Source organism: Platichthys flesus, chromosome 14 (assembly GCF_949316205.1).
Source record: "Platichthys flesus chromosome 14, fPlaFle2.1, whole genome shotgun sequence".
Taxonomy (NCBI): Eukaryota; Metazoa; Chordata; class Actinopteri; order Pleuronectiformes; family Pleuronectidae; genus Platichthys; species Platichthys flesus.
In genome coordinates this window covers 1,357,289-1,595,210 of record NC_084958.1, presented here as the reverse complement: position 1 = coordinate 1,595,210, position 237,922 = coordinate 1,357,289, and the positions used below count along the sequence as shown (strand labels likewise).

General features: G+C 41.0%; 2 protein-coding genes across 2 annotated transcripts; both read right to left on the bottom strand.

Moving 5' to 3' along the window:
* Positions 1-73,468: 73,468 nt before the first annotated feature.
* Positions 73,469-74,996, bottom strand: ptf1a (pancreas associated transcription factor 1a). Its single transcript, XM_062404590.1, has 2 exons — positions 74,259-74,996; positions 73,469-73,995 (listed from the first exon to the last, which is right to left on the bottom strand). Exons 1-2 carry the CDS (start codon positions 74,872-74,874, stop codon positions 73,778-73,780), a joined length of 834 nt encoding a protein of 277 aa, XP_062260574.1. The 5' UTR covers positions 74,875-74,996; the 3' UTR covers positions 73,469-73,777.
* Positions 74,997-93,397: 18,401 nt separating this feature from the next.
* Positions 93,398-198,503, bottom strand: dlgap1a (discs, large (Drosophila) homolog-associated protein 1a). Its single transcript, XM_062405119.1, has 15 exons — positions 198,434-198,503; positions 175,158-176,686; positions 166,302-166,516; positions 162,528-162,723; positions 154,314-154,596; positions 134,542-134,666; positions 124,761-124,886; positions 124,437-124,595; positions 124,140-124,222; positions 123,623-123,668; positions 114,449-114,730; positions 109,615-109,747; positions 108,960-109,051; positions 103,297-103,449; positions 93,398-98,590 (listed from the first exon to the last, which is right to left on the bottom strand). Exons 2-15 carry the CDS (start codon positions 176,568-176,570, stop codon positions 98,366-98,368), a joined length of 3,531 nt encoding a protein of 1,176 aa, XP_062261103.1. The 5' UTR covers positions 176,571-176,686; positions 198,434-198,503; the 3' UTR covers positions 93,398-98,365.
* Positions 198,504-237,922: the final 39,419 nt, after the last annotated feature.

Below are 237,922 nucleotides of genomic sequence, written 5' to 3'. Positions count from 1 at the left end.
GCAGTAACCACTCATCAAGCTCCTTTTTGTTTTTATATATTGTCTAGGTTTTGTAGTTTAATTTTTATACAGTTGAATTATATTTTGTATATTGTGTTTTCTATGTTCAAGTATAATCTGTTTTGAGCGCTGTTTGCGTCTTTTTTTTCAACAGTGTGAAGAGGCCGTAAGGCGGTTCTTCATAAAGGTGCTTGGTGGAGCCAGCGCGTGTGGTTAGTATGAAGAATGGTGAGTGAAGGCCTAATTATAGTCCTGCGACTGCAACCGCGGAAGGCCACGCAGCTGCATCTCTGGACTCGTTTTGGTTTATACTTCTCTAACGTGTTGCGCATGTTGCAACGCAATTCACCGCCAGAACCATAGGCGGAGTAACGTTTTTTTTTCAAAGACAAAAGATACAAAGAAGAGACGTCTTCTTCTTCGTCGACTGTTTATTTACATCGCCACTATGGCTTCTCATAGCCTATTTCTGGCGGACAAATTGGCCAGTCAGTGACGGGTTATACAAGTGGTCATACTTTCGGATCTCTTCTGCCAAATCCTCTTCTATTTGGTCCATATTCGTTCTTCTAAATCTTCCGTGATTTCCGCGTATTGCTGACAAAGTCAAGGTGAGACGTTACATCAGCAATACGTCATGATGGATGAAAATTATGATGACGCACTTGCGGACCACGGCCACAAGAGGGCAGTCAAGCCCACGGAAAAGTCAATGGAGGAGATGATCCATCATCACATCAATGCCAGAAGAGGAAAGTTACAATTGTTAACAACTAAGTCAAACGAACTGGATCTATTAATGGAAAACAACTGCAACTTGGAGGAAGTTAAGTGAAGGCTGAAAGTTCTTAAAGCAACTTATGAGGACTTCAAAGAATGCAACAGCACGGTTCTGCTCTATCTTCATCAGGATGAAATAAATAAGGACCAAGAAGAGTGGTTCTATCCTAAGGAAGATAGGGTGAAGGAATTCATTCAGAAGACTGGAATTTGGATTAATGATGCTGAGCTGGAAAAAGAAAAGTCTCAAGCAATTGATGATGATGTAACTCATAGAGAAAGTGAATCTATGGTGTCCCAATCTATCGGGTCAAATTCTGGCAGTGGAAGTAGTAGAGCATCTTCTGCACGCTTAAGAGAAGTAGCCAAGCGAGCAGCTCTGGAAGCCAAGGCAGCTGTATTCAAAGAAAAGCAAGCTTTAGCATTAAAGGAAGTACAATTAAATACGGAGAAGGAGGAACTGGAACCTAAAACCGCTTTGGCAGTGTCTAATGCTAAAATCAAGAGCTATTAAGTGTTGTGCAATAGTGCTTAAAAAGAGTTACCATAGAATGGTGTGCCTTTAGGCACTCAATAAATTTGGTTATCAAAATAAAATGTAAAACATTAATATTTAAAATATTAATATTAAATCATAACTTTAATTGGTTAAAGTTCTCGAGGGGCACCACCCTTCATAGAAGGGAAAAGATAGCCAATTTATTGATTAAGCTCAGTCTCATTTAGATCTAGTTCAATTAGAAATCTCAAAATTTTACCATTAAAGATTATATAATGAACAATGAAGGTTATGGAGTTCTTAACAGTGTAACGGTTGGCAAGATTCACTTATGCAATATTAATGACAGAACATTTGTCAAAGAAGAACATTTATTATGAACATAATAAAGTATAAAAACACAAATTACTAAACAATCAAACTAACTAACTAGGAGGTGTGTGAGTGTGTGTGTGAATGTAAATTAGCATGCTTTAAAGAATGGTCCCTAAGATAAGAGCCCCCCCCCTTCTTCTGAGGTTGCTTTATGGCCGTCGCTTTACGGCTGAGGGGGAAGGTTTAACTTGGTGAGATGCTATGCGTGTCTGTGTGTATGTTTATCAGATAATGATAGTCAGGGACAAAGCCTGTGGCGAGCCTAACTGCCATTAACCTTCATTTAACTTATACCTACAACATCACAGCATATATCAAACTTGTAAACACACAGAATTGAGTAAACAGTCTTGCTTAGCATGTATAATTATTAAGCCCAGATTATGTTACCAGTCCGAGGGAAAGAGGAAAAGAAGTTGCTGTTCAGTTTGAAGTTCTGTGACGTCTCCTGGCTTTGTGGTCGTAGAGTTCTGCATTCGCGATTCTGTCGAGCGGTGTGCTCAGATACTGGTTGAAGTTTTCCTGCAGGACATCGCGTCGCTACGAGGAGTTTGGTAGAGCTTGAAGGGCGAGGAGATTTCCTTGAAGTGTGGGCAGGGGAGCTGCACCTCTGACCTCCGGTTGTGGGTTGGATAGAGAAGGAAGCTGGATCAGAGCTTGAGCAGCCTTCCGCACTCGGAGAGATGGAAGAAGAGAGGCTGTAGCAGCCTTCCGCCCTCGGGAGGATTGGAGAAAGAAAAAGATCTTGGGGAGACCTCTCCTTATATTGGCCCCGGTGACCTCACAGGTCTTGGACCAGAGTGACCAATAGGAGTTGACCCTGGTGGTTCTTGACACCTTTGTGTGACATTGCCCAGACCCCAGGACATGCAGCATCCTGTTACATCATCTGGGAGACTGAGTTCCTTGACTTCCTAAGATCAATGGAACCTGTGGCATCTTGGGGGATTGAGTCCACTCCAGCACATGCGGCATGTTTGTTACAAGTTTGACTGAAAGGAGGCCTGTGGTTTGCAAAAAAAACCATGTCCCACCAGAAGAATATGATTACCCTGTTAAAGGTGATGATATGAACAAATACATAGATGCTGTAAACCCGTCACACACTCAATTAAATGAGGAAATTGCCTAGCCAGAAGCAGGACACATTCGAACACACAACCCCCTCAGCTATGAAAAAACTCCTGAGAGGATGTTTACTGCAGGTGGAGCTAGATATAAAGAACACAGAGATGAAGAATCAGCTGCAACATCCCATGGGGCTCCTCTGCATCAAATTGACACAACAAAGGATATCTTCAATGTCATTAAGCAGCAGGCTGACATCACAGGGTTGCTTGTGAAAAATCTGAACTTAGCACGTCTGCCACAACGAGACATTCCTGTTTTCTGTGGTGACCCTCTTGATTTTAGATCTTTCCTTAAGGCTTTCGAGCACACTGTGGATTCCAGAACAGACAACAACGCTGATAAACTGTACTTCTTGGATCAGTACACAAGAGGTGATCCACAGGACCTTGTGAAAAGTTGCCAGCATATGCCAGCACATCGCGGGTACCATGAAGCCATGCAAATGCTGGTTGGTCGCTATGGTAACTCGGTGAAAATTGCCACAGCCTTGATGGAAAAAGAGTTTGACTGGCCGCAGATAAAATCGGAGGACGGTGTGGCACTTAACCATTTCTCTCTCTTTCTCTTGGGCTGTCGTAATGCATTAGAAGATGTGGATTACCTGGATGAGTTGGATAACCTTACGAACATGAGAGTTATTGTCTCCAAGCTGCCCTACAAAATGAAAGAGCGATGACGGGGACTGCCATTCGAGATCCAGGAAAAAAGTCAAAGGAGAGTAAGATCTTGAGATCTAGTCGCCTTTGTGGACAGGCAAGCAAGGATCATCACAGATCCTCTCTTTGGAGATTTACATGACCCTGCTGCTGAAAAGAAGGAAAAGAAAGTTCCAATGATAGAGAGAAATTTCCGGAAAGAAAGAATAAAAGGAAGCAGCTTTGCTACAAATGTGGCCACAGCCAAAGAGAAGGACGATGAAAGTTCAAAGACAAGGAGTTTCACTACATCAAACACTGTAGCCTTCACTAAGCCATGCTTGTTCTGCAAAAGGAATCACACACTAGAGGATGCTCCGTCAGATCAAGCTGTTGTTTCCAGCGCATTGGAGTGTGGGAGAGACAAGTGAAATCAGTTAAAAAGGTTCTCAAGTCTGTGCTTTGAGAGCAAGCAATAGATGACGAGTGTCTTCAGACTTTATTATATAAAGTTGAGGCAATACTTACTGACAGACCGCTAACAACATTGTCTGAAGACCCGAATGATCTTGAGGCTTTGATACCTAATCACCTGCTGTTGTTAAAAAAGAAGCCCTTTCTTCCAGCAGGCCTGTTTCACAAAGATGACTGCTACTCATGCCGCAGATGGAAGCAAACTCAGTATCTTGCAGACCTGTTTTGGAGAAGGTGGGTGCGTGAATATCTACCCAGCCTACAAGAACATCAAAAGTGGAATACTGTCAAGAAAAATATGGAACCAGGACAAATTGTGATGATCCTGGATGACAATGCCCCCCGGAGCTCTTGGCTTCTGGGTAGAGTCGTACAAACCATATCAGACGATAAGGGACTAGTTCGACGAGTACTAGTCAAAGCCAAGTTCAGGACCTTGGAGAGGCCTTTGGGTAAACTCTGCCTCATATGTGACGTGGACACTTAGATTAACTGCAGTCGTGTGTAGGGCCAGAGTGTAGGCGTATTGCTACTCGGGAACTAAAAGGAGAAACTGACTGTTGAGCATTTGAAGCTCCATTACGGGGTGAAGACGGATTACTTCCTCTCTATAGTACCTTATAAACCCGCTAGAGCACTCCGCTCCCAGAATTCAAGCCTACTTGTCGTCCCTAAATTCTCTAAAAGTAGAGTAGGAGCCAGAGCTTTTAGCCATCAAGCCCCGCGGCTGTGGAATAATCTACCACTTTCAGTTCAGGAGGCAGTCACCATCTTTCCGTTTAAAAGTAGGCTCAAAACCTTCCTTTTTGATAAAGCTTATAGTTAGAGCTAATTAGTGCACCAGAACGTTACTTGTTCTATTTTATGACACATGACACACGGAGCTTCTCTTTCCAGCTTCTCCTTCCTCTTCTCCATCCCTATCCCCCTTCCCCGGAATCCCTTTGCTTTATTACCCGCAGATCCAGGGCCTCTGTGGCCGCACCATGGATTGCGGTTTGTGGATCGTGCACCGGGGGTCGCGGTGTTGGATCCAGTGTGGCGGAATCTGAGTCATGTGGGCTGATCGTGGTGCTGGTGGCGGACCCTGTGTTCGGGGCACTTGGATTTTTGGACAGATCAATCCAGGTTTGTCTTTTTGTTGTGTCTCCCTGGAGTTGAACCAGAGATGAACCAGAGACCTTTTCTTTCCATAGTCCAAGTTTCTGCCACTAGTCCACCGCATTGATGATGTTTTCCTACACTTGACATCTATTGCATTTCTGTCCGTCCTGGGAGAGGGATCCCTCACATGTGGCTCTCTCTGAGGTTTCTACGTATTTTTACCCTGTTTAAAGTTTTTTTTTGTTGTAGTTTTTCCTTACTCTTGCTGAGGGTTAAGGACAGAGGATTTTTCACCATGTTAAAGCTCTGTGAGACAAATTGTGATTTGTGAATATGGAATACAAATAAAATTTGGTTGATGATTGATTGATTGATTAAACCTACAGATTCTGTCTGCCTCCCGAACCGAAAGTTGTAGATGATTCCAAGAGGAGCTTGATAGCTGAAAGCTCTGGCTCCTACTCTACGTTTATAGACTTGAGGGACGACAGGTAAGCCTGAATTCTGGGAGCGCGGTGCTCTACTGGATTGATAAGGTACTATCAGCTTTTTGAGGTTTTATGGTGCCATATTGTTAAGGGCCTTGAAGGTGAGGGGGAGAAAATTAAAGTCTATTCTAGATTTAACCGGAGCCAATGTAGCGATGCTAATACTGGAGAAATGTGGTCTATTTTCATGGTTCTTGTCAGGACACGTGCTGCAGCATTTTGGACAAGCTGCAGAGTCTTTAACGACTCACTGCTGGTGCCTGATAATAAGGGATTACTATAATCAAGTCTGGCTGTAACAAAGGCGTGGACTAATTATTCTGCATCTTTTTGTGAAAGGACATTAGATATTAGGCAAGTGGAAGAAGGTGGTCCTAGAAATTTGTTTAAAGTGAGAATTAAAGTAAAAATGAGGATCGAAGATCACTTACAAGTTCCTGACTGTTTCATTGGAAGCAAGGGCAATGCCGTCATTAGATTATCAATAGATAATGTATCTCTTAGATGTTTAGAGCCAACTGTTAGAACCTCTGTTTTATCTGTTTTAATAAGAAAAAATTGCGGGTTATCTAGGTTTTTTATGCTGGGTGTCATCCTCTGGGGAAATCTACAGCGTGTGTCCTGATAATGTTTTCTAGTGGAAACATATGTAATGAGAATAAATTTGGGCCGAGCACAGAGCCCTGTGGAACGCTGTGATTAACTTTGGTGCACACAGATTACTCATCATTAATTTGCACGAATGGAATCGATCTGAAAAATAGGATTTAAACCAGTTTAGGGCGGTTCCTTTAATGCTAATTAACTGCTCTAGTCTCTGTAATACAATTTGATGGTCAATTGTGTCAAATGCTGCACTAAATTCAAACAGAATGAGGACAGACATAAATCTCTGATTTGCAGCTATTAGAAGGTCATTAGTGACTTTTGCCAAGGCTGTCTCTGTACTGTGATTAGCTCTTTGTCACAGTCTGCTCATCTCCTGTCTGCTGGTATTTTTCCACTCACCTGTCTCTGCTCCACTCTGCCAGTCAGCCACACCTCCTCATCAGGGCAACTCTCCACACCTGTGTCAGCCCTGGCTGCCTTTAAGCCTGCTCCTGTCTCTGCTTCAGTGCCAGATTGCTCTTGTGTCATGCCTGACCTTCCAGCGTATTTTCCCCGGACTGATCACCTGTTGCCGACCCCGTCGATCCCTGAACTGCCTACCTCGTCTCTGCCCTGGACATTACCTCAGCCTTCTGCCTTCGACCACGGGTTTCGCCTTTTCCCTTCTGGTTACGCTCCTGCTCGGCTCTGTGGCTCCACAGCCCCCCACTGGACCTGTCTACCAGCTAGTCTGCCTGTGCTGCTTTTGGGTCCTCACCATATCTGTGACAGTACAATCTGGCCAGACATGGACCCAGCACACACGGCGATGGATCGCCTGGAGAAGGTAGAGGCGATGCTCCAGCACCACGGGACGCTGTTGCTTTCTAACTCAGCAGAGGTTCAACAAGCGGTGGCTAAACAGGAGCAGGCGTTTACCTCGCTAGCTGTGTCTCTGCCTCCAGAACCAGTCCAGCCTCCACCAGCCCCCTCTGCCTCTGGTTTCGTCTCGGAGCCTCGTGTGGGGGTTCCTTAACGCTACCCCGGGGACGCGGAGGGCTGCCGCCCGTTCCTCATGAACTGTTCCATCCTGTTCGCCCTCCAGCCCCACACCTTCGCTTCTGAGGACGCCCGGGTGGCGTTCACCGTGAATCATCTGACGGGGCGCGCTCGGCTGTGGGGAACAGCCGAGTGGGAGCGTCGCACTCCAGCCTGCTCCTCTTTCCAAGCCTTCGCCGCTGAGCTCCGCAAAGTGTTCGGAGAAGCTTCCCGAGGTCCGGACGCTTCAGGAGGGCTTCTGGGCCTGAACCAAGGGTCTCGTTCAGTGGCTGATTACTCCATCCACTTCCTCACCCAGGCTAGCTCCAGCGAGTGGAACCAGGCTGCCCAGTGCGACGCATTCCTGATGGGGCTCGCTGACTACATTAAGGACGAACTGATTTCATACGAACACCCCTCCACTCTCGATGGCATCATCGAGCTGGCGTCCCGCATTGACCGTCGCATTCAAGTGAGACAGCGGGAGAGACATCAGGGGCTCGCGGGACGACGCCAGCCCGCCCTGTCACCAGCGGCTTCCGGGGTATCGATGCCTTCTGGCAGCCGGTCTTCAGCCTGAACCCATGCAGGTGGGTCGGGCCAGTCTAACTCCAGAAGAGAGGAGGAGACGCCGCGAGGGGAACCTCTGCCTATATTGTGGCCAAGCGGGACACTTTATCTCTGGTTGTCCGCTAAAGGTCGGGCTCACCAGGAAGGAAGGAGTTCCTGGTGAGTCATACATCTAACTCCTCCTCCAACCCACGATCTCTCTGCCAGGTCCGCCTGCTACTGCCTGAGGGATCCCAGACCCTCGCCACCCTCATTGACTCTGGCTCTGATGCCAACATTATGGATTCTAACCTAGCTCTGCAGTTGGGTGTCGGTCAGATTCCCCTGCCAGCTCCAGTCTCCACCAACGCGCTGGATGGCCGACTTCTGGGAACTGTTACCCACCGGACAGCGCCTATACGGATGTTAATCTCCGGGAACCACCATGAAACACTCAAGTTTCACATCCTGCACTCTCCTCGTCATCCTCTCCTTCTGGGGTTCCCATGGCTCCGACGTCACAATCCACACATTGATTGGACCACAGGGGCGATCCTGGGGTGGAGTTCTTCCTGTCACCAGGTCTGCCTCAAGCAAGCCGCCGCACCACAATCTTCTGTCGGGACCAGTTCTTCAACCGATGTGCTGGGGGTCCCGCCTGAGTATCTGGACTTCAGGGAGGTCTTCAGTAAGGCCAAGGCAACCTCCCTTCCCCCTCATCGGCCCTATGACTGCGCCATCAACCTCCAGCCCGGGGCCACGCTGCCCAGAGGACGCCTGTATTCCCTGTCCGTTCCTGAGAGGGGGGCGATGGAGACTTACATCAATGACGGTCTAGCGGCGGGCATCATCCGCCCTTCCTCGTCTTCGGCTGGAGCCGGTTTCTTTTTCGTTGAGAAGAAAGACAAGACACTCCGCCCCTGCATTGATTATCGTGGATTAAATGACATGACAATCAAGAACCGATATCCCCTGCCTCTCATCTCCTCAGCTTTCGAGCTCCTAGAGGGAGCCACCATATTCACCAAGCTTGACCTGCGCAACGCCTATCACCTGGTCCGGATCCGCGAGGGGGACGAGTGGAAGACAGCGTTCAATACTCCCACCGGTCACTACAAGTACCTGGTGATGCCTTTCGGCCTCACCAACGCCCCTGCTGTATTCCAGGCTCTGGTGAATGACGTGCTCAGGGACATGCTGAACAGGTTCGTCTTTGTGTACCTTGATGACATTCTGATCTTCTCCCGCTCAAGAGAGGAACATCTGCATCACGTCCAGAAGGTCCTCCAACGCCTCCTGGAAAACTCCCTGTTCGTCAAGGCCGAGAAGTGTGTGTTTCACGCCTCGTCTGTCTCCTTCCTGGGGTACGTCGTAGGGAGAGGGACCGTGGAGATGGACTCAGCTAAGGTTTCTGCCGTCACCACTTGGCCCACCCCTGATTCCCGCAAGCACCTTCAACGTTTCCTGGGCTTCGCCAACTTCTACCGGAGGTTCATCAGGGGCTACAGTTCGGTGGCGGCCCCCCTCACTGCTCTTACCTCCTCCAAGGTGCCTTTTCTCTGGTCAACGGCTGCCAATGACTCTTTTCAGGCCTTGAAAACACGATTCACCTCGGCCCCCATCCTCCGAATGCCGGACCCTGAACGGCAGTTCGTGGTCGAGGTGGACGCTTCTGACTTAGGAGTGGGGGCCATCTTGTCCCAGAGAGCAGCTTCTGACCAGAAGTTGCACCCCTGCGCCTTCTATTCCCGACGTTTGATCCCGGCAGAGAGGAATTACGACATTGGGAACCGAGAACTCCTCGCAGTCAAGTTGGCTTTGGAGGAGTGGCGACACTGGCTCGAGGGGACTAAATTGCCGTTTCTGGTATGGACAGACCATAAAAACCTGGAGTACCTCCATTCTGCTAAAAGAATGAACTCCCGCCAGGCTCGATGGGCACTCTTCCTGACCCGCTTCAACTTTTCCCTCTCCTATCGACCGGGGTCCCGCAACGTCAAGCCCGACGCCCTGTCCCGTCGGTTCTTGGAAGAGGAGGGGGACAGGACCGACCCAGACACTATCCTGCCTTCTTCCCGTCTGGTGGCCACACTCACATGGGAGATAGAGGAGAGGGTCAGGGCCGCCGCCCAAGACCAGGCTGGACCCAGTGCTTGCCCTCCCGACCGTCTGTTCGTCCCGCCAGACCTGGTCTCTGATCGGGGTCCCCAGTTCGCCTCAGTGTTCTGGAGGGAGTTCTGCTCGCTCCTGGGAGCCACCATCAGCCTGTCCTCAGGGTACCACCCCCAGTCCAACGGCCAGACTGAACGCAAGAATCAGGAGATGGAAACTGCACTCCGCTGCATGACGTCTCAAGACCCTACTCACTGGTCCGAACAACTTCTGTGGGTAGAATATGCCCACAACACTTTGACCAGCTCCGCCACCGGTCTCTCCCCCTTTGAGTGCACCTATGGGTTCCAGCCACCACTTTTTCCTGCACTTGAGAAAGAAGCATCCTGCCCCTCTGTCCAGAGCTTCATCCGCCGTTGTCGCAGGACTTGGACCCGAGCCAGGGCAGCTCTACTCCGGGCCGCTGACCGCTACACCGCGGCATCCAATCGCCACCACTCTAAGGCCCCGGACTACCAGCCGGGTCAGAAGGTTTGGCTCTCCACCCGTGACATTCCCCTCCGGGTGGAATCCAAGAAACTGGCTCCTTGCTTCATCGGCCCGTTCGAGATCCAGGAGATCATCAACCCGGTGGCAGTGAGGCTCAAACTCCCAAGATCCATGCGGGTTCATCCCACGTTTCATGTTTCCAAAGTCAAACCGGTCCGAGAAAGCGCCCTGGTCCCTGCCGCGCCGCCTCCACCGCCTCCTCACCTCATCGATGGAGGTCCCTCCTACACTGTCCGTCGCATCCTGCAGTCTTGCCGGCGTCGGAGGGGATTCCATTACTTGGTGGACTGGGAGGGTTACGGTCCTGAAGAAAGGTCCTGGGTCCCCGGGAGGAACATCGTGGACCACACCCTTATCAGGGACTTCCATCGACGTAACCTCACCCAGACGTCCAGGACCAGGCCACCTTCCAGACCACATCCTCGAACGGAGTCCCCGAACGACAGCGACGACGCCGAGGACGGGGCAGGGCCCCCCTACTCTGAGGAGGACGACGACACTCTCCCCGGGACAATAGAGGTAGAGATGGACGCTGGACTCTCGGACGAGTATTAGCCCTCCTCCGGGCCCCCGCCTCCCACCGGTTTGGTCCATTCGTCTTGGGACGTCGAGAGCCTTCCCTTGAGGGGGGGTTCTGTCACAGTCTGCTCATCTCCTGTCTGCTGGTATTTTTCCACTCACCTGTCTCTGCTCCACTCTGCCAGTTAGCCACACCTCCTCATCAGGGCAACTCTCCACACCTGTGTCAGCTGGCTGCATTTAAGCCTGCTCCTGTCTCTGCTTCAGTGCCAGATTGTTCTTGTGTCATGCCTGACTTTCCAGCGTATTTTCCCCGGACTGATCACCTGTTGCCGACCCCGTCGATCCCTGACCTGCCTACCTCGTCTCTGCCCTGGACATTACCTCAGCCTTCTGCCTTCGACCACGAGTTTCGCCTTTTCCCTTCTGGTTACGCTACTGCTCGGCTCTGTGGCTCCACAGCCCCCCACTGGACATGTCTACCAGCTAGTCTGCCTGTGCTGCTTTTGGGTCCTCACCATATCTGTGACACTCTTAACCCGGGCTGAAAGTCTTCATAGAGCCTGGAGAAACTCACACAGCTGATTCACTACAACCTTTGCAAGGAGTTTAGACAGGAACGGGAGGTTGGATATCGATCTTTAGGGGGTTTGATTACAGCTAGTTTGAAGGAATGTGGTGTTTATCCTGATGATAATGAGGGATTGATTGTGTTTAGTAACGTACTATCAAGTATTTCTTTAAGTAATCTTGTAGGAATGGGATCTAAGATACAAGTTGTTGGTTTAGAACATGAGATTATTTTCCTCACCTGATCAAATATTATTGGAGAGAGGCCGTCTAAATAATTGATAATATTCTCAGCAGTTTCTGAGGATATTATTCTTGATAGAGTATTAGTGTCAACTGAGGGCACGAGATGGTTGATTTGATATCTAATAGTCATAATTTTATCATTAAAGAAGGTCATAAACATATTGCTATTCAGAAATCGACTCGAGGAATAGTGGGTTGATGGAATACCTTTAAAAATTCAGAATAAATCCCAGGAGCACGGTAAACTACAGCAAATATGATTTGCTGTTGGTATTCCTTGGATGGGTGTCGAAGACTTAGAACAAGACTTTTAAATGAGTTGTAGCTTAGTTTACAACTCATTTAAAAATGTCAAACATAGTAAATTAGCTCCGTGGTATAATTCCCAGACAAATGAGTTAAAACAATTATCAAGAAAACTAGAAAGGAAGTGGCGCTCCAGCAACAATGTTGAAAACCTCATAGACTGGAAGAATAGTGTTAAAGAATATAAAAAGGCTCTCCACAAAGTAAGAGCCGCCTACTATTCAAAACTAATAGAAGAGAATAAAAATAACCCCAGGTTTCTCTTCTGCACTGTAGCCAGGCTGACAGAGAGTCACACCTCCACCGAACCCAGTATTCCTCCATCCCTAAATAGCAATATCTTTATGACCTTTTTTAATGATAAAATTCAAACTATTAGAAATAAAATCAACCATCTCCTGCCCTCAATTGGCACTAATACCCTCCCAACAACAGAGATCTCAGAAACGGCTGAGAATCCTACCCATTACTTAGACAGCTTCTCTCTGATCACCCGTGATCAGTTTACCAAATTAATCTCAGGTTCTAAACCAACAACCTGTATCTTAGATCCCATTCCTACCAACTTACTTAAAGACATTCTGCCCCTAATTGATAGTTCGTTACTTAACATTATCAATCTGTCATTATCATCAGGTTATGTACCACAGTCTTTTAAAATAGCTGTCATCAAACCCCTACTCAAAAAACCCACCCTAGACCCAGAGGTTTTAGCCAATTACAGACCAATATCTAACCTCTCCTTCATTTCTAAAATCTTAGAAAAAGTGGTAGCCAATCAGCTGTGTGAGTTTCTCCAGGAAAAATAATATATATGAAGACTTTCAATCGGGGTTTAGAGCCAATCACAGTACAGAGACAGCCTTGGCAAAAGTCACTAATGACCTTTTAATAGCCTCAGATCAGGGACTTGTGTCTGTCCTCGTTCTGTTAGATCTCAGTGCAGCATTCGACACAATTGACCATCAAATTTTATTACAAAGACTAAAACAGTTAATTAACATTAATGGAACCGCCCTTAACTGGTTTAAATCGTATTTTTCTGATCGCTCCCAATTTGTGCAAATTAATGATGAGTCATCTGTGCGCACCAAAGTTAATCATGGTGTTCCACAGGGCTCTGTGCTCGGCCCAATTTTATTCTCATTATATATGCTTCCACTAGGAAACATTATCAGGACACACTCGGTAAATTTCCACTGCTATGCGGATGACACCCAGTTATATTTGTCAATAAAACCTGAACAAAGTAATCAATTAACTAAACTTCGAACATGTCTCAAGGACATAAAAACCTGGATGACCCGCAATTTTCTCTTATTAAACTCAGACAAAACAGAGGTTATAATACTTGGCCCCAAACACCTTAGAGATGCATTATCTAATGATATAGCTGCGCTAGACATTGCCCTTGCTTCCAATGAAACAGTCAGGAACTTGGGAGAGATCTTCGATCCTGATTTATCCTTTAATAGTCACTTAAAACAAATTTCTAGGACCGCTTTTTTCCACTTGCGTAATATTTCAAAAATTAGACATGTCCTTTCACAAAAAGATGCAGAAAAACTAGTCCACGCCTTTGTTACATCGAGACTGGACTATTGTAATTCATTATTATCAGGCTCCAGCAGGAAGTCGTTAAAGACTCTACAGCTTGTCCAAAATGCTGCAGCACGTGTCCTGACGAGAACAAAGAGAAGAGAGCACATTTCTCCAATATTAGCATCGCTACACTGGCTTCCAGTTAAATCTAGAATAGAATTTAAAATTCTCCTCCTCACCTTCAAGGCCCTTAATAATATAGCGCCTTTATACCTTAAAGAGCTGTTAATACCTTATAAACCCACTAGAGCACTCCGCTCCCAGAATTCAAGCCTACTTGTCGTCCCTAAATTCTCTAAAAGTAGAGTAGGAGCCAGAGCTTTTAGCCATCAAGCCCCTCGGCTGTGGAATAATCTACCACTTTCAGTTCAGGAGGCAGTCACCATCTGTTCGTTTAAAAGTAGGCTCAAAACCTTCCTTTTTGATAAAGCTTATAGTTAGAGCTAATTAGTGCGCCAGAACGTTACTTGTTCTATTTTATGACACATGACACACGGAGCTTCTCTTTCCAGCTTCTCCTTCCTCTTCTCCATCCCTATCCCCCTTCCCCGGAATCCCTTTGCTTTATCACCCGCAGATCCAGGGCCTCTGTGGCCGCACCATGGATTACGGTTTGTGGATCGCGCACCGGGGGTCGCGGTGTTGGATCCAGTGTGGCGGATTCTGAGTCATGTGGGCTAATCGTGGTGCTGGTGGCGGACCCTGTGTCGCGTTGGCATTGGGCACGGGTGGTGGACCAGGACCGCAGTGGTGGCTTGTGATGGGTCCTCCTGGTGGGCGGCGGTGGACGGTGACTGAGGACTGAAGTGGCGTCTGGTCTGGATGGTGGATCGTGGTCTAGATGGTTGCTGAGCATGGACTGTGCTTCATCAATGCTGCTAGAGACTTTGATTATTGATGATGTTCTCCTGCACGTGGCATCTATTGCACTTCTGTCCGTCCTGGGAGAGGGATCCCTCACATGTGGCTCTCTCTGAGGTTTCTACATATTTTTACCCTGTTAAAAGGGTTTTTTGTAGTTTTTCCTTACTCTTGCTGAGGGTTAAGGACAGAGGATGTCACACCCTGTTAAAGCCCTATGAGATGAATTGTAATTTGTGAATATGGGCTATACAAATAAAATTTGATTGATTGATTGATTGATAGTTTAGGTATAGGGTTAATTTTAGACTGGAGTTAAAAAAAGATAGGCTTACTTTACCAATATAAAGGTAAGAATCGCCACGATTGTGAGCATCATTAATGTTTATTTTGGTCGACACGCATAGCTAGCTAGCTGTCAGTACAGCACATTTCAGTCTCTTTTGTATTTTATTATTTTCTATAACCTCCAATTTTGTCTGGCTGTGTGTGCATCTGTACACAGTCCAAACGTTTTTGTGGATGCATGACAATTTGCGTGTGTATGTTGGGGGGCGCCAATCTGAAATCTCGCCTAGGGCTCCAACATTGCCGTGTGTGTGTGTGTGTGTGTGTGTGTGTGTGTGTTTGTGTGTGTGTGTGTGTGTGTGTGTGTGTGTGTGTGTGTGTGTGTGTGTGTGTGTGTCCATACTGAAAATCATGTCACAGCCAATTATAGCCTACTCTTCAACTCTCTCTGCCCCTAACTCCCTTTCACCCCTGTGTGTGTGTGTATCTGAATTATGGTGACAATACCATTGTTTTTTTTATCACAGATGGTCTATTGTTTTTAGCCACTGTCGTCTGAAGGAATTTGTACACTTACAGGCCCTTCAACAACAAGCAAACATAACGATATTCTCTAGAAAGATTTAGTAAAATAAAAAATTATTAAAATGTTAGTGGTAAGTCATCGAAGAGGCTTGCAAACTACAGAAAAGCGTCTGGGATGGGAATTAAACCTTTAGCGAGACATACAGGGAAGTCCAGTTACTAATGAACACCTGATAGTTAAGTGTTTGTTATTTTTGGCTATATTATAATTATTTTAATTTTTTTTAGGGGGGGGTTACTAGTGTTTTTTCTCTTTTATTCTCTTTCTCGCTGGCAGAAGCAAAAACGATTTTCAGTTGATTTAAATACATCAGATCAACAACATCTTCCCTTTCTATGTTGTAAAACAGCAGCTGCCTCCTTGCAGTTCAGACGTTGTCTTAGAAAGAAAAGGTTTGGTCTGAACGCAGTGCTTTTAGTCCAAGTTTAACTGTTAAGGTTGACAAGGTTGCACAGTTTTGTGCAACTTGCAAAATGTGAGGTGAAAAGCTTATTATTTTACCGTTTGATTCCAGTCTTTAACAACCTAAGTCAAACAACAGGGGCCCACTTTAGTCCCTGAGCCAGTAGTTTGAGGGAATGATGCTCCACTCCAGTAATGCCAGAAGAGGGTGCTCACGGTGCATGAAAAGGACAATTACGTGGCAAAAATGTGATTCAGGATTTTCTTTTTTTTACATTGAGGAATACAGTGGTTTTTTTTTTTTACAAATCTTTAAGGAAATTAGGCATGATTTGAAAAATCAGGCATATACTAAGTGGGTACAATTCAGTGTGGCTCGATTGAATTTAAGTGGACTCTTTGTGTCGGTTTATGCTTCTTTGAGTGCTACAGGAGTATTATTATTTTCATTATCATAATAATAATTATTGTTATAATAATAACAATAATAATAATAATAATTGTAATTATTTTAAAGATAGTTTATTCCATTAGTGGAAAATAAAGAGTTAATTGCAGTGGATGGGTGGTGGTGGCATTGTTTGAATATAGCAGACGTTTTGTAGGATGGGACCACAAATGTGCTCATGATTCACTTGTAAGGACAATCTGATGCCCCTCTGACTGAATCTTTACTAGGGGCGGGGGATAAACATTTCTAAATAATTGGCTGCTGTTTTGAATTGTTGCAAGAATTTATAGTGTGAACAATTTGCATATTTTTATTCTTCCTCTACTGAAAGAATTTTTACCTTTTTCATTTATTTGCATGTTTAAAGCTCTGTGTCAAAAGGAAAATAAATGACTGCAAGGTGTTGTTAACCTCAGCTAAAAAATTATTGGACCAAATATCTCTTGTACATCTTATATCCTTTAAAAAAGTGTATAAATGACTCCACACATGTCCTCTTCGACTTTCAGCTGCTGGCATTTGGAATTCATTTTAGAAGTTTGAGTTTATTCCAGAGGCCTTCAGACCCCTTAAACAGTTACAGTGCATAGGACGAGCCGTTTACCTCGATAAATCCACTTGCACTTTAACCTTATTCCTCCTTAAGCACATTCTAATGGGCCACATTTGTATTTTCGTCTCTTTATTTTGTATTTTTTCAAAAATCCTGTGTATTTTAAGATTTGAAAGTCTTGCCCCATGTAAGTGTGGAAGATAAGGCTGTGCACTTTTATGTGCTCTCCTGCATCAAAATAACTCCTTGGTGATTGAACAAAGTATTTTGAATTTAACTGAGTACATTTTTGGATTAACCAAATTATCCTCATATCATTCATGATTACAGCCCTATTAGACAATGAATACAAACATTACATACGTAGTATTAATTAAGCAGTAAACTGTGGCTTTATTTTAAATTCAAGATGGTTCATAATTACAGTATATAACAAACATAATGAATATTTATTATACAATAGTTATAAAACCATATACACACACATACACACAAACAAAAAAAACACAACCCCTGCCCCCGTCCAGCAACTCAGAGTTGTCTGTTGATATATATCATTGATCCTCTATTCCTCTATTCATTCTTTGACCGGCCCAGCTGTCAGTCACTTCCACGTCACTGCATCTCCAACGGCTGCGCAGTGTCAAAGTATAGCCCTAGATACCTAGACAACATTGGACAACAAAATCTGACCCTGAATCAGTTCCTCATGGGGCATTTGACTGCAGTAAAAGGACAAAAGGGAACAGAGAAGGAAAAAAGAGGGTGAGGAAGCGAAGTAAGGATGGAAGAGAAACATTGGGGTGAGAGGGGGTTGTGGATTGTGGAGATTAGAGAAATGGAGGGAGGAGGGGGAGGAAGGAAGGGGGATAGTACATGGGAAGGAAGGAGATACTCCAGCCAAAGAGCAGGTTAAAAAAAAAGAAAAATAATGCATGGTCATAAATTGAGATGAAGCAGGAAAAGAGGGAAGAGAAAACTAAGGTTTAAGGGTAGACAGTCAACAGGCATCTCATCAGCATCTCAGTTCAATAACATCAATCCCACAGATCTGCTCTCAGGGACACAGACTTAGGTTTTGATTAATTATAAAGGGGAGCATATTGCTTAGCCCTCAGGGCAGACTCATACAGTAGAAAAGCTACGCCAGAGGAGACAAGGGTGGGGTCACATCTCCACCCACTACCAGATATATCCAACAGAGGCTCAGGGGCAGGGGTGGGGGCTTGACATTTCCTCATCGAGGGATTATGCAGCTCAATCAGACTCTGGCAGATTATGTCTGACCAAAACAGACTCGGCAAAGGAAGCAGATTAACATCTATTTTCAAATAGTTTTGTTGCATGAAAACAATCAGCTTTGTAATTAAAGGAAGAACTAAAGGCTTCAAATGGCCCACAGATATAAAAGCGATGGTTTTGGAAGTTAAACCTACCTTGCAAATCCTCTCAAATCCATTGGTGTTAATATGTTTGAGAGTTTAGACTGTAATTGGGTTGATTTTATTAATCCAAAAGGTTTTAACAGAACCTCACATAAAATCCAATTAGGACTGAAAACATGTTTCTCTGGGGTGTAATTCATAATCCTCAGTGTCATTGACACTAATCCAAGTTAAACTGATTAAATGCAAAAATTAATTACTAATACATACATCAAATATTGCAAGAAATTAATTATGAATTGGCTAGACTGCTAATTAGACTGAATTTTTAAGCTGTTGCAGTTGCCAATGACTTCAAGTGTTGTTGTGTGTATCTGATCTTACTTGTGGTTATATTTTTTGGAAGAATAGTAATGATAATATTACACTTCTGAAGGAGTCAAGTATCTCCCACCCTCTAATGCAGCCCATAAACCTAAATCTTTATTCCTACACCAATTACACATAAACTGTTATAACAACTGCTGCTTTATTTGAACAACATTAACAGTCAAATCATAAAATAAGTAACCATTTTATGATGTGAGTGTGTTACAATAAACTTGAGGGGTTTAGGAAAAGATCATGGCTCTGACCAAAATCAGACCTTCTTTAATGTTAGAGAACCAACAAAATAAATATGTAATTACTAATGTTATTGTACATGCATTTTTAAATCACAGCAATACACCTGTTGAGTTGTTATTAACCAGGGTGATTCTGTAACTTAATGTATAATTTCCCACATGAAACACTTTTTATTCTTTTACTCCTCTTTCATAGTTTTTTTGTAAATTTTCCAATATCAGCATTGGCTGAACACGTGCTCAACATATGTTTTACAATTCTAAGAAGTTTGTCTATAATTTAAACATTTTAAAAAGCATGTTTATTCTGAAGGAGATGGAATGACAATCAGATTACATTAGCTGTAACTTAGAATGACATTTAGATGAAATTCTATAAATTCTGGCAAGTCACAAAAGTTTTGATTGTGATAATACCAGTAAAATATTCACTTAATGGGACAAAGGGAACTAGTGACTCCAGCAATATGGTTATGTTCACATCCTTTGTAAATAAGGTTGGTGACATGTCCTGGTTCACACTGTTCACACTGACTTAAGTCACATCTGTTTTTTTTTAACCATCTAACCACACCAAAACCACCATCTTGCTGTTACTTTGACAAAAATGCTTTTGTTGCCACCACATTTTTTTTTCTGGATTCCTCAGTCAAATTTGATGCAAGACAAACTTAGATATAATTACTTTTAGTACCTACTATGGGTCAAATTATACACAATCACATATGCAACATGGCCCCTTTTTCTGTGTGATAAATGCTCATCAATTTTCTCTAAATGTTTTTTGTGCAAACAATACAACATAGTCTCAAATAACACATTTAAGTCCCATGATAGTATTTCAGGGAAATGTCTGTATAGTCGAACTATACTTGTGAACATCACTGGATTTATCATTTGATTAATCAGACTTGTTTAATCGTAGATCTTCTAAAAATATGAAGGAACCTCCATGCTATGAATTAGTTCATGTCAGCAGTGCGTTGTAGCTGTAGCGAGTGTGGGATGAAGGTCCAGGCTGGATAATGAGTGACACCCTGAATGTGCATTCCACTTGATTTGCTCAGTGCCTCAATTCACTGACGGTTGTCCTTTCATCCTATTAGCTCCAAATTCCTATAACTGGGTCTCTAAATTCATGGGCCCCCATCTCAGGGTTGCCCCCAACTGGGAGGGCATGTGGGCTGCTTTGTTGTCAGGAAGGGAGTGTGTGTGCAGGGTCCACCAATCACTGCCTTTGCCTGGGGAGTTAAACAAATTGATTGGCAGGCCAGTAGCAGCCAGTTCCAGACACTGTGGTCCCTATTCATCCCAAAACAGAGTTCAGATAGCTCTACAGTGAACCAGCTGAAAGGCCTGAGGAGACGCTGAGGAGACTTAAAAGGGGGATCAGCCTATTGTTTCAAGATATACTTCCACATTTTGTTACAACTCACTCCAGAAGCTCAAATACTCAAATTTCCTCACAGTTCATATGTTTGAAATTCCACTGTGAAGCTGAGCAGTTAGCAGGTAGGAGTGCTGAGAATGTGGGGGCACTGGTGCAAAGCAAGAAGTTTTTTCTCAGGAATTGTCTTAAATGTTCTTTTTTTTATCTCTTTATTTAGACAGGGACAACTGACAGTACCTGTTATTTTCCAGATACAATCTGATTTATTGATGTACACCTTTAAATGGTAAATTGTTAATGCTTCTCCCATGGACACACATCCATACAGATCACTTTCTCCATCTCACATCAATTTGGGGCAGCTGTCAGGTGCTATTTTTGGACACCTCAGCGGAATTGAAGAAACTGGGATCAATCTGCCAACGTTATCATCAGAAGGGGCCCACTCTATCTCTTGGGTATGTTTCCATCCAAATGTTATGAGGTATTTTGAAGCACATTTACATATCTTACATAGTGAAAAAAAGTTCCTGAATTTGCCTTAGATGATCCATACCACATACTTCCACCAAGTGTTGTGGAAATTCATCTAGTATTGGGTAATTTTGCTTTACAAACACACAAAACATACAAGCCACCTAACCAACCCAAAGGTACCGGGGTAAAAAATTACCCACTCGTCAGAGTTAAAAAGTCAGGAAAATAATGCAAGTGAAGAAAGAGCACTAGTATTTGTTTTGTCAGATGGACATTATCATATTTGACTGCTGAGCCCTATTTATGACATGTACACACAATATAAGACATTATTTTTCAATAAATGTAAGCTATAATGATTGATATGAGAATGTATCCTGCTCTTCTATGATCAAAGCAATAATTTTGGTCTTTGAAAAAGATTTTTCGGGACACGTATTCTTTTTACTAGATTCAAACACACCACAAACACACAACACAAACCTATGTCTTATCAACCTTTAAATAGTATTTATGTTCATTTCTTGATTAACTCCACACACATTATAAGGTAAACTATGACATGTCCAATCATTTTCAAATACACAGACAATTATTAGTAATAATTATGTATGTCTCCTATTTGTCAACAATGGAACATTAAATGTGATTCATCATTAAAGGGTTCTAACGATAATCCATCAAGTCTCCATTTTTTGTCCCACCTAAGCTTAAAAGCAAGAACAATTAAGAAGTCAACTTAGTGTTATAGGTTTTGTTTAGGTTGTAATAGTTCAACGTGGTCTCATGAAACGGTTCGTAAGATGTCGTATTAAAAGTTATGTCCAAATTTTCGTAAAGAATCATACGAATTTTTAGCGATACATTTTCGGAACCTCCGCAGCGCTCTGATAAAGCAAGATGGCGGAGATTGCTGTATTCCTGGTGGAAAACGCTATATTTTAGCAATGTTTCTTAAAGAAAATGTGTTTTTCATGATATCTATGTCGAGATATGTGTGTTTCAGTTTTAATATTTTCATCATGGTCAAAAAAACAAACCGCTAATATGTTTTCTAAACCCTATTTTCACAACCCTAATCTCAATCAGGAAGAACCATACAGAGAACTAAAAATTGAATGGCGTTTCTCTACGTGTGTGTGTTGTTCCCATCTTTTTTAGTTTTAATGAGTTTTCACTATTATGTGAGATTGCGACGGTGAACCTTGCATGCTTCTTTATGTTTTTTGGTTTGAGAAAAACACCTGTTTGGTCAGATTTTGTTTTTTTTACTAATAAAATGGTAAAATCTAGTTTTTTCAAGGTTTTGACCCTACTCAGTGGTGCCCCCTATAGTTTTGCATTGGGCTCTGGTAGTGGAGTTCAAGACAATTCCAAAACAGTTCATACCATGTCTGTTGCATATTTTGTTTCCATCCTGTAGGCCATCAAAACTGACTCAGGTGCAAGGTTCGAAGGACATCCCTGAGGAGTAGGAGCCATCCACAATTTTCCCATAATGTTACTCCAGAGGTCAAGACCTTTACGATGATGTCTTTGCTTTTGTTCTACAACAAAGTTTACATTTAATCTTGCTCCAAGCACAGGCCATCTAAGGTGAACTTTCTCAGAACCCATTGAGGTCCAAGCTGCATCAAATCTGTCAAATCTGTTTTGAGGTATTTAATGGCCAGATGTTTCACTTTGGACCAAGTTAGAGATATCTTTGTTCATTAATAACCCAATTTCTCACAACCAAGTCTAAGACTGTTTGCCCTCCTCCCCTCTGGGATGCGCTACAGAGTCCTCCGTTCCCAGACCAGCAGGTTCAGGAATAGCTTATTCAGGGCTTTCACTCTGCTGCATAACCTTGGTGCAGACTTCATATGTATTTTTCATATTAGGTTAAGGGTTAGATGAATGTCCGCCATGTTTTCTGTTTTCACAAAGAGAGCGAAGTGCATAGGTCACATGTTCCCAGCCTCCTGACTCACAATTTAGTGGAATTCATACGAATTCTATTGCATTCATTTTAGTAGCATTTCCTACGAAATTGTGATGAGACCAGCCTGAATAGTTATTAATGCTTGATACAGATCAATTGAGTCTGCAAAGTACAATTTATTAGCACATACTGTACTTAAGGTTATTTTGAAAGAAAGTGGGCTAACACTGTAACTTGGGCACAAATGGGCCTGATGACATCTGTTGATGCCAAGGTGAATGGCCCAGTGCCCATATAAGCACACCAGCAATTAGCCACGGCCAATCAGCCAGCAAGACACCAACACATAGCCAAAAAATGCAACCGGCAAACTAAGCACAGCATACTGGACATTCAATCGACACACACACACACACACACACACACACACACACACACACACACACACTGACACACACACACACACACACACACACACACTGATGCCCAGATGCTAAGCACTAATCCCTGAGTGATAGTTGTATTATTTCTTGTGTGGGGCTGATTATGGCAGTCTGTCATGCCTCTGACTGTGTGCAGTTAGCATTCACATACTCAGCCTCATGATGCATGACTTCTGACAGTGACTGAATAGATTTTTCAATAACTCCTTTTATGTCCTTTTTTTCGCTCTCACTGTTGGCCAACCTGAATGACAGGAAGTGTTATGGGCCTCTGCTGTGTTGAAAAGGTTCTGGACTCCTTCCAGTAGAGGCAAAAAAAAAATCGTTACTTTATTTTGAAAAGTTGAGCTTTACTTGACTCAAATATTATCTCTGCTTACAAAACAGGACGAATTTCTTCTAGAGTGAATGAAACCAAACTGTGAGGGACTGAGAGAGTGGGAGGAACACAAACACAAACACACACCATTAGACCCATGAACCATTTTAATGTCACATTGTCAGAATGTATGTGCAGGCCTGATGAACTGTATTATCTATTATCCTTACAGATTATGTGTCACTGTTTAGACACATCAAAACCTATTTTCTTTTGCAAACTGCCTGAATGCGTGAAAGCAGATATATATTAATTCTGCTGGGAGATCACATCAACACTGGCTTCTGCCATTATCACCAAAAGATCACCAAATCACTAAAAGATCTTTATCAGTGTCCTCTTACCCTTTGGCTTTGTTTTTTCACCGGCAGATGTTTGTCAATTTTTTTCATTTTTGCACAAATATTTTAAATTCTACAGCACCTGTCAGATATCGAAAGCAGTAAACTTATTCTTCTGCCATGATTAAATGAAGAAGTGAAGAGCCTCAACAACAATTTCTTCTCAAACCTGATGCTAAATGGTGTGATAATCTGAGAATTATTTTTAAAACAGTAAATTATGTGATTGATCCCCTGCTTAGCCTGCCAGTCGATTCTTCCGTATGTTGTTTCCCTTGTTAAAAGGGTTTATTGATATTTTTTCCTTACCTCCTTGAGGATTAAGGACAGAGGATGTCGCCTCTTGTTAAGCCCTATGAGAAGAATTGTGATTTGTGAATATGGGATATACAATTAGTATTTGATTGATTGATTGAAGTCCGACAAAGGAAATTAAGTCTCACAGACATATGCATTTTGGATAATGGTAGCACTGCTACATTCGGTTGCAGAAGTTGATCAGCACAGATATAATAAAAACAATTCTCTTGAAGACCATAAGGGGGGATAGGAAAAGGTTGTCCCCTTACTTAGCTTGGAGGTGTCTGGTCTTGCCCCAGAAGAAAATGTCACTCACTGCAGACAACATTGTCACTGGAAAAGTGGCCATAATTGTCAAAAGTTCATATCCCTAGCATAAAAGCCAACATTGACCTTCAGATATTAAAACCTTGGGAAGTTGTCAACAGCTGTGGAGATGGCCCATAAGATATAAGAACAGTTTTAGGGTGGGTCATCAATGGTCCTTTGATTGGAAATGGATATGGCAGCAGTCTTGACTTGTCGCAGTGACTTCAATTTCTGTGTCTAAATTGGAGCTTCTGCTAAGCAATCAGTATAACTATGACTTTGATCAGAAGACCTCAGAGGAAATGTCCATATAAGAATGCAGATCTATTGAAATCATGGAGAATACTCGGACTACGAAGGAAGTTTCGGAATAATCCACAGTTTCAAAAGGAATACTCCAGTCATCTCAGTGCATTCATTGATAAAGGTCATGCGGAGAAAGTACCTCAGCAGCAGTTGCAGTGGAAAAGTAGAGAGGTCTGGTAAATTCCACTCTATGGGTGGTGTTTGATTCAGGGAACATAATTAAATAGAAAACTATTACAAGGCCTGGACTTCACCAGTCAACTGCTTGGGGTTCTCACTCGATTCAAGCGACATCATGGGTCACTTATGGGGGATGTACAGCCAAACCTCCACCAAGGTAACGGTTGCAGAAACAGACAAGGATTTTCTTCACTTCTTCTGGTGTCCAGAAGGAGACTTCAGCAGAGAGCTCAACAAATAGAGAATGATTGTATACTTATATTTAAAGTGCCTTGAGTAATGTAATGTAATGTATATTATGATTTGGTGCTATTCATATATAATGTTATTGCATTTAACTTGTACCAGTTGCGCTAGATATGCGCTGATGAAAACTGCAAACAACAACAATGGATGTTGGCTATGGATTTGAAGGAGCTAAATCTGGATAGAGATAATCTTCCTATTGAGAGAGCTCTGGGTTTGCTTCGGTGTGTTGAATCAGACTCCTTAAACTTCAGATGAGGAATGCTGTCCATAACCAGCTCATTGTATGATCCTTTGGGCATTGTGGCAGCAGTTACTTTGTTTACCAAGATGATGCAACAAGAGCTCTACAGGAGACACTTTTGATGGGATGATGCCATACCATCTGATATTTTAAATCAGTGAAAAGGGTTATTGGTTGATCTTGAGCTTCAGGTATTGTTCAAGTTGGACAGATGTATAAAGCCAAAGGACTTGAACCCATTCATAGCCAGCTACACCAATTTGCTGATGCCAATAAGGATGTTTATAGGATGTGACCTAAGTCAGACTGCAGAACTACAGAGAAAATGTGTGTTGTTTTCGTACTGGGTGAAAAAAAACCAGAGTTACGCCTGTGCAATATTTAACTTTTCCACGACTGGAACTTACAACTGCTGTCCAGGCGATCAGAATGGATGTGATGCCAAAGGCTGAGTTTCAACTTCATTTGAAAAATCTGTGTTTTGGACAGACAGTGCTGCAGTTTCGAAGTACATTGATAAGTAATGAGCATGCACGGTTGTGGTTTACATAGCTGTGTGCACTGCGCAGCCTGTACGACTAATGCTATGCGACATCTGCCAACAACCCTGCTGCTGATGCCTGAGGAAAATTCATATGATGTCTGTTTTGCATCTGTATGTGTTTTTTTTATCATGGATGAATTGTACTTCTGTCCACCGTTTCAAGGTTTTTGGAGGGCTTATCTGCTGCACTGTGTGTGTAGGTGTAAGTGTGTGTGTGTGTGTGTGTGTGTGTGTGTGTGTGTGTGCGTGTTGGTGTTTGCGTATGTGAGAGGCTCGTAAAAAATAATAATCACAAAACATTGGGAAGACAAGTCTAATAGTGAATGAATTTGAAGTGGGATTTTCTCATCCTCCGAATTATTTTTATTTATAATATTAGCGTTAAAAATAGAATAGATTAGGAATTCAGAACAGGATTTAAATATGACAAAATATTAATTTAACACCAGCAACAGTCGAATTTACAAAAGCGCAATCATAATACACACAATATCTCATTGGAAAGAAATCTGAGTTTCAGCAGAATAAATAATGTTCTTGTCATCAAAATACTGTGGAAAAGTTATCAAACAACACTTTGTGTGTTTTTAGTGTATCATATTTTCTCATGATTTATCATTCTGGGGTGCAAACATGGCCCCTAAAGCGAGGAGATCAAAACAAACAAAAGAAAAGGGAGCTGTGTGGGTCTGCTAAAGGCAGCTGACCCCTGACCAGCTGGATTACAAAGAGCACAACAGGCAAGAATAAGACATGTACCAGTTCGACAACAATAATAAACAAAACAATATTTACTTATATTAGTTCTTTAAAGTAGATGACTATTGTCAATATACATATAGTTTGATGCTGCAATAGTAAAGTAGCCTTGTTCCCAGATGGACATCAAGTTGAAAGTGATGGGTCAGATGAGGAGATGGAGACACAGCAAGGAGAGAAAGAGTGAAACATTGTGCCACAGACCAGAGAAAGAGTACAGGGTTAACTTGTTTAATCAGCGAATATCTCTCCAATGTTTTTTTGTACGTCTAATGTCTCAGATCAAATACAGCCTCTGGCAGCAGCAACAACAGTGACAGCAGCAGCCTCTCCAGCAACCCCCTCAACAGCAACTTGTAGCTGTAAGTAATGTCGGCATATGCGCCTGTTTCCATGTGCCCCTTTTGAAATTCGAGTACTTCTCTGCACGGCCCTGCAAAGCGAGTGATGCCTTTGAAGTATCGGGAGAACTTAACGGTATTGGCCCATATTAGAGAGCCTAGGGATGACGACGGATCATAATGCAGCATCTCAGCATTTTATTTATGCCAACCTAAATATTTAGGTGAGAGAAACCGTTTTGTCATCCCAAGCTGCTGTATTTGGAGGATCAGGGAACTTGTTCCTGACAGTACACAGGTTTCATACCTGGCCTCTGAGTTTTCTTCAGGGCCTTGTGGAACCTTCATAAATTATTCACATCCCTGCATTTCAGTCAAGGCTTAAAAGATGTGTTAGAATTGGGGTTATTATTTTGATTACTTCTTTATTATGATTGTATTTATTTTTAAATAATATTTTTTGTTCTATTTACATATTCATATTACCCATCATTCATATTTTTTCAATTGAGTTTACACTGGAATGAAACTTAAATACATTTCCCATATTATAACACTCATTCTTGCCAGAAGTGCCATTTGAGTACTAAATGCTTTATGTACTAATTTCGTAGAGTGGTCTTCCTCCAACCTGAAGGTCAGAAGTTCGATCCCCAGTCTGACCCATCTGCATGCCGAAGTGTCCTTGGGCAAGATGGTGAACCCTGAATAGCCCCCCATAGAATATCAAAGTGCTGCGAATAGATGCACTGAATGAATGTGTGTGTTAATGGGTGAATGTAAAACTGTACTCTAAAGCGCTATGAGTGGTCATCAAGATTAGAAAAGCACTATATAAATACAAAACCCTTTACCATTACTATACAATGTAAATTCCACAGATTTGCTGTATTTATTTTCTATAAATATTATATAGTAATAATATCTAAATTAACAGATTTATTTACAAAGGGTAATGAGACACAGGCACTATTATTCAGCTGTGCTTTTCAAGGAAGAATGGTAACCTCCCAGTCCCATCTGCTTAATTCCACATAGCCAGCTGCACGGAATAGTGGTCCTATTGAAAAGAGTTGCTTTGCTCATTAATATTATTTTTTTTTTTTTATCCAGTTTTGTGAAAGCAGTGAGTTTGACTATATATACATATATAAATATGCCACAAGAAGGGCAAAAAAATAATTTACCTAGATGCTTCCTAACTTGTGTCTGCTCCAATTCTAACGTGGATGGTGCAGGTATGGGGTACTAAGTCCAAAAGTTCTCGGATGGTACCTTGACTGCACAACTCCACTTGCAATCCAGAACTCTTGCTTACATCTATTAGCTGTATGTTTGGTGTGAAATATGGGACAACTCGATTGGCAAAATTGTGGGTCTCTAGAAAAAAAAATGTTTTCAAAATTATTTGTCACTTTTAATTGTTACTAAAAGGTATTTTAGGTAGACTGGGATCCCGCTTTGTTTATTTTGCGATGGCGGTGTCATGACCCTGGCTCTGCTTCCTGGTGCGCTCTGCTGTTCTCCCCCTCCCCCTTGTGTCTGTCTGTTCTTCCACTGTCTGTCTTGTAAATGAGTGCATGGAGAAGTAACTGTGTGTGTGCGTGTGTGTGTGTGTGTGTATGTGTGCAGGCGTGGCCCTGTTTTCCCGCTCCTGAAGACTCAGTCCATTCATCGCTCTATGATATGCTCCGCCAAGCCTACCCACCTGTCACTCATCATCATCTACAAGCAGGATAATAAGAAAAGGAAAGGTGGAGCAAAGCGGGAGAGAAAGTTGAGGTCAGTCAAGTGACACACACTGTACAGCAGCACAGTCAAACCAGCATCCACTCCGAAAAACGTCAAACTGGCGCCCACTCATTTCACGATGCACATTGTTTCTGAGCATTAAGTTACGAGCATGTTAGAGTGATTTCAAAATAAAAGCTCTCTACCTCACATGCCTTTACTTCCTTTGAAGGGTGGATATTTAATATTAATATTTCAATATGATTACAAATTAATGCAATGACTTGCCTGTTTTTTTCCATCTGAATCTTTACTGCTAGACAAAACTTTATCTGAATTGGAGTTGATGTTTTAGGGTCTGTCTGATAGCTGTAAAAGACCAGTAAGAAAGTAAGTGCTACATGACACCATGGTCCGAGGTGGAAAGTTCACTTAAGAAAGTAAATACAAATAAAAAGATCTAGGATGTCTCAAAAATTAAAACTATGATTTGTGCATGACTAGATAACAATATGGATCTATCTGTTACAACGTAAATATTATGATACCAGCAACCAACTTCATGCAAACATTGTATTTCTAAGTTGTTGTGGTAAATTACCTGTTCAACAGAAAACTAAAGACTTCAGCATCTGTCTGAAACTCTTGACGACAACACCAGCATTTATCCTTGTATCTGTCTTCATACGACTCTTTTTTATATATTATTCATATCTTGTTTTCGCTTCAAATTGCTTTTAAATAGTTTTCTATTGTTTGCCTTAAGTTTTAAATGTATAACTTATAAAGCTAACACCAAAACTCTTTCTTCTAATAAGAAAAAGTGCACTTCAATAGAATGTATATTGCACTGAATTATAACAAAATTTAGACATTATGATTTATTGGACCTTTATTTGAGGAAACTTTCTCTTTCTAGATATCTGTGAATCTTTTTTTAATGGTTTTTGGTGAACTATCCCTTTAAGACGTCTTACAGGGATAGTTCATCGAAAACTGAAAATTCACTCATTATCTACTCACCCCTATGCTGAAGGAGGGCTGGGTGAAGTGTTTTTGTCCACAAAATACTTTAGGGGTTTCAGGTTAGGAATGCATACTCTAGGCTTAAATATACAATAGGATGCAAACACCTACATGTAACATAGAGAGTGACAGCAATTGTAGCCATTCGTGGATGTGCTGTTGGAATGGGTGACACAAGTAGAGGAAGAAATACAGGAAAGCTGTGGAAGATATTGTTGTGCAATAGTAGGAATAGAATTGACGTTGGCTAATTATTAATAATCATGAAATATGATTATTAAAATAACAATTATTTCTTAAAAATAATCAAAAATGATAAAGCTATTAATTAAGAATAGTAACACATTTAATTAGAAATGATACGGTTATCCATTAATAATAGTTAAAATAATTAATGAAAACAATAAAATTATCAATTAAGAATAATACAAATCTATAATCATTGCTTATTGTCGCGGGGCACCACCCTGGTTACACAGAACCAACAATTCAATCTATAAAATATCAGTCTCAATGATATAAGTTATATTAATAATCAATATTTAGTATTAATGATTTTATAATAAACAATGAAGGGTTTTAAGTTCGAGCACAGGCAATCATAATCCAGCTGCAATCACATACATATGCACAAATAATCACAGACTACAGATACTTTAATTACAAAAGCATTTATTAAAAAGGGGAAATAAAGTTATAATGTTATTCAATGATTCATCATTTTAACAAGCTCCGATATTTCAAAGATAAACACAGCCGCAGCACTTATCACAATTCAGAAAATACATGTAAAACCGGCGGTCTACCTATGTATGTCTGTCTCGGTGTGTGTGTGTGTGTGTCTGTGCCAAAGGGTCTCTCTGTGTGTGTGTGTCTATGTGTGTGCATGTGAAATACAGTTAGTGTTATTTAATGATTCATCATTTTAACAAACTCCCATATTTCAAAGATAACAGCAGCAGCTTATCACAATTTAGAAAACACATGTATTCATCTATGTGTGTCTGTGTGTGTGTATCTGTCCGTGTCTATCAATGTGTCTCTGTGTCTGTGTGGGTGTGTGTGTGAGTGTGTGTGAGAGAGAGAGAGAGAGAGAAAAAGAAGGGGGGCGTGGCGATGACGAAGTCACGTCACCTCTAAGATGGCGGCCGATCATGATTCGTGGAATCAAGGCCTAAAAACTCTCAAAATGGCGAATTGACTACAAAACAAGATGGCGGAGCCGTTATGAATTTAGAGCCAGAATGTGAGGAGAGTGAGAGAGGAGGCGTGGCAATAATAGACTCAAAATGGTGGTTTAACTTGCGTTATTCAAAATGGAGTCTATGTTAATGACACCATGTGGCCGGAGCTCACACTGGTGGTCGTCACATGAATTACACAAAGGGATTTTCAGACAAAGAGAATTCTTTGTCTCTGCTTTGGCGTTCGGCGGCATGGCTTCCAGATGTGTCCAGCCTCTCTGAATATAGATTTAACTATGTTACATGAACTGTATTCTAAATACAGATCGGATGTGTGTATAGGTCGGTTAAGAAGGAGAGAGAGAGAGAGAGAGAGAGAGAATACAAGGAGAGAGCAAAGCTCTTAAAAGCACCGTCAGAGACAAGTTACATTTACTTTACCACTCAGCACCCAAGTGGCGTTGTGTGCTGAGGTTTGACCGGTAAAGTATCTTTAAAGTTGTTCAAACGGTCACAATGAGCTGGAGACGCTGCTCACGGCGCTTAAAAACTATGGCACAAGGCCGTAACCGGAAACCGGAAGTGGCGAATCGCCGCTAAAACACTGGAGACTCTGCGGTCTCATACAAAACAAATACATTCAAGTATTAAAACAATACGCTACGTATTAGATTAACATCTGCCCAGACAATAAAGCCTCTTACTGTGACCTTCACGGTGTTGCATGCGCGTGTCGCGCGGATCTTTCGGAAGTCCAGTGAATAATCGTGGCCGCTCAAGCTCTGTTGCGCTGGTTCCTCTGTCGCAGCGGCGTCGGCTGGGCCGAATAGGAACGGATTCTGCTTGCTCCTCAACGGGATGAACGTCGTGCTTCTTCTTCAGGGATGTGGAGGTCGTGCTCCTCAGCGGAATGAATCTCGCGCTTCTGCAGGGGACGGCTGTGGAAGCCGTTTGTAGATTGTTGGGAAAAGAAAGTAAGTCCGTGGGGAAAGTGAAACAGTCTGAGATTGTTCCGCGTGCAATTTCCTGTTTGGTCTTTTCAAGTTAAAACAAAAATAGTCTCTATCAAAGTAAGATCAAACTTAAGATAAAAGAAAATGAAAGAAATGAACGAAAATAACTCTGGTTGCCCCCATTAGCAACTAACTCATCTGGAAAGACCCGGAGGGGTCTGTTGACGTCTTCAGAGCAGGGGAAATGGCTGATAAACTAGAAGTTAAGGTTACCCCCTTTAGCAACTAAAACAGCTGGGAGGCCCCGAAGGGGCCTCGTGATGCCTTTAGAGCAGGGTAAAAATGGCAGCGATTATTGATGTCTCAGTGGTTTTATTCTACCTGAGAGGTAATGGGATGATGCTGGCTTTTAGCCAATTGAGTGTCAGAGGTCAAAGGAGAGTGGGAGGGGCCAGGAGCAGAGCAGGGGTTTCTGGGGAGACCCCAGGGATTAAGTTAACACCAGAAGATACAATCTCCGTGCTGGATCTTAGAGGGAGACTTTAGCTGGCTTCATCTTGGCTCAAAGGCAATGCTTTTACGACCCATTGTGTGTGGATCCTACCACATGGTTAGTTCTGTAGGGACTCTTGCCCAACAATATCTTCAGACTTTGGGGTGACAATTGCTCATATTACTGTGTAAGCGTTTGTGTATTGTTTCACCTTCTGGTCTCCTTGATGCATAAAGTCTACATTGAAATCTTTTGCATTAGATATCAGCTGCTGGCTGAGTTCTCCTTTCACCAGCTTCCAGAAAACTTCCATAAAAGTCAATAACCACCACAGTGATGGTTGGGTTATGGTATGGGCAGGCATAAGCTAGGTTTAATGAACACAGGTGCATTGTATTGATGCCTCATGTTACAGCATGATAATGCACAGCCCCAAGTTGCAAAGATCTGCACACAATTCCTGGATACTGAACACATCTTAGTTTTGGCATGACCTGCATACTCACCAGACAATTCACCTGTTTGCATGTTTGGGTTGCTTTGGATTGGCCTGTTCTACAGCAGGTTCCAACTCCTGCCATTATCCAGCAACTTTGCATAGTCATTTAACAGGAGTGGACCAATATGCCACAGTCCACAATCAATAACCTGATCAACTCTATGTGAAAGATATGTATCTCACTGTGTGAGGCAAATGGTCTTTCTTCAAGATAAACTGCACATTTTAGAGTGGCCTTTTATAGTGACCAGTGCATTCAATAATCATGCTTTATAATCAGCATCTTAAAATATATCACACCTGTCAAGTTAACGAATTGTCTTGGCAAAGGTGAGGTGCTCCCTAACACTGATTTTGACACATTTGAGAACACATTTTAAGACATATTAGCTTTTTGTTTCCATAGAGGACATTTTACAACTTTTACTTAAATTCATGAAAATGAGAGCAAAAATATAGGTGTTGCATTTATATTCTTATAGAGCGTACATGAATATCAATGCAAACAAACACAAAGAGAGAAGTTGCACATTTAGTATAGACTGCTAACACCCTGCAGTGTTTGACAACACTTACATCTGACAAATGTCATACAATGTGTGGGAGCTCTCTGAGAGAAGACAAACAGCATACAGGTGGATTCACAGCTTTCAAGGGCTTCTTTATCTAGTGCAAATGTTTGACTGCCATTCAGCATGCTTATGTAAGTTGGCCAGCCACCTCAAGGGCTCCAGTTGAAAAGCTAACAAGACGATTATACGTAATGTCTGTCAGTGATTGATGAGTTATTCACACCAGGGACAGCCATTGACCCTGTGATGTTTGTCCTCATTTAAAGGACAATATCATTTGAGTGAACAGCAACGGCTGTCACGATTTGTGAGGGTAGGACTCGACACTGTGCATTTCAGCTTCTATCAGTCACTACCCTTTGTTCAAAGCAAATCTTTTCAGAAATATAAATGTTTTAATTGCTTTCTTGTCATCCTTTGTCAGCATGTGTAACCAAGTGGGAAATTAGTAAACTGGACATTGTCTCTAATTTTATTAGTCAGATTCATCTAACTCACTGGTCAAACTAATGAAACCATGAATTACTTGCTGAATATTAGCTGCAACAGGTGAATGTTTGACAGATTGCATCATTGGCATCATAGAATGTATGTAAAGATGATCAAAATGTCAGATCCCAAAAATGAAACCAGAACATCTGCATTACTCCATAGTGGCGGCAAGGGTAGTGGTCATATACCTCGCCCCCTCCAAATTAGCAGATGGGACATGGAACATATAAATACATTTGTCCAAAGATAGTTTCCATGGTTTTAGGTATTTCTAAAACAAACAAATCTGAAATAATTACTTTAACTTCAGCATGATACATTTATTTGAATTTGAACTTCTTGCATGAGGCCCAATTTTTGCGATTAATTCAATTCAATTGCAGCTTTATGGTACTGGCAGAGTGTTCCATTTCACCCATCTCCAAACCGGATCTATGAAGCTCAGCCAGAATGATAATTGGTTCTTGGTAGGGATAGAAGGGTGTGGACATTTTGCCACCTGTTGATAAACTCCTGACACTTGTATTACCGATTATAAAGCACATTAAACAAGATAAGACCTGTGTTGGCTCAGTGTCTATACAGCATTTATCTGAGCAAGTTCTTTACAGTTAGATTTTGCTGCACTTGTTGTTTGCAGTGTTTAATTACCCTAACTGTGATGGTCCACTTCTCAAAAATAACATAAAAGATCTTTAAGATGTTTTGCGGTGTTGCTTCATTGCAGAGAATACACCCGATGTGCTGTCTGTCTGTCTGTCTGTCTGTCTGTCTGTCTGTCTGTCTGTCTGTCTGTCTGTCTGTCTGACTTTAACTTTCAATAAATAACTGGACTGCAGCATCAGACTGAGCATTGATAACTATTGACATGGGGGCTATCACTGATACACAAAAATTACAAAATAGCTTTAATGTCTATACAGTACTGTGTAATACCGGTAATACAGGAGACCAAAAATAGGGTTCCCATAGTAGTCTCTTTCAAAAGCCCCTCCCCCCCAATTGTTCAGTTTGGCAAGACAGCGATCTTCGGGAAGAATCCTAATTTTGTTTCTAAGACCACATATCACCACTGCCATTTCATAATAGACAAGCATTTCTCCTTTGCTTTCAATTTCTATTTGTTTTATATTTTTTCACTTAGAGCACCAACCGAGGGAAGCTTGCCAACTACTTTGTTGATCTGACAGCTAGTGAATAAGGACTAATGTTGTGTTGACTACACAACTTACAAGCAACTTAAAATATGCATGGTGATAAAAACACAAGACTTACAGAAACATCAATTTCTACAGATCTCTCCTGGGCCTTTACATTTTTTCTGTCCGATATATCATACAGATTCAGATAGACAACAAGTTTTATGGGGTAAGTAAAACCCATCTGATTCGGTTCCGTGAAAAAAGGATTTACAGTGACAACCATTTTCTAAAAAAGCTCAGCGGTTTTCAACTCAGCCAGTGACAAAAAAAGGCAGAGCATACATGCTGGATTTTTTCCCATGAGGCTGCATACCAATAAAATGGGAAAATAGGTGAAGGAGTACTGTATGTAGTGAATGTTCTGTATACTACTGTTGTATACTAAAGCAACATGTTACCAGATGTATTCTCTTGAATTTCAAATGGGACTTTGGTATAAATTGCCAATGACAGCTGAGGCTTTGATTTGCAGTCTACAGTGATTATCAGTTGCAAATATGTGGGGTTAGGCCAAACTTGTTCTGCAGCTTCATAGTCTTATTTTGAAAGCAAGCCAATTTCTTTTTCACAGTCTATTAGTATTATAATACCTTGTAAATATATAATGTAGAATTTTCTAACCTTCCAGTGTTTTGTATTCAGGAGATGTGTTGTGACTAGTTTTTTACATGAATATGGCATTAAAGATGTACTGTAAAGTATCCTCTATCTGGATATCTATGTCAACCCGGATTGGAAGTGAGAGGATTAACTGAAAACTTATATGGTCAGGGTTAGAGGTTAATTTGCATTTCATTTCAAGCTTATTAGCAGATAAGACTGGATACCCTCTGATGGCATTTCTTTCCAGTGGTCATCAATGGCTCCAAGGAGTATTTACTTTAAATTACGAGCTCAGTGTGAACCCAATAAAATGTGGAGGAAAGCAAAGAGTTACCTGCTACAGGCTTTCTTCGATATTTGTTTGACTGACTTTGAGAAGCATGATGCAAACACACACTAGATCTCTGAAGTCAGTGGTTTGGGGTCAGAACCTAGTCAGGACCTTGTCAGGAAAAAGACAAAATGTCAAGAGACAATGTGACATTGAGACAATGGCGCCTGGGAAACGCAGACACACACAACTTTTCACAAATTTCCAATAAACCTTTAACATCGTTCAATAGCCTATTTTCTGTCTGAAATGCCTTGTACTACAAGATGAGGGTCAATTATTAATGTGGAGGTTTAATGTCTTGTCCAGTAACCAATGTCAACATTAGGACAGGGTGGAAACCAGTAATACCAGTTATAGAAGACTGCACAACTTTTCACTTATTGGGCCACATTCTGTTAGGTCACAGACAGGGCAAAGACAGTTGTATAACCATCAGGATTTGAATTATATTTTGAATCCTACAGGGAGCCAATGTAGAGAGGCACAGACAGGACTATCAATCATTGGCCAATGCAATTTTATTTGTTAAGCCCATATTCACATATCACAATTTGTCTCACAGGCAATTAAATAGTACTTAACCCTCAACCAGGGAAGGAAAAACAATGAAAAAACTAATATTTCTTGTTGTAGTTCCTGTCAGCACTCGTGCTGTAGGGATTTAACAGATGTACTGCGACATCCTGATAATAAAGAATTACATTAATGTAAGTCTGGAGGTTTAAAAAAAGTATGTACTCCTTTTCAACATCCTTTTGAGACAGTGTATTTCAAATTTGTATGATATTACACAGGCAGCAGAAGAGATTTGTTTTATGTGTGGGTCAAATGACATATCATAGTTAAAAATGACTTCAAGGTTCCTTACAGTAGAGCTGGGGGGCAAGCTAATAAATCTACAGTAACCATCTTCTCAGGCAAAGAAACACTGAGGTGTTTAGGGTAACACCGAGGTGTTTAGGGTCACACAATAACTAATATCTTGAAGACCTTCCTGAAGCTGGTTGTCATCTGCGTAACAATGGAAATGTGCGTGGTGCTTTCTGATGATGTTGCCTAAAGTAAGCATATAGAAAGTGAAAAATATCGGTCTCAAGGACAGATTTTTTGGAACTTAATGACTAAATTTTGTGTGCATGGAGATTTCATTGTTAACATTAACAAATTGGAATCTATCTGATAAGTAGCCTAGTGCTGATCCGTTAATACCTACATGTTGTCCCAGTCTCTGTAAAATGATCTTATGATCTATCTATCTATCTATCTATGGTGCTATGACTCTGTCAGCCTGCCTAAAGTGCTGAAGAGGAACCTTGGGTTTTTCAGATTTTCTTCTATTAAGGATGAATAATGGATGTTCTGGCATTTCGAAGGGCTTTCTTGTATGTTATTTCGTGGCTAGTCTAAAATGATCTTGATTGGTGGAACGCCACTTCCTTTCTAACCGTCATGATGTCTGTTTTGAAACAGGTGTTTTAGAATTATACCATGGCACTCAGTTCCTTTGATTTACTACCTTCTTCTTCAGAGGAAGACAGTGTCAACGGTTGCTTACAATGAGGCTTCTATACTTTTGACAAAATCATCAACCATAGTGGTGGAGGTAAGTTATGATTACTTTCCTCTATTGCATTGAAAAAAATAGCAGTGAAGTCAGAGGGATTATTTCCTTAAATTAGTTTACAGTATTATCTGATAAACACCGACTATAATGTTGGCTGCAATACTGCATCAACATAAAATATTCTACTTTCGTGTTTGACATTTCCCCCCAAGTTCCACCTGACATATTTTGCAACAACTTAAGAATCAGTAGAATTAGTATAAACTCTCACCACAGATAAAGCTTACTATTTTGGTTAATCTGTCTGCTAAATAACAGGAAACAAGCAGTTACAGAACATGTAGCAGTATTTCCGAATAGCTATTATACCTCAGATCAGTATACATTAACCCCCTACCTCTTGGGTGGTTCTGGCTCACAAAGTAGATAGTAACCAGTAACCTCTAACTTAAAGGTTGGTAGCTCGATTCCTGGCTACGCTAGGCCCCTAATGGCTGTGCCAACAGTCTATGAATGGTGTGTGATAGAAAAAGAGCTGCATAAAGAAGTGCTATATGAATTTGTCTGTGACTGTATGTTGTGATTTTAGTAGTGCATTAAGTCTTGAATTCAATACTTGAATGTAGTCCTTTTACCATTTATTTTGTGTCACTCTTTTTTTTCAACTATCCATCAAATATAATAGATACTTATAGATTTGAGGCTTTGATACAGTAAACCAACCAACAGGTGTGTGACGGAGAGGCTGTAAATTACCTTATTGGATGTTATCAGCATTTCGAAGGAAATACAGAGGCTGTTAATGATTGACATGCTTGCACACTGAGCTGGTTGAAACACATGGTGAGTTGGTGAAAATCAGTTAAAACTTTGAACCTTTATTATTTTGTATTGACATGACATGCTGATTCTACTGTTTTGTTTTAAATTTTGGTCCGCTCCCTTAAACGATAAGCTGATAGTGACAGGAAAAAAGACCAAAGTTTACCATCTATTGTGAAGGTCAGTTATTGTTCCATAGATCACCTACTCTCCTGAGATAAAGGGATGATAAAAGAAACCAATGCTTTTGTTGTCATACCACACAACCAAATCCATGTCAATGCCTATTTGTTCTCTTTATGTTTTTGCATTAATGGATGAATACATCTATGTACAGTTTGGTGACGCAAAAGAGAAAGATAACAGTCTTTGCAAATAAACTAAGGTTAAGAATGTCTAACAATTCTTAGTATGTCTTAAAATTAGTGCATTCAAAAGATTAAAATATTTAATCGCGATTAATCGCATTTATGTCATAGTATACTAAAAATTAATCGCGATTAATCGCAATTTTGGCAAGTGTCGCCTACTTTGAAATAAATTAAACACAGAACTTTGTAGGGCTATTTGAGTCTTCCCCATATTTGTGGAAAATGTATGAAATAAGAAGTACCCTGTTTTTAAATAAATAAAAACATATAGCTGCAGCCTAATAGCTTAAAAATATATATTTTAGTTGGCGAAATATTAAAAAAGCGAAAGCAGGTCAGACTGATGGTGAACACAGATACTGAAGCTCGATAGAAACCAACTGCGGCTTCTGCTCTGATCAAGAAGCTGAGGCGCTGATCTCTTATCAGCTGAGACCAGAGAAACTCTGTGTTTTCACTGTTTCCATAGTTAAGAAGCAGTCAGTCACTGAGCTCTGATCTCACTGTGTCTCTCTGAGCGAGTGCGCGGGGGCAGGGGGCGGGGCTACGTTGCGCTATCTGGAACCACACACAGACGCACACACAGACGCACACACACACACTCGCCCGCTTCTTGTACTTCATGACGGCCTTATACGTTGATGTTTTTAAAAATTATTGTAACTTACTCAACCACCAACATACAAAAGCGTGTGTCACACGGCGAAAGCGTGAGAGTTGGCAGCTCTGCGTTAAACTCGCGATAAAAAAATGAACGGCGTTAAAATGGGTTTGCGTTAACGCCGTTAATAACGCGTTAAACTGACAGCACTACTTAAAATCTTAACCTAAGTGCTCAAAACAATGATAAAACATTGCTTATGGATTAATATCTGTGTGTAGTGAAGGATAATGCGTTATGACCATGATTTATTTTTCTGTGTATGTCCCAAATATAGCTGTGACCCGATACCTTTTTATGTTATACTATACGAAGTAAATCCTCTCTAACTATGTCAACTTAGTTGAGCATTAACACATTCATGAGAATATGCATCAGTTTAAGCTGAAAGTAATTCCATTGTGTGTTTTTGGTTGGGAAATTCAACCTCAACTTTTTTTATGAGCAGATGTAAGGAAATCAGCAGAGATTTAAAAAAGTTATTGGTTGTGGTCACTATACAGTCTGGAAGGCAAAGCTTCCAATGTTGTTTTTGTGCTATGCTAAGCCAACCATCTGCTGACTGTAGCGTCATGTTTAGAATAGAATTGGCTTTGATATCAATCTTCACACCTACCTCTTTAACCGAAAGCTAAAAACAAGTTTCCCAAAATGTCAAAATCTTGACTTAAGGATCTTAGAATTAAATTGCAGAGCACAATGAGATGACTTACTTACTGCAAATAAAATGGGAAATGAGGACTTTATACTGAATTTTTAATTGAGCAGGTCTTGTAACAGGACATTGGTGCATAGAGTGAGGAATCAAGGGACCTCCACAGCATGACATGATTGTTCCTTGACCCCATTGGGAGAACTGCTGTTTAAAAGTACCTCTTCAGAGGCACCTTTAAAGAGACCCACACAAGGCTAGCCTTAGAGCAGGCTGTTGAGGGACAATAATAGCCATACATATAAAGCCATATAAAGAGAGGTAGTTGGGCAGTCGAATAAAGAGATAATACTTAGAGAGGAGAGAGCACTTTACCCTTACACCCAGGTGAATGGAAGTGGATCCATGAGTAAGCATGCAAAAGCAATCAACACAATGCTAATAGACATTTTTCCATCAAAATGGTCCAGCAGATCAATAGTGTTCTTCTTGCTGAAAAAAACCCTCTGTACTAATTACATAAAAATGGATGCATGAACATTCCCACAAATAATTAGAAGGATGGATGGATGGACAGGCAAACAAATATGGTAAGATAAACGTTTGTGGAGTTAACGCAGATGCTGCAGGGCTTTATCCTCTGTTGGTGGAGGCCCCTGTGCTGTCGACCTCTTGCGAATAAAGAAATTTCTCTTTCAGGTCACCTCAGGTCATACCCCTCTCCCATCCCCCACCCACTCGTCATCATTTCAATTCAGCTGTTTTCACACTTGTACTGCCACTCTGAACTTAGACATTACCTAGGAGCTATATGTATGAACACAAATGTTTAGCTTTGAGCTTTGTATTGTATTAGTCCAGTATTCAATTGTTCGTATAGGATTGTGTGTATTTGTTTTCGTGTGTGTGTGTGTGAGTGTGTGTTTGTGTCTGTGTGTGTGTGTACATCTGCTTGTCCCTATCGGTCTTGACAGAGGCAATCACATTTATTTAGTTATTAATTGACGTTTAAAGAAACCACAGGTCAGCAGGAGTGTGGAGGGAGGAGTGGACACAGACAGAGACTCTGACATGGTTCAAACCAACTGCTGCCTCAGCTCTGATCCCGAATTCGCGGCGCTAATGGTTTTGTATTAGTTACCCGTCATGGATACCCTGTATTCACAGTTTTTGTTGCCATGGTCCAACAAACCGCCTCGTTTACGTTAACAAACTTTCCTCCCACATCTCTGCTTCACAGTTAGTGTGTCAGTGCGGGCAAGCCAGTGTGAGTGGTGTAAACACCCCAGAGGAGATGAGATTTGGAAGTGACTCGATCAATCAATAAATCAAATACACAGACTCACCAGCCAAATGTTAGGTGCACCGTTAGGTGCACTTCACAGATTTTTTGGTTCGCACTCTGTTGCCTTGTTTATTGATACAAGTAGCAATAATTACACAGAACAGCTAGGGACCATTGCTCTTAAGATGTTTGGTCATAAACTGGTGCAAGAACATTCTGAGGTGTCATTTTCATTTTGCCAGTGGGTTTTTATTTTTACAATTATTACTTTATTATTTATTAATTATTGCAATCAAACTTGATTGAACATGAATGTCCGAACCGATAATATATTCTGTCAGACTTGTGGTGCTACATTATCCATGTCCAAAATGCAAAGACTAAGGGCTAGTTTCTCTTGTAGAGAAAGATATTTTGAAAATATTTCATGAGCTAAAGTACAGCTGATGCAAGACAAATAGAAAAAGGATCAACTAAGTCAGTGGAGTTCTTGGGACCATTAATGTATATTTCTAATTTAATGGCAATCCACCCAATATTGGTGGAAATACTCATATATTTTGGTTGTGTGCTAACCACCATCCCACCCTGGACACATATGCCACCTAGACACATATATCACAGTCTTAAAGTGTGGGCTATTTTTTTCTGTGAATTCAACCACTATTAAAATCATGTTCTTTCCACAAAAGTCTGTCAAGTATTGTGAGCAGTAGGTCTATTTAAATATGTCGAGTATCATTGTTCATAAAAAAGCTTGCAATCGCTGATAATATAAAATTTTTATGAGGGACTCTGTGGGAAATTAAAAAGACATCACTAAATTGCTAAATGAAACATTGCCACATAAGGTTTCTGTACCAATAGGTGTAGAAAGCCCAGCAGGTGCAGTCTTTAAGCTCTGGACTACCTCTGGCTATGTCTCCTCACCTTATTGTGTTGGAACTTTGTGTCCAGCCTTAATGATGGGCCTCTCAGCTCTAAAACACAAACAGATACATGCATCTTCACACCAGCCCTAAATTTACAACTATGGTACTTAAAGACCTGTTCAATAATGTTCAAGTGGCACTTTCCTTAGAGTGTTAATAGTAAATATGCACATCTCTGTAATCACTACTCATTCTTTGGAGGACAATGCTGACTTTTTTATTAATAGGTGCTTGGTTCAAATGAATGGTCAGTCTCTGCTGGGCCACAGAACAGGGTTTTGAGGCAACTACAGCCGAAAGCTAGATGTATATTGTAATGGTATATATTTATACAAGGTTTTTCTAGTCTTGCTGACCACTTAAATCGTTTTTACACTACGGTTTTGCCATCCACACATTCACAGAAACATCAAACAGTGCTTCTATGTGCAGCTGGGCCTCTATCAGGGGCAATTAGGCATGCAGAATGGAGGAGACAGGAATTGAGTTGCCAAAGGAATAATGTTCTGTTTTTTTCCATTTTTGGTTTAAAACTCATTGGTATGGTGCGTTCCCTAGCCCCCCACCATCACCCTAATCATCCAAACTAAATGCTTAATGCCGTCAAATTGACCTGCCTTCATACTGCTCCTATGGTGTCCTCCAAGTGTCCATAAGCCCCAAAATTCAAACAGCATAATTTACACCATGTTTTTAGCCTAAATATCCTCTGATATCCTCTTCCAGAGCCGCATTTGTGTGTGGATCACGGCAGATATTTTTGCCAAAAACTGACACCACAGGAGCAGTAGGGAGGCATTTTATGTTTTTTTTATGTTGTTTTTTTACTTCTGTACATTATGATTTGGCACTCTTCAAATGAAGCTGTATTGAATTGAAGTCGAATCATAATGAGAAAAAATGCAGAAGAAATTGTGACACACTCTCAACTTTTCTTAATTTATACATGTCACACAACCTCAGGGAGGTTATTAAATCGACCTACTTCGAGGGCCAGATGCAGGATTTTTGTTGTCAAGTTTGCAACGTTAGACCTTCCATTCCTTCCATTGTTGGAAAATACAGAAATGAGTGCCATAAATGTGTTAAATATATTTTCAGAATTTCTGTTTTCTTTAGGTTTTACAAAACCGGTGTTTGCATAATATGTGTCACATGTTCCATAGTTCTACAGTTATAGCTTTTAATTAAAATGTGCCATCCAAGTGTAGCCTGTTATTTCGAAAAACATTTCTGCGTTGAGACGAGAGATGGCTCTGTAGATGCAACCGCACTACACTCACCACTCAGAGTGCAACCTTAACCTAAAAAATATTCAAAACATATATGAACCTGGCATATCCAGTCCCAGTGGTTCCCGTCAGGCTCACTATCCACAGATGCTTAGCTGAGGGTTCACCTGCAGTGTTGCGTTACCACTGATGTGCTGCTCTAACTCAGAAAAATCTATGCACCTCCTTTTTCCCTTCTCTCTCTATTCTGGTTGGACAATATTTATTTTGACTCGAAATCTGAGATTAACAATTTTTTCAACCTTAATTATGTGACTTTTTCCCTATATACTTCCATTTATCTTATTTGGTGGTATTTTATGTTCACTGCTGTCACCTCAAAATATACTTTTATAACTTTTCTGACAGTTTGAGTCTGGTGCTGCTCTGTTTTGCACACAGCACTGTAGTCTCACGCCCACTTATGCACATTAATGGGGCATTTACCTATGCTAATAAGGACAACGTGCACATGCTTTAAACTTACAAACACAAATTAAACTAATTATTATCAAGATGTTGGCAAATGAGGACTAATGTGTTCAAGCTGCATGATAAATGATTTCTATACATATCTTAATGTATAATTATGTATATTTCCTCAAGAACAGCTTAAAGCTTTGTAGTCCATTGAGCTACAGAGCTAGGAGTAATCACTATATATGTACAATACAAAATATACATTCAGTATTGCACCAAGGTTATCTGAAATTAGACAGCTGAGTTCACACTGAGTCAGAGCAATAAGTCAGGGCCTAGTGTTAACATGTTACCTATGGCCCAAGTGACAAGGAGGGTTAAAGTCCATATGTCTCTTAAACACTTAATCAGCAACACCACACAGCCTCTCATCACAGCATTAGTGATATCAGACAAATAGAAAACAGCCAGGGACTATACACACATAAGGCTCCCGCCACTATAGATTTTTAGTTAATTGACAACTGCTGGTTCAGCACAGAGTCAACAATGAAGTGCATTCATCAGGATTTTTTAAACCAACATTTGTTACTAACGTCAGGAATGTAGATGTGTGTTAGAGGATCTGAGAGCTGCAGCACAAATTTAAAGCATCACCAATGAAGAACACATTATTTAAAAGGTGATTTATAGCCATATTCAGTGGTGAGGTGGTGCACCTGTCTTTGTAGTTTCCCAGTTTGCTAAAAATGAAGTGAAATTGAAGTTCTTGCAAAGGTTTCATGCAAGGTCAAGGTCAAAGCACAGACTAAAGGTTTCAGCCTAATGCTAATGAATAGGAAATACATTTAAACATACGTATACTTAACAATTTCAAGTGGTTTTATATTTTTATATATAATATATTAATAAATAATTACATCTACCTCTAAGGCTACGCTGTATTTAACTACACTGCACATACACCCGCACAAATGCTCATCAGTTCTCACAATGTCATTGCGGATTTGCATAGCTCTTACACTTGTAAAGCAATAATAATTTAATCTTTTTGTCAATCAATGACATTAACCTGTGCTTAAAACTTTTGATACTGAAACATTTCAACAATCTAGTGCTGGGTCAGGGAATGCACAACCTCTGGGCTGTATAAGGCCTTCAATTAATGAATACAAAAACATATTCAAACATGTGACCAAAGATCTGTTGTTTAACAACGGAATGCCAATTATTAATTATTAGATATGCTGTTTCAGGATCAGAGCGGAAGCACGGGTTGGTTTGTCACGTCTCCCTGTCTGGGTAAGATCCCTCCACACTCCTGCTGACTTTACACTTTAACATTAACAATAAACACCAAATCTCATCAAGACCTTAACCTAATACAATACAAACCAAAAAGCTCATGTAAATCACAACCATTCTGTGCCAAATGTTTAATATTTATTCAAGAACAATGTTTCTTAACAGAGCCAGAGTCCCTTTTATTTTTTGGTTTGGTTTGGTGTGATATATATTATTAATGTTTTATGTATATGGATATTTAAAATAATTTTCCTTCTAATTTAAATGACTTAATATTATTAAGAAATGTGTTAATTTCTTTTCAACGGGGTGTACTAGCATGATTATGCTACTACATTATCAGTCTATCAAAATAACAAACAAAAATTGTTATCATGGCAAGCCTACTGTAATATTTTTGTTTTATTTTTATGAATGATACAAGTTTCCTAGCACAGTTAAAAATATACCCAGCCAAAGTAAAAAAAAATTACCAATGTATCTGGGAACTTTAAATGAAAGGTTTAAAATGTGTATATATGAAGTGAAAATGTGTCTAGAGCCCTGGTGTGATATATGTTAATAATAAACGATAATTTTGTTTGGTCGTTGAAGGATGTTATAAAAAGTAAAATGACTATTGATAGCATTAAAGGGGACATATTATGCCCATTTTACCACAAATTGATATGGTACCTTGGGGTGAGCCGTGGCTGACCATGTAAGAGAGACTCCCATTTCATTGTGACGAGAGACTGATACGGAAGCTCATTCGCAGTCACTCAAGCATGACGTTTCTGACTTAGAGGAGCCGTAACAAATCATGGGAGTTGTTTTTTCCAGAGTTTTTGGGTCGGTAGACATACCAGATACCCAAATTAACGTGTAGAAGCACTAAAAAAGTTACAATTTTTAGGTTAACCACTATGTTCAGCTCCGTAGTTTACTCTGGACCCCTGCCTAATATTAATCAATTAACTAAACTAAATTTCTCTTATTAAACTCAGATAAAACAGAGGTTATAATACTTGGACCTAAACACCTTAGAGACACATTATAATGATATAGCTGTGCTAGAGGACATTGCCCTTGCTTCCAATGAAACAATCAGGAGCTAGGGAGTGATCTTCGATCCTGATTTGTCCTTTAATTCACACTTAAAACAAATTTCTAGGACCGTCTTTTTCCACTTGCATAATATCTAAAAAATCCTGTCCTTTCGCAAAAAGATACAGAAAAACTAGTCCACACTTTTGTTATACCCCTAACTGGACTATTGTAATTCCTTATTATCAGGCTCCAGCAGTAAGTTGTTAAAGACTCTACAGCTTGTCCAAAATGCTGCAGCGTGTATCCTGACTAGAACCAAGAAAATATAAAAATGTCTCCAGTATTAGATGCTACACTGGCTTCCGGTTAAATCTAGAATATAATTTAAAGTTCTCCTCCTCACCTTCAAGGCCCTTAATAATATGGCGCCGTTTTACCTTTAAGAGCTGTTAGAACCTTACCAGCCAACTAGAGCACTCCGCTCCCAGAATTCAGGCTTACTTGTCGTCCCTTAAGTCTCTAAAAGTAGAGTAGGAGCAAGATCTTTCAGCTATCAAGCCCCTCTCCTGTGGAATAATCTTTCACTTTTAGTTCGGGGAGCAGACACCATCTGTATGTTTAAGAGTCGGCTTTAAACCTCCCTTTTTGATAAAGCTGGGCCCCCCAAAGCTGGTTAGGGGTAGTTGCCTCCCCGCGCCGCCCGCTACCACCGCCCTCAACTACACCACAATATACAGATAGATAGATAACTTGGAGACAGTGCTATGCTTGGAGATGGTGGATTGTTGTTGCTGGAGGTAAAGTTCTAAATGCAACGTCGTGGTCTTGTAAGTGTGTTTGTATGTGTGGCTGTGAGCGACTTGCACACAAATAATGAATAAGGCTGTGCTAGGCAATGGTTCCTAACAAAACGAACAGTACACAATGTAGAGAGGGAGAGCACAGAATAGTATTCAAGTGCTGGTGCTTTATTTGTTGCAACACGGTGGATGATTGAAGATGTAAAGGTAGGATTTAAGGAGAAAAGGACTGGCTGCAGTTGGAAGAAGTTAGCTAGCTAGAAGGCTTGCTCTTGGGACTATGAGCTTTCTAAAAAAAACTGTGGAGCAAATTACTCCTTAGATAAGGCTATGAATAGGCCTGCTGCAAGTGAAAGAAGGTATTACTAAGGAAGGAGTGAGTCTTTAAAAAGACTGTTTATAAAGCAATGAATATCTGAATTATACAAACTCTACAGGGTGTGGTCTCAGTGAGGGTGAGCACTGACCATGCCTGCAGATAATTTTATACTCAGAAGCATACGTGCAACTCGTGTTCAAATGATAACACTCCTCTTTTGATTGGTGGATCAGGAATGAAACCGTATTTGATTTGTTTGGGTCAGTCCAGCCCCTAGCATTTTGCCACTGAGGGAGCTTTCATTAACCAGTGACAGGTCATCGGTCGTTTATATATATATTTTCTTTTTGTCTGTGACATTGCGCCCCCACTGGAGAGTGTCCGTGCCCCACTTTGAGAACCACTGGTCTAGAAGGTCGGGGGACACATGACACACAGAGCTTCTCTTTCCAGCTTCTCCTTCCTCTTCTCAAATCATTATCACATCAAAGTAATTCATATCTCAGCAATACATGTTTCTGACTTGAGCCCTTCCCCAGAGTCCCTTTGCCCTATCATCAGCAGATACAGGGCCGCAGCTGTGGCCACATCATGGATTACAATCTGTGGATCGCGTATCAGAGATCGTAATGGTGGATCCAGTTTGGCGGATTCTGTATCATGCTGGCTAATTGGGATAATAATGACGGATCCATTATTGTGTTGGTATTGGATAATGGTGGTGGACCACGACCCGGGTGGCAGCTGATGATGAATCCTAATTGGCGTCAGTGGACAATGACTGTGGCATCCGATCTTGATGGTGGATCAGGATCTTGCTGGCTGCTGACCATAGACTATGATTGCAGAAGCACTGCTTGATATATAGTACACTTGACATCTATTGCACTTCTATCCGTCCTGGGAGAGGGATCCCTCACATGTGGCTCTCTCTGAGGTTTCTACGTATTTTTACCCTAGACAAATTGTGATTTGTGAATATGGGCTATACAAATTGAATTTCATTGATTGATTGATAATATGACCAGTGATGACATTTACAGCCACACATCATGATTTCAACGCTGGCTTAGGAGATGGTGTGCACAAAAGAATGTGGGCTTCATCGGAAATTGGCAACTTTTTGGGGAAAAACATGGTCTGATTAGAAGAGAAGGCATTTAACTGACTTGGGATGGAATGGTGTTAACAGTCAAATCCATGATGGTCCGGAGTTGGGACCAGGAGGCAGAGTTGCAGTCTTATACGCTTTGCACTTCTATAAGAGCAGTCACCCTCACAATATCCAATAGAAACAGTGTCTGTCCCCAACCAACAATATAAATCAAAAGTAAACAGGAATTGAGTAATACATTCAAACTTAATAAAAGTTAATACAACTACTCCACTAAACACTAATATATTCGATTGGTTTTACTCAGCAAGAAAATAAACCCACTCATTGTTCCAATCACAGTCTTGATCTTGCTCAGACATATGGCATAGACATTGAAAATGCAATAATATTATATCCCTAAAACTCTCTTCTGTCTTACCATTTTTTTGATTACATTTGAATTTACAAGATTTGACTACACTGATTCTGAGAAAAAACTCTATTATAGTCTGTGTTCATCAGGAATATACTAATTCCTCAAATTTTTACTCCACAAAGTTATCAAAACTTCACTCCCACACTAGACGATAACTTTGTGAATTGAACAGCAGCCTCATTACAAAAAAGACGCTGCCGCCCTGATTAAAAGGAAGAAAATACATCAGAGGAGATTAGCTCCTTGGTATAATTCTGAACAGACATCCCAGAAGCTGGAAAGAAGTGGCGTTCCACCAGCCAAATGATTTCCAACTCCTCTGGAAATATAGAAATGCCAGAACCTCCTATTATTTATCATTAAGTGGAGAGACCCCATGTTCCTCTTCAGCACTGTAGCCAGGCTGACAGAGAGTCACAGAGTTACATATTTTCATGTAACTCTGAGAAGCAATGATTTCATGACTTTACAAGTACATTTATAACCATCAGGGAAAGAATCCACCAACCCCATGAATAGCACAGATATATTGTCTAGGAAAGAAAGCTTAGAACCACCTGTAGGACCAGATTTATATTTAGAAAATTGTATTTCTAAACCCTATCCCAACTAGACTTTTTCAGGAGGTTTTTGTTAATATGTATTTGTTTACTGGCTTAAGAACTGATTAAGATTAATTAAGATACATTTATTTGTCTCAAACACATGCACAGGCACACTCATGCAATTGTTGGGAAAATTAACCTCTGCTTTTAACTCATTTGGTGAAGGACACACAGAGCAGTGAGCGACCATTTACGGCGCACAGGGAGCAGTTGTTGGGGGCGTAAGGTGCCTTGCTCAGGGGCACTAGACAGGGTATGGAGAATCCTCTTGGATTTTTGGACAGATCAATCCAGGTTCGTCTTTTGTTGTCTCTCCGTGGAGTCGAACCCGAGACGAACCAGAGACCTTTTCTGCCCATAGTTCAAGTTTCTGCCACTAGTCCACTAACGACTAGAGATGGAATAGAGCACAACAACAGACAGTCTTAGTGCAGTTTATGTGGTTTATTCACTGAAAAAATCTGAAAAAGACAGGCAGGGGTCAAAACCAGGATATCAGTCCGTACAACAAGCAATTCTGAAGGGGCAGGCAAAACGGGAATCCAAAATCCAAACGGGGCTGAATCAGGTCAGGAACAGGCAGGCAAGAATTCAGAAATACAACGCTGGATAACTAGGCAGGAACACACTAGACAATCTGGCAGAGAGTGATTGCAACTAACCGGTATAAATACACAGATTAACTAATGAGGAAATGGGGAGTATGTGAGTGTGTGTGTGGGAAGACTTAGGTGAAGGGAATGAGGTAATTAGCAACTTGTGAGGGTGACTGGATCTGAAATGACAGAGATACATGATTAAAAACATTGACATGAAAGATAGACGGTTATTAAACCTCTGCTTAAAATGCCCACTCTTGATCAAGATGCTTGATTGCTACTTCCAGATCCATATCAAACCTACCATTAATTTCCTAAATCCTTGATAAGGCTGTTTCTAACCAGCTATGTGATTACTTAGATAGTTATGGTTTGTTAGAAGACTTTCAGTCAAGATTTATAATCCATCACAGCACAGAAACAGCACAGTTAAAAGTTACTATTGACATTGCATAATGGCATCAGACATGGACTTGTCTCTATAATTGTCCTGCCGGATCATGGTTCAGCATTTGACACCATAGTTCATAAGATCATGTTACAGAGACTGGAACAACATGTAGGGATTCAAGGATCACCAAAGTGTGTGACTCCTCAATGCACACAAAACTAACTCATGGAGATCCACAAGGTCCTAATACTGGATCGATACTCTTCCCCTTATATATGCTTTCTTTAAGCAACTTCATCAGAAAGTACAATGTACACTTCCATTGTTACGCAGATGACACCGGCTCTACATATCTATGAAGCCTGATAAATGAATTAATTAACTTTCAATGTAAACTTCAGGAATGTCTCAAGTACATCAATGCCTGGATGACCAAAGACTTTTTATTTCAAAATTTTTACAACACTGAAGTCATTTACTTGGCCCTAAACAACTCGGAGAAAGATTGTCTGATCACCTTGGGTGGTATGTTTGTCTCTCGCTCTCTCTCTCTCTGCAGGTATCACTGACTTCAGAGCTGCAGGATTCAGACACCAATTATTATTATTATTATTATTATTAATATTTTGTATCATCATCTGTATAACAACTGTTGCTGTTATCATTAATAGCATCTATAAATATCCCTCTTATGGTTTTCATTATAACAACTAGGGGGGTCTGTGTGTTTGAGTGTGAGGAAGTAAAAATGTACTTCTCACTAGATGAGTTTTTGACCAAACCTTCTTTGAACAAAATAGAAAAATGCAGAAAAGTTTATATATTATTGTTTGTAACTTCTATTATATTAAAAAGCCTTAGAGTGCCCACAATGCAGAATTGAAACAAGCTTTGTGTGAAAAGTTGGAGAATCAAGGTGTCCCCTGCACCTACAGAAACAGCAAACAGGGGAAGCGATGAAAGGCATTTGTCGTGGCAATTTCTACAATCCCACCTTAGCAACAAGGAAACAAGACACAATTCTCCTACAGTATTGTCACACTTTAATGATCAGAGCATGGTGCATACCACAAAGGTTTTGGAATATGCACCCAGACGGGAAACAGTTCTTTGTCTTTATACATTTGGATAACCCCTCCCACTCTGGTTGGGGTTAGTTAATAAGTCAAAGGTGGGGATCTTCTTATCACATTAATACAACAATGCCTAATTAAAGCAATCAGGCCAAGATTCATTCAATAGTACAGGAAACAGCATAATCAAGGTTACATTGTAAGAGATTCAATCATGACCAAAGGGGAAATAGGGGCGGCTGTGGCTGAGGGGTAGAGTGGTCGTCCTCCAACCTGAAGGTCGACGGTTCGATCACCAGTCTGAACCATCTGCATGCTGAACCCTGAATGGCCCCCATAGTATAACAAAAGTGCTGCAAGTAGATGCACTGTATGAATGTATGGGTGAATGTGAAACTTTAGTGTAAAGCGCTTTGAGTGGTCATCAAGACTAGAAAAGCGCTATATAAATACAAATAAAAAATAAAAAAATAAAAAAAATAAACATGATTATATTATGGTCTGTTATATTTCCTTTACACATTACCTACACCACATCCAGTTATTTAATGTTATTTCTCATATCAAGAGCGGGAGAAGCCCTGGGTGTAAACTCGTCCTCCATCACTTGACAGCTGCTGAATCTGTAAATCGGGTCGATCTGGACCAAGCTCCTTGTAAAGGTGGCTGGTCAGGGCTCCTCCAGGTGAACCAGGGAGAGGTCATTGGCACAGCTCAGTCTAGTTGCCTAATTACGCTCCCTTGATTAAAAGGCAGCAGGGGAGCTTCCACAGAGAGAGAAAACACATGGATAAACATATGAAAGGAGAAAGAAACACGATTTATGTTTAATTAGTTAAATGTATGTTTGGTGTTATTTTAGAACGAAGTTGAAATGGTAAATGGTTTTGTATTTATATAGTGCTTTTCTTGTCTTGATGACCACTCAAAGCGCTTTACAGTGCAATTTGACCTTCACCCATTCACATAGTGCATCTATTTGCATAATTTTGTTATTCTATGGGGGCCATTCAGGGTTCAGCATCTAGCCCAAGGACACTTTAGCATGCAGATGGGACGACCACTTTACCCAAGCTTAAAGGCCTGTGTTCCAGGCCTTTAAGCTTGGGCGGCCAGAGACGAAATCAAAATGGTTCGTCTCTGGCTGCTGTTGGGAGACCCTGGTGGCAACGTCCTTTGCTCATTTCTTGTGAAAGGGTGTTTATGTAAAGATTTTCCGCAGTTCCACTTGAAGTGGTATTGTACTTTCTTGATTCTTGTTGTCCTGGGTTTGTAGCCTCATGCACTTATTGTAAGTCCCTTTGGATAAAAGCGGCAGCTAAGTGAAATGTAATGTAATGGAAAGTTGTCTTATCTTGACGGTGGATGTACCTGAGACAGCATTGAGGGTGGACCAATCACATTAGATAAAAAAAATTGTATACCAATTTGTTTTGAATAAAAGCGTGAGGGTTTGGGGTGCGGAGAGCTTTTCTCCTTCCTGCCTTGCTGGTGTATTGTACAATAGTGGAACATTGTTAAACCATCATCGGAAACAAGTGTTACAAAGAAGATGGCAATCCACTGAGGTTGTTGGTTTATTTACGGTTCTTGGTTCTGTTGTATTTAATGCACTATATTAAAACTGATCAGTGACAGTCAGTTATTGTATTTAAAAAGTATCCAGTCCCTTGAAATGTCTGCCTGATGATGTGGTTGTTGATTTATTGACTCTGGAACACTGTTTCGCCTCTGGGATTAAGATTACAGATAATTCAGTGTGGTGTCTGGTTGTTCTTTTGCTCCAAGAGACAGTTGGTCAAAGAACGATTCAGTTAGTGTAGGAGCTGTAGGTTTGGTGTTTTCAGTCTTTGTCCGTGACAAACACCTACATATTTACTTCCTTGTCTCATTGCACAAAGCACATCAGGAACTTGATGAGCAGGAGGTCGGTCTGTTTCCCTCAGTTCTTTATTTTCTGTTCTCTCAAACTGAGAGAGAACTGAGGGTGTCACTGCTTGTTTCAACCAGTTTAAAACACGCCCACTAACACTCCCAACCGTGGCTAATATGACAGCCCAAGCTACTATTCACACACACATTTAGATGTTAACCCCCACCGAACCTAAACCTTGTTCCAACCCTGAAAGCAAATCTTATTTTCCTAAATGTCCTCACTCACTGTGTTAAAAATGGTCATCACAAAGATCAAAGTATAAGTACATAGAGAGAGGGCTCTGTTACAAATGTGAGTTACCTTGCACATTTCATGTCACCCCCCATGACTGATAGGTTCAATAATGAATTATTTAATTTGTCTGAACCGTCAAATATAAATCAACAGTTTTTCAGGTCACTAAGAGCAAAGGCCTGTGTGTAAGAAAAAAATCATGGATTTAACTTTTTTGCTAGAGGTATAGTAGGACAGATTAAGGGTCATCTTGAAGAATCAATCAATCAATCAATCAAATTTAATTTGTATAGCCCATATTCACAAAACAGAATTTGTCTTATAGGGCTTTAACAAGGTGTGACATCCTCTGCCCTTAACCCTCAACAAGAGTAAGGAAAAACAAAACAAAAAACAACAGGTTAAAAAGAACTTAGAAAATGAAAATAGTTCTCAATTATGTTTTGATCAGTTTAGAACAAGCCGTTAAGAAGCGAAAAGAGAAGCATAGAAGCACCGGATCGATACGCAGTATTGGTAAGGATACTAAGTTTAAAATCTAAATCATACCACAACAACTGTGCAGATACAGCTTTAAGCTTTGGTTTCATTGTATATAGGTTTCTTAGTTTTTTAGAAATTTGCCTCTGAGATCCCTGCTTCCATAAATGCATTTTAATATGTTTTCCTTATATAATTCGAAATGTTACTTTAGAGTAATTTTTTATCTTTCCTGAATGAACAATTTTGTTGTGAAGTAATCAAAAACCTATATTTTGTCTCTTGAAAGACAAATATATCAATACTACAAATACAATTATAATTTGACTACATATGAGAGACAGAAGGAGACGTTTTTATAATTTTAATGTTCTGACCTGATAAAAGATCGGACTGTTTTTCAGCGTTAGAAAAATGTTCCTGAAAGCTCTACATCATGTCTGTGTGACAGTGCACTAGTTGCCTTGGCAGACTGCTCCAGTCCAACTGGTCTTTAAAGTTCTGTATAGGTGACCACAGCCGTATTGAAGCTGAGTAAATTGGATGTTCCAGGGTTGACCTCTGCTGCCCTGACCTTCAACCTGCTTCTCTGACCACAAGCTTTAAATCAACTACTGCACCCCAGTCACAATATTGGCAGAAGGTCTTTAAAAAAGGGCAGCACGCCCATTCACAATGCAGGACTATGGGCCATGAGAAAGGACAGCACTTGCCAGGTCAACCCAGTGCTCTTTGTAGGAGGTGAATCTAATGGCACAGCAAGCACTTAAAGCACAAATACTGCCATTCACTGGGTGGAGCCTGAGAAGTGCAGAAAAACATACAAAGGATTTAAATAAGCATACAAAGCAAAGCTTCCTTAATCTGTATTTATATTTACCTTATCTTGTAGATAATGTCATTAAATGAACAAGTTATATATTCATTTGTTGTAAGACACATGAAAGACACACAGAACCACTTAATAAAATGAGGCATTTAGGCATCAAACTGTAGCTGTGTTCTTGGAACTCATGTACATCAGAACTAAGACAAACACTGCACACATGTTCATATTTTGCTTGTTATTGGTTCCCGATCAGGGCATTAGAATTACAAGTTAATTGAATATGTTGATTAACACAAAATATTAGATTGTGTTAGATTATAAAATTGCATTCCACAACAGATATGGAAACATCCCACCGTGATTGTGTTTCAGGAATTAGAGCAGGTCAGATGGTTGGTGGTTTGCTGCATAGTTGAAGGATCGGCTTTGTCCAAAATTACTATTTTCGCCATTTTGTAATGCTGTGCGGACGTACAGGCAATGTACTGACATCTGGAACCTATCCTTTGTCTTCAGAGACAGACTGAATTCTGTGCTGAGCAAAGTAGTTGGATACAGTATATGATCCCGGAAGTGTGGTGTTTTATACTTGGCCAAGATCATTTATTTGGTAAATCTTTTAGGAAAACTTGAGTCCTAAAATAATGGCATGAATAATCCAGGTTCAGGCACTTTAAGTGGTTTGAAAAATGTAAAAGGCACAATTTAAATGGGCTAGACACTTTAAAAAACACCAACGCGTAGCGGCTTACGTCTTCATACATTTTGGGAAATAAAAAAATCCTGATAAAGATGAACTACTCTCAAAACCATGGTGTTTTGACTAAAGGCAATAGAAATAAAGTTGACAAAAAAATATTTTCCTATTTTCAGAGCTACCTCATATAAAAAATATAATTTCTCTGTTTACGCCTGTGATGAAATGTGCAAAGAGCAAAGATTATGGCTGTGTTTGCAACCGAATTTCCTGATGAGGAAGCTGAGACTCAACCTCACTTGAACAGCTGAATTAACTGTGGTAATCTGCTGGTCTGATATTGATTTAGTGATAATTAGTCTCTGGGATTAATGAGCTTAGTTTATATGACTGCCACAACTCTGAGGGGGTGTTTGAGCAAGGCCTCCTCCATCAATATGTAAGCTCATGTCATAGACTAAGAATGCTATCTGATGCACAGAAGCCAGCTTCTTGGGGGGGGGGGGGAGAGATTGTGTTATTGTTATGATGTGTCATGGAAGCTCAGGGGAAGCTCTTTGTGTCTTTTCTCCTGTGTATACTCCTGAGACTCAAATAACAGGCTAAGAGGGAATTAGAAACACAAATATTTACCTCTTGATAAATAATCATTTGTGTGACTGAGTAACAGAAAATAATCATCTTCACCTGGGATGCGGTGTATGTTTCCCTCAAGCGCAGGTCATCTGCTATTCTGCATAGCTGGCAACTCAAATGAGCCTGCTGCGAAATACAGTCGCTCACCTCAACTGGCTAACACAGGGCAGGAAAAGTTTCTCTACCTGGTACCCCAGTATAAAATCACTGGGTGAAAAAGTGGTGCCATACACGTAGACATCAAAGATGAACATTTCAAAAGAGTTTGAGCCGACGTTGGTGTCGATGTGCTGTAAAACAAAATTCCGTTATGTCCTTTGCTGATTTTAACACTTCTGAGCAGAGAATCCCCTGCTGTGTTGTGCATGTGTGAAAGGCAAACTTCGGAGAAAGTCCGGACTCAGTTCTCTGGAGATCCTCTGCAGGACATGTCTTTACTGACAAATAGCTTCAGGCTAACCAGATAAACATAATGGTTAAAAAAAGAACAGCAGTGATACATGTGGCAATCCTAGCTGACAGTAACATCAGAGAGAAGGACCACACGAATATTGAGAAGTATCAGGGGCTGAATGAACAACTGGAATGGATGAGGATCCCATAAACTCCCAGGCCTTTGGTAGCACTGATGGATGTGGCAGTCACCCTTGGGTCCTCTATTGGTCACCAAGGATCAACTCCCTTCACATCCGCATGCAGGAAGTATGAATAGCTCAGCATGTATATGACCATCTATCACTGACCAAGCTCTCTATGTGCTCCATCCACTCTGAGCTGAATGCTGCAGTCAAGTATAATCAACAGGGCTGACAGGGAGTGTGCGAGGGCAACCTTGAAAAAAACACCCTATAGCCACTTACACCCTGAAAGACACAATGTGACCCAATGAGCCACCGGCCACAACTTTGCCCTCCGCCTCCCTCCAAACACATCACCGCCGCAAGTTTTTGGTTGCCTCGTATTACCCCTGTCCAAACACACAAACAGCCACACTCACCCGCCATGACCCGACCATGTGGTCCCAGAGCGACTCCAGCTAGGTCCCACCCCCCACTCTCTGCCCTTCTCAGCTCATTGATCACTACTGACACATCAGTAATTGAACTGGGATAGATAAGGGCCAGCAGACAAGGCCCTGGGGTCTTGACACCAGTGAAAAGCCAAGAACAAACATTGCATGTCACTTTTACAAGATGTGTTTGGCTCCGCTGCTTCTATTTCCCCCTGTTACTCGGTCGCTTGTTCCATCTGTTTAAACTCAGGAGACCAACAGATGTAATTCCATCAGCAGTATAGCCCAGTGAGATGTCACATGCGCAGTTCATCACAATGTCACAGTGTTTCTTCCTCACTTCATTGACCCTTGGCTTAAGTTTTTTTTAAAAACGGTTAATATGGAACGGAAAAAACATTGCTTCTATGTCCTACTAAAATCCCAGCGGTTAATAAGTTTCAATAACTCGCAGCATTAATTTTGGCACCACACATTGTAGCCATTAAGTTACAGTCTGTGTAAGTCAACAAGAACTAAAGCCACTTTAATTTTCATCTGTGATATTTAAGTCTATTTCTTGTCCAGCATGGTAAATTCTTATGTTTTCTAACTAGTGTTGTTCTGATCTCCCCTCAGGCCCGGATCTAGAGGTGGGCAGGGGTGGGCAATGCCCACCGAACTTTCTACTCTGCCCATCCAATCTCTCAACTTAATTCTACGTGTTGTGTTTAAAGCATCGTCCGTTTACTGCTTCCTCAATTAAACCCTTCACCTCCTTTTGTTCTTCCTCGCTGGCATAACAAAGTTTGATGGTGCTTGTATAAAATGATGATAAAATGAATAAGATGAACAATAATTATATTATTATTAGACCACTGCTTGGTTGAATTTCCCATTGTCATACATTCTATAAAACTTGGAAAAACTCAACACTAAGTCCAATGTTTTAAAAGTTGCCCAGCCCAAATTTCTTATTGCCTTTCACACATACAACACAGTGGGAGGTTCCGCGTATACATGCTTTCACAACAGCACCAAAATCCTCCAGATTATTCAGGCAAGAGGTTGGGCAGCCCGGTGCAGCAGACAAAGGCAGGATGTGACGTATTAACTCCGCTGCATAGATCACATGATTTTCTTTACAATACACAGACGTCAGCCCTTATCATTACAAACTCTTTGACATCTCCGTCTTTGTCTTCTACTTGTAGACACTTTTTCACTGTGTCGCATATTAGATTTGTCATCAATGCTTGCTTGCCTTGAATCCAGCGTTGAATTCTCCTGGATTTCTAAGGATATTATACTATGAGGTTAGGAGGACAAAATTTGCACATTTAAGTTCACATATGCACCTCCTACGGAAAGCCTCTTAAGAGACAGAATGTATCCAGGTGTCATTCCCGTACTTAAGCTGTCAGAAGAAATCTACTCAGTCACTGTTGATCATTATTATCATTATTTCAGCAACCTGATCGCTCCACTGCAGACCAGCTGATCTGTTAGAAACTGGAATTACTGACCTCTTTAGCTTAAGCAGCTAAAACTGGGACAAACTTCTGTAAACTTCCTTAAATCCTTAATGTTAGATTAAAGTGATAGTTTTCTAGAGGTTAGTAGATAATGAGTGAATTTTCATTTTTCTGTGATCTATCCCTTTAAGGTGAGGTCACTTTCCTTAAAACTGGTTTTACCTGTGCCTTTGTAGTTGATGGCAGTTTTTTTTATGCGTTTTTTGTCAACTTTTCTGTTCATTTGCTAAAGCACTTAATCCATCACTGTATTAGGATTTTTATTCAAGAAAAACCTAAACATTATTGGCGGTTATACTGAAACAACACTGCTTATTGCAGTAAGCAGTAAGTTTCAATGTCTCAATTTTAATTGCTCACCAAAAATTCTAAACCATTTATATCACCTGTCATTTTCTATGATTACTTTTCATTCCATTTTACTTTGTGAAAAACTCTCAACAAAAAAACAATCTTCAGTTTTCAATGAAGAAAAGCAAATGTTCAACTGGCAGAAAGGTACTCAAATTTGATAATATAGTAATATGTCATCCATTAACAAAAACAATACATACAGTTGCAATCAGAAATATTCAACCCCCTCACCTCAATAGACATTATAGTGATGTGGATGACAGATAATGACAATAAATGACAAAAAAAAACTCATCAAACAACAAAAGATATTTATTGATGCGTATTTTAGTTATTTTGACAACAGAAGTTGACTTAACTTTGAAGTTCAAATGAAAAATGTAACTCTTTCAACACATGTGCATGTGCAGTATTATTCAACCCCCCAGCTTCAGTACTTTGTGGCGCATCCTCTAGCTTTTATAACTTCTAAAAAATGTTTTCGGTAAGTGTGGACAAGCTTCTTACACCTCTCGATTGGAATCTTTGCCCATTTTTCAAGCGCAAAAGCCTCTAGATCAGTGATGTTTGATGGCTTCCATGCTGCAACTGCCTTCTTTAAATCCCACCAAAGATTTTCAACCAAATTTGAATCTGGTGACTGTGAATGCCACTCCAGGACGTTCCAGGATCTTTTTCTCAACCAAGCTTTGGTGGATTTGGAGATTTTGCTTTGGATCATTGTCTTGCTGGAAAGTCCAATGATCACCAAGGTTTAATTTGTCAACAGCAGGAATCACATTCCTCTTTAAAATGGCCTGGTATTTCTGTGAATCCATGATGCCATGTACACAATAAAGATTTCTAGTTCCTGCCACAGAAAAACAGCCCAATATCATCTTTGACCAACCTCCATGCTGGACTGTGGGGATGGTATTCTTCTGGTCATAAGCCTGGCCTTTCACACGCCAGACATAGCGCTGGTCCAAAAGTCCAAACAGTTCCAGTTTGGTTTCATCAGTCCATAGAACTGTCACCCAAAACACTGTAGGCTTATCCAAATTCCTCCTGGCATATTCTAGTCGACTTTTGATGGTGCTTGTGGTCAAGAGCTGAGTGCGTCTTGAAGCCGGCCATTAAGTCCTTTATTATTCAGTGCATGTCTTATAGTTGCCACTGCAGCACTTGTACCAACCTTCATCAAGTCATCCTGTAGGTGTCTTGTAGTCACACAGGGGTTTATCTGAGTTGTTCTGACTAAGTTGCTGAGGGTCCTTGATGAAAAGCTGGGCTTTCTTCCACGGCCAGGCATGTTTGAAGCTGCTCCAACAGTTGTAAACTTCCTTATAATGTTCCCAATTGTGTCTCTTGGAATATCATTTTTTGGGGAATTCTTCTTCTACCCAAGGCCTTTCAGGTGTGATGAAATAATCTCCTCTCTCAGCTTTTGTGTAAGCTCCTTTGTCTTTCCCATGATTGCAACTCACCTTGAATACCTTCATGGGTGGGGTTTATATATGCATCACAGCTGAAGCAAATGAAGGATCAGTATAGAGTTTCCAAAGGCTTAATAATGTTTCAACTCAACTTTAGGACAAAAAAAACTGTCAGACAGCTTTAAAAACAATAATTTTATATAGGGGTTGAATAATTGTGACATGGCTATCTTAACAAAATATACTGCTACACACAAATACTACATCATGCATTTTCCGTGTTGATTTTCTGTATCACTCAAATCATAAAGAAGGCATCAGAAGCAGAATCTTGATCAAAGAACAAGATTCTGTCTACTTTAATTGATAAATCCTTTAAATCTTTGGGGGGTTGAATATTTCTGATTGCAACTGTACTTGCTACACCTTCTCAAATATTATAACCTTTTTTTTATACCTTTAAACCAAGATTTGTAGGTTGTTGATTGGTGATATGACAAAATACGAAGTTTAAACACCTGAGGTAACCTGAGATGTGTCTTAGTAATTATGTTTAGCATTTAGTACAGGCTGACCAATTAATTTAAAAATGTGTAAATAGTCTAATTAATTTTCATGAGTTGCTGATCAAAAACTGTTATTGCCACCACAGCATGAGTGTGTTTTCCCATCAGTGCTTAAAGTTCAAATGCCAGAAAGGTAAAAAAAAAATTGGGTTTACGGAACACGTTGTTAGCAGGACATACAAGCGTGATAAATTTCCGTTCGTCTTTTGTCAGTGAATACGTCTGGGCCCATATGCTGGACTACAAAGCTACGTGAAAGCAGCATTTAAAAAGCCAGGCCTACCACATTAAAGCCTATAACAATCTCTGTTCATGGTAAGTTATCACTCTCAATTAATCACCTCCCACAATGGGATATCTGATGTGTTCAAGCCCCCTGAAAGCTGCAGGTCAGGCTGAGGGCAGACTGACTCTCAGTTCCCCATTCTCTGTCCCCTCACTTCCCTTTCACTTTATCACATCTCTCAGCCACTGCCAACTGAAGTGCCTTTACATTTTTCTTATTCCTTGCACTTTCTGAAAGAATGAGAGAGTCAATCCAAAACAAACACAGAGAGATAGATGTAGGTGCTGGGATATGGGTCTTTTTGTTGAGCAGAGGCCTCTGTAGTCTGACTGGCTGGGTGACTGGCTGAGAGCCTTTCTGCCTGATTAAAACCCCTCCCTGATCATTCCACTGTGTTTCACAGGCTGTGTTAGCCTTTGAATGGTATTGTATTGTTAGGGTGCTCCTCATTCCTGCACTGCTGAATAGGTTTAACCACTGGTTTAGATTCAGTTACACGGTTTTGGTTGAAAGTGTCCCCCTCCCACTGCTTTGGACTCCATGGTTCTCTTGGCTGACCTGTTTATAAGCTGCAGTGGAAATGTCATGTCGCCCCTCCCATGGGCTGGACCTGACATCCACTTTGATAGGCAACAAAAAATCACTTTGGTTTGGGATTCAACCAATGGCTTTTTTTAACCACAATAAAAAGCCTATTTGTTGTGGAAAAGCAGAGGATGCTGTGATAAACTTCTTTACCATAAATTGGGCAAGCTCTGATAAGCATTGTTGAAAAGGATTCCTTAAAACAGAAACAGTTTCAGTAAAAGATTTAAAAGTTTTATTGTATTAAGTTACTTTCTTTCACATTGAGCTTATTTAGTTTTTTTTCATTTGAAAATTGACATGAGGTTTATCTGCAAACATTGTTTATGTGCAGTAACAGTTTTTTTTTATGTAAATTAAACTTTAATGCACATTTAGCATACGAGATGAAACCAAAAGGGAAGGGGAGAAAGAAATAAAAGAATATACATTTTTCAAAGATAAAAGCAACTGGTAATAGTAACTGTATCATAAAAAACATGTTATTTTTTTCACAACAGAGCTGATTACTCCTATTAGCTACTCTAATAGTGTTACATACACCTGTTCACTGGCCATGCTGAAACCGTTTGGAACCCTGAAGTATGCACACATTGTATTAGATGCTTTCAGCTCAGCTGGAGTGGAAAACAATGTTGATCAAGTCACTGAAAGCCAATGGAAAGTCAATGGAAACTCAGTAGCTGTTCTCAGACATGACCAGTGGGTAAAGTCCGGAAAATTGGGTCCGGACTTTATCCAGACTTTGCCTTTCACACATGCTCAACACGAAGGGAGATTCCCATCACCACAAATTCACAGCAGTAACAAATCCTCCACGTTATTTAGGTGAGAGGTGGTGCAGCCGGCTGGAGCAGACAGAGGCATGAAGTATGGTATTAATTCTGCTGAGGAAATCACGTGATCATGTTTACAGCACCCTGAAACCGTCATCGGCTCTTATCACCACAAATCCTTCGTTGGTGTCTGCTATGTGTGTAACTCCACTTTTTCACCTGGAGATATTTGTTTTCTTTTGGGGTTATTTTCATTTCATGTGTGTCGCGTATTAGAAGCATTATCAGTGTAAGCAATGATGTTACTGTATAACAAATATGTGAAAATATGCCAAGAGAGATGTCAGTTGAAATAGCTGTGCAGCTCATTCTGAGTTTATAGTGTTTGAAAGGGGGATTTACTCAGCTCTGTTCTGGGGCACGGGACCATCAGGCTTCTTTTCTCTGATGATCTATAGTTATAGCACGTTAGACTACATCCAGAGATGTAGATGTGTACATATAAACTACATCACCATAGTAGAATACTGTAAAAGGTACTTTAGAGTAAACCTTTTTTTCCATAAACCAGATTAAAATAACTAAACTTTCGTCCATATGTTTTTAGAGGCTATCATTATGGACATAAAAAGTCAACTTCGAATACATGCAAATGTGCTCTAATTGAGTACAATCTACATCTAGTTCAAAATAGGCTATCAATCAATCAATCATATTTTATTTTTATAGCCCATAATCACTAATCACAATTAGTCTCATAGTGAAACTTGATGGCACATAATTGTATCATCTGCATGAACCTATACGTAGAGTGGCAGTGTGTGTTGGCGCATTCATGACCAACAGGGACATGGCAAGGTGATGTTCATGTGGTGTGTCTTGACACAGTGCTGTCATTTCTACACTTTGCATTGTTTAGGCCCAGACTGTGCATTTTCAGACATGACAATTAGACACATAGGTGAAATTACTCAGTTATTGGTTACAAAAAGCCACAGAGGAATTGTTTTCCAGGTGGCTCATTGTAACCCATGAGCGGTCACATGTGGTACGAAAAGACATCAGACAAGATATTGGCCCTAATTCTACATGCAAGGTATTTGGAGAAATGTTTTGTCCTGACTGCCAGGTTAACTGGTGAACCAGCTGGCCATTCTTCCATCCTTGTCACCTCTGATACCACCATCTCCTTCCTCTTTTTCCGGTTGGCCTGAGACCAGAAATGGTAAATGGATTCTCTAGTGTTGATGACCATGCAAAAGGCTATAAAGGATCAAGCTGCCGACCGTCTGGTTAGAGGACGACCACTCTACCTCCATCCGAGGTCTGCCCTTCTGATTCGCTGATTTTTATTGTCCACAATACTCTCTGGTAGGCTGAAAGCAACACACCTTGTACTTCCTTGTACGGTAACAACCGTTGTTTTCTTTACCTGCTGCTTGGATCATGATCTCTGCCCATACTTTTTTTTACATGTATGTATTCATGCAGCCGAAATTAGCGGGAGGCAAGAGGTTACACTGTTGCATTACCACTAAAAACAACACAGTTAAATTATTTACTACCCATTATTTACTAACAGTTATTGATAACTGGACTCCACCTCCACCATTCTTATCCTTGTAGCAACACTTCCAAGAAACACAATGAGGGGCAGGGAGGAGGGCATAATATAGACCGTTCTTTATTTGGCCAGATTTAGCGTGGGGGGGAGCCAAAACTAAACAATCCCCCCCCTTAATTTGATACAGCCTCTGTGGAACTGCATTTGGAGATCTGAGGGCTCCCTGTTGTGTGGTAGGAGACAGATTGTCAAGACACACAAATAAAAACTGAGATTAGTTTTGTCTCTTTGAAGAACTGGACTTGTCAAACAGGAAATCTTATTTAAAGTAACACACTTCAAAGTGTTTGGTAAAAACACAAATAAAAATGTGCACAGTCTCTCACACAAAAATGGACACAAGACATACCTCTGTTCATATCTCATTAGTTTCCTGTTGCCTTGAAAAAGGACAAGCCTATAATCAATTATTCGTTCTCTCTTCACATGGCTGTCAATTAGCCTTTCCAGTGACTAGTTTTGTAGCTGAACCAGCTTCCCTCCTCTACTTACTACACTTTTTACTACTAATAACCTAATAACAACGCTTGATTAGACATTAATTAGACAGATACATTATACTCTAACTGAGAACATGATGGAGTCCCAATAAAATGTGACTTTTGACTTGTGGATTTTACCATAGACGTTCACTTCTCTTTTGACATGGTCATGTAATCTTAGGCTGCATCTCGTCTAATGGGTAGATTTTTCGTCAAGCAGACAGAAAAAAGGCACACATTTAATTGCATTATAACGATATAACAACAACATCCACATTAAACATTTCATACATAATGATACAGCATATTGACATGTTAAAATCTTTATCCAAATTGTTCATGTCTTTTTGTAAGAGCTGAACACAAGAGAACAATTCATGATGTGTTTGTTCTGTAACCTTGTTAGGGTTAGCTGTGTCTACAAATTCATATAGAAACGTGTTTATCAGGCAGGGGTCCGGGAAATGCTGTATCTAACACCATTTAGACTTGAATCATATCAAGGACGAAAAAGTCAAAATAACTCTATTGCTTTACATATCAACATTCAGTTTGTTGTAATTAATAGGAACCAATGCTTTTAGGAAAGGTGGAATAAAACTGTGTTAAAGTTTTAATTAAAACATACTTGAAAATCTATCACATGATTTTTACTAACATGTTAAAATATTCGATAGACAGTCTTAAATGCTTTAACTAAATAATAAATCCGGATTCAGTGACGGCAGAGCTGAATTTCATATTCTGCATCTAAGAAAGAGCAAAGTGTAAAGAATAAAAACTGTGTTAAATGTGGCTTTTTGGGGCTAAATATATATATAGTCAGTGCTGGCTTAAAAATTCTAACACTGATTTGATATAAGGTTCTTAAAGTTTGTAACAATGATATACTGTGCTTTATAAAAGGTTTTGTGTGCCCCTCAGGCTGCTCTCACACATCAGTGGGTCTCCATGGTTACTGACTTGAAACATATTTTACAGCCTGTTGGAGCAGCTCAGGAGGGTTTCCTTCTTCACTTCTGCCTCTCCTTTCACAACCATACTCTATTGGTCTGCAAGAACAGCAGATATAGTGTCCGCACTGAGGATCGCTTTAAAAGTAATTTGTTTCATTTGTAAGTGGATAAATAGCAGTAGCTGGTTGTTGGAGGCTTCCTGCCGAGTTTGACCGCTCCTGGGTTAATCACAGTCCCTCTGAGGCTGAAAGCTTTCCCAGTCAACACTGGCCACCAGCCACTGGAAGCTCTGGCTTACAGCACAGCCAGCTGGGGTTCAGCTGCAGGGAGAGGAAGAGGCAACTGTTAGATGTATTTTTTAAACCTAATGATAATCACTAAATGTATTCCAATCCGTATATACTGTATTTGCTTGGCCATTTCCATTTAGTTGTATTGTTACCCATTTTATCTATACCCTATGTTTCAGAAGAAAGGTTGGAAGTTAAAAAAAAGTTAGAATTACACAAATGTTAATACTTATATTTAGTTAGCAGTGAATGACAGACTAGTTAAAGGGTCTTACAGAACCAACCTATTAACAGTTTATATGAATTTACATTGTTATACAATTGTACATAGATAATTGTTTTCTGTTTTCCTGTAGGCAAATGTTTTTTTTATATTGTCAATCGATAATACCCCCTCTCTCTTCACATTGGCTTTTAGTAAGTAAAATGAACTTATTAAGACAAAAGAAAAACGGGAAAAAATGTCTTAATAAAAAACTTACTAATAATAATTAAACATTCCTCCCCGTGTTAAAAAGTAGCAATTTAAAACTCTCCATATTGGGAACTTTGGGGAAATGTTGGTTCCTTTTAGTTCTTGTTTTACATCTTAAATCCGAAAACAAACGGTGATTCTTGTTGTTGAAAAAAACACATTAGCCGTAAAAAAGTTGTTATAGTTATCCTTAGCTTATTTTTCCAATAGTCACAGAAGAACTGGCACTTGTTAAAGAGAAATACGTGGCTCTCAAGGGGACTTTAGGCTGAAAATGTGATTATTCTGTTTTAAAAATACACACAAAGTGGTTTATTCGCAGGGACTGTAAGTGTTTTGATCCGTTTATTTAACTTTGCTGACAGCACGAACCACGAAAGACTGTTTCACTGCAGTATTTAACAAAACAATAAGCAGCCATTTCAACAGCAAAAAACTATTTTCTGCATGTTGCTTTTGTTTTTGATTGATTTGACGTTCGCATAATGCTGACTTTCTCCATCCCATCGGCTGACTGAAACGGCCTTTTTGTGCCACTTGACTCCGTCTTACACACTCAGCTGCATTTGTCTTGCAAATACATCCCCGCTGCGCCTCGTTCAGACGAGGAAAAGAGAGCAGTCGGACATCAGTGAAGTTCAAGCCAGCGAACAAGCGGAGAGGCTGTTCCATGGCAGCCGCTTTGTCGATATCAAAACGGAGAGCTGGTGAAAAATGATGCATGCTTTTACACCTCTGAATCCTGGCAACTGACAGAGTGGGGATGTTGGGTAACTTAAAAAAAGCACTCCCCTCCCTGGCGACTGAAGTCAGTGTTGGAGGCGAACAAAGGAGTCACGGTATAACCGGGTTGAGTGTCCTCCAGCGCACGACGGGGATCAGCAGCGCAGAATGCAGGAGATGGATGGTGACGCACACGTACAAACGGCCGTGACCTAAATTAGCATTTTAGTGATTTATCATTTGTGGTTTTAGTCGTAGATTTTTTCAGAATTAAAAAAGAAAATCGACCATTTGTCAGTGCATTAGGGCTGCAGGTTTGGAGCTTTTCTGCAGAACATTTATTTGTGATCGTATGAGGATGCTTTGCTGGTAAAGGCCTGAGCTTTGCCTGAAAAATGCAATAACTAGTTACGAATATTTGTTTGTTCAGGCCTATTTATTTCTTGCTCTTTGTCCACTGCCTTGAAATCCGCGCTGACATCAGCCCAGCCTGGTTCATTTCAATAGCTTTTCAAAGGATCTTAATCGTGAATAGACTGTAATATTTCATGATGGGGCACGCAAAAGCTGTGCACAATGCCTCTCATATCCACTCTGCTTTCAACCGCAACAAAGATCATAGCAAGACGTCTTTGTGGCTAATTCAGTCAAAGGCGCATCTCCCGTGCTCCAGCGTGGAGGTCAGGCCGCCGTGTTCCGTCCACCAGGGGGGTTTTCAGGGGCTAAAGGCAGCCAGCTGGCTCCAACACACCGAAAGAGACACACACACACACACACACACACACACACACACACATAGACACAAACACAAAAAAAACACACAAACACATACACACACACCCACACACACACATACACGCACACATGCCATTCAGTTATTTCTGAGGCCCGAATGCAAATAAGTGAATGCTCGGACTGACTGACCCTCACTGAAGGAAAGATGTTCAAAACAATTCCTGGTTTTATCAGACAAAGATGACATCTAATTCCTCCAATAAAATCGACCTGAAGGATCACTCACCTGTAACTTTTGCCGTGGTTTCTGTATTTGTCCGTCTATTTATGTTTTTTTTTTTTCATGTAGTTGTTCTCACTCTTGTCAAAGGTTATGGACAGAAGGCAGAGGAATATGGGCCATACAAATATATTTATTTTATTTTGATTTGAAAATAATATAAAATGAAATAGAACGAAATACAATTTAATTAAATAATTTAGGGTTTGGAAGGATGTTATACGAGTGAGTTTTCCAACAGAATAGAAAGGCATTGCCATTAGGTACATACAATTTTAACTCTAACCAAATGCTCAGCATATCGAGGTACCAGACGGAGAACATGTTTGAATCAATTGCAGTAAATCACAAAACAACAACACCCTACATCCGTCTAAATCACTTTACTGTTTTATGTTGAGATGCCAATTCAACATATTGTGTGTTGTCCTTGACCGGACACGGGCTTTTCATAATCACATCCCTGTTCTATATCCTGAATTGAATTGATAGCAAACTTATATTGGATCATTATAAATCTATCAGGGGAAGCGTGACGTCAGGCCGCACTAATGGAATGTTGCCTATAGATTCACACAGGGAGCATTGTCAGACCATCAATCTGGCTGGTCATCGTCACTTCACATATAACCCACGTCTTAAAAATACAAGGAACTGCTCCTGTCTGTTGATTCGACAGATCAGGAGGCTCTCGTGAGGTGTGAGCTGCAGCCAAGTGCAAGTACATTCAACCTGTGGACGACAGGCGCACTATTACGCAATAGTCAGTCGAAACTGGAAACAAGCATTCAGCTTTACGCATGAATGCACAAGCGCCTGGGATCAGAGTTTATTGAGGAATATTATTTTCACTGGAAGTTTTGTGGGTAGAATTTTAATTTGACAAATTATATGACAAATTATTAGCCATACCAGCATACATACATTCACTAACATTCCCATTTTATTTGTACAATAAAATGGGAATGACAGCAGTTTTAAAACACACTATTCATCATTAAGATGCTGAAAAATGTTGCTGTCATACTAATCAAGCTTATTATATTCTAGCTTCCTCCTACAAGGTCCGTAAAAAGTTCAAATTTTGTTTTTACGTAAATGTGCACTTACGTCAGCCAAAGTATGTCCATGCGCTTCACGGATATTCGTGCGCAAAAACAACAGCCAAATCCTAGGTTATGCATCTCCGACCAACATCAGTAACATACAGTAACTTCCTTAAACTGCGCGGTCATGAATGCCATTAAAAATCTAACCATTCTCTTATTATTTTCCCACTCATTCTTCTGTCTGTGCCACTCATATTTTCTCAATAAGAGAAGCTTTGCGTGCGTCCCGCACGTGTTGCTGGCGCATAAAGTTGGAGCTTTTGAGAAGTTAAATATCCCGGAAAAAACACAAGTTAGTGTCTCAAGGGCTTCACGTGGACAAAAGACCAGCGCCTTAGCACCATATGCTTAATGGCTACAGCCGTCCAGCCTTTATTAAAGGGAAAAAGTGGCCCTTAAAAGTTGGAAAGGCTCCTTTATTTGAGTTAGATGGAGCACTTGCGCACAAAACCATAAGCGCGCATTGCCATTGACTCGCCCCTTTCTCTCTCTCTTTCAGGAGTCTGGAGCAGCCACCGTCATCGCCCGTTTCACTCCAACATAAGCTTTTCATCACCCTGCTTTGTTCTCAGTGAAAGTAATGCTGCGAATCAAAGAGATGACAATATTTTCCATCAGCTTGGAGACCCAAGACAAGAGCCCTCGAGCTTTGGCAAAAATCAGGGCCGGTTATTCATCCTGTCACTCCGCACCTGTGGTCCCGCATTCAAAGTATACAAACCTGTCCCTATTAACATTAATTATTCACAAACAACACAAAGGCTGAAATAGAGCAGGTTGAAGTCTGTTTATGGCTTCTAAATGTTTTATTCCTCTGAAGATGTGCCTAAAGCTTTTTACTCGCCTTTGCTCGCACCGAGTGCCGTCTCTCTTTCAGCCTTGAGTAGCCCTACAGTTTGGGATTTTACAATCGTAGCATCTGCTTAATCTTATAAATGAAAATATGACACAAAACATAGCGAACAGAAGGTCTGATAAATCCTGGTAATGAGTGATCAACGCGGGAAACAATAGTGCAGGATGGAGAGAGCCGTATGGTTCCGGGGGCATTTGGGCAGTTTGCTCTCTTGTGGAGAAAGCGCCAGGTGATGGCTAGAAAATCGCCGTTCTGAGGCGGAGAAAACATCAAATCCACCTCCTTTCTCTCTTTGAAAAAAATAGAAGACATAAATTTAATTGGCTTATCAAGGCTCGGCAAAGGCCTCGCTGTTAATTGGCTGGCGGCGCACAAAACAAACGTGGGGACATGTTTAGCCTGGCTGGCCAGCGCTGCTCTTTCAGCCTGGTGTCACGTCATTGAAAATGTGTTTTATTATTGCAAAATGTCATGCTCTACAGTTGCCATATTGTGTCCTAGACAAAGGCTGATAGAACATTAAGACGTGGAAAACGGTGCCAACCCGTCTCGAAGACACTGCAAGGGCCTCTCTCTTTGCTTGCTTTTAGGCAGCTGCTGTCCAGAGACTCAGGCGCAAGGACATGAAAAGAGACAACGTTTGAGCCACCAGGTGCATCCCCAGAGAACACGGCAGAGAGCGTGCCTGTTTAAGCAGGACTTGGAGGGGCTCATAAAGGTGTCATTTAGATTGGAAGGTCACATCTGAAGGGAAATAGCACACTAGAAGGGTGGACCTAGCTGTACCCTCCCCTTGCCACACAGCACCGTCTGCTTCTTCATCTGTCGGTAAGAACACATCAGACACCTGTTGTTAGCTAGCGGTTCACCGCGGCCACAGCTGAGCCATTTTGCCAGCAAATCTGTGTTATTGGCAGAAAAATAGGGTTTCATACCTCCACTGATATATAGGGCCTGATGACATTTTCTCTTTATTTATTGTTAATAGCCTACCATTTTCTTTTCGAGCTGTGGGTGCAATCTAAAACACAGCCACGGATGCATTAAGGTTCTAATCGACGCTTTTCTTTTCCTTTTAAAGACATCAAGAAAACCGTTAATATCAGGATGACTGCATCGCAAATAACAAATGCCTAAACATAATAGAAGACAGTCGACTCATTGATAAGCTCCCTGGCATCGTTATTAGTAGGTCTTCAGTGGTGAGCAGAGAAAAATAATAACTAATTTTGTTATAGTATATTAATGTTACTCCTGCAAGCCCATGTCATGAAATGTATTTTTAAGAGTTAGAGCAGACGACCTTAACCATCTTTTTATTGATAAAATAAAACCACTATGAGATCATATTAAAATAAAATAAAATCTGAATAGAATCTAATTTATTTGATATCATATTTTCTATTATATAAAAACATATTTTAGTCTTAGGGTTACTAAATAAAGGTATAGTTGCCTAGCTGTTTTCTAGTATTGTATTGGCTTATAAACTTGTTTATGTCCATAGATTTGGAATGTAAATCTAAAAGGATCATTCACGATTATAGTACAGATAGTACGGGGTGGAGAGGGTAACGGGTGTTTTTTTACTCAGAAAAGTTGATTGCATATTAGTCGTGAAATATGACTGTATCAGTGTTCATCGTGTGATCAGAATGTACCTCACAGTTTCTGAGATTCATCTAAATAAATAGTTTTCCATCTTCGCACACGCGATGTGTTCAGCGAACTTCTTTGCTGTCTGCCCTGTACTGTAGGTATGAAAGCTGTCTATATGGTGAATCAGCGGCCTTTGAGCTCAGCGCCGAGCCTTTCTCAACCAAATTACCGCTTGGCGTGGCCCATAATGTCCAGGCCTGCCGAGAGCTGTAGAAAATAAAACCTTTCACACAGTAAAATGGTCGTGTCCTTTTAATCCGTGCCAAGCCCGTAGCCGTAGTGACAAGATAGTCGGTGATATTTCAGCCTGTCCTTTACGCTTCGCTGCGACCGCACCAAAGGATGCTGAGGAGCTCTGCTCTCCGCTCTCCAAGAACCATCAACGCAACAAAGACGTTAAGGTGCGAGAAACTACAAAGCTACCACTGTTTTAACCCAATGCTTTGCTGCTGCACAATCAAAGAGGAACCATCCCTCCTGCAAAAGAGATGAGGTTGCCAGCATTGACTCCCTAACATTTGACTTTCTAATGGCTTTAATGGGATTACAAGCTCCTGACGCGCTGGTAATGAGAAGCGGACGGGGGGGGGGGGGGGGGGAGAGAGAGAGAGAGAGAGAGAGTCTGTGTGTATAGAAATATAAGATAACTCACCTGTTGTGTGTTCAGACTTTCAGAATCCAAACTTTCCGCATCCGAAGATCGACCTTGCATCCCTGCGTTTCGCGTCACGCCAGTGTCGTGTTTGCAGCTTTTAGGAAAGCACGGTCCATATATGCTGCATGGGGGGGGGGGAAGAGAGAGTTCGTGCGGAAGTATTGGAGGGATCCGCTACCACGGGAAAAACTGTCCTGGCAGCACCTGACCGTAGAGAGCAGCATTCAACAGATTCCCACCATACTGCTGCCGGCGCTTTCAACACATTCAGCTGTTGTTGGAATACAGCGTCTACGCATCAGCGTATTGATGTCAAACCATTAGTTTGTGTTAACTCTCTGCGTCCCCCTCTACTTCTCAGAGTTGGACCTCCCTATGCCCATTGGCAAGGAAACACCATTGGAATAGGCACCATTATGTAGGGGATGAGGAAAAACGCGATGTTTCATCGGGGTGTATTTTATAGAGAAGCTTAGTTGCAATGTCCAACCGAATATGTTTTTGCTATGATCTCCCGGGAGGGAAAATAAAGAGTGATAGAATGACAGGTGATTTGGCGTGTTTTTTCAAAAAAGGTGATGGAGATTAAGTCGACTTTTGTGTTCAAATGTCAGATGAGCGACACTTCGTAAAAAATGTGTGTGTAAAGACAAATGGTTAAGCAAAGAAAGATCGTTTTTATCAACAGGTGCTTTTATTTGCAGGTTGTATATAAATATACGAAATCATTGTACAATAGTATACAAATAATTTAAATTCAGTAGAATTAAATTAAAACATATATTATCACTTGTGACAAAATAAATACATGACTGTCAGTTGCATGAATTACAAAGAAATTATCAACATGATAAAAAAAATTACAACATTGAATACAACAACTGAACTCTGGTGCTCACATTTTCGCAATTTGGCTAGAAGTGCATGTTGAAAAATATTAACTTAATGCACTTCTTAGTCTTCATATTTACAGTGTGCGTTGTACAAGGCTCATCAGATGGACTGGTAATTGGCCACAAGGCTGAGAGGAGGCTCGTTTTCAATATCCGTGTGGCCCGGTTTGTTGGGCCGTTTTCTCGGATCTTCCGGGGTCCAAACCTTGGTGGTGCGGATTATGTTCTGCTCCCGGAGTTGTTTTTCATCCGACCATGACAGAGAGTGACCGGCCAGCGGAGGCAGCCCGTAGTCCGGGTCGCTTGGAGAGGGAGACCCTGAGGGAAAAGAAGAACATGAACATTAGCCTTGACACTTGTTTTTATATCTATATCTACAAACTATTATTGTCGTCCAGTTTTTCTAGACCAGGACCATGCAGGCTTTTACTAAGTTTAAATATAAATGACTGCATGTGTCAAAACTTTGGATCAGAGGTCCTTAGAAAGACAACTGTACTAACATTTTTTTACATAGTTTCGTCATCACTAATGGGACTACACCGCATTATTGGTCGGCTAAGATATTTTGATGGACTTACTTGTTCCCCTGTGACAGATGATAACCTTCTTGGGTTGCACGTGGATTTCAGTGCTGGAGTTTTTGATTGGCAGATCGGATTGCACAAGCTCGGCAAGGAAGTTGATGTAGCCGATGGCGAGCCGCAGAGTGTCCACCTTGGACAGTCTCTTTTCGTAGGGCAGAGTGGGGATGTGGGTGCGAAGACCCTCGAACGCGTCATTGATGGACTGCATACGTCGTCGCTCCCTGACGTTGGCCGCCTGTCTCAAGTGCTGCATCTCCCTGTCAGACCGCATTCGCCTCCTCCGCTTTAGTAGTGGTCCGCCGTGATGGCCCGTCTGTGGGGACAGGTCCGACGTGCTGTCAGCACAGCCGTATGAGAAGGTGGAGGATGAGGAGGAAAAGGACATGTTGCCGATGTCGTAGTCTCCATCATTAGGCGCTGCTCTGCTGCAGTCGTCTTTGCTGTAATAGTCTTGGAAATGACTGGTGAGGAAGTCGTCGTCGTCCAAAAAGTCATCAGTGTCCAAGTGTCCGTCTCTTGACGAGTGGTCGGTGAAAAAGTCGTCATCGTCGAAATAAGGAGGAGAGGAGAAAGAGTCGAGTGCAGAGAACGGGTCCAGCACACTGTCCATCTTTGTCTGCGCTGCTTCTTTTTTCCTGTGGTAACAACGACACCCTGTTTCCTCCGTGATCACTGCTCACGCTCAACACGTAGTTTTAGTTGAGAACCGGCACGCGAGGGTTGTTTATAGCGACATCCATTGTCGCGTGCCGTTCGCCAGTAGAGCCAACCAATCACAGCTCTGTCCGAAGGCGCACCTCGAGATATTCTCCGGGCATACCCGCCCCCTGAGCTCAAGTCAGCATCTGAACTGAGCTGCCTACTCTCCTGGATTTGTGCCTATACAAATCAACCCTTTAACAAACAGCTCCGAGCCAGTCAGCAGCTTTATGACACAGACTTGTAGACACAATGTAGCCAGCTTACGGACACGTTCCTGACAGTCATTTGTCAGTCTGCAATGAAGAAAGTGTCCGAAATTAGGCGTCTTTAAACAGACAAAACAGTCAAAATACGCCCAGCTCAGTGAACTAACTTCCTTTTTGACATATCTGCAGGATGAGAAATGGTGACACGTTGAGGAAACTGCCATGCAAAGTGTTTCATAAATGTGCGCGTATTAATCAATAATGATGATTCGAAAGAATTGCAACCTGTCCGATTTCTCAACATTTCTGTTTGTATTATTATGAATTACCAATTGATTTTATATGTATATATTTTTCGTTTATAGGCTAGACAAATATTTGTTTTATTTACAAAGAAGAGATTAAAAACTGATACTTCTTCATACTCGCGCAGTTTGACATCTTAGCTGTCATACAAACGGGTTAATGATAGTCATTAATGTTTTACATGACGAACACATAAACGAGAGTTCAATTTGAGGCTGCTCTCCCTCCAGTGACCCGGTGCTGCGGCGGGTGATGTGTAACAACGCGGTCATTTGTCCCCTAATAAGTGGGTAGCACTGCCGCCATAAACACATTTACCAGTAAAGTGGTCGATGCGCCACTTGTGCCAGCCAGTACAGCTTCGTTTGGGAGAACTGGTTGACATTTAAAGGCACAGTGGTGGGCCTCGGGGCGCGCGCCTCTTTGACACATCACACGACAAATTAACGCTCCTTGGTATACCAAGAGAAGGCTGCCTACTGGTCTGGGGTCTGTAAGTATGCATCTATTCAGTCCATTGAGTGAATGGGTTCACTTTGTTCTGTCGAGAAAGGGGTGTATTTGCCGGGCAGGCTGCGTGTGCATGCACTGCGTGTACGTGGATAATGGTGTTAAGACAGGATGCTGACACACGGGCCGTGACCGTGGGAAGACGACCACTTGCGTTCCCATCGCTGGTCAATGCAACATGTCGTGTTATAAATTAGGCCTGTGCTGCTGTCTATAATAAAGCTGTAGACCGCGTGCCTCAGAACAGACACACAATACACACACATCTCGGCACCAACCAGGTGCTGAACACAACACCAAACACTGACAGGAGCCTGCTGCAGCATCAACAGGAGAGGCCTCCAACTGGCTCCCACCAGCTTCATGTGCATGGATTCCTCTTCTTCCTATAACCGAGCCGCTATTTGACCTACAGAATTGCTGCTTTAATAACCCACACCATTCTTCTCTGTCATCCAGTCATTAATTGGAATAGTCACAAATATGAGGAATATGGTGTCACACTATGACCAATTCCTCAGCACCTTATCGGTATGACGAAATTTTTGTGCATTGTAGACGGTTATTTTTCGCACGCAGACAGAATGTGATACTCAAGTACAGGTGTTTATTTGATTGGAGCCAACATGCAAAAATGGGGCTGGGGTTAAGTTAATTAATAAATGCGATCAGGTAATTACTTACAAATAGTAAAAGACTGTTAAATCAAAGTTGATGATGCATTTTTTTTATAAAACCGTTGACATTATAAATTGATATGCAAAAGAAACTATTATCACTGAGATTTGGCTAACGTCTGTTGCTTGTAAACAAAACGTCAACGAAAATAAAAAGAATACATTACATGCCACCCATTCAAAATAAAACGATTCAATGAAAAAATTAAAGTCACTTTTGTAGGTCAGGATTTATTTTTAAGAGACAATAGATCCCAGCAGTTTGAAATATTCCAATATCGAAATTTAAGATCCAAATTGTCTCTATTTGTTTTTTCATTACTCCCACTTTGGATTGTCTTGTTAGTACTGGTTAATGTCAGGGATACATTTTTGGTTCGACTTTCTACAATGAATGGAAGTCAATATAATGTCCTAATAAGGATGATTGAAAAAAACCTATGTGTGTTCAGCAATGACGTGTTAGAAAAGTGTATACCCAACCCCTCACTTTGCTGAAAACCAAATGATAATTCGAACCATGCAGGTTTTTAATGCACCGTGACTGTGCGCTCCACGCCGTCCTATTGATGAAAGCGCTGTGATTCTGTACGGACCGACCTGCGCGAGCGGAGCAAGTGTTTCGGTTCCCATGTAGCTCCTCGCTCTGCAGCATGCAGCAGGCTGCATGGTGCACACCAGGGGTAGTGGTGTCGTATACTGCTGTTGGTGTGTGTGTGTGTGTGTCAGGGGGGTTAAGCAGATGAATAAATACAATCAAGTTAATTACTTACAAATAGTAGTCGCCTTTATGATAAAGTTTATACGAAAGAGGAACTAATATCACAGAGAAGTGGCGTTATCTTCTGTTCACTGTAAGTCAAGCGTCATCGATAAAAATAAAAAAACAAGGAACATATTGCATGCCCCCCTTACAAAATAATAGGATTATATAAAAAAAATGAAAGACACTTTTGCAGGTCAGGATTTTTTTTAAGTGTCAAGAAATCCCAAATAGTTTAATAATCACGATAGACAGTATTTGTTTCCTGCTCTTAATAATAATATAAAGATCTCAATAAGTCTATTAATTTTAATTTATATTTAATATGAATACTATATATAGAATTATTTGCCTAACATTTTTCATCACATAGGTTTTTTCAGGAAACAATCATTGAATTTATATGAGACCTTTTACATAGATCTCAATTGTTCCTGTTGCACAGGAACCTGAATTTCAAAGAAGCTATACAGTTTCATCTAATTTATGAGACCGATTTTAGAATTAATAAAGTGTGGTGGAGGCTTTTAGATTTTCCAGGTGATGCCACAGGGTTTATGGGCACCTCGCCTATCTGGCAGTGGAAAAGGAAAACCTGAAAGTGAACTAACGCTGACAAAATGTGAGGAGCTAATCCTCCCTGGGAGTTATTCAGTGGTAATCCCTGTAATCTCTTTTACAGGGGATTATCCATCTGGATGACAAAAACAAATTAAAAGGATTTACAGAACAGTAATTGAACAACTTGATTAGATGAATCCCCAGGCCTCACCATAATCTTTAGTTGTTTGTCACTTATGGTAGCTGCATTTAATTGATTCTTGGTTCATGCCCTTTAGATTTCTTTTAATAACCAAGGTCAAATTTAGGTGAGATTGTTCCAGGTAAATAGTAGGTATTTATATGGGCTTTTCCAGTCTTGATGACCACTCCAAGCTCTTATAATACAGTATTTCATTCACCCATTCACAGACACATTACATTGCACATAGAGTGCATATATATGCAGCACTTTTCTCTATGAGAAGGGGTAATTTGGCGTCAAGTATCTTGCCCAAGGACACTGACCTTCTGGTTAGAGGTCAACCACAAACCCCTGAGTTGCTAGGTGGCAATGTTCTAACAGCATTCTACCATCAAATTTGGGTTTTTGTTCATTTTAGAATTTTTAACAGTTATACCAATGAACCCACCTACGGAAGTTGTTAACACTTTCATATGGTGGGTTGGGATACTGGCCACAAGCTAAGTATTTCTTAAACTGTGACAACACTGAAAGCATGGTCACATTGAATTGTAGTAATTATGCACAGATAAATACGTGATTTCATAATACAAAATTTTAATTTCTGCTGTCATCTTGTGTGTTGACATCTCTGGTGATTATCATGATTGGTTCAACAACTTCTCTACTCAGAGTATGTATACAAACTTTGATAGATCTGATCACATGCGTGCCAATATCAGTCTCCAGTGTCAAAAATTAACACAATGTACATGCACACTCATGCACCCTGACGTCTGCACCCTTAGCTTAGATTTCAAGAATTTGTCTCACTTCATCCTGCTTCAAAACGCTACATACTCACAGGTGATTTTAAGCTGTTTGAGCTGCTGAATGTCTTTGACAGACCTTTGTGGGTTTGTGGGTCCTCAGCAACCTAACAGCACAAGTGAGGTTCTGCCCTCACACTGATGACTGTTTGATTTTCAGTACAACCAACAATACCCAACCAGAGACATTGTCTGGACCAACCAGCACCATAATTTCTTCCCACCAGATAAAATATACTGTATAAAAAGTAGGTCACAGGATGTCAGTATTCGAGCTGCTGCCTTGGCAGCAGGGAGGCCTGGGAATTCTGTCACATGCAGTCAGGACGCAGACAGCACATGGACAGACTCATGCTGGCCAGGCGTTCATGTCACACAATAAGGTGGATACACATACTGATACCTTCATATTTCATTTAACAACACCCATAGTCAAGTGTGTTTTGAATTTTCAAACATTTCTGCACAAATAATTACACTTGTAATTGAAGCCCAAACTTCTGTCTCACACTGTGAGCATTACCTAAGACTGCACCTACCTGCAATGTTGCTTTCAAATTACAGTATAACATGCCTGACAAAATAATTCCATTTACCAGGTAAATAAAATAGCACTAAGGAGAGCGCATATCCACCAAGGCCCAACAGTCCCCCTATGAAACCACATTTAAATTGACTACATCGAGATTTTTATTTTCAGGTCATGCACCGGCCCTCCACAAAATCTAGTGAAAATCGGTTGAATCATTTTTAGCATAATCCTGCCAACAAACTAATTTCTTACAGTGCATACCTCTGCGAAGGCTAATGCGTTTTATCATCATGTTCAAGCAGTGTTTCCTATTAATTATGTAGACTATGGTGGCCTGCCATTATCTAATTTGACCCACCAGAGTTCATAATGAACCAAAAACGTGCTATAATGGGTACTTCCACTAGTTGATTGTATCTTGCTTACAAAAACGAAACAAAACACAAGCTTAAAAATAAAACATAGAAATGGCATGACTAAATGTCTGCTTGATCTCACATTACTGAAGATTTAAGCATTTCTGGTTCAATTAGAAGTTCATTGCCCTGCTTAATGACACCTAAACAGTAGCTGTTAGAGGATAGGGGTTATTTCACCGTCTTTCCCCTGCCAGACACTTCTAGGCAATTTAGAGATTCAGACTCACCATTCCGCCTCTTTAACCTCTTAACAAACACATCACAATTAGACCAAAAACCCCCTCCCTTTTCCTTTTTCCTACAAGATGATAAGTATAAACACCCCTGAAGGCTATAATATAATCCTCAAAAGTAGTTGAGGGCGCTAGTTTGGGAGAGAGTGGGGGGGGGGAGTCAGTCTGGGGGGTTAACTAACTCATCTGCTGCTTGCTCTAATTGATTTGGGCATTAATCTGGTGGCTCCTGATTTAGCCAGGCCAATATGTGAAGAGACTGGAGAGAGTTTAGCTCTGCCTGGGGGCTTCTAATGACTGAGAGGAGGATTGGAGAAGATTAGACGAGATTTCTCAGCGTCTGGTATGATGAATTCAAAAATATAAAAATAATTACTGTTTGTCTGCCTGTCTGTTGGAAAAGATCTGGTCAGGATCCAGGTTTGCAAGCAAATGTGGACACGTATACGGCAAATTCAAATATTTTAAAGTTTGGTCTTCAAGGGGAGCTTCTGGGGCCCTTGTTTGGCTCCCACGTGCTTGTCAATGGACTCTGGTAATCTTCACCGGGATTTATGTGGTCTCTTTTACCATGTATAAGTGTCCTTGCCAGTGTGGGTATAGATCTTGTACTGGAAACAATGGGGATCTATGGTGATCTTGAAAGTGTTGTAGATATCATCGACTACATGTCTGTGGTCCTTAACCAGGATCTAGGGTTTACAGGATTTTGATCCGGAGGTATATTACTTTGTTCTAGTAGTCTCCTAGACAACAGGTGCTCACAGGTACCATACTTTTATTTCATATAAATTCAATAAATCAATAAATTGTCTTGTGCACAGCCTGGCTTCTTTCACGCAACGGACCAACTCTTGTCAGTAGCACCCTTCTCTGTCTGTAGCAGCTATACCAAATATTAGCAGGGGAGGGATATGCTAACTGGAGTCAGCTGTTGTAATCAAACTTCTGCTGCAGCTGGAGGTGCTTAACTGAGCCACCTCACCATCACAGCCACACTTTTTATATTTCATTTAGCTTTTTTACACTTGACATTTTTTGTAAAAAGCTTTGAACTTCTCACTTTCCAAACTTGTACTGTTTAGGCGTGGATTATATATTTGCAGTGATGAATGATGATCAATTATATTGGAAAGCTGCTAAGAGGTAATCACACTTTATTGTTCATGCAGTTTTCGGGGATGTGGATCTCATCTATTTTTTCTTTCCTTATCTCAGCATAAATAACCCCAGGGAATCAGTCCTGTACACTATTGGATATGCTTTGGATATGAAAAAGACTCCCCTAGATACGCTGGGAGTGGGCACAATAAATGTAAATGTTTTCAATTATTTAATTCGCAATAAAAGGCATTACTTATACCACATCTGATTGGCCAACTCTACTTCTCCGGGTGTAAGCTCGTCCTCGATCACTGCAACGGATTAGCCGCAGTCCCCCTTGAAGTCGCCATATCTTTTATGTTTAATGTTCATCTGATAGAAAAGGCCAAATTATTGTTTTACCAATGACGTAACATGAGGACAATTCTTTTCTAACCTTAACATTAACATCGTTGAAATTAATGCAAAGAGCGGCCATTGACTAGTGGTTAGAAAAGAGGGACATCAGACTGGAAGGTTGCTGGTTCGAGGCCACGGACTGGCAAAACTTACCTGGACCGGAGGATGGACCAGGTATTAATATTTTTTCATCACTCCCATAATTTCTATGTAATCATATCTGGGGGAGCGGAGACGCCAAACACATGTTCTACTTTTGCAACATTTGAATGTGAGTTGTTTGACTGAACTTTATTTGTTTAGCACTTTTCATTACGAGTAACCAAAATGCTTTACAACCAACAATATAAAATGTAATAAAGATACAAATAATAAAAGTCGTAGACATCATACGGTAAAAGGTAAAAGACACATAAAACACATAAAAGACACATAAAAGACACATAAAACCGGCAACTAGTCTAATCTCTTCTGGCAAATTGTTTCAAAGTGTTGAGGACCTCACGGCAAAGGTTCTATCTTTGTTTATTTTCAGCATTGATTTTGGAATGACACTTTACCATACCTGCCAACATCTTGTCCTATTTTCTATAAAAGAAAAAATGTATAAACAGTTAGCCAGTACATAGGATGCTAAAACATATGGTTCCATTTTTGGGATGTGCCATAAGCCTAGTGTGAGCATTCTGGATTAGCTGTCGTTATAAGAAATCCAGGTACGTGCCTTCGAGTGCTAAGAGACTCTACAGGGACAAAGTGGAATCCCATTACAAGGGCTCCAACACTAGGAACATGTGGGCCGGACTGAGAACCATCACAGACTACAAAGCCAAGACCAGTAGTGCTGATGTGGTGTCTGCATCTCTCCCAGAGGATCTGAACACTTTTTATGCACGCTTCGAGAGTAACTCCCCGGCTGCGGAGATCGAAGAGACCCAGGAGGACTGCTGCCCCCCAGTCATATCCAGGGCAGACGTGTGGAAATCCCTCAACCGGATCAACACACGCAAGGCACCTGGACCTGACGGGATCCCCGGCCGAGCTCTCAAGGTGTGTGCAGATCAGCTGGCAGATGTGTTCACATACATCTTCAACCTGTCACTGCTCCAGTCTGTAGTCCCTGCATGCTTTAAGAATACCATCATTGTCCCTGTTCCCAAAAAAACAAAAATCCTCTGCCTGAACGACTACTGCCCAGTAGCACTCACTTCCATCATCATGAAGTGCTTCGAGCGGCTGGTCCAACCATTCATCACCTCCTCCCTCTCTCTGGACCCTTTTCAGTTTGCCTACAGGTCAAATAGGTCGACTGCAGATGCCATCTCCCTCACCCTCCACACTGCCCTCTCCCACCTGGATCAGAGGGACACATATGTGAGAATGCTGTTCATCGACTACAGTTCAGCATTCAACACCATCGTGCCCCTGAAGCTCGTCACCAAGCTCAGAGACCTTGGGCTCAACATCGCCCTCCGTGATTGGATCCTGAACTTCCTGACGGGCAGACCACAGGCGGTGCGGATCGGCAGCACCACATCCTCCACCCTGACTCTCAACACCGGGGCCCCCCAGGGCTGCGTGCTCAGTCCTCTTCTGTACTCCCTGTTCACGCATGACTGCGTGGCCACCCACAACTCCAACACCATCGTTAAGTTTACTGATGACACCACTGTCATAGGCCTGATCACCGGCGACGATGAGAAGGCCTACAGAGAGGAGGTCAGAGCCCTGACATCTTGGTGCCAGGACAACAACCTCCATCTCAACGTCAGCAAAACGAAGGAGCTGATCGTGGACTACAGGAAGAGACGAGGAGAAGAACACGCCCCCCTCTCCATCAACGGGGCCACGGTGGAGCGAGTCAGCAGCTTCAAGTTCCTCATGGTCCACATCACTGATGACCTGACCTGGACCCATCACACAGACTCCATCAGAAAGACGGCCAGACAGCGGCTCTTCTTCCTCCGCAGGCTGCGGAAGCTCCACATGGACTCCAGGATTCTCTGCAACTTCTACAGATGCACCATAGAGAGCATCCTGACTGGCTGCATCACCGCCTGGTATGGCAGCTGCACCGCCCTGAACCGTAAGGCTTTACAGAGGGTGGTGAAGTCTGCCCAGCACATCACCAGGACAGCGCTACCATCCATAGAGGACCTCTACACCCAGCGGTGCAGGAAGAAGAGCAGCCGGATTATTAAAGACCCCTTTCACCCCAGCCATAAATATTTTTGCCTGCTGGCATCTGGCCAACGGTACCGCAGCATCCGGGCCCGCACCACCAGGCTCAGAGACAGTTTCATCCCCCAGGCCATAAGACTTTTAAACTCCTCTTAACTGCAATAACTCCATCAAACTAGCACCGTGACCTATTTGCATATTTGCACTTCTGTTTTTTTATTTTCTCCTCAGCTGTTCATATATATTTAGATATATATACATTATTTCCTATTTTGATATTCTATTTTATACTATTTCTCTTATTTTATTGTATTGTGTGTAATTACTTGAGCATTGTTAAAAGAGAGCCTGAGACTCAAGCATTTCACTAATGTTATTGTTGTGCATTTGACAAATAAAAATCTTGAATCTTGAATCTATAAACAATGATATATAGTCCATTAATGTGGACGACCTGGTGTCGAAAGTTGAGGTGGTGTCGTTGGAGTAGGTTGTCCAGCACTTCCCCTCTTATCCAAAAAGAGCTAATGACAAATGGCTACAACATACACTATCTAAAGGCACTTTACATTGTAAGGTTGACCTACAAACTCCCTTTAAACAGGAAAAAACCTCTTGTAGAAACAGACTCTATTTAGGAGGCCGTCTGCCTCACCCGCTTGGGGTAAGAGGGGAAAAATGGGGAAAAAGAGGAGAGGTGGGTGTAAAGGGGTTTAAACTAGGGTCTTAAAAGTCAAACAAAATCAGGAATGGTTTTCCAATATAAGTATTCATTTTTTGTAAATTTTAAGAAGGGACTCATTCAAATATATGGTTATTGGTTAGTTTTGACCACTCAAAGCACTTTAAAGTACAGCCTTGCATCTATTCACACACACAATGCATTTAAGTACAACATATTCTCAGTCACACATAGACTGCCAGCACTACTGTCAGGGGTAATTTGCCCAAGGAGACTGAGATTGAACTGCCATCCTTTTATACAGTGGACGACTACCTTCTGAGCCACATCCACCTGCAACAAGTGGTATAGATGGATAAATGGATGTATGGCTGGATGGAAACCTGAAAAAAAAGAATGATGGTTGAACTTTAACATTATAAATCACATAGGGAAATAGAGACTGTGTTATTTAGGCACTGTTTCCTCTGGGGGGACAGTCACTAATATTGTGCAGCAGATGTACAATTAATTATCTGTGCACTACTGCCATCATGTGGTTACAGAGAAGAAAAGCACCAACTCCAGGGTGAAGGCTGATGACTGTACCTGTTATTTTATCAAATACCTTTAGCAGTCTTTTTGTGACATGTGGCGCTCCTTAGAGGCTACATTTATAATTACAACTGAGAGTGTAGCAGGAATAATATTCTGCTATTTCTACAGTTATAGGTGAAAAGGCAACAGATGCCACAAATGTTGGGCATGAGGGGGCAGTAAAAATAAAAAATAAATCTTGACAAGCAATATACATTTAAAATGATTTGATCACATGAAACATTCTGTTGCAATTTGTCGCATATTCAATGTCAAATTGTTTATTTCATGTTTAATAGAACGAAATGGTTGAAATTTGAATGTAACATTTATCTGAACAACACATTTTCAGTATCATCACAAGCCAATCGCAAATAAAACGGGAATGGCACCAGAACTCAAAGGCCTACCTCCGCTTGGGCTTAAATAGTCCCTTAAATTCAATTGGCACTAAATGGCTCAGAGTCCCATAAAAGTATGAAATATGAAACTCAAAAAAGAAGATAGATCCACCTTCTGATCTGGATCTGCACTAAAATTAAATGGGTTTTTCCTTGGGTCATACCCGCCCCTCCACAAAATTTGATGACGTGTAGTTTATCCATGATCCTACTGACAAACAACTACAAAAACAAGGAAGACTGCTCTGAGAGTGCATATATCTGCAAAGGCCCAACAGTTATGAAACCATCATGAAAACACATTTGAATTTACTTCGTAAAAACTGTTAGTATGTGCCTCAAATTGCACACACTCATGAATATCAGTGCGCTAAACGTGTCATATTTCTTTAGTCAAGACCCAAGAAATATTCCAATGAGTAACCAATGAAAAAGCTGAAAAGTATTTCAGGGGTTCCTCGCTGACCCACACCTCCTCTTTCGACCTAGTTTTGTTATAACCTGTCTGGCAGTTTTTTGCATATAATCTTGCTTACAAATAGACAAAAATAACTTAATTGGCAAAGGTAATAAATAAACAAACAAACTATTAAGTCAAGCACCCATCTGACCAAAATATATAAACAAAAGTAGCTTGTATTTCATTGTGTTACATTACCCATTATTTAAAAAGACAAAGACAAGTTGAGAGACAGCATACACAGCACTAACTCACAAGTAGCTGATAACACCTTGGTTCTGTGATCTTGAAAAATGTAGTCATATTCCCACCAGAGAGACAAAGATGGGAATGGTGTCCCTTCTAACTCAGTCATTTTAGCGAATTGGATTCTACATCCCATTATCATTGGCCTATAGTTGACCACAATACGTGTCACAAAACAAGATTTGGTCATTTTCTTGTAGTCCACATTAATTATTTCTTATGCAGGGGGTTGCACTTCATATTTCATGGCACGCTTCCAAGCTAATTCTGGTCTATGTTGTTGTCCACAGTTTTGTTTCTGTTAATGCTCTGGAACTAATTTGGTCTGCATCTCTTTTTAATTTATACATTTCTATTCTTATTCTTTAATTGTTTTTAGAGTTGATGAGTTCTCTTTTCAGCAGTTTTTCAAAGGACTTCATATCTATGTGAAGTCAGTGCAAATGGCCTAAAATCAAAACCTTAAAAACCTTGGGGTGATAAGTTTTGGCCTCTGGTATAACTATAGATTACTTCCAGTTTTTTGGCACCTACTTTTGGTTGAGTGACAACTGAAAAAATGTGGTGGAAGATGGGGACTTGTTGTTCTGCAAAAAAGGAAAGCAGGAAGCTATTATTGTTGTCAGGCCCTGGGCTTTAACTAGCTCCGGAGTGTTTGAAGGAATTAGCCACTGGGATCGACCCATGGGATGCTTCTGCGTGTATGTGCACACTAACACAATTTTCGGGCAGGTGTGCAGGAGCCATTATATGTTGTATTATTTTGACCACTAGGGGAGTTTATTTCTGAAGCTTTATCCACAAGACACATAAAACAAAAATTCAATCTAAGATTAACTTCCATTATTTGTGCAAATAATGATAAAATTCACCTTAAAGGTGATCATTGTCATTGTATGGAAACGGTGTCAGAAACATTCCACGCTACATATGTCTCTGCAGAAGAGTGACTACAGGCATTGTCCATCTATATGCAACGAGTCCTTTAGATACAACAAGTTTGTTAATGATCACAGACACTGTGCAAACTCCAGGTCTTCATATAGAATTCCATGCCAATCCATCCATCCATCAATTCCATGCATGCGTTGAGGGGAGAGCTGGCGTATACCCTGGACAGGTCACCAGTTAGTCAGAGGGCTCTAGGTATTAGAGGAGCGTGAATTAAAAACGTCCATGCTCAGGAAAGAAGGCATGAACCAATCCTAGTGGAAATAATACACACACAATGATCCGCAAATACTACTGTAAGGGTATGAATCTGAACTACCATTTTTACCCGATTCTGGTATAGATAATTGTATTCTTGTGTATAAAGCCAAAGGGCAACTTCCTGGGCTGAGCGATGAAGCCAATACAGAAGTGTAAAAAGCTGCAGTTCCATGGGAATCCGATACGCCTGGCTCTAAGAAGCAGATAGTCCCCATTGACTCTCATGTTAAAATGCCCGACTTTAGAGCAGAAATAAACCTGTTTACAGGCTGATTCAAAAATTGGTTTTAGTCCCAATTGTGAGGTTCTTCCTCCATGACAACTCTGAGGGGGGTGAATTTTTTTCTAACTCCCTCCCTAAGCGATTTAGAGGTTTGAAATTAACATGATGTCACAGTCAGCATGACGACTGCAACTCCTAGCCTGTGTATTTGTGTTGAACGTTCATCTAGAATGTCCAACATGAGACACAACTGAAATCCAACCAGACTGAGTCATCACTTCAACACTGTACAGAGCTGTTTTCATTACTTCCAAACAATCGAAACAAAGTATTGCACATGATACATAATTTATTAAATAATGCAATACTTTTAATGTGAAATAATACTGTACATTCATTGCAGGACTGCCTGGGCTGATATTATAAGCAAAATCATTGTGAAATTGATCAAAATTTTCCATTTTGTGTGTACATTTTGTATGATTGATTTAAACAAAATAAAAAAATCCCAGACCCTTGGATTTTGAATTTTTGAACCTTAGTTAATTTGTTAAAGCCCATAAAAAGACAGTTTTCATTTCACTTTCATTAAATATTAACTTAATTATACATCTCAAATTAAAGATGATGCTTAGTATTAGTAAATTGAATTACCTACACACATTTTAAAGGTATGTCGATTTGAAGAGAAACTGAAAAATACTTATAAAAGAAATTTCAATTAAATTAATATTAGTTTAAGAATATTGGCAGCCCTGAATTAATAAAACCATGTTTTATGTAATTTTTGACAAATAACAGTCTGGTCGCTCTCCGACAAACATTTTATGTCACAAGTGTTCAACTTAAAGCTTCCAGAGCCTAAAAGAGACATTAACGATTCACTGTGTGCATTTCTTCCTGTCCCTCTGGTTCACCCCCGAGTCATGATGTTCCTGCTCTCCTGCTCCTCCCAAACACACAGACACAAGCTTGCTACTTGAACACTAAAAACAATGATTCAGTAAATGTAGAAAAAAAAGACAATTTCAGCTTCTGTATGGCCCTTTCCTCTTCAGAAGTTTTTCACAATGAATATGGCTCACTGTTATTGTCACTGTCAATATCACATAGTTAAATACAGAGGTAATCAGATCCTGTACAAAATTACGCTTCCCCCCCCACTACCACACACTCACACACACACCCAACCTTTACAAAAGAATAGTAAGTGGTCTGTATATATATATAACGCTGCTTTAGTCTTGATGACCACTCAAAGCGCTTTACAGTACAAAATAAGAAAATAAATACAGAATACTTTGATCCACAACACATCATCATCATCATCATCATCATCATCATCATCATCATCATCCCTAACCCTAACCCTAACCCCATCTTAATGGAAGCTATGGAGAGTCAAGGAGGCAGAGCTCTGGCGAAAAATTCCTTGTTTCCTCCAAACCCTCATGATAACTAGGAAGGCAATGCTTGTCATGGCTGGTTCTGGTTGTTTTGTGGGAGCTTCTTATGGTATTCTATTTTCTGTGAAACTAAAAAACCTAACCAAACCTCTTTCCAGAGGAAACAAGCCCGATTCTCAGAACCTGACTGGCCAGACTAGGGATACCTTGCGGTGATAACGAATAGTCTGTGCTGAGCAGGTGGTAAGTATGCGGCCCCCCCAGGTCCGACTCTAGGACAGCACGTGGGGTGTGGTGGTCTAGGGCATCAAGACCTTAAACGTTGCCCAGTCTTCTATGAGGTATAGCCTCACCCATACAACGGCACATTTCTACACTACACACGTTTAAACAAAAAAATCTTCTCCCACAAAAAAAACTAAAATTGGTCTTCTTCAAATTGTCACTCTCCTCCAAATTTCCATCCCCTGGTTCAGCTTAGGGACCAGTCCGTGGATGCTACGGGACCTTAGAGCTCCTCTCACCTTTTCCGGATCCACCAAGAAAAACTTACCATATGATTCTGATTAGGACAAACATTAAGGCGAAGTAAAATCCTTTCTTAGAAAAGGTTAAAGAATCTTTCACCAAGCTAGAATTATTTAGTTTTCCTAAGAACCTAATCTTGACCTTTTGAATCTAACTAATTGAACTCTACACCTAACCCTACCCAGTTACTTCTAGCTAAAACTTAACCCACTTAACCCTAGCTCTAAACCTAAACCTAATACCTAAAAAACTAACCCTATGCCTAGACATGACCCTAAAATCCTAACCCTAACCACTCGACCCTACGCCTTAACCTAACCACTTAACCCTAGCCCTAAACCTAACCCTAAAAACGAACCGTTCAACCTTATGCCTATACATGACCTTAATCCTAACCCTAACCATTCAATCCTACGCCTAAAACCTAACCACTCAACCCTAAACCTAACCCTTAAACTAACCATTTAAACCCTAAACCATCAACCTCTAGACCTAAAAAAACTAACCCTAAAAAACATCAGTTAGAAGCCCTAAACCCGAAATCGGTTGATCCCTAAAAACAAAACTAATAATCCTTTCTAAATAACCTTAGACTTAGATTACTATAAACTTAATGGGACACACCCTGGGGTTTGATCAACCCCAGCGGGGCCGTCCTTGGGAGAGGGTGTCTGGTGGTAATGGCCGAAACACGCAATGACCCTGAGGTTCACTACTGATGATGTGTCACCTTTTATATAGTTTTAGAAAAACAAAAAATAGCCAAAAATAGTCCAAATTGATTTTTGCAAAACAAACAAAACAATACAAAAAAAGAAAAAAACATTAAATCAAAACAAATCCTTAAAACTTCAATGCAGGACAAGAACAAAAAAGAAAACCAAAGCCTACCAAATAAAAAATTACTTTTATTTAAAAAAAAAAAAACTAACCTAACTTACAAAAAAAACCGAATAAAATAGGAATTAAACTAAAACTACAGTTTAAAACCAATTCGACAAAGGGGATATGTGAGACTGGAGAGTATTGACAACGTGCGTCGGCCAGTGCATTGCCTTTGGCTCTCCAGACCAAACTGCCCAGTCGTCGGACGAAGCGGGGGGGGGGTCATCGAGATAGATCTTCTAAACCTAACCCTAACCCTAACCCTTTTAACCAACCATAATGAATATAGAAATTATCTTTATTATCCATGACACTTAGCAATGCCAACTCTAAACAATTGCAGATCATCTTTAGTTAAGGGAAGAAAACAGAGTGTTGTGCAGATGAAGCTGGTGCAGGTCGTCCTCGTGTTGACCAGCCTGAAACTGCCAATCTCACCATGTTGCTGATGAGGACATCAGGTGCTGCATCCGGCTTGGCAGCGCTAGCCGTTAGCACCGGCGACTATTATGTCGCCAGTAGCTGGTTAGCTGTAGCCTGAGCTAACCAGGCAAATAGAGCTCTGCTGCCATCGCACAGCTGTCAGTCTTCACTCGGGTTCCTCTTTCTTGCCCATTGATTGGTTAGCCAGGAACTAGGAGGAGTCAGCACCGGCAAGATGGCGCCGGGGGAACGCCTCCTACTAGTCTCATTCTCACTCTGCAGAAACCAAGGGGTGACGTCACAGACCCCCGTCCATTTATATATACAAGTATGTGTGCTTCCAAGGTCCTGGGGCCTCATGTACTAAGGTTGCGTACGCAGAAAAACGTGGCGTACGTCCTTTTCCACGCTCACGTTCAGATGTACAAAACGTGAAATGACCGTAAAAATGTGCGGTCCCAACGCCAGCTCCAGAGCTGTCGTACGCACGTTTCTACAGCTATTGTTCCTTTGGCGACACTTAGAGGTGACGCTGGGAAACTGGGAAAAAAGGTGAAAACAATGACTCATCAGAGTGATTTGCAATCAGAGACACACTAATGAACAATTAACACACCTTGCAATTATATGGGTGGCTATAAAAGCATGCGCAATGGATGAAGAAAATTGTTTTAACAATGGCTGTGTTAGCGTTGTTAGAGGACATCGCAAATGGTCACATCCGAAGGGAACGTATATTTAGGGAACGCGAGGACTTACTCGCAAATGATGACGATTGGCTCATGAGCCGATTTCGTTTCCCCAGGCCAGTATTACTGGAGCTGTGCGCAGAGCTGCGGCCGGCCCTAGAGCGCCACACAGCCAGGAGCCAGGGGTTGTCCGTGCCCACACAGGTGCTGATCACGCTGGGGTTCCTGGCAACAGGGACCTTCCAGCGGGAGCTGGCCGATCGGTCAGGAGTGTGCCAGTCCACCCTGAGCCGAGCCATGCCAGCTGTGTGGGACGGAATCATCCGAATGTCATCCAGGTACATCAAATTCCCATACAATGCTGTTGAACAGGCCCATATTAAAGCGCAATTTGCAGCAACAGCCGGTTTCCCTAATGTAATCGGAGCTGTTGACTGCACACATATTGCCATAAAAGCGCCATCACAGGATGAATTTTTTTTACGTTAACAGGAAACACTTTCATTCTATCAATGTCCAAGTGATATGTGATGCGCAAATGCAGCTCCTTAACATCGTGGCAAGGTGGCCTGGTTCAACGCACGATTCATTCATTCTGACCAACAGCATGGTTGGGAACAGACTGGAGGCTGGCACTGTACGCGATGGGTGGCTTCTGGGTGAGTAAATGCTTTATTCGTGTAATTGTCCCGTATGTATAAACCAGCGTAATGCACATCTGGGGCTTGTGCACATCCAAATATCATGTTTCTCTGACGTGTTCAGTATTCACGTCAGTAAAAGCGGGCGTAAAGTTAGAAATGTCGCCCGCGGTGCACTTCTGCATTCATTCATTGTGTGTTTTTTATGTTGTGTATTGTAAGCAGCCAATTGTATGACCAGTATAATTACAGCATTTATGAATTCAGCATATTTACCTTGGGGATGATCGGTGTCCCCTTCATGGGCTCCCACCACTCCGGTGAGAGCTGTGTCCCCGATCAAAGCGGCCACTCTCAAATCGAAGGGGGAGAGTTCCCCCACTCCCGTCCCCCCACCTGTTGCGGTCACGCTTCGGCGGTGGGCAGAAACCCTCCGCTTCACCTTCACCTTGAGGTCTGACCACTTTTTTTTTATTTCAGAGTGTGTGCGCTGCTGAGACCCCACTGCATTGACGGCCTCGCAAACACGCTCCCACTCATTTGTCTTTTGTTTAGCATTTATCCCTGTTGACAGGGTACCAAATAACATATGCTTGCGCATTTCTACCTCGTGGAGCAAAATCTCGAGCTCGGACTCCGTGAAGTTGCGTTTTTTAACTCTGTTCATGGTGCCAGGTGATCGGATTAAGAGGTGAATCTCAGGTCCAGGGGCCTATTTAAATGAAATTGCATATTTAAATGAGGGCAGGGAGGAGTTTGGCACGTCGGCATGTGCGCTCAATTCCACGTTGATTGAGATGTACAAAAGAAACGTGCTTGGATCCATGCGTTCGCACACTTTGATACATATGAATTTATTTGTGCGTAAGACAGTTTCTGGGTTTTGGCGTACGCCAAGTTTCAGTATGAAATCCACGCAAGTCTTGGTACATGAGGCCCCTGGTGAGCAGAAGGACGTGACTTCATTCTGTTTGACTCAGAACAACTGATACAAGGTAAATCATAGTTTGTGCTCGCATTTAAAGTAAGGATACTGTGGAATGTATTAAACAAACGTATTAGCTATTATAATTTCTGCCAGCAAGTTACTGTACATTTTACTCTTTTCTTTAAAGCTGCACTGGCTCTGTACTTTACGTTTCAAGTAGCTAAAAAGATGAGTCATGGAAGGGGAGTTGATAATTCATTTTATTATGGGTTCATCAATAGTTAAGGACATATAAACATCTCTTTCAGGTACAACATAAGATCAGAGAAGCATGAAAGAACATATCAACAGAGTCTCAGTTTAAAAAACAATAAGATCATAAATAAACCAAATACATTTATTTTAAATTAGATATAGGTTCTTAGGAACTAATTGTATGTCTGCATGCGTCAATAATAACACTCAGCCATTTTTTTGTACAAACACAAGAAATCGGTCGCCGGTACAGGTGGAGAGTAAATATACAGCATGGTTCTATGAGGCTACTACGTACTGAGGAAAGGCCCGACATAGAATAGAAGGACTTGGGAAGCACTTTAGAGACCACACACAACCACACACAGTGCATTTTATGTATATATATATATATATATATATATATATATATATATATATGCGTATATATATACATACGTATATATACTCTCACTCTCTCTCTCTCACTCACACACATACACACACACACACACACACACACTTTTTAAAAAAACAGACCATCATGTCTGGGAGACCCTGATTTTTAAACTACTGAATACATTTGCCATATTTTCCTGAGGAAAAAAAACACACAAATCTGGTTCAAGTGCACCACTGGTTGGAGTGATATGGGTTTTCAGCAGCATTACATCCAAGGTTGTCCAGGACTGCCTGGGCTGATATTATAAGCAAAATCATTGTGAAATTTATCAAAATTTTCAATTTTGTGTGTACATTTTGTATGATTGATTCGAACAAAATAAAAAATCCCAGACCCTTGGATTTTGAATTTTTTAACCTTAGTTAATTTGTTAAAGCCCATAAAAAGACAGTTTTCATTTCACTTTCATTAAATATTAACTTAATTATACATCTCAAATTAAAGATGATGCTTAGTAATTAGTAAATTGAATTACCTACGCACATTTTAAAGGTATATCGATAAGAAGAGAAACTGAAAAATACTTATAAAAGAAATTTCAATTAAATTAATATAAGTTTAAGAATATTGGCAGCCCTGAATTAATAAAACCATGTTTTATGTAATTTTTGACAAATAACTTCACAGTCTGGTCGCTCTCCGACAAACATTTTATGTCACAAGTGTTCAACTTAAAGCTTCCAGAGCCTAAAAGAGACATTAACAATTCACTGTGTGCATTTCTTCCTGTCCCTCTGGTTCACCCCCGAGTCATGATGTTCCTGCTCTCCTGCTCCTCCCAAACACACAGACACAAGCTTGCTACTTGAACACTAAAAACAATGATTCAGTAAATGTAGAACAAAAAGACAATTTCAGCTTCTGTATGGCCCTTTCCTCTTCAGAAGTATTTCACAATGAATATGGCTCACTGTTATTGTCACTGTCAATATCACAGAGGTAAATACAGAGGTAATCAGATCCTGTACAAAATTACGCTCCCCCCACTACCACACACTCACACACACACCCAACCTTTACAAAAGAATAGTAAGTGGTCTGTATATATATATAACGCTGCTTTAGTCTTGATGACCACTCAATGCGCTTTACAGTACAAAATAAGAAAATAAATACAGAATACTTTGATAACACATCATCATCATCATCATCATCATCATCATCATCATCATCATCATCATCATCATCATCACCATCTGTATAATCCTATGAATGAAAATTGATTTCCAGATTGTTTCTCTGTAGAAATGAATGGCAGTTATATCACTTAGTCATAAACAAATGAAGGCTTAGGTAGAAGTTGTATAAAACCACATGGCTGTAGTTGCTCTAATAAGATTTTTTCTTTGAAACTGATAACACAAGGAGTGTTCTGCTTAATTTGTTTTTGCCTGCGGCAATTTTGTGATGAAGTTGGGGTTCTTATGAGAGATGGATCATAGAATGGTCAAAAATGAAGTTGCAGAGGTTGTGAGATCCTGATCTTTTGACTTTCGTGTGGGACAAGAGTCAAAAACGCCTTATTCTTCTTTTCAAATAAAGCAAGTCGAAAGTATCTTTCATTTAGACACTTTCTATCAAGTTAACGCCAGCCTCTTTAAACGCCACATATGCAGTTTCTAGACTTTCAAACCTCTAAAAGTGCTTAACAGTACAGTTTTTCCATTCACCCACATCATACAGACATATCGTGTAACCCTATGCAGCACTTCCTGAATAAAACTTCAATCACACACTAATGGCCCAGGTGCAGGGGCAATTTGGGGTTTAGTATCTTGCCAAAGGACACTTCTGCACGCAGAATGGTGGAGACTTGGACGGAACTATGAACCCTCTGGTTAGTGGACAACCCACTCTCCTTAACCACAGTAGATTGTGGCTGATTAGAGACAGTTCATTCATTAGGTTCAAAGAGAGTTGGATACTTAAAACGTCTTTTACCAGCTTAAATGTATAATGTTTTATCTCTATGAACTTTAAGGATCAGCTGAACCCTACACCTAACGTGTGCAAAACAAGAATGTTTCGCATTGCATTTGTATTATAAGTATTATTGTCATTTCTGTCCCTGTCATTCGAATGTCAGACATTGAAATAGTGTCTGGACATTTTAGGGGAATTGATTATTTTTCCTACTTAGTCAGAGTCATACAAAGCCTTACAAATTGACAACTTGAAAAACTCTCTGGATGGAGAAGCTGATTATTATTGAATCTGCTTATGGTATTTTAACCATGCAGTGGTTCCTTCTCTTTCAAATAACATTCAGAGGAAAAAAGGACTCTGGCTAAGAAGAAAAAATAGGACCATTCCACTATGAAACATTTTCAATCCTTACATGTTTGACTGAGAGCCTGGTAACACAACCACTTTCACAAAAACAATTGTGATATGTTCAACACTCAGAAAAAATGTAAGTAGAAAAAATGCATTGGTTCTCCTGCCCTGTTACTCAGCAATTTCAATTTGGGTTATGATAGCTGGTGAGTTGGCTGCTTTGCTATATCCACTGATAGTATATATTGGGTACTGCCAGTAATCACCACAGCCTCCTATTAAAACTATTACAGCAATGTTAAAGAGTAGGTGATAATTCAACTCAGACATTATCACAAGTTTCTGTCAGATTTTCTGTTATGGGAGACTTATTATAAAATGCACCTTTTCACTGCTATTTATTTGGTTTTCTGGGGAGGCTACCAATACAGAAAGGCCAACATATCTCAAGCAGGGGGTTGCCTAGGACTGAAAACATGTAAATCAGTGGAACCCCAAATGATCTCAAGTTAGACCCCTCAGTATCTGAACACAAGATTCAACTGGATTGAATTTGTTTATCATGGCAAAAAGGCACCCCCAATTCCCCACTATCAATACATCAGCCCTGTCTTACACAGTATTCCTTGCACACAATATTGCTTAAGAGTAATTATACCTTGTAAAAGATAAATCACCCCTAAATCCAAAGAGGAGGAGCAATGTAAACATCTAACCAACATAGTTGAAATGATGAAAATCATCCACACACCCAAATTAATTCATTTCCCAACATTATTATAAATAGTTAATTTCCCCTATAACCGTGTCTCTTACACTTAGAACTATACAATTTCCCCTAATGGCTGTCTATGTTACACAACGAAGATTAAAGATTAAAATTCTGTGCATTTATAACTTAACATTTGACACAAATTCTCATTCACAATCTAAATTAAACCTGTGTGATGCCCTGTGGTGTCCACCTGACCCAAAATGAATGATGTCCACATACATGTATACATCTAAATTGTAAGGGTTGTTGTAAGAAAAACAGTGATCATGGCATTCTCTTTCAAGAGGGAAGAGAAAGACACTGCTCTTATATTACAAGGGCCTAATGTGTTCATACAACTGCAAGACCTGAAAGATTTACCTCTAAGCACTGATCTTTTCAGAGTGTTTGAACCATTGTGGATGTGCAGTGTTGTCAGATGACACAGGGTTGTGATTATGTGTTTACTACTGTGTGTTTGTGTCGGATAGTCCATCACCTCTGTAAATACGATAAGACCCAAAGAACAACATTCAACATTGACCAAAGGTCAAACCAAGTCCTGTCTGATTTGACTAAACCTGTGAATCTGAAAATACACAGCTACCACTCTGCAGCCCATCACATGCAGCAATGCTCTGCAGGGTATAGCATGTCCAAGTGTTTTTTCCTGTTCTAGACTGGGAATCTGAGTCAAATAAAGTTTGTCCCTCGTCCTGCGTCATTCCCCCCCCCCCAAGTCCTCTCAACAACTGACTTATTTGTGTCTTCCCGCTCTAAACATAGTGGACTGTATGAATGGATATTACTGTCCACACTTTGGGACAGTCTCCCCTCAAAAACATTGAGGAACTAAAAACTTGGTGTTCACATAAAAAGTTACAGAATTTGATTGAAAAGAGGAAAATATGACACCTTCTTATACCTTAATCCCAAATCAACCCCAATCTTTCACTCAAATTAACCAAGTTGGTGATTTATCAATCTCACATTCTATTCAGTCTGATTTTAGAGCCCCTGATTATACCAGGGAGCGCTTGAGGTTTGAGGCAACCCACTGATAGATACTGTGACCAGGATCTGGTGGGTCTTATATTGTCAACATTGTAAATTATGTTTTTAATACAGGTTGGCTAACTTCACTGCATTCAGCACCTGAGCGCAAGAGCACAAGAGCAGCAACCGAAAACTGCTCGTCTGCATCATGCTGTCTTGTTTTGCATCACAGTTTTGTAGTTAGGTCACTTTGAGAGAGCATTGGGTTTTTTTAAAGTTAAAAGCCTGTCATGCGGTTGCTTCTGTTTTGGTAATTTGATTAAATCTGCAGACATGATCGGAGAGCGGTGGGGGTTGAATATCAGTGAAATAATTTCAAGGTTGTCTTGAGAGTGCATTCATTGTGCAAATCTGGATTAAATATGTGTGTGTGTGTGTGTGTGTGTGTTTGGGGGGGGGGGAGGGGTGTATGAGAGTATCTGGAATTGTCCTCATAGCCTCGTTTGAGCTTCTGGAATGTAGATCTCAATGCTGTCGGCGCTCTCTGTGGCTGAGTTTTGTCGTACAGATGCAGCTCTTTTTGCTGCCATCAGGCGCTTCCTGGCCTCCTGTCGCTGTTTCTCTGAGCTCTCCAATGAGCGGTCCCTGGCCAGAGGAGGGTGGTGGTGGGGGCCCTTGGGTGGCTTTTTTGGTACTGGAGGAGGAAGTCGCCTCTCCTAGTGGGAGGGGATGGTAGGGAAGGGAGGGCAAACATTTCAGGGAAAGACAGACGTGTGTTTTGGGATTCTTAACCTGTTCCCTTCATGTGTGGAGTGACTGTTTCAATTTCCAACATATATACTTTGCTGTACAATAATCTATCTACACGACTAATACTTTACATAATATTAAAGAAGGGAATTTCAGTTCATTACATGCATCTATCTTGTGTCAGGATTTGCCTTTGCACAAATTGTTGTCTTTAATTAGTAGTGCAAATATAAATATCTTTCAGGCATAATTCAAAAATATTTTTTTTTCATACTTTTATCCAGCATTACTATAAGTTATGGCAACACCATACTCAGCAAATTAAATGCTTACATCCCACAACATATGGCTCCATCAAAGCCTGAGGTATCATGAAAAACAAGCAGTCAGATTATCTAACAGGTGGAGGATGCAAACAAGTTTATCTGAAGGTCAAATTGCGGTTGAGTGCACCCGAAATGCTTCTGGGTTCATACAACTGCAGGAAGTAAAGTGTGAACAATTTAAAGCAGATGGATATTGGTCTGTGAACCAATATCCTGCTGTCTGAATGGACAAACAGAAAAGTTTTGCTCACTTCGTACCTGTCCGATCATCTGTCATGTTTCTTGAACTGTCAGACATATTTCTAACATATTCTGCCATGTCCGTAGACCTTGACAATCATCTTGGAAGTACAGTGTTGAGACTATGGACAGAAGTCTGAATATGAGACCAATGTTGTAACAAACAAGACATATCCTATAACAAGTCTACTCCATTTGCTATGGAGTAGACTTAAAACCACAAGACATACAAACTTACTTATATTAAAAGGACAATATCTGATCAAATTATTAATGGTCATGAAATGCAAATACATTTAATGAAAACAAAATCAGCATTGTCCAGCAATGACAGTTAATTAATAGAAGTGTTATTATTGTTTAAGGTAAATATTTTTCAGATAGATTTACCAGTTTAAACTGGTAAAGCAGAGCCAATAGAATGTGTGAACAATTGCCTGTAAAATTCTGTATTCCCTTGTGTATAATATTAATTTATTTATTGCTGAAATTTAAATATAATTAAATACTGAGCAGCAAGTCCAATAAACAAATAAAGTCCGAGGAACATAGACAAATTTACCACGGGGCGATTAGTTAGACTTACTTAGTATCCATTGTTTTACTGGTATTGGTCTCATAATTTCCTTCTACTTTGATATTTTACAGTTGTAATGTATCAATCTCTCCTGTCCAGCTTTCCTGACCCTGACAGCTAAATCACATCAAACAAAAAAATGCATATGCTGAGACAGTAGCAGGCAACAGAAAGAATGGAGTAAGTAAGTAAGTAAGTAAGTAAGTAAGTAAGTAAGTAAGTAAGCAAGCAAGCAAGCACACAAGCAAGTAAGTGAGTGAGTGAGTGAGTGAGTGAGTGAGTGAGTGAGGAAGGAAGGAAGGAGGGAAGAAAGGATGGAGAGACAGACATGATGGATCTACGGAGGCCCAGAGGTGTCAAGGCCTTTTTGGTGATGGAATTGCAGTTATGTTGACTGATGCATGGCTGTTTGCAAGCAGCTTCACTGTAAACGAACAAAAGAAAGAAAAAGACAACGATGACAGTAAATGGGGTAGCCGTCAGAGGCAGCAATCACAATGATGCAAAATCACAACCCACACTGCTGAGAGAGAGCAACAGAACAGGGAAGCAGATACATGTCACAAACTAAAATCCCTGCCTCTTTCTCAGATTTTCAGAGTAAGCTACAATAAAAAGTTTAGGCCAAAGAGCAGGTCGTTTTTTTGTAGCCTATTTTTTATATCTTTGTGACTGTGTTGCAATTAATACACAGATTCAGCAACATTCAAACATATTTGCCTCACAATGACAAATACAATACAAACTACTTAGCTCCTGTATATTATTCTGGAGATGACCGTGGCAGGTCGATTTTGTGTGGAAAAACACAATAAACCATAAATGAAGTCTGTTCACAAAGTGCATCTTACGCCAGAAGACTATGAGCAACATGACATGTTTTATAGTTTGGATATATCGGAGGGATATTTCACATGTTACACATACACGACTTGATCAAAGATTGTGCCTCCCTTTCGACAGCCTGTTACAGCACTAACTTTTGCAGTGGAGCGAGGTAGGAGTAAAGGAAGGGAGCTGGCAGTGTTTGTGAATGAGAGATGGTATAACTCTGGTTACATCTCTATTAAAGAACACCACTGTTGTCGGGATATTTAACTGTTGAGGCTCTGAAAGACTGTTTCAAGTCAATTGTGTAATAAGAAGGGTCATGGGGAAGACATCGACATCCTCACACAGTACATCACGGAATACAATGACAATGGGCTTTTTGGCCAGAATACAAGGAGGAGCTTAAGGGTGTACAGAAGGAGCTGAGGAGGAGGATCAGGGATCATGTCGGAGTTGGAGCTGATAAATGTTGAAAAGTGTTTATTATTTGTTAAAGAACTGCAATGAAAATATAAATATATCGTCCATGTTTGTTCCTTCAACTCAATTTTTGAAGGGGTGCACGTAAGGGTTCGGCATAAGGTTCAATCCTGGGATTCCCCTTTGTTTTTTCTTTTTTTCAGGCAATCATTAATGACATCCTCCATGACATGACCTATTCTTTTATTTTCATCTATCTGGATGACGTCATGATTTTCTTAATGTCCCCATCAAAGCATGATCAATGTACAAGGTGAATATTGAGTGTCTTGCCTCAACTATGCGAATTCACAGGGTCAGATACAGATGGATCCTGCCAAGGTTACGGCAATATCAGAGTGGCCTGCTGCTTCATACCTAATGCAGCTGCAATGCTTCCTTGGCTTTCCAACCTTTCCATTGGATATCCGAAGCCCAGAAGGCTTTTGAAAAGCTCAAGCATTGCTTTGTCTCTGCCACAGTCCTCATACATTCAGATTCTACCCATCAATTGATTGTGGAGGTGGATGATTAAAACACAGGGGTAGGTGTATTGTTAGATCACCTATTGACAATAAAACCCATCCATGTAAATTCAAATGTAGGCTTTCTACTGCAGAGCACCACTGGCTGGAGTAAACAGAAACACCTTTTTGGTTTAGACTGATGCTAAAAATCTTGCATATATCCAGTAAGCCAAGAGATTAAATTCTGCTAGGCTAGGTGGGCTATGGTTTTTGGTGGCTTTAACATGAGTCTGACCCACCGTCCAGGCTCCTGGAACATCAAGCTGGATAACCCTGGCCCAAAATTCCAGTTCATCAGAGAGGGGACAGTTTCCAACCCGTACCCTATTATGCTGTCTACCTACGTGATTACCATGCTCACTACAATCCAGACCTCTACAAAGACTCAGCTTTGCCACACTTATCTTGCTGGATCGTAGTGCCTGATTAGTCAGTCTGCATTCCAGCTTTTACTAGTTTTGCTTGTTGCCAGTTTTAACTATCCTTTTCCTCTTCTGCAGTTCCGTCTACTCCACTCCAGACACTGCTCTCCAGACATCGCCTTGCCCTTCCCACTCTGCTGGGTTCTCCTCATCTGTTTGCTAGCTAACTGCTAAGGTCTACAAGCCAACAGCATCAAAGTCGTCAGAGTACCTCAGCCAGTCTCCACCTGCCGCCAGCCTCCACCAGCTCAGCTCCAACAGCAACCAGCTCAGTTTAACATTGCCCAGGTCACCTCTGCTCATAATTATTCAGGAACTGAAAATACACTTCAATTGATTCTATCTCCAGTATCCTGCCACTCTGTGGCTAGGTCTTGGGTACACTTGTGTTGCTGTAACATATTTAGCTTTCAAATTCATACAAAATCATTGCTCACATGATTGAAACTTACATTTTGGTATTTCGGGAAGGTAACAGGGCAAATTAAGGTTTTTCATGTCGTGTTATCACATGTGTTCAGAAAGAAAATGCTATTTATTTTCAGAAGACCTTCAACAGATGTTTGTTTTTTAAGAATATTAAAAGATAAAATGGGAACACACTGCATTTTAATCTTCGCTTAAGGTATGATCAGCTGGTTTCTGTTGAGCATGGATGTATGTGTGTATTGGCTTACCTGAATATGCTGCAAAGCATTTTGTTTGTTGTTTTGAATATAGGTAACGTGAAATACTATTCAGTGTTTGTGTAAATTCAGTTTTGGAAAAATAAGATAATAAAAGAGGTATTTCGATTTTTTTGTTTTTTTGTTGGCAAATGAGACATTCATTAGTCCCAGAAATAAGAATGGAGTGAGATTTCAGTGAATGTAAATGTGCGCAACGGTAAATTGACTTGCTTGTGTTTCTTGAAGACATTTACCCTCTCATTCAAAAGGTTTCATTAGTTATAAATGACTGGTGGGAAGTTTGAGGTACAGTATATAAAGGGCTAGTTCACCAAAAGAAGAAAATCCACTCATGATCTGATCAACCTCGACTCGAAACCCACAGGTTAACTACCTGAAACATCCAATTTGTCCGTTATACCTGAAGAAGAGTTTTGGATGAAAGGTGAAACACCTTGAAGGAATACATCAAGTGAAGTTGGCTATGTATACATATATAAATTCTGATGATACCATGATTTGAAAACCTTCACAGACATGATGGAAAACCCATTTTGATTATGGTGTTCTCGCTGGTCAAGCAGTCAGCCTGGTGGTGAACTAGGAGCTTCTGTGAGTGTACCTTTCTCTCAGGGGGATCCAGGGGTCTCCAGTTGTTTGCCCTGAGCTGGTGAAGCTCATCAAACTTCAGGCTTATGTTCTCGATTGACAGCTGAAGCATATCCCAAAAACCAGCCAAGTCTGAGGCCACGGGACGAGGGTGGGCTTTGGGGTTCTGTGACAACACAAAAGAATGAGAAGGTAGAGAAGAAGTTAATTATTTGACTGTACATGATGTATTATTTAAGATAATTACTGATATATGTCTAGTTGTTTCTGTTTCTTTTTGAATAGCAATAATGCTCTGATTAGTTGCCCCCATCATTTTCCCATTGGCTTAACAACCCCACCCACGCCATCCAGTGCTCATCCCCCCTGCTTGAATCTGTTCCAAATAAGAACACAGGTGAGGGAAGAGTTCAGAAAGATAATAAAGCTACAAGTCATGTTGGTATCAGTTCCAGGCTCATTAAGTCATGTCCAGATCAGCTGGTCAGGATTTTAGAGCACTTCTTCAACATTAGCCTGACGCAGGGAAGATTGCCACAGCTGGGGTAGACCTCCTGCGTAGTACTGGTGCCAAGACCCTGCAACAATATCTCAGCAGCTAAAGGCCTGAGGCACTCTCATCTCCCCTGATGAAAACTGATGAGTGGCTTGTCCTCATTCACCCCCTGGTGAGACCAACTGCAGTTCTCCTACCAGCCTAGCATTAGGGTTGATGATAGTTCTGTTCAACCCGAAGAAGCCATGCAGCACTGCGATAATCATATATTTTTAGTCATTTTGTTTCTCCACTGCTTTCAACACATAAACATTATTTTCTGCTATATAAGGTGCATGGCTGAGGCACAAATTGTGGGCCCACCATCTCCAAAAACGTTTATTCTAGCTGGGTATATAAAATAAGGATTCACTTTTTTACTTTAATTGTTTTCTTATTGGACCTTTATCATCTCTGTTTTTCTTTCCTGGAAAAATATGATTTAGTTTTCTTCCAATATGATCTGCTTTTTTTGACCAAGATGCTTACAAAATGTTAATATACAGTCTGCACTTCTGTGGGACATACAAAGGATCCCACCTCGCATCCTGGATCTTGAACAACCTGACCAACCCACCCCAATATAGGATTTGTGTGTCTGTAAGACATGGCAAGTTGCAGTACAGGGGCCCTAAAGGAAACATCTCTGACAAATCCTCCTCCTCCTGAAGACATTTGGAGATGTCTTTGGAAAAGAAAAACTGTTCTCAAAAGAGGGACCCAGGCGAAGGATGGAAAATCATAATAAAGAATATGGTTATGCAGCTTTTCACAAGGAAAGACACATTAAAGAGGAAGCAAAACACACACACACATAGATATATTTTTCAGGTTATTCTGATGGTGAATCTGAGACAGACAGTGAAGATAGTATGCCTAACTTGGCACAGACTAAGTAAACTCAAATACATGTGAAGACTTCTATGTTTATAACACACCTGCATGATGATCTACCTACAGACCAGGAAAGATATGTTCAGAATCTGCAATACAGGCCTGCCCAGCTTCTTCTCCTGTCTAGGCGCCTCCAGCCAATTCCCCACTTGAGCCGCTCCAAGCTCTTACTCCTCTGCAGGTATCTCTCACCCCTTTGCCACATCAGGCACCCACAGGTGCTTCTCTCCAGGCTCATGTGAATGACGGACCCCCATCATTCACATGAGCAGAGGTCTATACACTCCTTTAAAAGCCTCAGTCACAAAGTTCCAAAATTATCTTTTGGTTTTTTGACTCAATGGCTGGTAAGATATTGAGCCTCACCAGCTTATTGGATAGAGAGCAGGAAGTGTAGACATAAGCCTATAACCCCCCCAAAATGGCTGACTTGCTCCCATCTTGAGTCTGTTCAACTTAGCTGCACTTTTGGCCCACTGAGATGGATTGTGTAGTTGTATGGGAGATTTGCACTCATTATGGAAAAGGGACACCAACCCCCCTCTAAGTAAATTAACATAATTAAATTAATGAATCTGTCTCAGACATGAAAGTTATAAATTCTGATTCAATGGATCTCACCTCTCTATTTCCAAGTAACTCAAAGGCAATAACCAGTATAAAAAAAATGAGATTTTTTGATAAATATCGACTAGGAAGACAATAACACCAATGATGATAATGCAGGGAAAATGCAAGTGGATAAATCAACACTGTGAATTCATAGCAATAAAAAAGGAAAGTTGTTAATTTAGGTTATAGCGGTAGATAAAATGATGAAATTGTGCAATGATAGTAATTAAGTCACTGAAAAGCCTCCAACTCTTATTGTTTTAATTATAACTAGTCAGAGCTGAAACCTGATGGTGCACAAGTGTTCCTTGTCTCTCTTTCCTCTCTCTCCACTATATCTCTCTCTTCTCTCCCCTCTTTTCAACCCATTTCTCCTCTCCTCCCAATTCTTCCTGCTCACCCCAACTGGCCGAGGCAGACGGCCGCCCACATTGACACTGGTTTTTCTAGAAGTGTCTTCCAGTTAACGAGGGAGTTTTTCTCTCCATAGTCGCAAAAGTGCTGATCATTGTGGGAAATGTTGGTTTTCTCTATACATTTTAAGGTTTTGACGTTAACCTTGACCTTCTATATAATGTACCTTTAGATAATGTATAACATGATTTGGCGCTATACAACTAAAATCAAATTAAATTGATCAAAGACTAAATGTGTGAGTCAGTCATTTGTTGATGACCCAGTCTTTAATAACAGAATCAAATAATTAGACAGAGCTGACTTGAATGAGTATCACCGAGCTGAAGACTGCCTCAGCTCAGATCGTGGTTGATAGCTGTTGACCAGAGATGATCTCTTCCTGAGGAGTTGTCAGCTACCTTGCAACAAAGTTCTAGCCGCGGCCCCCAGCAGTTCACAGTTGAGGCCTCGTCTGCAGTCCCTCTCCTCTGGCACTTGCTTCTGTTACTAATAACAGCATTACATCTATAAATATCACTCTTATCATTTTCATCATAACAACCACTCTGCCAGAGCCTAATAATGACAGTTATGCAACTGTTCCCGGACTCCCCCCCCCCCCACACTCATCTTTCTAGCTCAGCTAGAGTTTTTTTTTCTCTTTCGTCAATGTGCTTATTTAGCAGCAGTTGGGTTTGGCAATAATATGTTAGGTCTCAACCCCACCATGTAAAGTGACTTGAGATAATGTTTTTTGTAATTTGATGCTATACAAATAGAATGTTATTGAATTGGATCACTGAATAAGACTGTTGTTGTAGGTTTGCAGTCAACGAGCTTAGATCGAAAGTTATTAAACACAAAAATTAACAAAAATATTATAAAAATAAAGACATAAGATACCGATGAGATGCAGAAATATTAAAGATAAAATCCTAGAGAAAGCCACACAGCTAATTAACAGTGGGACATTCTCCAGAACATTAATGTAAATTTTGTTGTTCAGTCAGGTTTTAAATCTCATCACAACACAGAGACATCTTTGGCATAAGTCACAAATTAACTTCTTATTGCTTCAGATAAAGAGTTTGGCTTTGTCCTTGTCTTGCGAGATTTCCGTGCAGCTTTTGACACCATTGGTTACCACATCCTACCAAGACACTGGAACAGTTCATTGGCATTAAAGAAAAAGCCTTAAGCTGGTGTTTTAGAAATTCTGATTTCTAAGTTTGATGTTATTTATTAATTTCTTACTCTTTTTCTCAAACGTAAATGTGTTTTTCATCTGACACAGAGAAGGGCGGTTGACTATTGGCAGAAACTTGGACTATGGGCAGAAAAGGTCTCTGGTTCATCTCTGGTTCGACTCCATGGAGAAACAACAAAAAATGAACCTGGATTGATCTGTCCAAAAATCCAAGAGGATTCTCTTTACCCTGTCTAGTGCCCCTGAGCAAGGCACCTTACTCCCTCAACATCTGCTCCCTGTGCGCCGTACATGTCTGCTCAATGCTCTGTGTGTCCTTCACCAGATGGGTTAAAAGCAGAGGTTAAATTTCCCTACATTGCATGAGTATGCCTGTGCGTGTCTGTGCATGTGTTTGGGACAAATAAATGTATCTTAATCTTTGTATTCTTCGTCAGTATCTTTGCATGACATACTGGTGCAAGCCAGCACTTCACTGCAAGTCCAAGGCCAGGATAAATTAGCTGACCTGAAGTGCCTGCCACCACCAAAATATTGTTTCTAACGTTGAGTCATCAGTGTGCACTTAAACATGGGATTCCTCTGGGTTCTGTGCAAGGCCCAATTTTATTTACCTTACATATGCCTCCATAAAAGAAACATTATCAGCTACTTTGGTTAACACTGCCCTTGCTCCAATGGAACCCTCAGAGATCTAGGAGTCATCATCAATCAATACATGTCCTTGGATTCTCATTTAAAACAAAATATATAATAAATATCATTGCAACAACCTGGCAGATCTTGTCTCTCAAAAATCCAGGAAATCTAGTCCACGCCTTCATTACCTCCATACTTGATAAATCTTATAATCCTTTTTTTTTTGTCTTTTTCCTTTTTAAATAACATGCCTAAATTGTGAACAAAACATAAAATAAAATAATAATATAATGGCTCAATAAAACACAAAAAAATACACAAAAGTATCAAATAATTGGTTCTAAAATAAATATAAAAAAGACAGAATAAATAAATAAAGTAAGAAAACATCAATAAAAATTATACAAATAGTTGGTTAGTATTGTCATAGTGGATGGATCTCATTGCTACATAGAATCAGAGCACATCTATTCAGGTTAGGCTAATGGTCAGAGGTCCATACAAGGTTCCCATGTTTTCAGGAATATTACTCCCATATTGCTTAAAGCGTAGGTGCGTTGTTTCAGGTAAAGTGTATCGCTCAAAATTGTATTGAACAAATGCAGTTTTTAAAATGTTTTTATTGGATCCAATTAAGCAAAAAAAAACTTCATAGATGTGTTGAGTTAGGATATATCCTACTCAAACGCATTGGGGTAAGGTACATCCTGTGCACAAATTAAAAAATTAGATAAATTATTGTATTACAAGAAACTTTAGTAAATACATTTTGATAAATTACATCCCATTGGTCATCACTAAAATCCCATTCCCAGATCCTTTTGCCATTCAGTCTTCAGTGAGGTCAAGGAGGAACTATGATGTTCTGACAGAGTGCTGTAGATTAAAGAAATGTTCCTTTTCACCGATATAGAGTTCTCCGGGATTCCTCCATTGTTTAAAACCCCAGAGGCAGTAGTCCTGCTCTTTTCAGATTAGAAATTAAGTTCTGAATTTGTAATTAGTCAAAAAATTATTTGGGAATTCGGATCTTAAATCTAAGCAAGAAGGAATTAAAGTGATGTATAACTTCCAATAGTCTCTCTCTCTCTCTCTCTCTCTCTCTCTCTCTCTCTCTCTCTCTCTCTCTCCCTCTCTCTCTCTCTCTCTCACACACATTAATTCCTTTAAAGAATTTTTCTCTTTCACTATTATCTCCCTCTCTTCTTCGAACAGGAGATTGATGGAGCAAATAGGAAAAGATAAATTAACAGGCAAAGGAAATGGATAGAATATAAAAGTAGGGGATATGTTAATCAAGTCTTTGTTTGTTCAAAAGTCTGTTACACAGAAAGTGAAAGATGACAGATCTTTCGAAATGTCTTCAGTGGGAGTAAAATTGCTTGTGACTCACCAGGTTCTCCTCACACAGTTCCCTGAACTGCTGGAACTTCTGAGACATCAGAAGCTGAGCGCTTCCCATTGCACTCCTCATCTTCCCAAGGACTACAAGCAAAAACAAAGTTTATAAAAGGACTGCGCTATCAGTACAATTCATCTGTGTTGAAGAATATGTCCAACTTACTATTCTAAAACTATTCTAAATACTTATAAAATTTGACTGACTGACATTTTATTGTCCTGCATACCCAGAACATAGTATGTCTTTGTTATAATGTATAACATTACCTTAAATTAATATATCAGTATATTTTTGACTCATCAAAAGTGTAAATTAACAACCTTCAAGTCATGTTAAATGTAATGAAATTTGGTCGCAGATATGTTTTCCACGACAAAGTTGAGCTAAACAGACAGGAGACTAAGATCTAAATGTCTTATCATAACATAACAAATTAGTTTCAGTTTTTCACCCTTCACCTTCTATAGCTGTACATTTTACAAAGATATTATAATAAATTCAGCAATAACAATGTCATTTCCAGTGTAATAAGGAACAAAACAAACCTATAGGACTACAGATGTATGATTTGTTTGTTTGTAATTTCTTTCATAGTAACAGAAATACTTGCAACCTAGACATGAAGAACACACACAAAAAAACATACCATCTTCAGGCAGGTCATTTTCACGTTGGTCGAGCTCCATCTGGTCACACCAGCCCTCCATGCGGTCTGTCTCAGCCTGAAGCAGCTTTAAGAACCAGTGTCCATCTCTATGACACACTGAACGCTGCACCACCTGCCAGTCAAACATCCAGACTTTCACAACATGCAGAGACTCACCTGCAAAAGCAGTATCTCATAATGTGGAAATCATCATTTTAAACCTTTTTCCTAATTTGCAAGGTCAGAATTCCTGGATCGACTGATGAGTTAAATAGCATTAAACATAATATAAAAAATAATAAACTGTATGCTTTTGCAGCTTTTAGAAACTGTAGACCTCACTTTATTTTCACAGTTATAGGACAACAACTATTTAGATTACCATGTCATGACTTTGCTTTAAAAAGGTAACTTGAAAATTGATGTATACTTTACATATTTGCTGGGTATTTTATAATACACATCACTGATTTGTTAGCAAAAATGCTCCAAAAAATAAAGCATTTCCGGGGCGCGATCCACTTCCGGGGCGCTCCTCAGCGTGCGACCCAGCAGTTTACCCAGTCTCGTAGTCATTTTTATCTTTGCTTTTAACTTGTTCTAGGGGAGTGTTTATTTTGTATTTTGTGTGTGAATGTGAAAACTGTCAGTGACTCAGCCATGCTAACTATGGGAACACTCCTGGAATTCTTTGTGATCATTATCACGGTGACTCTACTATCGGGATCTACCTGTTGCGAGGCGAGTGGACGCGGAGCTCCAGGAAAAGCTCTCAGCAGAGAGTTTCTCCTCTCGCTACAGACCTCAACAGCCGGCGCGATCCCAGATAATATCCCGAGAGAGCTGAGCAAGCCGGCCAAGGAGCACCGGAAAAGGGGAAGGAGAGGTGGCCTACGACGGAGAATCAAAAAGCTTTGGCTGGATGATCGCCGCAAGTTACCACCGCTCCCTACCATACTGCTCTCAAACGCACAATCTATCTGTAACAAAATAGACGAACTGGAATCATGGGAAAAGTTCGAACGGGAAATTGGAGAATCGTGTCTACTTGCTTTCACGGAAACATGGCTCAACGACTCAGACCGGGACGAGGACTTGACACTAACTGGGTTTGGAAGCCCAATTCGTCTAGACAGGTCACCGGAGACAACTGGGAAAAGCCGTGGAGGAGGAGTGTGTTTCTACGTCAACAAGAGGTACTGCAACACCGTTAAAATCAGGGAGAGGATATGTACCGCTGACTTAGAACTGCTTTCGATCTCACTCCGCCCGTTCTATCTCCCTCGGGAGTTTCAACAACTATTCTACACGGTTGTCTACATTCACCCGCGAGCCAACGCGTCAGCTGCTGCCCAGCTGATCGCTGACACAACACACAAACTGGACGAAATTTGCCCCGACGCACCCAAATTCATCCTGGGGGATTTTAATAAATGTGACTTGGGTAGAACTTTGAGAACATATGAACAATATGTAACTTGCAGCACAACACAGAAAACACCAATATGTAACTTGCAGCACAACACAGAAAACACCACTATTGACCTTTGCTACGGGTCAATAGGTGGAGCTTACCGTTCCATACCCATGCCTGCCCTAGGGGCCTCTTATCACAACAGTGTTTACCTCATGCCAGTGTATAAACCGTCCTTCATGCGCTTAGAACACAAGGAGAGAACGGTGAAAATGTGGTCGGAGGACAGTATCTCCTCTCTCCAAGCATGTATTGAGTGCACTGACTGGGACTGTTTTCAGGATAGCACAGATAATATTGACGAACTAGCAGACACTGTTTCATCATATATTACATTCTGTGTCGACTCAGTCATCCCAACCAGGATCTCTGTCCATTACCCAAATAATAAACCATGGGTTACTAAAGAACTTAAATCAGTGATAAATAAGAAAAAGAGGACATTTTACACTGGGGACCCTTGGGAGAAAAAAGCTGTCTCCAAGGAAGTGAAAAAAGAGATTAGGAAGGCCAAAATGAAATATAGAGAGAAGGTTGAAGAACGGTATAGTGGGGGGGATCTTAGAGCTGCATGGAGGGGAATTAAGTCAATGGCATCCATAAATCAGTGTTCTAGCGAATCCAGGCAGCCAATAACTGTTAAAGGTATTGATGTCCCTGATTTGTCAAATGCTTTTAATATGTTTTACTCACGTTTCGAATCATCTGATTTCTCTGAGAACATTTCTATGTGGAGGGACTCTCTTGTCCCTCACAATGACATTGTGATAGCCCAGGAAGTAGTAACAACTCTGTGTAAGAGAGTTAATATTATGAAAGCTGCAGGCCCTGATGCTGTTTGCGGACGCACACTGCGTTACTGTGCTGACCAGCTCAGTGTGGTATTCACTCCACTCTTTAATATGTGTGCTAAGAAAGGCCAGATACCTCAGATATGGAAGAGGTCCACTATAATACCACTAGCGAAATCAAAAAATCCCCAAGAGCTAAAAGACTTCAGACCAGTAGCACTTACATCCTTAGTAATAAAGATTTTTGAGAAAATTATTAAGGATGAAATCATGTCCCTGGTCAGTGGTAAAGCTAGCTGCTGAGTTTGAGTTACCCCATCAGATACTGTTGTTGCTTTTAAACTTCTTAACAGACAGAACTCAGAGGGTCTCTGTGAATGGACACTTGTCCCAGGCCATTACCTTGAATACTGGTTCACCTCAAGGGTGCGTACTCTCACCCCTGTTTTTCATTTTGTACACAGATAGCTGTAGGTCCTCTCAACAGGGAAGTTATCTAGCTAAATTCTCGGACGACACTGCGTTGCTGTCCCTTTTCCAAGGTCCACATTGCAGCCATGGCCTTGCTTTGACATCGTTTGTTAATTGGTGTGATAACAACTTCTTAGATCTAAATATAGAAAAAACAAAGGAGCTAGTCATAGATTTTGGGAAAGTGAAGGGAGCGCTCAAACCAAGTATCATCCATGGGGAGGAAGTCCAACATGTGGACACCTACAAATATCTAGGCACAGTATTTGATAACCAGCTTAAATTCCATACAAATACAGAGGTAATTGTTAAAAAGGGACAACAAAGAGTTCACCTGTTGAGAATGCTGAACTCTTTCAGTGTCTCTAAAGTTATTTGGAGAATTTTTTACCAATCTTTCATTGAGAATCTTTTAACTTTTTCCTTTATATGCTGGACTAACAGTCTGTCAGTTAAAGACAAGAATAGTTTAAATAAAATTGTGAAGATCTGCTCTAAGATCACTGGCATCCAGCTCAAGAGCATAAGTTCATTGTGGAACAAACAAGCAGTCCAGAAAGCCAAATGCATTATCAGTCAGCCTGACCATGTCCTCAGTAAAGAATTTAAACTAATGCCTTCAGGGCGGCGCTACTGTTCAATCAGGACAAGAACAATGAGGTACTCCCACTCTTTTATCCCTGCAACCATCAGGTTACTAAATGATGACAAAAGTAGGGAGTAGGTGGAGAGCACACCAGTGTTGCTGGGTGTTTCCGGGGGCAGGGTGGTTGTTACTGACGGGCTGAAATGAATTGTGAGTTAAATGTGTGTGTTGGACTGCCTTTGATATATGTTTTTGTCTACCTCCTGTTGCTATTTATTGTATTTATTAAGTAATCTATTATGTGAGACTGGAAACTGTGAACGAAATTGCCCATGTTGGGATAAATAAAGTTTTCTAATCTAATCTAAAAAAATGGGTTAGGGTTATTTATCACAGCCGTTTTGTAATAAACCAAGTGTTGCTGAATGGAATACTCCAAACAAAGGGCCTCATTCTCCAATACCTTCTTGAGATTTTTCTTAAATCTGCTCTGGAGAATGTTCCAAAAAAAAATCAGATTCCTGATGTTTTCTTAAACTGCAGTATTCTTCGAACATGGGTTCTTATATCGATGAACCCATTATCTTTTGTTGAAAAGCATATGCCCGCTATTTAAAATTACAATAGGTAAACACCCCTTCAATGTCCATAAATAGCATCAGCACACACAGAATTCACACAAAAGGAAAATAACTTTAAAAAAGTCATGAATCCCTAAAGAAAAATGGAAAGACAAAGTTTTACCAGACTCTAAATGCAAAAAAAGTGTTATTGTTTATAGTGTCAGCAGTGTATATGAAATACATATACAAAATTACATATAGGTCAAAATAATAAAATGTACAGTCTCGCTGTAAACATTTACAGTCTCACCCAGTCTCACTCTCCAGAAAAAGAACATTAATACTTTGTTCAATGTGCTTATGAATTGATTGATAACTGAGAGAAGCTTGCAGGGACTAAATTAACAACAAATTTGATTCGAGTCTTGTGAAGTGAATCTGATCTAATAAAGTTTGTACTGAAAGATTTTGTTAACCCTTATCAATGCTGCTAAAAACTTTATCTTGATGATGTTCTCCTTTACACTTGACATCTATTGCACTTCTGATCCCTCACATGTAGCTCTCTGAGATTTTGATGTCCTTTTTACCCTGTAAAAAGTGTTTTTTAGTAGTTTTTCCTTACACTTGTTGAGGGTTAAGGGCATAGGTTGTCACACCTTGTTAAAGCCCTATGAGACAAATTGTGATTTGTGAATATGGGCTATACAAATAAAATTGGATTGATTGATTGGTGAATCAACTTTTGTATTAGAGATAATTGTTTATTCATTATCATAAGTTGTTTATAAGGGCAGCTTTTAAAACAGCTCAATTTAACCAAAGTATGACAAATTCAAATTTACTGCAGTTGCTATGTGTGCCAATGTTATGCAGTGATTGATTTTTCTGCTGTAACGAATGATCATGGACATATTAATATAATTTCTTAGAATAAGACCCCACATACCTCCAAAATCGTCGAGCTGTTAAAGTTGACATCAGGTGAGTCATCTGTTACACTGTCTATCCAAGGGTCTGGAGGGGGGAGAATGGACGGGTCGAATTCCACATCCTCATAGTCATCGGAGGCACAGGCATGGTAGTGGTTCCCTGAGCCCTGTATGCTGACGGTGGACGTGGCAGCATCGCGGGAGAATTGTCGAGAGAGGGCACCCGATGACAGGACATCTATATCAGTGTCTGAGGAGTCCAAGGGAGTGTCTGGCAAATCAGGCATGTCAAGATCTGCCTGGATGGATTAAAAAACATATTAATGAATTCTATTATTGGACAAACAAATGGTTATTGAAGTAATACCAGTCTCTTAGCAATTACACAATATAAAAATAAAAACTGCAACCATAAAAAGATTTGGTAAGAATTGTTCTCATTTTTCTCATCTCATTTTCGTCCGCTTATCCGGGGTCGGGTCGCGGGGGGAGCAGCTCAAGCAGGGGGCCCCAGACTTCCCTTTCCCGGGCCACATTGACCAACTCTGATGGGGGGATCCCGAGGCGTTCCCAGGCCAGTGTTGAGATATAATCTCTCCACCTAGTCCTGGGTCTTCCCCGAGGTCTCCTCCCCACTGGACGTGCCTGAAACACCTCCCAAGGAAGGCGCCCAGTGGGCATCCTTACCAGATGCCCGAACCACCTCAGCTGACTCCTTTCTAAGTAAAGGAGCAGCGGCTCTAATCCGAGTTCCTCACGGATGGCTTAGCTCTTAGATCGACCGGTAGATCGAGAGCTTTGCCTTGCGGCTCAGCTCTCTTTTCGTTACAACGGTGCGGTAAAGCGAACGCAATACCGCCCCCGCTGCTCCGATTCTCCGGCCAATCTCACGCTCCATAGTACCCTCACTAGCGAACAAGACCCCAAGGTACTTGAACTCCTTCACTTGGGCTAAGGACTCATTTCCTACCCGGAGTAAGCAATCCATCGGTTTCCTGCTAAGAGTCATGGCCTCAGATTTAGCGGTGCTGATCCTCATCCCAGCCACTTCACACTCGGCCGCCAGCCGATCCAGTGAATGCTGAAGGTCACAGGCCGATGATCCAATGAGGTAAGAATTGTTATCGTACCATATTGGGTTTTCTATTAACAACTATAATGAGGAATTGTTTTTAATTCTATAATTAATACATTGTTTTATCAAGTGAATGTTGTCTATATCATACATTTTGCAGAGGCTGACATTTCAGGTTTTAAATTTTTATTATTTTATATATATATATTATATATATATCAACACCTGTAAACACTCAACAACATGGAGACCAGCCGTGCAACCCTTGAGTCCACCTGTAAAGGCCTCAGATTTCCACCTGTAAAGGTGGACTCAAGTCGATCTCAATGACGGGATCTCTGATAATGTTTCCCATCACCTGAGGGTCCGTCAGCAAACTCAGAGAGTACATGACGTGAGTAATGTTTTTCTCCAGCGGTCTGCCTCCACACTTCAGATACTGCTCTTTGGAGATCGAGGACATGAAGTACGACACGCCATTGATTACCTCCTTCTGAACGCGAAAACGTTTAGTTGGGTAAGTGCAGCTAATCCAGTGGCACGTTGTAGTACTTGAGGAAATCGTCTACTCCCCTCATGGCAATGTAGTCTCTGCCACACATCACTGCAATTTGTGCATTTTTGTCGCACAGGTCTCCATAATAACCCACGGTGCATTTGCAGCGTTCGCTGGTCTTTGGTCAGAACACATGTTGTTTGGTCGGTTAAGGTTGTCCTCCAACCTTAAGGTCGGCAGTTCGATCCCCAATCTGACCCATCTGCATGCCGAAGTGTCCTTGGGCAAGATGCTGAACCCTGAATGCCCCCCCCCCCCATAGAACAACAAAGTGCTGCGAATATATGCACTGTATGAATGTGTGTGAATGCAGAACTGTACTGTAAAGAGCTTTGAGTGGTCATCAAGACCAGTGATGCCAGTAACTTGTTACTTAGTAAGTGACTACTTTTTTCAGTAACGACTAATCTGACGTGTTACTATTTCCAAACCAGTAATCAGATTAAAATTACTTGTCCTAGTCACTTTGCGTTACTATTTTGGTATTTGTGGTTAAACCACTGGGCACGTGCCGGCTGGGGGAGCAGTCGGCCCGTCGGCCTCCTCTCCATGCCGCCGGAGGCTCGGTGTGCGGCACGCCTCGATGTTTTTTGGGGGGGAGGTCCTCGTCCGCGGTGCCTCACAGCGATGCTGGTGCGGGGGCTTTTCATTCTCTTGGGCCGACGGGCGGTGTCCGTCGGCGGTGTGGAAGGCGGGGGCCGGTTGGAGGGGAGCGGGTACGGGTGTCGGCGGCAGCGACTCTGGACGTGTCGGTCCCGTCTCGCGGATCACCTCAGCTACGGCGCCCGCTTGGGGAACCCTCCGTTCGCGGGGGGGGGGGGGGGGGGGGGGTCGGCAGCTGCTGAATGTAACTAATAAAGTAACTTGTAATCTAACTAAGTTACTTTTAAAATCAAGTAATCTGTGAAGTAACTAAGTTAGTTTTTCAAAGTAACTGTGGCAACACTGATCAAGACTAGAAAATTGCTATATAAATACAAAACCATTACCATTAAAGCCCTGTCCCAAGAAAACAAAGCTCTTAAACTTAAGATGGTCAATCCTGAAAATAAATTGAGGCGAAACAACATCCAATCAACCGGCTTAACTAAAAAATATGAACCACTTTTGCATAGGTATTCCTGGAGGAGACGTTTGATATAGTGGTCTTTACTGTTGTGGGACTTCAAATTCCAAACTGTATAATTTGTTTTTGCTATGAATGTAGATTTTCAATCACGTATTGTTAAATTCTTTTGTGAGAATAATACAAATAAAGGACAATATCTGAAGCAGAGAGTAGGTTTTCTAAGCGGAGGCCCATCAAGTCCTACCTGAGGTCAACCATGTCACAGGAACACATTAGTGACCTATTTTTGATTAGTATTAACCTTGCAATTTGCTGGGCAGAATGAAGTGATTGATGACTTTGCATCAAAGAAGTCATGCAATTTCATTGCATCTAAGGGTAGCAATTTTTCCCAGCACACACTGGTACAGTCTCCTAGTAAAAACACTGGTTTTGCATTCACCCATTCACAACAGTGGCCCCTCATAAATGTTGAGTGTACTAAAAATGTAAGTCGCTTTGGAAAAAAGTGTCAGCTAAATGACATTTAATGTAATGTAATGTAATAATTTGACCTGAGACTGATTGCGACAGTCTCCACTCAAGGACCTAAGAGACCATACGGTATTTTCCTCTTTGGAGTAAAAATTCCTATTGAGGATACACCATTTTTAAGGGGCATAACATAAGAAGCAAGCCACTTCATAACCCACCTCGACTACATCATTTCCTTCTCATACTGAATCTAACTGACATCATGTGTTGTCCGCTGTCAGCCTGCTTTGTTCTGTGCAAGATTATTTTAGCTGCTGCTGCTCTCCCTGCCTCAGTTATGTTCTCCCTACCTAAGGCTTTCCATGTATGCACGTGAAAGGACACAGAGCTCCCATAAAACAGCCATACCGCCAAATTTAATGTCTCTAACATTATTGTTCTTCATCGATTATTGATGTACATCTTGTCAAGCAGCTTTTCTTGGACTAACAGCTGCCTGATATTGAACTGTAATATATACTTTTTTTAGACTTGTCACTGTCCATATGTTAAATTATTTGTAGCCACTGGCAATATTACAGTTTTTCTCAATTGTTAACACACAAAAAGCGAAAATTCGGCACAATTTGCACAACCTTCACTTCATGTATCAATCACTCGACCGAATTTGGCACTACTTCACACTCCCTTATCTGCATTTGACTCTGACTTTCATTCTTTACAGTCTTATGTCAATAACACATCACCTTGTTGTCAAAACACTAGACACAATGTTCAGTTGTTGCGCACACTTCTAAAGTAAAATCTCAAAGCACCAACCTACAACACACAAATACTCAAATCTCTAAACATTCAGGTCTGTTGAGCAATTTCACCTCATTTACACAGCAGAACAGAAGACTGAAATTGTAGATATGGTTCTTGAGAACAACTCTATCACACTCAGACAAATAAAAACTAGGATCCTGGCTGACCATCATACATTTAGAAACGTCCAGACCGTCAGCCTCTCTACATTGGACCGTATTCTTCATAGGAATGCCATGTGGATGAAACAAGTGTACAGGGTCCCATTTGAACGGAACACAGGCATCAAGTAGTAAGGGTGAGAGTTTGTGCTTGTAAGTACCATACATTCAGCACTGACACATGCATGTATTGTACCTGTAATCCAATATTGTTCCTTTTCTACAGTGTCTCACTGTAGCCCACTGTGTTGACCTCTCTGTGTCCATACTGTAACTTGCATCCTCATGCTGTTTGTGTCAGCAGATCCAGGAGCTTGACACAGCTGATGAGTTGTACCAGTACATCTTTATTGATGAGGTGGGATTCAACCTGGTGAAGAGGAGGTGACGGGGCAGAAACCTCAATGGCCAGCGGGATATTGTTGAGGTCCCCGGCCAGCATGGTGGGAACATCACAATGTGTGCTGCAATGAATCACCATGGGATCTTGCACCGTCATGCCCACCTAGGGGCCTATAATGCTGCCCGTCTCCTCGTCTTCCTGGACGGTTCCAGGACATATAGCTAGAAAATATGGCTTTGTGTACCAAATGAAAACACGAGTTCCATTTTGTGAACAGGTAAGAGATTTGATATCAAAGTATGGAGGACCATACATGACATAAGTAAAAATAAATAAATAAATAAATGTATAAATAAATACAGAAATAAATAAATAAATGAATAAATAAAGATGGAAATAAATAAATGAATACAGAAATAAATAAATAAATATGTTAATACCAAAAGAAATGTCAAAAGAAATGTCTTAAATATATTTTAACATTTATTTTTTCCCTGATACATTTCCTTTGCATTTGCAGTGTCCTTATGCTAATGAGAAAGGCGGGCCTAACCGCAGTCTCATGCAGGATTGGTCACAGGAGTGTAATGATCCAGCCCTACTACTTCTGCCTCTCAATGCTGGTGTCCAGTAGCTGTTTGCAGCGTTGAGCCAGTTCACACTTAAAATGAACTAGTTCAAGTTCAGAGGGTTAGTTAAGGTTATTTTTTATTGGGATGATTTAGCTGTCAGTAGTCCTGACTGTGAGCGTCACGTCTCGTGTTGTACTGAGCACAATGATCGAGCCGAGAGGAGGAGGAGGAAACAGAAACTCCAGCCCGGTACAAACCACCTGCCGCCTCTGCTCTGAACATGAAGCCGCTGATCTCTGAGCAGATGTGACCAGAGAAACTCTGTGTTTTCACTGTTCCACAGAGTCACTAACTGGCTGCTTCACGGTGAAGAGATCAAGTCTCAGTCACTGCCCGTGTCTCTGAGCGAGTGTGTGACGGAGCGCAGGGGATGTGTGTGTGTAGCTCAGTTGACCAATCCTGCTCGAGACTGAGGTTAGGCCCGCCTTTCTCATTAGCATAAGGACACTGAAATGTGGAAATAAATAAATGTGGAAATAAATAAAAGTTGCAATAAAAGTGGAAATAAATAAATAAATGTGGAAATAAGTTCAAGACATTGATTTATTTAATTCTGCATTTATTTCCATATTTATTTATTTATTTCCACATTTATTCCAACTTTTATTTTTCGATTTCAGTGTCCTTATGCTAATGAGAAAGGCGGGCCTAACCTCAGTCTCGAGCAGGATTGGTCAACTGAGCTACACACACACACACACACACACAGCCCCTGCGCTCCGTCACACACTCGCTCAGAGACACGGGCAGTGACTGAGACTTGATCTCTTCACCGTGAAACAGCCAGTTAGTGACTCTGTGGAACAGTGGAAACACAGAGTTTCTCTGGTCACATCTGCTCAGAGATCAGCGGCTTCATGATCAGAGCAGAGGCTGCAGGTGGTTTGTACCGGGCTGGAGTTTATGTTTCCTCCTCCTCCTCTCGGCTCGCTCATTGTGCTCAGTACAACACGAGACGTGACGCTCACAGTCAGGACTACTGACACCTAAATCATCCCAATAAAAAATAACCTTAACTAACCCTCTGAACTTGAACTAGTTCATTTTAAGTGTGAACTGGCTCAACGCTGCAAACAACTACTGGACACCAGCATTGAAAGGCAGAAGTAGTAGGGCTGGATCATTACACTCCTGTGACCAATCCTGCATGAGACTGCGGTTAGGCCCGCCTTTCTCATTAGCATAAGGACACTGCAAATGCAAAGGAAATGTATCAGGGACAAAATAAATGTTAAAATATATTTAAGACATTTCTTTTGACATTTCTTTTGGTATTAACATATGTATTTATTTATTTCTGTATTTATTTATTTATTTCCATTTTTATTCATTCATTTATTTATTTATTTCTGTATTTATTTATACATTTATTTATTTTTACTTATGTCATGTATGGTCCTCCATATCAAAGAGTAATCTTGCAAAAGGAGAGTCAGGTTTAGCATTTTGTGTGTGAGGTTTTCAGTTTTCTGTGTGCAGTTTTGAGAAAGCCGTTATTGTTTTGAAAAACGTGTGTTAACAATTGTGAAAAATCTTAATTTTGGTGAAGGGGGGGGGGGTTGAGCAGGCCGGTTTACAGTACTGTACTGTTCTCTGTGTGTACCGAAATAAACCTTTTTATGCTGCATATTTGTGTGCTGTTTTATGTTTGACTATGAAAAAAGTGGGCCTACACTGAGACATTTTACAAAAAGGAGAAATGGCTCACTCTCCAGAGTCATTGTCATTCATATGGTGTGTTCCATTTTGATGATTGTGTTTTCAGTTTTGCACTTCAGTGTGCTGTAAATGCTTGGTAGTGTGCAAGCAAATGCTTATTTGTGTGTTCTCAATGAATGGTATGTGTGTGTCATTTGAAAATATGGCTGTGTGTACGAAATGAAAACACTAGTTCCATTTTGTGAACAGGTAAGAGATTTGATGGCAAAGAGTCATCTTGCAAAGGGAGTGTCAGGATTAGCATTTTGTGTTTTCAGTTTTCACAAGCAGTGATACAGATAAAAAGAGAGAGAGAGGGGGGGCTACATATTCTCCACATAGGCTTGAGTGGAGAATACGTAATTTACCCCATTTCTACAACATTTCTACAACAATTTTGAATAACTGTATTAGCGCTGCCCAGCGGTTCAGCGTCGCTTCAGTGTCCGGTGTGAACAGCCAAGCGCCGGCGCTATAGGGATTAGCGCAGTGCTTTGGCGTCGCCTCCACGTTCTCTGTTCCTCTTTCAAAATGAATGCGCTGTCGATATCTTCTAAAACAGACTCAATGGCAGCATCTACACATCTCAGCTCTCCAGCAGCAGGCATGTTTGTTGAAAACGAATTCAACCCAAGGGCACTTTGATGACGTGGTTGATTACGTTACCGTTGATCATCTGTCCATCATCATATAAAGCCCGCCCTGACAATCTGATTGGCCCGGTCGGGCATAATTTCTCCTCAACGGAGCGTCTCCAGACTGAACTTCCCGACCTAAAATGTTGTGGGCGGGGCTAAGTTCGTCTGGCATCCAGGCTAGCAGTTTTGAGAAAGCCGTTATTGTTTTGAAAAACGTGTGTTAACAATTGTGAAAAACTGTAACAATGCTCACCACTTTCTCTTTCTCTCCAATGCCTGACACACACATACACACACACACACACACACACACACGCACACACACACACACACACACACACACACACACACACACACATACAAAATGGTTTAAGCCAGAGGTCTTCAACAGGACGTCTGCACCCCCCTGCAGGGGGCAAATGTTTAGTTGATTAGATAATTTTTTATATTTTTTATAATTTTTTATTTATTTTCTAACAATTCTTTTTCCACAAATTTAAATGTCTTTAAATACACATCAACATGCATCCAACATATTGAGAGGCTGATTTGAACCTCTGCCTGACAACCTCCATCCGTTCAAGGTTAGATAAGTTGTGTGCTATCCATCAGCTTCTGACATCTCAATAATGTGGGAGTATGTGCGCCATCCACAGATGGCTTGAGGATTCACTGTCTCTTCAACATGTATGTTTAAAATAAAAACATGAATCTGTGAATTACTTTAAAAGCTCAGTGTTGTATGCAAGATGTATGTATATAAATGGCAGTGGCATGGCCACCATGTACCTTGCTCATGTTTAGATAAAAAAAATTAATATATGAACCCGTGTAATATTTGAATAGCTTAGTATTTAATGCACAATAACAGGGTAGCTATGTTTATATATGGCACTAGGCCCAGTTTAATATAAAACACAATTTTATACAATATATATAGTAGCTTCATCTCTCCACCAATTTTGGGCCTTTAAGCAAAAACAAATGAGGTAAGGGTTTATGCCAAGTGTGAACAGGAGACACATTCAGGAAGAATGTTCATTCCAGGTTTGAGTAGGACAAGATTTTTTCATACACGAAAAAAAACTAGATTCTTACTGCCGTCAGCAGTGTTTCTCTAATTCGTTTATTTACCTCAAAACAAACATCTGTGTTTTTTTCTGCCTTGCACTGATTTACTGCTGGCTTTCTGCTGCTCTACATCATTTGGTATAACAGCACATTGCCATCAGTTGAAGGAAAAGATAGGGGTGCCTTTATTGTTGTAGTCAATCGTTGTCATCTAGAAATATGGTTTGAAACAAGATCATGATTTTATTTTGGTTAATAGTGCGGCCCCCAAGATCTTGATGATTCTATATTTTTTAATTGTGATTTGTATTGAAGTAGCAGTACTCTAAACCACAGAACAGCCAGTTGTAACTCAAGCTTACATTATCTAATCTGCTCCAAAATCCATTCGTTTAAAAGAATCCTTACCTGAAGTCAATTACATGGCAATATTCAGTCACCTGTCTGTGGCCAGTGCCACCTACCGGGACTGAAAGTACGACTCATGTCACAATTATCATTTCATGTGAATGATAATTTCAATGTCTGGTCTACATGTTATCAACAACAAATTGCAAGTTAAGTCTGGTGACAAGTGGTGGACACAGTAATTAATGAGCAAGAAATTACATCTTACTCATTTGCTCAGTGTCAGGTCTATAAGAAAACCACTAGACTGGAGGCTTACCTGCACAGCTGCTGTAACACTGTTTGAGCGTTGAAACCGACGATATCTAACAACCAGAAGAAAACAAACAGTAAATACAACAATAAATCACAACACAACATTTTGAGAAAAGATCTAAAAAAATTAGAATATACTAGATTTTTTTATTTATTTGTCACTCGCACATATTTCTCATCAATGTTAATAATAATTTCCATAACCTTGTAACCATTGATATTACAGCTGGCACTAGGCTGTTGTTGTCCACTACACCTTATAGATATGAGCATTTTAGTATCCCTTGAAGCTGTATTGAAGCTGACAATAATTTGTATAGTCTCCAAATTGGAAATTTGTCAGACATTTTTGTCTGGGGTCACCTGACTCAAGATTGTTAACGAGAAGTGCAATGGATGAGGTGGTAGCTCAATCAAAAAGAGGATTTAACTAAGAATAAGTACAGGGTTCAAAATAAAACAAACATTTTAAAGGACTAACAGAGTCAACACAGAAGGAAAATGCTACATGTGTGCCTCACCCCCTATCATCTTCCACTTGTATTCCTACAGAGGTGAACTTAGATGGGTCCTCTGGATCTGTAATCTCTTCTGGTCCATCCACCTAGAGGGGAAAGGCAGGATAAATTTGAAATAGTCAAGACAAATAATACCAATTCAAGCATAGTATTTCTTAACAAAGATGTTGTGTTTTTTGATCTTCATTTAGTACAAAGGGAACTTTTAGCGATCTTAGATACAGGCTCTATAATGTGAGTACTAACAACATTATTCTATCATTGCATTTCTCTTCACATCCACTTCTGTCTCAAGAATACCTGGATGCCTATGGAGAGACATTTGCCCTTCCTGAGTGCTTCTTTCCTGTATTCATTCCTCTGCTCTTCAAGAAAAGCCCCCCTGCCTAGAACTGAGGAGGTGGGGGGGCTAACTGCCATGCTGCTGTTACTCACATGCTGACTGGCTGGTCCGTGGACCTAGACATTAGTATTAAGGACAGAAATGTAAGTACACTGTGAATACAAGAATCAGAAAACAAATACAAATGTATTTGTACAAATAATGGCTTCCCATTATTGGGAAGTACGATTGGTTAATCAAATCTTGCTTCGTACGTTAGCACTAATCTTAAAAAAAATTACCTGTGCATTAGCAGCTTCTATTGCAGCTGTCAAGGCCTTCATGCTGTCAATACTTTCTGTTGAATTACTGAGCCCTGATTGGATGGTCATGTCACCTCTGGGTGCCTCCTCTTCCATATATGCATCCTGATTGGTATTAGAAAACATGGAATATTGCTTTCAAAGACAGTGGGGACAAATTAAAATCACAACACATTTGGCTAGACAGACAAACAAGACCAAGATTTCAAACACTTAAATTGGCGAAAAAATAAGGTAGGACTCCAATGATTAAAGGATTATTACACATCTGCTCAATTGAGAATATTGATTTGTTGGTGCAACCCTTATCATAAAGCACAATGAAAAGAAAATTAGGAGAACTTATCTGGGGTTGAACCAATTCAGGAAAGGTTAGTCGATAAAAGATTAATCAAAAACGTAATGGATATAAATAAGTGGAAAAATCTATCCCTAAAATGTGACGGAAATTGATCACCAAGAATGGTTGGCTCAAAGATGGTGCTCCCATGATCTCGAGTTGAATGTAACCTATAAAAGATGGACTGTGAGGAAGTGAAGTGAGGATAAGTTAACCGATCTGACTTTTGCACTGCTAATAACTGTATGCTAAATTCAGAGTTAAAATGTAGAACAGAAGTACAAGAAAAGAACTGTTGATGACACAAACACAGTAATGTTTGCTACCATAATTAAGCCATAAGGTACTGGTTGAAGCAACCGTAAACCTGGATCAGTGTAGGTACCTGTAAGCTTTATTATTTGTTTGGACTCAGTGGGCCTCAGTCACTATTATCTTTTAATGTTTTGTTCTTCAATTTGCTCTTGAAGTTATAGTTTACTGAAAAATGATAATTCACTCTATCTACTCACCACTATGACAATGGAGGGGTTGGGGAAGTGTTGAGTACACAAAACACTTTAGGAGTTTCAGGGGCAAACAGTGCAGCCAAATCCAATACAGTTGAAGAAACTGGTGATACAATTTTCAGACGTATAAAAATGTTTTAAAACACTTAATATATCTCTATACTGATATTGCGGCCTCAGCCAAGTGTCTGGAAACCCAACTTTCAGATATCCAAACAGCATCATTTAAACAGTGTTTTAAGCCTAAAAGTCAACTACTGGAAGCAGTGATGCTGGCGGAAGTAGCGATGCCAACTCGCACACCATGCATGCAGTTGGGCGAGAGCTTGTGTGCAGTTTGTTACTCAAACACTTCTCCCACCCCTCGATCCCCATAGTGGTGAGTTTGCGACTATAAACATTGTGGTTCACAGCAGAAAAAACTGAGAAAATAATTTAAATGTTTATCTGAGGAATTTATGTCACGTTTTCTGTATGCCTCAAGTTTTCTGTATGCCTCTCAAAATAAAAGCACACTTGATCCGTGGATCAAATTCATTCTTTTGATTAAAAAAAGTGGTTTTATTGTGAAATATTTGCAGGAGCGGAAGATGCACCTCTTCATACTGTATGGTATAGGTATTTATTTTAGTACTCAGGAATATTTTTATAGAAGGAAAAAGTAACATTTATGACCAGTAATTTCATATATAAAGCCTTTGTAAAAAACATTGTGTTGCATTAGCAAAACTCTGCAGAACATATTGTTGAGATGAAAAGCTAAATATTCAGATGCAGTAAATGTGCATAGTGTAACTTCAAAAAAGGGGGGGATGCGGCATAGAATTTTGTCAAAATACGAGATTATCATGCAAAAAAATAAGTTCTCTGTCGTGCTTATATGCTAGCAATTTATTAAAAAGATTGTTCTGAAAAAAATGATATTAAACTAAGATATTCCAATTAAAATCCTTATCAATGGAGAAAATACTACAGCTTGCCAGTGATTCGAATAGGCTTTCTGGGAAATTATCGTAGCCCCCTATTTTTAAATGTGGGTCTGAAAAATCTGTTTCATGGCTGTAGAGCCCTAACACTTGGCCCTCCCTCTCTATCCCAACAAGTATCAGGACACCCTACCCCTGCTAGAGAATGAGCAAAACAAAGGGGAAGGGCTTTCCCTCAAAATCTTGATGACATCACATTGTGGTCTAATATAACTTTCACATCAAATGTTGAATTGAAGTCTCTCTTGAGGTGTGTGGCCAAATGTAACAGAGTAGAAGTAATTGTTTTCCATTATAGTTGTAACTGAGTAGGAGTTACAAGTTAAAGAACTACTCTCAGAAGTACAATTTATTGAAATAACTAGTACAAGTACAGTAACGGAAAAATGTGACGCTTTGTATACCTGCCTCTAGATGTCATCAATGCATCTGACAAGATTGAATACAGAACAAAGGTGAGACATAGTAGGGATTTCATCAGTGTAGGGATGACGTTGGTGACTTTAATATTCATGTTGATAATAATAAAGATTGCCTTAGCGTAGCATTTATTTCAATACTAGACTCTATTGGTTTCAGTCAGTGTGTTAACAAACCTACTCATTGTGGTAACCACACACTTGACCTTGTATTATCGTACAGAGTCGGAATTGAAAATTTAACAGTACTTCCGCGCAATCCAGTTCTATCAGACCATAATTTAATAACCTTTGATTTTTCAATAACTGAATATATGGTACTAATAAAAAATTAATTTTCTAGATGTCTACCTGATAAGTGCTGTAGCTAAATTTAAGGAAATAATCCCAATTACATTTAAACATGTATTAGCAGTAGATATAAACAACACATTCTTTAAAACCCTGAGCTCCATTGAGATCGACCACCTAGTCGATAGCTCTGCAGACTCATTACGATTTACATTAGACTCAATAGCGCCTCTTAAAAAAAAAAATATCAAACATTGTAAATTAGATCCGTGGTATAATTCCCAGACAAATGAGTTAAAACAATTATCAAGAAAACTAGAAAGGAAGTGGCGCTCCAGCAACAATGTTGAAAATCTAATAGACTGGAAGAATAGTGTTAAAGAATATAAAAAGGCTCTCCACAAAGCAAGAGCCACCTACTATTCAAATCTAATAGAAGAGAATAAAAACAACCCCAGGTTTCTCTTCAGCACTGTAGCGAGGCTGACAGAGAGTCACACCTCCACCGAACCCAGTATTCCTCAATCCCTAAATAGCAATATCTTTATGACCTTTTTTAATGATAAAATTCTAACTATTAGAAATAAAATCAACCATCTCCTGCCCTCAATTGGCACTAATACCCTCCCAACAACAGAGATCTCAGAAACGGCTGAGAATCCTACCCATTACTTAGACAGCTTCTCTCTGATCACCCGTGATCAGTTTACCAAATTAATCTCAGGTTTTAAACCAACAACCTGTATCTTAGATCCCATTCCTACCAAATTACTTAAAGAAATTCTGCCCCTAATTGATAGTTCGTTACTTAACATTATCAATCTGTCATTATCATCAGGTTATGTACCACAGTCTTTTAAAATAGCTGTCATCAAACCCCTACTCAAAAAACCCACCCTAGACCCAGAGGTTTTAACCAATTACAGGCCAATATCTAATCTCCCCTTCATTTCTAAAATCTTAGAAAAAGTTGTTGCCAATCAGCTGTGTGAGTTTCTCCAGGAAAATAATATATATGAAGACTTTCAATCGGGGTTTAGAGCCAATCACAGTACAGAGAAAGCCTTGGCAAAAGTCACTAATGACCTTTTAATAGCCTCAGATCAGGGACTTGTGTCTGTCCTCGTTCTGTTAGATCTCAGTGCAGCATTCGACACAATTGATCATCAAATTTTATTACAAAGACTCAAACAGTTAATTAACATTAATGGAACCGCCCTTAACTGGTTTAAATCGTATTTTTCTGATCGCTCCCAATTCGTGCAAATTAATGATGAGTCATCTGTGCGCACCAAAGTTAACCATGGTGTTACACAGGGCTCTGTGCTCAGCCCAATTTTATTCTCATTATATATGCTTCCACTAGGAAACATTATCAGGACACACTCGGTAAATTTCCACTGCTATGTGGATGACACCCAGTTATATTTGTCAATAAAACCTTAACAAATTAATCAATTAACTAAACTTCGAGCATGTCTCAAGGACATAAAAACCTGGATGACCCGCAATTTTCTCTTATTAAACTCAGACAAAACAGAGGTTATAATACTTGGCCCCAAACACCTTAGAGACGCATTATCTAATGATATAGCTGCGCTAGACGACATTACCCTTGCTTCCAATGACACAGTCGGGAACTTGGGAGTGATCTTCGATCCTGATTTATCCTTTAATAGTCACTCAAAACAAATTTCTAGGACCGCTTTTTTCCACTTGCGTAATATTTCAAAAATTAGACATGTTCTTTCACAAAAAGATGCAGAAAAACTAGTCCACGCCTTTGTTACATCGAGACTGGACTATTGTAATTCATTATTATCAGGCTCCAGCAGGAAGTCCTTAAAGACTCTACAGCTTGTCCAAAATGCCGCAGCACGTGTCCTGACGAGAACAAAGAGAAGAGAGCACATTTCTCCAATATTAGCATCGCTACACTGGCTTCCAGTTAAATCTAGAATAGAATTTAAAATTCTCCTCCTCACCTTCAAGGCCCTTAATAATATAGCGCCTTTTTACCATAAAGAGCTGTTAGTACCTTATAAACCCGCTAGAGCACTCCGCTCCCAGAATTCAAGCCCCCTTGTCGTCCCTAAATTCTCTAAAAGTAGAGTAGGAGCCAGAGCTTTTAGCCATCAAGCCCCTCGGCTGTGGAATAATCTACCACTTTCAGTTCGGGAGGCAGTCACCATCTTTTCGTTTAAAAGTAGGCTCAAAACCTTCCTTTTTGATAAAGCTTATAGTTAGAGCTAATTAGTGCGCCAGAACGTTACTTGTTCTATTTTATGACACATGACACACGGAGCTTCTCTTTCCAGCTTCTCCTTCCTCTTCTCCATCCCTATCCCCCTTCCCCGGAATCCCTTTGCTTTATCACTCGCAGATCCAGGGCCTCTGTGGCCGCACCATGGATTGCGGTTTGTGGATCGCGCACCAGGGGTCGCGGTGTTGGATCCAGTTTGGCGGATTCTGAATAATGTGGGCTGATCGTGGTGCTGGTGGCGGACCCTTTGTCGCGTTGGCATTGGGCCAGGCGGTGGACCAGGACCGCGGTGGTGGCTTGTGATGGGTCCTGGTGGGCGGCGGTGGACGGTGACTGAGGACTGGAGTGGCGTCTGGTCTGGATGGTGGATCATGGTCTAGATGGTTGCTGAGCATGGACTGTGTTTGCAGCGGGACTGCTTGGCATGTAATGTTGGGGTTGTCCTTCGGGATGTCTACCCTGATCAAATGCTGCTAGAGACTTTGATTATTGATGATGTTCTCCTGCACGTGGCATCTATTGCACTTCTTCGGGAGAGGGATCCCTCACATGTGGCTCTCTCTGAGGTTTCTACATATTTTTACCCTGTTAAAAGGGTTTTTAGTAGTTTTTCCTTACTCTTGCTGAGGGTTAAGGACAGAGGATGTCACACCCTGTTAAAGCCCTATGAGATGAATTGTAATTTGTGAATATGGGCTATACAAATAAAATTTGATTGATTAAATTTGATTGATGACAGGACACACTCCATGTCTGTCTGATGGTACAAAGAGTGAGAATATATAAACTATAGAAATAGTGGAGCAAGGATTGACTCATGTGGAACACCACAAAAAATTTAAACTTAAAATATAGAAAAAATAGGGTTATAGAGTTAGTATAGAAATAGAGGTTTTTGCATCATTATTGACTATAAGATCATTGATTAATTTGAAAAGAGCTGTTTTAGAGTTCTTATTCAAATTAAACCTGACTGATATACATCTTACACATTGTTGGGGGTTATGTAGCTGTGCAGTAGTTCGTATACAATCTTTTTAGGGATCTCACTTATAACAGGAAGGTTGGAAATTAGTCTATATTTGCTAATCAAGGATGGGTCAAGCTTACTTTTTAAAAATTATACAGATTGGACTGTCAAGGGTGGTGTTAACTGTTATATTATATGTTATAAGTCAAGGGTGTGTCTTTATTTTTGTGTGGGATCTGTAAAGTGCTGTAAAAATTGAATTTGCCAGAGATGACAATGTCAGCTTTTTGACATTAGCTCAGCAAAATCATCTGTAAATAATATTTTGAGCTAAGTTGAGAAATAACCATGGGAAACACTTAAAAAGTGTATAGGATCCGCATATAGCGCAGCAAACCTAATCAGTCAAATGTATTGCCACATATCACCCAGGGATGTTTTGCAAATCAATGTGAGGATCTCACATTGGACCAGGAAACCTGTTTGTCTAAACAGCCTGAATGGAGAGACTGCCAGCTGAGGCAGTAAATGACAGGATGGGACAGTTGGGGAGATCTGTCAATTGGCAAGCCTGAATGGTGGCACCAGAGGAAAAGTGAGGCCGGTTTGTGGGGCACTCGGTCGATCATGTGGACAGGATTGCACGCGGTGGTGCATTTTAGCTGCTGGAACGCATCTACACAGAATATTTGGACGAATGCCACCTCTTTTATGTCCGAAAAACTACAGAGGTAATCTCGCCTCACTACAATGTGTCTTCTTCCACATGTGCTCCATGTTAAAAAGCCCTCAGGATAAAGTTTCACTCATACCTTTCCTTTACAGTACAATATTTCCAGGGGCGGTTCTGGCTAATTGGAGGCCCTGGGCACGGAACAATTTTGAGGCCCCCCCCCAAAAAAAAACAAAAAAAACAACAAGCCCACACAACAGAGCACCAATCCCCTCCAATCCCACACCCACCCAGACACACACACTTACAGTTTTTCTCAGTTGTTAGCACAATTTGCACAACCTTCACTTCATGTACCAATCGCTCAATCCAATTTGGCACTACTTCACACTCCCTTATCTGCATTAGACTCTGACTTTCCTTCTTTACACTCTGATGTCAATTACACATCACCTTGTTGTCAAAACACTACACACAATGTTCAGTTGTTGCACACACTTCTCAAGTAAAATCTCAAAGCATCTACCTACAACACACAAGTACTCAAATCTCTAAACATTCAATTCAGTTGAGCAATTTCACCTCATTTACACAGCTGAACAGGAGACTGAAACTGTAGATATGGTTCGTAAGAACAACGCTATCACACTCAGACAAATAAAAACTAGGATCCTGGCGTACCATGCTACACTTAGAAACGTCCAGACCGTCAGCCTCTTCATAGGAATGCCATGCGGATGAAACAAGTGTTCAGGGTCCCATTTGAACGGAACACAGGCATGAAGGAGTTACGGCTAGAGTTTGTGCTCGTAAGTACCATACATTCAGCACTGACACATGCATGTATTGTAGCTGTAATTCAATATTGTTCCTTTTCTACAGTGTCTCACTGTAGCCCACTGTGTTGACCTCTCTGTGTCCATACTGTAACTGGCATTCTCATGCTGTCTGTGTCAGCGGATCCAGGAGCATGACACAGCTAATGTGTTGTACCAGTACATCTTTATTGATGAGGTGGGATTCAACCTGTTGAAGAGGAGGCGACGGGGCAGAAACGTCATTGGCCAGCGGGCCATTGTTGAGGTCCCCGGCCAGCGTGGTGGGAACATCACAATGTGTGCTGCAATGAATCACCATGGGATCTTGCACCGTCATGCCGACCTAGGGGCCTATAACGCTGCCCGTCCCCTCGTCTTCCTGGATGGCCTGCATGACCTGCTGGTACCACCTGGCCAGATAGATGACCCACAGCAGATCGATCACCTTATTCTCCTTTCCTGAATCCCACTGAGGAATTATTTTCAGCTTGGAGGTGGAAGGTATATGAACGGAACCCACAGGACCGGGTCCCACAGCTCCAGGCCATGAAGGAGGCCTGTGGCGACGTGAGTGTCGAGGCCTGTCAGCATTATGTGTGTGAGGTTTTTAGTTTTCTGCGTGCAGTTTTGAGAAAGCCGTTATTGTGTTGAAAAAACGTGTGTTAACAATTGTGAAAAACTGTAATTTTTGTGAAGGGGGGGGGGGGGGTTGAGCAGGCCGGTTTACAGTACTGTACTGTTCTCTGTGTGTACCGAATCAGAGTCACTGTCATTCATAAGGTGTGTTCCATTTTGATGATTGTGTTTTCAGTTTTGCACTTCAGTGTGCTGTAAATGCTTGGTAGTGTGCAAGCAAATGCTTGAGTTGTGTGTGTACTCAATGAATGGTATGTGTGTGTCATTTGAAAATATGGCTGTGTGTACCAAATGAAAACACAAGTTCCATTTTGTGAACAGGTAAGAGATTTGATGGCAAAGAGTCATCTTGCAAAGGGAGTGTCAGGTTTAGCATTTTGTGTGTGAGGTTTTCAGTTGTCTGTGTGCAGTTTTGAGAAAGCCGTTATTGTTTTGAAAAACGTGTGTTAACAATTGTGAAAAACTGTAATGAGCCATGTTATGTGAAACTCACATTTATTGTGAATAGAAACAACTAAACAATTATTCACTTCATAATGATTAACTTCACAGCAAAACGGCTGACTTTAACATCTATTTTGACTATGTGTGTGTGTGCGTGTGTGTGTGTGTGTGAGTGAGTGAGAGAGAGAGTGAGTGAGTGTTTCAGTGAGTGTGTGAGTGAGTGAGAGAAAGGGAGACATGTGAGTGAGTTAGTGTTTGTGTGTGTGTGTGTGTCTGTATGTGTGAGAGTGAGTGTGTGTGTGTGAGTGAAAGGGAAACGTGTGGGTGTGTGTGTGTGTGTGTGTTTGTGTTTGTATGTGTGTGTGTGTGTGTGTGTGTGTGTGTGTGTGTGTGTCTGTATGTGTGAGAGTGAGGATGAAAGGGAGACGTGTGTTTGTGTCCCTAGAACGGCCATCTTCCAATCCTACCTTAGCAACCGCTAATAAGAGGAAAGGGTCCAACAACTTTGAGGTCTGTGCACCATTGCAAAACAGTGTGCCTACGGGCAGTGGCGGTTTTAGGCACGGGCAAACCAGGCAACCTCCCTGGGCGGCACCTTGTGGGGGGCGGGCACGAGGCGGGCACGAGCACTTAAAAAAAAAAAATCATCTGGCCCGCTAAGCGGTTTTCTATTATCTATCATATCACTGTGTGGGGAATTGGCATCTGCAGTGCCCGTGCTTGATGCTGTGTGAGAAGGGGGAAGGGAGGGGCGTGGGGGACAGTTCACTTCTGAGTCTCCCAAATGCACTGATTCTCAAACCTGTGGGCGTGCGACCGGGAGGGGAAATGTGAGGCGGAACTAATGTTTGGAGTCAAAATTTTGACGTCTACATCTTTTTAATGGTGGAACTGTAAACAAATCGTTCTTTCGCCGCTCTGCAGCAGCTCCCTGTACATTGTTGTGCAGGTGAGTGTGTGTGTGTGTGTCCAGACAGCACACACACACAGGCCCCGGGGTACGCCCTCTCTCATTCGCTCAGAGACACACAGTGAGATCAGAGCTTGTTCCTGTGATGCAGCCTGTCAGTGACAAACAAGACACGGTGTTCAAAAACCTAGTTGAAAAGAAAGTACCATGAAGCCTGCCTTGCTCTTGGGTTCACAGTGAATGAAGGAGGACATGAGGAGAGACCAGTGTGTATTTTAGGTATGAAAACTCTGGCAGCTGACAGTATGAGACCCAACAAATTAAGAAGACACTTAGAAACATTACATTCCAGTCACATGCATGTGCAATGAAAAGTGATTTATTTGAATTATAAAAAATAAACTTGCCCAATGGGACGCGCCGCGCCTGAATATTTCACAGATGGATGTTCTGATGCTCTGTAACTACACAGGGGCAGATTCAAAAATAGAGATTCTATACCTGTGCAGACTCTGTGCTGCTCTGGGCTGTGATGGAGATGTAAGGCTTGGAGGCTGTGGAGCAGGTGGAGGTTCGGGGTGGCACTGGTGGAGGGGTTTTCTTATATGTTGTAATGCAAGATGAAACTGCAAAAGAAGCAGAAAAAGTAGAGGGAAAAGAAATGTTAGATTTCAAATCAGAACCAGTTAAACAAACAAGGTTCCCATGTTCACAGTGCCACTACATTAAATTAGAAAGGGTTACATTAAAGTTTAAACATTTATTCCACATACAATTTATTGGAGGTGAGTCAGCTTCATATAGAACATAATAAAATATATGACAAACTGCAGTGGTCAGTCAAAGTGATCTGTAAAAGCAGGCTGTTGTATGGCAGTGAAGGTGCAGAGTTCAGATCACTGTCTCTGTACGCTAATAACATACTAGTTTTTATGCTAGAAATGCGATTGTTATTTTTATTTTGTTTGTATGTCTATTTAGATATTAGTAAAAGTACTCAAATTCCGTTGGTTGAGTATAATTCACTGGGGACACTGAGAATACTGTTTCTGTGGCAAATGCCCTTGTAATGCTCATTTCGTAACAAAAGCATTATGGCACTTACAGCAATGTGCTCCTTTTTCACTCAATGCAAATCAGTTACATCATCATTACCTCATGATAAATACACTGGACAGACAAAGCTGTTTCAAAAGTGCTAGTTTAAATGTCGAAGATAATTTAATTATAACTCTGAGCCAACAACAGCCAGTGTTCTTACAATTTGGCAGAAACATTAACTTGGACTTTATGATGAACTGATTAGAATTTGTTGTCCAAAGGTCAAAAGTGTAGGTCACAGTGAACTCCCAAAATTGAACTATTGAACGTGACATCTTAACATTAGCATGAGAGAATTTATTTTTCAATTGAAATCAAAGTCCATCAAATAGTCTGGAAGTTAAAGGTCAAGGTCGTGGTGACCTCAAGTTCCTCTGGATGAGAAATATTAGGACTGCCTGTAGGGAATTTCATGACATCAGGAACAATTCCCTTGAATCATGGATGACCTGATTAGAATTTGGTGGCCAAAGGGCAAGGTCAATGTGGCCTCACAAAACATGCTTTTGGCCTCTTTAATATAATATCTTGTGAATTTCTTCAACATTGAATTAGTTACCAATTGGACTAAAAGATTAGATAACTAGATTACAGTGGTCAAAGGTCACGTTGACCTTATAGGAAAAAAAAGGATGTTGACAGAAACTGGTTGGCGGACACGTACAACTGCAGTGTGATATTGCAGTGTGGTTTTTCTTTTTTTGACATTTTAAAATTTGTGCTTTCAATTAATACTGCAAGGATGAGGATACTCCTGAGTGAGGTAGGTTTTTACCCTGTAAATTCAAATATGCGGCGGGAAAAGTATTTTTCCTCCTCCATGTCTCTGGTGTATGTCTTCCACAGTGCTGAGCCTGCAGACTAACATCAGCAGAATATTCATGTTGCTTATGGACAGGGTCAGAGCAGGGCATCGCTTGGCTTCTGATTTATCAGCAGAAAGCTAAAGGTTCTATGGGGGCACTTTTGAAAGGGCACTCGTTAGCCTCTTGCCTCTTGGCTCTTGGAAATCAGCTTGTTTGACTGACGGTATATACTGAGAAACTGCATGGCTGTTTGATGGTCTGTAAAAACATATGCTTTGATTTTAAAGGTGATCTTTACCATTTTCCAGGAGCCTTGAGTGAGTCTGATATCACTGAAGCATTTGTTTAGCTCTTAAAGCCTTAGTCACAATGACATACACATTCATACACATGCGTTCATAAAGTGTTTCTCTATTAAATATCCTTTTGACAACACAGCTGGCAGTGTGTGAATGGGATTGTATTTCAGTGTCTTGCTCAAAGGCATATAGATAGGAGGAGCAGGGATATTCTACCTTCTGACCACTGCAATGTTAATTTCGTTGACGAAAAAGATGACGAAATATATTCGTTAACGACCCTTTTTCCATGACGAAGACGAGACGAAGACGTAACGAAAACGGATCTTTGAAAATAAAAACTATGACTAAATCTATTTTTAACTTTCGTTGACGAGACGAGACGAGACAAAATGTTGGTGGTTGACTAAGTCACAATAATTTTTTTAACATCATCGTATCAGGCCGTCATAAAGTATCAGGAGCGGGCGAGTGAGTCTGTGTGTCTGTGTGTGTGTGTATGTGATCAGAGATCAGCGCCTCAGCTTCTTGATCAGAGCAGAAGCTGCAGTTGGTTTCTACCGAGCTGCAGTATCTGTGTTCGCATCCAGTCTGATGTTGGGCCAGAGCCCAGCGGATGGCCACCAGACACAGGTCAGAGGTTAACACAAAGAAAATCTACACATAGGCCTGTATAGATCAAGGCCTTGTGGAACATTCCGATCCAACTGGGAGTATTTTTACCTGGCAGTTTCAAGTAACCCCTGGCAGGTTTCAACCCCCCCGCAGGACCAAAAGAACCCCTGATGGGTCTGTAGACGCCCAGTGAGGGCCGAGCCCCTCGCACTGGGGTCCAGCTCTGACACTCAATTGGCTTAAAGCCAGCATCATCCCGTGACTAGCTCCTCCAGGAGGAGGACCTCTCTGGTAGAATAAAAACACTGAGACATCAAATAATCGTCCCTTCTCTTTCTCCCTGCTGAGGACTTCGACCAGGGCCCTTCGGGGCCTCCCAGATGTTCCAGCTCTAAAGGAGCAACATCCACAAAAGTTTGTTCTAGCTTCTATTTTCTTAAGTCAACACTTATTTTGAAAGACTATTTTTGTTTTAACTTGAAAAGGCTGCGCACAGGAACTCGCTCGCAGGCCGAGCTCAGAGACTTTCTTTTCCACGATCTCCAAAACAACTGTGCCACCGCTGTTCATCACTGCAGAAGAACGACGTCATCCCGTTGAGGAGCAAGACGAATCCGCTCCTATTCGACCCAGCCGATGCCGCTGCGACAGAGGAACCAGCGCAACAGAGCTTGAGCGGCCATGATTACTCACTGGACTTCCAGAATACCCGCGCGACACCTGCATGCAACACCGTGAAGGTCACAGTAAGAGGCTTATTAATTGTCTGGGCAGAGAACTAGTTTAAATACTTAGCGTGTCATTTATTTGATTGTATGTTTGTTTGAAGATTACAGATCTATTTTTCAGTCCGTGTTTGAACACGGCGAAACGATACGTCACTTCCGGTTCCTTTGTACCGCGTTGAAATGTTGTGTCTCGCGCCGTGACAGAGAGCCTCCGGCAGCACTGTTATCGTCCGACTGGGTTTGCAGAGACTTTGCCGATAAAAAGCTCGGTACACAACTCCAATTTGAGTAACCGAGTGGTAATTTTTCTGTAACCTGGTCTCTGACGATGTTTTTGAGAGCTTTTCTGATCTCTCTCTATCTCTCTCTCTCTCTCTCTCTCTTTTCTCCTAAACCTGTTTTTACACACGTCCCGACCTCCTTTCACATGTTTCATGTTACATGGAGAAATCTAGACTTAAAGAGCCTTTATACATCTCGACGCCATTCGGCGCCAAAACCACGAGATAAGAAATCTCTTTGTCTTAAAAATTCCTTTGTTTAAAGTCTGACCGGCAGCCATCTTGCTTTACGCAACATGGCTTCACATAGGCAACCTCCATCTTGAAAGTACGTGAATGTTACATCATCCTTGAATTCAGCCAGAGGACGTCACTGCGTGACCTCGTCACTACGCCATAGCCACTCCCCCTTTTCTTTCTTACACACACACACACACACACACACACACACAGACAAAGACAGGCAGACACACACGACCACACGCACATAGATACTCCGTATTACATGTGTGACAATTGTGATAAGTGCTGCTGCTGTTGTTACCACCTTTGAAATATTGAAGTTTGTTAAATGAAGAATCATTGAAATAACATTAACTTTATTTCCCCTTTTTAATAATTACTTTTGTAATTAAAGTATTTGTATTTCTGTGATTATTTGTACATATGTATGTGAATACAGCTGGATTACTATAGCCTGTGCTCGAACTTAAAACCCTTCATTGTTTATTATATAATCATTAATATTAAATATTGAGATTATTAATATAACTTATATCATTTGAGACTGATATTTAAAGATTGAATTGTTGGTCCCTGTAACCAGGGCGGTGCCCCGCGACAATAAGCAATGATTACAGATTGTATTATTCTTAATTGATAATTGTATTGTTTTCATTAATTATTTTAACTATTATTAATGGATAACCATATCATTTCTAATTAATTATTTTACTATTCTTAATTAATAGCTTTATCATTTTTAATTATTTTTAATAAATAATTTTTATTTTAATAATCATATTTCATGATTATTCATAATTAGCCAACGTCAAATCTACTCCTACTATTGCACAACAATGACCTGCTCTCACTTTTTGTTTTCACATTTAAAACTAAATATATATTTTTAAGCTATTAGGCTGCAGCTATACGTTTTTATAGAAAAGGAGTTTAATGCGGCTATTAAATGTGACTAAAACTAGACTAAAATGGAATTCGTTTTCGTCGACTAAAACTAGACTAAAACTAAGAAGGATAAAAAAATGACTAAATGTGACTAAAACTAAAATGCATTTTCGTCAAAAGACTAAGACTAAGACTAAATCAAAAATAGCTGCCAAATTAACACTGGACCACTGCCACCCCAAGTAAGAAAATATTGGCTTTTAAATAAGAAGTGAGTTAGCCTACATAACGTGTGGAATACAAAGGATAATATTCCTGGTTCTGCCTAATCAATTTTGATCTTTAAAACAACATAAACAAACATAAATAAAACTACCCATTATGAGTCTGACATTAGGCCTAATGCAATAACATTTTCTTATCTCTGTCTTTAACTTCTCTATCTATATGAAATACATTCAATAAATACCATTTAGCTGACGCTTTTATCCAAAGCAACTTACAATAAGTGCATTCAACAAACCCAGATCAGCAAGAATCATGTTAGTACAATTAAACTAAAAAGCCAAACTACAAGTGTTACATGTTAGTGCAATATATAAGTGCAATTAACATTTTTTTTTTTTTCATATATACACCAGATTTGACGATGGTCAAAAGTGTAGAGATGTGTCTTTAGACTGTGGTGGAAGATCTGTAGACACTCTGCTGTCCTGATGTCAATGGGCTGCTCGTTCCACCATTTGGGAGCCAGGACAGCAAAGAGTGGTGATTTTTCTTGAGGTGTCCCTCACAATGAGGGAGCAGCCAGCCGATTGGCTGATGCAGAGCTGGGTGTGAGGTCAGCATCAGGGCGGAAATCAGTCTCTTTAAGCCCTGACATTCAAATTTAACTAAATGCTTTGTCATTTACACCATGTTTTTAACCTTGATGTCAACTGTTATCCTCAGCCCGGAGCTGGGTTCAAAACAGAATCTACACACACCAAAGAGCACTCTTATGCAGACTTGATAACTGAAAGGCTTAAACTAAAATGTTTTTTAGTTTTTTTTTTACTTTCAACTCAACAGTTGTATGATAAGATTTGAATTACCATAATATCTTAATAAGTTTTTTGTCCAAAGTACTTGGTTTATACTGCAAAAGATTGCGAAAAAATCAATCTTTTCTGAAATTCTTGTTCTGAATAATTATTCTAACAAGGTTTGAAGTTAATAACCCTTTGAAATCGCTCCAATTAGATATTCCTCTATAGCTTTTATAATGTAGCTTTAACAAAATTCAGGCATTCAAATACAAAATTGTTTGGCAATAAGCTTTATTATTTTGAGCGACAGTAATGTACTGAACACGGACTCCTCTTCATTTTAAATTTTATCAACTCAAATTTTCAAATTCATTTTCCTGAGACTTTTTTACTTTGGTACTGGTTTTCCATCAAGTCAACAGCTTCTGAAACACTTGCATATCAAGACTCTTCGGTGCCCTGCAAAGCAAATGAAAAGGTAAGTTAGCATGTTTGAGATAACACTTATACAAACACACACAATAACAGATAAACACCCAATTACTCAAATGGTCAAAATATGGATTGCATCAATAAACACAAATTGTACAATAACCCATGCTTAAATTTATTTTATCAATCAATTTAAATTACATGTTAGACAGTATGACCATCTGGCCCACTTGAAAAACATTTACCTACTCCAGGTTAGTCCAGGAGAGTATCGAGCTGAGTTGCTGGGACAAAGCACTTTGAGTGGTCATCAAGACTAGAAAAGCCAATAAGTTTACTTTATAAAACAAATTCAAGTTTGCTTTGTAGGAAAAATTAGGGATAACTACAACTTGGGGCTTATTTTCGCAGCTTTGACAATCATTCCTAATAGTTATCACAACATGTTCTATGATAAAAAATAAGATCTGAAAATCCTGTAATATAAATAAACCAAGGTTGGTCAGGACACTAATTTGGAGGTGAAAACTAAGGCAAACAGTATAATTATGTTATTTATTTAATATGAATTTATATGCATTTATTTGCTTTGAAATACATTTAGCATAGTAATGTGCCACTTCTTTGGTTTGGATTATAGCTAGGATTTCGGTTGGCGTCACTTCAGGTTTTATATCGTGATCTAAATATAGGTGTAGTTAATATGGCTATCCCAAGTTGTAATAGACTAGAAATGTCCCTTTAATAGTATAACTAAGAAAACATTGCATTTTCTTCGAATTTTCTTACTTTCTAGTTATTACTTTTTTTTGTTTTTAATTGACCTTCAGTTTGTCTTGCCATCTAGATAGGCAGCTGTGCAGTCAAATAAACTGTGTCGAGTGTTAATTTCATTTTCTTTAAGAATTGCTTGAATCAAAATCCTGTCTATTTCTCTGCGGCTGTAAACAATTATTACTAAATTATTATTAGTTGAAGTCTTCATGATAGCTGAAATGTCTTCAAGAAACTCAAGCAAGTTGAGTTGCCTTTGGAAATTCTGAAGTTACCATGACCTAGATTAAGAATTCTCACAGATATTCACCATAGAGGTAACATGGAATCAAAGACCACCAGTCAAATGCCTTTTGATCAATGAAACGTAATCACTTCATCTTTGTCTCCAAGTGACAACTGATCAAAACTTCAGAATTTCCCAGTCCTGGGCCAGTCTTTGGCCATTCCATAGGTCAACATTTGTTTTTATTGAGGCCACCTTGAACTTGACCTTTGACCACGAAAATCAAATCAGTGAATCAGTGAGTCCAAGTGAGCATATTTGCCAAATTAGATGTTCCTGGGATATTACATTTACAAGGCAGAACATGTGTTTGAGTGGTCACAATGACCTTTGACCGCCCATCAGTCAAAGTGAATTGTGCCAGATGTAATCAAATTCCCTACAGCCAATACTGATATTTCACAATCACAGGAACGTGAGTCACTGTGACCTTGACCTTTGACCCCCAGGCATCAAGTCTAACGAAAGTCATCGTTCCAAATGAACGTTTGTACCAAATTTGAAGACATTACCTCAAGCTAACCTTAAAATATCACACCCACAAATTACCTTTGACCAACAAATTCTATTCAGGTCATCCTTGGGTCTAAATGAAAGTTTGTGCCACATTTTATGACAACGTTCCAGAGATATCATCCCCAAAATGCAAAAGTGAGATTTGTGAAATCACTGTGACCTTGACTTTTGACCAAGAAATCCAACCAGATCAAGTCCAAATGAATATTTGTACGAAAAGTGAAGAAATTCGCTCAAGGCATTCTTGTTCACCAGAATGGCAGGGACAGACAGAGGTACCGGCCGAAAACATAATGCCTCCAGCATGAAGACATAAAAAGCATATTTGAAAGGCTTTTAGAGCATAGTATGTAAAGATAAAACTGTTATATCTTCTTGTAATTACGTGTAGAGTAGATAGGCCTTCGCACAGCAGCTCATGGTAGAATTATAGAATGATAGTGGTAAAGAGGCAGTTGTGGACAAAGTACACAAGTTTATTACTTGCGTGAAAGTATAGATACTCCTGTTAAAATATGCATCCACCACAAATGAAAGTTGCTCAGTCAAATTTTTACTAAAGTAAGTACTTGAGTATGTTTATTAAGAAAAAGTTGTTTAAAATTTTTAAGTCACATGGTACAGATGTTGAGACGTTGCAGCTCCAAAATACACAATAATAGGAACAACCAAAAATACCCAATGACCGGGGAAAAAACTAGGTTCTAAACAGTAAAAATCAAAATTCCAACAGAAACTTAACTTAATCACTCGGCCGGCGGGAAAGCATTGGTAAGTGGTCATGGCATAAAGCTGTTTGGCTTCGGTGAGAGACATGTTGCCCACTTACCAGAAGTTCAGTACTTCGATCCCTTGCTCCTCCAGTCTGCATTTCGAAAGGTCCTTAGGCAAAATATTAAACCCCCATTTGCCCCTGACAACTGAGTAGTGTTGGAATTGTGTGAGATAGAAAAAGCGCTGTGTGAATGGGTGAATGTTATCTCCTCTAGATAACTGTTTTACTGCCTGTTTTCTTGTCTGTTCATATTATTCTCAACACTTTGGTTCACTAGGATTTCTCAAATGTATATTCTTTTATAGAATTGTATTTTACTTTTATTTACATCAAGCTCTTTTACTTTGTTTTAATTGAATTTGAATTATTGCTCTAATTGCACTGCTGCGCTGACCTGTTCTTTGTTGTCCAACACTTTACATTGTACAATTGACTCTGTGTTGAAACTATTAAGACCAGCTCTTGATGTGGTTAAATATTTGAATAACCACATCCCACCTCATATGACTGGTAAGGTCTGGCTATTCTGATACTTTATCACTAATTCATATAGCATATGTAGATATATGTCATATATTAAAGGAGACATTTTATGGTTTTTCAAAGCCCAAAGTCTGTGGCAAAGGGAACTCCTCGGCCAGGCAGAAAACACTGCTCCTGAAGCTCCTAAAATGCCTCTTCTATAGTCTGGCTGATACTTCTGCACCATGCCACTTATTTGCAAAATACATGCCTAGCAGCTAGTCTGGCAAACCACTTTGATGTCACCCATTGGTTTGTAAACTGCTATTTTGAAGTCTCAATTTTGGATTACGACCAACAGCATCTTGGGTTTGTGGTTCCAGAAATTACCAAATTCATAGAGAGGGAAGAGCTGAATAGGAGTTAGGGGTGAAATCAAGGGTAAATTTGTAAATGTTAATGCGTCATTACTTTTGGAGGCAAATTCTGTTGCCTAGATACAAGCACATATCTGTTGTTCTGTTTCTTTCTGACAGTGACAAACTATTTTCTGACAGTAAATCAGTTCATTTCTGTCAAAATTCCAGGTTTATTTCTTTACCCAGTCTTTGGATTTTACCCTTGGTGTGTACAGACTGCTTAACAAAGCACTGTTACGTTTATATTAAGAACAATTTCCTAAGGTTATTTTTTAACCTGTGTTTGTATGTTTCTTAGCTACCAGGATATTGCAAAAACGGATTGTCATAGACCCATTGTAAACCCCCCCCTTTGTTTCTACAATCCTTGAAAGAGCTCTTTGTTTGAAGACTTTTAATCAGGATTTAGAATCCATCACAACACAGAAACAGCATTATCAAAAGTTACTAATGACCTTTTCATGGCCTTCAATAATGGATATGTCTCTATATTGGACAATATAGATCATAGGATTCTGTTACAGAGACAGGAAAAATATGTAGGGATTGAAAGATCAGTACTAGACTTTAAGTCATATTTATCAGATAGATTCTAATTTGTATATACTTTCTTTAGGCAATATCATCAGAAAGCACCAATTACACTTCCATTGTTACACGTAGGACACCCTGCTCTACATATCTATGAACACTGAGTAATCTAACCACTTGTTCAACTTCAGGAATATCTCAAGAACATCAAGGCCTGAATGACACATAACTTATTATTTCTAAATTCAGGCCAAACTGACGTCATTGTAATCTTAGAGAAACACTGTCAGACCAGACAGTCACCTTGGATGGCATTTGTTCCATTTCTCTATAATTCATCGAAATGAGGCTCAGTCAACTGGAAATAGCCACATACACCTCTCCTCCACCATGTCCAGCTCTGATGTTGCTTTGCCGGTATGCATATATCAAGATTTCACATTGCTGTGCTGCCGTTGGAGATGTTTCAATAATGTTTCTTTGACTGACTCAAAATAATAATAATGCTTCCAGCTGTTGTAAGTGTGCCTCTCTCCTTCGCTAATCCTGCATGCTTGATATAGCTTTTTGGCTAGCAACCGACTACTGTTTTCGTAATTTATCTAACCAACTACCACCAGGTCTCTTCTCCTCCGTCTACAAGAGCTGCAAGGGAATGGCAATAACAGTCTTGTTGTCATACACAGCCTCCTAGCTCAGTAACCGTGCATCAACCATGGTGTCATGGGCCACCCTCTTCATTCCAGCCGTATCCTCATCTTCAAACGAGCTTGGCATCAGCGATCTAACCGCAGAGGTTCCTTCCATTCCTGTCTCTACTCTTCCTCCACCTGCTTTCAGCAATAGGGCTTCTGTGCCCCCCCTTCTTCTCACACCAGAACCATAGCACCATCCAGCTCATCAAATTGCCTCATCACAGGCTAATCTTCATGTGTCAATGCCATGTCAGCACCACCCATCCAGCCAGCTTCATCCCTCAGCCTTCTCCTCTGTTTGACCCGCATAACGTCACAGGATCCTATCCAGTAACTAAGTAGATGTAGCACAGCTACTTCATCTATCTATCATAGACACTAGACAGCCTAGGGAAATGCAGACCAATTCTGTGCAGATGTCATCCAGTCCCCTCTTGATCTTTAAACAGCTCCTTCAGCCACCGGCTGATCCATCCCCGGTTTGTGAGGGAGAGGTACCGCAGGTCCTTCCTTCCTGCTGCTGTCAGACTGTACAACCAGCTGTGATCTCATTGAACACACAACACAATTTGTGATATTTATTATTTTAATTATTTAATTATTTAATTGTATTATTTAGTTGTTCTACTATTAACTATTTATTTACTTATTTACTATTATACTTTTTTGCTGATTGTTGTTTTTATTTCTTAATATGTTGTTTTGTTTTTTTCTTTTGCTCTTGTTGATTTGTGCTTGCGCTTCTGTTGTAAACCCTCAAATTTCCCCACTGTGGGACTATTAAAGGATTCTAATTCTGATTCTGATCTAGGGATTTAAAAGGATAGTTCACAGAAAAAGGAAAATTCACCCATTACCTATCACCACTAGGCCAATAGAGGGGTGGGTAGAGTGTTTGAGTCCAAAACACACTTCAGGAGTCTCAGGGGTAATGAGCACCCTCTCAACCAGCCACAGCTTACACAGTCACTGCTCCCAAACCTCGGTCAGCCCAATCCCATTTCACCCCTTTGCCCGACCACTTGGCACTACCCCTTATTTCTGCGCATTCACGTGTAGCGGTAGGCTGTCCCAATACCTGTTGGGACGGAGGGGTAGGGCTTTATAAGTAGCCCTCAAAACGTAGATTTTTCTTTTCTTCAAATGGAAGGGTACCCAGAATGCATTGCGGCAATCACTGGCAAGCTTTTTTTGCATGATAATCACCTTGTTTTTTATCGACATCTGATGACGTGTCAGGTTTGCGCGATGACTACTGATGATGTAACGGCTTCTCGAAGGGCTGTCCCAATTCGTAGGGGAAGACGTCAACCACTTGTGACTCTATTTCACCCCACCATACTCACCTCCTCACTCTGGGTTCTCCAATCTTACAAAAACATTAAAAGAAACTCAGGTTCTAGAACCTGCATAGAGTTTTTGTGCATCACCCTGCACTCAGAACTCTTCCAGGCATCTCTGCCTTCTGAAAAAACACAACACAACACTCAAACTATCATCTGGTGAACATATGTTTGGCCATCTCAATTACGCCATCTGCATAATTCCACAAGGGAAATCCTTCCTCTACAACCTGTTGACCAAGGCTGCAGCCGTCCCCTCTCTCCACGATAAAGCCGTCCCAGACGATGCATGCAAGTTAATAATTTAACTTAGGTTCGAGAGCAGAAATTATCCATCAACCCTTCATATACCTGGTCAACCCATTCTTCTCAGTATGTCTCATTTGTCTCCATCCACCCTCCATTCCCCTAATCCATTAACCTCCCTACTCCATCCACATCCCTACCTAAATCCTTCATCCCTCAATCTTCTTGCCTCACCCCTTCTGTATCCTCATCCCTATCTACGTCTCTTCATCCTCCCTTTCTTCATCAATCAACCTCCCCATCTTATCCTCATTCCTACCTACATCCCTTCATCCTCCGTTCCCTCATCCCTTTCAGCTCAATCAGGTGCATATTACTTTAATTTCTCTCCCTAGGTTCTGTTTTTGGGGTCAAACGTCATCTTGGGTGGAGATGAGCCTCAGATGGAACCCCCACACTGAGTCTCTATCTGCACAGAGACATTCTTTATCCATCTCCATCCTCGCTCTTCACATCCATTCATCCATCTGCAATTTCCAATACAGCCTCAATTTCCATTAAAAGATTGAATGATACATCGTTGTTGTGTGGTCCATGCAAGAGTTGAATTCCTCATAATGTTGTTGAAACCAGCATCATGCAGTATCCTTATGGGTCAGATTCCTTCGTGGACAAAAAGTGAAAAGAAGGAAAAAACTAAATGATGTATAGCTCCAATAGACCGATCTCAATTTTAAATCAAGACTATAAACTGCATGTGCCGATTGTATCTGGGAGACTAAACTCTTTTGTTCCTGAACTAATGGTTAATGACCAAACTGGATTTGGAGGATACCAAACACAGGAAAATATTAGTATTTCTTTACAAATAAATAATATAACACATCAAAAAGATGAAAATTAATGCAGTGTTTTGACTGCGTTAGTTGAGACTTCTTGTTTTTTGGTCTGTGTTGGGAGATTTTATATTTAGATATGTTTCATGCAAGGAATGACAGTTATAGAAGGAAATATTATTCTGATGTGTTCCTGTGTGTTTAAGACTGAAAACATGTGGGGGTCAGCTTGGCAGACTCAGATGTGTATTCGTTGGAGATTCCTCTTTGCCTCTGTTGAGACAAAAGGTATTCACACCTATAGTCTTTTATGGGTCATCCAGCAGAGATGGGGGTTCACTGAGTCTAAGCAGAGCCTGATGTTAATGTGTAGTGAGACTTTCGAAGGGGTCCTCATTCAGATTGAACGTGACCAAATCTAAGCCTGAAGACAACACGCAGAGAGCTGATTGGATAAACATTCTACCTCTGTGAAAGGAGGGGCTTATTTAGTATAAATCAAATGTGATTCCATTGTTCTGTGCAATTGACCCTAGTCTGACTAAGTGACAGGGTGCTCTGGCCCCTAAACGTAGCTAGGTAGAATTGTATGAACCAGAATTGATAATTTTCTTTGCTGTGAAATGTAATTAAATATTCCATTACAGGTCTCAGAACAGTTTTTCTGTAAAAGCAATTAATTGCATCCAAACTTTGTTGTGGAGGTGGCTCAGAGAGAATCTCCACTGTACCAGGGGAGTGTCCAGCACAGCTGATGACTGCAAGCTGAATATTGTTGAGAGGACAGCATAAACTGTCAGACACTTTAAGTTGAGTTGTCCAAAAAAACTGGCCAGACCACAGGCTGTATGCTGGGTTCCACCTTCATGGAATATGTACCTGGGAGTTCACCAAGCTCATTGTTGAATAGGTCTTTGTATTAAGTGAGAACTATTTGCTGAAGTCTGTGTCCCTCTCCATGGTATTCTGATGGACATCTAGACTCATTAAGACAATTCCAAAGTTCACACAAGCAAGACGTCCTTGCAGTGTCAGCACCTCATTGTCTACGATGAAGAAAAGTAATTGGTGGCACAGTTTATTTTTAAAGCATGACAGTGTAACTGTACAATTTTTTCAATCCTGGTGCCATAAGCAACAGGGTTAGTGGCTTTCTTTGACATCAGAATTTTCTCACAATTAGTCACTTGTTCTGTCTGTTGTGCCATCACTTTGCATTTTGCATTATTCTCCTCCTATTCATTCTGCTCTTTAGTTTGAGACTTGATACAGTCAACACAATTTTAATTTCAACACAGTCCACATCAAAGGTTCCATCCATTATGATCTATAGCAGGTGTGCCCAATACGTCGATCGCGATCTACCGGTCGATCGCAAAGGTAGTGTGGATGGATCGCATCATGCATGCACGATTAGAAAAGAGGCAGTTACATGGGTCCTCCGGCACTCTCAGAGCTAATTTACGAACGCACCCATTGATGTACCCACCCTTAAAACAACACAAGTGCCGTCTGAAATCCCGTACCCTTGCAGACATTCAATCTCCAGCTAAGTTCAAATAATTAAATAATGATGTAAAAAATGAGGAGAAATGAGGAGAAAACCCCACATTTTGTAACTAATTATGAAAACATTCACATTATATAGGAAAACAAATATTACCTGATATTACCCGGCACACTTTTTGCAATTGTAACAATCTAATTGTTAGTGTCCACATATTCAGTTTAATTGTTACCGCAAAATCAATGTTCGGTTCTACATTTCAGCCATATTCACCACATTTGGAGAGTGTATTTAGTACATTTATTAGTGCATATCTGTGTACCTTTTTGACTATGAAGAACTGATCCTCTTCAAAGTGTGAACTGCCAGTTCACGTCAACTATTGCCTCAGTCTGTCAGCCCCTGGAAGATTGATGGCTATTAAAAAACATACAAAAGCACATGAGCACAGACAAATAGTCAAAGTATGCAAGAATTAGCAGGCAAAGGGCAATCTATCTGGTATAGAGTAATCCAATATTCACAGACCAGTGAGAATCACTCATCTGGTTCTAATGTAGGAAACTTTTGGCAGATGCTATTTCTACCAAGTCAACCTAATCTGCCCAAGGCTACATAATACTTTTTTCAACTGTTGAAATTTAGACTGTAGGCATTCAGAACTAACAAAAGTCATTGCAGAACAGTTTCTGCTGTTTCACCACATTCAAGTTACCTAAACATTACAACAGTAATGCAGTGCAAAAACGTTGTCATATTAAAATTTGGAAAAAGTTTTTCCTTTTTTTATAGGTCATCAGCCTGGGAAGTGTATGTACTGTTAGCAAAGATAAAGGCTATCAGCTTATCCTAGTGCTACCTTGCCAACTTGGTTAGTAACACACACCCACTACTGTGACAGATATTAGATTGGTAATAGTCTCCCCTTATTTGGTCAAAAAAAGTTGACACACGCCAACTTTTGCAGTCTGTAGTACAAATGTGAACATGAAAACTGTAAAGCATTAAGAAAACAAGTATTTACTTACCCCCCAAAAAAGGCTCCCTCTTGTGTCTATTATTACTGGAGAACAAGAATTAACTCAAAATTCATCCCCCTACAAATTAAAAAAAACAGCCAAACCTTTTGTGTAAAAGATAATGAAAAAATGTGTTTGCAGCTTCTATTCGACCTCATTAATTACTCTCCAGTCCGTCCCAACGTACTGTCAGATGTCTATCGTTTCAGACAACTGCTGCCAATCATACAGGCATGCCCCCAACCTAACGATCCTTTAGTCCTCATATCCAGTTGATGATAACATTATTTTCCGCAGGAACACCAGAACATTGGTAAAAAAGTGAATTTAACTATGAAAACCATCATGACCTGTGGAAAAAAAATATATTGGGCTGCTGCTCAGGAGATACAGCAGGTCGTCCAACAATCAGAAGGTTGGTGCTTCAATCCCAGTCTTCCCTTGTACACACCAAAGTGTCTTGGGTAAGATTCTGATCTCCCAATAGCCCCTGACGGTTGTACCAGCAGTGCATACATGATGTATAATAGAGAAAGTGCTGCACCTAGATGCAGTGTATGAATGTGCGTGTGTGAATGGATGAATGGCAAAATTGCACTAACAAGCGTTTTTTGTGGTCATTGACTAGAAAATCGCTATATATTATTCCATCACTTCCCATTTATTGACTTTGAAGTTCATGAGAGAAGTTTACGTTTTCTGAACGGCAATCTATGGAGCCAGAGATTTCTGGAGCCATCCCCTGGCAATCCTCTGTGTTATTGCACTTTGCATCCATGCCTATTTTAATACACACTCTATGCTTACCCCCATCACAAACTAGGGGAAAAGGAGGGGAAAGAGCAACATTTCCTTCACATGGTGGAAGCGGTCGACTAAGCACAACACTGTAAGCTAGGAGGGCAACAAAATTTGACTATGCTTTATTGGGAGGGGGGCCTTAAAGAGACAGTAGCTGAAACCAAGTTTTTCAGGCAGAGGCTGAGAAGAGGTATGGAAAGTATGAGGAAAATTATGTGTTTTCTGAACAGTACAGTTTGTAAACTTTCTTAAGTAATAATACAAATCTAACTGGTGAACCTGAATGAGCACCTAATTTAACACCAGGTTGATATTGAAAGCTATTTTAAGCCCAACTTTAATGAGTTTCTCCAAAACAGTGTCGCAAACCCCCCTAAAACCTTACAAAAATGCTCTGAAAATACACAGGGAATATAAAAGATAGGTCTGTTACAAAATGTATTCTCAATTGTTATCTGTTGGGGTTATCTTTCCAGGGGGATAATGTTCTGTGTGCTTTCCTGTCTTTGAGTCCTGTTAAATACAATTACACCTCACTGTAGATCAGTCAATACATAAAAAAGGTCCTCGGGTGACAGATCAGCTATACAACAGGCCTGACAAGATGATGTACTTCAATACACAAAGGAGCAACATTTACTAGCCCAATCTCTAGTCATGTCATAGAAGAGCTGACCATATACTGTCCTGTGTGACTGGAGAGCAATGGTAAGATGCATGAGTGAATACAATGTACATACACATTCTTGCTTGTTGTCTGTGTATATCCATATATCCTTGGTGAACAAAGAATTCCCAGAGGAGCAGTAAAAGTAGGTCATTTTACGTATAAAGACAGCATTTTTTGCTTTGAAAAGATATCTTTGTGATATATATGGTTTGATTTTAAAGCGTACATCAGATTGCACAGTACATGTTATGGGTGCAACTGCAGCCCCAAGCATTTTGTAATTCCTTCTCCTGTTATATGTGTTACTAAACCATGTTGTAGACTCAAGCAAGGAATAGGGGTTTTTTTGCGGGAAAGGGTTGTCTGCAGTAAACGCTGTTTATTATACCAGATTACAAGAATAACCTTAACAAAATGACCACTGTTAAACAAGTGGCCTGCCTCATTTTCAAGAGGAACCATGATTGTCAATTTCTTTCCTACACAGAGTGCTACACTCTTCTCTTTTGCAGCATCCCACCACTGATTAGAGGGTCAAACCCAAAAACGTCACTTTCCATTTTTGTGAAAAACAGTCATTTCTCATGAGACTCCACAGAATGAAGTCACTTGAAAATGGAAGCCCAAAAATCATCAGGTCTGAGAGATAGAGAGAGAGAGAGAGATGGATTTCTCACTCATTATATTATCACAGATATGATGATCTCTGATATTAGATCTGTGATTAATCTTCCCAGATAAAGGTCTTAATTTGATTAGCCAATAATGTACGAATGCTTCAATTATCACACCAGTAAATGTAAAACGTGAAAATGAAATGTGACAGAGAAAAAAGATATGGCAAATAGGTATATATCTGATGAAGATGTTCCAATTCCCTATAAAACAAGCCTATGGGTAAATGTACATTTGAACATCATACCAACTTTTAGAATTGGTTTTTAAATGTACTTATGCTTTTTTAGTTTTGTGCATATCCCATCCACTTACATAGCGGGATATGTGATCTATATAGCAGTCAGCCACCAGATATCGTTCGAGACACTATGGCTTCTCTATTGGAGAACAGTCATGATGTCCATTTATATATCTATGGTCGTCTGTGAAGCAATTTATTACTCTAGTTACGTTTTATTGTCAGGTGATTCTAGTGGCTAAAATAATTAATAGAAAGTTCCTATTAAGATGAGGTCAGTCTGGATTTGCAGAGTTATCTTTTCAGTGGTCCCATTTGTTTATTGGTTATAATTCAGTAAAAACTATAAATTGTTCACCTTAGCTTGATAAGATTCAGGACTACTGGTTTGTGAAATAGCAACACTGTGTCTATAAATACGGTCATTATCAGCATAATTTTTTCGACCCTTCTACAGTGCCATTTCTTCTGTCTTTGCACCACTGAACAACATATTTTCAAATCATTTTACTGTAGATTCAAGGGTAACCCACAACATGGTCACATACACCCTTTCATTGTTTCAAATCAATCCTTTCTGGCAACACTCAGTTCATCCAACTCACTTCTTTCAAATCCCAGCCATTTCCAGTCTCTATTGGTGTTCCCAAGGGCTCTGTCCTGGGGCCCCTTCTGTTTATCATCTACTTACTTCCTCTTGCCCATATCTTCTAAATTTAACATTAATTTCCATTGCTATGTGGATGAAATCCAGCTCTACCTTTTCATCAAAACCTACCTCCATCCTTCAACAAAACCTACCTACATCCTCCTGCCTACCTCTTTCGCTGATTGCCTACAGGAAATCAAGAACTTTTTCTCCCGCATTTTCTTCAGACTCAATAGTGATGAAACAGAAGTTGTCATTGGCACCAAATCCACCCTTTCCGCCCCTCAGGTAAAGAGTCTGGGTGACATCCTTGACAGCAAACTATCTTTCCAAGCACACATCAATAATGTTATCCGTTCCACGTACTTCCATCTACGTAGCATTAGTCTGCTGTATCTTCCAACGAGGTGAATTCAGGGACCGTCAGAAATGCTAACGTCCGCTGGCTTAGCCACTACTGGCCGACTTTTGGCTCCTGTGGTTTCATTCAAGTTTCTGCAAGCTCCGACAATCAGATTCAACTCAAAACGAGGTTCCACTGTGTTTTAAGCCTAAAAGTCCACCAGAAGTGAATAGGCCAGTCTAAAAGTGTAAATTACATAGTTAAATGAATGTCGGGGCTTGTGGACACTTGGATGACACCACAGGAGCAGGATGGAGGCACGTTATGTTTTTTACGTCTGAATATAAGCCCCTATCTTTAGGTTTTACTGCAATCGGCAGCTACCTGGATGCTGATCTGTTTACCCCTGAAACTCTGGCGTTGTTTTGTGGACTCAAATACTTCAACCACACCTCAACCCGGCATAGGGGGGAATAGATAATGAGTGAATTATCATTTTTGGGTTAAGTATTCCTTTGGTGAAGGTCATCCATAACCTCGCTCTACCATACCTTTCTGAACTCCTGCGCATTGACACACCCTCCCTCAGATCATCTTCTTCCATCCACCTCACTGTACCACCTGCCAGTTTCACAATTATGGGATCTAGAGCCTCCAGCCACTCTGCTCCCGCCTCTGGAACTCTCTACCACCAGACATTCATAACATTGACTCTCCCTCCATTTTTAAATCTCATCTCAAAACTCATCTTTTTAAACTAGCATATTCAGTTTGATTGTCTTCCATTTGGCAAAACTGAAAGGGCCTATAAATATAAGTATTATAAGTGTTATTATTACTATCATTGTGCATCTTTGCTTAAGTACGCACAGGTGGCATTCATCATCTTTATGCAGGTCACTGACACACTTTTCTGAAGTAAGAAGTGTTTGCTGAATCTGACATTTTGTGCTTTTATGAACTAAAATAAGTGACATGTGAGAGAAATTTATGATAAGAGTAACAAAATGTTTTTTACATGAGACCTACTGAGACGAAACATCCATTGCTGCCATGTAGTGCCCTACCTGTACTGCTCTGGATGGTCCTGACAGTAGTGGCAGAGGTTCGTGGTGGAGAGGATGGCAGCAGGAGCAGTGGTTTCCCCTCTTCTCCTTCTTCATCCCCCGAACAGCCCTGGTCAATTGCTCTCACATAGCTGGGACTTCGCATCCGGAAGCATCCTGGCATTGGCAGAGTGTCCATGGTTTCCAGGCTGTCAATGGCAGCCTCCATGGCCTTAGACTGCATCTCACTGTAGACCTGCTCACACAACTGCTCAATTTGCCCATTCACCTCCACTTCACTCAGCTGGTGGAAGAGCAGGAAGAGAGGGAAAAAGATTCATTCAACACATTATAAAGCTTTTCAAGGGGCACTTTAGTTAGTCACAGATGCACTACAAGAGGTATTTTTAGTGTGTATGCAAGTCAAAAAGTTTGTATGTGAAAATCATTTTATAATACAGATTGTTCCTGTCCATGATTGGTTGAGCCTTGTTCCAAGCTGTTGTAAAACACTTTTTAAACAGATTGTTGCAAAATAATAACCATAATAAATGGTTAGCATTCTCAAATGTTAAATAGGATTTCTCTCTGAACCACACTCCTGATCCTTTAAATATCAGGGCTGTAATATGTAACTTGATCTTCACACAGGACTGCGGCCTCATCTGTGAGGTGGGAGTGATATTTAAATTTTATGTCATTCATGTTTCAGAAGACCTGTTCGGCAGGGGCAGAGCTGGGGATGGCTTCTGGAGCTGCAGCCCCGAATGTTTTTTCATAAGCCCCAAGCACAGTAGCTGTGCTTCATATTTAACTGGGGCAGCAGTAGTAACGCCTTGTGGTAGACAGGCAGCATTACAAAAGAAAACCCCACAACTCATCTCAGACCGTTATCAGACATAATCAATGTCTTTAACCTAACTGTGTAAATTAGTAGTAACAGAGATAGAGGTGAATGTTGAAACTTTTTGCCTTGAAAATACTGATGTTTAAATGAACTGAAAAACACCGTCGCAGCTCGCTCTCCCTAGCTCTACTGGAGGTGATAGTGAGGTACTACAAGCGCTAACCGAAGATAACTCACTCGGGCTCGGAGACGGCAGGACATTAAACGCTGTATAGTCTTTCAGATTGACGCCATGCTGCCTTAAATGTTTGGTGAGCTTCCCACATGTATTACAGCTAACGATACAGAACATTCTTCATAAGGTTCAATGAACAGAACAAGTTTTACTGTACTAGAGTGTCTCTAGAATTTGTAGAAATTCACATGACAGCAATATTGAGCGTTTTTTTGTCATTTTTTGCAAACTGATCAACAAATGAGTCAAGATTCAAAGCCTTTGCCCTCCTAGACTCAATACTAAGCAAACCCAGATTGCTTAATCTCTCATTAGTTATGGTGTATCAGAGGTAAGTTTTCATTAGCTTCAGTGTAGAAAAATTTTGCTCACAAGAAGCAGTATTCACTGGGATTGCGACTACTATTTTGCAGATTCTGAGGGGCTAAAAAAATACTACCAGCTTCACTGTACTAGAGGGTCTCTGCATCCCGGTCTGTATTTTCCTTTCTAAAGTTCTGCCGAACTGATATAGTTCATGCCTCAAGTCCTCAGTATTGAAATCATTTAATCAAGCAAATGAGAGAAGAGCTGTTCTTTCAGATATAAATCACCACTGGGGTTTAGAGCTTGGATGATATTAATTATGTCTCCGTTTGTCTTTGAAGACGGACTCTTAAGCTCATTGAGCATCTGATTAATGATGGGGTACAAAAATGTTGTACGTAACCTGTCTTTATCTGATTCTGACTCTCAATGTCCAACAATAGTCAGTACACAGTGTTCACCAAGTTTAGAGCTTAGCCTTTTGTGTAGTTTTGCAGCTGTCTGTATTGCAGTATCACAATGCTAGAAAATGTTCAACACATGTTCCCACGAGTTATCAAAGAATGACTCCTCCCGGATGTCATTCAGTGTTTGAACTAAAGCATCAACTAAGTCAACATCTTTTGAAAAGTCAAGTGATGAAGACTGTAGCATATCAGAGAGAAGTTTTGTTTCTCCAAACAAATTACGTGTAACAAGATGCATAATGAAGCCAAAATCTATATGTGCTAGCAGACCTCAAGCCTCACTAGATCTTTCACCATTCCTCTCTTTGAATAAATCTTGCAGCACTCGCTTAAGGGCAGGCAATCTATCCATAATGTTATGTAGAGCCATAAATCGGCATGCCCATGGATTGTCACTTAATCGCTGGAGTTCTCTTGGTGCACCTTTGTACATGTATTTTTATGTAGTTAGCCATTTAGGATGGACATAAGACCCAGAGGTGACTTTAATGTTCATGTTGACAATAATAAAGATTGCCTTAGCGTATCATTTATTTTGATACTAGACTCAATCGGTTTCAGTCAGTGTGTACACCAACCTACTCATTGTTGTAACCACACATTTGACCTGGTATTATAAGAAAAATAAGACCATTATTTAATAACCTTTGATTTTTCAATAGCTGAATATATGCTACTAATAAAAAACTAATTTTCTAGATGTCTACCTGATAGTGCTGTAGCTAAATTTAAGGAAATAATTCCGATTACATTTTAACCCGTATTATCCATAGATATAAACATCAAATTCTTCAAAAACCTGAGCTCCACTGAGATCGACCACCTCGTCGATAGCTCTGCAGACTCATTACGATTAACATTAGACTCAATAGCGCCTCTAAAAAAGAAAAATGTCAAACATTGTAAATTAGATTTGTGGTATAATTCCCATACAAATGAGTTAAAACAATTATCAAGAAAACTAGAAAGGAAGTGGCACTCCAGCAACCATGTTGAAAACCTCATAGACTGGAAGAATATTGTTAAAGAATATAAAAAGGCTCTCCACAAAGCAAGAGCTGCCTACTATTCAAAACTAATGAAAGAGAATAAAAACAACCCCAGGTTTCTCTTCAGCAATGTAGCCAGGCTAACATAGTCACACCTCCACCGAACCCAGTATTCCTCGATCCCTAAATAGCAATAGCTTTATGACCTTTTTTAATGATAAAATTCTAACTATTAGAAATAAAATCAACCATCTCCTGCGCTCAATTGGCATTAATACCCTCCCAACAACAGAGATCTCAGAAACGGCTGAGAATCCTTCCCATGGCTGGTGCTTACAAAGCTGTCCTCCTCCCACACCTATGACAGTGTGACCACCTCTCTTTGTTCCTACTCCCCAAATACACACCACTCATTAAAAGTGTGAAACCCACAGTGAGGACAGTTAAAGTGTGGCCAGAGGGAGCAGACACTTCACTCCAGCTCCGGTTCGAACACACAGACTGGAGGGCGTTTTGCCGTTCAACACTGGACTCCCACACGGACATCGACTCCTATGCCTCTTTACATTACATTACGTTACATGACATTTGGCTGACGCTTTTGTCCAAAGCGACTTACAATTAGTGCACTCAACATTCATGAGGGGCCAGTTTTAGGGGCTCAGTATCTTGCCAAGGACACTTCGGCATGCAGATTGGAGAGAGTTGGGTTTGAACTGGCAACCTTCTTGTTGGAGAACCACCACTCTAACCACTAGGCCACACCGTTCTGGACTTCATCAACACCAACATCAACAGTGTCACCACACTCAAACAAATCACTACATTTCCTAACCAAAAGCCATGGATGAACAGAGAGGTCCACTGGTCTACTGCTGAAGGCACAAGACACCGCTTTCAGATCAGGTGATGCTCAGGCCTACAGTTCATCCAGGGCTGACCTGAAGAGGGGCATCAAGAAGGCCAAGCACTGCCATACGCTAAGGATTGAGGAGCACTTCAAGAACCAAGAACCAACCCCAGACGTATGTGGCAAGGCATCCAGGCTTTAACTGACAATAAACCCACCAACACCACCCCCAAAAACAGCGATGCCTCCTTCCCTGACGAGCTCAACAGCTTTTATGCTCGATTTGACAGGGACAACCAGGAAGCGGCCATCAAGGCTGTGCTCACTTCAGACCACCAGCCCCTCACACTCTCCTCCACCGACGTGTGTGCTGAACTGAGCAGGATCAACGCAGGTAAGGCTGCTAGCCCTAATGGCATCCCCGGACGCATGCTCAGGGCCTGTGCTGGGCAGCTAGCTGAGGTCTTGACTGACATATTCAATCTGTCACTGGCCCAAGCAGCTGTCCCTACGTGCTTTAAAACCACCTCCATTGTGCCAGTGCCTAAACACTCCACTGCAGCGAGCCTCAACGACTTCCGCCCTGTTGCACTCACCCCCAACATTATGAAGTGCCACATCGCCTACCGCCAGAACAGGAGTACGGAGGATGCCATCTTTACGGCACTTCACTCCGCACTCGCTCACCTGGACAATAGCAAATGCTATGTAAGAATGATGTTCATAGACTTCAGTTCAGCTTTCAACACAATCATCCCCTCCAAACTGATCACGAAACTCAGTGACCTAGGCATCAGCACTTCCCTCTGCAACTGGATACTGGACTTCCTATCCAACAGACCCCAGTCTGTTAGGTTAGAGAACCACACCTCCTCAACCCTCATCCTGAACACCGGCGTGCCAGAGGGCTGTGTGCTAAGTCCTCTCATCTACTCCCTCTTCACCTATGACTGCATACCTGTACATGTATCTAATACCTTTGTCAAGTTTGCAGACGATACTATGGTGATTGGCCACATCAGCAACAACAATGAGTCGGCCTACAGAGAAGAGGTCCAGCACCTGGCGGCGTGGTGGACCGACAACAACCTGGCTCTCAACACCAAGAAGACCAAAGAGCTAATTTTGGACTACAAGAAGAAAGGTGGCCACACACTCCCATCCGAAATAACGGGATGGAGGTTGAGCGTGTCTCCAGCTACAAGTTCCTAGGTGTCCACATCTCTGACCTCTCTTGGACCCTCAACACCTCAACCCTGGTCAAGAAAGCATACCAGCGTCTCTCTCTTTCTTCCTGAGGAGACTGAAGAAGGCCCACCTGTCTCCTCAGATCCTGGTGAATTTCTACCGCTGCACCATTGAGAGCATCCTCACTAACTGCATCTCAGTGTGGTATGGCAGCTGCTCTGTTGCGGACCAGAAGTCACTGTAGAGGGTGGTGAAAACTGCCCAATGCACCGGTTCCTTACTCCCCACCATTTCAGCTGTCCAGAGCAAGAGATGTCTGCGTAGAGCACTCAGCATCGTCAAGGACAGCTCAAACCCCATCCACAGACTGTTTGCCGTGCTCCCTTCAGGGAGGCGCTACAGCGTCCTCCGTTCCCGGACCAGCAGGTTCAGGAACAGCTTCATCCCTGCGGTTTCACATTGGCACATTGGCACATTTGAACATTTGTACATTTGTACATTTGTACATTTGCACTAGAGTTATTTTTTCTACTACTGTATTATCCAACCTATCGTGTATTCATATTTATATATTTATCTTGGTCATAGTGTTTTCAATATTCTTATTTCATACATAACCTCTTAATACTGTACCATGTATATTTCTAACTGTACTTCGTATTTATTGTCATATTTCACTATGCACAATATTCTGCACTTTTAGTGCCTTTTTTTTCACTTCTGGTTAGATGCTAAACTGCATTTCGTTGTATATGTACTGGTAGGGGAGAGCGGGGTAATGTGGGACATCAGGTAATGTGAGACACATTTATGGTCATTTGACCATTATGTTTTCAAGCCCTTCCCATTTCCCCCTTGCCCTGAAGGAGAAGTTGATGCTGGTGCTGTGGAAAGTATGTTTTTTCACAAAAATGTGTTTTTTGCATGTAAAAGTACATTTTCTTGCTTTGAACTTAATCAACTGTTGTGTCAAACAAATTGATTCAGGTAGAGAAATGTATATCATACATGTTGGTGAACTTCCAACATATAAAACCTGATTGATGCTAGCTGAAGATTAGCCTGAATTGCTAATAGATGTTGTTTTTTCTAAAACGGTGGCTGTGGGGTAAAGTGAGACAAATGCTTTACCATGAAGCACAAGTTAAGTTTAGTCTTAAACATATTCTAGTGTTATATTACATTATATATGTTAAATTTTTTATGTCATAAACATTTTAGAAAAGACATCATGCCAAGAAACTATACACCAGGAAGACAACCTGGGGCCAAACACCCCTCGCAGAGATGGAGAGTGCAGCTGCTGAGGTCATGCAAGGAAAGACGTCCTTAAGAAAAGCTGGAAGGGATAGAAATATTGACAAGACAACCCTCAAAAGATTCATAAAGAAAAAAGAGACAGGGGAAGTAAAATCAGTAGCCTGGGGTGCAGTAGCTGAGGCAAAGAGAATATTCACAGATGAGATGGAGGAGGAGCTTGCCAAACCCTTTCATAGTACTGCCATACAAACCAGTAGCCAGTCAGATTTACCTGAGCGTCATTGTACCCTCAAGCTCGGCCTGTATCATTTATTGAAAGGCAAAAACACCTGATGACGCTAAGGTAAGGTAATGGTAAGTGAAGGAGAGACCCAGACTCAGCAACTACATCCGATGCACCTTATTATTTTCGGAGGGATTTTTACACACTGTCTGATAAAGATTCTGACAGTAATAATATCACCTATCCAGCTAGCCTAAAAAGTTATCTCCAAGAAATGGGAGGTCAAAAAAAGACCAAGAACCCCTGCCAATAGCCCCAAATGACTCACACCACATTGTCTGCATTCTTCAAGGGTATGATTTCCCAGCAACAGCTAGACAAACTCATAATTAAACGGGCGGCTGTGGCTGAAGGTCGGCAGTACGATCCCCAGTCTGCATGCCGAAGTGTCCCTGGGCAAGATGCTGAACCCTGAATGGCTCCCCATAGAATAACAAAGTTCTGCGAATAGATGCACTGTATGAATGTGTTTGTGAATGGGTGAATGTATAACTGTAATGTACTGCGCTTTGAGTGGTCATCAAGACTAGAAAAGCGCTTATATAAATACAAAACCATTTACCATTTATTCTCAACAAGACTGGAAGGCATGCTTGAAAAGAAAGAAAACATACTGGCAGCCATACTACTGCCAGCCTTCAAGATGGACTGGGTGGAGGATGAGATTAAGTGCTTGCAATATCGCATGATGTTGAAGCAAGAATTTCAATCTGTCTACATAGCTAATGACTCTAATCAAGCCAAGTCATCTGGTGGCTCTGAGAGCAAAAGGTCATCCTCTTTCAAATTTAACCACCCATCAAATGTCAAAAAGTCTGAGGTAGACATCTACCTGGATGCACAGACCAATGATGACTTACGGAGTACATAGTCTTACCAAAACTGACAAAGCTGTTTTTCAAATACAACACAGCGCTCCAGTAGAGAGGCTATTCAGCATTGGTGGCCAGATCTTAAGGCCCAGGAGAAACAGGTTGGGAGATGCCAACTTTGAAAAGCGATTGCTTTTAAATGCTTACAAAAAGCAGTAGTCTAGTCTGTGGACTAAGCAAGCTTGTGTGATTCTTTGATAAGAACATTGTTTACATGTTTGTTTTCTCAGAGTTTTGAGTGTCAGTCCCATAACAGAGGGGCACCTGAGTTCTACAGGGATGCAGTTTACAGTATAAAGAATTGAATATTAGTTTTTGATGTTCAAATGCATGTCATCAGTACCTGTTGAGCTGTCCAAGTAATATTTCAGGACTTTGTCTGAAAAGTTAACAACCTACCTCTCTTAAGCTGTTTGATCAAACTAGCCATCTTGTTTCATTTCATTTTCATTTCATGTTTTTTTACAATATCACATTTTGTTTGCATGGTATGAATAAAGAAACAGGTAAAACTGGAAATAATTAAAAAAATTAGGAATATTAGGAATTGATACATATGAAGTACAGTTTAGGGCAAGGGATATGATTGATAAAGTTTCCTCTAAAAAACAAGTTAAGTCTTTCATTCTCACTTTCCACCTTAAAACTACGAAATTAACTGAACTATGAACTAGTTCAGAATTTAAATGGTGAAATATGAACGTGAACTATTAATGTTTACTTGTATGAACTGAACTTTGAACTAGTTCATGAGATGTGTGAACTTGCACAACACTGATCTCATATATTTACTGCCCCCGAATATATGTTTTAACTTGTATGCTTTTTTTTGATTGTATGTCAGTAAGGCAGTACGACAGTAACGGATTTCCACAAAACAAATCATGATTTGTGGGGGTTTTACTGTAAATATAAAGTCAGCAGTTTTGGCAACCAACCTGACTGATGGTGCTCATGGCCCTCATGTAGCTTTCATTGCGAGAACGGTATTGGGGTGAGGACAGCAGCGATTTAGGGTCGAGGAGGGTTTTGGGGTCCATGGTATCCAGGCTTCTATTGATTGAAACCTCACTCACCGCACGCAGGTAACTGTGGCTCCTGATCTGCAGCTTGGGAGAATGTTCTGTCGAAATCCTGACAGAGAGAGAACAAACATGTAGAATTAAATAAACAGTTAACTCTGAACTTACTTTTAATCCTCTATTTCATGTTCACTATCCACGTCACATCAAAAACCACAGTGATTAAGTAGCTGAGGTTATTCAACATGCACATTTATCAACGCAGCAGAATTGGAAAGTGGCAGAGTCTCAGCTGTGACAAATCTGGGTCATACTGATCAAAAAGATAAGCGGTAGCAAAGAAGGTGGATTTAAGGGGAATAAACAGGATCACCTCAGGCTTTACTGAATTTAAGAAAATCGTGGGACATCCAGGATTAAATTTCAGAGAGGCAGCATGTTAGATTTGTTCGACTGGTGAACACTGGTGCACTAAAAGGGATAGCTCTATTATCTACTCACCACTATGCTGCTGGAGGGGGGCGTTTGAGTTGACATAACACTTTTGGAGTTTCAGGGGTAAACAGTATTGCAGCCAAATCCAATGCAGTTGAAGTAAATGGTGAAAACATTTTCAATAGTTGAAATATAACAAATGCCTCCATACTGCTCCTGTGGTGTAAGCCCCACAATTTGAATTCTACTTTATTACATGGTATAAATGAGTTCTGAGAAGGCTACAACCTCCGGTGTTTGGATTTTGACCCAGGTGTCACAAATCTGAACCAATGGCTATAGACGGTTCGTGCAAAGGAGGTCAGGGATCTGCTTTCAACTTCTTTCATGTAGAGGTTAGCCACTATAGGAGTCACTGGTGAATCCACGGCAAATTCTGTTTCTGCCTGTGGCAACCTTCATTGCATTTAATGTAGATTGTAATCAGGCAGAGGTCATGCAGAGCACATATGTTTAATATTATTATTATCATTATTACTACCTGGTATAATTGATAACATCATTACATTTTGGGGTTATATCACTGTCATTTTGTTGATGATAAGAAACCAGTTTGAGAGTGCTTACATATGATGATTACACAACTGTTTCCTGGCTTTCACATATGAAAAATGCAGCAGAAGATTCTCTGCTCATACGCATTCACATCAACACACAGATATCTGCATCATTCAGATGCAGGACGTAGCGCATAAAGTCCACTATAGTTTTTGTTTGCAGTACATAGCAGTTGGCCCTCATCACCAAAGCTCTCTTGAAATCGGCAGCAGGGTCTTCCATATGTATGGCACCACTTATTCATCCTTGGAGCTGTAATTTGTTAGAAATGTTCATGAACACTAGCAGATGCAGTAAATACTAAGAGGCCATGAAGAAATGTCTTCTTTAAACCAACTTACACCGTTGTTATTGAAGATTCTGAGAGGTTTTCTTATCCGGGATTTGTATTTATGTAAGAACAGAAGCTATGTACTCTGAAGAGCACCCTTATGCACACTTGAAAACTGAAATGCTCCTGTTAAACAAGCAGTTATTGTGTTTTTAACTTTTAATTTGTATAATGTAAAATGTTTAATAACATTTTATTTTATCTTTAAAAAATACAGAAAAGCTTCAATGCATAACTTTTTTTTTTAAATGCATGGAAATATAAAAAGAGGAGAACATTTAGTTTCAAAAAAAGTCTCCCATCCTTACACACTGGGGTTTGCATTTTAAATGTGTCACATGTTTCAAGGTATAACAGCTTTTAGTAAAAAAACTCCATCAAAGTGTAGCCGGCAAAAAAAGAAAGAAAACTGAGTTTATTTCATTTCTGAGAAGAGCTGTATATAGCACAATTCAACACACACCAGAACTACTCGTTATCAATCAATCATTCAAATATTATTTGTATAGCCCATATTTACAAATCACAATTTGTCTCGTAGGGCTTTAACAAGGTGTGACATCCTCTGCCCTTAACCCTCAACAAGAGTAAGGAAAAAAAAAAAAAAACTCACACGTGAGGTATCCCTCTCCCAGGACGGACAGAAGTGCAATAGATGCCACGTGTAATGGAGAACATCAGAGCGATAAGGGTATTTGCAGCTTTTATTAGAATAAACACCTTATAGCATAATAGAAGGTAAATTAATTGATGGATTATTGTCAGTAATGGTCAAGTACCTGAGGCGAAATACTTTATATCAAACAGTCCTTCTGCAATCATAGTCCATGGTCATTATCCACTGCCGCCATCTGGATCCACCATCAGCTGCCACCTCGATCGTGGTCCACCACCATTATTTTCATGATCAGCCCAGCATGATACAGAATTGGCCATACAAGATCCACCATTACGATCAGGATCTCTGATACGTGATAAGTCAGTAACATGTATCAATGAGATATACATTTCTTTGATGTGATAAGGATGGATGGTCATTTGTGTCAAATGCTGCACTGAGGTCTAACAAAACGAGGACTGACACAAATTCCTGATCTGAAGCCTGTAGAAGGTCATCAGTGACTGTTTTAACTGCTTTAGGAACATTTTAGGCTCGTAAACCATTTTCTGTAATTCTTGCCGAAGAGCAGGTCACACATCCCTCCTCTGTCCCTCAGTGCCATTCCAGTTCTCTAACGACATCATGAACGCCCCTCCCTCCACACCAATAAACCTTCAATATTTAGCAACAGAATTTCCTACTCTGTATTCGTAGACGATTTAACCACAGGACTCTCAGGGTTTCCGGTTGGGGGTCCTTTCCTCTAATACATTGAGGCTTTCACATAACATGTAACTGCATCTAAAGTATTACTGTTATAAAAATATATTCCACACCACTACAAAATATAACAACTTTTTTAAGGTTTAGTCATTCCTATGTTTTTTGGGGTTTGTGTGCACATGGCCCTGTAGCCTCATGCACTTTTTATGTGCATTTGCGGGGTGTTGTCCTATGCTAATACGGCATTCAAGCAAAACAAATTGAAGAGGCCCAGCGAGATTAGAGAGTTCAGAGACAGTTATTGACAGTTTGTTCATATTCTTTGTGAATACTGAACCGAAGAACAAATCATTTTACAAATGATGAACATAAACGTGCATAGTTAGATATGAAGCGCTTTCACATGAAGCAGCAGCTCAGTGAAACAGTGGAAACAAACACTGAAAACACAGAGTTCACTCTATGATCCACATCTGCTCAACAATCAGAAGGCAACTCCTGACATTTATATTCAACCCGAAAGAAGGTAGTTTACACTGTTTTTTACGCCTAAATATCCGATAATATCTTACCGACGAAGTGCATTCAGGAACCGTCGGAAATGCTAGCGTCCGCTAGCTTAGCCACTTCCTGTGGACTCAGAATGGGTAAAAAAAAATTGGTCTTCCCCTACACAAATGTTGTGTTTTAATCAAATAGCTGTGAAGTGAGATCCGATTACAAGTTGTCACAATAATCCTGCCCCCAGCCTTTGATCTAGATGGCTTTTACATCTAGACCATCTACCCTTGTGCTAGCCTGGAACAAGCTTTGCTGGCCAAGAGCCAGATCTTTGGCGGTTGAAACACAAAGAACTGGTTCCAACTGGCGCCGGAACTGGTTTGCTGGACAAGGGGTATTGGAGGCCTATAAAGTAAGATGCAGAGTAGGAATACAAATATAAATAGTCGAGCTGATAAGGATAGACACAATTAAATCTTACTGTAGAGTGGTCATCTCAGTCAGTGATGGCTGTGTGGCTTTCAGGTAGCTGGCCCGGCGGGCCTGAATCTTTGGTGAGGGTTTAGGACTCCCATCAGAGTCTCCGCTGTCATCGTCAGCCATGGCTTTGACGTAGCTGCCACTCCTCATCCTACGACAGGGGATGTCGTCCTCCTTCCCTAGTGGAGAGAAGCCACTCCACTCATCCTGAGGTACCTGAAAACCAGGTAGAGAGGGCAGAGAGGGCAGAGAAACATTGTCAGGAGGATCCTCTCCACTGCTGTCTGAGGCCCGGCTTCCAAAGTGGCTGCCTAAACTGTCCTGATGACACATGGAACTTAGAAGATACATTTAATATGCAGTACAATATCAACACAACACAGAGCAAGAATTAACAAGGATAGCAGGCATTCTTTTCTTATTCATACACAGATATCCATAACCAGCTCCCACTCTGCTGTGGCCTAATTGGTTGGGTAATTAGCTTGGCTAATTCATATATCTGCTTTCCAGGAGTCAGTTCATCAACACAGAGCTGTTCATACAGCACAGGAGGGTTTCTTTGTGTGTACGTGTGTGTGCATGTGTATGTGTGTGACATAGGCTATCTTTGGGGCAAAGTCAAATGAAAAACTTTGTGGAGGAGATTTTCTTATTATTTTCAGAGATGTTTTGGAAAATTGTAAATGTTTAGACAATATTATTGTTGACAAAATCTGTGTCCCCAAAATCAGATATATTTGGGGGGCTGATGTATGTAGATTGTTGGCATTTGACAGAATTATGTCCCTGAAAAGAGATACTTTACAAATGTGCATTTTATGACAATAATGTAAAATATATACTGCATATTCTATATTATACGTGTGTGGGACCAATAAATGTATCTTATCTAATCTTATATACTTTTTTCATGAAGGCCTGTGTTACCACAGCTCTCTACCACAGTGGCCATATATACCTGGAGAAGGAGAAATTTAAGCTGTGCCACTAAGCTTTAATGATAAAGAACCAGCAGGCTCCACACGACTTTCAAATTCAAATTAAGTGTTTTTGAGGAATACATTTGCCGGTAGTGGATATAGTAAAAGAAAGATAATCTTGCCTTTGATTCAAAGCACCAGTGTTAATATTTGCAGCAATTTTTGATTTAGTCTTAGTCTTTAGACGAAAATACGTATTGATTTTTGTCACATTTTGTAATTTTTATCCTTCTTAGTTTTAGCCTAGTTTTCGTCGATGAAAACTAGTTCAATTTTAGTCTAGTTTTAGTCACATTTAAGAGCAATGTTATTGCTATTTTTAACTTTTATAATAAAGGAGAAGACCAAACTCTTATGAAGAGGAGGAGAAAATACACAGGGAAGTTAAGGCCTACTTTGAAATAAATTAAACACAGAACTATGTAGGGCTATTTGAGTCCTCCCCTATTTTGAAATAAATAAAAACATAGCTGCAGCCTAATAGCTTAAAAATATATATTTTATTTGGCGAAATGTGAAAAAAAAAAGTGAGAGCAGGTCAGACTGGAGGCGGACACAGAAACTGAAGCTCGGTAGAAAGCAGATGCAGCTTCTGCTCTGAGAAACTCTGTGTTTTCACTGTTTCCATTGTTAAGAAGCAGCCGGTGAGTCAGAGACCGGCTGTTTCACGTGAACGAGCTATGATCTCACTCTGTCTCTGAGCGAGTGAGCGGGGATGGAGGGCGGAGCCCCGGGACCGGTGTGTGCGCTATCTGGGAGCACACACACCCGCCCGCTCCTGGTACTTCATGACGGCCTGATACGATGATGTTTTAAAAATGAACGTGACGGTCACGATTTGTAACAGGAAAATTAATTAGCTTAGTGTCTGCAATCAAATACATTTTCTCAGACTGGTAGGTCTCCCCAAGGCTGCTGAACTAAAAGTAGGCTCCATCATGTCAGCATCTGTAGCTTAAATGGTTTTGGTTGGTAAAGGCCAGGGGTGTCCAAACTACGGCTCGCGGGACAACTGCGCCCCCGCCATCCATTTTTAATTGGCCCGCATCATTGTCTTAAAATATAATATATACATTTTATTTTTTTTATAATTTAATATGTTTAATTTAACTGTATGAGGCCCTCCAGACAAAACATTTGTACAACCCTGGTATAGGCCTATTCCACTGCAGCTCATTAGTTTTAATTAGCCAAACCTTTTAAGTGTACTTGTGAGGAATTCTGAGTTCAGACTGGAGGCCAGAGTTGAGGAATTTGAGAGGCAATAACAGAGACAGACAGCAGGAGAATTGCACTGCTACTCTGGCTAATTTATATATGAATCACTGATCTCCGTCTCTTTCACTCTCTCCCTCTCTCCCTCTCTCTGTAATATATGTGTGCATGTGTTTGTGTGGGCGTGAGCGTGTGCGTGTATGTGTGTGTGTCTGTGACGTCAAGAGACACAAATGAGCAGTTTGGCTATAAAAAGAGAATGCGGGGAAAGGACCAGCTGCAGTAGCATCAGCAGCATCTCTCACCCACGCACAGGCCTCATTTCCACTGCAGCTCAAAACTTGTTCAACTGTAATGGGTAAGGAACAGTGGAGTCTGTGCAGATGCTACGGGTGGACATTTAATGCTTCTCTGGGGTTTTGCAAATAACCATTCTCTATCTATCTATGTGACATTGCAAGTGACTCAATGTGTAGTGTCCACAGCATAATCAATGTATTTTATATTACAGCCTGACAGGAAGTTTGTAACATAATCTTCCAAATCAGTTATTTTGGAAAATATTGTAGGTCTGAAAGCTACTTAACATTGTGTTGGGCCATTGCAGAGCTGTGTGCAGTGCTCTTTGCACTAACTGGTCTGTGTCTGTTATCTAGGAAAACAAGCAATATCCATTTGTGTCACACACACACTCTCCTAGGAAATTCCTGTCACAGAGTCAGAAAGCCAGCTCGTTTTACAGGCTACAATCAGACAGAACATTTTGACTATAAGCTGAAAAACCATGGAACATGTGACACATTTAACACATTTAATGCATTGTGTAAAATCTAATGTTGGATGGTATTTTGTGAATAAGTGTTCTTTTTTTCAAAATTATCATGTTTTAAATCTCTGTTACATAATTAAATAAATACAAATTTGAAAAAATAGCAACTGCAATAAACCTGTCTGTCTTTTTGTTATAATAATAGAAATCTTACCATACAACTGAAGATGAAAGAAAACTGATTATTTTGCACACCATATCATTAATCAAATGTGTGTAAGAGTGCTCCTATGTGTGCATAGATTCTGGTCTAACCTAAGCAACAAATCCCAGTTAAGAAAACGTTGGTGATGCCAGAATCTTCAATAAACTGCGAAAGCGTTTTTTAAGAAAAAAATTATTTTTAAGAACAGTTGGTGAATGACATCCAATGTGAGCTACTTTGACTTTTTCATAATGTTGATTCATTTAATGATAATTATTTTGTTCCCTAAACTTAAGAAGTTTTAATTGTATAATTAAGTGTCAGGTCAAGCAGGGCAAGCAGTGCTTAACCTAATAAAACTAAAAATAGACATCAATTATACCATAACTGATTGAAAGCAATATTTCTCCTTATATCTGACATCAGAAGAGTGTCTGATAAAAGATTAGGGCTGTTATTCTTATTTCAAATTCGAACATTAATTTGAACGTGAGTGGAAATGTTCAAATCCGAACTGCAATGATCTGTTCTAAATACACATTTTAGAAGCACATCAGAGTAGTTTGCCTCATGATCCATCAGAGGGCGCTTACTATCAACTTTACCTATTGCACGCCCTATTGTGTTTCTGGTTGCACACCAGGTTGGGCTGGTAAGGTAAGGCCAACATCAAGCATAATCGCGAAGTGAATGCCCTTGATTCAGCTTCTACCATCATCAGTTACAATGTTGCACTGTATGTTATTAGTAGTTTCATAGTGGTGATTAGATGATGAGTGAATTTTCTTTTTGCAGTGAACTATCCCTCAGTCAGATGGAAGTTGAAGCCACAGAGTGGTTAGTATGACGAAACAGGCTGTGCAGATCCTAAAAAAAGTATTTATCAAGGCTATTTACTGCAAACATCATTAAAATCAAACTAAAATGGGAGCAGATGAGAAAAAGAAAAAAAGGATAAATAGCCAAATTATGGTAAATATATGCAATCTATGCATTGTGTCACAGAATTCCTAAGACTCACACACGCAGAGAGAGAGAGAGAGAGAGAGAGAGAGAGAGAGAGAGAGAGAGAGAGAGAGAGAGAGAGAGAAATCAGTGGGAGCTGGGGAGCACATTTGACTTTTACAGCTACCAGTTAGAAACACATTGGGGTAAGCGGAATATATTTAGGTTGATGTCTAAGACTATTAATCGGTGGAGGAGAAGAGCTTAAACAATGTTTGTAGATTGCAAATGAGTAATTATTCTTTTATGTAATCATTATTAGATATGAATCTAGTATTGAGTGTTCTTTCCTGGTTTAGCAATCAATATGTCCTGCTGACTGATTTAATACAGAACTACATAGTAGAATTATAATGTTTTGGTCCACCAGAATATGGTGATTCATGAGTGTGGATGTGTTTTGATGGTAATTTACATGGGTGTATCACAACTTTAAAACTCGAATCAGGTAGATGATTAAAGATAAGCCCAAGTCTGAATTTCCCTCGGGATTAATAAAGTATCCATCTATCTATCTATCAAATAGGTTTGTATGCCTCAGATGATGACTGGCATGCTTCTGCGTTTTCACGGGCCTGTAAGCGCAAGAGCCCTTCCGGGCACGTTACGTGCTTAAGTATCCCTTCTTACGTGCTTACGTGGGTCGGCCAATTGTTCTAATAGACAAAGCTCTGTAAGCCTCACGCAGCCCGCAAAGCTGTGATTGGTCTGCTAACTACATCCTTTCCGGGGCTGCATTTCGGGTTTCATGCCCCATAATACCGACAGAAACCACAGAAGATTTAGAAGAACGAATATGGATCAACTAGAAGAGCGTTTGGCAGAAGAGATCCGAAAGTATGTCCACTTGTATAACTGGTCACTGACTGGCGGATTTGTCCGGCAGAAAAAGGCTATGAGGAGCCGCAGTGGCGATGTAAATAAACGAAGAAGAAAGAAGGCGTCTCTAAGGTCGTCTTCGAAAAAACACGTTACTCTGCCTAGTGTTCTGGCGGGGAATTGCTTTGTAACATGCGCAACGCTTTGAGAAGCATGAATGATAACGAGTCCTTCGACACAGCTGCATGAAAAGCCACAGACGCAGTTGCAGAAGCATGCGCCGGCCTTAAGCCAAATGAAAATCCTTAAATGATGAATCAAAATTGTCAATGAACTCAAAGTTAAATTGTGTTGAAGTACAAATATTTTATAACTTTATATGAATATATATAGTGTTTAGTTAAATGCTTCCCTAGCACACTGTCTCGCACTTCAAAGAACAGCACAGCAAAACACAACAAACCATCAGGATGGACATATTAAGGAGAGGTACAATAACTGATAGAGAGGCAGGAAGGGAAGGCACTATTAAATTACAAATGAGGTCTACAAAAAGGAAAGGATGTTGTTCTTCATGAGTTCATGTCATTACCTAGCATTCAGAGAGTAAGGATGCTACGGTTCTGCACTTACTTCTCTCTTCAACTCAAAAGGACGACAGAGGAGGGAGAGGACAAGGAAGAGGCAGGCTCTCCAAACCAAGAGGAAGTAAAGGAGGTGGGTTGGTGGGTAGTCGGGGTTGGGTTTAAAGGAAGCGTGGGTGTGAGATGGGTGAGTGGAGGAAAGGTAGGAGGGGAGGAGTGTTACAGAAGAGGAAGGGGGTTGCAGTGGGGTTATCTAGAGATAAAAGTAATAGACCGGTGAAAAAATGCCATGTTCACTCTAAGGCTGTGGACACAATACAGCCTGACTCGGAGAACACACTGCACAGTTAATTGATGGACATTAGATTCTGATGGAGCACAAATTAGCTCTACTTGAAAGGCAAAGATGGTTAGAGATTTTGCTAATTTTACTATCATGACAGCTGTTAAAGCCAAATAATAAAGCGATTATTTGCTATTTACTGGTCTTTGGAGGAGGGCAGGCTTGTACTGTATATCATATGAAGTTATATTATAGCAAGTGATGTTCAAAATCTGAAAACCTGAACATAACTCCTTAATGAAAATATCAGACAAGCAGGATGAATCAATGCCATGGAATTACAATTTAATTTGTCAGGTATTTATTTCACTACAATGACCAAAGTTTTCACCTGGTTATTTGACTAACAATTTCTAAATTTGACTTCCAGAAAATGACTCTATATTGTTCCATAATCCACAATGCCGATATATCACTTTTCTCATTTGTATGACATTAACCACGATAAATTTAGCATTATTATTTACTGGTGATACGAACGTGGTGAATGACACTAAAGCAGTGGGTCTCTTCAGTCATGTCAGCTTTTTTATGAACAGATTTCAAACTAAAATATGCCATCTAAAAATGAGAATAATGCCAAACTAAGAAAGTGACCAACAACAACTTATTCTATGAATAAGATTTAAACTATTTTATGTTTTAATTTACCTTCTTAAAGGTTCAGTGTGTATAATTTAGTGATGTCTAGTGGTGAAGTTACATATTGCAGCTTGTCATGGACATTTCAAGGACAAAATCATACAATTATGTCTCTGTAAGTTTAATTCAAATCTGGAGATGTGCCCAAGGTGCAAACCACGTAAAAGATAATACACAATGAGCAAAGAGCTCTGGAAAATCAACACTTTTATTCCTGACCAGCTCCTCCTACGAGACCAATATGGTTCTCCAATCAGCTTCCTTGATGTCCAATCAGAGTGATCAGACATCCTGTCTCCATCTTTGTCCCAGGGCCTTTTTTTTCGTTTACAAGACTTTAACCTTAGGGTCCATCTGCTCAGACGCCTGGAGTGAAACATCTGTCTCAGAGATCCCTTGTCTATGCTTACCAACACCTAAGACCCCCGTCCTGTTGTTTTAAAGACTCCCGCAGCCTCCCGCTTCAGACACTTGAGGGACCCCTGCAGTGAACCCTTTGCAGAGACACCCAAGGCTCCCAGCATGCAATACAAATCTAAGTTCTTTGAGCAAACCCCTGTAAGCTTCAAGTTTACCCTTAGAAACATATTTGTTAATACATCCCTCTACATACATGTCTGTTCTTTCATTAAACATACCCAGATACAGAAATTCCTATTACAAGCTGAATACTCCTCATCTCACCCTCCCCTTTCGAACATGAAAGAGAACCTGTGGAAACCGTCAGTTGTCATAAAAACGCATAAGGTGTTTAGTTTGTTAACTTTGGGCTGCAGTAAAAAAAATAGATGGCCTCCTCAGTGATGACCTAAAATATTTAAATATAAAAGGCCCATTCTAGGCTACAGAAAACAACACTTCGAATAGTTTCGATGAAACCTACTATTGCGAACATTACTAGGCTTATTTATATTCAATTTCTGCCCAGGGATTCCCTAACACCTACATTTTACACACTGTACCTTTAATAAACAGGTTGGTCAGATGTTATAATGGACCTCATATGGCCAAATTTTAAGTATTTGTTGACTACAATGCACAGGGTGATTAAAAGCTAAACCATCATCTGCTATCAATGCTAGGTGCAGTTGATTGATAGTATGAACATTTGTTGTTTGCATTTAAAGCCTACTATTAGATTATTTGTTTCTAATACCCTGTTCATGCACATTAGCATTAGCATTTCATTATTCATTTGTCACTTCACTCCTGAGAGAGGAAGTAGTTGTGCATATGGCTCATTAACTTTTGTTAAAAAGTTTATTGTCATCCACCAATATGCCTTTTACAGCTGAAACAATAAGCTGATTCATTGATTAGTTGATCAATGTAAAATATAATTTTCAACTATATGGATGGTTGATAAATGTTACAGTAACTCGAACAAATAATGGATGGCAGCTGCAGCCGTAATTATCAAAAACAATACATACTATTATTTTAGATCTATGTAAATTAATAATAATACATTATTTAACCAACTAAAAAATGCAAAACATTTAAAGAAACCAAAAATCAAGGATCCATTTTCTGTGGTGCTGATCACATAGATGGATTTATAGGATCGATTGATATCCTGCAGTTAGTAAAATTTGAATCTAAAGTTGATGAATGTGGTCAAGATTGCATCATGGTGAAAGGCCAACTCTAGTGTGTCCCCAGCCTTAGCCGATGATATCCAGTCATGTTTGCAGTAATGTGAATGTTCAGTTGTCATTCCACCCAAACACTTAGCAATGTCCCTGAAAAGACAAAAGCTATAAGCTTTTTGTTATCATGGAGCCATGAGAAGGCTCAGACTAATCAGGTCAAACTGCAAGATCCACACAGCCCATGTAGCTTGTCTTCTACTTGAAGCTTTAATAGAAAGACAGCATATTAGGTGAGATTAATTTTAGTCTTTAACATATCTTTTTTTTTTCTAAATAAGGAGGTATGCATTTTTACCAGATATACAATACTAAATTGTTAAAGAACACTGGATGTTCAGCTGCAAAGAAAAGACAGAGATGTCTTTCATCATTAAATATACCTTTTTTTACTCTGCTCACTGACTTGTGGGAATGTCAAGACACCTTAAGAACGGTATCTTAGCAGGCTGAACACAGTGATAGCTAATGCCCTGAGAGAGTAGTGTTTGGAAGGATGAAAACCTGAAGTTTCACAGGACTGGACACCAGTGTGTTGGAGGAAAATAAGTGAGGAAAATAAATCGTGAGGGAAAGGGGATCAACAAAGGGTAGAACGGTGAATCGATTGGTTTTAAACGGGAGTCGGGGAGGAATTATTTACCTGTAAGAAATGGCAAGAGTGCTCCTGCTGCTGACTGCCCTTAGATTTGACTAGAGCTCTATCTAGGTTTAGGTTACCGGATCCTGCGCTGGCTCGTAGGTGGTTGTAGCTGTTGCTGTTGGTGTAAACCTCTCTGGCCCTGCTCACCGTTAGGCTCGATGACCATGCCCCTTTCTTCGCCAGGGGGGCATCCACAAGACTCAGTGGCAGCAAGGGGCCACTTCCTCCACCGATACGGCCACTGCTGCTACCACTAACAGGCACACATGCTGATGGGGCTGCATACTGCACATCATTGTTGCTCCGGGAGGCTTTGAGTGCAGGATGGTGGTGTGTGTGGCCATGGGGTGCATGGGTGTGTGTATGTTCATTGAGTGTGCCGTAAGGGTCCATCATGAAGTACTGCTGGGATTGCGAGGAAGAGAGACTGGGGATGGGCGTCTGGGGGAACATGTCGGGGTTGTTGCTGGGGTAGCGGCCCATTGTCATAGCGATGGGTAAGGGAGAAATGGAGGGTGAGGGTGAGGGTGGTGGTTGGTGGTGGCGAGGGTGGTAAAGACACAGCTCCCGTTCCAGGTTGTCATCTGAGCTCCAATATCCAGAGCCCGGAGCAGATGCTGAGCCGTGGAGCTGCTGGTGGTGGTGGTGGTGGTGGTGGATACGATGCTTGGGCTCGGCTGAACGACAGCGTTCGCGGCTCTTGCTGCGCTTCCGGTGGCGCACTCCCACTGATGGAGTTTCACCCTCTGGGCAGGCCCTTGAACCACCACCACCACCTCCTCCAACACCACCACTGCCACCATTAATGCTCCCATTATTGGCCCCTTTTGATGACTGTGTGTGGTGTGGGCCCTCCAATGAATGTGACTTGGTGAAGAGTTTCTGGACTGAGTGGACAAGGTGACGAATTCTCCCAGGGCTGTCATTGTTGTTGTTGTTGGCCGACATCCCCCCAATGTTGGGCTGCATTCCTCGTTTGTACTGCAGTGTATGGTAGCCTTCTCTTGAAAGTGATAGCTGATGCTCAAATTGGTCTGCAAAGTGTGCTGGAACCCGGTTGGGCATTTTACCTCCATAGCCTCCTCCAGCTCCTCCTCCTCCCCCTCCTCCTCCTATATATGGTACCATGACCATACACTCATCCTTTACCTCGGGATGGTGAGATGAGGAGGTTGAGTGGCACCTCCTTGGGAAGGTTCCATATGGGACGAAGTTGTTGCTGTCAGACGGGTACGAGGTACGCTGAGAATTGTAGAAGGGAAGATCAGCTGGATGCGGCATGGGGATGGGCACAGGCATGTCCATTTGACTGATCAAATATGGCTTGCGATCAACATGGTAACCCACTGGATCATATGATGGTTCATAGGAGACCACATGATGGTGACTCCGACTACTAGATAAGCCCTTCATGACAGGGGGAAGGATGGGAGGATGGAAAGAGGAAAGATATAGATGAGAGATGCCAGACAAGCCCGGGATCAATCAAGGGCTGCAGAAGACTGTCCCTGAGAGGAGAGCTGAAGACTCTGGAAGACAGCAAGAGAGAGTAGCAACATGACAGAATTAATGAAAGTCAACAAGTCCAACATATACAAACAAGTCAGACCATGGGAATGAAATAGATTCCAGTGTATCCTGACATTAAAGTTTGTTGGTGTTTTATAGAGCTTTAGGCAGAAAAATATTGCATTTAAAGTTCAGAGTTTAATCCCAAACATGATAAAACTGCACTAAACTTTATTTTTGTTTCATGATAAAAATTAGCAAGAAGGTAAAACATACCTATTTCAAAGATTCAGATTTTTTCAGAACAAACACTTTACATATTTTGTGTTTTTTTGATTCACACTTGCAGATTATACTCTGTGTAACTCAAGGTACTAGAGTTTATCGTGAATACATTGTCATGAATCATGTTGTCAGTCTATCACACTTAACAAATTCACACTCACATTCAATTTAACTGGCAATGTAGTGTCTCCTGTTTACCTAGCCTTTGTGTCTTTGGGCTAAAGAAAGAGACCAGAACACCCAAATATAACACACAGAGACACATGGAAAGCATGAAACTCTAAACAGATTCAAATACACTGCCTAACCTCAGACACCTTTTTTATGCCATATGATGTTACTAAAGCTGCTTTCAGTAATGCACTCTGTATAATCAACTGACATTCTCTGGTGGGGCTGTGTATGAGAATGCAAATGTCAGAGTGAGAGGCTCCAAACTTCCTCCAGCCCCCACGAAAAAAGGGTGTCCAAATGAGCCCATGTGAGTAATAATATTAAGTTCATTTACGTTGGGAAACGTATCAGGTTTTTGTGCAAACCACAGGCCTCCTTTCAGTCAAAGCTTTAAACAAGCAAGCCGCATGTTCTGGAGTGAACTCAGTGTCCCAGGGTGCTGCATGTCCTGCGGTCTGGACAACGTCACACAAAGGTTTCAAGAGCCAAATTGCTCACCTCCTATTGGTCACTCTGGCACATGACCTGTGGGTCCCCGGGCCAATATAAAGGGACTTCTGCCCCAAAATCTCTCTTTCCATCCACCCATGAGGACAGCATGCGGCCAGCCGATTCTACTGCATCGCTGAGGAGAGGGCCTGGCTGCTCCAGCACATCTTCTCTTCCCACCAACAACCAGAGGTCAGAGGTGCAGCTCTCCAACTCATATTCTCAAGGAAACCTCCTCACCCTTCAAGCTCTCCAAATTCCTATCAGCGACTCAATGTCCTGCAGGTAAGGACTTCTAACAAGCATCTGAGCACACGGCTCCACAGTAACGCTAAGGCAGAGAACTCTATGACCACTAAGCCAGGAGACGTTACAGAATTGCAAGCTGAACAGCAACCTCTTTTCCTTTTCCCTCGGACTGGTAACAATCTGGGCTTAATAATTATACATGCTAAGCAAGACTGTTTATTTGATTCTGTGTGTGTTTATAAGGTTGATATGTGTTTCTGATATTTTGTTTAGAAGTTATTTGAAAGTTAATTGATAGATACGCTCTTCACAGGCTTTCTCTCTGACTCTCATTATCTGATTAACCTACACAAAGACACGCATACCACTCCACCTAGTTAAACCTTCCCCCACAACCAGTCATAAACGACTTCAGAAGAAGTGTGGGGGGGGGGGCTGCTATCTTAAGGCAGCCCCTTAAAATATTACAGACGCCAGTTGTTTGAGGCGTTTTGATGCGACTCAAGACTTCTCCGGGGCTGCTAGAGTGCTAGAGTGTGTTGGATGCCCATTGTTATGCTGTAAACTTTTCGTACCTTTTCATTGCCTCTAAATAAATACTTAATTGAACCAAACCGAGATCGACTTTTCTCATATTTAGTATAAACGAACACTCAACAACAATACACTTTCTCATTCAATGGTTTTCTTTATTTTTATTTCTTTCCACATTGCAGATTAATATTGAAGACATCAAAACTATGGAGGAACACATATGGAATTAGGTGGTAAAAAAAAAGTGTTAAACAAACAAGAATATGGTTTATATTTTAGTTTCTTCAAAGTAGCCACCTTTTGTTTTGATGACAACTAGGCTGCTCTTGGCCTTCTTTCAACCAGATTCATGCAGTAGTCACCTGGAATGGTTTTCAATTAACAGGTTTGCCTTGTCAAGAGTTCATTTGTGGAATTTCTTGCCTTCTTAATGTGTTTGAGACCATCAGTTGTGTTGTAGAGAGGCAGGGTTGGTGCACTGTTCTATAGAGTTATTGGGCCTATTCGGCTACGGTTCTAATCCATATTAACTCAACTCAAGGCCGAATTATAGTCGGGTTGCACGCACGCACGCATGCACGCAAGACACGCAACACGCCCCTTTCGTGCCCTCTGCGGGCTTGCGTGCGACCGCCAATTTTTCTAACTACACGACAAAGCGACGCAAGCCTCACGCAGCCCGCATGGCTTCAATCCCGTCCGGAGTCTAGTTTCCAGTTACATGCCGAGTGGCGATGTAAATAAACAGTCGACGAAGAAGAAGACGTCTCTTCTTTGTGTGTTTTGTCTTTGAAAAAAAACGTTACTCCGCCTAGTGTTCTGGCGGTGAATTGCGTTGCAACGCGCGCATCACTTTAGAGAAGTATTAACCAAAACGAGTCCGTCGATGCAGCTGCGTGGCCTTCCGCGGTTGCAGTCGCAGGACTATAATTCAGCCTTCAGTAAACACAAAACGACAGTCCATCATTACTTTAATACAGGAAGGTCAGTAAATCCGGAAAATTTCAAGAACTTTGAATGTCTTCTCAAGCTTAGTCGCGAAACCATCAAACGCTATGATGAAACTGGCTCTCATGATGATCGCCCCAGAACAGGAAGACCAAGAATTACCTCTAATAATTTGTGGTTTCTGAGCGAGCCTCAGAAACCACAAATTAACACCACTTCAGATTAGAGGCAATCGATTGATCGTGATAAAATATTTTAATCACGATTAATCGCAAATTTTTTAAAAATATTTAATCACGATTAATCGCATTTACACAAAGGTTTCAAGAGCCAAATTGCTCACCTCCTGTTGGTCACTCTGGCACATGACCTGTGGGTCCCCGGGCCAATATAAAGGGACTTCTGCCCCAAAATCTCTCTTTCCATCCACCCATGAGGACAGCATGCGGCCAGCCGATTCTACTGCATCGCTGAGGAGAGGGCCTGGCTGCTCCAGCACATCTTCTCTTCCCACCAACAACCAGAGGTCAGAGGTGCAGCTCTCCAACTCATATTCTCAAGGAAACCTCCTCACCCTTCAAGCTCTCCAAATTCCTATCAGCGACTCAATGTCCTGCAGGTAAGGACTTCTAACAAGCATCTGAGCACACGGCTCCACAGTAACGCTAAGGCAGAGAACTCTATGACCACTAAGCCAGGAGACGTTACAGAATTGCAAGCTGAACAGCAACCTCTTTTCCTTTTCCCTCGGACTGGTAACAATCTGGGCTTAATAATTATACATGCTAAGCAAGACTGTTTATTTGATTCTGTGTGTGTTTATAAGGTTGATATGTGTTTCTGATATTTTGTTTAGAAGTTATTTGAAAGTTAATTGATTAACTTTCAAATTTTCAAATAACTGTCGTTTCAGTAAACACAAAACGACAGTCCATCATTACTTTAATACAGGAAGGTCAGTAAATCCGGAAAATTTCAAGAACTTTGAATGTCTTCTCAAGCTTAGTCGCGAAACCATCAAACGCTATGATGAAACTGGCTCTCATGATGATCGCCCCAGAACAGGAAGACCAAGAATTACCTCTAATAATTTGTGGTTTCTGAGCGAGCCTCAGAAACCACAAATTAACACCACTTCAGATTAGAGGCAATCGATTGATCGTAATAAAATATTTTAATCACGATTAATCGCAAATTTTTTAAAAATATTTAATCACGATTAATCGCATTTATGTCATAGATAACTCAAAATGAATCTAAATTAATCGCACAATTTTTATCAATTCTAAATGTCCCTTCATCCCTTAAAACATATCAGTTATGTCATCGCGTATCAAAGTCCCAAATATTTGTCCTCCATATATACATGTGAATATCCAGCACCATATTCACATGTCCATGGCAAACTAAGCTGTTGACTCTGCTGAAATTCCCTCATAATTTGAACTTTAATTGTCTTATTGTTTTTATTAAACTTTCCCAGTATTCCATTAAAACACTCAACACTTTTATCCAAAGCAACGTACAATAAGGGAGGATAAGATTAAAGAAGAGACGTGCTTGGCTGTTTAAAATACCCTCTCCAGGTGTACTTTATCTGATCCATTTCATCATTGTGTTTTCACAGCCTGAGTCAACACAATGAGGCAGTCACTGCACATTAGGCCGAGACTCTAGCTGCAAGTCCGGATTTGCAGTGCAGAAAATGACGCCACTGTATGTAAGTAACTGTTTAGGAATTTAGTTTTTTTGCTGTGGATCTTCCAACGGTGATGTAGCGAGGCTATTTCCGTCTATTAATAATATACTCATGTTTCTCATGTTGCTTTCCAGCTCTTTGTACTATGACATACTAAGACCCACTATGAGCCAGTATGAAGGAGCTTCCAGTACATGCAACCGGACCTTGCAGCTCTTGCAGCAGCATTGAGAAGTTCAGGAGTCGACAGTGCAGTACATGTATAGGTGTATGTTGTCATGGAACTGTGTTAATTGTACTGATTGTGTTTACAGCTGATTGCAGCGGGACAGATGACATGGATCCATCATTCCACAGCCAGGAGCTCACCGACCTGTGTGTCACACTTCAAAGACGTCTAAACACTGGGGCAGATTCGGACAGAGGCCCACAGAGAACTTATGACCCAGAGGCGGCAAAGAAACATTTCAAGCTTTACCTGATTAGTTTTTCACTGGCTAGGCTAGTTGTTTTTGTACAATATTTGTGCTGGATGTAAATAAAGCTTTGACTCAACATATACCTAATTCATGTTATTTCCCTGTACAATATGTTAAAGATATAACATCAAGCCTAACAGGACGAATGTATAATCTTCAATAACTGCATTGCTTTTGGTAAAGGCTCACTAATAAATAACAATATATTGATATTTAAATTATTGGTAACAACTATATATTATATATATAATATATAAAATATATTAAAACCATATTCTGGCTTGTTGAGAATTTTTTTGTTTACCACACAAAGAAATATAAATAAAGAAAAAACATTTAATGAGAGGGTGTGTCCACACTTTTGACTGGTGCTGTATATATTTATTCCAGGGGTTAGAGCAGCCGTCCTCTTCACCAGAAGACGAGAAGGTTGGCAGGTCTATCAACTTACGATGAATTATGCCTAATGTCACTAAAGATACTGAACCCAAAATTGCCTAGCCTCATAGAGAATGCGGCACATAGATGCATTGTATGAAATTGTGTGTGAATGGGTGAATGTAAAACTTTACTGTAAATTGCTTTGATAGTCCTCAGGATTAGAAAAGAGCTATATAAATACAGACCATTTATCCTGATTGTATGTATTAGCACCTCAGAGATACTGCTAGAAAAGGTGACCTTGGTGTGGAGGTTTCCTCCCTTTTTATCCACTTATTGCCTGAATTGATTTAAAATTATATGGAAAAAAATATTATTTGTGTTTTTTGCTGTCATGCAGATGCTAAATGATGTGGTGTTTGTTAATGTCAATATAGCACATACAATAGATACAAATTTAGGTATGAGGCAAATTAGCGACAGGCATTATAAGGCATAATTCATCGCAATTTTCACTGTCACTGAGACAGGTGGAACCCTGGTTTGAAGTCGACCGGCTCACTTCCCGTAGAAAGTTGATGAGTCCATTTAGTTCTGCCAAACAATAAAGGGTTAGGGTTAGGGTTAGATAAAGAATTTGCATTTATATCCCACCATTATATTTGTATTCTATTTTGCGCATAATTCCATGTTGCACACTTACTCTGCACATACAGTTTTACATAGTCTGTATTTCTGCATAGTTATATTTATTTGATTTGATAGGGACAATACACAGCTCCTTAGCAGTACCAGAGTTAGCTATAATCTATTTTCATCTGTAGTTCCTGGGTATTATACATTATTATATATATAATATATATTCAATGAACTAAACGTCAGATTTACAATCATATAGGATACTTATTAGAGATGTCATGAGAACCTATACTTACGATACCTTTCAATACTAAATAACAAAACACAGACGATTTTTTTGAACACCGTAAGCACTGTGAGCGCCGATGCCAGCTGTTAGCATCGGTTTTGCGCCTCTTCTGGAGCTGCAGCGCTGATCTCTGATCAGCTGAGACCAGAGAAACTCTGTGTTTTCACTGTTTCCACTGATAAGAAGCTGCTGGTCAGTCAGTGAGCGGCTGCTTCACGTGAACGAGCTCTGATCTGACTGTGTGAGTCTCTGAGCATGTGAGAGGGGCGGGGGGCGGAGCCCCGGGGCCTGTGTGTGTCCGCTATCTTTGAGCCCTCGCACACGCACACCACTTGTTACATATTCCCCTGCTCCTGGTATTTCATTAAGGCCTGATACGATGATGATTTAAAAAATGAACGTGAACCTGACTTTCACTCACGTACAATATGAATGGCTGCACTGTTATATCCACTGTTTTGTTTTGCATTGTTGTTGTTTTTGCACTGTAGCTTTTGAAAAGATGCCTGGAAGTCTGGAATGTGTCTGGGGACACTAGTTGTTGCACTTTGACCATTAATTGCACTTTATTATGTTGTGCTATGCTCTATTGCACATGTTTTGTATGTTTTTTTTACCGTGGTATCGAGATTTTACTGGTATTGGCACCGAATACTGAATTCTGGGTATCGTGACACCCCTAATACTTATACTTATATACTTCAAAACCTTTAAATGCACAGGAATTCAATTTTATACGATATTGCACATAATACGGTTTTATACATTTTCAGCCCTTGGTGGCTGATGTCGCGAATACGCGACAAACCGAAATCTGCTAATTACATCATCAATTTCCGTCACATGTAGTATATTCCGATATATATTAGCTCTAGAAGCAACCAGTAAGCTGGTATGTATTTTTTATCTGCCGAGCTGCAATTACGGGTACATCCACCGGATGTATTTTCCACTCCACCACTAGATGGAGTCAGAGTGCATCCAATACTTTTCTTGGTACAGTATCTGTAATATTTGCATCAACAGGCATTAGTGGGATACAAACCCCACTTTGGTGGCCTTAAGACCGGAAACGGTTAGATGCAAATTCGCGACAATTGTCTTAGCACTGGAGCACAAAGGAAATCTGAGTTTGGTGGGGGTGCCAAGGGTTACAACTTTCTTCTTCGCAGTGAAAAATGTAAAGTACAACCATAATTCACAAGATTTCCCGATGAACCAAATGGCAACTATCTTTTGTTTGGTCAAAAAAATGTCCAATGTCTCTTTAAATTGCTTGTGTTTGACTATAGGAAAGTACACTATTACAACAGTGTAGATCTAGATGACAGCACTGAAACAGAACTGGTAAGAGTCATAAACAGCATTCTCATGCACACAGAAAATGGTGAACAGTCCATCCTGATCCTGCTTGACCTAACCGCAATTGTTACATTGGACATTCCATCCTGCTTGATTGCCTTCATAAGTTGGCTGGTATCTCAGACTTTGCTTTAAGCAGTCCTACCTCTTAAACAGATACTTTCAACACTCTATCCTCTACAGCTCCTTTACTCTGCAGTGTTCAACAAGATGAGATAAAGAACGTGACGTCTTGCAATTTCCTTCAGATGAACCCAGACAAAATTGAGGTCCTCCAAATTGGCCCAAATAAGTTCACCACAGTCACTCTGTATCAGACCCTTGTCTTCCTATGTCAAAACCCTCAGTCAGAAACCTTGATGTAATATTTAATATAAATATTAACACACAAAACCTCAAACCCGACCACTGTATGATCAAACCATTACAGACGTGATTTTTTTAACTTAGAAACCTGTCCAAAATCAAACCTGTGCTTATCTTGAAGTCCTAATCCATATAAATTACTGTAACGCCCTTTTCTCCTGTTTTAATCAGGTATCTCTCTCCTACCTTCAAATCATTCAAAATGCAGCAGCTGGATAACTTGCCAACACCAGCCATAGATCCCATTTTACTCCGGTTCTCACATCCCTTCACTGGCTTCCCATTAAATTCAGAATTGACCTCAAAACATTGCTTATATATTATACAAGGCACTACATAATTATTCCTCCTCATACACATTAGATCTCCTAGAGCCGTACTCAACCTCCAGACCCCTCAGATCGACCAACCAATGTCTTTTAACTGTTCCCTGCTCCCTCTGCAAAGGCAGAGGAGACTGTGCCTTCAGCTCCAACCTTATGGAACAGTAAATAATCAGATCAGCAAAATCTTTTGATTCCTTAATAAAACTTCTGAAAACTTATTCCTATTGCCTAGCCTTCCTAATGTAATGAAATTATCTCTTAATTATACACTGCTCCTTTTGTTTATATTGTTAATATTAATCTCGAAGATTGCTGGCTTATTTGTGTTGCAGTGCACTCAGAAGTTGAAAAGAAGTGGGGAAAAATAATAACATTTGGATGAGATGAATTGTTGCAGGTTAAGTCCTGCCAGATATGGAAGCTTTAAAGAGACCGTTTGGGAAACATTTTGTGTACATTTTTCTGAAAGCGTAAGATGCATGGGCCATTCATGCCAGATGAAAACCAAAAACAATGCATGGAGGTACTAAGCAGAGGATAAACTACTCTTCATGAAATAATATCAGTACATAAGTTCACACTAAACAAAACAAATAGTGATTAAGACAATTAAAGTTAATTAAATAATTAAATCGAGACTAATTGAACAAAACAGATCTTGTTATCAGACTGTTTAAAAAATGCTGCAGTTGTTATACTAAACTTTGAACATAGTCAGTGGACCTGTGCTCCCAGAGACTCCAGCTTTGTAGTTAACACAGAATGATAGCTCATATGACTCTTTGATATTTTATTCCAAATCAGGACTACAAATTACTTTAGTTCTTCAGTACTTCAGTACTGTAGTTTAGTGATTTGATTTAAACTAAAAAGCTAGATGTAGAGTGCAGTGTTGCCCATAGAAACCCATGTTAAATTTGTAACACATTTTGCAGCTTTGGCAGGTGGTAAGCTGGTGAAGGATAGTGTCATGTGAAAATAATGCAACAAAATGAGCTGCAGAAAGAAGAAAACCAAAACCCTTAATATTAACTAATCCAGTGTCTGCTGGTGTCACCAAAATTTGCTTGTTATACTCGCTTTTGTTTCCTGACTGAATGGAGAGCAGGAGCACATTATTCTCTGCACTGGAAATAAGCTAATTCTACATCTGACACTTAAATGCTAATCTCTAGGAGGTGACGTGAGAGAAGAATGTTACCACCATCTCCTGCTACATCTTTCAAAGAGCCATATGTGGCAGGCAGGCTGGTCGGATGCTGTGTGTGTAGGAGGAAGGAGAAATGAAAATAGGGCTGAGATCAAGTTATTTAGGGCGAAATGGAGGCTGGTGAACAAAAAGCCTTTGAGTCACCCTCTAAAGGTTGATAGCAGAAACGGAGGCAGACAGCATACTCTTTTAGTGTGGTCCAATAGACATTTACTTCCTCATACAAGAGATTTACCTCAATATTACATTCTATAAAATTCATATTTTGTGTCTTTGTGTTAAGAGTGTTTTTATTGTGGATTTCCAGTATTATTTCAAGCAAGATAGCTCCAATAACTATGTCTAAGAGTTCTGTTTTGTCCAACTTAGCCATCTCTTTAAATTCACAAATTCATAAATCAATCAATCACATGCCTTATTATTAGGAGCTGTAATTGTGTCAATGAACGGTGTGTTCTAGATGTTATGTTTGTATCCAACTTGTCTGCAATTTCCATACAGTGATATTTCTAACAGGACAATTTTGGCACCCTGTAACCCTAACAACAGCACTGAAGAGGACTGCAAATTCCAAAAGTGTTCCCTAGAGCTAACTTCATATTGTGAGTGAGAAAGGGCCACTTTATGCAAGACATATTTACTAATTCATATAAAATCACCCAAATACAGTTGTTTAACTGTTTAAATATTTTGTCATATCACAATTTTTGAGTTTAATGGACTTGATCTTCAGGATCTTTAAGGGTTTCCCATTTCAGATACAGATATGATGTGAATTTCTAGTGGGGAAGAAAACATTTAACCAACACGTAGCATGTGCTAACAAGCACTCTGCATGTGAACTCTAAAGAGTGTGTATTTGTACTTAAATGTTTGTGGAGCTTTTTGTACATAGACCTTACGAAGTGAAGACATTTTGTGAAAGTGAGAACATTTAGGCCACTCTTACCTTTTTCAAAAGGCTGTGGGTTGAGACTTGCTTCTTGGTTTAGAGTTAGGTTTAGGTCAGGTTGAAACATTTAGTTTTGAGAGCTAAGGGTAGGAGATGCATTGTGCTCAATATGTGTGCCTGCAAAGGGACTATGGGAGTGTGTGTGTTTGTGTGTGTGTGTGTGTGTGTGTGTGTTTATTTCTTTTCTTTATCTCTCTCTGTCTCTCCTTGCTTTAAAAATAGAAAGGATGTGTCACCATAGCAACCACAGCTGTGTGTGATAGACGCTAGTGAAATAAAACAAAAAAAATCATTCACTATAACAGATGCTCATGTATCATGTACAGTATCTACCCTGGATACCATTCATTTGGCTATACGTCTTATCCTTTGAGGATTGGATCCCAGCTGACATATAATTATATAAATAATATAATTTTGTATTAATCTGGATGGAAAAGCGGTGCCATACACTTTGACGATACTGACAAAGACGCCAAGAGAGCAAATGGTGATAAGGGCTGATTTTGTTTATATGCTGTAAACAAAAATAGGTAATCGCAAAAGGAGAATTAATACATTACAGCCTGTGTTCCAAATCTATGTCACATAATAATTGTGAATTGATAATATAGGCTGTACAAATAAAATTTGAGGGATTGATTGATGATAGATAATGTGTAATAGAGTACTGTAAGGCCGAATCCCATTTCACCCCTTAGCCCTAGCCCCTAGCCCTTCCCCTTTGTTTTGCGCATTCCCCTGAAGGGTGTACTTGTTGAGATGGAGGTGGAGGGCCAAGAGTAAGGGCTGTCCTGCCCTCGAAACAGAATGTTTGCAGACCCACAAACCGAGGACTATGGTTATTTCCCAGCATGCCTTGCGAAACACCAGGAAACTGGGAGAGAGAGACATAAATGTAGTAACTTCTTAAATTAATTGAGGATTCAAAAATTACGATAACAATTGTAATATTGTAGTTTAATATTGTTTTGATGTATTATGGTCATCATTTTCTAATAGTGCCTTTTTTTGCATTATACATCACATATTTTCCCTTTATTTAATTTTGCATGTACTTGATTTAACCAGTGTAAAGCAACGAGGCTACTAAACTTAACTGCTCCTCTAATAACAAAGCATCAATGCTTGTAGCCTGAAGCTGTGTTCTTTTGATTTGTGTGTGAGATAATGCAGAGCATCCAAGCTTTTCAATTTCAAAATGTTATAACAATGGCATCCCAGGCAAAACTTTTTGTCTCTTCTGCTTACATCGACAACTACTGAAGACGTACCACTGTGACTCCATTTCAAGGGGCAAGATAAACCTCGAAAACAAAGAGTAGGGGTAAGGAGTAGGGGTGAAATGGGATTGGGCCTAAGTGTTAGTAAGAATGAAACATGTATGCATCCTTTTATTTGCACTAACAAAGTGATGCAAAACATGCTGATAAATTTCAGTTAAACTAATACTTTGCAAAGCTAATTTTTATTCCAAGGGGAAAACATATGGTTTGAACATTTAACAATTTATTAATGTATGTCTCTGGATGGGTCACACTACACAAAATTTATTTTTGAAGAACTGCAGATTGTATTATTGGTGTATAACATTCTGAAGTAGCTGTGGCTCAGAGGGTGGTAGTCCACTAATAATTTGAAAAGTTCCCAGGAGGTACATATACCTTTTCTGAAGAGAATAAATATGATCTTTTTGCATTTCATACAACACAGAGACCACTGAAACCTCACCAAAAGATCAGTTTGAGTTTGCTGATGTGTCAGAAAATAAGCAATGCAAACATGCAAGTTGTATTATCTGAATAAATGTAACATTTTGAATGTTTAACAGGATAGCAGATATAATAAATCATAACATACTTACTCAGGCACTATTGTAATAGAAGCACTATATATTAAAATACAGTCTCTGCCTCCCCCCCAATCATTTATTTATCTTAACACATGTCACTTACTATGTGTATTTTTTCATACCTTAGTCTCTCTTTCTCCCTTTCTCTCTCCCATTGCAGCTAGCTCTGACTCAAGAGCTGCAGGATAACAACAATTATTAAAATAAATAATAATTCACTCAGACACTTCACCCACCCCTCCATCGGAATAGTGGTGAGTAGATAATGAGTGAAATAAACATTTTCAGTGGACTATCCCTTAACCTGCTTCTCCTTGTCTCACTCTATCTATCTCGGTACATGCTACTAGTCTACACAGAGCTGAAAACCTGCTCTCTTATATTCAGAAATGCAATGCTGTGTATGTGCCTGCCAAAGAAGCCAGCAATAGACCGAGACAGAGGGGAACAGCTCAGTGGTGGGATGTGTTGAAGAGGTGGGGACCAAAATGACCAGCTGACTGCAAAAGAACCGTGAGTCACATCTTTAGCGCCTATCTTCTTTCGATCTTCTTTAGATCCCTAAGTGATTAGGCTGTTTTTGGACTTAATCAATTATAAGTCTGGCTTGACCTCACTGCAGAACCATGGCTTGAACCAACCCTCTAGCTGACCATCTACTGTCAAGGATCTCCAACAGATGTTAGTCATACTGTGAAATATTTTTATAATAGAGGATTGAAGACAACCTATTAACTGCAGCAAGCAAGGATTTGTTGGCTGGGTCTGATTAAAAATGTTATGTTAAAAATGAAAGCATAAAAACCCAATCAAGGCTTATAAGAGCTGCTAATAGTAAAGATAACTGTACTACTCCAAGCTGCTAAGTACCTCTTCCGGTACCGGCTGCTGGAGAACTCACAAGGTTGATTTATCTTTCTATCTGATTTCTGAACAAAAAGTGAAATGCAGGAAATTTTGAAGTGTATTTTGTACGAATGAACTAAAATCTTCAGGAAAGGGGGGCGCTAGTGAGCAAGAAATGGAGTGAGACGCTAATTTCAGTGTACTGCAGAAGCTACAATATTTTCATCAAAAAAACAGCTCCAATTCCACAAACTTCAGCCACAAAGCTCACCGAGGACAACACAAAGGGGCCATAACCGGACTCATGCAAGATACACCGTTTTGAATGGCGGAAAAGCTTCAAAAATACAAATATAAATCCGGCGCAAGCTCATTGCAGCCTACAAGAAGCACAAGACAGAGACCACCAGGTGATCCGGACCAACCTTCCCCCACCCGAAGCGAAAGCCCAGGTATGACCGCTGAAAGAATGAAAGCGGATATCTTATCTTCCCTAAAGGGAGAGATTTCCAAAATCATAAGCGAGGAAATAAAAAGTGCTTTAACGGAAGATTTCCATGCCCTGAAGTCCGAGTTACAAGCGGTGCGGTCCGAAATTGCTAGCAACACGACCGCTATCCAGGCAGAAGTTGACCACATGAAAACCGAAATAAAAGACATTAAGGGCGGCTTATCAACATGGTCCGACGAGGTGGTGACACAACAAGCCACGGTAACCCGCGGCAGGTGACAACTCTCACAGACCGATGCAAGGACATGGAGGGGAGAATGAGACTCTGCAACATCCGTATAGCCGGCATTCAAGAGCAACCGGACTCAAGCTCCACCAAAGCAGTAGCTAAAGTTATCAGAGAAGTCCCGAGATGGACCGGGATATAAAGATTGACCGATCGCACCGCACATTCGCCACCAGGAAACCGGGAGACCGGGAGAAACCACGAGTGATCATCGCTAAACTACACAATGACAGGGATGCTGTAGAGATCCTGAGGAGAGCCCGAGACAGAGTGTCGCTGGAGTACAACGGGAACCGGATCGCTATCTTTCCAGACTACACACCCAGCGTCGCCAAAGCCAGAGCCGCATTCACAGACATACGGAAGGCCCTACGAGGAAGGAAGGGAGTTCGCTACGGTCTACTCTACTGTATCCAGCCAGGCTCCGGATCTCACACAACAACGAAGACGAGGAGTTTCTGGATTCCAGCAGAGCCATGGAGTATGTCCAGAAGAAAGTTATTCCATCTACTGAGGCTGCTGACTAAATATACCCCCGTCTTTACTGTTAATTACAGTAAAGACTGTCAAGTGAGTTTTGCACATTTTGACACATGTCTATTTTGTATTTAAATATATATTTTTTCTAATATTACTCAAAGCCCATTTGAAAACACAATTCCTTATAATCTATACTGTGCCTATTATTTCTATTAATATTATTTGTATCATTCCACTTTACTTGCTCACAGTCAACTACCTTGAGAGGGTTTTATTTTTTTTTATTTCTTTTTTTTATTAGCTCTGCACGCAACTCGGGTACTATTTTACTATAAGGAGCTGTTTGATTTTACAGACCTATATCAGGTGCTGAAGGGGCCTGAATGGCCATTACTCGACACTGTCCCCTTTTTGTGTCTACCATACTTTCTCTTTATTCTTTCTTTCTTTATTCCTTATCTTAGCACACCCAAAGCATAGTGGATTTTATCTCAACTGTGCACCGTTGCTGCTTGCCCTAAGTGGCTAGGGACTAGGTCCCACCGGACTGTTGTTGATGTTAGTTAACAGCAGTCACAACTGTTGTGCTCCCCTTGTTCTGATCCAACTGTTGTCATGGGATCCTAAGTCTACTTTTCTTAAATATCCTTGTTTAACCCACCCCTGTTGTTTTCATGATGTAGTCCAAGTCCTCACACTCCACATAACAGGATACATAGCCCAGGTGCTCACTGCTTACTTACGCTTGCCATTTCCCTGCACAAACTCTCAAAATATCCAAATGACATATAATACGTAATGGACCCGCTAAAAGTGATACGTTATAATGTTAAAGGTCTCCATAGCCCTGTTAAGAAAAAGAAAATTCTACATCAGATGAAACAAGCCAACTGTCACCTTGCATTCGTACAGGAAACCCATTTATCTGATGCGGAACATGAAAAGTTGAAAAGATCCTGGGCAGATAAAGTATATTACTCTTCGCACCGGTCAGGGAGAAAGAAGGGAGTATCCATACTGCTACACAGACAAATTAATTTCACACAAACAGTAGTACATAAAGATACAGAGGGGAGATATATTATAGTTAATGGTTTAATTGATGGCATAGAAGTATCCCAAATCAAAGATACTATGAACACGGCAACAAGGCAAGCAGATTATTAGCATTTAGATTAAGAAAACAGCAATCATCTAATACAGTACAGAAAATAAAATCAAAAGAAACGTTTGTTACAAAACCAGATAAAATAGCAGAATCCTTTGCTGAGTTCTATGAATCTTTATACAAAAATACAGATACCTGCTCTGATGATGCCAAACTTACAGAGTTCTTAAACCCTATAAAATTAACTGTACTTACAGAACCAGCAGCCAAGGAATTAGATGAGCCTATTGAGGAATGGGAGATCAAGCAAGTGATCTCAACGCTCAAAAATAATAAAAGCCCAGGGCCAGACGGATATATTAATGAATTTTATAAATCCTTTAAGGATATTTTATCACCACTGTTGCTAAAAGCATACCACCATGAATTAGAATCTAAAACTATGGCACCATCTTGGAAAGAAGCCACTATAGTGGTAATTCATAAAGAAGGCAAGGACCCCACAGAGTGCCAATCTTATATACCGATATCGCTGCTGAATGGGGACCTGCGCATCCTAACAGCAACCCTAGCAAGAAGAGTCAATCATATAATCACTGAAATTATCCACCCAGATCAGACGGGATTCATCTCTGGAAGATACTATGGCGATAACTTAAGACGCTTATTAAACATTATATCCAATCAAAAAGAAGAGCTATCAGAATCAATGATTTTGTCACTAGATGCTCAAAAAGCATTTGATAGAGTATCATGCCAATATTTATTCCAAACACTAAAACGATTAAAATTTGGCCCAACTTTCAATTGGATATATACATTATATTCATCACCACAGGCAGCTGTTAAAGTTAATGGATATAGATCCAAAGATTCACACTGGAACGCGGCTGCAGACAAGGCTGCCCTTTATCACCCCTGCTGTTTGCAGTTAGTATCGAACCCCTGGCCCAGCTCATCCAAGAAAACAAAATAAAAGGAACTGTAATACAAAAAGAAGAGCATAAAATATCCCTTTACGCTGATGATGTATTATTATATCTGACACAACCTGCATCAACTATACCACATCTAAAGGAGCTCATCTCACAGTATGGATACTAATGGAGCTCAGCGTAAGTTCAATAAGGAAGACTTAAAACCCCATTCAGATCAGCTGACTGCGGGCGGTCCTAAATATCGGGAATGCCCATGGGAGGGCTTAACCTGTATGCTGTCAGCTGATCGTAGGTGTTCCCAATCATCTAATAAGGCCGGCGCTGTTTCCTTCAGCCAGTCACACAGCAGCTGTCAAACTTTAAAAATCCCTTCTCTTCTCTTCCTCAGCAGTGTCAATGCAGTGACTGGCACAACCCCTCCGCCACCCCAATCTCTTCCAGTCCTGAGACTTTTTTAAACTAACAATTTAGTAGCACTTAATTGCATTTACTCAGAGGACTTTGTAGTTTTGCTTTATTTTGAACCGGGCCGTGGGTCATTTGGTACCAGGCCGCCCAGAGAGAATAAACAACTTACATTATTTCCGTTTTATTTATAATCTGATTCTGAAAGGTGTTTTATTTTGAAAAATGACCGGATCCTCTCCGTTATGACTCATGCTTTACGCATCTCAAGACGCTTGTCTTGGTCACGTTTTCGCTGAACACAAACTCAGACGGTATTTGTCGGACCCATTTGTCAACAAACCAGGTGAATCCAGCATGTCTGTGCAAGGAGAAGATCATCTGCTGGAGATCGCAAATGACGGCAGCCTTAAAAGTATGTTCGAGAAAACAACTCTGCCGGTGTTCTGGATTAAAGTCACGGCAGAATACCCTGAGATCGCCACAAGAGCACTATAAACTCTGTGACCATTTCCGACATCATATCTGTGACGGCAACCAAAACGAAATTAAGGAGTAGACTGGCAGTGGCGATTCTACATGGATTTGCGCCCCGGGCCATGGTTTTTAATTTGAAGTTCTTAATTATTATTTTTTGTTTCTAAGAGTCTTCTTAATTTGTTGGGTCTCATAGAGTTGTCAGACATAGATAAAACACTGGTCTCTCCTCATGTCCTACCACATTGACTGTGAACCAGGTGTCATCGTACTTTCTTTTCAACTTGGTTTTTGAACACCGTCTCTTGTTTGTCCCTGACTGTCACTGGCTGCTTGACGTGAACAAGCTCTGATCTCACTGTGTGTGTCTATGAGAGAGTGAGCGGGGCTGGGGCGGAGCCCTGGGGCCTGTGTGTGTGCTGTCCGTCCGCGAAAAATATGCGCGACATGCACACGACTGTTCAGGGATCCGCTGTAGAGGAGCTGAAGAGCCGTCCGCGGCTTCAGATCCTCGGGTTGCCGGCTACGTCGAAAGAGCGATTTGTTTACTGCTCTGCCGTTAAATATGGAGGACCATACATGACATAAGTAAAAATAAATAAATGTATAAATAAATACAGAAATAAATAAATAAATGAATAAATAAAAATGGAAATAAATAAATAAATACAGAAATAAATAAATAAATATGTTAATACCAAAAGAAATGTCAAAAGAAATGTCTTAAATATATTTTAACATTTATTTTTTCCCTGATACATTTCCTTTGCATTTGCAGTGTCCTTATGCTAATGACAAAGGCGGGCCTAACCGCAGTCTCATGCAGGATTGGTCCCCAGAGTGTAATGATCCAGCCCTACGTCTGCCTCTCAATGCTGGTGTCCAGTAGCTGTTTGCAGCGTTGAGCCAGTTCACACTTAAAATGAACTAGTTCAAGTTCAGAGGGTTAGTTAAGGTAATTTTTTTTGGGATGATTTAGCTGTCAGTAGTCCTGACTGTGAGCGTCACGTCTCGTGTTGTAATGAGCACAAGGAGCGAGCCGAGAGGAGGAGGAAACAGAAACTCCAGCTCGGTACAAACCACCTGCAGCCTGTGCTCTGATCATGAAGCCGCTGATCTCTGAGCAGATGTGACCAGGGAAACTCTTGTGTTTCCACTGTTCCACAGAGTCACTAACTGGCTGTTTCACGGTGAAGAGCTCAAGTCTCAGTCACTGCCCGTGTCTCTGAGCTATTGTGTGGCGGAGCGCAGGGGCTGTGTGTGTGTGTAGCTCAGTTGACCAATCCTGCTCGAGACTGAGGTTAGAACCGCCTTTCTCATTAGCATAAGGACACTGAAAACGAAAAATAAAAGTTGGAATAAATGTGGAAATAAATAAATAAATATGGAAATAAATGCAGAATTAAATAAATGAATGTCTTAAACTTATTTCCACATTTATTTATTTATTTACACTTTTATTCCAACTTTTATTTATTTCCACATTTCAGTGTCCTTATGCTAATGAGAAAGGCGAGATAGGCCCGCCTTTCTCATTAGCATAAGGACACTGCAAATGAAAAGGAAATGTATCAGGGAATAAATAAATGTGCAAATATATTTAAGACATTTATTTTGACATTTCTTTTGGTATTAACATATTTATTTATTTATTTCTGTATTAATTTATTTATTTCCTTTTTTATTTATTTATTTATTTCTGTATTTATTTATACATTTATTTATTTATTTATTTTTACTTATGTCATGTATGGTCCTCCATAGTTAAAGAGATGCGGACGTTAAAATATTGGTTCGGCTATAAAATTAGTTAATGCCGCGTGGGGCGCGCCACACAGTTTGAGAACCACTGCTTTATACAGTGGATCCCCCGTCACCCCCTTGTCCGTTCCATTTCGGAGACCCCCTTCTCTCGCAGCATCAAGCAGGGGCGCCTGCAGTTGCAGTTGCAGGGGGCGCCAATTTGCCTATTCCCCACACGGTGATAGATAATAGAAAACTGCTTCGCGGGCCAGATGATTGTGCTCGTGCCGCCCCCACGTGTCATGAAAAAGTGCCGCCCCGGGCGGCTGCCCGGTTCGCCCGTGCCCAAAACCGCCACTGTATTATTATGTAGACACAACACACTTCGGGTGTTATTGTCACTATTAGCCCTAGATGGGACCGCCTTGTTGCAGAGAAACAGACTCAGATTCAGCGTCACATCACATGTCATTTAGCTGATGCTTTTGTCCAAAGCGACTTACATTTTTAGAACACTCAGCATTTATGAGGGGCCATTTTAGAGGTTCAGTATCTTGTCCAAGCACACTTAGGCATTCGGATGGGAAAGAGTGGGATTCGAACCGCCAACCTTCTTGTTGCAGAACACCCGCTCTATCCCCTAAGCAACGCTCTCCCCATTAATGATTATTTGTGATCAAATCATTGTTACTCACTGTTGTGTTGTTTGTGCAATGTTACAAGGACGCTGCTAATAAAGTTGCATAAGAATACACCTCAGTTTCACATTTATTATTATTATATTTAGAAAATACCCCAGTTTTTATGCTAGTCGTATATCATTATATTTTGTCGTATTTATCTGCCACATACAGAGCCCTTCTAGTGACATAGGTTGAATTTTTTTTATGGCAGATGTGGGCAAATTACATGCAAGTTAATAGGCAAGTTAGTCAAGCAAGCAATTAAGGTTCATTTTTGTAACAGTATGATTTAATTATGATGTTATTCACCTCATTAATTGTCATGCATTGTCATGTGGTAATTCGATTCAGAGGCCTACTATGCAGTTTTATTTTGTATTTGTTGGTGCACTTGGAAGTTGTTCTAAGTAAATTCTAAACAACTGATACAGTTCACCTGATCTGAGTGATTAATTTTGAAACACATTTCCTTGATAGACTACCATGCACTTTTAAGTTGTTGCAATTCTATTCAGTTCCATGCAATGCACGTTGTTGGTGGAGATACATTTGATTCTGCCTGTCACTCAAATCAGTTTAATCTTAAGTATTGAGGATAATGACCAGTAAAGTTGTGTTGGTACATCTATGTACAATGAAGTTCATGTTTGTGTTAGTTTATTGCATTTCTCCAATTGTCTGTTAATATGGCTTGGTTATTGCTCACCTGGTTTGATTTTTGAATCCTTGGGCCTATGCGTCCTCTTGGCCATATGTTGTAAACTTTTACAAAATAAAATAGATTGACTCCTTCAGTATGTTGTTGTAATTTCTTGTTACCGTGATCACTCATATCCTCCGGCCCCTGACTTTGCCTCAGTTTCAAGAACCGGCCCAGCCTCCAAACTAATTGAAGAGCCCTGCTTTAGAAAGTGGTCAGATACGGGATTGGTCTACCTGCATCAACTTCTTAATAGAAATACAGATGGGGAGTGATGATAAGAAAACAATAAGTAAACTCTATAACATATTTCTATCTATGGATCTACATAATTCCCTACAGATAAAGCAGAGATGGGAGGCGGAAATGAACATGGTCATACCACAGAATACCGGGGAGAGGATGTGCACAGCGGCACACCTAGCTACAAATTCAAACACCTGGAGGGAATTTAAATGGAAAATAATTACCAGATTCTTCAGAACACCAGAAATAGTAGCCAAGATGGGCCCGACACATTCCAACTTGTGCTGGCGGAACTGTGGAACACGTTCGGCCAATCACACACACATATTCTGGCTCTGCCCTAAGTTAAACACATATTGGAGAGAAATCTTTAATGCCCTCAAAGAGATATTCCAACAGGACATCCCACAAGACCCCACTAGTAGCACTACTGGGAGCAATACCTGAAGGCCCGAATGGGAGGGCCAAAGAATATCTGCTAAACATACTACTCACAGCAGCATTGAAATATATAACCATCAAATGGTTAAAACCAGACCCAACCACATATAATATATGGACCCAAAAAGTAGTGGACATCTACCAAATGGAGCAAATCACATATTCATTAAGGCTCCAAAAGTCTATCTTTACTAAACGATGGGGTCCTGTCTCTGCGTTATTAATACAATGAGGGTTACTAATTAATATCACTCTGGGCCTCCAGTCGTGCGGCTATCTGTCACCTTTGCCTACTTATGTACATCATAAACCATCCTCTCGGAAAAGCATATATACTAAATTCTTGAGTGGACAATAACTATTACTTTATCCCTGGTTTTATTTTCATTTACTTGTTTTTCTTTTTTCTTTCCTTGTTTAATTTAATATATTACTTATGTAATCAATCATCTATTCTTATCCCCCCTTTTTCTCTCTTGGAGTGAGCACTGTTTGATGTTTGTTGTTTTTTCTATGCATTGCACGCTATACTTGAATACCATGTATAACAGTATCGTATACAGTTTAAAAATGGACAAAGAAAGTAACTGTCTGGATATGCATATTGTTTTGTTGAAAACCAAATAAAAAATAAGTAAAAAAAAAAATCTTCGGGAAAGTAGCATAATTGAATTAAAAGGTAGTGAAGTACAAGATATTAATAGTGTGATTAAGTCCATATTTACTTACCTCCTTTAGATCCCCATTGCCAAAGAGTTGTCAATTGATTGACATCTCTGTGTAGCTGGCCTCACATCAGTCGCCTAGGACAAGACAATGAGCAAATATATGGTCACATACAAACAACAGATATAGACAAAGACGCAAAGTTACAGAAGTAACACGAATGAAATATGCATCTTCATTAGAACTGTTGTGTGATCTAAAGTCCTCTGTTTGATCAATGTCACCTAAGTGTAAAGCATTTTAACCCTGGCTTATCTCTACTGTGTTGCCTTCAAGGGTTTTGTGTCACTTCCACAAACCTCAACAATCACTTTGTATTTTTTAGGTGTTAGTGATTGAAAAGTATAACTTAAACAGCTATACATTGTTATGTGTTAATGAAACATTATGTTTGCAGATACTGAATAAACTTTATTAATGTTCACTGCATATCTCAACAAGCCATATTCACATATTATTCCGTATTTAAACATACTCTTACAGAGCACTGTTATTGAGGATGACTGTACACCTACTCATTCATGTATTTATGCAAACAGCAGTGCTGTCTTGAATATCCTTTAGTTACAAGTCAGAATCTTCAGTTAATGTTCAGATCAGAATGGTGAATCCTCCTTTAAAGAAAATGTCATGCTGACGGCATAACGCATTCAAGTGACAATCCATACGCAATGGTCGCGATATAGTCATGATATGATACAAGCCAGGTTGCAAGCTCGCAAAAGCCGGGGTACAAGCCATGAAACATCGAGCATATTGACTAAAGAGTATCGCCCACCCCTACAGAGATTTTAACACATGACAGCCATCTTTTAACCCAGAATGGAGCCCAAAAATAAAAAAACATCTACCTCCAACTTAGTAAATTGGCAGAGTTTAAAGGAGAATTGCCAGACTGGTTGGAGCTATGTTAGAGCAATGGTAACTCAAATAATCAACCTTTATAACTATAGTGAGCCCCAAAGCATCTCAGAATACATTTTTTAACCTTAAGGTGGATGATCTACAACAGAAAAAACCACATCATGTTTCCTATCATTTTATTAGGGACGAAGAAGCCTGCGTGACACCTCCGTGCTGACCGTGTTCTCTCTCTTATGGCAAAGAAGAAAAATAAACATTGGACTTTTATCTCAAGTGTATCAAACAGTGACTGCTTGTCAATATGGCGTGCCACTCTCCTCCAACATCCTGAGACAAAAAAGCCTGTAAAAAAGACAAAGATGTTGTGACTTCGAGGACAAATGAGCTTGGTCCGGATCGACCCAGATTTAGCAGCAATTGATTGTTATGACAAACAGAGTTGGCTGACCATATATGAGGTAAGTAATGTATTTTTATTGCTTCCCCTGATTGCTGTTTCAAAGTGCTGGCACGGAAATACAATGAATGATGGGTGCGAGACATAACACAACTCTTTGAAAAATGCAAACAGCATGAAAGTTTAGGTTAGTTATAGATAGTGTGGTGCATATTAAGCGTGTGCTGGTCATACTCATGTTAAATCAGCCTGGAGCTGATGATTTCCCCTAATGTTGTTGCTGCCACAGTGGATGTTGAGGACATCAGGTGCTGCTCATCCTCACAGAGAGTAGGAAAAGAGGGAAGGAAAACCTTTCCACTACAATCCACCACTGACAAACCAACAGACACAAATGTGCAAAACACCACTCTATGGGCACCATCATCACAGCAATCAAAACTATGATGTAGGAGGGGAAAAAATAAATGTTTGATAAACGCTTAATGTAATGAAAAAAAGTTCATGCTTATGTTGAAATCACTGTTATGTCACATCGGTAAAATAACATGGAAAGAAGGAGCAACACCTCAGATTATAGATGGACAATCTTCAAATACTTTTATGACCTTTTGACACAGAGTATGTTATATCAGCTATGTAAAGTCAAGCAGCTCACAGATGACCTCAGAAAGTGCTGATGTACTGAAATTAATAAAAATATTGCAAAAAATATATAAAATGTCTTTCTTTCTTAACTATTGTATTCAAGGTGATAATCTCTCATATTGCAGTTCATGGCAGTCAAATTAAATCCCTCGACTATTAGTGTTAGAATATATAAATATATAATAAATATTAGCACTATTTACAAAAGCAGTGGGGAGATTAAAATCATAACTAAACCGTCAACCAAGGTGACTTGATTCAAATTATTCATCAGAAATGTATGAAATAAACTTTACACTAAAACATAAAACTTACTATTAATGTAAATTACCACAATGATAAATAAAAATAATGTTCTTAAAGCATTCAAGCATGTGTAATGTGGTTATGACAGCATATTTTTGTTGTATACTTTCAGTTTAACTTACTTCTAGGTACGTCCGTTGGGACAACCAATACCATCCTGGAGAGACAAGCCCGCAGAATCCGATTAGCAACACTGGGTATCATCTAGCCTAGCTCCTTAGCCGCAGCTACCCAGGTATCATCGAGCACTGTGGGCATGGCTAGGCAGTCAGTTTTCACTCTGCCCACCTCAGTTTGAATCGTACTACACGCCTTTGACCATTTTTGGATTAACCAGGATCTAAGAGAAATTAGGCCAAGGAAAAATGGCGACAAAACAATTGCTCTTCGCTTTGGATTTTGTTAATCAGCTAAAGAAATAATTAGCAGATAATTTAAATAGTAGTCCTGGACAATAAAGTTAAAATGAGCTATTTCACTCTGTTGAAGAGAAATTAATGTTAGGATATAAAGTTAAAACTATATTAGTAAAAGGCATAAGCATAATAGCAATCCATTTTCAATACCCTATGCATATTTTTCACGGTGACAAATATATATGCCGCCTATTAGAACATTACAGCTGTTTCCACGATTGTGTTACGTTAAAAAATCTGTGAAAATCATCAGGGTTCATACACATTTTTCCATGACTTTTCCATGACTTTTGTATAACTTTAAATCAATTTCCATGACTGAACATTTTGTGAAATCTCGGTGTATACGCGGAAAAGTGACGAAATGTAATATTTAAATTAGAATTCCAAGGCATACAGTATACCTTAAATAACGATCAATTTTCCATTAATCATTAATATTTGTATATTTATATACTGTGCTGTGTTCAGGGCAACTCAGATATTCCCACCTCCTGCCACAAAGTGAACATGTATCCAGGCCTGATAAAACAAATTTTAAAATTCCATGACTTTTCCAGGTTTTCCATGACCGTACGAACCCTGTTCATACTGTGCAATGAGATTTATGCCGGTGCACAGGACTAGTTCAAAATGTTGTGCTTTTACTAAGAAAGGTCTCAGGAGTGAGTCAAATTGTTCCAGTGCAGTGACTAAAAGCTTAAGAAAACCACCGCTATATTTTTCAAAAGCAAAGCAAGGCTTTAATATTTAAATAAGCTCTGTGTGGTGTGGCTTGCTAACAGTAAGCAGTATGAAGTGCAATAGGAGTCGGATCCTTTTATCAAACTGAGTATAGGCTGAACACATCTGCCACTCAAGCTGCACATTTCTGTTGAGCCAGTTTCTAGGCAACAATTTCATCAGGTTTCCACCAGAGAAAAAAAGGAATCTTAATCAGGCCCATGGGTGTCCTTTCCCATCATTAGCTGTGGGACAAATCTCCGATGGTTAACAAATCGGAAATACAGAAACTAGAAACTGCTTATTTGTAGACAATTAAGAACCCACTGTTGGTGTGTGTCTACTCGCCAAGCAGCCACCTCTGTGGCTAATGGCCAATGGAGAAAAGCCTCAAGATATACTACCTCCTAAAAATGAGCATTGGAATTAGCCTCCAATTCTGCAGTTCTAGTTGAGCTGAATACTCAGATAAAACGAGTATCCAGTACAGATGATGTACTTTAACGAGCACAAATACCATCCGAGTAAAATGTGTCAATATCCGTTATCGTGATGAATGAAAATCCTCTATTGATAGCTGTGTCCACACTATTCCTTGATAGGCCAGCCACACACAGAGCTCCTGCCCTACAAAGATCCTACCAAGATAGCAGCTGACTCTGGCCCGGATCGGCCTTACAGACTGGCAGATCTGTGTTACAGTCACACCTGTTTTACGGCCCCGTTCCAGATACGGACCGTGTCCAGGCTGTGTACTCAGAAGTGGGCGGTGTCATTGGAACTCACTGTCAACCAGCAGAATCAAAGCAGTTACGGGCCGGAACCATGGGAACAAGTGTGCAAATACATTTTTTCGTCAGATAGGATCAGACTAGACAGAGTTTTACTTACTATTTCTTAATACTGCATGTGTTGTGTACATTGATTCATTGAAGTTTATTCACTAAAGTTTCAGGAGAAGGCAGCTGCGGGAGAACAGGGGTCTCTGGAGAAGGCAGTTCTCGTCTGCTACAAGGGCCTGAAACTTGGTTGAGGCTGCAGGGTCCTCCAGAAGCCAGACAGGTCCCAAAGTACAGATTAATTAGTAAACACGAAGAACGAAAAGGTTGTGAAGGTGAATGATGACGAACTGACAAAGAGACAAAGGGAAGCACAAAGACATATATACACAGGGGAAGCAGGGATAATTTAACACAGGTTAAACACATGAGGAACAGGTGCAGACAATCACAGGACAAAGGCAGGAAAAAAAGTGACATAAACCCAAGTTGCAACATTTCTGAATTAAACAGGGAACATAGAACTCAGGGGAAAACAACTGAAAACAATGGAAATACAGGTAATAGTCAATAAATAAAACACAAGCAAAATGTCCACAAAGAGAATCAATCAATCAATCAATCAAATTGTATTTGAATAGCCCATATTCACAAATTAAAATTCATCTCATAGGGCTTTAACAGGGTGTGACATCCTCTGTCCTTAACCCTCAGCAAGAGTAAGGAAAAACTACTAAAAACCCCTTTAACAGGGTAAAAATACGTAGAAACCTCAGAGAGAGCCACATATGAGGGATCCCTCACTCAGGACGGACAGAAGTGCAATAGATGCCACGTGTAGGAGAACATCATCAATAATCAAAGTCTCTAGCAGCATTAGATGAGGGTAGACATCCCAAAGGACAACCCCAACATGACATGCCAAGCAGTCCCGCTGCAATCACAGTCCATGGTCAGCAACCAGCAGGACCACGATCCACCATCCAGATCAGAACGCCACTCCAGTCCTCAGTCACCGTCCACTGCCACCCACCACGAGCCGCCTCCGCGGTCCTGGTCCAATGCCCGTACCCGATGCCAACGCGACACAGGGTCCGCCACCACCACCACGATCAGCCCACACGACACAGAATCCGCCACACAGGGTCCGCCACCACCACCACAATCAGCCCACACGACACAGAATCCGCCACACTGGATCCACCACCGCGACCCCCTGTGCGCGATCAACAAACCGCAATCCATGGTGCGGCCACAGAGGCCCTGGATCTGCGGGTGATAAGCAAAGGGATTCCGGGGAAGGGGGATAGGGATGGAGAAGAGGAAGGAGAAGCTGGAAAAAAAAGCTCTGTGTATCATGTGTCATAAAATATAACAAGTAATGTTCTGCTGCACTAATTAGCTCTAACTATAAGCTTTAACAAAAAGGAAGGTTTTGAGCCTACTCTTAAATGAACAGATGGTGTCTGCCTCTCGAACTGAAAGTGGTAGATTATTCCACAGCAGAGGAGCTTGATGGCTAAAAGCTCTGGCTCATACTCTACTTTTAAAGACTTTAGGGACGACAAGTAGGCCTAAATTCTGGGAGCGGAGTGCTCTAGTGGGTTTATAAGGTACTAACAGCTCTTTAAGGTAAAATGGCGCCATATTATTAAGGGCCTTGAAGGTGAGGAGGAGAATTTTAAATTATATTCTGGATTTAACTGGAAGCCAGTGTAGGGATACTTACACGTGGTCTCTTTTCTTTGTTCTCGTCAGGACATGTGCTGCGGCATTTTGGACAAGCTGTAGAGTCTTTACCGAATTACTGCTGGAGCCTGATAATAATGAATTACGATAGTCCAGTCTCGATGTAACAAAGGCGTGGACTAGTTTGGAGAAGCGTCCAACAAAGATTAACAACTCTTTATATAAGAGTCCAAAGTCATGACACTTGTCCTTGATCCTACAAATAGTACAAACAGTACAAAGGTTTCATACATAGATTCAGAGTTTCCTTCTAGTCTCTCCGGAAGCTTCATACAGTGACCCAAGTAATCACACACCTGCATATACATTATCAAGTCTCTAATGGGAGGGGCTTGAAAACATAATGGTCAAATGACTACAAATGGGTTCAGTTGCCTAGATACAGGGGGTGTCTCACATTACCCGATGTTCCCTATCTTTTTATGTAATTTTGTTTCACTATTTTATTTGCATTGCAATTATTTATCTTTCAATTAATATATTCATATTGCCCCCATAAATATTTTTATTTATGGGGGCAATAATTTCACTGAAATGAAAAGTGCAATAATAAAAAAGACATTAAACAGATTTACAGTATTTGTTTTATAAAAATATTATCTACATAAACTTTATTTTTATTTTTACCAAGGAGAAATAAAAACTACTCTGTTAATGACATATTATAAGTATGTTCCGCCATTCAACGTCTTTGCTGTTCGCAAACTTCCTATAGCCCTTCCATGTGATTCTCCTCTTCTTCTGTTTAATTCATGCCGCTTTTTCAGTACACATACTCTGACCGTTTTGTCCGCTCCGCGCATCTATCAATACAGGGATCTAACATGGTGCTGGGGGACCAGCGATCATTGAGGAATCTATGAATTCATAAGGCTCATTCTATCGAAAAACAATCCTGAATTGAAAAACAAAACACAATTAATATAACTTAGATATGAGGATTATATCCTGTTTTTGGCAATGACAGCCTTAGAGAGCCTTAGAAATGCCCCTTTAAGTAAAAAAATATAAGTTGAAGGAAAGAACTGCAGAAGTGGTTGCTGAATCTCTGTTGATTGACAATAAATTCAACGCAATGTTTCAGTCGCAGTAATACCAAAGCGTATTGTTGCCACAGCAGAAAAAAGAAAACATGGATCAGAATCATGGTATAAAGTGACACGCATCATGATGTGATAGCTTATTGTTAAACCACTAAACCTCACGAAAATAAATAGCTATATAATATAATGGTCCTTGAGAGCTGCAGGAGGGGTGTTTGGTGGCGAAAGAGAATCAGACGTATTGCCCACACAGCTGTTCCTCTTCCTGCAAGTCTTGCTGAAGCTCACCACCTCCATCGTCTTGCCCCAGTGCCTCTTCCACAGCGTTCAAGTGTATCTATCTCTGAGGCAAACAATTTACCAAATGGCAAAACAAGCAGCTAACTAAATTTCTAAAACAGTGTCTACTTCTAGAGAGTTCAAAACGATTGCTTGCCACCTGGTCTTCATATGCTGAATGCCCTATCAACCACATTGGTCTTTGCATGATGCCAGTTTACCTTGCCACAAGTGCAGTTCTCACTTGCTCCCTGAAAGCTGTGATGGGTGAGTTGGGTTGTTACATACAGCCTAATTTTGACCCATTCCCTGTTTGCTCTGATTCTCTGTCTCCTCCTGAGGCGGGCTGCACCCACACAAACACACACACACATACACACACAGACACACAGACTTATTAGATTTCTTTATTTATCCACACAATGGGGAAATTCACTTGTTACAGCAGTAATAGAAAAACAGAATTAAAGTAACAGTGTAGGAGCACTGTAAAAAAAAAAGAAAAGAGATCACAATATGTACACTTCTAAAACTACACATAATAGGAGTATGAAACAAACAACCTGCAAAAACAGACACTGTACCACAAGCAGGTGCTGGGGATAAAGTGGAATGATGTTAAGTGTTATTGTAATGAACATAGAAAATATGAAACAGTAGTGACCATGATACAGAAAATAATTAAAAATAATTAGAAAGACACACATAAACACACACACACACACAAATGCTGACACATGGCTTGACTCTTGCACAAACGGTATCAAAGTGGATACAATGATGGACACAGTGTAACAGGTGAAGTGACATTAACTCGAGTTGACAACAACTACACTTGTTAGTTGCAATTATAGGTAAAAGGCCATTAAGAAGCTTGACCTTGCCCTGCCCTAAATAACAACATCCTTCAGTCAGTCAAATGAAATACAATGGGCTATTCTTTTTAAGAACTTTGCAAGCATTGAGTGACCCTGGGTAAACACTAAATATGTCCAGGAACTGACAATTTTCATCACACATTGCTTCTATTTTGAGCAGAATAAAACAATTTACTATTAATGACCAATCCATGAAGATGGCGAAAAAAAGTCTCCGCTCAGAGGGCCTTAGAAATGATTTTTGAAGAGAGAGAAGCTTTGGAAGACAATAAAGAGGAAGAGTTTTGAGAACATGAAGATCATATTTCTGTCAAATAAGAGTCTGAAAGTGAGTTTGAAAAAAGAGGATGAGAATGACAATCAACCAGCTTCAAGAAAAGCCTGTCTGCAGCCAGCAAGTGGAGAAATATGGATGTCAAAAGAAGTTGAATGGTCTTTTGCCAAAAGAAATGAGCCAGCCTGCATGCAACCAGTGCCAACACAGATAGCGGTCACTCATGTACAGGACATCAGGTCTTCTTTTGATCTTTCATCCAAGATTCATCCCAGATTCCCTACATCATTCTGGATTGCACTAATTTGGATGGACAGCGTTTTATTAGAGAGGTGGAATGAGATCGACCAAACCCATTTATTTTCATACTTTGGGGTTCTTATCCTTGCTGGAATTTTCAAATCCACAGGGGAATCCACAGAATCCCTGTGGGATGCATAAACTGGCAGAGAACTTTTCGAAGGAACAATGTCTCTGGAAATCTTCCTCATTATTTTCATGATTATCTGCTTTGATAACAGAGACGACAGACCAATTATCCACTTGTAGGCTGTTGATTATTTTTTGGGAACTTAAAGCTTGGCCTGACCTTTCGATTTACTCCCCCTCCCACTAAGTTCTTAAGTTTGTCAATTTAGTTATCTTATCTTGTTGTTAAAATAGTAATAGTAAAGTGTATGTTAAGTAAAGTACACTATGTTAATCACTTAATAATACAACAAAAAACCCTCAACACCAAAGCCAAACACATCATTTCAATCATCAGGGTTATGTGGCTCCAACAACTAATCAAATTAATCGATAGGGCATAATAGGGTGTGGGCAGTTAACCAGCCAATCTGGTGCCTTGTGTAGCTCATGTGACAACGCCGTCTCCTCTCAAGAGTAAACGTTTGAAAGTCGGTGGAGATGACCGACACTAATGATACAGCGGAGAAAAGTCGATAAAGGTGTGAGACCAAGTATTCCGAGAAGACATGAAAACAAGTTGGAGGCTTCTGCCTCTTCCTCATCTTCGTCTCTCAGTTTACTGATGGTTATCGCTAAGTATTAATTAAATTCAGATATGAATTCAGCTCAGTACAGCTGGTCTGCTATGAGTCACAGACATATCTCTCTATCAGGCATGTTCAGCAGGACAAGTAGTTTCAGAATTTAGTGTGTTAAGTGTGATTATCCACAATTAACTTAACATATCAGCGATGTCACTTTCATTATTCATACTTTCACTCTGACAAGTAAGAAGTTTCATATAAGAGCAGTAAAATGCATGGGTTTTTTATTATGAAATAATAAGGGGTTTATATTGAAATGTAACAGTATTAAAGATGCTACACACAATGTTTTACATTCTGTACTGTCAACTAGGAAACACCACCTTCAGTGACATGCAGATCTGCTGTCTGTGAGAGGAACCCCACACACACTAGGAAGGACATGCAGCCGAATTACCACAGTAAATTCCAACTCAAAACTAAAATAAAATAAATAAAACTTTCCTATTAACAAAAATTCATTCCTGAAGGTCTGGATCACATTGATTGTTCTGTAAATGATCAAAGTGACTTTTAACCCTTTAACTACGGTCAAACTGTGTTTGACATCTATCGTAAGCGTTAACTGTCATATTGTCATATATGTGCACTGCACTCCCAGAATTCAGGCCTACTTGTCGTCCCTTAAGTCTTTAAATGTAGAGTGTGAGCCAGAGCCCTCAGCTATCAAGCTCCTCTCCCGTGGAATCATCTTCCATTTTCAGTTCGAAGGCACACGGCCACATCGTGGTATATGATGATTGAACGCATATCAGAGATCGTGATCATTATGGTTGATTCTGTATCACGCTGGCTGAACGTGATAATACTGGCGGATCGTGTATCGTGTTGTCATCTGATAGTGGTGATGGACCACGATTGAGGTGCCAGCTGATGGTGGATCCTGATGGCGGCAGTGGACAATGACTGTGGATTATCGTGGCATCTGATCTTGATGGTGGATCATGATCGTGGTGGCAGCTGAACATGGACTATATTTACAATAAGTCTGCTTGATATTTCTACTCCGATACTCGACCATTACTGACAATAACCCATCAAATCATTGCAAGGCAATTTAACTAAATTGCCTTTGCTATTTCGAATGCCACCAAAAATCTTGCCTTGGTATGTGACTCTTGAATCGCAGTTTTTTCGGTGATTTATTTTTAGCTGAGTCTGTAAATTAGCCGCCAACCTCTGAGACGTAGTTGCCCGTTCTTGAGTTGACTGCTTGCTAGCGTAGTTGGCATGCTTCGTAGCAAAGTGACGGCTGATGTTTTACTCCTTGAAAACTGCAACAGTTTCTCTGCATATCAGGCATACAGCCTTCGATTGGACTTCAGCGAAAAAGTATTTAGTTTTCCACTCTGTGTTAAACACTCAGCAATCATTGTCCACTTTTCATTTTACTTGATCCGCTCATTTTTACAGGGCAAAGCCAAAAAGTGAAGGGAGTTAATTTGCCCTTTCGAGCCCTATACACCACTCTCCCGATCAAATTAAATTTAGCTGACGCTTTTATCCAAAGCGACTTACAATAAGTGCATTCAACCCCCTAGGGTACAAACCCAGAACAACAAGAAGCAAGAAAGTACAACTCTTCAAAAATAAAGCAAAACTAAATAGTGCTATAAGTAAGTGCCATTTAAGTGCGACTAAATTGTTAGTTTCAATTTTTTCTTTTTATATTTGGATAAGTTCGGCGGGCCGGATTAAAAAGTCCAACGGGCCATATACGGCCCGCGGGCCGTCCTTTGCCCATGTCTGGGCTAAACAAATAAAATTTGATTCATTGATTGTTGATTATTACGCAGGTAATCTCTAACACTATCTGTTAAGTGTGGCCATCAACACTTAGAGTAGATATTACTTCTGTGGATATGGATTATTCAAAATATAATTTACTCCACAGCAGTGTCATGCTTGGATATAAAATGTTGGTAGTATTCATGGGTGGAAAACTATTTGAAGTTTAACTAAAGAACAATGGGCCTCAGGCATTAACATGTACTTATTCCTATCCTAGGGGGAGCTCCCATTCAGGGCACATCATCAACAAACGCTGCAATTCACGTCAATGTCAATTCACCTTCGCCCATCGTAATATTACACATTGTGCCACAACACCAATTGGGTGAGGAGTCTCCTACCAGCTCTGACACCATTGTGCCCCCACCATGTGTGGTTGGTGTGCTCACCTGGAAGGTAGAGGCCACAGTCAGAGAGGCCCAACTCAGTGAGCTGGACCCTGGTACTGGAACTGGTCCCCGAACTGTCTCGTTGTTCCCAGTTCGGCCCGTTCTTCACTCTTCCAGTGGAGCCATGCCTTACAGTTCTCCTGCCACCATGGCATCAGTGGAACCCTCTTCCATAAGGGACATTTCTGCTGACCCACTATGGAGACCAACAAGCAAGCTTTTGTCCGTGCCTGTACCGTGTTTGTCAGGAGCAAGGCCTCTCATAGCCCTCATGCGGGGTTGCTCCACTCTCTTACCATCCCTAGAGGTCCTTGGTCACATATAGCTCTGGACTTTGTTACTGGACTCCCTCTCTCAGAAGCTAACACAGTCATTCTAACCATTGTTGATTGGTTCTCCGAGGCCGCCCATTTGTTCCCCTGCTCGCGAACTTTTACTGTTTTCTTTTGCTCTCTCACTCAGTCCTACTCACAAAGCCGGTAACCACCTTGACTATATTTTCACCAGAAACTGTTCAACATCTAACCTCACTGTAACCCCACTTCATGTCTCTGACCACTTCTTTATCTCTTACTCTCTCCCACTATATCTAACCAACAACCCTACCACATCAACAGAGTCTGTACCTTTCCATCGCAACATTCGCTCCCTCTCTCCTGCCTCTCTAGCCTCCTCTGTTTTATCAGCCCTCCCTTCCACTGACTCTTTCTCACTCATGCATCCTAACTCTGCCACAGAGATTCTCCTTTCTACTCTGTCCTCCTCTCTTGATTCTCTCCATCCTCTTATGTCACGACAAGTCCGCAAGTCCTCCCCAGCTCCATGGTTGTCTGACTCTGTGCATGCCGACAGAGCCACTATGAGAGCATCAGAAAGGAAATGGCGGAAATCTAAACACCTGGACAACCCGCTCGCTTATCAGACTCTTCTCTCCTCTTTTTCTGCCTCTATTTCCACAGTCAAAAGCACTTTCTACCAAACTGCAATTCAATCCTCATTTTCTAACCCCAAAAAACTCTCCTCCATCTTTTCCAACCTCCTTGACCCCCCCAGTCCCCCTCCTCCTTCTTCCCTTCTACCAAGTCACTTTGTAAACATACCCCAGGGGTATTCAATAAAAATGTAAAGATAGATAGATAGATAGATAGATTACTTTATTCATCCCCAAGGGGAAAGTAAGTCGTCATAGCAGCCGGTACATTTGAATACAATAAAATACAATACAATAGAATAAAATATAAAATATTGCGGTAGAAAGAATAAAAACAGAAACACAAGATAAATAGGTAGATAAGGTGCAGTGGCAGATGATGGTAATAGTACTGATGATATGATGGTAATGTTATTGTTAGACAGTATTTAAAATATAGTACAGTATATATAGTATATAATATATATTTATATATGATAGTAATTATACCAATATAATAGCAGTATATAGTAATAATAGCAGCAACAGTATATATAATAATAATAATAATAGTAAAATATAATAATAATAACATGTACACATGTATAAATAAAATATGTATATATAGACTTATATATACAAAGAATATACAAAGAGTATGATATAATATATGATATATAGTACGGGTATAAATATAAGTATTTGGCGATACAATAGATAATATAATATACTGTGAGTGTAAGAATATGTAGACAGAGTGTGCAAAAGACAATATTATTGTATAAAATGATGTATTGAGACAGGTATATTTAGTGCAGTTCTGTGATGGTGGCTCTGACAGAGGAATACGTTACAGATTAAATTTTTTGGCATGTATTCTGCATTCTGTAACAGAATACGTTTTGAAAGTATCCTTCCCAACACTGTTAATGTTACTGACTTGAGAGCAGTAAGACACCTATATTTAAAAAAAAAAGTCAAGTTGTTTCACAACTTGACTCAACAGTCTCAACCAATTTCACAGATAATAACAATTGAGCAGTTTTAGAATGACTTTCTTCCCCTCTTATATCCCACTCCCCCACTTGTTTGCTCAGTGAGAGAATTGAGCTCTAGCTTGTCCTGCCAGCATTTTAAATCTGGGCCGGAATGGAGTCGGGGCAATTCTCATACACATGTGGAGGTGCTCATTAGTGAGCCTTTAGTTTTGATAATGTTAATTGTGGAGAAATCTGCCTCGCAGTTGTATGTTGAGCCAAACATGGTCGAGATGTACAGGGCTACTTTCCTGAGACCTGAGAAAGCTGTCTCAGAGACCATTTGGAGCCAGAAAGTTGAAGGGTCAGTTCTTGCAAACTGCTCTTTCAGGGCCACATCTGCTTGGAGATCACCCAATTGCATCTGGAGAGGCCCAGTGTTTACCCATTTAAAGTGCTGTGTGACTTCCTTTGAGAACCCCCTGACATCTGTGATGAGAAATGGGTTCTGAATGAACATGGTGAGCAGCTGCCCAAGGCTGAAGCTGTCAAAACGGTTGCTGAAGTTTACAATCAGCTTATCAATAAAGTCAACAAAAGCAAAGAAATCTCTCTGTCCCTGAACCTGTTCCTGAACTGCTGGGAAGTGTGCATAATCTCCCTGCAGGTCTGCCTTGAACACCTCAAGTTTCCTCTGAAAGGAGCGGACAGCTGTCATCAGTTCAAAAATTGAATTGTCCTAGCCCTGTAGCCTCAAATTCAGTTCCTTCAGATGTGAAGTGATATCAACCAAAAAGGCCACATTATCCATCTGTTTCTCTTTTTCTAAAAAGAGAGAAAACTGTGTTGCCTTATGACTTCTTAGCTCTGCCAAGAAAGCTGCTACTTCCCTCCTGATGGACCAAAAGCGCTCTAACACCCTGCCTTTACTGAGCAATCTCACATTGATGTGCAGCAAAACATCATCAGCATCGGCATCAACTTTTCTGAGGAATTCCCTAGGAAGAGGATGCATTGAGAAAATTGATAATTTTCCTCATTGGTATTCATCACCTCAGCATGCTCATCTGACAGGGAGGCGCAGAGGACAGATTGATGAATGATGCAATTGTAAGCTATGATATGAGGATTGTCCTCTTTCAGTCTTGCTACAGCTCCTTTCTCTTTACATTACATGTCATTTGGCTGATGCTTTTGTCCAAAGCGACTTACAATTGGTACACTCAATATAAGAGGCCATTTAGGGGTTCAATATCTTGCCAAGGACACTACGGCATGCAGATGGGGAAGAGTGGGGATTGAACCGGCAACCTCTTGTTGGAGAATGACTAATCTACCCCCTAGGCCACACCGCCCCACTTTCTCTCTCCCTATCATAGCAGGGGCTCCATCTGTGGTTATTGAAACCACTTTTTTGGCTCTATTCCTCTCTTTGTTAACATCTCCTTACTAGCCAGGTAGCTGTCTTCTCCTCTTGTACTGGTCTGAAGGGTATAGTGACACCTAACAGGTCTTCACAGAACACTTTCTGGTCTGTGCTGAAAAACCTGACATACACTAAAAGCTGAGCACTGTCACACACGTCAATGGACTCATCGTTAAGCCTACACATGGTGCCTTATGCATGGCTTCAGCTAGCTGGGTAAGCACATCCTCTGTTAAAAGTTCACTTCACTTTGTGGCAGATGATCCTGACATGGGTATTTGCTTTATTTTATCACAAAGCTCTTGTTTTTGTTTTCCCTCGAGAAGTGTTCAGCAACTGCACTCATGCATTCTTTGACAACCCCTCCATCAGTAAATGGCTTTTTGTGTTGACCCAAAATCCAAGCAACTCTGAGGGAACATTCATGAAAACGTTGTTGGGCAGTGAATGAGTGGCTCAGGATCCTGGTGGACAGATCATATTGGGCTTTGAGACCACTTATTTTCTGTGATCTCACTTCAGATTTAAGTGGGTATGTTTGGTCAAAACCTTTAAGCTTTGTCTCATAATGGCGTTTCACATTGGCACTTTTAATAAGTGCCACAGTTTCTGAACATATGAGAACAGGTTTAGTGCTCCCAGTTAGCCTGACGTTGTCAGACTCACAATTCTAGTCAGAAAGTGAGTCTGAGACCGCTCCATTTGGCTGTGATTATGGGGCGTGTTTCAACTGACCAGGAAATAAAATTCCTCTTCGCTCAATTGGATAGACCTACAACCAATCAGAGCAACGTAGTATGTGACGTATGTTAAGCAACGCATTGTGAGTTATTTACTAACGCCGGGTTCACACCGGACGCTGAAGCGATGCCGAAGCAACTCTTCAGCGCAGCGCCAAGCCTTAAATAACAGCTGGCTCCCATCCACTCCCATGTTAAACCTTTGTGCTGGTCACACTGGAGGCTGAAACGCCGCGCTGCGCCAAGGCTGCCTCGCGCATATTTTATATGATATAAATGATCAAATATGCATCCCATACTTTGAATTCCCCTTCTGTTGTCCTGGACTTTTAATTTGACCAATGACATTATTAAATGTCCCCCTCTGCCCATCCACTACAGCCACACAAGCAGTGATACAGATAACAAGAGAGAGAGGGGGCTACGTATTCTCCAGATAGGCTTGAGTGGAGAATACGTAATTTACCCTCGACACCCGACATTAAACGGAGCAAACAGCGAAGTTCTTCAACATGGATGACATTAAATTAATAATTAAAGTGGAGAAGTAGAGTGAGTTATATGATCCTCGGAACATGTTGTATAAAGACAACACCAAGAAAGACAAATGTTGGGACGGTGTTGCTTAATGTTGAAGCAACAAGTAAGTATATGCTTTTAATCTACTGGATCAACGGGTGATATTATTAGCGCTGCCCGGCGGTTCAGCGTCGCTTCAGTGTCCGGTGTGAACAGCCAAGCGCTGGCGCAATAGGGATTAGCGCGGTGCTTTGGCGTCGCCTCCACGTTCTCTGTTCCTCTTTCAAAATGAATGCGCTGTCGATGTCTTCTAAAACAGACTCAATAGCAGCATCTACACATCTCAGCTCTCCAGCGGCAGGCATGTTTGTTGAAAAGAATTCAACCCAAGGGCACTTTGATGACGTGTTGATTACGTTACTGTTGATCATCTGTCCATCATGGTATAAAGCCCGCCCTGACAATCTGATTGGCCCGGTCGGGCACAATTTCTCCCCAACGGAGCGACTCCAGACCGAACTTCCCGACCTCAAATGTTGTGGGCGGGGCTAAATTCTTCTGGCATCCAGGCTAGCTCCCAGTGGGAAGTATGAACAAAAATGAGTCTGTCCATTCCGGATTAAATGCTCTATTTTCGCTGTCCACTTTTCTTTATTTGGAGAACGCCATTTGTTCCTTACGTTTCTCTCCTTTTCTCCAGCTCAGTCCTGTTTCTCTCCCTTTCTCCAGCTCACTCGTCCGTTTATCTCCCTTTGTCCGTCTCACTCCTGTTTCTCTCCTTTTCTCCGTCTCACTCCTGTTTCTCTCCTTTTCGCCGGCTCTCTCCTGTCTCTCCTTTTCGCCAGCTCACTCCTGTTTTTCTCCTTTTCTCCGTCTCGCTCCTGTCTCTCCTTTTCTCCGGCTCACGCCACCGTCTCACTCCTCCGTTTCTCTCCCTTTCTCCGTCTCACTCCTCTGTATCTCTCCCTGTGTTTTCTCTACCTGTATCGCTATCTTTCTTTTTCTTTCTATTGTCTTTTCGTGTTTAACTTGCCTCTAACTTGCCTCTAACTCTCTCAACTGTCTGAACTGTAGAGTCGCAATGTTTACCCCCTGGAATGCAAAGACTTGATTGGCTGAGTAGTATCACGTGGGATGGCTTAACTCGCATGCAATTGGTCAATGCGTTTCCTCATCCGCTAAACCACTACCGTAATGACTACAAAAGATTATTTGAAGAGGACCAGCGCCATGGAAGGCTGCTTGTGTCACGCTCTCCCACAGCTCTGCTCTTTTTTCTCTTTTTTTCTATCTTGTTGTTATTTATTCTACTTTATTTTGTATCATGCACTCCGGTAAAGCGAGCTCTATCATCATATATGATAGAGAACAACTTCTGTCCATCGGTTTGACAGTAAAAAAAAAAATGTCACCGCCAGCGACAACAAAAAAAGAAGACTACCCATGCCACTGTTTACTTGCCGTACCTGGAACTCGGAGGCGACGAAGGAAAAGAGGGTCGCGAGCCGGTGTCCTGGTCTGGCTGAGGAAACGTGAAAACCGGCCTCCTCTACCAAGCATTCTTCTGGCTAATGTCCAGTCCCCGAATATCAAGCTGGCCGAACTTCGTAGCAGGATGGTATTTCAACAGTACATCAAGTTTTGTAACGTGATGGTTTTCACAGAGACTTGGCTCGACCCCTCGATCCCGGACTCCGCCATTGTTCCTCCGGACAACAAACTCAGGTGAGAGCAAGGGAGGGGGTGTCTGCTTCATGGTGAATAATCTGTGGTGCTCTGATGTGAGGTTTATTTCTTCAGGCTGTACTCCGGACCTGGAGAACCACATGATCAGATGCCAACCTTATTACATCCCGAGGGAATTTACATCGGTCATTATAACAGCTGTGTTCATTCCGCCCAGCGCTGACACTAACCGGGCACTGGACGAGCTGCATGCAGTGATCGAAAGGACAGACACATCGCGGTCCGAGGCTGCGTTTATCGTGGCCGGGAATTTTAACAACGCCAAGATGAGGAAAGTCCTGCCGAGATACTTCCAGCACATCAGCAGCCCGACGCTCGGCGCGAACACACTCGACAATGTTTGCACTCCCTTCCAGGGTGCGTATAAGGCCCTCCCCCGCCCCCGATTCGGCAAATCAGATCACGTTTCTGTCCTGCTGCTGCCTTCCTATAGGCAGAAACTCAAGCGTGACAGACCGGTGACTCGGACCATTCAGCGGTGGACCGATCAGTCAGACTCTGCTCTTCAGGACTGCTTCAGCACAACGGAGTGGTGCGTGTTCAAGGATGATGACATTGACACGTACACAGACGCGGTCATCTGCTACATCAGCAAATGCATCGATGACGTCATACCCAGGATTTCAGTAAAAACATTTCCAAACCAGAAGCCCTGGATTAATGGTGACGTCCATGCTAAACTCAAAGCACGGACTGCTGCCTACATCTCAGATCTCAGGGGATCTGGAGGAATACAGGAAATCCAGGCACATGCTCTGGAGTGCTATTAGCAGTGCTAAGAGACTCTACAGGGACAAAGTGGAGTCCCATTACAAGGGCTCCAATGCTAGGAACATGTGGACCGGACTGAGAACCATCACAGACTACAAAGCCAAGACCAGCAGTGCTGATGTAGTGTCTTCATCTCTCCCAGAGGATCTGAACACTTTTTATGCACGCTTTGAGAGTAACTCCCTGGCTGTGGAGATCGAAGAGGCCCGGGAGGACCGCTGCTCCCCGTCATATCCAGGGCAGACATGTTGAAATCTCTCAACCGGATCAACACACGCTGGGTCCCCCGCTTGCTCATCATGAATCCAACCAATGATTAGGGAATTTCATCCTCCGGAGGCTCCTATCCTACTGTAATGATCTCCACCTCTCCTCCAGTCTCTCTGTGTCCCCATCCCTGTTGTCTCTGTGTCTGACATTTTTTGTATGTTACCTTCCCTGTGCCCGTACCTAACTTCTTGATTCCTTTTGCACAGAACCATCCCAGCTGCCAGCTCCTGATCAACACCACCTGCTAACTTGTCCACTGCCAGCCATCTTCACTATTCCCTCTTTCTCGCCTGCTGAGGTGACTGGATCCCTCGCTGCCACTCTACCGCTTGTCTGTGCGGCATTATGGGTCCAAATCTCCATTGAACATAATTTCAATGGAGATTTTGCTTTCTGAATTTCAACATTTCTACTGTAATTTATACTCACTTAAGTTGAAGCACTGGAAATTAATATTTTGAGGGTTAAGATCATGTTGCCCTTGATCCAATACTGTATCTAATTTTTTGTTTAAATGTGAATTATTGATGTAGTCAAAAGTGAAATAAAGATATCTATGAAGGTTAACGCCGTTTCACACCGGACGCTGAAGAGCTGCGCCACACCAAGGGTGCCTAGCGCCGTGAAGTGATCGTTTCGGCGTCGAGACTATTTTCGGCGTCGCTAGCGCGTCCGGTGTAAACAGCCAAGTGACGGAACGCTAGAGATTAGCGCTTACACTTCGATTCCGCGTCGCTTCCGGTGTGAAACGGCGTTATTACATCCCGAGGGAATTTACATCGGTCATTATAACAGCTGTGTTCATTCCGCCCAGCGCTGACACTAACCGGGCACTGGACGAGCTGCATGCAGTGATCGAAAGGACAGACACATCGCGGTCCGAGGCTGCGTTTATCGTGGCCGGGAATTTTAACAACGCCAAGATGAGGAAAGTCCTGCCGAGATACTTCCAGCACATCAGCAGCCCGACGCTCGGCGCGAACACACTCGACAATGTTTGCACTCCCTTCCAGGGTGCGTATAAGGCCCTCCCCCGCCCCCGATTCGGCAAATCAGATCACGTTTCTGTCCTGCTGCTGCCTTCCTATAGGCAGAAACTCAAGCGTGACAGACCGGTGACTCGGACCATTCAGCGGTGGACCGATCAGTCAGACTCTGCTCTTCAGGACTGCTTCAGCACAACGGAGTGGTGCGTGTTCAAGGATGATGACATTGACACGTACACAGACGCGGTCATCTGCTACATCAGCAAATGCATCGATGACGTCATACCCAGGATTTCAGTAAAAACATTTCCAAACCAGAAGCCCTGGATTAATGGTGACGTCCATGCTAAACTCAAAGCACGGACTGCTGCCTACATCTCAGATCTCAGGGGATCTGGAGGAATACAGGAAATCCAGGCACATGCTCTGGAGTGCTATTAGCAGTGCTAAGAGACTCTACAGGGACAAAGTGGAGTCCCATTACAAGGGCTCCAATGCTAGGAACATGTGGACCGGACTGAGAACCATCACAGACTACAAAGCCAAGACCAGCAGTGCTGATGTAGTGTCTTCATCTCTCCCAGAGGATCTGAACACTTTTTATGCACGCTTTGAGAGTAACTCCCTGGCTGTGGAGATCGAAGAGGCCCGGGAGGACCGCTGCTCCCCGTCATATCCAGGGCAGACATGTTGAAATCTCTCAACCGGATCAACACACGCTGGGTCCCCCGCTTGCTCATCATGAATCCAACCAATGATTAGGGAATTTCATCCTCCGGAGGCTCCTATCCTACTGTAATGATCTCCACCTCTCCTCCAGTCTCTCTGTGTCCCCATCCCTGTTGTCTCTGTGTCTGACATTTTTTGTATGTTACCTTCCCTGTGCCCGTACCTAACTTCTTGATTCCTTTTGCACAGAACCATCCCAGCTGCCAGCTCCTGATCAACACCACCTGCTAACTTGTCCACTGCCAGCCATCTTCACTATTCCCTCTTTCTCGCCTGCTGAGGTGACTGGATCCCTCGCTGCCACTCTACCGCTTGTCTGTGCGGCATTATGGGTCCAAATCTCCATTGAACATAATTTCAATGGAGATTTTGCTTTCTGAATTTCAACATTTCTACTGTAATTTATACTCACTTAAGTTGAAGCACTGGAAATTAATATTTTGAGGGTTAAGATCATGTTGCCCTTGATCCAATACTGTATCTAATTTTTTGTTTAAATGTGAATTATTGATGTAGTCAAAAGTGAAATAAAGATATCTATGAAGGTTAACGCCGTTTCACACCGGACGCGGAAGCGACGCGGAATCGAAGTGTAAGCGCTAATCTCTAGCGTTCCGTCACTTGGCTGTTTACACCGGACGCGCTAGCGACGCCGAAAATAGTCTCGACGCCGAAACGATCACTTCACGGCGCTAGGCACCCTTGGTGTGGCGCAGCTCTTCAGCGTCTGGTGTGAACATCACAAAGGTTTAACATGGGGGTGGATGGGAGCCAGCTGGCTTTTAAGGCTTGGCACTGCGCTTGCACGTTGCTTACGCGTCCAGTGTGAACCCGGCGTTACTACTCTTCATTTCATGAAGAACATCTGATATGAATTAACAATAACATTCACAGTATTGTAATCATACAATAACACATTGATGGACGAGCGAATCACAGGCCTCTTACTTTTTAGTTTTAATGTAATCAATCATTTACAATTAAGATATTTGAGTAAATACTTTGTATCTCATGACACATCAAATTCAATTACAATGAAAACATTAATTCACCAAAGTGTTGTGATTGATTTATTATAAGAAAAAAAGGGTAAGTGTGCCTAAACCAGGCAAGCCAATGGAACCCAGCACAGTTTAATCATGTTAGGTACATGTGTTGAACATACTGTTCAATCACATAAACTGTGGGTTTTATTTAAACACCAAAATTTGGAACAGTAAAGACCCGAACACTATAGAACTTCACATGAAATCAAATAAACAAATCTAACCAAAGAAAAGTAAAGAGGGTGTTTTTGTGCGTGTCTCCCAGTCTCAACATCCAGGGTTCAATCCTTCAAATATATAAAGTCTTCTTCATTTTCCCCCACAGCTCAGATCAATCCAGTTAAAATAGAAACTGATGCAAACTACAGATGCAAAAACAATAGTTTGTTCAGGAAAGTAAACAGAAAGAGAAGCTTCCGACACACATAAGAACACACACTCAAACAGACGGCACCTGCTGTTGTGGCAGCCTCTGGGGTTGGGCAGGGAGATGTGTTGCAGTTTTGGTTGATAATCGTTACAAACCTACTATATTGTCAAACTGAGGAAGACTCACAAGTGACAATAGACTCTGGGGCATTTCCATTGGCCAAGCAGCCCACTCCAAACAGACATGTTTAGAACGGGCACAGAACAAGCAATCCTTAATGAACAACTAACTTATTAAAAGATAATTTCAGCCAAAATGATAATTTTTTCATACACAGTACACACACACAAGATAATTTTAGTTTTTTTGATGAAGTTTGAGATTATTTCTGGCTCCACAATGTAATTTGACTCAGTAATTGATTGAATGATTGATTTAACTGTTGAAATTAAATAACAGGAAGCAACTATGGGTAAAATGGCTCACTTCATATATGTGTTCTGTTTTTAGTTTTTTTTCTAGACTTGATGACCACTCAATGCACTTTACACAACAAAAGTTAGCTTGCGGGTCTCGGAAAGATGCCTAGGAGAGAGCTACCAAATTTCTGAGTTCCGCTACAACTTCCTCTACAAAATAAGCCAGAAAATTGGAATGGGAGGGGGTGAGGTTTACTGACTACAGATATTCAAAGTGTAGCTATCGCTGTTTTATAAATATGAATGAAAAATGATTGACTTCATTGAGCACCACAAACCTAAGCAGGATTTAGCTTTGTCTGTGACTAATTATTTCATAGAGAAAAGCATATTAGGATGATAATACAATATTCTGTCATGTTGAATGTAGACTCAAAGTTATGGGGCTTTATAGGTGAATCACTGATGTTAGTTCCATCCATTCATATGAAATAAACTAGCTTAAATCAAAGTGTACCGTTGCCTATAGTTGATCTAGATTTCCATGCTGAGAGAGAATTTAAAATAGAAAATAAAAACTGCTCATCTCAGGGCCGAGCCTCTGCCCACACTCCTTCCATCGCCATTTGGTCTTGAATTATAAACATGCGGGGTCTGCGTGTCCTCTCATCCTCAGCCACGGGCCACCGCCGACATGAGCTGCTCTTGGCCGCACAACTTCTCATTGAGGCGGAAATTTTGCACCCACATCCCTGCAGACATGACTGCGCCACGCAGCATCGATGACCGAGGACACCATGCCAACCTTCCACGCTGATAAATTATCGACAGTTGTGTATGTTTGTGTTTCCTTCATCCAGCTGTGGTACTCCCGTGTGGGGGCGAGCCCTGGACATACCATTTATCACACCTCAAAGCTACGGTCACAAACGAGTATCTTGGGCGAGTGTTGAAGACAAGAAGCCCCGTTGGTTCCGCTATACACATATGTTTCAGCGTTCATCCATCCAAACTTTGATTTGTATTTTAATGAATGGCGCGATGAGAGTGTTCGCAGTCTTCTCCATGTCGTATGAGGCATTGTGTGACATTACATTCGGAAAAAAATAGCGAGGCTACATGAAACTGGCAAAGATGGAACGGGCGACAGCAGCGTCTCACTGGGCTTCAACCGCTGGATCGTCCGTTAACGGCAATTCAGCTGAGAGCACCACCAGTGTGCAACATTCAAATATACACCTCTTTCCCGGTGTGAGTCATTGACAGAGAGGTAGCGGTCACGCACTGAACCTGAATCTACCAGCTCGCAGTATTATGCTCGTCTTACCAGTAGCGGATCCTCACATCATCTCTTGACGGGGCCACCGGCATCCACATCCAAATGCACGTCCGTTCTTGGAAGAGAGGCACTGACGAAAGAGAGTCACTGGTGGAATGTATGTGTGTGTGTGGGTGAGTGTGTGTGAGAGAGAGAGAGAGAGAGAGAGAGAGAGAGAGAGAGAGAGAGAGAGAGAGAGAGACAGCGCGCACGAGCATGTGGATGTGGGGAATCAAGTGATGCTCGATGCAAGTTAAACGCAATTAGTTCGGATGGTACCGGAAAACAGGTGATTTTCACTTTAAAGAATAAAAGCACACAAACGTTCCGTCTGCAGCAAAGGAAAAAAAAAAACATTTAACTGATTTATTTACAAATATACAAGTTAAAAGGAAAGATCATCTGCGTTGCAATGTCAAGAACGTTTGGATATTTAATATATTATTATTATACTTTAAAAATGTTGGCATTCTTTTCTCATCTTTTAACTTAGGTTTGGTTTCACAGCATCTCTCAGTCCTGTTAATATCACGGTTTGCCATGTCCTCAGTATTTTCCTGTCCCCTACCTTGTCTCTATGTTTTGTCTGTGTGTTTTGATGGACTCACCTGAATCACATTTACCTTATCAAGTCCATGCAAAGCCCCAGGTCTTAATTTGTTTCACCCAGTCATCAGTTCTGTGCTCTCGTGCTCAGTCTTGTGAATTTTCTACTTGGAATGTTTGATGTTGCTTGTTTGTTTTATGCCTTGTTAGTAATCTTTGCTTTTGTGGTTACTCTATTACAAGGACGTGCATATTTGGATATCTGGTCCTGGTACTTGGAAACATAAGAACAACTGCCCAGTAGAGGAACACCTCAAGCACCTCAGTCTGCTTGGCTCAGAGTCTGCTACTGCTCTGCTCAAGGGTACACAGCTAAACATGTTATGAGGCTAGTCAGAAGGCTTCTCCGATTTTTGGTTGTTAAGAAACGTAACATTTGCTTGTATCGTATATTTGATGCAGCCGAGAGGTCAATGATGTTGTAGAAGTTGTTGATGATGAAGGAAGGATTCCGAGGACCCAGTAGTTTCAGTGTAACAAAGTTTACTACAAGAAATTACAGGTCAGGACGAGCTCTAGAGACTCGGAGACATCACACAGCCAAATGGTGAAAATCTGACTTGCAGGAGATGAAAGCACACATATATAGGGAGTTTGGTTCCACCCATGACTTCAGGTATAACACATCCCACATGGGATTTCTGACTAAATAAGGGCACATTTTTGTGTCCGAACATGAAGACACACGGGTCAAAGAACATTCCTTCTGAGCCCATCTGTTAACTGGTCAGAGATGAATCCCTAGGTCAAAGGCGGTCCCCAAAAGGTAAAGTAGATAAGACAAACATCTGGTGGACTCTCTGAGAATGTCTTTGTGTTTTTAAGCATATATCCACATGTTTTACTCTAACGAATATACGACACTTGCCTTTCCTTAAGAAGAAAAAACAAAGCAACAATGGAAAAAACAGCAGCCATTAGCAACCGTCTATGTTTGTTGACACCATTTCAATCAATCAATCAAATTTCTAACGTATAGTCCATATTCACAAACACAATTTGTCTCATAGGATTTTAACAAGGTGTGACATCCTCTGCTCTTAACCCACAACACGAGTAAGGAAAAATTACTAAAAAAACTTTTAACAGGGTAAAAGGAACGAAGAAACCTCAGAGAGAGCCACTAGTGAGGGATCCCTCCCACAGGACAGAAAAAAGAGCAATAGATACCTCGTTTAATGGATAACATCAGAAAGATAATAACATTTGCAGTATTAATTAGAATAAACAGTCTGTAGCATAATGGAAGGTAAATTAATTGATGGATTATTGTCAGTAATGGAAGAGTGTGTGTGTAGACATCTTGTATATCAAGCAGTCTTGTTGTAATCATAGTCCACGGTCAGCAGCCACACAGATCAGGTTCCACCATCACTATCGGAAGCCACCATAGTCCACTATCCCTCGATCAGGGTCCATCACCATTATCCACGATCAGATGTCAACACAATCCAGGATCTGTAATCACTACTACTACATACTATAATCAGCCAGCACGATACAGGATTATCCTTGATTCGTGATCCACCATCATTATCCACGATGTGACTGCAGCCCTGCTCCTGGATCTGTAGACAATAAGGCAAAGGGACTCCAGGAAGTAAGTCAAGTCAGTAACATGTATTGATGAGATATTTATTTTCCTGGTTCTAAGGGACATGTGCTGCAGCATTTTGGACAAGCTGCAGAGTCTTTAACAATTTACTGCTGGAGCCTGATAATAAGGAATTACATTACTCAAGTCTGGATCTAACAAACGCTTGGACAAATTCTGCATCTTTCTGAGATAGGACATATGAGATAGGAAAGAAGGCGGCCTTAGAAATTTGTTTTAAGTGGGAATTTAAGGAGAAATCTGTAGCGAAGACACTCCAGATTATCTTACTGTTTTTGGGGCAATGTTGTCTTAAGAACCTTATCATGTGTTTAGGGCCAAGTATTAGATCATCTGTTTTATCTGAATTTAATAAGAGAAAATTGCTTGAAGTTTAGTTAATTGATTACACTGTTAGGGTTTTATTTACTATTGACTGAGTGTGTCTTGATAATGTTTCCTTGTGGAAGCATATATAATGAGAATAAAATTGGGCCGAGCACAGCACCCTGAGGAACACTGTGGTTAACTTTGGTGCGCACAGATGACTCATCATTAACCCTCGATCACAGGCCCCCTGCTGGACCCCATGCAGTTTGCCTACCGGGCTAACAGGTCAGTGGATGATGCTGTCAACATGGGGCTGCACTACATCCTGCAACACCTCGACTCCCCAGGACCTATGCAAGGATGCTGTTTGTGGACTTCAGCTCGGCGTTCAACACCATCATCCCAGAAGTCCTCCTCACCAAACTCATCCAGCTCACTGTGCCTGCCTCCACCTGTCAGTGGATCAAACACTTCCTGATGGACAGGAAGCAGCAGGTGAGGCTGGGTGAACTAACATCCAGCATCCGGTCAGTCAGCACTGGTGCACCCCAGGGATGCATGCTCTCCCCACTGCTCTTCTCCCTCTACCCTAACGACTGCACCTCAGGAGACCCATCTGTTAAAATCCTAGAATTTGCAGACGACACATCAGTCTCCTGGAACTGTCACCTTATCGTGGTGGAGAGGTTTGCGTGTCCCTATGAACCTGAGGGCTGTGTTGTCTGGAGCCTTGTGCTCCTGGTAGGGTCTCTCATGGCAGAGTGGTCTCAGGTGAGGGGCCAGACTAAGAATGGTTCAAAAAACGTCAATGAATAACGAAAAAAGAGGAGATGTGACCCGGCCCGGAGGAAGCCCGGGGCCCCCGTCTGGAGCTAGGCCCAGATGGGGGGCTCGATGGCGAGCCCTCCGGCGGAGTTTTTCTGGCATTCCTGTGGAGGTTGGGGGCATTGAGCCAGAGTGGGCGGTGTTCAAAGCCTCCATTGCTGAAGCTGCGGTGGCTAGCTGTGGCCTCAGGGTCTTAGGCTCCTCAAGGGGCGGTAACCCTCGGACACCGTTGTGGACACCGGTGGTCAGGGAAGCCGTCCGATTGAAGAAGGAGGCCTTCCGGGATATGATATCCTGGAGGACTCCGGACTCTGTGGCAGGGTACCGACAGGCCCGAAGGGCTGCAGCTGCTGCCGTGTCGGAGGCTAAGCTGCGGGTGTGGGAGAAGTTCGGAGAGGCCATGGAGAAGGACTTTTGGTCGGCACCAAAGTGTTTCTGGAAGACTATCCGGCACCTCAGGAGGGGGAAACGGGGAACCATCCAAGCTGTGTACAGTAAGGATGGGACTCTGTTGACCTCAACTGAGGAGGTCGTCGGACGTTGGAAGGAACACTTTGAGGAACTCCTGAATCCGAATAACACGCCCTCTATGTTGGAGGCAGAGCTCGAGGTTGATGGTGTTTCGTCGTCAATTTCCCTGGTGGAGGTCACTGATGTAGTCAAACATCTCCGCAGTGGCAAAGCCCCAGGGATTGATGAGATCCAGCCAGAAATGCTAAAGGCTCTGGGTGTTGAGGGGCTGTCATGGTTAACACGCGTATTCAACATCGCGTGGGAGTCGGGTACAGTGCCAAAGGAGTGGCAAACCGGGGTGGTGGTTCCCCTGTTCAAAAAGGGGGACCAGAGAGTGTGTACCAATTACCGGGGTATCACACTTCTCAGCCTCCCTGGTAAAGTCTACTCCAAGGTGCTGGAAAGGAGGGTTCGGCCAATCGTCGAACCTCAGATTGAAGAGGAACAATGTGGTTTTCGCCCCGGACGTGGAACTACGGACCAGCTCTTCACTCTCGCAAGGATCCTGGAGGGGGCCTGGGAGTATGCCCATCCGGTCCACTTGTGTTTTGTGGATCTGGAGAAGGCGTATGACCGGGTCCCCCGGGAGAAACTGTGGGAGGTGCTGCGGGAGTATGGGGTAAGGGGGTCTCTCCTCAGGGCCATCCAATCTCTGTACTCCCAAAGCGAGAGCTGTGTTCGGGTCCTCTGCAGCAAAAACAGTCAGTTTCGTTCTCAGTGGGTGCTGGTGTCCGCCAGGGCTGCGCCTTGTCACCAATCCTGTTTGTGATATACATGGACAGGATAACGAGGGATATTCGTGGTGGGGAGGTGTTGCAGTTCGGTGGTCTGAGGATCTCGTCACTGCTTTTTGCGGATGATGTGGTCCTCATTGGATCATCGGCTTGTGACCTTCAGCACTCACTGGATGGGCTGGCGGCCGAGTGTGAAGCGGCTGGGATGAGGATCAGCACCGCTAAATCTGAGGCCATGACTCTTAGCAGGAAACCAATGGATTGCTTACTCCAGGTAGGAAATGAGTCCTTAGCCCAAGTGAAGGAGTTCAAGTACCTCAGGGTCTTGTTCGCGAGTGAGGGTACTATGGAGCGTGAGATTGGCCGGAGAATCAGAGCAGCGGGGGCGGTATTGCGTTCGCTTTACCGCACCGTTGTAACGGAAAGAGAGCTGAGCCGCAAGGCAAAGCTCTCGATCTACCGGTCGATCTTCGTTCCTATCCTCACTTATGGTCATGAGGGCTGGGTGATGACCGAAAGGACGAGATCGCGGGTACAAGCGGCCGAGATGAGTTTTCTCAGAAGGGTGGCTGGCATCTCCCTTAGGGATAGGGTGAGAAGCTCAGTCATCCGTGAGGAACTCGGATTAGAGCCGCTGCTCCTTTTCAGGCATCTGGTAAGGATGCCCACTGGGCGCCTCCCTTGGGAGGTTTTCCAGGCACGTCCAGTGGGGAGGAGACCTCGGGGAAGACCCAGGACTAGGTGGAGAGATTATATCTCAACACTGGCCTGGGAACGCCTCGGGATCCCGCCGTCAGAGCTGGTCAATGTGGCCCGGGAAAGGGAAGTCTGGGGCCCCCTGCTTGAGCTGCTCCCCCCGCGACCCGACCCCGGATAAGCGGATGACGATGAGATGAGATGAGATGAGACATCAGTCATAGGCCTCATCCGGGATAATGATGAGTCTGCATACAGGCGGGAGGTTGAACAGCTGGCCTTGCGGTGCGGTCGCAACAACCTAGAGCTGAACATGCTTAAAACCGTGGAGATGACAGTGGACTTCAGGAGGAGCCCCCCAGCACTGCACCCCCTCACCATACTCAACAGTACTGTGTTAGCTGTGGAGTCATTCAGGTTTCTGGGATCCACAATCTCCAGGAACCTGAAGTGGGAACCCAACATCAATAAAATCATCAAGAAGACCCAGCAGAGGTTGTACTTCCTGCGCCAGCTTAGGAAGCACAACTTGCCTCAGGAGCTGCTGATCATTTTTTACACTGCAGTCATCGAGTCTGGTCTGTGCACATCAATAACTGTCTGGTTCGGATCGGCCACCAAACTAGATAAGAACAGACTCCAACGGACAGTCAGGTCTGTGGGAAAGATCATCGGTGCCAACCAGCCCACCATCAAGGACCTGTACACTTCCAGAGTCAGGAAATGGGCAGGAAATATAACTGCAGACCCCTCACACCCTGGACACAACCTATTCCATCTCCTCCCCTCTGGTAGGCACTACAGATCTCTGTTCACCAAAACCTTGATCGAGGGCGATCGGGCGCCTAGACAGCAAGACTTACGGATTGCTTCGATGCAATGTGCTTTGACTGGGCAGCAGCAAAGGGATACAAGGCCTTCAATCAACATATCCTTTTTTCCGATGTTCAGATTTTAAGAGGTAGGTGTCTTCCCTTAACTGTGAGTACTAGCGTTTGCAGTCCAAACACAGAGCCCCTATAGTTCAATTTATTCCAGGCATAACTCAAAAAACACAATCTTCAAATGGTAAACTTAAAATGATAAGACAAAAGTAATCCCATGATTGGTAAATTAATACATTTTTTTAATGGTGTTCTCGGATATATGTTCTCGCTCTTCCGTGAGAGCTTCCAATTGGGAAGACCAGTTCTTAAAATAACTTTAATATATTCCTTTATCCAGTTCAAATGTTTGTGAGATTATGTACTAATCATATCTGGAAAAGGGTCTCTATCTCGTATAGATCGAAAGGCCCGTTCCAAGTGGTGTTAAAACCAGAACAGCCCTAAGGCTGAAGCAGAATGGATTGTCGCTTCAAGATAAATGCCAGCCCATTAGTTCTTGCATAATTTGGTGTGCTTTGGGTCATTGTCCTGTAGTAGGAGGAAATTGGCTCCAATCAGGCGCTGTCCACAGGGTATGGCATGGAGTTGCAAAATGGAGCGATAGCCTTCCATATTTAAAATCCCTTTTAACTTGTACAAATCTCTGACTTTACCAGCACCAAAGCAGCCACAGACCATCACATGACAGATGGCGTCAGGACTCTTCCAGCATCTTTTCACCTGTTCTGCGTCTGAAAAAATGTCTTCTGTTTGTTCCAAACACCTCAAACTTTGATTCGTTTGTCCAGAACACTTTTTTCCAATCTTCCTCTGTCCAATGTCTATGTTCTTTCGCCCATATCAATCTTTTCTTTCTATTGGCCAGTCTCAGATATGGCTTTTTCTTTGCCACTCTGCCTAGAAGCCCAGCATCCAAGAGTCGCCTCTTCACTGTAGACGTTGACACTGGCGTTGTGTGGGTAGAAGCTGCCAGTTGAGCACCTGTGAGGCATCTATTTCTCAAACTAAAGACTCTAATATAATTGTTTTCTTGCCGAGTAGTGCACCGGGCCTCCCACTTCTCTTTCTACTCTGGTTAGAGTACATTTGTGCTGTTCTCTGAAGGGAGTAGTTCACACCGTTGTAGGAAATTATCAGTTTCTTCACAATTTCTCCCATGGAATAGCCTTCATTTCTAAGAACAGAATAGTTGGGGAGTTTCACATGAACGTTCTCTTTTTCTGGCCATTTTGAGATTATAATGGAACCCACAAATATGATGCTCCAGATTCTCAACTAGCTCAAAGGAGGGCCAGTTTTATAGATTCTCTCACCAGCTAAACAGTTTTAAGCTGTGCTAACATAATTGCACAAGGGTTTTCAAAGGTTTTCTAATCATCCATTAGTCTTCTAAGGCGATTAGCAAACACAATGTACTATTAGAACACTGGAGTGATAGTTGCTGGAAATGGGCCTCTATAAGCCTATGCAGATATTTTATTAAAAAACAGACGTTTCCACCTAGAATAGTCATTTACCAAATTGACAATGTATAGAGTGTATTTCTGATTAATTTAATGTTACCTTCATGAAAAAACAGTGCTTTTCTTTGAAAGATAAGGGAAATTTCTAAGTGACCCTAAACTTTTGAACGGTAGTGTACATGTACCAAAATAAAAAATTCTAAGTGCTTTGTATACTAGGCCTATACAGACCCAAAAGAACCCAAAATTCTTCTCTTCGGGATTTATTTCAACTGACTGAATAATTAAAACAACAATATACATATAATGTATAATTTTACAAATTTGGAACCCCAGATGCTGAGGTTCAAATCTGAACTTCTGGGAAAACCAAGAATCAACACAAATAATAAAGAAGTGCCTCTTGTGTCTATCAGACCACTAATAGACCACCGTATAACCATTAAAAAAATTCTGTAAATATCATTTAACATGGACCTTTCATCAGTAGCAGGGATGATACACAATTCCCCTTATGATAACTAGGCAAAGAGAAACTAGGCACACAAAATAAGATAGTGTCTCTTTTGTCAGCCTGCAAAGTGGTACAGGTACAGAGAAGAAAAAAAATCACTGGACACAGTCTAGTTTTGCTGCCAAATTTCAGACCGAATAATTAAGACCGAACCGAGCTCCTGCATGAGCACAGGAATAGATTTATGGGGAATGTGCATCTGTTGATCACGTCCCTGCCCTTGTACATTTATCTAGTACCCAGTGGATGGTTTAGTGAGGTCCTCGGATCGGCTCCGCAAGAGTCGGTCAGGGACCTGGCGGAGCGCTGAGAGCAATATAATCTAGTTGCTAGAAGAGGTGCTCTCTGTCCGCTGGTGGGAGTGTGCTCACCTGTGTGTGTGTGCATCTGGATGGAACTCCGCCGTGAGCGATACAGAAAGCAGAGGAGAAATCTAAACGCGCGATCATGTGGCGGGGTGGGCGTGGCGGCGGCAAAAAAAAGAAGGAAAAAGGGGGTACATCTCTTGCAGCCCACATCTCCTGCAGCGCAAATGTGCGCACATCCTGCAGCACACATCTGTGCGCTACATGTGTGCACATCTCCTGCGGCGCACATATCCTGCAGCGCACATCCTGCCGCCCACATCTCCTGCAGCGCACATCTCCTGTGGCTCACATCTCCTGCAGCTTACATCTCCTGTGGCTCACATCTCCTGCTGCGCAGACGTGTGCACATCTCCTGCGGCCCACATCTCCTGCAGCGCAGACGTGTGCCGCATTTGCGCAGTTCGTACATCTGTGCTGGCGCATACCCTGTGGCACACATCTCCTGCAGCTCACATCTCCTGCTGCGCACATCTCCTTCAGCGCAGATGTGCGCACATCTGTGCCGGCACACATCCTGTGGCGCACATCTCCGGCTCACATCTCCTGCGACGCACATCTCCTGCAGCGCAGATGTGCGCACATCCTGTTTAAAATGAATCTCCTTAAGCGCACATCTGCTGCGGCGCACATCTCTTGCAGCACACATCTTCTGCAGCGCACATCTCCTGCTGCGTGTGCTGGCACATAACCTCAGACGCACATCTCCTGCAGCTCACATCTCCTGCTGTGCACATCTCCTGCAGCGCAGATGTGCGCACATCCTGCAGCACACATCTCCTGTTGCGCACATCTCCTGTTGCGCACATCTCCTGCTGTGCACATCTCCTGCAGCGCAGTTCGTATATCTGTGCCGGCACACATCCTGTGGCGCACATCTCCTGCGGCTCACATCTCCTGCGACACACATCTCCTGCAGCGCAGATGTGCGCACATCCTGTTTAAAATTAAAAAAATACATTTAAATCAAATTAATTGATTTGTGCTCAAACTTAACTGCAGGGACATTAGAGGATTCTGAGGCTCAGAGGCACTGCAGAGAACACTACACAGATCTGGCCACTGTGAGGAACAACACTGAGCACCTCAAGATACAGAAATTGCTGCTAGGTGTCCCATGGGTATGGTTCGGCTCTTCATTCAGCTGCTGGTCTGAGAAAAGTGACAGACTTGGATCGAGGAAAGCCGCATTTATGAGGGGCCATTTAGGGGTTCAGTATCTTGCCAAGGACACTTAGGCATGCAGATGGGAAAGAGTGGGATTTGAACCGGCAATCTCCTTGTTGCAGAACACCCGCTCTATCCCCTAGGCCCTACTCTCCCCTGTGATGGTACTGTGAAGAAAGAAAACCATTTGTCTGCTACAGCAACCCAAGTGAGTGCCTGACATTAGAATTACAGTTATTGTGGGAACTGGATTTTGACATTATTTCTGCTCCTAGTGATTCTTAAAAAATTGATGCATAAATGTATAATTTTATGATATCGTCTTATTGTCTCTGTCAGAATGTGGTTGAGTGAAATTTTCATATTTGGTGCTTAAACTCACACAGAAGGGATTTATTTCCATTTCAGAGTATTTGTGTTTACAACTCATCTTGTTCAGCTGCAGGTTTTTTACATTACATTACATGTCATTTGGCTGATGCTTTTGTCCGAAGCGACTTAAAATTAGTACACTAAACATTTATGAGGGGCCATTCAGGGGTTCAGTATCCTGCCAAGTACGCTTCGGCATGCAGATGGGGAAGAGTGGGGATTGAACCTGCAACCTTGTAGTTGAAGAACGACCACCGTTTCCCCATAGGCCACACCGTCCCGCATGTTTGCTGCTGTAATGATTCTGAGATTGATCTTTTTCATTGCTTTGTATACAAACTTAGTCATTAATGATTTAGTGCGTAGAATATAGTGAAATCTAGTGGTGAGGTTGCATGTTGCAGCTGATTACCCCTAACCCTCCCCTTCCAAACATGAAGGGACATTCATGTGCACCTGCTCCAATATTAAGTATTTAAATACAATGGGTAAAGAAAACAACAATTTGTAAAATATGTCCTCACTCTCTGTTTTAAACCAAAGATCTGAGTAGTTATATCTCCCGAGGAATAACTGTAGGTTTCACAAAACTATACAACACATTAAACGTGTGTTTTGTTTTTCTTCTTGTTCTTTGTCTAAGCAGCAGTAATGACGTTGGTGAAGGTGAGGGTGGAGCTACAGGACTCCTATATGGACCTGAATGGCTGTGGTGTGAAAGACCAGATTCTGAACGAGGCAAGTCTCGAAAATGCACCCTGAAATATTAACTCATTCACTGACTCTGGACAGATGTATTACAGAGTTTGACAACATAAAAAAAAACATGAAGTAGACGAGTGAATGTAAAAAAACTCCAGTCACAAATGTTCTACAATGAAAAGCAGCGACAACAATGGAAAGAAGAGTTATTATCATGTTGACTGCTTTCATTATTTTTGACAGATTCTTCTTCCAGGTATTGCTAATGTAGATCTGCAGTTTTTTATTTGAGACCAAGAAACATAAATCCTGATTTTGGCATGATTGCTATGTGAGTCTGGTTCTAGAGGTCTCTTCCAGTTAATGAGGGAGTTTTTCTCTCGTCTCCAAAGTGTTGCCCATTGTGGGAACTGTTGGATTTCTCTATACATTTTCTCTATGTAAAGTGCCTTGGATGATGTATATTATGATATATACGCTATATAAATTGAATTGACTAAAAACACATATCTCTTTGTCATATAGAGCAAAGGAATCTGTTAAAAGCATTTCAAACTTCGCCATTTTCAGCTCCAGGAAAGATTGAAGGAGAAAGGACAGACTGGCGTCACTTTGAAATGGAAAGAACAGGCTGATGGAAAGTTTTCCACAAGGAGGAAAAAGGTTCCAACAAGAAAAGAAAGACTTAGCTTTGATATTTGAATTCAACTTTTATTTCATGTGCTTATGTTTTATGTCTGCACCTATACACACCTCTATCACCGTACGCGGTTAAACCATACCAATGAATGCTGTTGTAGAAAAGCTAGCCTTTGTGTGCTTATATGCTTAAACTGTGCGTCTGTGTATAAAGAGCATCAGGAAATGTATGCAGCCCTGGAAGAATGTCTAATAAACAACAGACACAGGGAGGGTCTCCATCGGAAGGAAAATGTAATTAGTTGCTATGCAGGTTAATAATGTTACAGCTGATTATGTCTTATACTAAGGGAATGCCAAGGACTCACACCACAGGTCAAGCCCATGTTAAACAGATTCATAAGACAGACCCATATATCCAGCATAAAGAATTGTAATGGTGTATGCGCCCTTACTGGAATGATTGTTTGTTAACCAATTTTAAGTGTGTGGAAATGTAATAATAATAAACAAAATGCAGATAGACATCACCGGAATCGAGTCTGGAGACAGGACCTTCTAAATCGAGTAAGGCCTGAAACAGAGGCCTCCAAAATTCCAAAATTTGTAATGGTGTCAAAGTCGGACCAACAACCACTACTTTAATACATGATTAGAATCGACCCCTGAAGTAACTGTAGGGGGAGACAAAGTCAACTTGGAAAAGTATGACACCATTAGGTTCGGGACAAATCAGAAGTTTTGTAACTAACCGATTTGGTTGAACGGGAAACAGCAGAGACGAGGATGAGCAAATAAGCAGAGGGTTTAAAGCTCAGTCTTCAGTTGGGTTCCGGAGCCAGCTCAGATTTACATCTTATAAATAAAATAAACTCTACAGCATTGAACTCTGACCATCTCCAGAGAATTATTTTAACTATTGCGACTCGAGTAATAGCAAAGTATACGTGTTGGATAGCATTAGACCAGTATGTTTTCCTGCACTTGACTTCTATTGCACGGAGAGGGATCACTCACATGTGGCTCTCTCGGAGGTTTCTATGTATTTTTACTCTGTTAACAGGGTTTTTAAGTAGTTTTTCCTTACTCTTGCTGAGGGTTAAGGACAGATGATGTGTCACCATGTTAAAGCCCTATGAGACGAACTGTAATTTGTGAATATGGGCTATACAAATACAATTTGATTGATTGATTGATGATATTATACTTTTTATCTCTAACAATGTATCCTGTAGAAGAGGTTTGTAAAGGGGCAACAAATAACAAGATGTTTTTAAATGATTTCTGAATAATGTCTAAAGAATTAGACTCACATTTAAACCCAGAAATCCAACAAGGCTGGTAAGATTAGACCACGCCCTCCTGCAGCAGTAGCACAACTCCTGAGAGACTCCAAGAAAATATCTTACACATTAAACCCTAGGTTCTGATTTGTCAATATTCCGAGTAACTTATTTACGTTTTCATTTCCAACATGAAGAACCACTCTGCACTGCCTGATTCTGGTGTGGTGGCCTATTATTTGATTTTTATTCTGTGCCACTGTAGCGGGACTCGGCTTCTTGACTCAAACATTAAGGAAAGGTCAAAATCATAACGCTGCAATGGTTGTTTTTTGCTGTCTTTCGATAAATGTTACCTTGTTTAAAGCAAAACAAACAAACATGTCTAATTTCAGAGTAAAGTCAAAGACTGTCCTAATGCCTCGTTGTACAAACATTTCCTCCAGCTATGCTGAGAGGAAAACAAGCCTCTGTCCCCTCCCTCCTTCCTTCTATCACAGCTGATCATTAACTGATTAATTACAATAAACAAATTAATCTTGTGAGAATAAATTTCTTAATAAACACAATGAATTGGCTCCAACATTCAAGCCCCGAATTGCTCAGAATATAGCAATTATTAGAAACAAAACTAATAAATAGAGCCAATATTCAAAAATGGCTGACCATATTCCATTTTTACAGTAAACATGACTTGCTTGATGTCAGTTAATGACACATAAGCAGATACACACACAAAGCCTACCTAGGTAGCAGGGAGCATAATATTGATCACATACAGAAGGAGGCAGAAACTGCACTTTTGGGGTTACAAATCCCCACATTTAAAGGACATTTATTCTTTATTTTTCTTGTTTATTTGGAACTTTAACAGAGCTCTACTTTTGCATTTTTCATTGTGTTCATACAACAAATCTAATATTGTGAATGTATGTAGATTGTTGTGAGGCAATAAATTTGTCATCTGTTCAACAAAGTTGAATAGGTTACCACTCACCGATCCACACTCCAGCCCAAAAGGTGGCGGTAATGCACCCAACCGCCAATAAACACAAGACTTTTGACTTTTGAATAACTTGACAGCGCAGTGGATCTGTCCAGCCTACACCCGCCATTTTGTTCTTTCTGCTAACCCAAGTTGCTATTTTGGCATTAGCAAAAAGAAAATTCATTAAAACCATCGTAGTCTTTTTCCTTTCAACGTACTTGGGCCCAAAAACATAGAGTGGCAGCGAGAAGGCCTCTCCTAAACACCCCACCCACTCCTGCAGTTGTTTAAAAGTGTCAGCTAACCTGGGACACGACACTACTAAGTGTTCCAGGGTCTCTGGCAGTGAGCAGAAAGGACACCCCCCCCCAGTGCTTGGGTCCAGGTGAGCTCTGTATCTGTTTGTAGCTAAAGCTCCGTGTATTATTCTCCACTGGATGTCCGCCATCCGTTTCTCCACAGGAGGTTTATACAGGACCCGCCAACTGCCACTAGGGGAATAGTCTGAGCCAAAAACCTCCGTCCATCTCGACTCCCTGACTCCTTCAAGAGAGCGACAGTTCAGGACCTTCACGCAGCTGCAGTACAGCTGTTTCCCTGCAGAGGTGTTGAACGTGCCCAGTGCTGGAGTCCTGAGGGTTAGCAGTCGGCCGCTCTCTTCTCTCCACTCCCCCAACGCAGGACTCACATTCAGGATGGGAAAATGGTATTCCTCTGTTGTTGTCCACTGGTCAGCCTGGCTTTGGCTCTGGGCGAAGGTCCGAAGAGGCTGGGGCAGTGACTGCCAGACCTCGTCCACGAGGCTCCGCAGCATCCTGGTCGATCGTATCCCCGTCACCTCCGCCAGCCTCTCCAGTGATGTCCGTGTCAGGTGGCCCAGCTTCCCTATTCCGGCCTCCCTGAACCTGTTTTGAACTGTTGATGATGAGGATGTAGACGTTAGGACCAGGAAACCATTGTTGAACAGTGGCTCCTCAAAGAGCCACATCCCAGGCGTGGGGTCAGGAGGCCTCGTGAAGTTGAGCGTCCTCCAGGCCTCTATCACAGATGTATAGAAATGACTGAGCCCAGTCAGTCTGTGCTGAGGAGAGTTTAACAGGAACAGCTGCTTGTCATACCCGAGGCCCCCGGCTCTCCAGAGCAGCAGGCGGGCCACAGCCGACCAGCACCGTGTGGAGCCGTACAGCAGCCTCTGGGCTGCCTGCAGCCTGAAAGCAGCAGTCCTGGCGATGATGTCTGTAAGACCCTGGCCCCCCTCTGCCACAGGGAGGTACAGCACGGACGCCCGCACCCAGTGATGGCCCGACCAGAAGAAGTCCACCAGCATCCTTTGCAGTTGTTCCATGAGTCCCGGTGGAGGAGTAAGCACCTGGAGTCTGTGCCACAGGGACGCTGCAACCAGGTTATTGACAATCAGAGTTCTTCCCCTGTAGGACAGCTGGGGTAGCAACCATTTCCATTTAGACAACTTGAGCTGCACCTTCTCCAGCACTCCCTCCCAGTTCTGCCTCTCTATCTCTTCACTGCCTAAAAGCAAACCGAGGACTTTCAACCCTTTCACTCCCCATGTCAGGTTCCCAGGGAGACGGGGTATTCTCCCTGGATCCCACTGACCAATCACACATGCCTCGCTCTTTTGCCAGTTCACCTTTGCTGTTGTAGCCTTTGCATATACTGCCAGACTGCCCTCTAGCTGTTCTATGTCCCCCTGATCCTGGACCAGGATGTTGACGTCATCAGCATAAGCTGATATTATAACCGGGGGACTTTGTGGCAGCTCAGGCAGACGCAGGCCTTTCAGACGAGTTCTGAGGCGACACAGGAGAGGTTCGATAGCCACGCTGTAGAGCTGACCTGAGATCGGACAGCCCTGCCTGATCCCTCTTTGGACTGGTACCGGTCTGCTCAGCCCTCCCCCCACCTTCACCACACAACATGTATCATTATATAATAATTTCACCCAGGACAGAAAGTGCTCCCCTACACCAAAAGCCTG

Coding starts and splice junctions, on each gene's coding strand:
- ptf1a (XM_062404590.1), bottom strand. CDS start 74,874: ATGGACAGTGTGCTGGACCCGTTCTCTGCACTCGACTCTTTCTCCTCT. Junction 73,996..74,258: donor CATCTGTCACAGGGGAACAA/GTAAGTCCATCA, acceptor CTTTTCCCTCAG/GGTCTCCCTCTCCAAGCGAC.
- dlgap1a (XM_062405119.1), bottom strand. CDS start 176,570: ATGAAGGGCTTATCTAGTAGTCGGAGTCACCATCATGTGGTCTCCTAT. Junction 134,667..154,313: donor GACCATCCAGAGCAGTACAG/GTAGGGCACTAC, acceptor CTTCTTTTGCAG/TTTCATCTTGCATTACAACA. Junction 109,052..109,614: donor AAATGACCTGCCTGAAGATG/GTATGTTTTTTT, acceptor TTTTGCTTGTAG/TCCTTGGGAAGATGAGGAGT.